At 39.1% G+C, this 288,358-nt stretch overlaps 1 protein-coding gene across 1 annotated transcript; it reads right to left on the reverse strand.

Moving 5' to 3' along the window:
* Positions 1-12,260: 12,260 nt before the first annotated feature.
* LOC110940670 (probable inactive receptor kinase At1g48480) lies at positions 12,261-16,366 on the reverse strand. Its single transcript, XM_022182226.2, has 2 exons — positions 14,885-16,366; positions 12,261-13,146 (listed from the first exon to the last, which is right to left on the reverse strand). The coding sequence occupies exons 1-2, from the start codon at positions 16,203-16,205 to the stop codon at positions 12,521-12,523; spliced, it is 1,947 nt and encodes a 648-aa protein (XP_022037918.1). The 5' UTR covers positions 16,206-16,366; the 3' UTR covers positions 12,261-12,520.
* Between the last annotated feature and the right edge of the window lie 271,992 nt (positions 16,367-288,358).

The following is a 288,358-nucleotide window of genomic DNA, read 5'->3' on the forward strand; positions in this document are numbered from 1 at the left end:
GCATATTTTGCGTCAACTATAAACATAATCAAAATCACACATATAACATAACACCACAACCCGGTTTTGCTAATCCGATTTCATGACAAGTGCAAGCCGGTTTTTATGAACATTGATTACCTAGTGGTTCAAACTTCATTTAGAGACATGTTAACCGATTTCTTATTATCATACATGTGATATCATCTTTTTGTCAACAAATAACAAGAAACATTCATGAACCGATTTTCAACACATATCATTCATGCATAACTCAACAACAACATATTGTCAAACACTTTAACATTCATCAATCCAAGCACAAACACAACATGAACACATTACACTAAGCCTTAAGAAATACTAACCGGTTGAGGGGTAGGAAAGGTGAACTCCAATGTCGATTTCCAAGCTTGAACCGAAGATCCTAGTGCCAACCGATTGGATCCGAGAATGGGGGAGTGTGCTTGTGTTCTTAGGGTTTTAGTAGGAGAGTGTGTAGAGGAGGGTGAGTGTGGTTGTCCAAAGAGTGGTAAGGTTGACAAGGAGCATGATATATATACTAGTTCCACAAGGTGCACCCTAAAGGGCTTATAAGTCGGCTAAGGGGTTTACGGCCCATTTGGCCCAACCGGCCACTATTCACTCGAGACCTCATGGTCTCGAGTCGGGTCCTTGTCGTCTCGAGTTGGGTTCTCGGCTCACATAATATACATACATATATACCATACGTACAAGCAAGCACATAGTCACGTAAAATGTTCACTTATGTCATTACATTAACAAGTTGCTAGTCACGAAATGTTTCAAGCAAGTTACATCAAGATACAAGAAAGGTTCTAAATTTCGAGGGTTGTTATATCCTCCCCACCTTGTTTCAGAGCTCGTCCTCGAGATCTATTGGAACAAGTGTGGATATTTCTTTTGCATTTCTGATTCAAGCTCCCATGTGTATTCAGGTCCTCTTTTGGAGTCCCACTTTACTTTGACCAGAACTAATCTCTTATGCTTGAGATTCTTAATTTTCCTATCTTCAATCTGTAGAGGCCTCTCTACAAATTTAAGTTGTTCATTAACCTCTATATCCTTGAGAGGTACTACGAGTGATTCATCAGCTAGGCACTTTTTGAGATTAGATACATGAAATACATCATGTATTCCTGCCATTTCCTCTGGCAGTTGTAGTTGATAGGCTATAAGTCCTATTCTTTTAAGAATCTTGAAAGGTCCAATATACCTAGGACTTAGCTTTCCTCTTTTGATGAATCTTACCACTCCTTTCCACGGAGAGACTTTTAATAATACTTTATCTCCTATTTGAAATTCTAATGGTTTGCGTCTGTTATCAGCGTAGCTCTTCTGTCGATCACGTGCTGCCTTTAATCGTTCCTTGACTTGAATGATTTTGTCAGTTGTTTCTTGTACTATCTCAGGTCCAGATAGTTGTTTTTCCCCAATTTCTGCCCAACAGACTGGGGTTCTGCACTTTCGTCCATAAAGTGCTTCGAATGGTGCAGCATTGATACTTGTGTGATAACTGTTGTTATAAGAAAATTCTATTAAAGGTAAGTGATCATCCCAGTTACCTCCGAAATCAATTACACAAGCTCTAAGCATGTCTTCCATCGTCTGGATTGTCCTTTCGCTTTGTCCGTCTGTTTGAGGATGATAAGCTGTGCTTAAGTTCAACTTAGTTCCCATTGCTTTTTGGAAACTTGACCAAAAATGAGAAGTAAAGCGGCTATCCCTATCAGAAACAATTGATAAAGGAATTCCATGCAATGAAACAATTTCATTTACATATAATTTGGCTAATTGTTCCATACTAAAGGTTTCCTTCATTGGTAGGAAATGAGCTGACTTGGTTAGCCTATCTACAATCACCCAGATTGTATCATTACCTTTTCTTGTTTTGGGTAATTTGGTAACAAAATCCATTGTTATCAATTCCCATTTCCAAACTGGTATTTCTAATTGTTGTAACAAACCTGAGGGTTTCTGATGTTCGGCTTTAACTTGTGAGCAAGTTAAACATTTAGAAACATAGGCTGCTACATCCTTTTTCATTCCTATCCACCAGAAATTTTTCCTTAAATCCTAGTACATTTTATCATTTCCTGGATGCATCGTATATTTAGACTTATGAGCTTCTTCTAATATACGGTGACGTAAATTTCCTAATTTAGGTATCCACATTCTCTTTTTATGGAACCTCCAAATTCCATCTGTTCCTTGTTCTAATTCCTTAATCATTCCTTTTAATTTTTCAGTATCCTCCTTGATTACTGATTCTTGTGTTTTTCTAATCTGATTGTTTAAATCTACTTGTAGATTTAATTTAAGAGAACGTACCCTTTTTGGCTTTTCGTGATACTTTCGACTTAAAGCATCAGCCACCACATTGGCTTTTCCTGCATGATACTGGATATCACAATCATAATCACTAAGTAACTCCATCCAACGTCTTTGTCTCATATTCAACTCTTTTTGCCCAAAAACATACCTTAAGCTCTTATGATCTGTGAATATGGTAAACTTACTACCATAAAGATAATGTCTCTAAATTTTAAGGGCAAAAATTATAGCTCCTAATTCCAAATCATGGGTTGAATAATTTTCTTCATGACTCTTAAGCTGTCTAGAGGCATAAGCTATAACCTTTTGACGTTGCATTAATACACATCCATAACCTAACTTTGAAGCGTCACAAAAGACTGCAAAGTCTTCAGTTCCTTCCGGTATGGGTGTATGGGTTAATCTTTGCATAAGGATTCTAAAGGCTTCTTCTTGTTTTGGTCCCTATTCAAACTTAACAGATTTACAGGTTAATTTGGTTAAAGGAATGGCTATTCTAGAAAAATCCCGAATAAATCTTCTATAATAACCGGCCAATCCTAAGAAACTTCTAACCTCGGTTGGTGACTCAGGGGTTTTCCATTTGGTAATTGCCTCAATCTTTGTTGGATCTACATGAATTCCTTCATGATTAACTAAATGTCCGAGAAATTGTACCTGTTCTAACCAAAACTTTAGCATAAAGTTTCTCCTTTCTCAATAAACTTAAAAGTAAGTGCAAGTGCTTTGCATGCTCCTCTTTACTTTTAGAATAAATTAGAATATCATCTATGAAGACAATTATGAATTTATCCAAATATGGTTTACATATTCGGTTCATCATGTCCATGAATGCGGCTGGGGCATTGGTTAAACCAAATGGCATGACAGTAAACTCATAATGACCATACCTTGTTCTGAATGCGGTTTTAGGAATGTCCTCTTCCTGTACCTTTAATTGATGATATCCTGATCTTAAATCGATTTTAGAGAAAAATCGAGCTCCCTGAAGTTGATCGAACAAATCATCGATCCTCGGTAATGGATACCGATTCTTAATCATGACTTTATTTAATTCACGGTAGTCAATGCACATACGCATTGATCCGTCCTTCTTTTTAACGAATAAAATTGGCGCTCCCCATGGCGATGAACTTGGCTGTATGAATCCTTTCTCCAACAATTCGTCTAGCTGTTTCTTCAGTTCTTGCATTTCCGCGGGTGCCAAACGGTAAGGTGCTTTGGCAATCGATGCTGTCCCTGGTAACAGGTGAATTCTGAATTCAACTTCCCTGTCTGGCGGTAGTCCTGGCAATTCTTCTGGAAAGACATCTGAAAACTGGGACACTACTGGAATGTCTTTTAATTCTTTTCCTTTAGTGTTAGTGATTATAGAAATCAAATACACTATAGATCCTTTCCTTATATAACTTGCAGTTTTCATCACAGAGATGAATTTAGTGGATCTAGATGGCTTATCTCCTTTAATTGTGATCTTTTCACCTCTTGGTGATTTTACCTGAATTGACTTTTGATCACATAAGATATTGGCTTGATTGGCTATTAACCAATCCATTCCTAACACGACATCAAATCCTACCAGATTCATTGGGTAAAGGTTTGCAATAAATTTTTGATTAAAAATTTCTATTCTTGCTCCTTGCAAGATTTCAGAAATCTTAACGGTTTCTCCATTTGCTGTCTCTACTAGACATTCTTATGGTAGTTTAGTTAATGATTGATTTAGGAATTTGCAAAATGAAGTATTAATAAAACTTTGGTTTGCACCAGAGTCAAATAATACTTTAGCAAAAATATCATTAACTAAAAACGTACCAGCAATGACGTCCGGAATCATCCTAGCTTCGTCTGCAGTTAGAACGAATGCTCTAGCATTTTTAGTGTTCTTGTTGTTTGCAGCTGGAGCCAATTTTGGACAGTTGGTCTTAATATGACCTTTTTCTCCACAGTTGTAACACATTCCATTACTGGTTTTTCTCCTGTAATTTTCTTCCTTGTGTCCTGGCGCCTTACAGTAATTGCAGTAAGTAGAATATTTTCCAGAATGCTTCTTTTTGCAGTTTCTGCAGTATGGTGCAGAGGTAGAACCTATATTCCTACGGTTGGGATTCCCAGAACGGAATTCTTGAGTAAGCCTTTGGGTTAGGTTTCTCCTCTGGTCTTCTTCTCTAGTTCTCACTAGTTCATCAGTCAAGGTATTGGCTAGTTCTACAGCTTCCTCTATGGTTTGGGGTCTAGCTGCCTTGACTACATGTCTAATCTCTCCAATTAATCCCCAGATGTAACGGGAGATTAATACCGGTTCAGGTGATGCAAGGGTTGGTACTATCCTAGCATATTCAAAGAATGTGGTAGTGTAACCCTTACTGTCTACCCCGGTCATTCTAAGATTCAGGAACTTATTTGCTATCTGTTCCTTTTCATTGGGAGGGCAGAATTTCCTTTCTACCATATTCTTAAATTCCTCCCATTCCATATTATAAATCCTATCACTTCCTCTTGACTGGAGGATAGTGTTCCACCATTCTAAGGCTGCATTTTTAAACAGATTTGAAGCAAACATTATCTTATCTTCTTCAGCACACTTGCTTATTTTCAGAACAGCCTCAGTTTTCTCTATCCAGCGTAAGGCTGCAATGGGTCCTTCATTGCCCGAGAATTCTATTGGTTTACAGGACCAGAATTCTTTGTAAGAACAACCATATGGCATGGTTCTTCTTCTTTTGGGGATGGGCGCTTGAAGTACGGGTCCATTGTTCACACTATTTTCTGGTTCACTTGGTCGCTTACTACTATGCTTACTTTTATTATTCGCTTCTTGAACCGTTTGAATAATAAATGGCATTGCATCTATAATTCCTTGTGCCACTATGTGTTGAACGGCACTATTATCCATTTGGTTTCCATTGTTATTGTTGTCCGGATTCTCATTAATCACATTAATGTTACTCTGGTTATCGTTATTCAGATTATCTTGATTTCCCTCGTCGGCCATCTGAATTTTAAACAATTACCAAATATTAATATCACAATAATATTTGAATATAACCAATCACATGACACGCACTTTTAGCCAAAAGCGTCGAGCATTGCGACTTTTACTCTATTTATATAGTATGCATCATTACACACTAGTACTGAAATTTAAATTACAATACCGACTGAAATGTAAAGCTACAATACTAATAGTAGGCATCCGTAGTTTTTTTTTTCTAACACATACACACATATATTATTATATTATATTATTTTATTATTATTACTACTACCGTTTCTGCCATCACATTCACTGATATGGATTTATCCAAAAATCCGTATTACGCTCGTCGTATTTCCATACGAGGCGTTCTCCCACCTGTCGCATTCTCTCACTGCTTTCTAAAATTTCCTCACCGAAGGTCCTAAGTTCTTGGACATTTTATGCACTCATTGGGGGTGCAGGTTCTAGGACTAGGTTTGGAATTTGTGGTACGGGTTCCTGATATGGAGGCATAGGGGCCTGGTACGGGTATGGATTCTCTAAGATTTCCCTAACATATACATCACTAATGTTGTAGGGATCTTGAGGATCTAACCCCGGATAAGCTCCTAAGTTGGGTATTGGCACATTTTCCTGTATTGGGTTTTGTTGCGCGTAGTCCCTAACATCGTCCCACCAGGGGTCGTAGTTGTTTGGGTCTAGAGGATCTGGTACAGGTACCCCAGGTATCTCATCCGGATTGTAATCAGGCATTTCTATCTGGTTTTCTACTTCCATGGGTTGGTCAGGATTTTGTGGTTGGGGTGCTAGCATTTGTTCCAGGTTTGGGTCAGCAGCAGTGGTTGCTAAAATATGGATATTAGCGATACCCCTATTAAGCATATCCTGATTATAAGCATCAGTCTCTCTTTTTGCTGCGGCTAACACTCGCTGTTCCTGTAACTTTTTCATTCTTTTCCTACGCTCGTGCGCTCCCCTACTGAACCATCCCCTCTTTTTCTGAGGAAATGGCTCTTCAGATTGAGCCTTAAACACAAAGATTCCTTCTTCCGTGTCAGCAGAATACCCTGAGAGGGCAGGTTGAGAAGAGGAGGTGCCTTCGCTCCTAGGCGAACCAGACAGTTGACGATAGGCGTCAGAAGGTCCTTGGTCACTCATACTGTAAACTAACAAATAGTCAGATAATACATAGCAAGTAAATACAATTATGCATGTATTTCCATAATTTATTTCCTAACACTTTGAATTTTGATGTCAGCAGGCATAGCTCTGATACCACCTTCTGTCACAGCCCCCGATCCCTAGTTCCCGGGAACGGGCGGCCGTGAGCCAGTTTCGGTGGTATCACGTTTATTTATCCAATTTGGCAGCGGAAATTTTCATCAGGACCGTAGTTAGGAAATATTTAATCAGAGTAAACCACCATGTTTTATAACATTAAACATATGGGTAAACCCAAGTTTTCAATACACATATTTCATAGGAACAAATCCTATTTATTTAATAAAAACATCCATTTTATTCTTAGGTAACTTTATTGCCACTTTTCCAAGCCTTCAGTGCTGTCCAGCTAGCTTCTACTTGGCTTTCACATTTTGTTACCTGAAACGCGTTTTAAAAACATTTTTGTCAGTGGGAAATACTGGTGAGTGAATCCCAGTTTAATCAAGTTTAAATAAAATTCACAGTGAACAGTATTGAGGGCGATCCCGCAATTATATTTGTTTCCAAGTTATATCAATTATCACCCGTTGGTACTGTCAGACCTGACTTGTGGAAATGTTACTCCTTAACCAGGTTGTAACAAATTTTGTATACAAAACCCCAACATACCCACGATAATTGTATTCTTACAAATACTCAATAACTGTTATTCGCATAGAAAGGTATTTAAGGTTTTGTAAAAACATTTAACAAAAAGGAGATTACTCACATTGCTGTCTTAGGTTATTCTTTAGGGTTTCCTGGTGAATATCTATAATTTACACAAATGCACGTGTGTTAGTATAATAACCCATTTTAACATTAGTAATACCCTCCCCGAGACGGCATTCCAACGTCTACGTCGGGCAGAACCACGACAGCCGTTACGGAACCCTAGATCAATCGGGCAGCGTATCTAATACGTCTCCAGGGGTTATAATACTTACATCGTAGCAGAACCTCGCTAATTTAGGGGGTATAATGCCCGGGTATAGTAACGCCACTACAGAATTTTAAGAAAGAAAGGGAATGAACGACAGACTGAAGGCCCGTTGCCTTCTATTTATAGTGCTGAAATCGGACTTCCTCGCGGCCCGCGTGGGATATGGGCAGGGCTTATGCGGCCCGCATTGACTCCGGTCAACTGCATAGCTTGGCCTGGTCATCGTATAGCTCTGCCGTGTGTTGGGCCACGTGGCGGCCCAGGGCTTTGCCAGATTTTAGGACGCTCGCGGCCCGCATGGACTTAAGTGATCTTGTACGCGGCCCGCATCAACTAACGGTTTAAACGGAGTCCAATTACATCCTAATGCGGCCCGCATGAGCTTGAGGTGAGGTCCTACGCGGCCCGTCTCAGCTTATCTTTTAGGGTTTTTAATTTATTTTATATGTTATTTTGTATTTTGGGTTCGGTTTTCACATACGGGGCACATACAAAAACATATTGGGGTATTTTAAGATATATATTAGGGTGTCAGAAATATTATGAGGGTGTCGGTTTTACCGAGGGTTGTTATACGAACGGACAGGCTTCCATCTGAACGGACTGATTTCACCTTGGGTCCCACACTTGACTATTGTTTTAACAATTTGGGGTTTGAACATTGAACGGACTGTTGTCCGATCGGATTGTCACCCGATCGGACTACCACCCGACCATGTGGTGTTTAGACTTCAACACTTAAACCATTTTCAATGTATTCAATACAAACGGATTGTCACCCGATCAGGCTACACTCCGATTGAATGACAAACGGCTGTGAACTTGTTCTCACTAAAGTGTCCACCAATCGGGTTATCACCCGATCGAACAACCGTTCGATCGACCGACCTGAAAGGTTGAGATACTTCTCTGTTTTCAAAATGCTGCAACGAAAGCTTCAAAAGTCAAGCCAACATACACAAACACATCCTTCCCAAAGGAAGTAACAATCCACTCGAACGGTCATCCGACAGGACGACCGTCCTAACGGACTGTCACTCGTACGACCAACTGTCCGATCGGACTACCATCCGATCGAACCGCTGACCGACCCACTTGCACTTTGCATCGTTCATCGCTTATGCTATCAATCTGTAATCAGGCAAACCACAGACGCGCTCCCTTCAATCCAACCAAGTTGTGTTTGCTTACTGAGCACCGATTGTGAGTATACTCGAACCCCTCTTTATCGCATTTTGGGTGTAACATACATTTCTATCAAATCAAACTTATCAAACGAATTATTCAATCAACTGTTTATCACTTGCGAATAACTGTTATGCATATTTACACGTGATGCCAGTTACATATGTGTTAGGACTTATACTCGCGAGGTCCCGCCTTAACTAGTATAGTACTATAGCACCCGACGGGGTCTAGTTAGGATGAATAGCAATCGCAATCGCAGCTCGAGTGACTTAGCTGGTAGTATCAGTCTTGTATGCATGTATGTTGAGGTATCTCGTTTATGTATTTAGTAATTCGCAGCACTTTTAACTAATTTATGCTACTCTATCAAAAATTGTATACTCGCCAATACTTTTGTATTGACGTTATTTTAACGTATGTTGCAGGTTAGTCGCAGTCTACATCAAATCAAGCTTGGAAGTCTAGAAACTCACCTAAAATCTATGTTGTCGGATTCGTATTCTTCGAGAGGACAAGAAATCAGAGATACCTTACGTGATTGTATTGTTTATTAGTATGGGATAATGAACGCATTAAATACTGTCGCAATATAGTTGTTATGGATTCTCTTGAGCAATCTGATTCGCCTAGTGCCGCGCCCCGATGATTCCGCCATCGGTTGGGGTGTGACATCTTGCGCACCCACAATTATTTAAACGGCCTTACGAACCGTAAGGCTATAGCTTGGAGTCCGTAAGGAACCGTCCGAGGCCAAAATTTGCAATTTTTTCATGTTTGATCCCTCAACTTTATTTCTTCCATATTTCAATAATATTTGTCCCTCTCGTCCAACATATCTAGAATATTTGAGAGTTTATCGGACACATGTTGCCATTTAATTCATCATAAATTTCCGAGGTGTCACAACTTAAAACAACAACAACCCTACCTAATAGATCTCATCAACAACAAGCTATTTGTAAAGTCCAATGAAAGTCTAGTGATATGCACAAAATGTAACATATAAATTGTATCAAATATGGTATAGAAACAACCCTTTCCAGTACTAATGTTGGAAAAAATGTGTTTCTTTGTTTACTTTTAATTTTATGGATTAAAAGAGCTTAAATGAACAAAAGGAACAAATTAACGGTAAAAACCAACATAAATACAAAGAAAGGAAGTTGACACACTATACCAACCCTCCAAGCTTCACCCCAAGAATAAAAGCAACAAACCAGAAGCCCAACACGGGGTCGTACTCCAGTCAAAATTCCTTAAAGATAAAGACAAACAGAAAACGACAAGGGACACGAGACCGTGTCATCTAAGCACGGGTCGTGGTCAACTCTCAGATTTGCAAATCTGGGTTCGTACAATAAGTACAAGGGCCACGGGGCCGTGTTGTTGACACACGGGGTCGTGTGTGCAGAAGTGCTGACAAGAGCATTAAATGAAGACCGAGAAGGTGAAAGACACGGAGGCATGCCCACCAGGCACGGGGACGTGTGAGTCTCCTATTTCCAGCTATAAATAGAGGTGCTTGGCTCACTTGCAAATTATCCCTTGGCAAATCATTTCTCTCACTTCTACCACCACAATACCATCATCTTCCACCACATTAGTTAGAGTTAGAGTAGTCTCGGGATCCAAGATTAATAGTAAGGGCTTTTGTCAAACTATGGCCATGCTTGGATAATGTCTTACATCACTTGGTGAAGACGAATGTAACACCCCGATCGCGTAATACAACAAACCGTGGCGGAAATATCGGGGAGTCACGTTACAGGATATTGTTTCACAACACATGGTATTTAAAGTTTTGTTTTATTGAATTAATAAGTTATATTGTTTTGTTACAATCAACCAAATACGATTAATCGTCTTTCAAGTTTTAAGGCAAGCTAAGGCCCGAGTCCATCCTATGTGTAGCATGCGTCGGCAATCATCACATAATAAAACCTGAAACATATGTGAAAATAAAACGTCAGCATAAAAAAGCCTGTGAGTAAGATGGGTTTTGTGATTTAGATTCATGGCTTTGGATATTATAAGAAAAGAGTATATGTTTTCAAAAATATACATGAATCCTTGTTAAAAGTTTGGTATCTAAAATACTTTGCTTTTTGATAAAAAGGATTGGTAGTATATACAAAATATACTTTGGTCATCGAAATAATAAAGTTGATAGTATATCAAAATATACTTTAGTTTTGAAATAGTTAAATTGATAGTATATCAGAATATACTTTGGTTTAAGAATGAAAGCATCGGTAGTATATCAAACTATACTTTGGTTTAAAAATAAGAGTATCGGTAGTAAATCAAACTATGCTTTGGTTTAAACAAGATCACATTGGTATCATATCAAACTATGTTTTGGTAGTATATCAAAATATACTTTGGTTTAGGAAATAACAGAATCGGTAGTATATCAAACTATACTTTGGTAAACAATATCACATTGTTAGCATATCAAACTATGCTTCGGTAGTATATCAAGATATACTTTGATTTGTGATTTGGTAGTATATCAAATTATACTTTGGTTTAGGAAATCAATAAAAGATAAGTTTTTATAGCTTAATTGGAAAACCTTTGTAATAACACATTATGGTCGTTTGGCAATACATTCAAACCTTAGTATATCAACTATACTTTGGTGACTATAGATTACCACGAAGGCAAATCTATTTGGTTTAAACTTGGTTTCTGACAAACGGGAATGGGGTGTCAAGTCCTATAGCGCTATAGTCTTACAAACTTTGAAAATCATTATTTAAGCCATAGGTAACGGTTTCAATTCGTTAAAGGATAAGTACTGTGTATGCAAAATTATATAGCTTTGAAATCATGAAAATAGTGAATAGGCACATATGAATTACCCCAAAACATTTGAAAATGTAAAAGAGGGGACTATGTACTCACTTGGGATTGCGTATAAGTCTTGTATGAATGTGTAAACAAAGCTCAAGAGATCAAGGAATCAAGTGTGTCCTAACATCGGATAACTTATGTTAATAACTCAGGGCATTAATCGGTGGGTCGTATAGATTTGGGTCCCATGAGAGGGGTTGGTTCAATAAGTTCATGAAGCTGGATTGGTTTTGATTATACTCGACAAACCCGGATCCGTAGGGGGTGGGTCGAGTGGGAACCGGAGAAACGGGTTGGTTAGGATAGGTCGTTTGGTTCGTGTCCGCACTAGAACGCGGAGGAACAAAACCGCTGTTGTAGTTATACATGGTATAAAGAAACTAGATTTTTTTTTTTATAAAAATAAAGAGAGAGTGAATGGTAGTAAAGAGTATAGGTTTTTAAAAAATAAGGTGAAAAGGTTGTATTTATATAGAATTTTTTTTTTAATAAAATGATTGTTCAACGGTGAAAATGTTTTAGTTAAGGAAAATTGTGGCATGATACTTTTTGCGATATTTCAAAATTTCAACCCCATAGCGCCGCCCGTAATGGTGTTCCCAGACGCCAAGGGGCGCGTGATATTTTTCGCGATATTTCAAAATTTCAACCTCATAGCGCCGCCCGTAATGGTGTTACCAGACGCCATGGGGCGCTATAAACCATTCCGGCGCCATATCCCTTGCCACTACGGAGGGACTAATAATAAGAAACTTCTGGTACAACACATCATTATTTCCACATAAAACACTTTTGTCTTGGTCCATACAAATTCTAGGTTTTTCTAGCTCAACAACATAACATAACATAACTGGACGAGACCATTAACACCAACATAAATCAAACCTAAGATCTCATATCCACTTACCACAAGGTCTTCTGAAAACAAAAGCTAAAACAAAGCAATCATAATTACAACACCATGATGTCTGCAAATACAAACTAACACATTAATCCAACTACAATTTCTTTCCTTCTCACTCCGACTCTAGCCCATGAACATGATCCGGGTTCGAACCGCTATCCGTCCCTCTCATTAGGGAAGCGCCACGCAGCTCCTCAATCCGCCTGGTGACCTCTGACATTGTGGGTCGGTTGTCAGGGTACTGAGCTGCACAATCTATAGCCAGCTGCAAAAGTTGCACCATTTCCTCCTCTACATTCTGGTACCTTAGTAGCTCAAGATCAAATACTTCAGAAGTCCACTCTTCTTTCACTGTTGACTGCACCCATCTCGGGAGGTCAACCCCTTCTTCGTTTAGAAGGGCATGAGTCGGGGCCTTTCCTGTCAGAAGCTCCAATATCAACACCCCAAAGCTATAAACATCAGCCTTTTGGGAGACTCTGCGTGGGTCGGTGACTTCTGGTGCACGATATCCAGCCACCCGATTCGGGGTTGAGGGCAGGCCCACAAGAGGGGCTAAACCAAAATCAGAAATACAAGCCTCTAAAGATTTGGTCAGGAGTACATTTGATGATTTGATGTTCCCATGAGAGGCATCGTCACCATGACTGTGTAAATACTCGATGCCACGGGCAACTCCAAGAGCAATGGCTGACCGGATTTCCCAGCTCAATGGTGTCCTGCCACCTCCTTTGTTCCCTGGAATAATTAAATAATAATGACGAGTTAAATAATTAAAATAAAAAACAGGTTAAAACAAAACACGTCAAGTGTCAAAAGAGTCGGGTGGGTATTTTTAACGAAACAAGTCAAGTGTCAAAAGTGCCACCTTAAGTGTATTTATAATGCATAAGACCGTCTAAATCATAGGCGTGTCGGGTTGAAATGTGGAACCCCGACACAACGCATGTTTTTCGTCATGTCAAAGAATTCAACACGGAACTTACAAAGCATATAACAAATATTTAGATTTTAGTACCAAAGAACCAATAATATACATGTCATTGACCTGAGCATAAATGATAAACCGCTTGAGAAGTGTTATCCGTAAGAATTATTTAAAAAAAAATGTTGGTGAGGTGGTAGTGGTAGTGGAGTGTTAATAGGGAGAGCTAGAGAGAGTCAGCAGAACATAAAGAGTCTTGAACTTGATTGGAAGTTGAAAATAGAAATAACTCAAAAAAGGTGGTGTAGTTGGGAGTTGAGGATGGATGTTAGAAATAAATGTTCTCCTCAAACAGAACGTTGGAAGAGGTTAAATAAATTAATTTTTTTAAAACACTCAAATATAAAGAGGTTAGCAAGTCACAACCCAAACACGACCCGTTTATAAGACGAGTCAAGTTTACCAACCCAAAGCCTTATTTTCAAGTCGTGTCAGGAATTGTTGTCAATACTAAATCATTCATTATTGAAATAATAACATTTTTATAAACAAATCTCACACATTTATTATTTATAAAATAAATTAGGCAAAACCTAACTTGTGTCAACCTGTCTATTGTAGAACAAAAATTACCTGATACCAACCTGCACTAATTTCACCATCTACATCTCTGAATTAAAAAAAATAAATTAAAAAAAACCCTTTCTTGGTCCAACAAAATCAATAAACGAGTGTGGTTGGAAGTTGAAAAGCTTTTGACTTCAAATAAGTAAGACTTTTTCAAAATACAAATATGAAAACAACAATGTCAAGCTCAAATATGAAAAGCGTAATACTTGGGGACAACTATGCTTCTCGAGTCTAAAAAACGCTAAAAGAACAACATAGGTTGCTAGAAAGAATGATTTTGCAATCGTAATTGTTAAAATAAATAAATGGCAAATAATAATCCCATCTTTCTGAAATTGGCCGATAATAATCCCAAGTCAGTTATTAGCCAATAATAATCCGACCTCGTCCAACTTTTTTGTAAAATAATCTGCCGTTAAAATAAGCTTAACGGAGTTAACTGTTTTTCCAAATTACAAACCAATGTTTTAGGGCTTTTGATCAGAACGAGGATACGAGTCGATTGATGTAAAACTTACCTCGAAATTGTGTTCGAAATGGCTTGAATTTTGTTAATTGGAAGTTAAACACCCGAATTGAAGCACCCTTTTCGTGGGTTGGGGGAAGTATTTCGAGGTAAGTTCTACATCAATCGACTCGTATCCTCGTTCTGATCAAAAACCCTAAACTCCGTTAAGCTATTTTAACGGCGGACTATTTTACAAAAAAAATTGGACGAGGTCGGATTATTATTGGCTAATAACTGACTTGGGATTATTATCGGCCAATCACATAACTTCAATTGTTGAAATCCATTGCAATGCATGTTTCCATAACCTATTTGTTAACAAAACTACCAAGAACATAGCAAAAAACACAATAATAATGAAAATAAAAATATATAGCTGAAAATAAATAACAATGCAGGAGAAGAAATCGAACCATGAAGAAGTGCAGAAAGGCTTCCCATTGGCATATAATCGTAGACAAGCAGCTTCTCTTCTTTGTTGTAATAATAAGCTCTCAGTGGAACTAGATTCTGATGATCCATTGCACCCACAAATTCAATCTTCTCCCTAAACTCAGGCTCCGACACTGTAACATCCTTCAATCTCTTCACGGCCACCATCATCCCGCCCTCCAACACTGCCTTGTACGCAGTCCCAAACGTCCCTTTTCCCAAAACCTCCGCCGAAGCTCGTAGCAAATCCTCCAAATCAAATATACTAGACGAGGTCCTGAAGAACACAAGCTTCTTGTTACCAGCGACATTCGTGGAAGGTGTTGTCATCGCCGCCGCAGCCGCTGCAGCAACAGAGAATCCATTGCTACCGGTTCCAGACCCTGTCAACGGCTTTTCCCCTAACCCCTCTTCTTCAGCAAGCTTCGTTGCACCAATGCCGATTGAGCTTGTTTTCTTAGTGGTTCTCTTCCTACAAACTAAAAACAGTAGTAGAAGCAAAACAAGCAGTCCGACTAAGGAGCCAATTACTATTCCGGCAATTGCGCCACCAGACAAACCACTTTTCTTCTTCCTATTTCTATTAAAATCTACCGAAACCGCCGGAGGAACAGGGCACAACTTCTCAAGAGGAGAACCACATAGGGCATTTCCGATAAACGATTCCTTAGGCTTCGACCGCAAAGATTTAGGAACCGAACCGTTTAAGTTATTAAACGAGACATTAAACTGGTCCAATTTAGGAATGTTAAGCTCTGGTAGAGCACCAGAAAAACTGTTGTTCTCAAGGTACAAGGTTCTCAACCGAGTAAAATTGTTGAAAGCATTTGAAATCTCACCAGAGAAATTATTCCCAGCAAGGTTTAACCTAACCAGACCTTGTAAACTGGTAAAAATAGTATGAGGCAAAGGACCAGAGAAGTGGTTACCCTGAAGATAGAGGTTCCGCAACTGAACACACGAAGAGATGTCCACCGGAAGAGCGCCAGAGAGTGTGTTAAACCGGAGACTAACGGTTCGAAGACTAGTCAAGTTTCCGAAAATGCCAAGAGGGAGTTGGCCGGAGAGTGAGACACCCGGAAGGTGAAGAGCGGTGACGCGGTTAACGGTGGGGTCGCATTGTACACCGGCCCACTTACAAGGGTTTTGTTGGGTAGTTTGCCAGAGGAGGGTACGCCCGCCGACGGCGGACCGGAGGGAGAGAAGAGCAGCTCGGTCGGAAGTCAGATCTGTGACAACTCCGGTCGGTGAGAAGAGTAAAATGTGGAAGATGAAGAGCAGCACTGTTGCGGTTACAGCCATTGTAAAAGTTTCGGAAATTGTGGTTGAGAAATGTGAAGGATTGGTTAATTTCTCAATGGCCTGGTTTCATCATGGGTCACGGGAAAGCAACGGCACAGAGGAGGAGAGGAAGAAGAAGAAAGCGATACAGGCTGTAAACCCTACTTTGTTGAATATGGATGGAAGAAGAGGGGGTAATTAATTTAAAGGTGCATTTAATTTTGTATTTTTTTAATATTTTTTGTGATATGGGTAACCTATTTTTTTCGTCGGCTGATGGAAGCAATAAATAATTTGAAGTTGCAGAACTGAAAATCCATTTTTGTTAATTTATAATAATATCATCAACATTATTTTTTCATAAAAGGAAAAACAATAATTTGGTAACAAAACATAAAACAAATTTGAAATTTAAAGTTATGGAAGATGTCATTTTCCATATGATATAATTATCTTTTGAGTCAAGTAACAAGATTTTCCTGGGACTGACCAGTGAGGTTAGCTTGATGAATTTAATTAGAGACGGAGATCAATTGTTACTGTAGTGGTATTTATGGGTTAAACACAGTATTAATTACTAATGAAGAATATAACGTATGACGATATTCTGACCGTACATCGTTCAAAAAAAATTACTTGATTTTTATTTTTTAATGATATGCTTACTCTTACTTTACACTAATAATTTTAAATTAATCTCTTTTGTCAAATGCTAGCCCTGGCACTTGATGTCCTGTAATTATTGAAATTGTTTTCTGAGCTGTATGAATTTCAATTTAATAAAAAAATTTATTAAAAATAAACAAGTAATTTGGAAAACCAAGATTATATCAGTTACTAAAAAAGAAAGAAAAATACCATTTATTAAATTTTATGTATGAAAAACAAAACAAAATAGTTATAAGAAAACTAAGAGTGTGGTGTGTTTGGATGGCGGAACTTTTTAGAAACTAAAATTTAAAACAGTGAAATTTGAAACTCAAATTGTATGAGAAGATTTGAAATTTAAAGAAATTTGAATCTATCAATATGAGTAGCAAAAAAATGATAAATTATTTGAATTATATCATTGCGACCACAGTTACCGCGTATCGCCATTATTGCCACCATCGCCTATCAATTGCATTGTTGTCGACACCCCCGCACCTCTGCCATGACCACCCCCTAGCATACCGAATACAGCCACCACTAATACCCATCAGTCGTCACCTACACCACCAAAATCGACACAATGGTGATGATGGTGTTGTCGGTGTAGGATATCAAAAGAGAGACTGATTATATCAACACTATACTATACCAATATAATATAATATAATATAATATAAGTATGAGATAAGAAATTAAATCTATCGAATACATCATGTATAATATATTAATTACAAAACTAAAAATTCAATTACTACAATCAAAGAAAAATAGTAGTGGATGTGATAGAAAAGTTATCTAACTTTAATGTCATGCCTAATGAGTTTTGTTCCCTGTCATGACCACAACAAATAATTAAAAGTTAAAATCACTTTGTAGAAATGAAATACACAAACAAAACAATAGAAGGATATATTGTCTCGTTTATTTTGTCATCTAACGATTCATTTTCTGGGTTTGGCGTGAAAAGAAATGAACACATGATTATTGGGTTAATTACTTTATGGCAGGGAATTTAGAGTTGCATTTATATAATGTTAATTTACAAGATTTGTGCATTGTTGGTTGCACTTTGTGTTTTATGGTTTTTACTTATTTAAGTTTAGTTGTTCCTTTGGCTTTTTGGTTGGTACATGTTGCTTTTTTGGTGTTACTCTTTGTACGATTTTATTATCTGGGTTTGTGTCTTACTGATGTTCATTTTCCATCGAATGCCAGTAAGTATTTTTTTCTCTTGTCGTATGTTGTTTGATCATCTTCGTTTTTGGGTTTTCGCCTTTGTAACTTTTTATTTGATGGGTTTGCTTCTTACTGATGTTACTGGAACGTTGGCGTTACGTTATACTTAGTGTTAACTTTGTGTCTACACAAGACATATTTTAGGGTTTTTTTAAGACGGCTGATATTTTTTGGTTTACTGATTGCTCTTGATGGTTCGTCTCCGATGCTGGCTTTGATGTTGTTTTGTTGGGTTTTTTTTTGTGTGTTTTATAGTGCAATCACAGAGTTACATGTTTTTCAAAGTTGGTCTGAGATTGTTTACCCTCATTGGTTGGGTCTGTGTGTCACACCCCAACCGATGGTGGAAATATCGGGGCGCGACACTAGGCGAACCAGATTGCTCAAGAGAATCCATAACAACTATTCATTACCAATATTTTTAAAGGTTCATCATCCCATACCGACGAACAAATATTCAACTAATAATTTTTACAAATAACGAGTTTCTCTCAAACAAAACATGATCCGACAACCTAGATTTCTATTAGTGGAGTTTCTAGACGGCCTATCTTGATTTCAGCAAAGCATAACATCCAAATCAACATGTCACATACGTTAAAATAAAGTCAATACATAAAGTAAAGGTGAGTACACAAGTTTGCATAGCATATAGTATGAAAAAGCATTTACGCGTAACCAACATGTATCATGTAACGGGCGAAGCGTGTAACTATCAAACAATGATTACAACCTAACCACGAGACTACGTTGTAGAGTATGCGCGACACATGTTCAGCGAACACGTGAAGTAAAGTAATGTGATCCCTAGCAACCCCTGTCCACGATAGGTGCTGAGTCTAAACTATAGTACTATCGTTGCTAGAGGCGGTCTAGTGTAACACTGTATAAGCATACTACAAGCATTCATAGATCACGTATAGCATGCGGGAGTGGTTAGCGTTTATAAAGTGTTTGCGTTGTGTGTTGTGTTTTGATATAGAACGTATGTAACACCCAAAAGTGCGTTAAACGAAAATGGGTTCGAGTATACTCACAGTGTATGTTTAACCAGTAAACACAATCTGGATTTGATTGAAGGGAGCATGTCGAGTTAGCCTGTGCATGGGAACAGAAGCATAAGTCTTCGAATGTCGTAAATAGAATATCGGATGGGATAAGTGTTCAACAGGTGATCCGAACGGATGGGTCCCATCCGAGCGGATGGTCATCCAGACGGATGGTCATCCGAGCGGATGGCCATCCGAACGGATGGCCATTCGAGTGAGTTGTGCTTGCTTTGTAAATCGTTAAAATTCGAAGTTGCGTTGAAATTTCTCATTGTTTAAACGCTTTAAATAAGAGTCTGGTCATCCGGTCGGATGGTCATCCGAACGGATGGCCATTCGAGCGAGATGATCGGTAGTTGAAGTTTTTGTAAAATTTTCTAAGTAAAAATTTTGAGTTAACGGAGGCGGCGTGACGACGTGTCAAGCAACGTAATAACGCCAAGCCCAGTACATTCGGTCGGATGGTCTCAGCCCATTCGATCAAACGCACTGTTCTTGATGAAGATTCATGTTTGACCCGTTAATCGGTCCATCTCTCCGGTGGGAATCCGTTTTCAAGCCGGCTCTCGACTAAGGAACGAGTTGAGAGTCTGTTTTAGTCCAGATTCCATTAATATTGTGTGAAAGTTTGAAGAAAAGTTGAAAATAGATGAAAAAGTGTTGAAATCTTTCATAACTTGGTTGAAAAGTGTGGAAATCCTTTAAATCTGGAACCAATCTTGATTAAATGGTGTTCCACAACAGTTTACCTGAGCAAAACGGGTGGAAACCACCTTCAAGAGGTCTGAATAAGTGATTTCAGGGAAAAAGTTAGTGTTTGTGTGTGATTTTGATGAAGATGATGATGTAGAAGTGATTAGAGATGAAGATTAGAGAAGATTTGAGAAGAAATGCTTACAAGAAGGCCTTGAATCGCAACAGAGTCTTGGGGAGCGAATGGGAGTGTCAACATCAAAGAATGAGGGTGTACGGCGGTATTTATAGAGTGAGCGCGAGAGTTAAGCCAGTTGCGCGAGGCAGCGTTCAGGCGGATGGCCATCCGGACGGATGGACATCCGAGCGGATGGTCATCCGGACGGATGTCCATTCGGACAGTCTGGTTGCGTTTGTTAGTTTTCTAACATTTGGTTCGTTTGTTAAACGTTGTGTTGCGTTTAATCGAGTTGCGAGTGAGCGTTTGAGCGTGTAAGCATTGCGTTGATAACCACAAAACATTTAAACAACTAATCACACAAATAACATACATAACTTAAGTAAATGCATCAAATAAATCCGCGTTTCGAGTCTGCGTTGAGTTTGCGTTGCGATAGCGTTTAGTCCAAACAAGCGATGTAAGAAGTGATAAAATGCGTTTAAGTAGTAAGCGTTATAATAAGCGTTAAATGCGATAACCGTGTTTTGAGTAAGTGTTGTAATAAGCGTTGTAATATGTGTTTTAAAAATGCGTTGAAAACATAGTTAACCCATTGCGTTAAATCGAATCCCAAGAGTACAAGCATTTACGAAGAAATAACATCGATAAGTAACAATCCGAAAAGTCGGGTTGTTACAGCCTCCACTACTTTAGGAAATTTCGTCCCGAAATTAAGGAGCAGGCGTAACAAAGAGTTGTGGGTATTTAGCTTTCATATCACTTTCGAGTTCCCAAGTGAACTCGTCGCCGCGTTTGCCTTTCCAGCGAACCTTCACTATAGGAATGCGAGAGCGTCGAAGTTTCTTGGTCTCTCGATCCATGATTTCTACTGGCTTTTTCCACAAAGTGTAGAGTTTCGTTAACTTGCAAATCTTCAAGAGGCACGTGAAGATTTTCTTCAGATAAGCACTTCCTGAGGTTCGAGACGTGGAAAGTCGGATGTACATTGCTGAGTTCCTCCGATAATTCGAGTCGGTAGGCCACTTTGCCAATTCTTTCCAGAATCTTAAAGGGACCCACGTATCGTGGCGCTAGCTTTCCTTTCTTGCCGAATCGAATCACCCCCTTCCAAGGTGAAACCATTAGGAGTACATGATCACCAATTTCAAACTCAAAAGGCTTGCGGCGTTTATCGGCGTCACTCTTCTGACTACTCCGAGCTTTCAAGAGATTGTCTCGTATCTGGAGGATATTGTCAGTCGTTTTTTGTATTAACTCGGGACCGGTAATTTGAGCGTCTCCGATCTCGTGCCATACAATAGGCGATCGACATTTCCTACCATATAATGCCTCAAAGGGTGACATTTGAATACTAGCGTGATAACTGTACCAATCGGTTTAGTGAATGTATAAAATAAGTACAACCCAACAATTTGTTTTACAAGTTTTGAAAATCAGTGTTTAAACCATAGATAATCGTTTAATTTGTCAAAAGAATATGTACTAAGCAAGTGTAATCATATAGTTTAAAATCATGAAAATAACAAATAGGCACATATGTTTCACCCCAAAACAATTGAAAACAGTAAAAGAGGGGACTATGTACTCACTTGAGATTGCATGTATCCTTGATTTAGTGTCCTAACGAAGCTCGGGAAATCAAGGAATCAAGTGGCACCTAGTATGGAATCACTATGTCATACAATCGGATCCTAAATCGGGAGATAGGATAGAATGGTGTTCTATAAATCAAATGAGTATTTGAACTCATATGGTATGATTTAATAGAGCTAACATTCTGATTTGGAAGTCTACCTAAGTGCTTTTGACCCGTTCCGACCCATTATGGTAGTATAAGCTACTATAATGCGTCGGTTGCGTAAAACTATGGTCGGATGGTTAACTATGTGCTATGTCAAGTCTTACATGCCCAATTATGGCTAAACATGTTACTAAATCATATTATATGTCAAAAAGTTGATCACATATGCAAAATACGGATTTATGCTTCAAAAGGGCATTTTGGTCATTTCCTATGGGCATATAAGCTAACTAACAAATGACTAACCAATCCTAAGTGATCATAAGGTATAACCTCAGAGGTTAGTCCCTATGCAACTATGATCACTAAGCAAGCTTGGTCGGATCCTAATGATCGACCAAACGGGTCGGGTTCGAAAGTCTAAGCGGTTGTTTAGACCGCTTAACTTACGACCCTAAACAAGCACCAAACCTATAGTGACGAGTTAAACATGTCAAAACATGTTTAACCTACTTAGAAAACTGATTTGGTATCAAAACAAAGTGTTTTGATACCTAAAAGTAGTTCCGTTGCAAAATGCGTGCTAAAACGCATTTTGACCGAAATTTTGACTCGTCACTACGCCTAGTTAACGTGGTAATCAGTAGGTATAATCGCTAAGGATTATAACCATCGTGATTACAATCACGTTACAAAGTTCAAACGAACTTTGCGTTGTCCATTGACTGGTCAAACTGAAAGTCAAACACTGTTTGACTTTTTAAGCTAGAAAGCAATAAAAGAATGAAGGAATGCTTACAAAAGGTCCTTGCTTGAACTTGATCTTATAATTCTCAGGTATGAAGTTATAAAAACCCCAACTTAGAGAATTTAGATCAAGTGTGTGGAAAAACAAATGAGATGGCTTGCTATTTATAGTAGTGCATGAAGAACAAGACCAAGACAAGTGTTTATGTAACCTCCAAGCAAGAAATCCTAGCCATACAAGTGTTTGATGCAGGTTAGAAGCCTTGGAGAGGTGTTAACTTGGTTAACACACAAGAAAAAATGACATAAACAACCCCTGATCTATCAACAGTTGCTGAAAATTGAATTTCTGTCGCTGGGCCTTTTTAGGCGGCCCGCGTAAGATGAGGGGCAGGCCTACGCGGCCCGCATAGTCCATGCAGTTCAGCAACAGTTTCAGCATTAACAGCTTTAGTCCCTGCACATGCATAAGCCCATTTCTAGCACTTTTAACCCCCGTTAAGCCATTTTCAAGGCTCTACAAGGTCAATAAGGTTTAGAGGACTCAAAATATACCCGGAAAACTCTCGGATGTTGGCTCGTTTGGTCGTACGGTCACGTTATTCGTCGAATTACAACTAAACTCGAACGGACGCGAAAACGAACCAAATTAAGCGACGAGTGGTATTTTTGCATGCCGATCACTAAAACAAAAATATTTTAGTGTGTACAAAAATTTTGGATGTCCAGATGTGGTCAGAACGTAAGATATGCGCGTAAATGCAAACTTACGCCGTTTTTGACACTTTTAGTCCCTGTAAGATCATATAAGCATATTTTCGCACACAGAACCACTCAAAGCTTATTTCTAAGCTATGTTTAGGTTATTGATGGTATGTTTAGCTTATGATCAAGTTCCGGACTGTATGTTGCCTTTCGAAATGGCAGACTTTTGCAGTTTGACGCAATTAGTCCCTGTGAGCGAATAAACTTGTTTTTGCCATACCAAAGCCTTCAAAACTTAATTATAAGTTATGTGAAGGTTATTTAAGGTATGTTAAGCCTATGTCACTGTTCTGGAGTGTTTGTTGCGTTAAACTGATTGCGTTTATGCATCAGTTCGCGTATAACTTTCCAGAAAGCGATTTAAAGCTCGAAATCGAACAAGAATTGATACGTGCAAATGATACACATATTTATACAAATCCTCAAGTATGAAACACCATATTTCATTGGATTTGACGTTGTGTGATGTAGTGAGACAGATGTCACATGAAAAGCGGGAGGCGTTCCAAAACCTTGCACTAGACGTGCTTAAATCGAAACATGAGGTAAACTGCTCATGAAGTTGAGGTGCTAGATATGGTAAGGCGACATATGAAGGAGAGTTTGAAGGTTAAGTCAATGTATGGGCAAAATGTTTTTGAAAACTATGCATGGGGTTCTTTTTAGAAGTGTGTTTAATGTTTTTGAAACTTTACATAATACTTTTGAAATATAAAATAGGTGTATTAGATAAGTATATTTATAAAATGTTTTAAAATCATGCGAGATGAATTTTGAAATTATGTATAAGGTTTTTGAAAACATGAATGATGCTTTTGAAATCATGCACTTGATATGTTAAGTAAATATACTATGTTAAAAATGTTTTCAAACTATATGAAATGTTTTTGAAAACATGAAGGTTGTTTTTGAAAAGCATATATTATGTATGTTGTTATGAAAACCAGAGTGTAATGATATGGGTATGAAATCGAAAAACACCCTTAGTTATCTAACCAAGGATTTAAAGTGATTACTCAAAATGTCACTTATTTTCTGTACTTCGTTTCTTAGAATGAAACGAGTACTTAGAATTTTCAAGGAAATCATGAGCAAACACAAGAATGGGAGAATCACAAGAGTAGTTTGTTTAGAACATAGTTCCTTGATGTAGATATCATAGGGAAATGCCATACACACATGTAACTACACTTGTATATCAGAATTGTGAACAACAATTTATTTATAAACAAAACAGATTGTTTCAGGGTTCAACAAAAGACACAAAAGCATAAGATTCAAATTATTCGAAGCAGCAGCATCTTATAATCAGCCCAATGCTCATCCGTGGGTCAGATTTGCATTAGCAAGTTTTGGGCAATTTCTTCGGAAATGGCCATCTCGCCACAGTTGTAGCAAGACCCTGGAGAAAAACGAGCTTGAGCAGGATTGTCGCCAGCTTGATTTGGTGCAGCTGCAGCTGGGCAAACTCTTGCTGTATGACCTCTAAGCCCACAAATTTGGCATTTGCGGCACTTCACACTAGCATGATGATGAAGGCTACATTGGTTGCACAAGGGTTCAGTTCCGTTGTAAGGCTTCTTGGCTGGTGGTGCCACCTGACTAGGTCCTGCTTGTTTTGGCGCAACCGCTGCGGGATTCTTTGAAGCTTTACGTTTCTTCGGTTTTGGTGAAGGCTTGGCTTTTGTTTCCTTCGGTGGCTCTTGAGTGGCTTCCTCCTGGAGATGATACATGGCAGTAGCTAATTCAACAGTCTTCAGGACTACTTCGCCTATTCGCTGGGCAAATTTGGCAGTCTGTTCGGATATCTAGGCGTCGTTGCGATGAAGAGACATTCTAGAAGAAATAGAAGACATAGGAGGAAACAAGTGAAATGTTATCGGATAATCAAAACAAAATGGCAACGCATGAAAATTGCGATCATTTGTTTGTTACCTAAGGCAAACAAATGAGATGGTGACTAATCAAAGTAATCGGGTCATGTTAATGTATCGCGAAGACATGCTTTAGCCTATAAGTGGATACTCACCCCAAGAGTTCCCAGGTAAGAGTGTCTGGTCCGATTATGTGGATTTGTACGAACACTCTAGCCTTAGACAGAAAACTCAGAGTACAGGCATCCACCCTTCCAGATTGCACGTGTTCACATTATAAGACCCAACTTTGACGAGATCTTGAAAACTTAGAAGGTTCAAAACCTTATAATAAATCATCCTAGAACTGATCATTGGTTTTCAAAGCGGATTCGAAATTTGTGTTCTGGTTGTAGTTGTCACCTAAGGATAAGTGACGGTATTGTTTTAACATCTAAACACAAGAATCTTGTGTTAGGGTCCTAGGAAGGTTATAGACTAGGTTAATAACCTAATTCCCTATAACCATGAGCTCTGATACCAACTTTTCTGTCACACCCCGACCACGTAAAACAACAAATCGTGGCGGAATCGTCGGGGAGTGTTGTAACAGAATCATTGTTTCATAACACATGGAAATTTAAATGTTGTTTTATTGATTAAAAGAAGTTACAATGTCTTAACAACAAGGAAGCATAACATAATTAACTAGTCTTGCATCTTTTATTGTCACTAAGGCCCGAGTCTGCCTATGTGTATCTTGATCAATCCTATGCATCATTTCCGAAAACACATGTGAAAATAGGTACGTCAGCATAAAAATGCCTGTGAGATACATAGGTTTTATTGATTTAGGATTCATGACTTATAAGTTTAAAGAAAATGTTTAACAAAAGTTAGTCATGATCCTTGTAAAATGTTTTCTCTTATAAATTATATAAACAGTGACAAGAAATCAGATGATATAAAAGAAAGATGCACAGATAAACAATTGAATAAGCAAAATGAGTTTGTATAAAATGTGTTGATTGTAAAACAATGTTTCATGAAGATATGATATAAGAGTAAAATGTGTTATGTCTAACTTGAAATGGTTTAAATAACGCTATGATATGTAATATCATAAAAGCACTTATATATAGGAAGTACCAGCGGCGTATCCACCATGCTTTTACCATATTACACACGCCTCGTTATTTAAATCACTTACCAAACAAACCACCAATGTTAAAATGTTCATGTATTAAACAAATGTAATTTATAGTGAATAAAAGCATTTATTGATTTAAAAGCATTTACTCAACCCTATAAGAAAGAAATGTACAAAATAATGCATTTGATAAATTATAATAAAAAGTTATGCTTTGTAAAATAATGCATGCTTTACTGATACAAACATCTATGCGGTATTGTGAAAATGCATACATTCAAGCCTTGAGACTGTGGCGACAAACCCATAAACAAATTAAAGGTTTATCTGAATTATGTGTATCGAATTCGGTCATTCCATCCATCCAAACAAACCTAGGATTTCAGGAACGGGAGTTGTCAATTCCTATGGTACCACTACCTACTAACGAACGGCGTGATCAATGTTAATGAATGTATTTTTGTCCCATTTAAACAAACCAAATGTCATACCAAAATGTAAGCATGTTTTATGAAAATAATGTACTAAGTATGCAACAAATGAACATACATAGCATGAAATGTAATGTAAAACAATGTACTAAGTATGCATTAAATGGACATACATAGCATGAAATGTAATGTAAAACAATGTACTAAGTATGCACTAAATGGACATACATAGCATGAAATGTAATGTAAAACAATGGACTAAGTATGCACTAAGTGGACATACATAGCATGAAATGTAATGTAAAACAATGTACTAAGTATGCAACAAATGAACATACATAGCATGTGATGTAAAATAATGTACTAAGTATGCACTAATGGACATACATAGCATAAAATGTAATGTAAAACGATGTACTAAGTATGCACTACATGGACATACATAGAATAAAATGTAATGTAAAACAATGTACCAAGTATGCACTAAATGGACATACATAGCAAAAACATAATGAAATCATGTACTATAAGTGTACTAATAAACGTAACAAGCATATGATGTAAAACATGTAAAGCACGAAAGTAACAAGTAGGCACATGTGTTTCACCCCAAAATGTTTGAAAAACAGTAAAAGAGGGGACTATGTACTCACTTGAGGGTGCTTAGAAGTCTTGAAGAACAACAACGCAAAGCTTAGAGGGATCACGGAATCAAACGGCACCTAATATAGGTAACTATTTAAATAAACGGACCTAAATCGGAAGATCGGATAGAATGAGGTTTCGTAAACCAAATGGGTATAGGAACTCATGTAATATGGTTTAACAAAGCCTACATTCTAAAACGAAACCTATCCTAAGTGCTTATGACCCATTACGACCCGTTTAGGTAGCTTACGCTACTTTAATGCGTCGTTCGCGTAAAACGCGTTCGGACCACCTAACTAGTCCTATGACAAGTAATATATGCCTTAACATGTCTAATAATGTTGCCTAATCAATTTAGATGTTAAAATTTAGGTTACATATGCTTAAAATGAATTTATGCGTAAACGGGCATTTTGGTCATTTTCCTAAGGCATATAAACTACCTATCATACCACTACTTAAACGAGGTGACCATAAGGTATAACCTCGGAAGGTTATTCCCTATACAACTATGGTCACAAAATGTGTTTGGTCGGATCCTAATGATTGACCAAACGGGTCGGGTTCGAAAGTCTAAGCGGTTGTTTAGACCGCTTATCTTACGACCCTATATAAGCACTAAACCTGAAGTGACGAGTTAAACATGTTAAAACATGCTTAACGAAGTTAGAAAACAAGTTTGATATCAAAACAAACGGTTTTGATACCCAATAATAGTTTGGTTGCAAAATACGCCTAAACGCGTATTTTGACCGAAACTATGACTCGTCACTACACCTAATCAATGTGCTAATCAGTAGGTATAATCACAAGGGACTATGACCATCGTGATTACGCTCACGTTGCGAAGTTCAAACGAACTTCGTGTTGACCAAAATGAGGTCAAAGCAGAAAGTCAAACACTGTTTGACTTTCATGCTTGAAATACAAGAACAAGCATGAAGGAAAACTTACAAAAGGTCCAGGACTTGAAGATTTGATCAAGAATAACTCAGGTATGAAGCCTTCATAGATGAGAGCTTCAACTTAGAGTTGAATTTGAATCAAATGTGTGGAGAAAGCAAATGGGGAAGGTGGGTATTTATAGAAAGTGAAGAACCCTTAGGATCGTTCCTCGATAAACAAGCTTCAATCTGGATCGTCCATGTGGGCACAAGGTTTTGGAATACTAGGGGTGCCCAAAAACCATCACACGGTATTGTAAATGTTACAAAATAGCCCCTAAACATAAAGTTATGTGTTGAAAATAACCTGTTGTTGCTGAAACTTAAGTTTCTGCCCAGATGAGGTGGTGGCGTGCCGCCACCACAGAGCCATATGGTGGTGGCGCAGCGCCACCATGTGCCAACTCCCAGAAAGTTTGCCAAAATGGCAGAAATGGTCCCTACAACACTTTTAAGCCGTTTTCGATGCGTTTAAGCCCCGTTAACCCCATTTCAAGGCTCTAAAATGAAGTTAAAGTATAGGGAACATGAAACATGCTCAAAAACATCTTGGATGTCGGTTCGTTTGGTCGTACAGTTGCGTTGTTTGGTTAATTACGATGAAACATGAACGGACACGAAAAACGATCCAAATTACGCGACGAATGGAATTTTATCATGCCAATCACTAAAATAAAATATTTTAATGATTACATAAAGTTTTGGATGTCCGGATATATTCAGAACGTAAGATATGCGTGAATATGCAAACTTATGCACTTTTTGACGCTTTTAGTCCCTATTGATCAAGAAAGTTTATTTTTGCGCACCAAACACCTCAAGGCCTATTTCTAAGCTATGTAAAGGATATTTAGGGCATATTTAACTTATGATCAAGTTCCTGAATGTTTGTTACAGTACGAATCGACATACTTTCGCAGTTTGTCGAAATTAGTCCTTGTAAGCGAATAAACTTGATTTCGACACACCAAACCATCCAAAACTTATTTCTAAGTTATGTATAGGTTATTTAAGGTATGTTAAGCCTATGTCACTGTTCTGGAGTGTTTGTTGCATTAAACTGCTTATATTTACGCATCAGTTCGCGTATAACCTACCAGAAAGCGGTTTAAAGCTCGAAATTGAACAAGAATTGATATGTGCAAAAGATACACATATTTATAAAAATCCCAAGTATGAAATAAAATATTTCATTGATTTGGTATTTTTTTTTGATGGCCGTGGAGGCACAGGTGTCACATTCAACTTGTTCAGAATTTCTAATTCTCTCTCAAACATTCTGTAGGCTAAAGTTATAGCCTAATACCCCCTAATAAGCGAAGCTCTTCCTCGTTGTAAGTATTATAACCCTCGATCACATATTTGTTACCCTACACGACCGATCTAGGGCTCCGTAACGCATGTCAAGGCTCTGCCTGACTCAGCCGTTGGAGTTCTGTCTCGTGTTACACCCGATTGATCTAGGACTCCGTAATGCTTGTCAAGGCTCTGCCTGACTCAGTCATTGGAGTTCTGTCTCGAGTTGTAAGGTTAATGTGATTTGGTTTATTTCACTAACACGTGTGCATTGTTTAAATTTAATAAATAATAACCAGGAGAAACAACAGGAAGCTATAATATTACCAGGAAGCCTGTAGAAATACCTAAGTCTACAAAAGTGAGTCCATTCTCTTTTCTCACAGTTTGTGAGCCCTTATTTCAAATATTTTCCCAAACTATAAATATTTATCAGTTATAACTACAGTGATTAAGTCTTTGTAATTCTTCAATTGCTACCACTATTATGGGGTATGTATACAGTACTTGATAACCTTCACAATTGGGCACGAGTATCCAATGTGTGATATGACCATAGTCACAGATTCGTCGAGTGACACGTACTGAACGAGTAATTGTGTAGATATAAACATTGTAATCGCCCTTAATACTGTAATGTTATAACAACTGATGTTTTATAAATTGGAATGTACTCTCCAATATTTCTTGCTGATAAAATGTTTCTAAAACGCGTTTCAGGTAACACAATGTGAAAGCTAATAAAAGCCAGCTGGAGAGCACTGAAGGCTTAGAAAAGTGGCTATAAAAGTTACTTAAATAAAAAGGAGAATTGTTTTCAATAATTAGGGTTTATCCCTATAAATATATTACAAATGAAAATCAGGTTTTGTCCCACTTGTTTGTTATAAATGTTAGCAAAACTTGGGTTTTATCCCATTTATCTGTTTTAAACATTTTGGTGTTCAGCTCTGATAAAAATATTTCCTAACTACGGTCCTAGTGAAAGTTTTCCGCTGCCAAATTAATAAACATCGATACCATCTGACTGGTTCGCGGCTCCCGCTCCCAGGGTGGGGTCGGGGGTTGTGACACCATTCGAGCAAGATGATCGGTAGTTGAAGTTTTTGTAAAATTTTCTAAGTAAAAATTTTGAGTTAATGGAGACGACGTGATGACATGTCAAGCAACGGAATAACGCCAAGTCCAGTACATTCGGTTGGATGGTCTCAGCCCATTCGATCAAACGCACTATTCTTGATGAATATTCATGTTTTACCCGTTAATCGGTCCATCTCTCTGGTGGAAATTCGTTTTCAAGCTGGCTCTCGACTAAGGAACAAGTCGAGAGTCTGTTTTAGTCCATATTCCATCAATATTGTGTGACAGTTTGAAGAAAAGTTGAAAACATATGAAAAAGTGTTGAAAACTTTCATAACTTGGTTGAAAAGCGTGGAAATCCTTTAGATCTAGAACCAATCTTGATTAAATGGTGCTCCACAACAGTTTGCCTGAACAAAACGGGTGGAAACCACCTTCAAGAGGTCTGAATCAGTGATTTTAGGGAAAAAGTTGGTGTTTGTGTGTGATTTTGATGAAGAAGATGATGTAGTAGTGATTAGAGATGAAGATTAGAGAAGATTTGAGAAGAAATGCTTACGATAAGGCCTTGAATTACAACAGAGTCTTGGGGAGCGAATGGGAGTGTCAACATCAAAGAATGAGGGTGTACGACGGTATTTATAGAGTGAGGGCAAGAGTTAAGTCGGTTGCGCGAGTCAGCGTTTAGGCGGATGGACATCCGAACGGATGGTCATCCGAGCACTAGGTAAACCAGATTGCTCAAGAGAATCCATAACAATTATCCGTTACCAGTATTTTTAACATTCATTGTCCCATACCAACGAACAAATATTCAACACATAATTATTACAGACAGCGAGTTCTCAAAAGCAAAACAAGTCCGACAACCTAGATTTCTATTAGATGAGTTTCTAGACTGCCTATCTTGATTTCCAGCATAACATCCAAATCAACCTGTCACATACGTTAAAATAAAAGTCAATACATAAAGTAAAGGTGAGTACACAAGTTTGCATAGCATATAGTATGAAAAGCCTTTACGCATAACCAACATGTATCATGTAATGGGCGAAGCATGTAACTACCAAACAATGATACAACCTAACCATGAGTCTGCGTTGTAGAGTATGCACGACACATGTTCAGCGAACACGTGAAGTAAAGTAATGTGATCCCTAGCAACCCCTGTCCACGGCAGGTGCTGAGTCCAAACTATTGTACTATCGTTGCTAGAGGCGGTCTAGTGTAACACTGTATAAGCATACTACAAGCATTCATAGATCACGTATAGCATGCGGGAGTGGTTAGCGTTTATAAAGTGTTTGCGTTGTGTGTTGTGTTTTGATATAGAACGTATGTAACACCCAAAAGTGCGTTAAACGAAAATGGGTTCGAGTATACTCACAGTGTATGTTTAACCAGTAAACACAATCTGGATTGGATTGAAGGGAGCATGTCGAGTTAGCCTGTGCATGGGAACAGAAGCATAAGTCTTCGAATGTCGTAAATAGAATGTCGGATGGGATAAGTGTTCAACAGGTGATCCGAACGGATGGGTCCCATCCGAGCGGATGGTCATCCGGACGGATGGTCATCCGAGCGGATGGCCATTCGAACGTATGGCCATTCAAATGAGATGTGTTTGTTTGTAAAATTGTTAAAGTTCGAAGTTTAGTCAAATCATTAAAATTTGAAGTTTGACTTAAAAGTGTATGAACAATGAAAATTATAAACGCCAGGTCATCCGGACGGATGTCCATTCGAACGAGATGAGCTGTAGTCGAAGTTTTCGGTAAAATTTTCTAAGTAAAAGTTTTGAGTTAACGGAGACGGCGTGACGACGTGTCAAACAACGGAAACATACCATATTCAGTTCATTCGGTCGGATGGGTACCACCCCTTCGGACAGGCGAGTTGTTCTTGGTGAAATTTCATGTTTGACCCGTTAATCGGTCATCTCTCCGGTGGAAATCCGGTTTCAAGCTGGCTCTCGACTAAGGAACGAGTCGAGAGTCTGATTGAGTCCAGATTCCATCGTTATTGTGTAGAAAATTGAAGAAAAGACGAAAACAGATGAAAAGTGTTGAAATCTTGTTGTGATTGAGTTTAAAAGTGTGAAATCCTTTAGATCTAGAACCATTCTCGATTAAATGGTGCTCTACAACAGTTTGCATAAGCAAACGATTGAGAACCACCTTCAAGAGGTCTAAATCAGATGATTTCGGGAAGAAAACTAGTGTTTGTGTGTGATTTTGATGAAGAAGATGATGTTGAAGTGATTAGAGATGAAGATTAGAGAAGATTTGAGGAGAAATGCTTACAAAATGGCCTTAAATCGCAACAGAGTCTTGGGGAGCGAATGGTAGTGTCAACATCATAGAATGAAAGCGTACGGGTAGTATTTATATGGTAAGAGCGGGAGTTAAGTCGGTGGAGAGTGCAGTGTTCAGGCGGATGGCCATTCGGACGGATGGTCAACCGGACGGATGGTCATCCGGACGGATGTCCATTCGAGCGGATGTCCATTCGGACAGCCTGGTTGCGTTTGTTAGTTTTCCAACTTTTGTTTCGTTTGTTAAGCGTTGCATTACGTTTAATCGAGTTGCGAGTGAGCGTTGAGCGTGTAAGCGTTGTGTTGATAACCACATAACATTTAACAACTAATCACAGAAATAACACACATAACATAATTAAATCCGCGTTTCAAGTCTGCGTTGAGGTTGCATTGCGATAGCGTTTAGTCTAAACAAGCGATGTGAAATGTGATAAAATGCGTGTAAATAGTAAGCGTTATAAACAACGTTTAAATGCGATGACTGCGTTTTGAATAAGCGTTGTAATATGCGTTTAAAAATGCGTTTGAAAGTATAGTTTAACCCTTATCGTTAATTGAAATCTCGGGAGTACAAGCGATTACGAATGAAAAGACAACGACAAGTAACGATCCGGAAATTCAGGTTGTTACAGCCTCCCCTACTTTAGGAAATTTCGTCCCGAAATTAAGGAGCAGGCGTCACAAAGAGTTGTGGGTATTTAGCTTTCATCTCACTTTCGAGTTCCCAAGTGAACTCGGCGCCGCGTTTGCCTTCTCAGCGAACCTTCACTATAGGGATGCGAGAGCGTTGAAGTTTCTTGGTCTCTCGATCCATGATTTCTACTGGCTTTTCCACAAAGTGTAGAGTTTCGTTAACTTGCAAATCTTCAAGAGGTACGTGAAGATTTTCCTCAGCTAGGCACTTTTTGAGGTTTGAGACGTGGAAAGTCGGATGTACGTTGTTGAGTTCCTCCGGTAATTCGAGTCGGTAGGCTACTTTGCCAATTCTTTCTAGAATCTTAAAGGGTCCCACGTATCGTGGCGCTAGCTTTCCTTTCTTGCCGAATCGGATCACCCCCTTCCAAGGTGAAACCTTAAGGAGTACGTGATCACCAACTTCAAACTCAAGGGGCTTGCGGCGTTTATCGACGTAACTCTTTTGACGACTCTAAGCTTTCAAAAGATTATCTCGTATCTGGAGGATCTTGTCAGTCGTTTCTTGTAATAACTCAGGACCGGTGATTTGAGCGTTTCTGATCTTGTGCCATACAATAGGCGATCGGCATTTTCTACCATATAATGTCTCAAAGGTGCCATTTGAATACTAGCGTGATAACTGTTATTGTACGAGAATTCTACTAAAGGTAAATGCGAATCCCAATTACCACAAAAATCTATAACGCACAAACGAAGCATGTCTTCAAGGGTGCGAATCGTGCGCTCAGTCTGACCGTCGGTCTAGGGATGGAATGCCTGAGATTAAGAGTAGTACCGAGAGCGGACTGGAATGTCTCCCAGAGACGCGAGGTAAATCGACCATTGCGGTCAGAGATGATGTCACGAGGTGTCCCATGTCGACAAATGACTTCGTTGGTATAGATTCGTGCTAATCGTTCTACCTTGAAGTCTTCTCGTATCGGTATAAAGTAAGCGGATTTCGTAAGACGATCAACGATAACCCATATGCTATCGTGACCTGATGGCGTGCGAGGGAGTTTCGTAATGAAGTCCATAGCTATACTCTCCTATTTCCACATCGGGATCTCGGGGTTGTTCGAGCAAGCCAGAGGGTCGTTGATGTTCAGCCTTAACTTTCGAGCAAGTTAGGCATTTCGAAACGTATAGATCGATATCCTTCTTCATTCCCGGCCACCAATACCTGGAGCGGAGGTCCTGGTACATCTTGTTGGCACCAGGGTGAATGGAATATCGAGACTTATGAGCTTCAGTCCGCAAAATCTCTCGGAGATTATTGCGACTAGGAATCTAAGTGCAGTCGAGATAGTGAAAAATACCATTCGGTTTATTCACTAATTGATTTTCGGTTCCAAGGATTCTTTCTTCCTTCAAAGTGTTCTCGAGAAAACAAGCGTGTTGAGCATCGCGAATGAGGGCTTCGAGGTCGTGTTGGGCTTGAACATTACGGACACTATGTAAATAGCTTCGTCGACTAAGAGTGTCAGCAACGACGTTTGCTTTGCCAGGGTGGTAGCGAATCTCACAGTCGTAGTCGTTGAGAAGTTCAACCCATCTGCATTGGCGCATATTCAGTTCTTTCTGGTTCAAGATGTGTTGTAGGCTCTTATGGTCGGTGAAGACTGTACACTTGGTACCATAAAGGTAGTGTCGCCATATCTTTAATGAAAAAACAACTGCACTGAGTTCGAGATCGAGATCGTGGGTTGTGTAGTTCTTCTCGTGGAACTTGAGTTGGCGAGATGCGTACGCGATAACCTTGTCTCGTTGGATAAGAACACAACCAAGACCTAGGTTAGAGGCATCGCAATAAACAACAAAGTCATCATTTCCATCGGGTAGCGCGAGTACGGGAGCGTTGCAAAGCATACGCTTGAAAGTTTGAAAGGCATCCTCTTGTTTGGTTCCCCAAACAAAAGTCTTGTCTTTATGCGTTAGAGAGGTGAGAGGAACAACGATTTTAGAGAAATCAGCGATAATCGACGGTAATAACCCGCCAACCGAGAAAAGAACGAACTTTGAACGGAGTTTTCGGTGTAATCAAACTCTTAACTGCTTCAATTTTTGCGGGTCGACGTGAATTCCTAGACTGTTAACGATGTGACCGAGAAATTGAAACTCCTCGAGCCAAAATTCGCACTTAGAGAACTTGGCGTAGAGGCGATTCCCTTGGAGAAGCTCGAGAACTAAACGAAGATGTTGCGCGTGTTCAGCTCTCGACTTCGAGTAGATAAGGATATCATCGATGAACACGATAACGAAGCGATCAAGAAAGGGTTTACACACACGGTTCATCAAATCCATGACGACCGCGGGTGCGCTTATGAGACCAAAAGGCATGACCAAGAATTCGTAATGGCCATATCGGGTACGAAAAGCCGTTTTAGGGTTGTCTTGCCTCTGAATTCGTAGTTGATGATAACCGGAACGTAGATCGATCTTAGAGAAACACATAGCGCCTTGTAGTTGATCAAATAAGTCGTCGATTCGGGGTAGAGGGGAACGATTCTTTATAGTAAGCTTGTTGAGTTCCCTATAATCGATGCACATTCAGAACGATCCATCCTTCTTTTTCACGAAAAGGACAGGTGCGCCCCATGGCGATGTGCTAGGGCTTATGAAGCCTTTATCAAGTAACTCCTGGAGTTGACTAGAAAGTTCACGCATTTCGAATGGTGCGAGGCGATAAGGGGCTTTAGCAACAGGGTTAGCTCCAGGGATAAGGTCGATACGAAAGTCGATATCGCGGGTAGGGGGTAGACCAGGTAAATCGTCGGGAAAAACATTAGGAAAATCACGAACAACAGGAACGTCCTTCACAGTTTTCTTTTCCTCCTTCGCTACTACAATATGAGCTAAGAAAGCCAAGTATTCCTTGCGGAGGTACTTGCTTGCCTGAGTACACGACATAAGCTTCAGTTCTTTCGAGGATACTTCGCCATAAACATAGAGTTGGTCGCCATTAGAGAGAGAGAAACGAATCATCTTTTTGAAACAAACAACTTCGGCACGATTTTCACCAAGAAAATCCATGCCTACTATGATATCGAAGATACCAAGTTGCATAGGAATGAGATCGATCGGAAAGAAGTGATTATTGAGTTCGAGAGTACAATCACGGAGAATGGAGTTGACAGTGACGGTTCTTCCGATGGCAATTTCTACGTCGAAAGTCGTTGGGAGGTTAGTGCGTTTACGTTTTAGGAGTTTTTCGAATTCAAACAACACAAAACAGTTATCGGCTCCAGTATCAAATAAACACGAAACATAAACACTGTTAACAAGGAACGTACCATTGGCAACATTGTTGTCAGTCTGAGCCTGGCGGACGTTGATGTTGAAGGTTCATCCGCGGGCTGCTTGCTGTGGCTGCTGCTGCTGCTGAGGCTGCTACTGTTGTTGCGGTTGTTGCTGCTGTTCTTGTTTCACCACACGCAGTGGGCAGACATTAGCAAAATGATTTGGGTCACCACAAGAGTAGCAAGCTTGTGCATGAACAGCGGGCGCAGGAGCTGCTTGGTTGACCTGAGGAGCGGGGAGTGGAGCTGGTGGTGCGGGAGGAGCTTGAGCAGCTTGCTGACGTGAGCAGTAAAATCCCCATAGATGTTGCAGTTTGCACAGAAACGATAGTTCACCCCAGCTGGGTGATGATAGGTGCAAGTAGGGCACAGAAGGTGGATACCAGTGTACACACGCTTAGCAGGCGGTGCGTTGGTAACAGTAGCTTGGCGGTTCTAGTTGTTGGGTCGTACAAGGACATCGTTGAGTGGAGCGGCGGTCATAGCATAGTTCTTGTTGTTGTTGCTCTTTCGCTTGCGGCTCTGTGTGAAGACTTTGAACCTTGTGATGCTGCATTGTCGGTAGCGGGAGTTGCAGTTGCTTGATTGAGGCTCTTGGTTGAGGTTTTGAAGTACCCAGCTAAGACTCGCTTGTCGTTGATCTTAGCTGCGAGTTGGTAGGTTTCCTCAATAGTAGCAGGTTTAGCTGCTTGAACAAAGTCAACTACACAGTCGGGGAGAGCACCTGCACATTTAACCAACTCAATTACTTGAATAATGCAACCCAGGCATGTTTGACCTTGGGTATTGTGACACAATACGAATCATTAAGCTTTGGAAAATCTTTTTCATTTTTAACAAAAACTTTTTCATTATTATTTTCAACCTTTTTAGTTGAATCGATTTTCTTTTTGTCACTCACAGAAGTCTTTTGTTTCTTGACCACCCAAATTTATCTGTTTAAAACATTTCTTTGATAAAATCTTGAATCACTTTGAACACTTCGTTTTGACAAATCATTCTTAGGTTTCCCGATTTGTTTTGATTCAAACTTAAAAGTTTTTGATTTCCAAGTTTGTTTTGATTTTGGTAAATCAATCTTTGGTTTCCAAATCTATTTAGGCTCATCTTTGGGTGTCTTTGGTTTCCAAGTTTGTTTTGATTCAAACTTGGTTGACTTTTGATTCACAACCTCAACTTTCTTTTTCTCAACATCAACAGGCTTCAGATTTGGACATTTGCGACCAACATGTCCAATTTGGTCACATTTAAAACATGTTTTCTTGGAAACATCTTTAGCCTATTGTTGTTGTTTCTTTTGAGCATAGAATTCCTCAATAGTCTGTCGACTAAATCATATTTCTTTCTCTTCTTCAGAACTTTTTCCATGAACAAAGTTCATCTTTTTCACTTTTCAGGACATTTCTTTTGGTTTTGTTTCTTCTTATAACCCAACCCAGCCTTTGTATTTTTCTTTTTGTAACCAGGTTTGTTATAAAAAGTTTTCCTACTCGCTTTACCGGCAAATTTTGCAATATCAGATTTTCAATTTCTACCAGTTTAAAAACCTTATTAATCTTTTCCGAAATCACATTCTGAATCGGAACTTCAATATCTGAGAATAACTTGTCTGATCCAATTATGTAATAGACCAATCCTATTGAATCATCATTCACATTTTTATCAGATTTTGAATTCTTGAGATAACTTTCATGAAAACTTTCCTCATTTTCATCATGTGACTTTTCTGTTTTGGTAGAATCCTCTTTCAAAACACTTTCAACGACCTTACCTACCACCTCTGAATCATTAACATCATCAAATTTGGAGTAAGTGACATCAATGTTATCTGGCAATTGATCAACCATGTTGAAAGCTTTTGCCACCTTCTCGTCATCATAGAATGTAAACTTTTTCTTAAACGGCGGTGCAACCTTATGATATTCTGAGCCGATTCCCTTCTTGTTTTTCTCAGAATCATTATCATCCGGTTTAATATTGAAAATTCATTCAAGAAGGTATGAAGATGCATAACAACTATGAAGTTTTTTATTTTCTTGTTCTAAATCAGCCATTTTACGTTTAAGCTCAACAACTTCATCAATATATTGATTTACAACCTGTTGCTTTATTTCATATTTGTTTTTAAGTTTTTGTGATGTTTCTGAATATTGTGAAAGTCTAGCTTGAATACGTTTCATTTGACGTTTCACATCTTCATATGCTTCTTTTGTAATATGTTATGACAATTTCATTCCATCGTATTCTCTTTTCATTTCTTGAATTGCATTTTCTTTTTGTAAACATTCTTCATTCATTGCTGAACACTTTTGTTTCAAAATTTCCTTTGCTTTTTCAAAAACCTTACATTTTTATGTCAGCTGTTCATCTTTTTGTTTCAAAATATTTTTATTTTCAATCATTTCTTTACATTTTTCTTTGAAAATTCTTTCGTTTTAGTAAATTCAGCATTTCGAGATCTTAAATTTTCATCTTTTTCAGTAAAGGCACTGCATGTTTCCATGCATTTCCTGCACTGTTCTTCAGTTTTATTATCAGATTGTTCATTATTTTCATCAATATTTAACGACTCAGAAGATTCAGTTTGAGTTTTTACCTCAGTTTCATCTGGAACCTTAATCTTCTGCTGGCTTTCCTCATCGGCTTCTCCTCTCGTCTTCTTCTAAACTTCATTACTCTTCTGTTCACTCTCATCACCGACCGTTTCTACCATATTCAACTTTTCATCAACCTTTACCTGATTTTCATCATCGTCCTTATCTACCATCTTCTTCAACTTCTCATCATTCTTCTCTTGACTCTCATCAATGGTCATCTTCTTCAACTCCTCTTCCATCTTCTCAACATTTTTCTCAAGTTTTTCTTCTTCTTTCTTCTTCAAACTAGCAAGCATCACTTCTCTGATTCGCTTTTCCATATTTGGGATATAAGTTTTATCCATAAATTTATTCGAGTAAAGTTCTGCAGAAGTAGGAATCGCCTCAAGTAGATCTTTAAAATTTACACTACTTGAATCTACTACTGGATTTCCTTTACGATCTGTGTAACACTCTTTCTTCTTATTCCATCTACCCATTCTTCTAGCTTCATCATAAGCTGCTTGCATTTCATCCAACCTGATACACGCAATGGTTCTTTCTCGCATAGTTTTCTCTGTGACAGGTTCTTTTTTCACTTCAGCAACCAACGCATGCTTTTCGTTTGGAATGTATTTATTCCAATTGAATCCTTCGTCCTCTTGATTAACCAACAAGGCTTTCTTTCTTTCTTTCTTTCAAAAACCCTTCATCAGTCTGTTTTTTATTTGAACTTTGGCGGTTGTTCATTTATTTGATGATAAATTGGATTTCGGTAGTAGTCTTCATGGAATGGATTCACTCATTCATCTGCTTGCCGGTTTAAGCACTCTCTTTTAAAATGCCCTTTTTTTGCACTTGAAACAAGTGACCTTTGGCTTGTTAGATCGCAGCTTTGTATCTGCACCTCCAAGACAAGACCTCCCGGTAATCTCTATAAACCTCTATGCCCTCCTGATGACACTAGCCATACACCATCTGATATCTATCAGTTCCATCTCTTCTGGACCGATCTGGTCGTAATCTTCCTTTGTTATTTCCGGGTTTCCTATTCTATTGGCCACCAGACTTTCATACGACTCCATAATTGATGCTAAGAAAATCATCTGTTGTTTGGCTGCATCGGCATTCATACTTGGAGACTTTTTCAATTTCATGGTGATGTTGCATTCAATCTCATCAGAATTTTCTTTGTTTGATGTTGAAGAGGTATGATAACCAGGATTATAACTTGAAGAAATGCCTTTTGATGCTTCATCAGAATTCTTTGCGCTAAAGGCGGTGCCAATCTTTGGTGCTCGATAATAGAGATTGACATTTTGCTGATAGTTTGAGCTGCTCATTTTATTCTGCTTTTGAAGCTCCAGCTCATGTCCTTCAGCTTTTCTATCAACATGTCCAGGGTGATTTCATCAAACTTAGAATCATTTTTCAGAATCATCACAAACGTCTGCCAATCATATACACGAGGTAAAGCCTTGATCAGTTTGTCGATGATTTCTTCTCTGCTCTTTGTAATGCCGAATCTTTCAAGTTCAATTTTTAAATGAGAGAATCTTTCGATCATTTGTCAGACATTCTCACCCTTCAGACAGTCGACTAGGTCGAATTCTTTTTTTAGCAATGATATTTTGTTTTTTCTTGATTTGCTTACTACCTTCAGCTTTCACTTTTAGTGCTTCCCACACAGATTTTGATGATCCATCATGTTGGAGTAAACAAAAGATATCATCCCTGATTGACTGTTGTATCAAGGAGATCATTCTTTGTTCATCAGAAAATGTCTGTTTATCTTCTTTTTCTAAATTTGCAAGTGGAATTTCTTCATTTTTATCATTTAAAGGTCATGTATATCCAAATTCCAACAAAAATCAACAATCATGAGCATATGCTTTTACCCAATTAATGAATCTGTCTTTCCACCAGTTATAATCTTCTATATTTGTAAGTTTCGGTGGTTTGTATTAGTTCCGTACATGTTATCATGTTTCATACTTTCTGAAATAGCCTTTGAAACACTCTTTCACAGTGTTGTTTCGAATGTTGTCTCGAATGTGAAGGCATTATAAAACTCATTGTAAAATTCCTCTTCCATTATCTAGAACCCTTGATTAACACATGCAAACAGATTAACAAACACTTGAAACAAACTTTGAAACAAAAAAAAAACACAACTTGAACCCCTTGATTCGTACGAATGGAGAGAGGGTTGGTTCGTGCAAATCAACAAGCCCTTGATTCGTACGGATGTAGCTAGTGGATTCGCGCGGATGGACTTATCTAGGTCCGTACGAATGCGCAAGACACAAATACCACTGAATTTTCAAATACCCTAATATCCAGTAGATTCGTATGAATAGAGGAAGTGTAGGTCCGTACGAATCAATACAACCAACAACCAGATCCGTTCGTGACTATCTGAACACAATCAGCCATGTTTTCAATGGTTTGATGACGTTTTCATTTGAATTTTGTTCTGAAATTTTGTAGGAATGATTAAAACTGATTTTCACACAATATGTATGAAAATCAAACGTTTTTAACCATGAAAACGTCGTGAATCTGAGATTTAAAGTTCAAAAAGAAGTGTAGAATATGAGTAGAAGAAGAAATGATGAAATCTGATGAAATCAGCTCTGATAATGCTTGAAATTGCTTGAATCTTGTGTCTTGAATCCTTGCAATCAATCTCCTGCTCTGATACCACTTGTGGATTCATGTTGGATCGATTCTGTTACACCGTTGACTGCGTGGTTCACGTATCTTGTGTGGAATCCAAGTATGTGATTAGATTGAACACAAGCAAGCTAATTAACAATGATTTCTATTACTGATATAACAGTTTACAACCGTGAAATCAAACGATAAGAGTTTTCCCTCTATGTCAACAAACATACAAATGAAATGAACAAGACTAGTATTTATAGGGATCCCAGGTCCAGGTCCGTATGAAGTTAACACGAATGGACCTTGGTCCGTACGGACCCACACCTATGGATGGACATCTAGGAGCGAACCAACTCACTTGTGCGAACCAACAATTAACTACGGATCAGTATGCGCAGGTACGGTGGGACTCATCAGGTGCGCATCAGCTAATCCTAGAAACCCTATATCTCGCACTTGTGTTGATTCGTGCGGATGGACTCCCGTGCGAACCTGCATGATCATATAAACCTCATCTTTTCACACTTTGTAATCCTGTCTTGCCTTATTTCTAAGCTACGATACGTGATTGACAAAAGCGATAGACATATGCACTCACAATCCTTCACTTAAACCACCTTGATTAACACCTTTTTAACACCTTCATAGTGTAAATCATGATGTTTAATTTTTTTTTATAAAAGTTACTTTGTCCATAATTCATTTTTAAGTTTAATATAAAGTTCATGTATTATATGGATGATGATCTTTTTAAGATCTAAACATAAAAATGTTTCAATCATCAGTACTAGATTAAATTATACAAGATCATCCTTTTAAACAACCTACTTTAACATAATCAACATAAACATAAGTATCATCTAACACAAAACAACATAATCTACACATATTATATCACATTAGTGCCCTTGTTATGTAAAGATTAGTGTCTTAATTTTTGATTAATTTTTTGTTCAAGATGATTAACATGTACTTTAGTAAACTATATGTTATAACAAGCTTAAAATAAGTTAAATGAAGTCTTACAACTTTGCAAAGCTTAAGATGAAGATTAAGAAAGAATAAGAGCTCCAAAGTGATCCTTAATGTTCCTCCATGTTGCAAAGTCCTTAAGTGATCTTGAAATGGGTTAATAGAGGTTTAAATGTAGTGTTTAGTGGATGACAAAGAAGGAATTTGAGGGTGTTGGGACTGCCAAATGTAAAGAAGGAAAGGAAAATGTGTTTTTGGTTTTCGAAAGAGTGCAAAAGTGATGATTGATAAAAAAAATTAAGTGTTATATTATTGCAATATATCTTCTTAGTCAAAGACTGTGATATTGTCCACCATACATATTCATCATCACCTCTAGTGTTTTAGGGTGGGAAGTATGGCCGAAATTATGGTCATGCACATGACTTTTATATTTTTTTTATAAATTTATAAAACATGTGATATATATATATATATATATATATATTATTAGAAGATATTTAGGTAATTAGTTTAAGTAGGGTAATTAGAGGTTAATGATTGTTTAGGGTTAGAAATAAAGTCTAATTAGATTACTAGTTTAGTAGGTATAGGTTTTGGATGGTAAAAATGCCACTAGTTTACTCGTCGGTTCGATATCGGGTGTTATATAAAAAGTGTTATATCTTACTGGGAGCGATGGTTTTATTTTACCATCGATGCTATGGCATTTACGACGCCAAAATATTGCTAACTAGTTTGCTAGATGATTCGTTTAGGCGTTAGGGTGTTAAAATATCATTTACTAGTACGTCGGATAAAAAAAAGACAAGTTATGTAAGTTGCGACGTAACATCGGAAGCTTATGTTTCGGATATCCCATTGATATCCCTAAGCTTATTTAGGGTGTAAAATATTATTTACATGTTCTATGGACATTAAAATGATCTATTTTAGTATTGCGGACAATTTATTTTTGTTACAGTTTGACGCGGATCAGACGCTTTATGTTTATGTACATTTTCTGGAAAGTTTGTGTTTCAACATTTGGTGCCCCTAATTAGGGGTTTTTATTTGTATTCCAACTATAATATGCTTTCATGCCATTCGTTGCTCGTTCAGAACTAGCTGGCATGAATAGTGTGTTCCGGTGAATAGCGTTTCAGCATTTCACCAACATATTCAGAACTAGCTGGCATGAATAGTGTGTTCCGGTGAATAGCGTTTCAGCATTTCGCCAACATATTTGGACATAGTTTGTACTCGTGATGCGATGAATATATCAATATTTTTTAGCATATTTAACCATGTCCTATGATTGCTAGGCTTTACGTGACCTAATCTTGCATTAATTAAGTCGTACGAACGCAATTAAATGTATAATTAAGTTGTTAAGTTGTACGCAATCACCATTATTTTTGCCGGTTGTCATAGTTTCTTGGTTCATCATATGTAGTTTATACACAAATTGGATTTGAAAAAAAAAACATGTTGACTATCATTGGTGAATGTGTGTAAGTACTCTTTTGGTTATCTGGTCAATGATGGTGAGGGCGACCTCATGTGTGACTTTTTTCTTATTTGTTATGTTGGCTTTTGGGTTTCGATAATGTTAATTGGTAATATCTACGTTTATTGTTGGTTGTATCATTGCCTTTTCAGGTTTTCCTTGCTTTAGTGTGTTGTTTCTTTTGCTTTTGGGTTTGTACCACCTAGGTTTGAGGGTGCTTATGGTGGATTAATGCTTTTAACTTTCGCTTGGTTGCTTTAACATTTGATTATCATTTTTGTAACAGAAGCGTTGGCAAATTGCTCATACGAATAGGTATGATATATTTCATAGCGATCATCTATATGTTATATGTGTTTAATTTTGTTGACATACCTAATATTTCGAATTCTTGATTAGGACCTTTACTTTAGTCGTTTGAGATGACTTTTAATAAACAACCACGCCTAATTTAATCTGAGCGTATGATCGATTACAACCAACAATAGTTGATAAACCTTTTACTTTGTTTGGAGTTATATTGGTGTGTAACTTATACATTTTTGTTCTTTTGTGCAATAGGTTATTAGACCTTATGCAGAATTGTGTTTGCTTAGTTGATTCCTTATTTCCTTATTGCTTGCCCAGTTGGGTGCGTATTTCATATTCACACACCGAGCTAGGAGGCACGTGCCGGAGTTGATTACATCAAGGTAAACTTACTACTTATCATTTTATTTATCACCTATCTTTTGTTTTGTTAATAGTAATTAATTATTAATCTTATAGGTTAACCAACACACGTAATTCCAAGACAGCCTGTGTTTTTTTGTTGTATCAATCTATGGGTGTAACCGCTAATTAGGCCTCTTTTGTCATGTGCCTGCAACCGAATGGAACCAGTGGTGGAAAAAAGACGCTGCCACAAAACCATGATGTTTGTGCTTTTGTAGTTCCCAAAAGTTTTGTTGGGTTTCTTATTTTTGTAAAAGCATTATGCTTACTTTATATTGTATGAAAGTGTTATGTAGTCGAAATTAACAATATGTAACAACAATTAAGGGTACGTCTATGTTATAAATGCTTTGCGATTATGGTGTCTGCGGCGCAATGAGCGCGGGCATAATTCTTGTTGGGTTTTTCACATGTTTATCAAAGTGATTTTATCCATATAAGATCAAAACGCAGCGGAAAAGTTATTTAAAACATGTTACTTTTAAAATATAAAACTCATTTTATATGTAAAACCCAATACCCGGATCCATATACGAACATGCATTCTATCAAACATAACCATAGGGTGTTTTAGAATACTACCTTCTTGGAGTAAAGGATATGAAGAGGATGATGCTTCGTGAATGGAAATCTTCAAGAGTAGAAGGCCTCAAGCTTGTATACCCCAAGATTTCCAACAAAAACCTTGATTTTAGCTAGGATATTTCACACTTATGATCAAACTTGAAAACCCTTGAACCACCCTATGTTGGCCGAAAATTTGAGAGCAAAATTTCAAGTCTTACACAAGATTTTTGTCATGCAAAATCTTATTAAAAACATGAGAGAAGTTGCCACCACACTTACCCAATCATGTGTCTTCTAAATATGACAATTGCATGCAATAAGATTGGACCAAAATGGTCTTGGGAAGACCCCATGGGGGCGGCCCATATTTGGGTTTTATAAAAAGAAATCAAAATTTCTTTTAACAATTTAAGTCTTGTTTATTTTATAACCTTTTATAAAATATAACATCATATGTTTATAAGACTTATGCAACATTTTAAAATGTTATTTAACCCATTAAATAACAAAATAAAATATTCTCTCAAAAATAAATTATCCATATAATTTATTAGTTTCTCAAGTGCAATTATTTAGAAAACCAATTTCTAAATATTATAAGTGTTAATATTTATTTGTTTAATCATATCATAACAATATGTGTCTTGGGCATACAGAGTCCAACAATCTTCCACTTGCACAAGATACATAGAAGATTGATGCAAGCAGTAAATACCACCTAACTATAGTTTACTACCCCTAATACGTATGACTAACTGCCATTCAATGACAACATCCCCTCCAAGTCCCTTACTTTAACATGATTTAGGTGAATCTATCATTTATCCTTTCGTTACAGATGTCTTGTTAAATCCAGAGACATAGAGTGATCACTCTCTATTGATTTAACTTTAGCAGGCCTTAGACATCTTACTCTCAACAAATAAAAGGAACAAATCCCTTCTTGACTACATACGTCTCTCACAATCACCTTGTATCACACCTGAGCTTAGCCTTATGTACTGCCATATTACTAACAGCAAAGAACTAGGTCAAGGTATAATATTTGGTGAATATCAAGACCCAATATGTATCTCAGGTCAGAGGATACTATGATATTCGCCTTTACTCAAATTTACTTATAATCAATCACAAATGATTCCATGCAGTAATATTTGATACTTATAATCAATCACAAATGATTCCATGCAGTAATATTTGAGAGCGGGTCAGTCCAATATTTGTATCCCACAAATATCTATGAACTTTGGCAGTAACACTTTGCTCTATATTCATACCAAATGAATATCCACCAATCCAAGTTCATAATAGTCTTACATTTATATTTGTTCCCACATGTATGATCGACTACGGACATTTAGAATAATTTACTTATTCATGGATTTAAACATGCTAAAATGGAACATAACCCAAAATACCATAAAAGAGTTAAAATAGCAATTGTTCCAATATCCAAATACAAAATAGATCAAATCCAATCACTAGAATATCAATGTCCTAAGGCACATGTATAACCCTCATGTTTTGGCCATTCAAAGAGCTTTGTGAGTGGATCCGCAATGTTTTGATCGGTGTGAATTTGGCGAATACATATCTTTCCCTTTTCAACTTCATCCCTTATGTAGTTGAATCTCCGCTCGATATGTCTAGTCTTTTGGTGCGCACGAGGTTCCTTGATTTAAGCAATCGCACCCTCGTTATCACAAAAGATCTCTAGGGGGTCTTGAATGGCAGGGACCACCCCTAGGTCGGTAATGAATTTCTTCAACAATGCAGCTTCTAGCGGCGATGTATTCTGATTCTGTAGTGGACAATGCTACCACATCTTGTTTTGAGCTCTTCCAAGAGACCGCTCCTCCATTTAAAATGAAGACATACCCCGATTGCGATCGAGAATCACTTCGATCAGTTTGGAAACTCGCGTCCGTGTGGGACTTTACAACGAGTTCCTCCTCACCAGATCCATATATTAAAAACATACCCTTAGTCCTCCTAAGGTATTTTAAAATGCTCTTAACAGCCTTCCAATGACTATTACCTGGATTTTGCTGGTATTTGCTCGTCATGCTCAAGGCACATGACACGTCCGGTCTAGTGCATATCATTGCATACATAATAGATCCTATAGCAGACGCATATGGGATTCCTTTCATTTTCTCTTGCTCATCCTTTGAGCTTGGACATTGAGACGTATTCAATATTGTCTCCTTTTGAATAGGTACAAAACCTCTCTTAGAGTTTTCCATTTGGAACCTATTCAAGACTTTGTCAATGTATGCACTTTGGTTTAAACCTATAAAGCACCTTGATCTATCCCTATAGGTCTTTATTCCCAAAATGTAGGCGACTTCACCAAGATCCTTAATGGAAAAACAACTTCCAAGCCAGGTTTTTACACCTTCCATGGTTGGAATGTCATTTCCAAATAGTAAAATATCATCGACATACAGTACTAGGAAAGTAATGATGCTCCCACTAGCCTTCTTGTACACACAAGCTTCATCGCCGTTCTTGATGAATCCAAAATTCTTAATTTCTTCATCAAAACGGCGATTCCAGCTTCTAGATGCTTGTTTCAATCCATAGATTGATTTCTTTAACTTGTATACTTTATTAGGCTGTTTTGGATCGACAAAACCTTCAGGCTGAACCATATAGACATCTTCATCAAGATATCCATTAAGGAAAACCGTTTTGACATCCATTTGCCAGATCTCATAATCATAATATGCATCTATGGCAAATAATATCCTAATTGACTTTAGCATCGCCATATGCGAGAAGGTCTCATCATAATCAATCCCTTAAGTTTGAGTGAAACCTTTTGCTACAAGTCTCGCTTTATAAGTATCCAAGTTACCATGCATATCAGTTTTCTTCTTGAAAACCCACTTACTTCCAACTACTTTGGAGTTAAGAGGTGGCACAACCAATTCCCAAACTTGGTTGTCATACATGGATTGCATCTCTACGTTCATGGCTTCAAGCCATTTGTCACAATCAGATTTTGACATTGCATCATGGTATGTGGTTGGTTCATCTGAATCTACCACGTAGCATCCATCAATGAAAAATCCATATCTTTAAGGTGGACTACTAATTCTACCAGATCTGCGAACATTTTGTATGTACTGATCAACCTCTTGATCGTTTTCAACAACTTCTTGTTGAGCGCTAGTATCAACCAAACGTGTATCATCTTGTGGTTCTTGATCCTTCTTAAGTTCCACCGTTCTACTACTAGCTCCTTCCATAAGGAACTTAGCTTCTAAGAACTTACCCTTTCGAGCAACAAATACCTTTTGCTCGGTTGGATCGTAGAAATAATATCCTATATCATCTTTAGGATATCCTACAAAGATACACTTAGTGGATCGGACTTCCAATTTATTTGGGGTGTATTGCTTAACATAAGCTTCACAACCCCACACCCTCAAGAATGATAACGATGGAGGCTTTCCATACCATATTTTAAAATGTGTCTTTTACACTTTCTTGGTTGGGGCCATATTTAGTATACGAACCGCGGAGAGCAAAGCGTAACCCCAAAACGATAGGGGTAACGTGCTTCTAGCCATCATAGATCCAACCATATCCAATAGAGTTTGATTTCTCCTTTTGGACACACCATTGTGTTGTGGTGTTCATGGTGGAGTAAGTTGTGAGATGATCCCACAACTCCTAAGATGATCTTGAAAAGCACCACTAAGGTATTCACCTCCTCTATCGGTGCGAAGGACTTTGATTGTTTTCTTGAGTTGATTTTCTACTTCACTTTTGAAGTCTTTGAGCATTTCAAATGCTCATCTTTTTGTCTTAGTAAATACACATAACCATAATGACTATAGTCGTCGGTAATGGTAATGAAGTATCTTTCACCATTCCTAGTCATTGGCTTAAAAGGACCACATACATTCGAATGTATGATACCTAATAAGTCTTTTGCCCTTTCAAATGTTCCACTAAAGGGTGTCTTGGTCATTTTACCTTGTAAACAAGATTCACATACATCAAATGAATCATCTTCATTCGTTTTCAAAAGACCATTTTTCTGAAGTGGTTGCATGCGATTCTTGTTTATATGTCTAAGGCGACAATGCCAAAGATAGGAATCACACAAATCCATTTTGAGTTTCTTGGCGGTTACTTGGTATATTGAGCTATCATATGATGTGTCTTCTTGATCTAATTCATAAATACCATTTAAAGACATGGCTTTAAAGTAAAACACATCATGCATAGAAACATAAATGTCATGGTTAAAAAATTCGAAATTAAAACCACATTATCTCAAAAGGGAAACAAAAATTATGTTCCTAGTTAAACTAGGAGCATATAAAACATTCTTCAAAATCACTTCCAAACCACTTGGAAGCTTTAAAATGTACTCTCCTTGAGCTTCGACTTCAAACTTTGCTCCGTTGCCCATGAAGAGACTAGCGTCTCCCTTCTTGTAATGTTTATTTCTTTTGAACCCCTGCAACAAATTGCAAATATGAGTTCCACATCCGGTATCTAGTACCCATGTGTTAGAAGAAATAACATTAAGCCCAACATGTATCATAAAGATTGAACCTGAGGTTTGCCCTGCATCCCTCTTGTTTTTCAATTCTTTGAGATAGCTTGGACAATTTCTCTTCCAATGTCCTATCTCACCACATCCAAAACATAGGTCGTTCGCGGCAACCTTTTGTTTCTTTTCTTTTGGTTTCGTGGATTCTGCTTTAGCTTGCCCTTTTCCCTTGATGTGCCCCTTTCTTTTAGCAAAATTTGCTTTAGAGTCGGGGTGGGGCCTTTTCTTGTTGCCTCCCTCATTGATCGCTAGAACAGGTAAAGCCTTTTTGCTCATTCCCGCTTCGGCCGTTTTGAGCATTGCATGAAGTTCACCAATGCTCTTGTCCCATCCATTCATGTTGTAGTTCATCACAAAGCTCTCAAATTTCTTTGTTAAAGAGTTGAGTATTAAATCCGTAGCCAACTCTTTAGAGACGGGACAATTTAGCCTTTCGAGGCGATCAATGTGGCTTTTCATCTTAAGGACATAAGATGATACCGATTGGGTTTCCTCCATTCGACATGCATGAAGCGCCCGAACAGTTTTGAAGCGTTCTACCCTTGCTTGTTGTAGGAATATTTCCTTCAATTGGGTAATCATGTCGTATGCCCCGTGATGTTCAAAATCCTTTTGAATTTCGAGAATCATAGTTCCCAACATGCGGCAAGAGGTTTGCATGGAGTCCTCGGTATACTTAACCCAATCGTTATAGGCTTCCTCATCTTCCATGTTAGGTTCATCGGGAATTAGATCGTCCAACACATAGGATATCTTCTCTTTCTTGAGAACGATTCTCAAGTTTCGAAACCAATCCATGAAGTTGTTACGGTTGAGATGATCCTTTTCAAGGATGGTTCTTAGTGATAGGTTTTGGACGGTTGAGGTAATTGTGTTGGTGGTGTTATTGTTTGCGGCCATCAACAAAACTTTAACAAAGTTCAATTTTAGTATTTTCGATATTATTATATTTTAATCATTAATACCCTTTTGTGTCTTATGGACAATTAATAATTAAAATCTAGAATCCAATGCTACATTTAAATATTGGTTAGGTGACCTTTATCCCATTATTTAAATTAATAAGGTAGTCAACGTTTGACGATTGCAACTCTTTGCAATTTCTATCCATATAGGATCGGTTAAACATCTTTATGTTTAGTTAGCATGTTTAATCCCATCAACACCTTTGTTCGCCATGCTTCGGTGACCCTAAGCACATGGTTCCCAAATCAAGTCGTCCAACTTATACATATGTGAGTTTACATATAAGTGGTTAGGTGGCCTTTATCCCACAAACATGGTAAACCCACCTCGAACATACAAGTTCCCTCAAATGTGGTTAGGTGACCTTTATCCCACAAACAAGTTCCCAAGTGATACGGGTGTTGTATAAAAGGATAGTGTTTGACTTGTTTTATAAAAGGGGTTTTAATATTTCAAAACTTTAGTTTAGAAAATATTATGTATCATACATTTGCATGCATTCAAATCAATGGTACTTTAGTGAAATCAAATTTTCAAGGTTCTTTTTAATAAAACCCATTTTATTACAAAATCATTAACTTTTAATAAAACCTTTTATTAACCACTTTAATGATGTTGTTAAGAACCAATTTTAAGCTTGTTGTTGATTACTAGTTTGTTAAGCATGCATATCGACATATCATCCAAACAACATAAATAAGCAATCATACAAGCATGACACACATATCAATAGGTGCATAACCATAGCCAACTATTATTGACAACACTTGTTAGCCGAAATAAATGTGCCAAAAGGTCCTTCCTAAGGGGTGAAAATTGTCACAAGTAATGTGTCGTTGAACTCCCACTTGATCCCGCATCCAAATGCTTAAAGTCTTCTTCTTGTGTTGCGATTTCTCCTCTTTCTTTGGGCTTCCAAATGATCTTTAAATTCAGCTCTAAACTCTTTTGGGCTTCAAAAATGTGTTTTGGTTATTGGGCTAAAATCCCGTTAAGAACTATGAAGTCCTTTAGGCCTGAAATTGGCCCATACCAAAAACGTATTTTTGTGTGCATCTTCTTTTACATAAAATTATCCTAATAGATTTTTCTAGTAAAAATAAAATGCAACTAATCTATTTATTTTACATACCAAATGAAAACAAATAAATTACATATTTTACAAATGGAAGAACAAAGATAATTAATTATTACAACCCATTGAAATGATTAAATACAAATCACAAACACAAACATTCAACATATTCAAACATAAGGTCATGGCTAGGTTATGAACACCAAAATATAAATCCACATATATATAAAATTCAAGAAGCAAAAATGGTTCCCTTTTATAACCCATTTTCGGCCAAGATGAAAAAACCGAAAAGGTGGGTTTTGTCCAAACAAACAAATCATCCATATGATATAATTTTTGAAGATACTTTTATGCATGTATGAAAATAATCTTGAAAAACAAAGAGATAACCATGTTTAAAATTTCGGCCATAGGGTTTTAACCAAACCTGAAACCCGAAAATTTTAAATCTATTGAAGCATGCACTCATATAAGCGGATCTTGTTGCCATTGTTGGGTTTTTCACATGTTTATCAAAGTGATTTTTATCCATATAAGATCAAAACGTAGCGGAAAAGTTATTTAAAACATGTTACTTTTAAGATATAAAACTCATTTATATGTAAAACTCAATACCCGGATCCATATACGAACATGCATGCTATCAAACATAACCATAGGGTGTTTTAGAATACCACCTTCTTGGAGTAAAGGATATGAAGAGGATGATGCTTCTTGAATGGAAATCTTCTAGAAGACCTCAAGCTTGTATACCCCAAGCTTTCCAACAAACACCTTGATTTTAGCTAGGATTTTTCACACTTATGATCAAACTTGAAAACCCTTGAACCACCCTATGTTGGCCGAAAATTTGAGAGAAAAATTTCAAGTCTTACACAAGATTTTTGTCGTGCAAAATCTTATTAAAAACATGAGAGAAATTGCCACCACACTTACCCAATCATGTGTCTTCTAAACATGACAAATGTATGCAATACGATTGGACCAAAATGGTCTTGGGAAGACCCCATGGGGGCGGCCCATATGTGGGTTTTATAAAAAAAAATCAAAATTTCGTTTAACAATTTAAGTCTTGTTTATTTTATAACCTTTTTATAAAATATAACATCATATGCTTATATGACTTATGCAACATTTTAAAATGTTATTTAACCCATTAAATAACAAAATAAAATATTCTCTCAAAAATAAATTATCCATATAGTTTATTAGTTTCTCAAGTGCAATTATTTAGAAAACCAATTTCTAAATATTATAAGTGTTAATATTTATTTGTTTGATCATATCATAAATAAATATTATAAGTGTTTGTCTAGCTTGTTATTGGGTATGACCCGACTTGGATCATAATGTACTAGCCACCTCAATTTAATATGTGTCTTGGGCATACAGAGTCCAACAAATTCTACTTTTAACTAATTTACAAGTGAATTTGTTTTGCGTTTTTATCTCCAATGGCTTAAATAAATAAAAAAATAATAATATTAATAAAAGGCTTGAAAGGAAATGGAGCCAATGTTTCGAAAATCACTTCCTTCCATATCATGTAGAAAACTATATTATCACTGGTATAAAAAAAGTTTTGTATTGTTTATCTTTATTTCGAATGCTACCAAATATTACAAATATATTGGAAAAAAATTGGTCTAATTTTTTGGGGAGGGGCGAGGATAGTATGAAATTGTCGTGGGTAAGATGGGATATCATTGTAACAGAAAAACCGAGGGGAGGGCTAGGATCAGGAGCCTTCAGTCGCTTAACCAGACTCTTTTAGCTAAAGTACAACCGGAGATATTATCATTACCTAATCCTATTTGGGTTAAGATTATCAATTCCATTCATCGGGGGAAATCGGGCGTCTTTAATAGAAGGAGGGTGGCAAAAGGTAATTGGGTTTCGAATCAGATTGTGAATCTATTAATGAGCTTCATGATGAAGGCATTATACCATTAACGCCTATGGAATATAGTGGGTATAGGATTCGACAATCTTTTTGTTAGGCCCTTAAAGGTTTATGGATAAGTAGTTAGTGGATTAGTAGGAGATTGGGGGTTAATGATTGTAAATGGGCTTATTGGTCAGATTGGGCCTAGGGTTTAGGGAGCATCCTCCCTAATCCCTCTCTATAAATAGTAGCTTATGTCATAGGTTATGGTTGGTGGTTTTGGTAGATCTTGTATTAGACAATCATTGTATGCAAGATTTGAAGCTTTTGAATACATAATCATCCTTCTTTCATCTCTTTGTTTCTTTGCAACTTGTAAGTGTGATTCTGCCACCTTACGAGTTGTGCGATATCATTATGATCTCGGTTTCGGGACTTACAATTGGTATCTGAGCCTTGTGAGCCTGATTTCCAGGCTCGGATCTGATATCGCGTTGCTGGATTACTGCTACTGTTCCGTTTCTGTGCCATTGTTCTGACTTCTGGAGGTTTCTGGACCGTTTCAGTGCATTTCGGACTGTCTTCATCTGATCTCGGACTGTCTTCATCGAATTCCGGATCATTTCGGATCATCATTAGACATCTCGGACTTGAAGATTGCCTGATCTCGGATCATCTTCAAGTCATTTCGGACCATCATTAAGGCATCTCAGATCATCATCAAGGCATCTCAGATCATCATCAAGCATTTCGGACCATCATCATCAGATCACGGACTGACATCATTAGATCTCGGACCATCATCATCAGATTACGGATAGAATCATCAGATTCCGGATTGTGTTTAGTCATTTCAGATCATTTGTGTTTGAAGATTGTCTTGTGTTTCATTTCGGACCCATCATCTCGGATAGAACCCATCTCGGATAGAATCCATCTCGGATAAAACCCATCTCGGACCACTGTTCATTTCGGACTTAATCATTTCGGATCAGTAACCATTTCGGACTCTTCATTTCAGACTACTTTTTTAGACTTCTCAAACATCATGTTGAATCAAACCAGTATTATGAACGGCGTTGTGACTGCAGCTGATCTCGCTAATGCTACCCTTGCTGCCATTCAGACTCAGTCTTTGGCTTTCCATCAAGAACTCGATCAAGTTATCGGCACGCCTACCAAAGTTCCAAGGTTTTTGTATGGAGATGACTACTATGAGTGGAAGTTTAGGTTTGAGCAATACTTCAAAGCGAAAGAACCTCATGTTTGGAGAAGTATCAAGAACGGACCACGCAATATCATGTATGCTACTGAAGATGACCCTCAAACCCAAGTTCCCAAACCAGAAAACATTTACACTGAGGAAGACAGAAAGGTCGTTGCTGAAGATAAAGCTGCTTATGGAACACTCTCAATGGCTCTTGGTCCAGACATTTCAATTGGAGTTCGAAACTGCAAAAGTGCAAAGGAAATTTGGGATCAACTGACACACTTGTTTGAAGGAAATGCTGACATGAAAGCTAGAAGAATCAACATGATGAACCAACAGTTCAGTTCGTTTAACCACATCTATGGAGAAACTGTTGAGAATCAGATTAGGAGGTTTATCAAACTTGTGTCACAAATGGTGAGTGCTGGAATCAACATCTCAAACAGTGGAATGAATCGTTATCTGCTTAACTCTCTGCCTAAAGGATGGGATGCCGAGGTTTCTATGATCAAGCGTACCAAGGATCTAAATGAAATGACACTTATGGAACTGATTGCTACTATCAAGTCTTGTGAGATTGACAATCAGCATAGAGAAATGAATCACAAGAACTCACTGATTGTGACAACCCTCACTAAACCAGGTTTCCGTACTACTTAATTAATAATAATTTACTGCTTAATTACTGTGCTTACTTGAATTTATGGATAGACTGCTACTTGACCGTTGATACCTGTACATATCTGCATCATACCTTACATACTGTCACTACATTATTATCAGGCTGAACCCTAGTAACAAACATGATGCACAAAAGCACAGTAGCACTATGAACGGATAACCTACTGAACATGCTGATAAAAGTCAGCATCAGGCAGATACTGCCTCTAAGGCCTGTATGAGCCAGAAATATTTTACTACACCCATAGTGTGTGTAGGGATACAAGGGTTGTATAACTGCGTCTCTAGGAATAAGATATAATGATTGGATGTGCCTAAAACGTACTCTAAGCACAAAACACAGCACTTTACTTAACATACCAGCTTCTAGCTAACTAATAAAGTGCCAAAACATGAGGAAATATTCCTGACACTTTTGGAAATAAATTGTGTCACTAAAAATATCATTTGCGACGCTTAAAAGAATATTTAAGCACTTTAACGGATTACTATCCAACCAAACAACCGGACTATACCCGGAACATAAAAATATTTCCAAAAATATTGTTAGTCTTTTTCTGAGCCAGTTAGGGTCCCTGATTACCCTAACACCTGCGATATAACGCATCACACCACTAACGGAGTTAACCCCTAAAGTTAACCTACTTAATGTAACTAGTCACTAACTAAACGATTGAAATCGAACTGGATACCCCCCCCTAAAGAGATCGGCCAACTAAAGGGAACACAAGGGTACAACTTTTGATTATTAAATTGATTTATGTCTAATATCAAGGAGACACGAAATCCGTTGGACGATGATCATAACCTTGTCTATAAATACATAAGCTTAACACATGAGTTCTTACACACCACAAATCACTCAACACACTCTCTCCCTTGCCCTCCCAAGCTCTCGGCCGAACTCCCCACCCTCTACACATCCATTGTTCGATCTTGATCTCTCCATTCCAAGTATATACAAGCTTCAAGGGTTACCTATTAGGAGCTTTGGAGCAAACGGAAGCGGAAGGACCTCGTTACTTTGCTTTTATCCACCACCTTTTCGCCTAGAATCTTCCCTAGCCCCGAGCTAGAGGTATAATGTTTAAAACTCACTCTCGAACATATCTAAGGTGGTTAATATGATTTATAACGGTTAAAATGCGGAAACCCATCTTTTGAATCTTTAAAGTTTACTAAAAACTTGAATTTTGTTGGATAAAAGATCATAACTTGTGTAAAAGTTGTAGTGTTTGAATATGTTGATTATTGAGGCCCGATCTACGTTGTGGTGGCTCTGATCATCGTTTAACCCGACTTTGTTAAGATCATAGATCTTGACATAAGCTTGTTTCTATCGGTACAAGGGTTAAAAGGTGAAACTCTACCACACGAAAGACATGAACTTGTGTAAAAGTATTTTGACTTGTAAAATAGTATTTAAAACTAACGGATCTACGCATGTACAAGTGGTATATTCGTAGAACCAAGTGTCGAGAAAATCATGTTTTATAAAAGTCGGACGACACACTAACAAATATGATTTTTACAACCTACAAGTGTATAAACACTTGTGAAACGAAAGATCCGACAAAGTAACAATTTTTATAAAAGTTGTCGGGAAGTTGTAAAGGATGATTTATTCTAAAAACGAGGTTTTTACAAAATTTAGTTACTTTACACATAGATCCACAAAATATAACGGGATCTACACTATAGTTTTCAGAAAAACCACAAGTTCATGTGATTATGCGATTTTACATACTTGTCGAACAGTTTGATGTGTCGGAAATTGTTTGATTGAATCAAGAAATTGTTGAAGTGATTTTGTAAAAGAAAACGATACGCTTGAAAGCGTGGCCACCTCCAGTTACAGGGGAAACTCTGGCGAAATTTTTCTAAAATCTAACACTTAGAATTATTTACAAGTGTTAGACTATTTTTGAGATGTTTTCAAAATATATTTCGCCATGACTTTATTTATTAAATAATCGGAGGTGGGATTTTCACAAAAACTAAACGTGATAAATATTTATTCGATAAATATATTTTTCACCACACTGTTTATGATTATTTTGTGAAAATATATAAATATTATTTTTAGAGTAAAAATAATATTTACAAACGTTGACGAACCCAAAATAATACAAACGCTTACACGACAAACGTATAAGTTACAACGGTAATTACTATTACCACTTAATCGTTAAAACGTAACTTACGCTTTATACGGAAATATTCATAAACGCGTATTATGTCAACGTATTATTTTGGAAAATATTATGTGAAATGAAAATATAATATTTTTGAGAAAAATATTTATATTTGGAATGAAAATATATTAAGTGAGACTTAATGTTATAAATTGAACGCATATGTATTAAATCCCCCATCCTTGGGAAGGAGATTAACTACCAAGTACATGCAAGATATAAGCCCGAAATAGTTGTCTAACTATTTCTCAAAAACTTAAACTATAAAGCTAAGGCACGGCCATCCGTCTAATAGAATTAGCACATGTAGGTCGTTGCACAGCTGCCTGACATTCGGAGTACTTGGTAGAGACGCACTGACTGTGAGTTCATGTCCCCCTTTTCTCTTAACTGTTTTCAGTTTTCTAAACTGCGGGGGTGAAATACATGTTACTATGTTTGCGAATACTTCTTATATGGTATGGTTAGCGTAAGGAGGGTTGTTATTTAGATCATGTGAACTGGGTAGGCGGAAACTTGAGGTCATTAATCCTCAGGGTAGGACCGAGGGGCAGGAGCGATAGATCTATTTGGGTGTAGCGAGCCCAGTCCCAGGCCCAGCGTAACGGACCTCGGGATGACTTTGTACCCGGCGCATAAGTCTGCTAGGTTTGAGCCTTCCTACTTGCATTTCACACATATCAATGGCCTTGCAAACCATTGGTGATCTCTTTTTCCTTATTTGCTACATACCAGGATTTTATACTTACAAAGGTTTTTACTTACTCACTACACATGAACTTGCTCAACAATTTTTGTTGATTTTTCCAACTTACATGTATTTCAGGTAATTAAGGATCTGGCATGGTATGATACGTTTTCACGCTGCGTATGAGAAATAAGGTCATCCAAAGTTTAGTGGTCGTGTCTCTTGCCTGGACGAGCCACCGCTCTTAAACTACGTCTGCTTTATGTTTGTGATTCTGAACAATGTTTTTATGAATTAGGTTGTAACTTCCGTTGCATGTGTCAGTACTTTAAAACAATGTTGTGGTACTTTTATTTTGAAACTTAATCAATGGATGATCTTGCATGGTTTTACTTTCATATAGCTTTGTTATGATTAAGCTATGGTATTAAGAAGTCACACCAAATTAACCACGCTTCCGCAAAGCCAGGGTGTGACAGCTTGGTATCAGAGCTCTGATCATAGCGAACTAGGATTCCTTCTCGAGTCTAGACTATGATCACTAGGGCTCTCACGAAAACATTTTTACTGCATACCACTTAAGTCCAGATCCAAAACGTTTTTACAAACACATGTGGAGCACATTTTATTTATTTATTAGGCTCAGTCTTGGAGGCTGAGGCTCGGTCTTGGAGGCCGAGGCTCGGTCTTGGAGATCGAGGTAGATGTTTATTATTTTTAGGCTCAGTCTTGAAGGCTGAGGCTCGGTCTTGGAGGCCGAGGCTCGATCTGAGAGATCGAGGTAGATGGCTAGTTGGACTAGGGAGAATAGGCTCAGTCTTGGAGGCTGAGGCTCGGTCATGGGGACCAAGGCTCGACCTAAGAGGTCGAGGTAGATGATAGAGCAGTCTTAGAGACGGGGAGAATTTGGAATGTCAGTCTAGGAGACTAGGAGGCTAGTGGGACTAGGAGAATTATGTGATTTCTTACTTGGTGACTTATGTGATTATTTGATTGTATGATTGACTGTTGGTGCATATTTGTGCTTATAGCCTCGCCCCGCACCGGCGATTCAGACACCACTGGACCTAGACCTGTAGTATCAGATGACCTAACATCTTCAGAGCACGAGGTGCACATGTCAGACGTTTCTAGCACGAACGAGGACGACTTCCAACCCTTCGCACTACCTGATGGTGCTGGTGAGCCTGCAGATGGCCCTCTCGTTGAGTACCTCCCTCTGGTAGTGATTCCAGCTCCTATACCTCTTGCTTCGTATCCAGCATATGACTTACTTCTCGACGCCGAGGCTGACGGCGATGTTGATCTGTTTGAGGACGAGCCTTTTAAGGATGAGATTCCGGATGCAGCCCCTCTCCCCGCTGGCGATCTTCTGATGACCGCTGGTGCTCCTGCTGAGGACTCGCCCGCACATTCACCGGTCCCAGACTCCTTTGAGTCTGTGGCATCCGCACCTTCGATGACCATCGATGACCATCCTATTGTTGCTCCACTATTGGAGGATGAGCATGCTGTTGATGCCCATGTTGATGCCCCTCACATTGCTGATATTCCTGCTGATCCTATTATTGCCCCTTTTCCTGACCTTGTGCCTGTACAGTTCAATCATGCGCTTCTTGCGGCCCAAGTTAATTCTCGATACGCGCACACCCGAAGTGGGTGGATAAACGATGACAATAGTTACCCACCTTTGAAGTTTCCTGTGACACTTCCTTGTAACTCCTGTTTCAGCCCCTGTTCCAGTGAATGCACCTTTGCTTCCCACACTCACCACTGATACTCACCACACCGCTACCTGACCGGATCCTGTACTTGAGACAGCTACTACACCATCGAGACAGCTCGATATTGCGTCTGCTGAACCTACACCTTTACGTGGTCACGATCCTGTTCCTTTTTGGTCTGCCAGACGTTGCACCCCTTATATCTACCTACATCGGACAGCCCCCCCTCATTTGTGAAGAGGATCGTTTTCCCCTTGTGAAGACCGATGCCCGTTGCGCCATCATGCCTAACACCTTCTATCAGGATATACCCGCACCTAGAAGAGATTCCCCAGGCCGCACCGCTTGCTACATTCACCACTACAACGTTCGATAAGCCAATTGGATGGTGCCTACAAATGCACTGTGCTGACTATAAACCCTTACCATTTCTCGCATTATGAAAAACGCACACAGGATAAGTTGCTCCAGTAACATCAACTGCAAGTTAAGGATAAGAGTCGCGGAACGTTGAAGCTGAGCTGACACCTCGAAGGGCAACTTCAAATGCAAAACATTACATAACTAAAAACATGAGTTAAGTGTCTACATCACAAGACAGCATATTGTCTGAAAACTTTAAGTAAAACACCACGTCCTTCACCAACATGCCTTGATCCGCCACATACATCAGGACCCCTTTTATGCTCTTAGTCTCTGATATTCCATCGTCCCTCGGGATTTTTGATAATCGTTCCTTTTACCATTAAGCGGCGAATCAGTTAATTACTTCGAGGAACATACAAGCTCGCGGAGGAATTCAAGCATGTCGACAATTTACTACTCTCTCCTCCCCCACCTTAGTTACTAGAAAGGTTGATACCGGGATAACGCAGATTGCGTTACGATTGGGTAGAGACCCCAAGATTGTGGAGATTTGTGAGGACCACGTCTGACTACGCAATTTAGATATGCTAATATACTTGTTGGGCAAGGGTAGGGAGACCCGATGGCCCTGATAATGTGATACATTTTGTAAGGCAATGAAATTGTAGCCGGAAAACGATGGGAACCAATTGTCATAAAGCATGTGCTAAAACATTATGGCCAATAATCAACGAAAGCTCAGTCACCATGTCATTGCTAAATACGATCGGAAACGCTTATGCGCGTACTAAAATTTTGATACTACGTGTTTACTTGCTATACTTTTATCCAACGAAACCCTCAAATTACGTACGAACGTTATAATTTTGATGCAAGGTGCTTACCCATATAATGAAAACCTAATCATAAGAGGTAATACCAATATAATGGGAATGTGCTATGACTGAGAAACACGTGTTTGTTTGATATACGTTCGGTAAGCATGATCCCAATTACTTGCTTGATGAATTGCGTGATGTGTAATTTAATGACTTAAACATGTGAGATACATGTGTTCCAAATAACTATTCATGTTCCCTGAATAGAAGAGACCTAACTAACATGAACTTCTTCCTAGAAGATGTCGCATCAAGAGATCACCCGACTGACTGAGGCAGAATGGTTAGCGCACGCCTCTCGAGTCAGAGCTCGGCACGAGGTTCTTCGTTACCAACATGGCGAAGGTGCCTCAGGGAGAGACCTACCTAACGGTAATGTTTAAGTCACTTGAGACACATTACAATACGTTGGAAAGTCCCTTAAGTGCCCTGCTAATACCTATTTTGATGATGAATTCTTGGATACAGGGTGTACCTACCAGTTTTTCCTAGAATGCAACCCTCCGAATTTCGGTGGCACGGGAGGTGCCATAACATTTGTAAAATGGGCTGAGAATGTGGATGCCGTTGTGCGAATGAGTGGTTGCACGCCAGAGCAGCAAGTCCCATACATTTCCGGATTGCTACAAGATGGAGCTCTGTTATGGTGGGACCGTAAGGTTCGAGAGTTGGACGAGGCTGTAGCTTATGCGATGTCATGGAGCGAGCTGAAAGAGATAATGCGAAAAGAGTATTGTTCTCAGAAGGATATCCAAGGGTTAGAATTAGAGTTCAGAGAGCTACAGAAGGAAGGTCCAGATGTGGTAAAGCACGTGAAAAGGCTATACGATTTGTCGCGAGTCATTCCGTACCTAGTGGAACCCGAGTTGAAGAGAATGGAGCAATCTATTTGGGAATTGACACCTCAGGCCTTGAGCTTGATGATGGCATCGACGCCGCCATCACCCGTGATTGCCCATGTGACAGGACTGGAGCTCACTAAGGAAGCATTTAGGTTGGTGAAACTATCGATCCCGGATGAGAAAAAGGAAACAACAATGGAGACATCTGGGAAGAACAAAAGAAAGCTTGGTAAATCTCAGGGAGGTGGTCAGGCAAAGGAAAGGAGAAGGGCCAAAAAGGGAAAGATGTACCTGGGTAATCTACCTAAGTGCGAAGTATGCCAGCGCCATCATAAAGGGAAGTGCAGTATTAGGAAGTGTGACAACTGTGGAAAAAGGGGACACGACAGGGAAACGTGTTGGCAGGAGACGAAAAGAGGAAAGGAAGGTTGTAACTACGGTGGTATGGGGCACCTTGGAAAGGATTGCCCAAGGGAGACTAACCAAGACCACGAAGAAGCATCCAACACCGGAGCTAGTAAGGCCTGCCAGGATCCAGATATGGTCACTGGTACGTTCTTTGTCAACCCTAAGTCTTGCATTCACGTTATTTGATAACGGTGCCGACCTTTGTCTCGCATCTCATGAATTTAGGAATCTACTTAGGTTAGTAGAGAGTAAGTTAGCCGACCCACTCTTAATGAGACTAATTAATAAACGACCTCGACATAGTAACTAGATGAACCTGCGATCGAGCAACCAAGCGGAAAATCGTTACCCGCGTCCCGGAGATGAACGACGAAACAATCATGACTCATGAGGAAAGACACGCCTCTACAAACTACAAAGTGCCTGAAGGCATGGAGGATGTTGCGTGAAGAATAGGTTGCTTCTTGACCCATGTCGGGGACAGGAGGAGCCAAAGAACTAAGATCTTCTTAATACAAGAAAATGCCCTAAGGTCTCCACGAGGACTTGCCAGAATGTTCTCTCCTACGGCTAATCTCGTTCGCGTCAGATAAATTCCCAACGTCACACCTGCGGTCAATACCCTTTAACGACTTATACCCTCGGAAGCGCAAGAATTGACGGTGAAGCTACAGAAGTTGATGAAGAAGGAAGATAACAGACCAAAAATCCCCTGTTGGGGGAAAACCCCATATCTGCTCGTCAAAAAGAAGGATGATGATTTTCAAGTAAACATCAGCTACCAGGAACCGAACAAGCTAACCCACCAAAATCAGCGACTCTTGCTAAAAATTTGCGGACCCCTGGTACAACTAACGATGAGAACCCAACTACTACACGACTGATCGACAATCGAACATCGTCAGAGAATATACTAGGATGAAATTATGGGACAATGATCGTGCTTAAACATAAACAAAATACTGCTTCCTACACAATGAATAAACCAGATTCACACGAGGTGTGGAATCCAGAAAGACTAGAAGCCTTACATCTAGGAACCATATCTGTCAACTCAATCAAACATCATTAACTTGACCAACCTGTCATTATAGTTAACGAACCCGAAAGTACTTAAATTTTCTTCCGTTGAAGTCTTCACTTTCACTTCTAACGAAGTAGAAATTTGCATTTCTGCCCCCCCCCAAGTAGTTGCATCGCGTTGTCTTCCTTCGCTGAGAGCGAGTGAATGTTTGCTTCATATATTTGGTCACTTCTTCGTTTTAGTAAGAACGCATCTCTTCATAACCCATGCACCATTTGCTACGCATGTGGTTTCATTTCGAATAAACGCTTCATGAATGTTCAAATATTACGTTGTCAAATCTAGTTACTAGTTGTGATTCGAATGACCTACATTTTTGTCATGCTTGACTCTTCCGATATCAAGTCAACACACTTGTTGAAACTAACTTCTTTCAAGTTACATGTTTGCTATCATGCCAAGATTTCCTTGTTGACATGTACGTATATTGTTGGTTACGTTGAAACTAGGTTCAACTGCTTGAACTTATCCAGTTCACATGTTTAATTTGAGACGCAATATGATGCATTGAGAGCATCATATTCTAATACTTTGGCACAGTTTCTTTTGTTTCGGATCGTAGTAGACTTATTTGGTCTATGACTCCACTAAATCGTTGATAGATTACAGTGATACCTTCACAGAACTGAAGCTTGCGCTTATTTGACTACTCACTTCGTACACGTATTTAATTAATTACATATTCTTGATGCAACTACAAATCAAAGCAAGGATACACCAGATTCATCTGTATTCATTCGGTGTATCCTCACAGTTCAAAAGGGTCAAACGCACTGAACCTTGCCACTTGGCTACTCGGGAGTTGACAGATTCCTTTACCATTTCATTTGAGTAGAAAATTACTGAATTTATATAGAGGGTGTGGATTGTTAAAAATTCTTGGAACCACCAAGGGTGAGTAAGCTTTGATGCAGTTTGATGACTATCTACCTCGATGTAAATGTGATTCTGCCACCTTACGAGTTGTGCGATATCATTATGATCTCGGTTTCAGGACTTACAATTGGTATCTGAGCCTTGTGAGCCTGATTTCCAGGCTCGGATCTGATATCGCGTTGCTGGATTACTGCTACTGTTCCGTTTCTGTGCCATTGTTCTGACTTCTGGAGGTTTCTGGACCGTTTCAGTGCATTTCGGACTGTCTTCATCTGATCTCGGACTGTCTTCATCGAATTCCGGATCATTTCGGATCATCATTAGACATCTCGGACTTGAAGATTGCCTGATCTCGGATCATCTTCAAGTCATTTCGGACCATCATTAAGGCATCTCAGATCATTATCAAGGCATCTCAGATCATCATCAAGCATTTCGGACCATCATCATCAGATCACGGACTGACATCATCAGATCTCGGACCATCATCATCAGATTACGGATAGAATCATCAGATTCCGGATTGTGTTTAGTCATTTCAGATCATTTGTGTTTGAAGATTGTCTTGTGTTTCATTTCGGACCCATCATCTCGGATAGAACCCATCTCGGATAGAATCCATCTCGGATAAAACCCATCTCGGACCACTGTTCATTTCGGACTTAATCATTTCGGATCAGTAACCATTTCGGACTCTTCATTTCAGACTACTTTTTTAGACTTCTCAAACATCATGTTGAATCAAACCAGTATTATGAACGGCGTTGTGACTGCAGCTGATCTCGCTAATGCTACCCTTGCTGCCATTCAGACTCAGTCTTTGGCTTTCCATCAAGAACTCGATCAAGTTATCGGCACGCCTACCAAAGTTCCAAGGTTTTTGTATGGAGATGACTACTATGAGTGGAAGTTTAGGTTTGAGCAATACTTCAAAGCGAAAGAACCTCATGTTTGGAGAAGTATCAAGAACGGACCACGCAATATCATGTATGCTACTGAAGATGACCCTCAAACCCAAGTTCCCAAACCAGAAAACATTTACACTGAGGAAGACAGAAAGGTCGTTGCTGAAGATAAAGCTGCTTATGGAACACTCTCAATGGCTCTTGGTCCAGACATTTCAATTGGAGTTCGAAACTGCAAAAGTGCAAAGGAAATTTGGGATCAACTGACACACTTGTTTGAAGGAAATGCTGACATGAAAGCTAGAAGAATCAACATGATGAACCAACAGTTCAGTTCGTTTAACCACATCTATGGAGAAACTGTTGAGAATCAGATTAGGAGGTTTATCAAACTTGTGTCACAAATGGTGAGTGCTGGAATCAACATCTCAAACAGTGGAATGAATAGTTATCTGCTTAACTCTCTGCCTAAAGGATGGGATGCCGAGGTTTCTATGATCAAGCGTACCAAGGATCTAAATGAAATGACACTTATGGAACTGATTGCTACTATCAAGTCTTGTGAGATTGACAATCAGCATAGAGAAATGAATCACAAGAACTCACTGATTGTGACAACCCTCACTAAACCAGGTTTCCGTACTACTTAATTAATAATAATTTACTGCTTAATTACTGTGCTTACTTGAATTTATGGATAGACTGCTACTTGACCGTTGATACCTGTACATATCTGCATCATACCTTACATACTGTCACTACATTATTATCAGGCTGAACCCTAGTAACAAACATGATGCACAAAAGCACAGTAGCACTATGAACGGATAACCTACTGAACATGCTGATAAAAGTCAGCATCAGGCAGGTACTGCCACTAAGGCCTGTATGAGCCAGAAATATTTTACTACACCCATAGTGTGTGTAGGGATACAAGGGTTGTATAACTGCGTCTCTAGGAATAAGATATAATGATTGGATGTGCCTAAAACGTACTCTAAGCACAAAACACAGCACTTTACTTAACATACCAGCTTCTAGCTAACTAATAAAGTGCCAAAACATGAGGAAATATTCCTGACACTTTTGGAAATAAATTGTGTCACTAAAAATATCATTTGCGACGCTTAAAAGAATATTTAAGCACTTTAATGGATTACTATCCAACCAAACAACCGGACTATACCCGGAACATAAAAATGTGACAACTCGAATTTCCAAGATTCGTTTTCGTATTTATTGCACGATCATGTATTGATTGCCATGAAATTATATATGTTTTGATTGTTTGATTGTGCATAGTTGTTTATTAATTGTGAAACTTGTCAAATGTGTAAACTTGGTGGTGGAACTATGAAATAGTTATGAGATGGTGTACTATTGTAAATTATATTAGTTAGGGGTGTAGAGAGCCATTAGTGAATTTGATTATACTTAACCCTAATCCCCTCCCTAATCATTCACTAATCACTTTCACCAAAACCAAAGCACGTACTCTCATTTCTTTGGCTCTCTAGCAATCATCACCAAATCATTTGGCACAAGATAATCATCACTTGATTCCTCTCTCTTTAGAATCATCACAAGGTAATTGTTTAATCGTTGTTGTGATTAATTGTTGATTGTTTATTGATTTCTTGATTCTTGTGTTCATGGAAAACCCTAGCTCTCATGTAATATTCTGTGATTTAATCATGGATAGTTGAAATTACAATGATGATTAGATGCATGCTTGATAGGTATCATGGTGATAATTGTTGTGGTTTAACAATCGATCGAATAAACTTGTTTGCCGTCATATGATTTGATTTAGGGTTTGCTTGAAGGATTTACGTAACTGATGAAATCGTATGGAACGTGAATGTCTCGTATAATTACTGGTAGTTTGTTCTGAGTTTATGTTAATATGTTGCCTGAGTTTAATGTAATGCCTGAGTTTATGAAATGTTCCGAATATATTGAGTTGTTGAGCTGAGTGTATATGATGTTCATTGGTCCGAGTATAATTGGACTACCAAGGGTCCGAGTTTAAATGTTTGATTGAAAGTCTGAGTTTAATCTCAACCCTTGTCCGAATATAATGAGTTTACTTGGGCCGAGTATAATGAAATGATTGTTGCCCGAGTTTAAATGTTAATCACTTGTCCGAGTTTAAATGTTTTATATATGTCCGAATATAATGCCCACATGTAGACCGAGTTTAATGACTTGATGAGGTCCGAGTTTAATCATACTTAAAGTGGTCCGAGCTTAGTGATATTTGAATGGGCCGAGTATAATGGTTATTAAAAGGTCCGAGTTTAATGTATTTTACATGGACCGAATTTAAATGAATATCAATGGTCCGAGTTTCTTTATATGCATGTGTTAACCGAGTTTATTAGGGAGTATGAAGGTGGTCCGAGTTTGACTATTGACATGGGGTCCGAGTTTCTTGAGGAAACCCCATGTCCGACCTCTGTGAACAGGGAACCCCCCCCCCACTCTCTTGTCCGACCTTTAGTGGTCCGAACTTCATGCTCACCTTATCTAGACCGAGTTTACTTGTTACTTGGTTCTACATGTTAAGATACTGCTTGTACTGTGTGATACAATAACAGCATGTTCTGTTCTACATGATGTGATATCTATGTTGCTGTAATGGTGGTATATTACTATGTTTATGTGCAAACCATGTTAGTTGAATATGTAATCGATTATCAAACTCAGTTGATTGAACGCCAAGACTTGTGAACCCTAATTGATAACGGATTCCAAACACTTACATTATATCCTGTGCAATATATCCTAGGTCGTGTATAACGGACTTAGGCCATTGTTAAACCCTAGAGCATAGCATACCGAGCAAACCAAGGTGAGTTCACACTCCTACTAAGGCATGGGATTCCCGGGTCGTGGGAATGGGTTAAAGGTTTCAATTGACTAATAACGTACAAACGCTTTTCCTAGACTATCACCTATCATAGTCCTCGGATGTCAGGACGGTTCCGTAGGTTGGGATAACACCTACGTGGTTCCGTAGGTTGGGATAACACCTACGTGGTCACATGCCAATTACTATCCTCGATACAAAGGATACGCACGTAAAACCTACGTGTACGCATTACTTACTTCTTCCGTAGGTTGGGATAACACCTACGTGGTCATATGCCATTACTATCCTCGATACAAAGGATACGCACGTAAAACCTACGTGTACGCATTACTTACTTCTTCCGTAGGTTGGGATAACACCTACGTGGTCATATTCTCAATTACGCTATACGCGCTTCTGTTCTCGGACGAAGAACAGGGATAATTCGAATAGTCTAGTGGTCACATAACATGGGAAGCCCCCACCTGTATAACTTACTATTGGCCCAGTAGAGCCACCCGTTACTTACTGTTACGCATTTACTTACTGTGAACTCGCTCAACTAGTTTGTTGATCATTCTGTTACATGCCTTGCAGATCGTTAGGTACTTGGAGCTTGCACTGGAGAAGCGGGTCGTTGTGGACAAGGATCGTGGTTTCTACGTTGGACTATTATGACATTTAAAACTATTAGCTATTGTTGGATTATTTACTATGCTTCCGCTACACTTTGAAACTATGGTTATGTTTTGAACACCTATCGTATTGGATGGATGGTTTACATTTATTTTACTTAATATTAATTACATGTTCAATATGATTGGTGGCTTGATCCTGGTCAGTCACGCTCCCAAGCGGTGATACTCCGCATGTGGATTTTGGGGGTGTGACAGATTGGTATCAGAGCCATTGGTTATAGAGAACTTGGTTTTAATATGGGAAAACGTTTTTATTAAAACCAGACTATAACCAGAACAGTGCTCTCAAACGATCCACAACGACGCTTCGCTCCACGTGCAAGACTCGACATCCTAGGTAATAAGGTTTATGTTTGTTACCTGCTTGCTAGAACTGCATAGAACTTTGCTCGTAGTATGCTTACATTACATTGCTCACAACTTGTTATTGCTTGAGAACACATACGTGCTTACACTCTTCTGTCATCGCACTATTCGTGAACCATTCTTACTTATGCTACCTTTACTGTTCGATCATGTCTGGACGTGTTGACATGACTCAAGCCCAGTTGACGGCTCTCATTAACGAACAAGTTGCTGCGGCACTTGCAGCCGCACAAGCAGGAGGTATAACCTGCTATTCCAGACCTATTCTAGGATGTTAGATCCTACTCTCGTGACCCAACTCTCGCGCTTAACCTTGACCTATCTTTCTCGCGCAACGGGTCAGAACGCATAGCAACATGCCTGCACATTCAAGAACTTCATGGACTGTCGTCCAAACACATTCAGTGGCCCAGAAGGAGCAGTTGGACTACTCCATTGGTTTGGGAAGCTCGAGTCGGTATTCGAGATGTGTGAATGCCCTGAGGCTCGCAGGGTCAAGTACGCCACTGGTACTTTGGAAGAAATCGCGCTAATCTGGTGGAACGCGCAAGTACGGATACTAGGGTTGGCAACTGCTAACGCCACCCCATGAAACGAATTCAAAGAACGCATTAAAAGGGGAATACTACACGCGTGATGACATCCACAAGTTGGAAGTGGAGCCTTACCATTTGAAAATGACGGGGTCAGAAATTGATGCCTATACGAAACGGACGAACGAATTGGCCATCTTGTGTCCAACCATGGTGGACCCTCCAAGCAAGCATATCGAATTGTATCACAAGGGTCTAGCCTCAGAAATTCAGAGCTATGCTACATCGGCTAACCTCGACAACATTCAAGACATTCAGTGTCTTGCTTATCGCCTCACGGATCAGGCAGTGGAACAGAACAGGCTGCCTAGTTGTATCAGCGCTATTACTACCGCTACCACTCCTGCTACTCCTGCTACTCCTAGTGACAGCAAGCGGAAATGGGATGGGTATTCCAGCAAGGGTTCAGCTACCGTTCAGTCTCAAGCACAGCAGCAGCGCAAGAATAGTGATCACCAGAGCCGAGTCAGCCAACTTCTGGTGGTCAGGGGCAGGGTGGATATCGGGGAATTCACCCAATGTGTAACTAATGCAACAGACACCACGGTGGTTAGTGCAACGAGGGACGTTTCCAGAGGTGTCTCAAGATGGGCCATGAAGCTAAGGATTCAGGAGTCCACGGCCTGCAAATCGGAATCGCCAGCAGCAACAGCAAGCAGAAATCCCATGCAAAGAAAAGAAGTTGGAAGACCATCCAGCTGTACGCGACTTTCCTCAGGTGTTTCCTAAAGATTTACCTGGTCTACCGCCTCATCGTCAGGTCGAATTTCAAATCGAGCTCGCTCCAGAAGCAGCACCCATAGCTCGAGCACCGTATCGCTTAGCTCCATCAGAATCGGAAGAACTATTGACGCAACTACAAGAACTCTGGGATACCAATTATCTGTGAAAAAGGAAGGATGGCACCTTCAGGATGTGAAATTGATTACCGTGAACTGAACAAGATCACAGTGAAGAACCGTTATCCTCTTCCACGCATTGACGACTTATTCGCCCAGTTGTAAGGGTCGAGTTACTACTCCAAGGTTGACCTACAGGCTGATTATCATCGGCTGAGAGTCCGGGATGAGGACGTCTCCAAGACAGCTTTCAGAGCTCGCCTGCAGTTTTTTCATGGATCTTATGAACAGGGTGTGCAAACCCTACCTTGACAAGTTCGCCATTGCCTTCATCGACGCCATTCTGATCTACTCCAAGAGTCAGGAGGAACACGAGCAGCACTTACGTCTTATCTTGGAACTTCTCCGAAAGGAACAATTGTACGCCAAGTTTTCAAAATGCGACTTCTGGCTTCATGAAGTCCACTTCTTAGGCCATGTGGTGAACAGGGATGGGATCCATGTTGATCCATCCAAGGTAGATTCGACCAGGAACTGGCCAGCACCACGTACACCGACAGAAATACGCCAATTCTTGGGTTTGGCGGGCTACTACAGGCGATTTATTAAAGACTTCTCCAAGATCGCGCAACCACTTACTATGCTAACACAGAAAGGTGTCGTTTACAGATGGGGTAATACGCAAGAGACCGCTTTTCAGTACCTAAAGGATAGACTCTGCAGCGCACCTATTCTTTCATTGCCAGAGGGCACAGATGACTTCGTGGTATACTGTGATGCATCCATCCAGGGTCTTGGATGTGTGTTGATGCAACGTGATAAAGTGATAGCCTACGCTTCTCGGCAACTCAAGGTTCATGAACGGAACTACACGACGCACGATTTAGAGCTCGGAGCTGTTGTTTTCGCGCTTAAGATATGGCGACACTACCTGTACGGTACCAGGTGCACGATTTACACCGATCACAGGAGTCTCGAGCATATTCTTAAGCAAAAGGATTTGAATATGCGTCAACGGAGATGGATTGAACTTCTCAACGACTATGAATGCGCCATCAAGTATCATCCAGGCAAGGCCAATGTTGTGGCTGATGCCCTCAGTCGGAAAGACACTCTACCTAAGCGCGTGCGAGCGCTACAGCTTACTATTCAGTCCAGTCTTCCTGCACAGATACGAGCTGCTCAGCTAGAAGCACTGAAACCCGAAAACGTCAAAGCTGAAGCCTTACGCGGCTCAAGGCAACGAATGGAACAAAAGGAAGACGGCGCCTACTATGTAACGGGGCGTATTTGGGTCCCACTCTATGGCGGTCTACGCGAACTTGTAATGGATGAAGCTCACAAGTCTCGCTATTCGGTACATCCAGGGTCGGATAAAATGTACCACGACATCAGTACTACTTATTGGTGGCCTAGTATGAAGGCCCACATCGCTACGTACGTTGGAAAATGCTTAACCTGTGCGAGAGTCAAGGTTGAATATCAGAAACCAGCTGGTCTACTTCAGCAGCCTAAGATACCGCAATGGAAATGGGAAGAAATTTCCATGGATTTTGTTACAGGTTTACCTAGATCTCAGCGTGGGAATGATACAATATGGGTCATAGTTGATCGACTCACCAAGTCTGCACACTTCCTGCCGATTAAGGAAACGGACAAGTTCTCCACTCTCGCAGACGTCTATCTTAAAGAAGTTGTTTCGAGGCACGGAGTGCCCACCTCTATTATTTCGGATCGCGATGCACGATTCACGTCGGAGCTATGGCAAGCAATGCATAAATCCTTTGGCTCACGATTAGACATGAGCACAGCATATCATCCTCAGACGGATGGGCAGTCTGAGCGAACGATTCAAACACTTGAAGACATGCTTAGGGCATGCGTTTTCGATTTCGGCAACGGCTGGGAAAAACACCTCCCATTGGTGGAGTTTTCGTACAATAACAGTTACCATACCAGCATTCAAGCCGCTCCATTCGAGGCATTGTACGGACGTAAATGCCGGTCACCTCTCTGTTGGGCAGAGGTGGGGGATAGTCAAATTACGGGTCCAGAGATTGTAGTGGACGCCACAGAAAAGATAGCACAGATATGACAACGCATGGCGGCAGCACGCGACCGCCAGAAAGCCTACGCGGACAAGCGTAGAAAGCCTTTGGAATTTCAGGTCGGGGACCGGGTATTATTGAAAGTCTCACCCTGGAAGGGTGTGGTACGTTTTGGCAAAAGGGGCAAACTGAATCCGCGGTACGTCGGACCATTCGAAATCTTAGAAAAGATTGGCAAAGTGGCCTACAAACTGAACCTACCAGCTGAACTCGGTGCAGTTCACAATGTATTTCACGTGTCGAATCTGAAGAAGTGCCTGTCAGATGAGACCCTCATAGTTCCTTTTAAGGAACTCACTATCGACGAGCGGTTGCAGTTCGTCGAGGAACCAGTTGAAATCACGGACCGGGATGTTAAGGTCCTCAAACACAAGAGAATCCCTCTTGTTCGAGTTCGTTGGAACTCCCAACGTGGCCCAGAGTACACCTGGGAACGCGAAGACCAAATGAAAGAAAAGTACCCCCAGTTATTCGGAACCAATGCAACCACTACTGAGGCTGAAGCTACTACTACTGAATTTCGGGACGAAATTCCAAATCAACGGGGGGATGATGTGACACCCCAGGAAAACCAGTGAACGATGTAACTTACCTAGCTTCCTCAGTGAGTGCGTACCAAATTTCGGGACGAAATTTCTTTTAAGTTGGGGATAATGTGACAACTCGAATTTCCAAGATTCGTTTTCGTATTTATTGCACGATCATGTATTGATTGCCATGAAATTATATATGTTTTGATTGTTTGATTGTGCATAGTTGTTTATTAATTGTGAAACTTGTCAAATGTGTAAACTTGGTGGTGGAACTATGAAATAGTTATGAGATGGTGTACTATTGTAAATTATATTAGTTAGGGGTGTAGAGAGCCATTAGTGAATTTGATTATACTTAACCCTAATCCCCTCCCTAATCATTCACTAATCACTTTCACCAAAACCAAAGCACGTACTCTCATTTCTTTGGCTCTCTAGCAATCATCACCAAATCATTTGGCACAAGATAATCATCACTTGATTCCTCTCTCTTTAGAATCATCACAAGGTAATTGTTTAATCGTTGTTGTGATTAATTGTTGATTGTTTATTGATTTCTTGATTCTTGTGTTCATGGAAAACCCTAGCTCTCATGTAATATTCTGTGATTTAATCATGGATAGTTGAAATTACAATGATGATTAGATGCATGCTTGATAGGTATCATGGTGATAATTGTTGTGGTTTAACAATCGATCGAATAAACTTGTTTGCCGTCATATGATTTGATTTAGGGTTTGCTTGAAGGATTTACGTAACTGATGAAATCGTATGGAACGTGAATGTCTCGTATAATTACTGGTAGTTTGTTCTGAGTTTATGTTAATATGTTGCCTGAGTTTAATGTAATGCCTGAGTTTATGAAATGTTCCGAATATATTGAGTTGTTGAGCTGAGTGTATATGATGTTCATTGGTCCGAGTATAATTGGACTACCAAGGGTCCGAGTTTAAATGTTTGATTGAAAGTCTGAGTTTAATCTCAACCCTTGTCCGAATATAATGAGTTTACTTGGGCCGAGTATAATGAAATGATTGTTGCCCGAGTTTAAATGTTAATCACTTGTCCGAGTTTAAATGTTTTATATATGTCCGAATATAATGCCCACATGTAGACCGAGTTTAATGACTTGATGAGGTCCGAGTTTAATCATACTTAAAGTGGTCCGAGCTTAGTGATATTTGAATGGGCCGAGTATAATGGTTATTAAAAGGTCCGAGTTTAATGTATTTTACATGGACCGAATTTAAATGAATATCAATGGTCCGAGTTTCTTTATATGCATGTGTTAACCGAGTTTATTAGGGAGTATGAAGGTGGTCCGAGTTTGACTATTGACATGGGGTCCGAGTTTCTTGAGGAAACCCCATGTCCGACCTCTGTGAACAGGGAAACCCCCCCCCCCACTCTCTTGTCCGACCTTTAGTGGTCCGAACTTCATGCTCACCTTATCTAGACCGAGTTTACTTGTTACTTGGTTCTACATGTTAAGATACTGCTTGTACTGTGTGATACAATAACAGCATGTTCTGTTCTACATGATGTGATATCTATGTTGCTGTAATGGTGGTATATTACTATGTTTATGTGCAAACCATGTTAGTTGAATATGTAATCGATTATCAAACTCAGTTGATTGAACGCCAAGACTTGTGAACCCTAATTGATAACGGATTCCAAACACTTACATTATATCCTGTGCAATATATCCTAGGTCGTGTATAACGGACTTAGGCCATTGTTAAACCCTAGAGCATAGCATACCGAGCAAACCAAGGTGAGTTCACACTCCTACTAAGGCATGGGATTCCCGGGTCGTGGGAATGGGTTAAAGGTTTCAATTGACTAATAACGTACAAACGCTTTTCCTAGACTATCACCTATCATAGTCCTCGGATGTCAGGACGGTTCCGTAGGTTGGGATAACACCTACGTGGTTCCGTAGGTTGGGATAACACCTACGTGGTCACATGCCAATTACTATCCTCGATACAAAGGATACGCACGTAAAACCTACGTGTACGCATTACTTACTTCTTCCGTAGGTTGGGATAACACCTACGTGGTCATATGCCATTACTATCCTCGATACAAAGGATACGCACGTAAAACCTACGTGTACGCATTACTTACTTCTTCCGTAGGTTGGGATAACACCTACGTGGTTATATTCTCAATTACGCTATACGCGCTTCTGTTCTCGGACGAAGAACAGGGATAATTCGAATAGTCTAGTGGTCACATAACATGGGAAGCCCCCACCTGTATAACTTACTATTGGCCCAGTAGAGCCACCCGTTACTTACTGTTACGCATTTACTTACTGTGAACTCGCTCAACTAGTTTGTTGATCATTCTGTTACATGCCTTGCAGATCGTTAGGTACTTGGAGCTTGCACTGGAGAAGCGGGTCGTTGTGGACAAGGATCGTGGTTTCTACGTTGGACTATTATGACATTTAAAACTATTAGCTATTGTTGGATTATTTACTATGCTTCCGCTACACTTTGAAACTATGGTTATGTTTTGAACACCTATCGTATTGGATGGATGGTTTACATTTATTTTACTTAATATTAATTACATGTTCAATATGATTGGTGGCTTGATCCTGGTCAGTCACGCTCCCAAGCGGTGATACTCCGCAGGTGGATTTTGGGGGTGTGACAGAAAATATTGCCAAAAATATTGTTAGTCTTTTTCTGAGCCAGTTAGGGTCCCTGATTACCCTAACACCTGCGATATAACGCATCACACCACTAACGGAGTTAACCCCTAAAGTTAACCTACTTAATGTAACTAGTCACTAACTAAACGATTGAAATCGAACTGGATACCCCCCCCTAAAGAGATCGGCCAACTAAAGGGAACATAAGGGTACAACTTTTGATTATTAAATTGATTTATGTCTAATATCAAGGAGACACGAAATCCGTTGGACGATGATCATAACCTTGTCTATAAATACATAAGCTTAACACATGAGTTCTTACACACCACAAATCACTCAACACACTCTCTCCCTTGCCCTCCCAAGCACTCGGCCGAACTCCCCACCCTCTACACATCCATTGTTCGATGTTGATCTCTCCATTCCAAGTATATACAAGCTTCAAGGGTTACGTATTAGGAGCTTTGGAGCAAACGGAAGCGGAAGGACCTCGTTACTTTGCTTTTATCCACCACCTTTTCGCCTAGAATCTTCCCTAGCCCCGAGCTAGAGGTATAATGTTTAAAACTCACTCTCGAACATATCTAAGGTGGTTAATATGATTTATAACGGTTAAAATGCGGAAACCCATCTTTTGAATCTTTAAAGTTTACTAAAAACTTGAATTTTGTTGGATAAAAGATCATAACTTGTGTAAAAGTTGTAGTGTTTGAATATGTTGATTATTGAGGCCCGATCTACGTTGTGGTGGCTCTGATCATCGTTTAACCCGACTTTGTTAAGATCATAGATCTTGACATAAGCTTGTTTCTATCGGTACAAGGGTTAAAAGGTGAAACTCTACCACACGAAAGACATGAACTTGTGTAAAAGTATTTTGACTTGTAAAATAGTATTTAAAACTAACGGATCTACGCATGTACAAGTGGTATATTCGTAGAACCAAGTGTCGAGAAAATCATGTTTTATAAAAGTCGGACGACACACTAACAAATATGATTTTTACAACCTACAAGTGTATAAACACTTGTGAAACGAAAGATCCGACAAAGTAACAATTTTTATAAAAGTTGTCGGGAAGTTGTAAAGGATGATTTATTCTAAAAACGAGGTTTTTACAAAATTTAGTTACTTTACACATAGATCCACAAAATATAACGGGATCTACACTATAGTTTTCAGAAAAACCACAAGTTCATGTGATTATGCGATTTTACATACTTGTCGAATAGTTTGATGTGTCGGAAATTGTTTGATTGAATCAAGAAATTGTTGAAGTGATTTTGTAAAAGAAAACGATACGCTTGAAAGCGTGGCCACCTCCAGTTACAGGGGAAACTCTGGCGAAATTTTTCTAAAATCTAACACTTAGAATTATTTACAAGTGTTAGACTATTTTTGAGATGTTTTCAAAATATATTTCGCCATGACTTTATTTATTAAATAATCGGAGGTGGGATTTTCACAAAAACTAAACGTGATAAATATTTATTCGATAAATATATTTTTCACCACACTGTTTATGATTATTTTGTGAAAATATATAAATATTATTTTTAGAGTAAAAATAATATTTACAAACGTTGACGAACCCAAAATAATACAAACGCTTACACGACAAACGTATAAGTTACAACGGTAATTACTATTACCACTTAATCGTTAAAACGTAACTTACGCTTTATACGGAAATATTCATAAACGCGTATTATGTCAACGTATTATTTTGGAAAATATTATGTGAAATGAAAATATAATATTTTTGAGAAAAATATTTATATTTGGAATGAAAATATATTAAGTGAGACTTAATGTTATAAATTGAACGCATATGTATTAAATCCCCCATCCTTGGGAAGGAGATTAACTACCAAGTACATGCAAGATATAAGCCCGAAATAGTTGTCTAACTATTTCTCAAAAACTTAAACTATAAAGCTAAGGCACGACCATCCGTCTAATAGAATTAGCACATGTAGGTCGTTGCACAGCTGCCTGACATTCGGAGTACTTGGTAGAGACGCACTGACTGTGAGTTCATGTCCCCCTTTTCTCTTAACTGTTTTCAGTTTTCTAAACTGCGGGGGTGAAATACATGTTACTATGTTTGCGAATACTTCTTATATGGTATGGTTAGCGTAAGGAGGGTTGTTATTTAGATCATGTGAACTGGGTAGGCGGAAACTTGAGGTCATTAATCCTCAGGGTAGGACCGAGGGGCAGTAGCGATAGATCTATTTGGGTGTAGCGAGCCCAGTCCCAGGCCCAGCGTAACGGACCTCGGGATGACTTTGTACCCGGCGCATAAGTCTGCTAGGTTTGAGCCTTCCTACTTGCATTTCACACATATCAATGGCCTTGCAAACCATTGGTGATCTCTTTTTCCTTATTTGCTACATACCAGGATTTTATACTTACAAAGGTTTTTACTTACTCACTACACATGAACTTGCTCAACAATTTTTGTTGATTTTTCCAACTTACATGTATTTCAGGTAATTAAGGATCTGGCATGGTATGATACGTTTTCACGTTGCGTATGAGAAATAAGGTCATCCAAAGTTTAGGGGTCGTGTCTCTTGCCTGGACGAGCCACCGCTCTTAAACTACGTCTGCTTTATGTTTGTGATTCTGAACAATGTTTTTGTGAATTAGGTTGTAACTTCCGTTGCATGTGTCGGTACTTTAAAACAATGTTGTGGTACTTTTATTTTGAAACTTAATCAATGGATGATCTTGCATGGTTTTACTTTCATATAGCTTTGTTATGATTAAGCTATGGTATTAAGAAGTCACACCAAATTAACCACGCTTCCGCAAAGCCAGGGTGTGACACTGATGGCCGCTGGAATTGTCACACCCCGACCACGTAAAACAACAAAACGTGGCAGAAACGTCGGGGAGTGTTGTAACAGAATTATCGTTTCATAACCATGGATACAAAAAGAGTTCCGTTTTATTGATGATATTAAACATTAACATTGTCTTAACACATAATAAACAAGTTACATATTGTCTATCATAGTTATTATGTCACTAAGGCCTTGTCCAGATCCTATGTGACGCATGCATCCTAGAATCAATCAAGCAACAACACCTGAAACATATGTAAAAACAAAGTCAGCAAAGAAATGCTGGCGAGTACATAGGTTTTATAAGAGTATCGGAATCATGGCTTCGTTTACTTGTTGCAGTACTTTATCAGACTACAAGAGTCAAAATACAAACCTCGTTTTGAAAAGTGTATTGCAACATAGCTAACCAAGTCAAATCAAGTTGGTTATAGTTTATAAAATCTTGTAGCCATGATTCTCAACCCAAAAACATTTGTTTTATAAAAACCAATTTGTAAAACATCTCGTAAAAACTCGTTAAGAAAACTCATATGGTTTATATCTTTTAGAAAAACATCGTTGTGTGACATCGTTTCAAAATCGTTTTACCCAAGTGAACTAAATAACGCCACGGTATGTAATACGTTGAAAACACTTATATATAGGAAGTACCAGCGGCGTATCCACCATGCTTTCATCATATTACACCCATCCCGTTATCTAAACACTAACCAAAAACCAATCGTTTATCCAATTCGTTTATCTTGTTCAAATCGTTTCCAAATCGTTAACTCGTTAAAATCGTTTAAATCTTCCTCGTTTTAAATTGTGAAAACTATTTATGGTCGTCTCGCTAATAACATTCAAACATTCGTGACTCGACTACCTCGTTTCTCGCTTCTCGCATTAACAAACCACCAAAGGGTAAGTTAACAATCACAGATTCAGTCGTTACCCACAACCCCCACACATAACCATGGGTGCAGTAAGATAATGGGATTTGTCAGATCCTATGGTACCATAACCTAATACTGGTCAGTTCGGCCAAAATTAATGAATGTCATTCGTTATGTAACTACAACCAACAAGTTTGTTCACATTATTGAAATCGTTATTAGTTTAGTATAAACCATTTTAATCGTTTTTGAAATCATCGTTTAAACTTTAAAAATTGTTTCGTACATATGAATCACCCCAAAACATTTAAAAACAGTAAAATAGGGGAACTATGTACTCATATGAAGTGCAAAGTATCCTCAGTCAATAGAACTTCAACAAACTCAAGTAAACCAGGGAAATCAAGTAGTACCTAGTAATCGAACCACTAGTCAAACAATAGACGCTTAAATCGGACGATCGGATAGAATGAGGTCTTGTAAACCAAATGAGTATTGGAACTCATGTGATATGGTTTAACAAAGCCTACATCCTAAAATGAAACTTAACCTAAGTGCTTTCGACCCATTGTGACCCATTAAGGTAGCTCACGCTACTTTAACGCGTCGTTCGCGTAAAACGCGTTTGAGACATCCAACTAGTTCTATGACAAGTATTATATGCCAATACATGTTTAATTATGTTACATAATCAGTTACGTGACAAAAGTTTAGGTTACATATGCTTAATTACCAATTATGCATGAAAAAGGTATTTTGGTAATTTACCTAAGGCATATAAACTACTTATCATACAACCACTTAAATTAGGTGACCATAAGGTATAACCTCGGAAGGTTATCCCTTATGCTACTATGGTCACTAAACATGTTTGGTCGGATCCTAATGATCGACCAAACGGGTCGTGTTCGAAAGTCTAAGCGGGTGTTTAGTCTGCTTGACTTACGACTCTACACAAGCACTAATCTAAAAAGTGACGAGCTAAACATGTTAAAACATGTTTAGTTAAGTTAGAAAACAGGTTTTGATATCAAAACAAACGGTTTTGATACCCAAGAGTAGTTTGGTTACAAAATACGCGGGAATACGCATTTTGGCCGAAACTACGACTCGTCACTGAGCCTAGATAACGTGGTAATCAATAGGTATAGTTACTAGGGGCTAATACCATCATGATTACGCCACGTTATGAAGTTCAAACGAACTTCGCATTGACCATAAACTGGTTAATGCAGAAAGTCAAACGCAGTTGGACTTTTAAGCGAAAAACGAATAAAAAGAACGAAAGAATACTTACAAAAGGTCCCCACAACCTTTGATTTTCCAAGTAATCTCAGGTATGAAGTGATTAGCACTTCAACTTAGAGATATCTCAGAAAATCAAGTGTGGGTTTTGCAAGTGAAGGGTGGGGGGTATTTATAGATTTCCTTGAACTGTTAAGATCGTTTATCGAAAACCGAGCTTCAATCTCAACCAGCCATGTGGGTAGATGGTTTCTAAATACAAGGGGCATCTAAATACCAGCCCATAGAATGAAATTCAGGGGTTAAAAACCATGGGAACAAGTTGAAAGGTCCAGGTTCATTGTTTCTGTTGGTGCACTACGTCTGTCGACTACGTCTTACATCGAGTCTTAGTGTTGTATAGATTAGACTTGGCACAAAATCTTAGAAATATGAGATTGTATAGGTTTCGCTTATATGTCAAAGTCTTAGGTCCGCTTATGTGTCATGATCATCTAGGTCCGCTTATAAGTCAGGTCATAGATCCGCTTATATGAACATGGTAGGTTGGCTTATACGTACTTGTCCGTATAAGCGAAACCTCCTCTCCTATACAAGGTGGTCATTTCAAGCGGAACTAGTGAGTTAGTTGTGTGTGTATTCTTCCGGTGAGCCACGAAATGCTGCCGAAGTGCTGTTAGAGTCTGTAATCGTTAACAAGATCAATACAACGGCAAATTTAAATGTATCCGGCTGAAATTGCACCAAATCATTAGTTTCCGCCTCTTGATTTGGATAGGAATTCTTCTGATTGACTCGAACAGGGCCGAAAACGATCCTACAAGTGGTATCAGAGCTCAGGAGGAGGAGTTCTTGCCATTTTAGCTGCATTTCATCTATTTTTCTACACTTTCTTCAAAATTTTAAAAATTTTTCACGGTAAAATCAGCTCATTTTCACACACTGCACTCGGAATCATGTATTAGTAAACCCTTGAAAGTTTCAGATCTAAAATCAACCTAGAACTTAGGATTTTAGGGGGTTCGCTTATACGTGCATGTTCAAAAATGACATCAGCAATCAGGTTCGCTTCAGTGACAAGTTAGTTTCGCTTCAAGGGACAATCAGGTTCGCTTCAGTGTCATCTTATTTGTAGTTCCGCTCGAAAGGTTCGCTTATAGGGACTTTATTGTTGAGGGTTCGCTCAAGAGATCCGCTTGAATAGACAGTTTCGCTTATCTGTACAAGATAGTTCCGCTTCTGTGAACTAAGAGGTTCCGCTCATCTGGTCCGCTTATTCAAACAACTTAAGTTCCGCTTTACTGGTCTGCTTATTGTGACAAGTGGTTCCGCTTTTTGTGACATTGGAGATCCGCTCTTTTGAACATTAGAGATCCGCTTATTTGGACTTAGTAGTTTCGCTTATTTGATTGTTGTGTAATTTTTGTAAAATTTGAAAAATGGACAACGAAATCTATAACGCTTTTGCTAGCCCGATCTCAATTACTCAGAATGCTTTGATTGATAATGAAACTGGAACGTCTCAGAAACCACCTAAACTAATGGATATTGATGATTATAATGTGTGGTCTGAAAGGTTTGGAAACTGGGTCGAGGCTTATCATTTGGACGCATGGGAACACACTGAAGAACCATATGTTAGACCTGTTACAAATGGTGTGCAGCAAACAACTCGAGTGTCACACCCCCAAAATCCACCTGCGGATATCACCGCTTGGGAGCGTGACTGACCAGGATCAAGCCACCAATCATATTGAACATGTAATTAATATCAAGTAAAATAAATGCAAACCAGTCATTCAATACGATAGGTGTTCAAAACATAATTATAGTATCAAGTGTAGCGGAAGCATAAGTATGAAAACCCAAAATATATCATAGTTCAAATGTTTAAATGTTTTAACATGGCATCCACGATCCATGCTCCACAACGACCTGTTCCTCCCTGTGCAAGCTCCATATATCTAACGACCTGCAAGGCATGTTACAGAGGATCAACAACTAGTTGAGTGAGTTCACAGAAAGTAAGTTCGTAGCAGTAATACGTATGTTCATTTGGTGGGGGCTTCCCACGTATGCATGTACTAATAGTGGGGGTTTCCCGTAATTATATATTTATTACTAATGGGGGCTTCCGATGTTTATCCTTACTAGACTATTGTAACCATGTGTTATTCTTAATCTGAGAACAGGAATACGTACAAGGTCACGTAGGTTTTACGTGAGTGCCCTTCCCCGAGGACAGTGGTACGTGTGGGGTTTACGTAGGTTTTACGTAAGTGTCCTTCCGACCCGGAAGACAGTAGTAGGCATGAGTTTACGTAGGTTTTACGTAAGTGTCCTCCCGACCCGGGAGACAGTGGTAGATACTAGTTTACGTAGGTTTTACGTAAGTGTCCTGACTAACCTGAGGACGATGGTATATAGTCTAGCAATAGTGTAAGTACGAGTAATTATCCAATTCAAATCTTTCCAACCCAATTCCCAACCCGAGAATCCCATGCATTGGCTGTGTGAACTCACCATGGTTTGCTCGGTATGTTATTGCTTCTAGGGTTAATGTGTGTTTAAGTCCGTTGCACACGATCTAAGGTACATTGCACATAAATCCGATGTGAGTATTTTACTTTCAATTATGTTTACAACTCTTTGGTGTTCAAACAGCAACATACGGTAACGTATCGCACAATAACATGCAGTATCATTCAGTAATACGTAGCATCATATCAGACAGTATCACATAATCGTATACAGTAGCAATCAGTAGCATGCAGTAGTATATTGTTCTTCACATGGAGTTCTGAACTTGGCATCAACATAAACTCAGTCTTTTCAAACATTAACAACAGTGAATCATGTGTGCATATATTTAAAGCTCGGACAACACATCATACATAGGAAATTTGGACACATGTACATCATTCAAACCTTAACAGATTCAACATCAATAATCATACAACTCAAGGCTTCATATTAATCATTCACAAAGTCAGACAGGGCCTTGCCCTTCCTAAAAACTCGGACAAGTGTGTGGGGGGGGGGAGGGTTTCCCCTGTTCAAAAGTCGGACAAGAGTCCCTAAGCACAAGCTCGGACAGAATCAAGGGGGGAGAAGGGTTTAAAACTCGGACATGGGGTGTGGGAGGGTTAAAAGTCGGACAAGAGGAAACCCTATCAAAATTCGGACCAAGTGAGGGGGGGGGGGTTAAAACTCGGACCACCTCCTTGAGCCCAAACAAAATCGGACCACCCTCCCTTTAAACAAAACTCGGACCACATGGTGTTTAAGAAACTCAGACCAAACAACCCTTAAGAATTTGGACCCCTTACTAGAGTTTAAAGGTCGGACAGGGTCATGGGGGTTAAAATTCGGACCATAACACCCCTATGAAACTCGAACATCATTGTGTTATTATAAAACTCAGACAAACCTATTCATTAAAACTCTGACCTAATCCACGGACTATCAACATACGTGATTTCCAATACAATTCACAGAATCACAACAGTTACACCTCAACATTCATATGATCAAAAACCCTAATTACATTGTATCAGTCTAGCATCAATCCAATTATCAAATCAATCATGTATTCTTAATCACCAGGCAATCGATTAAACGACTATTCAATATCATTATCACCATAATCAGAATCCGATCAATAATCACAGAGAGTATCATATGAAGAACTAGGGTTTTACCAAGAATCACAAGAATCAAGAATTGATAATAATCAAGCAATCAATAAACAATTACCTTGTACTGATTCTAGAGAAAATGTGGAATCAAGGGTGATGAATATCTTGTGCCAATGATGATGGTGATGATTGCCAGAGAGAACCAAAGAAAGTGAAAGTACGTGCTTGGATTTTTGTTTGAGGTTTAGTGAATGATTAGGGTTAAAATGATTAGAGTTTCACTAATTCCCCCATACATCCCTAAGTATCATATTTTACAATAGTACACCATCTCAAACAATTTCACAGTTTCACCACCAAGTTTATGCATTTAACAAATCTTTCATAATTATCACATAACCATGCTCAAATACAATACACTTCATTGTATTAAAACGTTACAGTTCCACAACAAATCAATTGTGCAAATAAACAACTAAACAACAATAAACATGCAATAAATGCGAAATAGGAAACTTGGAAATTCGAGTTGTCACATTATCCCCAACTTGAAAGAAATTTCGTCCCGAAATTTAGCATGCAGTTACTGAGGAAGCTAGGTAAGTTGTATCGTTTACTGGTTTTCCTGGGGTGTCACATCATCCCCCTGTTGATTTGGAATTTCGTCCCAAAATTCGGCAGTAGTAGCTTCAGCCTCAGTAGTGGTTGCATTGGTTTCGAATAACTGGGGGTACTTGAGTTTCATTTGATCTTCACGCTCCCAGGTGAACTCTGGGCCGCGACTGGAGTTCCAACGAACTTGAACAAGAGGGATTCTCGTGTTCTTGAGGACCTTAGCATCCTGGTCCGTGATTTCAATAGGTTCCTCGACGAACTGCAACCGCTCGTCGATAGTGAGTTCCTTAAAAGGAACTATAAGGGTCTCATTTGACAGACACTTCTTCAGATTCGACACGTGGAATACATTGTGAACTGCACCGAGTTCAGCTGGTAGGTTTAGTCTGTAGGCTACCCTGCCTATTCTTTCAGTGATTTCGAACGGTCCAACGTACCGTGGATTGAGCTTGCCTCGTTTACCAAATCGTACCACACCCTTCCAGGGTGAGACTTTGAGTAGCACTCGATCCCCAACTTGGAACTCGAGTGGTTTTCTGCGTTTATCAGCGTAGCTTTTCTGGCGATCACGAGCTGCCGCCATGCGTTGTCGTATTTGTGCTATTCGTTCAGTAGCATCAACTACCATTTCTGGACCTGTAATCTGACTATCCCCCACCTCTGCCCAACAGAGAGGTGACCGGCATTTACGTCCATACAATGCCTCGAATGGAGCGGCTTGTATGCTGGTGTGGTAACTGTTATTGTACGAAAACTCCACTAACGGGAGATGCTTTTCCCAGCTATTGCCGAAATCGATAACACACGCCCGAAGCATGTCCTCTAGGGTTTGAATCGTGCGCTCAGACTGCCCATCCGTCTGAGGGTGATAAGCTGTGCTCATGTCTAAACGAGAGCCAAAAGCTTTGTGCATCGCTTGCCATAGTTCTGAAGTGAATCGTGCATCCCGATCCGAAATAATAGAGGTTGGCACCCCGTGCCTAGAAACAACTTCTTTCAAGTAGATGTCTGCTAGAGTGGAAAACTTGTCTGTTTCTTTGAGAGCCAAGAAGTGGGCAGACTTGGTGAGTTGATCCACGATCACCCAAATTGTATCGTTCCCATGCTGGGATCTAGGTAAGCCTGTAACAAAATCCATGGAAATTTCTTCCCATTTCCATTGTGGTATCCTGGGTTGCTGAAGTAGGCCTGAGGGTTTCTGGTACTCTGTCTTGACTCTCGCACAAGTCAAACATTTGCCGACGTAAGTTGCAATGTGGGCCTTCATACTAGGCCACCAATAGGTTGTTCTGATGTCATGCTACATTTTATCCGACCCTGGATGTACCGAGTAGCGAGACTTGTGTGCTTCATCCATCACAAGTTCTCGTAGACCGCCGTATAAGGGTACCCAAATACGTCCTGTTACATAGTAGGCGCCGTCTTCCTTCTGTTCTAATCGTTGCCTTGAGCCGCGTAAAGCTTCAGCCCTGACGTTTTCTGGTTTCAATGCTTCCACCTGAGCATCTCATATCTGTGCAGGAAGATCAGACTGAATAGTGAGCTGCAAGGCTCGTACACGCCTAGGTAAAGTATCCTTTCGACTGAGAGCGTCTGCCACAACATTGGCCTTGCCTGGATGGTACTTGATGGTGCATTCGTAATCATTAAGTAGCTCGACCCATCGTCATTGACGCATATTCAATTCCTTCTGCTTGAAGATATGCTCGAGACTCCTGTGATCGGTGTAAATAGTGCACTTGGTACCGTACAGGTAGTGTCGCCATATCTTGAGAGCGAAAACAACAGCTCCCAGCTCTAAATCGTGCGTCGTATAGTTCCGTTCATGAACCTTAAGCTATCGCGAAGCGTAGGCAATAACTTTATCGCGCTGCATCAATACACAACCAAGCCCCTGTATCGATGCATCACAATAGACCACAAAATCATCCGTGCCCTTTGGCAATGAGAGAATAGGTGCGCTGCATAGTTTATCCTTCAAGTACCGGAAAGCGGTTTCTTGTGTATTACCCCAACGATAGGTAACACCTTTCTGTGTCAACATTGTAAGCGGCTGTGCGATCTTGGAGAAGTCTTTAATGAACCGTCTGTAGTACCCCGCCAAACCCAAGAATTGGCGTATTTCCGTTGGTGTACGCGGTGCAGGCCAGTTCCTGATCGAATCTACCTTGGATGGATCGACATGAATCCCATCCCTGTTCACCACATGGCCTAAGAAGTGGACTTCACGAAGCCAGAAGTCGCATTTTGAAAACTTGGCGTACAATTGCTCCTTTCGAAGAAGTTCCAAGATAAGACGTAAGTGCTGCTCGTGTTCCTCCTGACTCTTGGAGTAGATCAGAATGTCGTCGATGAAGACAATGACGAACTTGTCAAGATAGGGTTTGCACACCCTGTTCATAAGATCCATGAAAACTGCAGGCGCGTTCGTAAGCCCAAATGGCATGACTAGAAACTCGTAGTGACCTTAGCGAGTTCTGAATGCTGTCTTGGAGACGTCCTCCTCGCGGACTCTCAGCTGATGATAACCAGACCTTAGATCAATCTTGGAGTAGTAGCTCGACCCTTGCAACTGGTCGAATAAGTCGTCAATACGAGGAAGAGGATAGCGGTTCTTCACTATGACCTTGTTCGGTTCGCGATATTCTATGCACATTCTGAAAGTACCATCCTTCTTTTTCACGAATAGCAATGGAGCTCCCCAAGGCGAAGAGCTTGGACGAATGAAGCCTTTATCCAAGAGCTCTTGTAGTTGCTTTGAAAGTTCTTCCAGTTCAGTTGGAGCTAAACGATACGGTGCGCGAGCTATAGGTGCTGCTCCTGGAGCTAGCTCGACTTGAAACTCGACTTGACGATGAGGTGGTAGACTAGGTAAATCTTCAGGAAACACTTGAGGAAAATCGCGTACAACTGGAATGTCCTCTATCCTTTTCTCTTTCGTCGATGCATCAGTAACTAATGCCAAAATAGCAGTGTGCCCCTTTCGTAAACATTTCTGTGCCTTCAAGAAAGAGATGATGCCAACCACAACACCACTCTTGTCGCCCTGAACTTCGAGAGGTTCCTACCCGAACGAGGAATACGAATGATCTTCTCCTTGCATAGGATTTCTGCTTGCTGCTTGGATAACCAATCCATGCCGACGACGATGTCTAAACTACCCAGAACTATAGGAATGAGGTCGATGGAGAAAGTCTGACCAGCGAGGATAAGATTACAACCCTGAACTATGTGTGTAGCCTCTAAACTTTTACCGTTAGCTAATTCTACGACATGTTTGGTGTTTAGGGGAGTTGGTGCACGTTTTAACATTTGGCTAACTTTCAATGACACGTAACTTGTATCCGCACCCGAATCAAACAATACAGTAACATAAAAGTCGTCAAGAAGAAACTTACCCATGACTACGTTGGGATCATTTCTTGCTTCTCCCTGCCCCAGCACAAATACTCGTCCCCTAGCATCATTGCCGTTGTTGTTCCCACCATTGTTGTTGTTGTTGCCATTTCCCTGATTGTTGTTATTGTTGCGATTCTGGTTCTGGTTTAACTGTGGGCAATCACTCTTGAAATGACCTTCAGCCCCACACTGAAAACATCCCCTGTTGCCCCGCTGTTGCTGCTGCTGATGCTGGTTCTGTGGAGCTGGTGGTGGGTGTTGCTGATTCTGATTCGCAGGCCGTGGACTCCTACAGTCTTTGGCCTCGTGACCCATCTTGAGACACCTTTGGCAACGACCCTTGTTGCACTGGCCGCTGTGGTGTCTGTTGCAGTTGTGACACTTGGGGTGAAATCCTTGATATCTTCTCTGTCCACGACTACCAGAAGATTGCTGACTAGGACTCTGGTAGTGGTCAGTCTTCTGTTGCTGAACCTGAGACTGAACTGTTGCTGAACCCTTGCTAGAATCCCCATCCCATTTTCTTTTGTTGTCACTGGGAGTAGCAGAAGTAGTAACAGCAGTAGTGGTAGCACTGATACGTTTTGGCAGCTTGTTCTGTTCCATTGCCTGATCCGTAATACGGTGAGCAAGGCGCTGAATAGCCTGAATATTATCAAGATTAGCCGATGTCACATGGCTCTGGATCTCTGGCGCTAATCCCTTGAGGTACAACTCAATACGCTTAATTGGAGGGTCCACCATGGTTGGACACAGCACGGCCAGCTCGTTCGACCGTTTAGTATAAGCTTCGATTTCTGACCCAGTCATTTTCAGGTGGTAGAACTCATCTTCTAACTTGTGAATATCTTCCCGTGTGCAGTATTCACGTTTAATCAGTTCCTTGAAGTCATTCCAAGGGGTGGCGTTAGCAGCTGCCAACCCTAAAATCTGAACTTGCGCGTTCCACCAAGTTAGCGCAATTCCTTCCAGCGTGCCAGTGGCGTACTTCACCCTATGATCCTCAGGGCATTCACACATTTCAAATACTGACTCTAGCTTCTCAAACCAATGGAGGAGTCCCACTGCCCCCTCGGTGCCACTGAATGTGCTTGGACGACAGTCCATGAAGTTCTTGAAAGTACAAACAGGCTGATGAGCGTGTTGACCTAATGTGTAAGAACAGAACGAGGTTAAACATAAGAGTTGTTTAGGAACGTAGGATCTAAGGATCCTAGAATGAGTTACGACTGCAGGGTATACCTCCTGCGTTTGCAGCTGCCAGTGCCGCAGCAACTTGTTCATTGATAAGAGCCGTCAACTGGGCTTGAGTCAAATTAATTCGTCCAGCCATTGATCTTCACATCAAAGGCAACATAAGTGAGAAAGGTTCGCGAATAGTGCGATGACAGAAGAGTGTAAGCACATAGGTGTTCTCATGCAATAACAAGTAATGAGCAGTGTAATCTAAGCATACTACGAGCAAAGTTCTATGCAATTCTAGCATGTAGGCAATAAACATAAACCTTATTACCTAGGATGTTGAGTCTTGCACGTGGAACGAAGCGTCGTTGTGGATCGTTGAGAGCACTGTACTGGTTATAGTCTGGTTTGAATAAAAACGTTTTCCCATATTAAAACCAAGTTCTCTATAACCAATGGCTCTGATACCAATCTGTCACACCCCCAAAATCCACCTGCGGAATATCACCGCTTGGGAGCGTGACTGACCAGGATCAAGCCACCAATCATATTGAACATGTAATTAATATCAAGTAAAATAAATGCAAACCAGTCATTCAATACGATAGGTGTTCAAAACATAATTATAGTATCAAGTGTAGCGGAAGCATAAGTATGAAAACCCAAAATATATCATAGTTCAAATGTTTAAATGTTTTAACATGGCATCCACGATCCATGCTCCACAACGACCTGCTCCTCCCTGTGCAAGCTCCATATATCTAACGACCTGCAAGGCATGTAACAGAGGATCAACAACTAGTTGAGCGAGTTCACAGAAAGTAAGTTCGTAGCAGTAATACGTATGTTCATTTGGTGGGGGCTTCCCACGTATGCATGTACTAATAGTGGGGGTTTCCCGTAATTATATATTTATTACTAATGGGGGCTTCCCATGTTTATCCTTACTAGACTAATGTAACCATGTGTTCTTCTTAATCTGAGAACAGGAATACGTACAAGGTCACGTAGGTTTTACGTGAGTGCCCTTCCCCGAGGACAGTGGTACGCGTGGGGTTTACGTAGGTTTTACGTAAGTGTCCTTCTGACCCGGAAGACAGTAGTAGGCATGAGTTTACGTAGGTTTTACGTAAGTGTCCTCCCGACCCGGGAGACAGTGGTAGATACTAGTTTACGTAGGTTTTACGTAAGTGTCCTGACTAACCTGAGGACGGTGGTATATAGTCTAGCAATAGTGTAAGTACGAGTAATTATCCAATTCAAATCTTTCCAACCCAATTCCCAACCCGGGAATCCCATGCCTTGGCTGTGTGAACTCACCTTGTTTTGCTCGGTATGTTATTGCTTCTAGGGTTAATGTGTGTTTAAGTCCGTTGCACACGATCTAAGGTACATTGCACATAAATCCGATGTGAGTATTTTACTTTCAATTATGTTTACAACTCTTTGGTGTTCAAACAGCAACATACGGTAACGTATCGCACAATAACATGCAGTAGCATTCAGTAATACGTAGCATCATATCAGACAGTATCACATAATCGTATACAGTAGTAATCAGTAGCATGCAGTAGTATGTTGTTCTTCACACGGAGTTCTGAACTTGGCATCAACATAAACTCAGTCTTTTCAAACATTAACAACAGTGAATCATGTGTGCATATATTTAAAGCTCGGACAACACATCATACATATGAAATTTGGACACATGTACATCATTCAAATCTTAACAGATTCAACATCAATTATCATACAACTCAAGGCTTCATATTAATCATTCACAAAGTCAGAGGGCCTTGCCCTTCTTAAAAACTCGGACAAGTGTGGGGGGGGGGGTTTCCCCTGTTCAAAAATCGGACAACAGTCCCTAAGCACAAGCTCGGACAGAATCAAGGGGGGAGAGGGGTTTAAAACTCGGACATGGGGTGTGGGAGGGTTAAAAGTCGGACAAGAGGAAACCCTATCAAAATTCGGACCAAGTGAGGGGGGTTAAAACTCGGACAGGGGTGTCCCCCCTTAAAACTCGGACCACCTCCTTGAGCCCAAACAAAATCGGACCACCCTCCCTTTAAACAAAACTCGGACCACATAGTGTTTAAGAAACTCAGACCAAACAACCCTTAAGAATTCGGACCCCTTACTAGAGTTTAAAGGTCGGACAGGGTCATGGGGGTTAAAATTCGGACCATAACACCCCTATGAAACTCGGACATCATTGTGTTATTATAAAACTCAGACAAACCTATTCATTAAAACTCTGACCTAATCCACGGACTATCAACATACGTGATTTCCAATACAATTCACAGAATCACAACAGTTACACCTCAACATTCATATGATCAAAAACCCTAATTACATTGTATCAGTCTAGCATCAATCCAATTATCAAATCAATCATGTATTCTTAATCACCAGGCAATCGATTAAACGACTATTCAATATCATTATCATCATAATCAGAATCCGATCAATAATCACAGAGAGTATCATATGAAGAACTAGGGTTTTACCAAGAATCACAAGAATCAAGAATTGATAATAATCAAGCAATCAATAAACAATTACCTTGTACTGATTCTAGAGAAAATGTGGAATCAAGGGTGATGAATATCTTGTGCCAATGATGATGGTGATGATTGCCAGAGAGGACCAAAGAAAGTGAAAGTACGTGCTTGGATTTTTGTGTGAGGTTTAGTGAATGATTAGGGTTAAAATGATTAGAGTTTCACTAATTCCCCCATACATCCCTAAGTATCATATTTTACAATAGTACAGCATCTCAAACAATTTCACAGTTTCACCACCAAGTTTATGCATTTAACAAATCTTTCATAATTATCACATAACCATGCTCAAATACAATACACTTCATTGTATTAAAACGTTACAGTTCCACAACAAATCAATTGTGCAAATAAACAACTAAACAACAATAAACGTGCAATAAATGCGAAATAGGAAACTTGGAAATTCGAGTTGTCACAGATGAGTACTGAAGATAAAAAGAAATATCGAGATGAGAAATTGATGGTGAGTCTGCTTCAGCAAGCAATAAAAGAAGATATCTTGATACTGCTTCAACATGATGGAACTGCTTATTCAATCTGTCACACCCCGATTTCCACGTGTCTCACCGGTGGGCCCGGTGGGGGATTACCGTGACGATGTTGGCAACAATATAGTCAAACCACACAATTATATAATGCACAGCGGAAGCATAAGATAAATATATAAATTTCAACCTCTGATCGTAATATCAAAATGTATTACAGGGGTTGGATATATCCACAGTGGATCGTAAATAATCATAAAGTATTGTTCCATCAGATACTGCAATCAAGCTTGCGAGGCTTATCCCGACGCTAGGGAGCTAATACCAGCCAATTTACGTTTAGGTACCTGCACTTAATCTTTTTGGGGAAAATACGTCAGTTTACACTGGTAAATACATTCAACTGACACATTTGAAAATGTTTATTAAAATTGATTTGAATGCACAAGGCACAAACTCTTTTATAACTTGGGAAAATTCATAATGATCTTGTGAACGTTTTACATGTTCTCTTATGCGTTCAGTAGCCCGGGTCGTGCCGGGTTAAAGATTTATAGACACACCACGTTTGCGTAAAACCGTAGTATAAAAACCAACGGCTACGTCTTTTAATTTTAATGTCGACACTTTATACCGGGTGTACGCCTACACCGGGATGTCGATGGTCGTGGCCATTTCGTAAAATGATGCCAAGGATATCCGGGACAACGGTCATTAAACCCCCCAAAGGCTTATAAGCAACAAAACTGTTTAAATGAGCCGATCATATTTAATCAATTAACCACCTAAGCGATGGAATTATATAATGCTCAATCAAGCGGTATTAATATACCGTAACCCAAGCCCATATAGGGGAAATAAGTTAAAGTATTTACCTTTGCAAGTATTAATCCTTAATTTAGATCAAGTCACCGATAGCTTTTACTGGGGCTCCTAATCTGGAACGAAGGTTTTAATTAACCTCTTAGAATCCTAACGGTCCTTGTATTAGCCGTAGCTTAAACCGGTTGATTCCGATATATAGATATGGTTAATTCGCACGAAAAGGCGAAAACCAAGAATGGAGTATGATTTGGACCCAACAAGTTCAGAGACTTGTTTTATATGGGTTTATAGTTCATACTCTGGATTTTGGGGTTCAAATAATATAATTTGACCCATATCGGCTATTGCACGAAAACTAGTTCCATGAGCCGTACCGTGTGCGCAATTAGGCGAAACGGTTAACCATAAGTGTCCTACGCTTATTTCCTAAGTCAGTATGCCTTAAAAGTATTTTGGTATCAGTAGGATACCTTCCGTAATGCCCGTAACGAGTTTAAGTTAATATTATGCCCCGTAGGGGCTTTTCGGTCATTTTAAAGTCTTTTAAAAGGGCTTTTCGAGTTCTACAGGAAATCTGAGTTTCCCGAACAGCTTATAAAGCTTAAAATACTTTATTTATTATTTAAAACCAGTAGCAACTGGAATCGGGTCAAAAGACCTTGTAGAACTCCCGTTTTGGCCAAAAAGGGCATATTCGGTATTTACCGAACCGTAGCCATAACCGCAGGTTATGAGCAAGGTAAAAATTATTAAAAATCTTTAAAATTCCCAAAATATTATTTTACCACAGTGGGTAAAAGTTTTGGTGACGAAAACTTGGGTTAGATGGGCGTTATGCTAATTGCGCCGTTAATTACAAAACTTTCTTAAAAGTGCGCCTTTTAGCATAACTCTCATTCTAGGCCTCGGATTGACGTGAAACTTTAAGGACATGCTTATAATTTAACAAGCAAGGTTTTGGTCCGTTCACGTGTCCGAAATACTCGTTTTAATTTTAAAAGGCCGTTACGGTCAACTTTTAGGCGAATGACGGAAATACGTAAAAGACTCGGATAACTCATGAACCGACCACAGAGGCGTATACCAACATGTGACCTGGTCCTAAGAGAGTCCTAAGGTATATTTATACCTCACTAAAACGGGTCAGAACTGAAGTCAAAACAAAAGTCAAACTTTTGCGACATTCGGCTCCGAACCGGTTCTATATAGTAAATGATCGATTCAAACGAGCGCAAACATGTTTATATACTTATTATCATGTTTTATGATTATCAAAACAGGTTCCATAACATATATATTACAGATTATGCATAAATCGCTAAAATAGCTTTCTGTTGACTTTTTAACCGCACGTTTGACTCGACATTGACACAGTTAGAGTGGTGATCAGGGGGAACCATTTTAGAGGTTTATTACCCACATAAATACCAACTCATAACCACTTTTGATTCGTCATAAGACTGAACCATTACTGATTTATTGTAAAGTCAAACCGTAGTTACGACGGTTTGGTTTTTAGCTAAAAACTAAGGAAATGTGAAACCACAAAGGGTTGGATCACTTACAGAAGTTGTGTTCTTGCTTATGGAGCAGAGAAAAGGACTTGAGAGCTCTTGAAATGATCAGAGGTGTGTGTTTTGATGTTGTGAATGTTTATGTTGCATAAGGTGGCTATTTATAGCAAATGTCATGCAACTATGATCATTGCAACACTCACAATAGTCCAGAGGTGATGGGTAGGTGTCCCAGAGGTGTATGGGTCGAGTAGGGGGCACCCATGCCTCATTTATTGGAGGTTGATCGTTCACAATGCTCAAAAGTCAAGAAAACACAATTTTTCTGCATCTGGGCGTCCAATGCGGCCCGCATGGAGATTCCATGCGTTTACAATGCGGGCCGCCTGGGATTAGAAGATCAGACGCGTAGTTGAGGAGGCTCGCGGCCCGCCTCAACTTAACCCAATATGCAATGCGGGCCGCGTAGGGTTAAGATTTCAGAAATTTTAAATCTTTTTGCAATGATTGCAGAATCCGGCCATTAATAACAAAATCTTTCGTAATGATTTACCTGACCTTTCGGGTTTGAAGGGGTAACTTTGCGGTTTGGCCCTCGGTTATTTACCGATAGGGGCCTCGTGTTATTTACCCGCATTATAAAGTCCCCGGTTTATTTATTAATTATATTGGAAGGCCTTAACTTTCACTGTTGACGCTTTTAACCCTTCTTCTACGAATTCGATCGTAACTTTCTCGTTTCATATCGAAACTTCGCGAAATTCATATATATTATCTTAGTGAGGGTATAATACCGTTACAAAGTCTTTGGAACGTTAAAGGGTCACTCAGAGGTATTATTAAACATGTTGACACAGTTAACCCCTGTAGTTTGTAATCTCTCACTTTCTTCCACGTTTTGTTTTTGTACAATCTATAATTTATTCGTTTGAAGGTTTAAGCATTATTTAGGGATACTATACAGTATATTTACCCTTGTTGACATTTATAACCCTCGAATTTATATACTTTCAAGGTTTGTCAAAATTAGTCCTTTATTTAATATAGATGCCACGTGTAATCAATGACACGTGTTAACACTTCATTGGACAAAAAATTTCGAGGTGTTACATCCTCACCCCCTTAAAATAAATCTCGACCCGAGATTTACTCAAATAAATAGGGGTATTTTTCTTTCATTGTAGCTTCGACTTCCCACGTATATTCAGGACCTCTACGAGCATCCCATTTGACTTTTACAATCGGTACGTGCTTTCTGCGAAGCTTCTTCACCTGTCGATCTTCAATCGACAAAGGTTTTTCTATGAATTTTAAGCTCTCATCTATATGCACATCTGTGTGTGGAATCACCAACGATTCGTCGGCGAAGCACTTTTTGAGATTGCAGATGTGGAACACATTGTGAATTCCATTGAGCTCTTCAGGCAAGTTTAGTTTATAGGCAACTGATCCGACTCGTTCAATGACCTCAAAAGGCCCTATGTATCTCGGACTCAGCTTGCCCTTCTTGCCGAAACGCATCACCCCATTCCAGGGTGACACCTTAAGTAATACCTTTTCACCCACTTCGAAGTGAAAATCCTTACGCTTTGGATCAGCGTAGCTCTTCTGCCTATCGCGGGCAGCCTTGAGACGTTCCCGGATCTGGACAATCTTGTCCGTCGTCTGGAAAACAATCTCTGGTCCCGATAATTGGACCTCTCCTACTTCCGCCCAACAAACAGGCGATCTGCATTTCCTACCATATAATGCCTCAAAAGGCGCAACCTTTATGCTGGTGTGGTAGCTATTATTGTAGGAGAATTCGATCAGGGGTAGGTTTTTATCCCAGTTACCACCTAAATCGATCGCACATGCACGAAGCATGTCTTCTAGCGTTTGGATAGTACGCTCACTTTGACCGTCCGTCTGTGGATGGTAAGCCGTACTAAAATTTAAACGCGTGCCCAAAGATTGCTGGAAACTTTTCCAGAAATGAGATGTGTATCTAGTATCCCTGTCGGAGATAATAGACACAGGTATGCCGTGTAAGGCTACAATCTTATCAATATATAGTTGGGCTAACATATCGGAGCTATACGTCTCCTTGATGGGTAGAAAATGAGCTGATTTAGTCAGCCTATCAACTATGACCCATATTGTATCGTTTCCTTTCCTGGTTTTGGGTAACTTGGTTATGAAGTCCATAGTTACGCATTCCCACTTCCACTCGGGAAGTTCAGGCTGTTGTAGCAAGCCAGACGGCTTTTGGTGCTCGGCTTTGACTTGAGCACAAGTCAAGCACTTTGCTACATGGGCGGCTACAGACTTTTTCAAGCCTATCCACCAATAATTTGCCTTTAAGTCTTGGTACATCTTATCAGCACCAGGATGGACTGAGTATTTGGAACTATGGGCTTCCTGGAGAACAACATCTCGTAGTCCTCCATATATCGGAACCCATATACGTCCGTTCAGTCTAAGAATTCCATCCTTGCTAAGAGTCAACTGCTCTGTAGTTACTCCCAGCTTTTCATTAGGATAATTAGCTTCCAACACAGCCTCATGCTGCGCAGCTAATATCCTTTCCATCAAATTATTCTTAACCTCAATGCTCTTGGCATTGATTCGAATGGGTTTTACCCTTTCTTTTCTGCTCAAGGCATCGGCGACTACATTCGCCTTGCCGGGATGGTAGCTGATTTCGCAGTCATAATCATTCAGGGTTTCCATCCAACGGCGTTGCCTCATGTTTAACTCTTTCTGGTTGAACAGGTGCTGGAGGCTTTTGTGATCAGAATAAATCACAAATTTAATGCCATAAAGGTAGTGCCTCCACAACTTAAGTGCAAATACAACTGCACCCAACTCCAAATCGTGGGTGGTGTAATTCTTTTCATGCACCTTTAATTGCCTTGAAGCATAGGCAATCACCTTGCCCTTCTGCATAAGCACACACCCCATGCCGGTGTGTGATGCATTGCAGTAAACTACGAATTCGTCTGCACCTTCTGGTAATGTCAGCACAGGTGCGTTGCTTAGCTTTTGCTTCAGTATTTCGAAGGACTCTTGCTGCTTCGGGCCCCAAATGTACTTTTCTTTCTTCTTGGTCAAGGAAGTCAAAGGCGCAGCAATCCTCGAAAAATTTTCAATAAATCTCCGGTAGTATCCTGCTAACCCCAGGAAGCTACGGATTTCGGTAGGCGTCTTTGGCTCTTGCCAGTTCATGACCGCCTCTACCTTTGTGGGATCCACTTGGATACCACGCTCACTCACAACGTGTCCTAAAAATTGAACTTCTCGTAGCCAGAATTCACACTTCGAGAATTTGGCGTAGAGTTTCTCACGCTGTAGTAATTCGAGAATGCAACGGAGATGCTTCTCGTGGTCATCTTGGCTTTTAGAATAGATCAGGATATCGTCTATGAAGACTATGACGAATTTATCTAAATACGGCTTGCACACGCGATTCATGAGATCCATGAACGCAGCCGGTGCATTTGTGAGCCCAAAAGGCATCACTAGGAACTCGTAATGACCATAGCGAGTCCTAAATGCAGTCTTGTGTACATCTTCATCCCTGACCCTCAGTTGATGATAACCCGACCTTAAGTCGATCTTGGAAAAGTAGCTTGCGCCTTGCAGCTGATCGAATAGATCATCGATCCTTGGTAAAGGATATCTATTCTTTATGGTAACTTTATTCAGTTCTCTATAGTCGATGCACAACCACATCGATCCGTCCTTCTTCTTTACAAATAGGACAGGAGCTCCCCAGGGAGATGAACTAGGTCTGATAAAACCCTTCGCCAGCAGTTCATCCAACTGGGTTCTCAGTTCTTTCATTTCCGTCGGAGCTAATCTGTAAGGTGCTCTTGCTATCGGAGCTGCTCCAGGAATGATGTCAATTCTGAACTCCACTTGTCTATCTGGTGGCAAACCAGGTAGTTCTTCAGGAAAAACCTCGGGGTATTCAGAAATGACAGGAAGATCCTCGATCTTCGGCTTTGGTTCTTCAATTATCACCTGAGCCATGTAAATTACACAGCCTCTGTTCAAACACCTTGAAGCTTTCAGCATAGATACGTCTTCGGGCAATCCGAACTGTGTATCCCCTCGAATGGTAAGAGATTCACCACTCGGAGTCTTTAAAACTATTTGCCTCTTGCCGCAAATGATTTGGGCCTGGTTATGGGATAACCAGTCCATGCCTAGCACGATGTCAAAACCCGCAAGTTTGAAAGGAAGTAGAGATAAAGGAAAAGAATGGTTCCTAATGGATATTTCACATCCTTCTAGAACAGTAGAGACGGTTTCTATCGTGCCGTCTGCTAACTCTACTTCGTATTTCACGTCAAGGGTTTTGATTGGCATATTTAGTAGTTGGCAAAATTTCTGGTCTACAAAGGATTTATCAGCGCCAGAATCGAACAGTACTCTTGCAAATATATTATTTACGAGAAAAGTACCTGTAAGCACATTGTCGTCCTTAACCGCTTCCTTTGCATCCAAGCGAAAAACTCTCGCATTCGACTTCTTTGTCTCTTCCGCCTTCTTGGCATACTTCGGGCAATTACTCTTTATATGCCCCTTCTCATTACAATTATAGCAGGTTGCATCATTTATCTTTCTGCACTCCACTGTCTTATGATCCTTGGACTTGCATAGCCCACAGGATGGAGTCTTTTGTTGCGACTGTGAACCAGACGCAAACCTACACTTCCCGGAGTGAGGTTTCTTGCAGACCTTGCAGTGAGGTCTTCAATCAGCTTGCCCATCCTTCTTTGCCTCCGACCCTCTCTTGCCTTCACCGTTTCCACGGTGCTTTTTCCCAGACTTTCGTGAGGTTTCATCCTCACGCTTTCGCTTTTCAGCCTCCTTGCTCCTTTGTGCCCTCAGACGGACAGCATCAAGTGTAAGAGACAAGGAGAGGTCAGTAACTGACCTGAAGGTCGTTGGCCTAGAGGCCTTCACACTGGCCTTGATTGCCGACTCTAAGCCCCCAATGAATCGGGCAATCCTTCGAGGTTCTGGTGTCACAAGATATGGCACCAGGCGTGACATAGTGTTAAAACTTGTCAGATATGCTTGACAATCCAGGTTTGTCATCACCAGTGAGACAAAATCCGCCTCAATCTTCTCAACCTCGTGCTGAGGGCAGTAGTTTTCTTTTATGAGGGTAATAAACTCCCCCCATGACATTTTGTACAAGGCAGACTTACCTGAAGCCTGCACCAGAGCTCTCCACCACGCCAGGGCCTCGCCCTTGAATGACTGGGACACAAACTTAACCACATCCCTCTCAGCGCACCCGCTGATGTCCACTATCGTGTCCATCTCGTCTAGCCAGGTGATACAGTCAACCGCACCTTTCTCCCCTGTAAATTCACGGGGCTTACATGATACAAAGTATTTGTAGGTGCAACCCTTAGCACTTGACGCATCAGTATATTCTCTATCGCGATGAACGCTGTGCTCAGTAGACGAGTGCTTGTCGTCATCTTTCTTGGGTTCAGAGGGTGGTTTGGAGTGTGTCTTTGGTTTAGAGGGTGGTTTTGACACAGTTCTGCCTTGAGACTCAGTATGTTGACGATCAATAGCTGCCTGGACAGCATTGTCAATCAGAGCCTTCAGTTGTGCGCCTGTCAAATGCACTGACGCATTGTCATAGTCATCTTCGTTTGTGTGGCTGTTCTCTCCATTGGGATCCGCCATTGTAACTTGAATCTGTTACAGAAGATAACAAAATTTTAATTTAGGAGATTATTATATGATTGTCTTTTATGACAATTTGTCAACCATGGTACAGAGACCATATTTGGTTAACTTTTTATTTCATTAAATATTAGGAATTGAATATATCCTATTTTAACTATATAAATAGTATTGGCGGCATAAAGCCTAATCATGATGATGTTTTATAATGTTAGCCGAGATTTCAGAGAATCAAAGGCATAGAGAGTTGAACCGTAGTTCTTTTATCTCTTTCTGACAGAGAGTCATAGACTACCACTGCCTTTTGTCTTTATAAGACAATTATTATGGCCCATAGGCACTACACCTCTAATGGATGTCTTAATATGGTTGGCCCGTAGGCACTACATCTCTAATGGATGTTTTAATAATATTGGCCCGTAGGCACTACATCACTAATGGATGTTTTAATAATACTGGCCCGTAGGCACTACATCACTAATGGATGTTTTAATAATTCTGGCCCGTAGGCACTGCATCACTAATGGATGTTTTAATAATTCTGGCCCGTAGGCACTACATCACTAATGGATGTTTTAATAATTCTGGCCCGTAGGCACTGCATCACAAATGGATGTTTTAATAATTCTGGCCCGTAGGCACTGCATCACTAATGGATGTTTTAATAATATTGGCCCGTAGGCATTGCATCACTAATGGATGTCTTTATAATACTGATCACCTTCATTGGTGATTTAACCCACAATTTATAAATCATTTAGTTGGGTTTTGAAATCCTTAAAGGATTATTGTATAAGAATGACGTGCGTGATTATAACGAATCACATCTGCCATGAATGTTAACATGCGTACAGAGGTTAACAGGGAATCAGAATCTTTTCAGTTAGGTCGTACCATCTTGACTAGATCTTAAAAGACCCCAAGCTAGGTTTCACCTTGTAAGATTCTCTATTTAGGCAGATCAATATAAAAGGAATGGTTTTGATTTATTATATATATATTAAAACAAAACTCATAACATACATTCCAAAATCTCAAATACAATTACATATTGCCCTAAACGGGTCTTTCAAATAGTACATACCTCCATAGAGGGTTTAAAATAAGTGACAAGTCCACGCAGGGACTAATACAAGATAGGTGTCCATGCAAGGACTAAAGATAAGTCCACGTAGGGACTGAAATATGTTAAGTTGTCCACGCAGGGACTTATTTCAAAGTAGAAATTACATTAGTACAACTATTAAGGGCTAATGGTCACGTTTCTTCTTTTTGCCCTTTAGTAGGTTCGCCAAGCCCTTGAGAAATCCTCGGTGGCTTTTCTTTTCTTCCTCGAACTCTCTCTCCACACGATCTAGTCGATGGAGTATTTCTTCCTGTTCAGGAGGAGAGAATCGTGGTTGTGGCGCTTGATGCGGAACTGGAGGTCTGGGAGGTATTGGATACCCATGAGCTGAGTAGTCCGGTGGCCCCATGTTTCCATGTGCTCCGTCAGGGTAGCGCGCATTATATCTAGCCGACACCACATATGGGTCGCGCTCATAGCCGTAGTTGTATTGTGCTTGTGACGGTTCGAACGGGTTGTAAGCCGTCGGGCCCGTATAAGCAGGTATGGGTTGGTCATACCCGAATGGTGGCGAATTTCGTGCAGCTGGTGCGGAGTTCGCCTCCTGTATAGGACTTGAAGGTCCTTCTTCTTGTAGTGGCGGATAGTGGCTACTACTAGAATGTCGAGGAGTGCTGAAGTGGATACCCCCTCCTCCTCGTGTAGACATACGAGCATTTGTCCTCCTACGCCTCGGCGGATCAGGTATTACTGGTTGTGCCGGTGGCGGAGGTGGTGGCGTAACTGCCTCAAAGCGTGAATCCTCAGATGGATCCTGTGGATGTCTTGGTTGTTGAGATGTCTGTCGAGATGGCGTGTAGTACCATTCATGTCGGTCAAACATCGCTTGGAAACTGTCAGGTCCTTGATAGGGCGTTCCATGGAAGGATGACCCATCAGAAACTTCTATCGGATGCGTGGGCGTACCACGAGCTGGTTCAGTAGGATCCTCATCTTCCTCCATGGGATCTTCAGAAAAATGGTCTTGTGGCCCTAGTGGAACAAAACCTGAAGGTTCCTGTATGTAGTCAGCCGGATTAAACTGACCTATGTAGTAGGGAGTAGGGTCGTCATAATTCCGGTGCGAAACCGAATGTTGCAGAGGTATGAAGGAAGGTTGTGGGTTATTGGGATCATTTTCTGAATCTGGCCCAAAGGAGTGCCGGTAGGATGGCGTCGAGCTGTGTGAAGTGGAATGCCTCGCGGGTTCGTAAAGATCTCTTCGTCGTTGTGGCTCTTCGCTTCGTGTCATTGAAGGATGTCTTGTACCAGATGGTCCAGCTTCGTTATCGTGATGTGTCACGACTTCTCCTCGGCCTCTTCTTCCCCTTCCTCTTCCTCGGAATATAACAGGTGGCATTTTCCTGCTTCAAAACTTATTAAAAATCAAATCGAAAATAAAGACAAAAATGAGTAATAATCCGAATTTGTCCTAAGTTCTTGTCTAGACTCAAGTATGTGCAATTGTGTCATTGAGATTAAACACAATAGGATAGTGTTTAATTCACTCAATGTTGGCTCTGATACCAACCTGTCACACCCCGATTTCCACGTGTCTCACCGGTGGGCCCGGTGGGGGATTACCGTGACGATGTTGGCAACAATATAGTCAAACCACACAATTATATAATGCACAGCGGAAGCATAAGATAAATATATAAATTTCAACCTCTGATCGTAATATCAAAATGTATTACAGGGGTTGGATATATCCACAGTGGATCGTAAATAATCATAAAGTATTGTTCCATCAGATACTGCAATCAAGCTTGCGAGGCTTATCCCGACGCTAGGGAGCTAATACCAGCCAATTTACGTTTAGGTACCTGCACTTAATCTTTTTGGGGAAAATACGTCAGTTTACACTGGTAAATACATTCAACTGACACATTTGAAAATGTTTATTAAAATTGATTTGAATGCACAAGGCACAAACTCTTTTATAACTTGGGAAAATTCATAATGATCTTGTGAACGTTTTACATGTTCTCTTATGCGTTCAGTAGCCCGGGTCGTGCCGGGTTAAAGATTTATAGACACACCACGTTTGCGTAAAACCGTAGTATAAAAACCAACGGCTACGTCTTTTAATTTTAATGTCGACACTTTATACCGGGTGTACGCCTACACCGGGATGTCGATGGTCGTGGCCATTTCGTAAAATGATGCCAAGGATATCCGGGACAACGGTCATTAAACCCCCCAAAGGCTTATAAGCAACAAAACTGTTTAAATGAGCCGATCATATTTAACCAATTAACCACCTAAGCGATGGAATTATATAATGCTCAATCAAGCGGTATTAATATACCGTAACCCAAGCCCATATAGGGGAAATAAGTTAAAGTATTTACCTTTGCAAGTATTAATCCTTAATTTAGATCAAGTCACCGATAGCTTTTACTGGGGCTCCTAATCTGGAACGAAGGTTTTAATTAACCTCTTAGAATCCTAACGGTCCTTGTATTAGCCGTAGCTTAAACCGGTTGATTCCGATATATAGATATGGTTAATTCGCACGAAAAGGCGAAAACCGAGAATGGAGTATGATTTGGACCCAACAAGTTCAGAGACTTGTTTTATATGGGTTTATAGTTCATACTCTGGATTTTGGGGTTCAAATAATATAATTTGACCCATATCGGCTATTGCACGAAAACTAGTTCCATGAGCCGTACCGTGTGCGCAATTAGGCGAAACGGTTAACCATAAGTGTCCTACGCTTATTTCCTAAGTCAGTATGCCTTAAAAGTATTTTGGTATCAGTAGGATACCTTCCGTAATGCCCGTAACGAGTTTAAGTTAATATTATGCCCCGTAGGGGCTTTTCGGTCATTTTAAAGTCTTTTAAAAGGGCTTTTCGAGTTCTACAGGAAATCTGAGTTTCCCGAACAGCTTATAAAGCTTAAAATACTTTATTTATTATTTAAAACCAGTAGCAACTGGAATCGGGTCAAAAGACCTTGTAGAACTCCCGTTTTGGCCAAAAAGGGCATATTCGGTATTTACCGAACCGTAGCCATAACCGCAGGTTATGAGCAAGGTAAAAATTATTAAAAATCTTTAAAATTCCCAAAATATTATTTTACCACAGTGGGTAAAAGTTTTGGTGACGAAAACTTGGGTTAGATGGGCGTTATGCTAATTGCGCCGTTAATTACAAAACTTTCTTAAAAGTGCGCCTTTTAGCATAACTCTCATTCTAGGCCTCGGATTGACGTGAAACTTTAAGGACATGCTTATAATTTAACAAGCAAGGTTTTGGTCCGTTCACGTGTCCGAAATACTCGTTTTAATTTTAAAAGGCCGTTACGGTCAACTTTTAGGCGAATGACGGAAATACGTAAAAGACTCGGATAACTCATGAACCGACCACAGAGGCGTATACCAACATGTGACCTGGTCCTAAGAGAGTCCTAAGGTATATTTATACCTCACTAAAACGGGTCAGAACTGAAGTCAAAACAAAAGTCAAACTTTTGCGACATTCGGCTCCGAACCGGTTCTATATAGTAAATGATCGATTCAAACGAGCGCAAACATGTTTATATACTTATTATCATGTTTTATGATTATCAAAACAGGTTCCATAACATATATATTACAGATTATGCATAAATCGCTAAAATAGCTTTCTGTTGACTTTTTAACCGCACGTTTGACTCGACATTGACACAGTTAGAGTGGTGATCAGGGGGAACCATTTTAGAGGTTTATTACCCACATAAATACCAACTCATAACCACTTTTGATTCGTCATAAGACTGAACCATTACTGATTTATTGTAAAGTCAAACCGTAGTTACGACGGTTTGGTTTTTAGCTAAAAACTAAGGAAATGTGAAACCACAAAGGGTTGGATCACTTACAGAAGTTGTGTTCTTGCTTATGGAGCAGAGAAAAGGACTTGAGAGCTCTTGAAATGATCAGAGGTGTGTGTTTTGATGTTGTGAATGTTTATGTTGCATAAGGTGGCTATTTATAGCAAATGTCATGCAACTATGATCATTGCAACACTCACAATAGTCCAGAGGTGATGGGTAGGTGTCCCAGAGGTGTATGGGTCGAGTAGGGGGCACCCATGCCTCATTTATTGGAGGTTGATCGTTCACAATGCTCAAAAGTCAAGAAAACACAATTTTTCTGCATCTGGGCGTCCAATGCGGCCCGCATGGAGATTCCATGCGTTTACAATGCGGGCCGCCTGGGATTAGAAGATCAGACGCATAGTTGAGGAGGCTCGCGGCCCGCCTCAACTTAACCCAATATGCAATGCGGGCCGCGTAGGGTTAAGATTTCAGAAATTTTAAATCTTTTTGCAATGATTGCAGAATCCGGCCATTAATAACGAAATCTTTCGTAATGATTTACCTGACCTTTCGGGTTTGAAGGGGTAACTTTGCGGTTTGGCCCTCGGTTATTTACCGATAGGGGCCTCGTGTTATTTACCCGCATTATAAAGTCCCCGGTTTATTTATTAATTATATTGGAAGGCCTTAACTTTCACTGTTGACGCTTTTAACCCTTCTTCTACGAATTCGATCGTAACTTTCTCGTTTCATATCGAAACTTCGCGAAATTCATATATATTATCTTAGTGAGGGTATAATACCGTTACAAAGTCTTTGGAACGTTAAAGGGTCACTCAGAGGTATTATTAAACATGTTGACACAGTTAACCCCTGTAGTTTGTAATCTCTCACTTTCTTCCGCGTTTTGTTTTTGTACAATCTATAATTTATTCGTTTGAAGGTTTAAGCATTATTTAGGGATACTATACAGTATATTTACCCTTGTTGACATTTATAACCCTCGAATTTATATACTTTCAAGGTTTGTCAAAATTAGTCCTTTATTTAATATAGATGCCACGTGTAATCAATGACACGTGTTAACACATCATTGGACACAAAATTTCGAGGTGTTACACAATCTGGACAGAATTGGAAGCAAAGTTTGTTGGAAGTGATGATATGCTCAAAAATAAGATGTCTCTCATGAAGAAAGAATTCGATTTATTCCGTGGTTTGAAAACTGAAAACACCAAACAAATAATTGATAGATATTGTAACTTGGTGAGAAACATGTCAAAACTTGGAATTAAGAAAGATACTGATGAATTGGTTGAAAAACTTGCAGATGCGCTACCACATGAAACATGGGGAACGTTTCTGATGATGCCGAGATCCAACAGAAAAGATTACAAGAATATGACACTGGGAGATTTCATCAAACACCTGGAAGCTCAAGAGATGGAGCAGAGGAAGATTGCCAGGATGAAGAATTATGATGGAGAACAGGATATCAGCTTGTACTACAAGAGTGGTGCTACTGGATCAACAAATCATTCTCCGAAGATCGAAACTGCTTTCAGTGTTAAAGATTCTTTTGAAAAGAAATCATCCCAGGGATCAAGCAGCACAAGATTTTCATCATTCGATCCAAACATCTCTGCAACAAAGAATGGAAAAAGACTTCAATGTAATATTGTATTAAATCTTGAAAGTGATCAAGATTATTCTGAGGAAGTTGCCAAAAACCAAATGTCTTTGTTGGGAATGGTTCTTGAATCTTATAGTAGTTTTGTGGCCGGTAAGATCGGTAATCCAATGCTCACGAAAGAGGATTACGATCAAATTGATGCCAAGGAGATGGAATTAATGGACATCAAATGGTGCATGGCTAGTGTGATGCGACGAGCTGAAAAGTTTAAACAAATTACGTTAAGAGATGATTTCCGTGATGCAAATGTTTCAACTTTAGGCTTTGATAAATCTAAAGTTACGTGTTTTCGTTTCAGGGAAAAGGGGCATTTCAAGAGGGAGTGCAAAAATCGTGAAGCTACTGGAGCCCAAAATCCTTTTGGAAACAATGATTATCACAAAAAGGCGATTTATCATCAAGTCATGTCACCAGCACAGCATCAGGCACAAACTGCTCACGGAAGAGATGTGATTGATAGTTCAAAAAGAGCATGTCTAAGCAAATATGAAAATTTTACATGGGATAAATATATTCCAAAAGACAACAAAGTGTGTTTTTGGCAGAGCAAGATGATGAAAAGTTGACCGAAGGTTTCAATTGGGACAATTTTTGCCCGGATCAAGAATTTATGGCCAAAGAGATGTCCAACAACATGTTCAATGCTTTCATTGCTAATGCTTATGATTTGAAATGTGCAGAAAGAAATAGAAAAGTCATAGAAGCTACTGAAGCAAGACGGAGAAAGCTTGAAGAAGAAGAAGAAGGGAAGAGAGATTAAAAGCTGAAGCTGAAGCTGAGAAAAAGAGAAGAGCTGAGTTCTTACGATCAAACAGGACAGTTAAAGAGGTTCCTGAATTTGAAGTTAAAGTTGATGCTGAACCAGTCAAAGTTCCAGAAAAGTGCATGAACTGTGATTCTTTAATCAAGCAGAACAATGAGTTGCTGCATAACATAAACAGATTGAAAGAATCGTATGATACAATGAACAGAGAAATCAGCAAGTATACTGATTCGAGTGGTGAACAAGCTGTGGCAATGAATACATTGAAGATAGCGTACCTGAGACAGCTTGATGATGCAAATTTTCATATAAAGAAATGTGCTGATCTGGAGTTGGAGTTAGCAACACAAAAGATAGAAACTGAGAAAGTTAAAAAGTTATTAGAAAGCTACTCATGTTCTTCTTTTGTTGTTGACAGGATTTATCCAGTTGTTGAAAATTTGAAAACGTTTGAAGAAGTGAATACGTCCGAAGAAGAGAAATCTGTGACAAAAGATGAAGTTGAAGTGAAGACTTCTGGTAAGAAATCAAGTGTGGTTTACAATCAATGTCCGCCCCCGGTCGGAAATGGATATTCACCTCGAAATCCAAATTCTGAAAGAGTCAATAAGGCAATCAATTTACAATGGGAGTCTGGGCCGTCGGATAACTTGCCAGAAAGTATTGATGTCACATACACGTCATCTGACACTGATCATGAGTCAAAGTTGATAAAAAGTGTGGTCGATCAGGTGTTGGATAAAGATGACAGTGAGGAGTCAAATCCGGAGTCCAAACCAGAGTCAAAGTCTGTGTCTGATACGTCAAAGCTGACAAATAAAAAGGACAAACGGGTTTATGATAAAGAGTTTTTACTTTCGAAATCTAATTTGAATGATGAATCGGTCAAAGTGGCATATACTTTGAAAGGTTCTGGCAAATTATATTCTGATGAGAGTTTTCCAATAAGAAGTGTCAGACTTGAAATGATTCAAAAGGTTTTCAAATAACAGAAATTAATATTTCTGAAATAAAAGATTTAAATCTTAATGGAAAACCTAAACAATACACTTCAAGAGATCAACAAAGAATCAACAAGAAAATGGGTTACAATTGTGGTTATAGTTTCCAAAAGAAACCAAACCATAATCGTAATTTCAAAAAGAAAGGATTAGGGTTTAATCAACTGAAAAACTATAAAAATGAGAAAATTTATAAATAAAAAACTGTGTTTGTTTCAGGGAAAACGACAGAAGCTGAGAAAGAACTATTATTCAGAAAGCAAACGAACCAGGAATTCCTTGCCAAGAAGCAAGATGAGCTCAAGAAGAATGTTGTTCAGGAGACGATTGAAAAGAGAACCTGTTTTCAATGCAAGATTGCTGGTCATGTTGCTAGGAATTGTCCAAAGACATTCAGACCAAAACAGGAAGTTTCTGGTAAAATGAAAGAGAAAGTTGTTGAGAACACTGAACTGAAAACCCGAAAGTTTACAGGCTTTGAAAATTCAACTTTTGAAAAAGGAGAATGTTCAAAAAATGTTTTGAAAAGAAAAGAAGATTTGAAAAATCAAAAATGGGTTGTGAAAGGTTCAGGAATTAGTTCTGGTGATGAATCTGATTCTACAAAATCAGAGGAGCCACGTGTTGAGAAAAAGGTTGAAAGAAAAGTTCCGACTATGAACGATGAAAATTTTCTACCGTTGCGTGCTGAAAATTTTATAAAGAAAGTTGGAAAAGTTGAAATTTCAAATCAATTTTATTCTGAAAAGAAGAAATTTGATGTTGAAAAGACTTTCAACATAAATGTGAAACGTATTTTTGGCAATATGGTCAATGGTAAGGCCAAAGGTGTTAAAGAATTTTACACTGCCAAAATAGGAGTTCACAAGTCCGTTAAAAGTAAAGAAGAAAAAGATGTTGTTACACCCAAGGAAGGTCAGGCTTGGGTGGATATATTTTTCAAAGAGTAAAAACCTGACGTGCCGGAGATCCCAAGTTGGTAATCGTGGATCATGAATCGGCATCCTTCTTAATCTGTGTTTGAGTAATTGCAGGACTTGCCGGAACTCCCAGGTTTGTAAGCGAGGAGTAGGAATCGGCACTTTGAGAATTCAACCAACAGATGGTAATTGGTTGAAAAACAGGTTTAAAATGCTTAATGGTTCATCTTTCAAGTGGTTATATGTTTGTGGTTGTTACAAGTGGTTCAGAATGTGAACCAGTTGCTCCTACAAGTGGTTAAATCAAGGTCATTAAATTGAACTTGAATTAACTATCATTCACAAGATTGGTAAATAAAGTGATGATCTTGCCCCAATTTTACAAGTGATAAAATCAACAAAACTTATTTTCCGGAAAAACCATTCTGATTAAAACAAACTTAAGTGTTTTGAAATCGTTATGGGAAAATAGTTTGTTGTGAGGGGGAGTTCTGATTGTTTAAGCCAAATGGATGGAGAATTGAAGCGTTTCGATATCAGTTGTTATATTTCTGTACAGTTTGTTTTGAATTTACTTCAAGTGGGTCAAGAGTTTAGTTAGTTTTCATAATTTCGTTAATGTGTTTGCATTTTAGGGGGAGTAGAAAAATTTTAGAAAATCCAAAAACATCAGAAAATTTTTACAAAAAACCAAAAACATGATAAAACTGAAAAATGAGTTTTGTTGCATAAAAGAGGAAATGATAGTACATCAGTGGACTATCACAACATGCTAAAGATATGAAATGTTTAAATGTGATAAACAATCTTACTGCGGATGTGTCAGTAGGTTTTCGCACACTTAGTAAATTGAAACGAGATATAAACCTAAATTCAAACTTGCTTAATTCGTGTGTAACTATTCTTGGATATATGGGTAACCCCCGAAATCTTGTTTGAAAGGTCCCTTATTCTGAGATACTAGGTCTTTATGCTCAGTGATATCTGGGGTATTATTCCAGGACTTCTGCTGTATGGAAATACTGACCTAGTCCCCGAATAATACTTTCTGCAAAAGCTTTGAAATATAAGCTCGCCCTTAGCAATTTGATTAAACAATAAAATTGATAATCCTTGCTGTTGTAACAAAAGATCCTCTTAAGGGGACCCACCAAAAGTCGAAGCCGTCATCTCTCTGTGTATACGGAAGTATCGACCTGAGCTCTCACGGCCCTCGCACATTACCCCTTTACAGATATCATCTGTGGTATACTCACCTGTAAGACTGAATATTGGGATCTGGATACAGGAGTATATTCAAGTGGAGTGATACACAATTAAGTTTTTAGTCTCTAAAACATTAATATCATATCTCGAATCAATTGAAATTTGTGTGAAAATTTAAGTGGACAAACATACTGACAATCTAGGTAAATTGTTTAGAGCTTAAAATGTTTAAAGCTTAACGGTGTTAGTGATTTGTTTCAAAACTGATATGATCCTCTTGCACGAACTCACAAAAATATTGTTTGTAAATATTTTATTTCTGCATTTTCTTAATGTCTTCAAGTGGTTTCAGAAAAATTCAAAAAGATTTTCGATGACTGGTGTTGAAAAGCTAATTTTCGAAATTCTAAGTGCTAAACTTGAAGAACTGGTTTGGGAAAGTGTTTGTGAAAATGATAAGTGTCAGTAAAAGATCCTGAATGCAAAATCATTACTGAAGTCTACCAACATAGTTTCTAAAATTGTTGAAAAGATTTAATCTTTAAAGAAACTTATGTTTGGGTAGAGATTGTGTAGGTAAATTGTTGCCAGGTGATGATCCTAAGAGAGAATAGAGTCAGGTACTGATCTTGAACCTGATGGAAGCCTGTGCACGATCTGAGAATGAAGTTATGAATTCCAGACTACGATCCCAACAGTTTGAGAAGGGGAGTCTGAAGACACCGTGTCAACATCCAAGAGAGAGGAGTTTGTTGATGATAAAAGAAAGAGAACGAGGATTCTTGCAGTGACAAATACTTTAAAGGAAGATTGAAGACTGATAAAGACTGTAGATTGACAATCGAAGACTCGAAGTCTCCGTCAACATCCGAGGGGGAGTCTGTTGGTGCACTACGTCTTACATCGAGTCTTAGTGTTGTATAGATTAGACTTGGCACAAAATCCTAGAAATATGAGATTGTATAGGTTTCGCTTATGTGTCAAAGTCTTAGGTCCGCTTATGTGTCATGATCATCTAGGTCCGCTTATAAGTCAGGTCATAGATCCGCTTATATGAACATGGTAGGTTCGCTTATACATATTTGTCTGTATAAGCGAAACCTCCTCTCCTATATAAGGTGGTCATTTCAAGCGGAACTAGTGAGTTAGTTGTGTGTGTATTCTTTCGGTGAGCCACGAAGTGCTGTCGAAGTGCTGTCAGAGTCTGTAATCGTTAGTTTAAATGAATCCGGCTGAAATTGCACCAAATCATTAGTTTCCGCCTCTTAATTTGGATAGGAATTTTTCTGATCGACTCGAATAGGGCCGAAAACGATCCTACAGTTTCTACATTCTGCTGATTTGGGGAAGGCTTACGGACCGTAAGCACCCCCATACGGTCCGTAAGGACCTTGTGTGCTGGCAACAACTTTCAGCAATTGGCAGAACAGGACCCTGCATCTCCAAACTTGATTTTTTTGATGCTTTTTGGCACGTTTAAGCTCTGTTAACCCCATTTCAAAGCTCTAAAATGAAGTTAAAGTATAGGGAACTTAAAATGTGCTAAAAAATATCTCGGATGTCAGTTCGTTTGGTCGTACAGTCGCGTTGTTTGGTTAATTATGCAAAAACGATCCAAATTGCGCGACGAATGGATTTTTATCAAGCTAATCACTAAAACATAATATTTTAATGATTACATAAATTTTTGGATGTCTGGATATATTCAGAACGTAAGATATGCGCGAAAATGCAAACTTGTGCACTTTTTGACGCTTTTAGTCCCTATTGATCAATAAAGTTTGTTTTAGCATACCGAACCCCTCAAATCCTATTTCTAAGCCATGTAAAGGATATTTTGTGACACCTGTGTCACTTCAACCATCAAACAAATACCAAATAAATGAAATACGGTATTTCATACTTGGGATTTGTAAAAATATGTGTATCATTTGCACATATCAATTCTTGTCCGATTTCAAGCTCTAAATCGCTTTCTGGAAGGTTATACGCGCACTGATGCGTAAATATAACCAGTTTAACACAACAAACACTCCGGAATAGTGAAATAGGCTTAACATACCTTAATAACCTCCATATAACTTAGAAATAAGTTTTGGATGGTTTGGTGTGTTGAAATCAAGTTTGTTCGATCGCAGGGACTAATTGTGTCAAACTGCGAAACTATACCGATTTGTATAGTAATGAACCTTCCGGAACTTGATCATAAGTTAAATATGCCCTAAATATCCTTTACATAGCTTAGAAATTGGCTTTGAGGTAGTTGGTGCGCAAAAATAAACTTTTGGTCATTCAGGGACTAAAAGCGTCAAAAAGTGCATAAGTTTGCACTTTCGCACATATCTTACGTTCTGAATATATCCGGACATCCAAAAATTTATGTAATCATTAAAATATTATGTTTTATTGATTGGCATGATAAAATTCCATTCGTCGCTTGATTTGGATCGTTTTTGCGTTCGTTACGACTTCCGTCGTAATTAACCAAACAACACAACCGTACGACCAAACGAACCGACATCCGGCATATTTTTGAGCGTGTTTCATGTCCACAATGTTTAAGCATCATTTTAGGGCCTTAAAGTTGGCTTGACGGGCCTTAAACATGTCGGAAATGGCTTTAGACACCAACAAGGACTGAAACTGTCATTATGCAAACTTGTTTCTGAACTGTAACTCCCAGGCGGCCCGTGTAAGGTTTTATGCATGTTTACGTGGGGCGCGAGAGCCTCCTAGACCTGCAAAACCAATTTAAACAGCTGTTAACAACTGTTACACTCACAAAACCCAATTGCAAATGGTTTCCAGCAAACTATGGGCTTGAACTAGGGGCTCTAATGGTTTCCCAAAACAAGGGGCACACATGGAGGGCTAGGATCGAAGCTCATTTCCCGATAAACGATCCTAATGATTCTAGTTTTCCTATAAATACCCCCCACCCCTTCCTTGCAAAACCCACATGATTTCCTGAGATTTCTCTAAGTTGGGGTACTAAACCACTTCATACCTGAGAATACTTGGGAAATCAAAGCTTGCGGGGACCTTTTGTAAGTATTCTTTCGTTCTTTTCATTCGTTTTTATCGTTAAAGTTAAGCTGCGTTTGACTTTCTGCTTTGACCAGTTTATGGTCAACGCGAAGTTCGTTTGAACTTCATAACGTGAGCATAATCACGATGGTCATAGTCCCTAGTGACTATACCTACTGATTACCACGTTATCTAGGCTCAGTGACGAGTCGTAGCTTCGGTCAAAATGCGTATTCTCGCGTATTTTGTAGCTACTTATAGGTATCGAAACCGTTTGTTTTGATACCAAACCTATTTTTTAACTTTGTTAAACATGCTTCGACATGTTTAGCTCGTCACTTTTAGTTTAGTGCTTGTGTAGAGTCGTAAGTCAAGCGGACTAAACACCCGCTTAGACTTTCGAACACGACCCGTTTGGTCAATCATTAGGATCCGACCGAACATGTTTAGTGACCATAGTTGCATAGGGAATAACCTTCCGAGGTTATACCTTATGGTCACCTAGTTTAAGTAGTTGTATGATAAGTAGCTTATATGCCTTAGGTAAATTACCAAAATGTCCTTTTCATACATAATTGGTAATTAAGCATATGTAACCTAAATTTTTATCACATAACTGATTATGTAACATATTTAAACTTGTTTTGGCATATAATACTTGTCATAGGGCTAGTTAGACTTCTCGAACGCGCATTGCGCGCGCGACGCGTAAAAGTAGCGTAAGCTACCTTAATGGATCATAATGGGTCGAAAGCACTTAGGATAGGTTTCATTTTAGTATGTAGGCCTTGTTAGACCATATCATATGAGTTCCCACGCTCATTTGGTTCACGAGACCTCATACTATCCGATCTCCCGATTTAGGTCCGGTTTATTTATGTAGTTATCAATATTAGCTTCGTTTGATTTCCGGGACTCCTCTAGCTTGCTTGGTAGTTGTTCAAGACTTCTAAGCACCCTCATGTGAGTACATAGTCCCCTCTTTTACTCTTTTCAAACTGTTTTGGGGTGAAGCATGTGTACCTATCTGTTATTTTCATGATTTCAAAGTATAATTGATCATACATGTTAATACTTATCTTTTGTCAAACTGAATGATTATTTGTGGTTTAAACACTGATTTTTCAAAGATTATAAAATTAATTGTTGGAATAGTACTTCTTTTGTTCACCAGACCGGTTGGTAGTATGATATAGCGCTATAGGATTTGACACCCCATTCCTGTTGTCATGGAATGTCTGAAACCAATTTGTTGCTCCATCCAAATAGGGATTGCCTTTGTGGTATTTCTATAGTCTCAAATGTGTATTTTGATGCACTAGGTCTGAATGACTTCTTAAATCACATTATTTTTGTATATTAAGTTATACTCCCAAAAGTATAGTTTGATATGCTCTCATATGGGATATTGTACAAAAACCAACATATATTTTGTTAATCATCAAAACATAGTTTGATATGTTATTTTCATAATCCAAAGCATAGATTTAATATGTTATTTTCAAACCAAAACATAGTTTAATATGTTATTTATAAATCTAAAGTATACTTTTAATATACTACTGAAAATTATTATTTTTAACAACTAAAGTATATTTAATATACTATTTGTTTAACAATTGGGATTTGGTTAGTGTTTAGATAACGAGACGGGTGTAATGTGATGAAAACATGGTAGATACGCTGCTGGTACTTCTTATATATAAGTGTTTTCATCGCATTACATACCGTGGCGTTATTTAGTACACTTGGGTTAATGGTTTTAGAACTGAAATATATTCTAATATATTATTTATTCGACTGTCTTAAATCAAAGTATATTTTTATATATACTATAAACCTTTTCATCAAAATATTGTTTTTCAAACAATATATTTTTATACAAACTTATTCTAACTTACTTATTTAATTTCCTATGTATTATTATTTTATATCATCTGATTTCTTATAAATGATTTATAAAAAAAAACCTTTTACAAGGATCATGACTACTTTTCTTAAACATTTTTCTTTAAACTCATAAGTCATGAATCCTAAATAAAATAAAACCTATGTATCTCACACGTTTTTATGCTGACGTACCTATTTTTACACATGTTTCAGGTGCTGCTTTGTGATGACTGATGATATATGCTACACTTAGGATGGACTCATGCCTTAGCGAATTTAAAACTTGAAAGATAATAGTTGTACTTATTTGATTGTATTAAAACAATGTGTTCATTTATTCAATAAAACAAAATTATTTATTCAATGGTTGTGAAACAATGATTCTGTTACAACACTCCCCGATGTTGCCGCCACGTTTTGTTGTTTTACGTGGTCGGGGTGTGACATATTTAGGGTTTGTTTAACTTATGATCAAGTTCCGGAATGTTCGTTACTATACAAATCGGTATAGTTTCGCAGTTTGACACAAATAGTCCCTGCGATCGAACAAACTTGATTTCAACACACCAAACCATCCAAAACTTATTTCTAAGTTATGTGGAGATTATTTAGGGTATGTTAAGCCTATTTCACTATTCCGGAGTGTTCGTTGCATTAAACTGGTTATATTTACGCATCAGTGCGCGTATAACCTTCCAGAAAGCGATTTAGAGCTTGAAATCGGAGTTGAATCAAATTGAAAAAAATCACCAAACACAAATACACACATAATAACACACAAACACGTATAATAACACTAAAGCACATTGTTTTATTAATAATCATCATTGTTTTACATAGAACATCGATTACAGAACACAGTTGTCACAGTCTCCCCTACTTCAGGAAAATTTCGTCCTGAAATTTTATTTAGAGGAAACTTGTGAAAAAAAATGTGGATATTTTGTCTTCATATGGTCCTCACGTTCCTAAGTAAACTCTGGGCCACGTTTGGATTCCCAACGAACTTTGACCAATCGAATCCGTTTGTTCTTCAACTGTTTGAAAGCACGATCCACTATCTCCACGGGTTTCTCGACAAAGTGCATCGTTTCATCGATTCGGATCTCGTCGAGAGGAATGTGAAGATCAGCGTCAGCTAAACACTTTCGCAAATTGGACACGTGAAAAGTCGGGTGAATATTCCCAAGCTCTGGAGGTAGCTCTAGTCGATAGGCAACCTTCCCAATTCTTTCCACAATCTTAAATGGTCCCACATATCGAGGTGCAAGTTTTCCTTTCTTTCCAAATCTCACCACCCCCTTCCAAGGTGAAACCTTGAGTAGGACACGATCTCCGACTTGAAATTCTAAGGGCATGCGTCGCATATCCGCATAACTATTTTGACGGCTTCGAGCTGTCACAAGATTATCGCGGATTTTCTTGATTTTGTCTGTTGTTTCCAGAATGAGCTCAGGTCCAGTAAGCTGAGCTTCACCGATCTCATTCCAATAGACAGGTGAGCGGCATTTTCGACCGTAGAGAGCTTCGAATGGTGCCATATTAATACTAGCATGATAGCTATTGTTGTAAGAGAACTCGATCAATGGAAGATGAGAATCCCAATTACCACCAAAGTCTATCACGCATGCTCTAAGCATATCCTCCAAAGTTTGAATCGTTCTCACGGATTGACCATCTGTTTGGGGATGATAAGCAGTGCTTAGATTCAGTTGGGTTCCCATAGCAGATTGCATGGTCTTCCAGAAATGAGATGAAATTCGAGCATCACGATCAGAGATGATATCCTAGGGAACACCATGTCATGATACAATCTCATCAACATAAATCTTTGCAAGTTTATCAGCAGATAGGTCCTCGCGAATCGGAATAAAATGAGCTGATTTCATTAATCGATCGATAACAACCCAAATAGCATCATGACCTTTAGACGTACGCGGTAACTTAGTGACGAGATCCATCGTAATGTTCTCCCACTTCCAAACCGGTATCTCTGGTTGTACAAGCAAACCAGAAGGTCGTTGATGTTCAGCCTTGACTTTGAGACAAGTTAAGCATTGATACATACAAGGCAACATCCTTCTTCATACCAGGCTACCAGCACTGAGTACGAAGATCCTTGTACATTTTATCAGCACCAAGATGGATAGAATATCAAGACTTGTGAGATTCGTCCATTACCAAGGTGCGAAGATCGTCTTGTTTCGGAATCCACAAATGATCCTTGAAGTAGAGCAAACCATCGCCTTTTGCTTCGAGCTTAAGCTCAAGTTGATGTGGTAATTTCCTTACCTATCAAATATTGTGAAACACAAAATTGTTGAGGTTGAAGGACACGAGATTCAAGATCAGACGAAGTTTGAACAGAATGAAGCTTGACTCGCTCTTTTCGACTAAGTGCATCGGCTACGACATACGCCTTACCAGGGTGGTAGCAAATCTCGCAATCGTAATCACTTAAGAGCTCAACCCAACGTCGTTGCCTCATGTTCAACTCCTTCTGATTAAGAATATGCTAGAGACTTTTGTGGTCTGTGAAAACCACACACTTCGTTCCCTAGAGGTAGTGTCTCCAGATTTTAAGCGCGAAAACCACAGCTCCTAACTCAAGATCATGAGTTGTGTAGTTTTTCTCATGAATTTTCAGTTGTCTTGACGCATAAGCTATCACTTTACCTCGTCGCATAATAATGCAACCAAGTCCTAGATTCGACGCGTCACAATAGACAACAAAATCATCATTTCCCTCGGGCAGAGATAGAATAGGAGCATCACATAACTTCTGTTTCAGCGTTTGGAACGCTTCTTCTTGCTTGGGTCCCCACTCAAAAGGCTTATTCTTCTGAGTCAAAGCAGTGAGTGGAACCGCAATCTTCGAGAAATTTGAAATGAAACGTAGATAATACCCAGCAAGACCAAGAAAAGATCGAATCTCTGTAGGCGTCGTAAGTGTATTCCAGTCTTTAATAGCAGCAATCGTGGATGGATCCACATGAATACCCTGCTCATTGACTATATGACCGAAAAACTGAACTTCTTCAAGCCAGAATTCATATTTGGAGAATTTAGCCAAAAGTTGTTCCTTCTTCAGGAGTTCCAAAGTCAAACAAAGGTGTTGCTCGTGATCAGCACGAGACTTTGAATAAATGAGAATATCGTCGATGAACACAATAAGGAACTTGTCTAAATAAGGTTTACAGACCCTATTCATTAAGTCCATGAAGATAGCTGGGGCATTTGTCAAACCAAAAGGGATGACAGTAAACTCATAATGCCCATATCTTGTGAGGAATGCAGTTTTGGGAATATCTTCTTCGAGAACACGGAGTTGATGATACCCAGAACGCATATCGATCTTTGAAAATCATGTAGCACCTTGCAGCTAATCGAAGAGATCATCAATTCGAGGTAGGGGATATCGATTCTTGATGGTAAGCTTATTAAGTTCACGATAATCGATACACATTCGAAAAGATCCATCTTTCTTTTTCACGAAGAGGACAGGAGCACCCCGGGGTGAAAAGCTCGGTCGGATGAATCCTTTATCAGATAACTCTTGAAGCTGTTTCGATAACTCTTGCATCTCAGACGGTGCAAGACGATAAGGTGCTTTCGCAATCGGGTTGGCATTGGGTAAAAGGTCAATATGAAACTCGACTTGACGAACTGGAGGCAAACCAGGCAGTTCATCAGGAAACACCTCTGGATAATCCCGAATAATCAGAATATCCTGAATACTCTTACTCTTGTCTTTCTCCTAGAAGACATGTACTAGAAAAGCATCATATCCTTTTCTCAAATACCTTTGGGCTTCCATACACGACATAAGCTTCAATCCAACTGAAGGTTTCTCGGCGCGAACTTCTAGAACATCGCCAGAAGACAAAGGAATACGAACAATCTTATTGAAACAAACCACCTCAGCATGGTGTTTGGTTAACCAATCCATTCCAACGATAATGTCGAAGCTCCCAAGTTGCATCGGTGTGAGGTAAATAGGAAAAATATAGTTATCAAGGTTTAATTGACAATCACGAATAACAGAATCAAGAACAAGAGGTTTACCAGTAGCAACTTCAATAGATAAGGGTTTCCTCAGTTTAGTTCTAGGTATCGCAAGCAAAGGCTCAAAAGATAATGAAACAAAACTCCTATCGGCTCCAGAATCAAAAAGGATAGATGCAGGTCGATTGTTAACAAGAAACGTACCGTTAACCACCTCGTTGTCGGCCCTCGCTTCGTTTGCATTCAAATTGTACGCTCTCCCATGAGCGGGATTCACATTAGCGTTGACATTCGCATTCGGGTTCGCATTAGCATTCGCGTTTGCAGTCACCAGCCTCGGACAGTTGTTGCGGAAGTGACCAAACTCTCCACAATTGAAACATGAACCCGGTGGGAATCTCGCAGCATTCCCCTGAATCGGAGCTTGAACCTGGGCAACCTGATTCTGTCCCAAACGACAAATATTGGCCAAATGCCCAAGTTTACCACACGTTGTGCATTGCTTGCAAGCTTGCTGTGCAACAGGATGACCGTTGCAGCGAGCACAATGAGGTGTGGTACCAACATACGCTTTCTTCGCAGGCGGTTGAGCCGGTGGGTTCTGCGGGTTCTGAGCAGTCTGTGTTGTAACAACAAAGTTCTGAGCTCCCTTTCGTTTCCTTGACTTCTTCGATGACTCACCTTTCTTACCCTTACCCTTACCCTTTTCCTTGTCTGAATCAGTCTTCTTTTTATCACCCTTGCGGGTTGATGTGTGTAAAATGCAACATATAAATCACATCAATTAAGGCATAAAACTAACCCTTTTTAAGTACTAATGTTGGAAAAAGAGTGTTTTTGTCTTCCTTTTGTATTTTCAGGATGAAATGAGCTCAAAATCACAAAAGAAGCAAAAAGACAACTAATTCTACCATAAAATACAAGAAAAGGAACAAAAGTGGACTGCCCGGACCCTCAACGGCACCTCCCAAGGCAAAGGAGAAGAAACAGAGTCTGAACACGCCCCGTGTCCAGCGAACACGGGGGCGTGCCCAGGAAGCAGCAGAAAAGACAAACCAGTAGAAGCTTCCATTGCCCACCACGGGGCCGTTTCCAGCGAGCACGGGGGCGTGGTGAAAGTACAGCAGGCGCATTAATTGTAATTCGCAATTACAATTAATGAGGAGAGAGAGTGTCAGGCGGGCACGGGGCCGTGTCCAGCCTTCTGTTCAGCCTATAAATAGAGGAGCTTGGCTTCATTCTCCCTCATCCCTTGGCACACCACCTCTCTCACACCTCATCCACCACCCACCACCACCATAACACCATCATCCACCACCATCATCCATTGTCCATCGTAGAGTGTGTGAGTCGTCTCGGGATCCAAGATTGATCGTAAGAGTTCTTGACAATCAAGGCCATGTTTGCCTAAGTCTCTTACATCACTTGGTGAAGACAAGTGTTTAGTATAATACTTTTTATTTTTAATCTTTTGCACTTTTTATTTGGTTTTGTATTAATGACTTTAATAACTAGTTACTTATGTTGAAGGTGATCTTTCCTTATCGTTTGTCCGTGGTGTCTTGGCATTATTTTACTGTCTATATAAAATAAAAGATTTTCACCATTCATATCTCCACGGTCTATATGGAGGTATGTTGGCTACCTGGTCGGGGGTTAAGGGAACGGTTTGGTAAGGGTCTTGCCCTTGTTCAGCGTTTAGAGGTCCTGCTTGGGACCTGGGTCAAATTTAGTAGGATCTCCTTCAATGCCCATAGGTATTGGATGGCGGGGATCCAAACTCTTTGACCCCCTCATAAGTTAACTACTATTAATACTATAACCCGGCTATTTAGGACTGTATCCCTGCTGACTCAGACTACTTAGCCGAGGGTAACGTCACCGCCAAAAGCGGGGCCTACCACAATTTGCATTAATAACTTAATTCATTATCTTTCAATAATCCGACCCTTTAGGATTGTATCCTTGCTGACTCAAACTACTGGGTTGAGGGTAACGTCGCCTTCAAAAGAGGGGCCTACTACAATAACTAAGATAATCTCTTAAACAAGTGCAAAAGTGCGAAAATAATCAAATGTTATACTAATACACGTGTCGGATCCAAGTGATTCATCTTGTCTATCTGTTTTTATTTTATTTTTATTTTCAGCATTTAGTTAGTTTTTATTTTTCTTAGTTTAAAACATTTTTCTAACCTTTTTGATTTGATTAGACGTTGAGGATAAACCGGTATTAAAAGCTCTTGTGTCCTTGGACGACCTCGGTATCTTACCAACACTATACTACGTCCACGATGGGTGCACTTGCCCATATGTGTGTTTAGTGTTAGTAAATATCGTGTTTTATAAATTTAAAACTTGGCTAAAAGTGTAAAAAGGGGCTTAAATATATATCTAAAAACATATATACACTGACACGCATCAAGTTTTTGGCGCCGCTGCCGGGGACATAAGGATTTTAAGAAAGTTAGGAATCAACGGCCTAATCATATTTTTATTTTTCTTTAATTTTTTTAGGATTTTTCTTAGATTTTTAGCTTCTGCAGAGCTCAACACGGGGCCGTGCCCGCTGAACACGCCCCGTGCTCAATCATTGGAACTGGCAATCCTGTTTTAAGTCAGACAGTAGGCTGAACACGGGGCCGTGTCCACTTAACACGCCCCCGTGCCCAAGATTCAGTTGCTGAAAACAGAACCGTTAGATCCCGGCGGTTGGTAATTTCTGACACAAACATGAGTAATAGTAATTCTTTTTACTTTCGGCACTCTTATGGTTTGTGGTGTCGAATATGTGGGGGCGAACATGAGGAATTAAAATGTGTTTTCCTCACTTATAGGCCCCACTATATAGACCCACCGATTCCTTGTAACCTTAAGAGGGGCGAAAGTAAAAATAAGCACTATTTCTACCTCGAATGCGCCCAGCCAGATATTCTAGGAGAAATGCTCCTTGACGAGTTATTTCAACTAGAAGAACTACTTCTCAATTGGTCAAAAGAACTTAGGAAGGATTTTTTATTTCCATCCCAAGACGATGACCATGAGGAAATGTTGGAACCGCATTCCGACAACCTCGTTGCTCCCGAAAATACCTTCTTACCTAGAAAAGACGCGGACGATAGTCGTCCCTGTGCCGATTGTGCCGTGAAGGACTCCCCATCGACTTCGTTCGGTGCATACATAGACCTGAGCGATTCGGCATACACCTTCTTTAACGAGAGCCCGGGAAAGGGTTGGACTTGTCCACCTAGAATGAAAATAGGAATTACCCTCACCGACAACCTCTTGCGTTCTCGCCTTAGTATAGGACAATTAAGGTATCTTAGGCACTTTGGGGTTGTTCCAACAAGTCAAGAACCACCCGATATAGATTAGCTCCTTAGTAAAGACAAAACTTCATAAGACAGCTTTCCGACACGGGGCCGTGCCCGGCCAACACGCCCCCGTGTCCGCCAAAAGATTCCCCTCTGATCAGAACGTCAGAATACGGACAAACTGTGTCAGAATTTCATCTGCACACGGGGCCGTGTTCAGCGGACACGGGGCCGTGTCCAGCAGGCTGTCGTTTTCTATAAATGCAGCCAAAAATCCTGCACATTTGGACCAACTTGGGGACAGAGATTTGAAGGAATCTTCTCTCAAACAATCCTAGGTAAGTCTAAAAGAAGTTTCCAACAACCCATCTTGTCCTTTCCTCTTCTAGACATTTCCTTCTTCTTCATCTTTCTTTAAGAACTACCATGAAAAGTTTGAATTTTCAATCTTTGTGGTAGGGAACAATGAGTTTTGATCATAGAATCTTGGTAAAAACATGTTATGTAACATTGTTTAAAGTTATTTACTGTCAAAAAGCTTGCATAAACTCAGAAAATAACTTAAAAACCCAAGATTCCTTGCTCCAAAATTCTGCAGAAAGATGAACACGGGGCCGTGCTCAATGAGCACGGGGCCGTGTCCAGAAACTGTTTCGTCATATAAACTGCTTTTGGTTTATTTTTCGTAGAATGGCGAGCGAAAACAGCGAAACATCATCCGTTCATTCCTCGAACAGCCGAAGGGGAAGGAGGCCTTCCGTTGAAGCTACACTTGTGCACTACGTGATAGCGCTAAGGGAAGCTCTCGACGAAATGACGTCAGTAGAGGAGGTCCTCATTGACCGTATTAACGATCTTACAATGGGACTTGAAAGTAGCTTCCAAGAGATTAACCTTTTGCACCAAAGGTTAAACATTTTGGTAGCACCCCCTATGGAACCAGTCCTTCCACAACAAGACTGGAACTTGGCACTCGGTGTTAACAACCCTACCGGGTGGGGAGACTTTCCCGCAGAACCTCCTATGGAAAACCCACAAGAAGTTCCAGCGGAAGTTGAAACTCCTCAAACCAATGCAAACGAGCCCTCTTTTCTCCTTCCAAGGGAGGTTAGAGGAGTGGCTTGCCGACATATGAGGAGAACCGCACCCGAAAGGAGGAGTTCTACAAAGCCTTATCTAACCAAGACTAGTATCTTCTTGGAAATTTTGCTAAATTAAAATAAAACATAGGGCTAGAACTCCATAAGTTTAATATCTATGTAATTTTTATCTTTATGTAATGTCTCTCTATTAGCAATGTTATGATGGTTTTTAAGATTGATGGTTGTTTTGAGAATAAAACACACTTATGGTGGTAATGGATGAAAAAGGGAACGAGAAAAATGGAACCATGCACGAAGAACAGAGCAACCCGACAAAAATCTCCATCACAGAAGGCTCAACACGGGCCGTGCCCAACCAACACGGCCCCGTGCTGAGCCCCTGCAGAAAATCACCCAGTTCAGGTAACTGGACACGGGCCGTGTTCAGCGGACACGCCCCCGTGTCCAGGCTTCTGTTTCAATTCTGTAATTTTTGTTACTGGCACTTGACCACGGGGCCGTGCCCGGTGAACACGGGGCCGTGTCCAGGATGCCAGTAACATAAATCTTTGCTTTTTAACACACTTTTATACATTCTAATCAACCAAAAATATTAATTTTGGACACATTGAGGACAATGTGTAATTTAAGTGTGGGGGGGATGCTAAAACCTTGAAATTTTGCAAAATCCTAAACACAAGCCTTACACAAAACTCTATTGGAACCGCTAAACACCCCAAATTTTTTCAAAAACTTTTTCATTTTTTTTATTTATTTACTTGTCTTAGTTTAAGTTGGGAATAACAAGTTCTAAAAAGGTTATATTTTTACAAGTTTACAACCGATAGCGTCGTGATAAAAAAAGGAACCAACATAAGAAAATTATGAAACGGTATAACAAGTCTAGTTTAAAATTCGATTATATATGCTTGGTCACATTAAAAACCCATTCCCACAAAAGTGAGTTTTGAGCCTTTATTGAGCATAAAAATACACATATTTAGATTAAATGCTCATTTTTCGTTTCTTGTGTGAATAGCCGCTCGGTCCTTACAAATCTAGAACTTGCCACGACGATACATTCCCGGTCCTTACCAACTTAAACCCAAGTAAGTAAATGACGGAGGCATTAGGACTAACCATTTTTTCTTTCAAAACCATTATTTTTCATTTTTTTTACCTACCCAAAATCCCCCTAGATAGCCCCTTTGAGCCTAAACCTTTCATTTCATTACCCCAAAACCCTTTTTACCCACCAAAAAACCTTTTTATTTATTTTTTTTAGTAACAAGTTCGCTTTTTCGTAAACTCACCTTTTTATGTGACGATTGAAAAAAAAAATGATGAAGTAAAAAACAAACAAAAGCTATAAAAGCTTGTTTGGAGAAATACTTCAAAATAAAAAGTCACTAAAAACAAGGTACTTCACGAAAACCGACGCTTGTTACGATTTTCGCCCTTTTTACTAACCACTAACCAACCACCCACCTTTAAACCCAAGCCTTCACCCAAAAAGTCCTCTTGATATTTACAAAGGTAAAAAGTTAAAAAGGAGGAGGATTGATTGCTTGGCAAGCCTATGGAAGACGTAAGTTCCGTGCCGCTCTCGAGTGATTCACTAAAATATACACCTTCGGCCGAGTGTTGAGTGATCTCCCGTGAGGTATGTGAACTTGTATATAAATGGAATTTTAATAAGGCATGCTATGCCCAAATAAGTAATTCATCTTATGAAAAGTTCAAAATAAATCATAACGAATAGGATTGTAAATAAATAAAAATAAAACCTATAAAAACCTTGGATTCCCGACACTCTAGGACAAGCTAAAAAAAAAAAAAAAACTTCTCTTCTACCTATTCCATTTGGGAGTGTAAGCGACATTTAAAGAGTTTTGCTTGAGGACAAGCAAACGTTCAAGTGTGGGGGTATTTGATGTGTGTAAAATGCAACATATAAATCACATCAATTAAGGCATAAAACTAACCCTTTTTAAGTACTAATGTTGGAAAAAGAGTGTTTTTGTCTTCCTTTTGTATTTTCAGGATGAAATGAGATCAAAATCACAAAAGAAGCAAAAAGACAACTAATTCTACCATAAAATACAAGAAAAGGAACAAAAGTGGACTGCCCGGACCCTCAACGGCACCTCCCAAGGCAAAGGAGAAGAAACAGAGTCTGAACACGCCCCGTGTCCAGCGAACACGGGGGCGTGCCCAGGAAGCAGCAGAAAAGACAAACCAGTAGAAGCTTCCATTGCCCACCACGGGGCCGTGTCCAGCGAGCACGGGGGCGTGGTGAAAGTACAGCAGGCGCATTAATTGTAATTCGCAATTACAATTAATGAGGAGAGAGAGTGTCAGGCGGGCACGGGGCCATGTCCAGCCTTCTGTTCAGCCTATAAATAGAGGAGCTTGGCTTCATTCTCCCTCATCCCTTGGCACACCACCTCTCTCACACCTCATCCACCACCCACCACCACCATAACACCATCATCCACCACCATCATCCATTGTCCATCGTAGAGTGTGTGAGTCGTCTCGGGATCCAAGATTGATCGTAAGAGTTCTTGACAATCAAGGCCATGTTTGCCTAAGTCTCTTACATCACTTGGTGAAGACAAGTGTTTAGTATAATACTTTTTATTTTTAATCTTTTGCACTTTTTATTTGGTTTTGTATTAATGACTTTAATAACTAGTTACTTATGTTGAAGGTGATCTTTCCTTATCGTTTGTCCGTGGTGTCTTGGCATTATTTTACTGTCTATATAAAATAAAAGATTTTCACCATTCATATCTCCACGGTCTATATGGAGGTATGTTGGCTACCTGGTCGGGGGTTAAGGGAACGGTTTGGTAAGGGTCTTGCCCTTGTTCAGCGTTTAGAGGTCCTGCTTGGGACCTGGGTCAAATTTAGTAGGATCTCCTTCAATGCCCATAGGTATTGGATGGCGGGGATCCAAACTCTTTGACCCCCTCCTAAGTTAACTACTATTAATACTATAACCCGGCTATTTAGGACTGTATCCCTGCTGACTCAGACTACTTAGCCGAGGGTAACGTCACCGCCAAAAGCGGGGCCTACCACAATTTGCATTAATAACTTAATTCATTATCTTTCAATAATCCGACCCTTTAGGATTGTATCCTTGCTGACTCAAACTACTGGGTTGAGGGTAACGTCGCCTTCAAAAGAGGGGCCTACTACAATAACTAAGATAATCTCTTAAACAAGTGCAAAAGTGCGAAAATAATCAAAGGTTACACTAATACACGTGTCGGATCCAAGTGATTCATCTTGTCTATCTGTTTTTATTTTATTTTTATTTTCAGCATTTAGTTAGTTTTTATTTTTCTTAGTTTAAAACATTTTTCTAACCTTTTTGATTTGATTAGACGTTGAGGATAAACCGGTATTAAAAGCTCTTGTGTCCTTGGACGACCTCGGTATCTTACCAACACTATACTACGTCCACGATGGGTGCACTTGCCCATATGTGTGTTTAGTGTTAGTAAATATCGTGTTTTATAAATTTAAAACTTGGCTAAAAGTGTAAAAAGGGGCTTAAATATATATCTAAAAACATATATACACTGACACGCATCACGGGTGAGTTTACCCTTCCTGACTTGAGACTCAGTCAGGGTAGCAGACAACTCGACCGCTTGACGAATGGTAGTAGGGTTAACACCGGTCACAATATCCTGAATGGAATCGGGTAAACCATCGATATATCATTCAATTGCTTTCTGCAGTGGGGTAACCATAGTGGGACACAACAGACTGAGTTCCTCAAAACGATCCGTATACGCACGGTGTTCACCCCCATCTTGCTTTAAATCGTCAAACTCTCGTTCCAAAGCTCGAATTTCATGACAGGGACAAAACTCCTTCATCATGAGAGCTCGAAGCTCTTCCCATGTTTGTGCCAACGCCACTTCGGCACCTCTATCGCGCATAATACCGTTCCACCAGGTAAGCGCTCCCTTCTGAAACACACATGAAGCAAATTCAACCTTACGCGCATTCGGACACTGCACATGTCTGAATGTGCTCTCGATACTCTCAAACCACTGCAGGAGCGCAGTTGCTCCTTGCGACCCAGAAAACTTTAGAGGCTTAGCAGAATTGAAACTCTTGAAATTACACGGTGCATTATTGTTGATATTATTGTTGTTGTATATCTTGTGGACTTGGGTCACAACACCGGGAAGCACAACAGTCACTTGCTGAGAGACCAGGGCTGCGATTTCTTCAATAGTAAAAGATTGTGCTTCACGTCGAGGAGGCATTGTCTAACAAGGAAACAGGAGAAACGAGTGAGGTTGAAAAGCAAAAGAGGTATTGAAAATACCGACAAAACACAAGGAAGGCGATCATTTGTTCGTTGCCTCGAACAAACAAACGACACGCAGTGACTAATCAAAGTAAATGGGTCAACAATAATGTATCGCGAAGACATGCTCGCCTATAGGTGGACACTCACCCCAAGAGTTCCCAGGTAAGAGTGACTGGTCCGATTATGTGGATTTGTACGAACACTCTAGCCTTAGACAGAAGACCCAAGGTACAGGAACCCACTCTTCTAGTTTGCACGTGTTCACATTATTTAGACCCAAACTTTGACGAGATTTTGAAAACTCAAAAGGCACTAAGCCAAATATGAGTCAAACTGGAAGGGTTCAAAACCTTATAACAGAGGGTTCAAAACCTAGTAATCAATCATCCTAGAATAGATGATTGGTTTTTAAGGCGGAATCGAAAATTGTGTTCTCATTATGGTATAGGTGACGGTTTTGTTTAAAAATCTAAATGCAAAGAAATTTGCATTAGGGTCCTAATGTTATAGTCTAGGTCAAAGCATTACTAACAACCTAATTCCCTATAACCATTGGCTCTGATACCAAATCTTCTTTCACACACCGACCACGTAAAACAACAAAATGTGGCGGAAACGTCGGGGAGTGTTGTAACAGAATTATCGTTTCATAACCATGGATACAAAAAGAGTTTCGTTTTATTGATGATATTAAACATTAACATTGTCTTAACACATAACAAACAAGTTACATATTGTCTATCATAGTTTTTATGTCACTAAGGCCTTGTCAAGATCCTATGTGACGCATGCAACCTAGAATCGATCAAGCAACAACACCTGAAACATATGTAAAAACAAAGTCAGCAAAGAAATGCTGGCGAGTACATAGGTTTTATAAGAGTATCGGAATCATGGCTTCGTTTACATGTTGCAGTACTTTATTAGACTACAAGAGTCAAAATACAAACCTCGTTTTGAAAAGTGTATTGCAACATAGCTAACAAACTCAAATCAAGTTGGTTATAGTTTATAAAATCTTGTAGCCATGATTCTTAACCCAAAAACATTTGTTTTAGAAAACCAATTTGTAAAACATCTCGTAAAAACTCGTTAAGAAAACTCGTATGGTTTATATCTTTTAGAAAAACATCGTTGTGTGACATCGTTTCAAAATCGTTTTACCCAAGTGAACTAAATAACGCCACGGTATGTAATACGTTGAAAACACTTATATATAGGAAGTACCAGCGGCGTATCCACCATGCTTTCATCATATTACACCCGTCCCGTTATCTAAACACTAACCAAAAACCAATCGTTTATCCAATTCGTTTATCTTGTTCAAATCGTTTCCAAATCATTAACTCGTTAAAATCGTTTAAATCATCCTTGTTTTAAATTGTGAAAACTATTTATGGTCGTCTCGCTAATAACATTCAAACCTTCGTGACTCGACTACCTCGTTTCTCGCTTATCGCATTAACAAACCACCAAAGGGTAAGTTAACAATCACAGATTCAGTCGTTACCCACAACCCCCACACATAACCATGGGTGCAGTAAGATAACGAGATTTGTCAGATCCTATGGTACCATAACCTAATACTGGTCGGTTCGGCCAAAATTAATGAATGTCATTCGTTATGTAACTACAACCAACAAGTTTGTTTACATTATTGAAATCGTTATTAGTTTAGTATAAACCATTTTAATCATTTTTAAAATCATCGTTTAAACTTTAAAAATCGTTTCGAACATATGAATCACCCTAAAACATTTAAAAACAGTAAAATAGGGGAACTATGTACTCACATGAAGTGCAAAGTATCCTCAGTCAATAGAACTTCAACAAACTCAAGTAAACCAGGGAAATCAAGTAGCACCTAGTAATCAAACCACTAGTCAAACAATAGACACCTAAATCGGACGATCGGATATAATGAGGTCTTGTAAACCAAATGAGTATTGGAACTCATGTGATATGGTTTAACAAAGCCTACATCCTAAAATGAAACTTAACCTAAGTTCTTTCGACCCATTGTGACCCATTAAGGTAGCTCACGCTACTTTAACGCGTCGTTCGCATAAAACGCGTTTGAGACATCTAACTAGTCCTATGACAAGTATTATATGCCAATACATGTTTAATTATGTTACATAATTAGTTACATGACAAAAGTTTAGGTTACGTATGCTTAATTACCAATTATGCATGAAAAGGGTATTTTGGTAATTTACCTAAGGCATATAAACTACTTATCATACAACTACTTAAATTAAGTGACCATAAGTTATAACCTCGGAAGGTTATCCCTTATGCTACTATGGTCACTAAACATGTTTGGTCGGATCCTAATGATCGACCAAACGGGTCGTGTTCGAAAGTCTAAGCGGGTGTTTAGTCTGCTTGACTTACGACTCTGCACAAGCACTAATCTAAAAAGTGACGAGCTAAACATGTTAAAACAAATGGTTTTGATACCCAAGAGTAGTTTGGTTACAAAATACGCGAGAATACGCATTTTGGCCGAAACTACGACTCGTCACTGAGCCTAGACAACGTGGTAATCAGTAGGTATAGTTACTAGGGGCTAATACCATCGTGATTACGCTCACGTTATGAAGTTCAAACGAACTTCGCATTGACCATAAACTGGTTAATGCAGAAAGTCAAACGCAATTTGACTTTTATGCGAAAAACGAATAAAAAGAATGAAAGAATACTTACAAAAGGTCCCTGCAAGCTTTGATTTTCCAAGTAATCTCAGGTATGAAGTGATTAGCACTTCAACTTAGAGATATCTCAGAAAATCAAGTGTGGGTTTTGCAAGTGAAGGGTGGGGGGTATTTATAGATTTCCTTGAACCGTTAAGATCGTTTATAAAAAACCGAGCTTCAATCTCAACCATCCATGTGGGCACATGGTTTCTAAATACAAGGGGCATCTAAATACCAGCCCATAGAATGAAATTCATGGGTTAAAAACCATGGGAACAAGTGGAAAGGTCCAGGTTCATTGTTTCTGCATTCTGCTGATCTGGGGAAGGCTTACGAACCATAAGCACCCCCATACGGTCCGTAAGGACCTTGTGTGCTGGCAACAACTTTCAGCAATTGGCAGAACAGGCCCCTGCATCTCCAAACTTGATTTTTTGATGCTTTTTGGCATGTTTAAGCTCCGTTAACCCATTTCAAAGCACTAAAATGAAGTTAAAGTATAGGGAACTTGAAATGTGCTCAAAAAAATCTCGGATGTCGGTTCGTTTGGTCGTACGGTTGGGTTGTTCGGTTAATTAAGCAAAAACGATCCAAATTGCGCGACGAATGGATTTTTATCAAGCTAATCACTAAAACATAATATTTTAATGATTATATAAATTTTTGGATGTCCAGATATATTCAGAACGTAAGATATGCGCGAAAATGCAAACTTGTGCACTTTTTGACGCTTTTAGTCCCTATTGATCAATAAAGTTTGTTTTAGCATACCGAACCGCTCAAAGCCTATTTCTAAGCCATGTAAAGGATATTTAGGGTATGTTTAACTTATGATCAAGTTCCGGAATGTTCGTTACTATACAAATCGGTATAGTTTCGCAGTTTGACACAAATAGTCCCTGCGATCGAACAAACTTGATTTCAACACACCAAACCATCCAAAACTTATTTCTAAGTTATGTGGAGGTTATTTAGGGTATGTTAAGCCTATTTCACTATTCTGGAGTGTTCGTTGCATTAAACTGGTTATATTTACGCATCAGTGCGCGTATAACCTTCCAGAAAGCGATTTAGAGCTTGAAATCGGAATTGAATCAAATTGAAAAAAATCACCAAACACAAATACACACATAATAACTCACAAACACATATAATAAAACCAAAGCACATTGTTTTATTAATAATCATCATTGTTTGACATAGAACATCGATTACAGAACACATTTGTCACAGTCTCCCCTACGTCAGGAAATTTCGTCCTGAAATTTTATTTAGAGGAAACTTGTGAAAACAAATGTGGATATTTCGTCTTAATCTGGTCCTCACGTTCCCAAGTAAACTCTGGGCCACGTTTGGATTCCCAACGAACTTTGACCAATCGAATCCGTTTGTTCTTCAACTGTTTGAAAGCACGGTCCACTATCTCCACGGGTTTTCGACAAAGTGCATCGTTTCATCGATTCGGATCTCGTCGAGAGGAATGTGAAGATCAGCATCAGCTAAACACTTTCGCAAATTGGACACGTGAAAAGTCGGGTGAATATTCCCAAGCTCTGGAGGTAGCTCTAGTCGATAGGCAACCTTCCCAATTCTTTCCACAATCTTAAATGGTCCCACATATCGAGGTGCAAGTTTTCCTTTCTTTCCAAATCTCACCACTTCCTTCCAAGGTGAAACCTTGAGTAGGACACGATCTCCGACTTGAAATTCTAAGGGCTTGCGTCGCATATCCGCATAACTCTTTTGACGACTTCGAGCTGTCACAAGATTATCGCGGATTTTCTTGATTTTGTCTGTTGTTTCCAGAATGAACTCAGGTCCAGTAAGCTGAGCTTCACCGATCTCATTCCAACAGACAGGTGAACGGCATTTTCGACCGTAGAGAGCTTCGAATGGTGCCATATTAATACTAGCATGATAGCTATTGTTGTAAGAGAACTCGATCAATGGAAGATGATAATCTCAATTACCACCAAAGTCTATCACGCATGCTCTAAGCATATCCTCCAAAGTTTGAATCGTTCTCTCGGATTGACCATCTGTTTGGGGATGATAAGCGGTGCTTAGATTCATTTGGGTTCCCATAGTAGATTGCATGGTCTTCCAGAAATGAGATGAAAATCGAGCATCACGATCAGAGATGATATCCAAGGGAACACCATGTCGTGATACAATCTCATCAACATAAATCTTTGCAAGTTTATCAGCAGAATGGTCCTTGCGAATTGGAATAAAATGAGTTGATTTCGTTAATCGGTCGATAACAACCCAAATAGCGTCATGACCTTTAGACGTACGCGGTAACTTAGTGATGAGATCCATCACAATGTTCTCCCACTTCCAAACCGGTATCTCTGGTTGTACAAGCAAACCAGAAGGTCGTTGATGTTCAGCCTTGACTTTGAGACTAGGTAGGCATTTCGATACATATAAGGCAATATCCTTCTTCATACCAGGCCACCGGCACTGAGTACGAAGATCCTTGTACATTTTATCAGCACCCGGATGGATAGAATATCAAGACTTGTGAGATTCTTCCATTACCAAGGTGCGAAGATCGTCTTGTTTCGGAATCCACAAATAATCCTTGAAGTAGAGCAAACCATCGCCTTTCGCTTCGAGCTTAAGCTCAAGCTGATGTGGTAATTCCTTACCTATCAAATTTTGTGAAACACAAAATTGTTAAGCTTGAAGGACACGAGATTGAAGATCAGATAAAGTTTGAACAAAATGAAGCTTGACTCGCTCTTTTCGACTAAGTGCATTGGTTACGACATTCGCCTTACCAGGGTGGTAGCGAATCTCGCAATCATAATCACTTAAGAGCTCAACCCAACGTTGTTGCCTCATGTTCAACTCCTTCTGATTAAGAATATGCTGGAGACTTTTGTGGTCTGTGAAAACCACACACTTCGTTCCATAGAGGTAGTGTCTCCAGATTTTAAGCGCAAAAACCACAACTCCTAACTCAAGATCATGAGTTGTGTAGTTTTTCTCATGAATTTTCAGTTGTCTTGACGCATAAGCTATCACTTTACCTCGTTGCATAAGAACGCAACCAAGTCCTAGATTAGACGCGTCACAATAGACAACAAAATCATCATTTCCCTCGGGCAGAGATAGAACAGAAGCATCATATAACTTTTGTTTCAGCGTTTGGAACGCTTCTTCTTGCTTGGGTCCCCACTCAAAAGGCTTATTCTTCTGAGTCAAAGCAGTGAGTGGAACCGCAATCTTCGAGAAATTTGAAATGAAACGTCGATAATACCCAGCAAGACCAAGAAAAGATCGAATCTTTGTAGGCGTCGTTGGTGTATTCCAGTCTTTAATAGCAGCAATCTTGGATGGATCCACATGAATACCCTGCTCATTGACTATATGACCCAAAAACTGAAGTTCTTTAAGCCAGAATTCACATTTGGAGAATTTAGCAAAAAGTTGTTCCTTCTTCAGGAGTTCCAAAGTCAAACGAAGGTGTTGCTCGTGATCAGCACGAGACTTTGAATAAATGAGAATATCGTCGATGAACACAATAATGAACTTGTCTAAATAAGGTTTACAGACCCTATTCATTAAGTCCATGAAGATAGCTGGGGCATTTGTCAAACCAAAATGCATGACAGTAAACTCGTAATGCCCATATCTTGTGTGGAATGCAGTTTTGGGAATATCTTCTTCGAGAACACGAAGTTGATGATACCCAGAACGCAGATCGATCTTTGAAAAGCATGAAGCACCTTGCAGCTGATCGAAGAGATCATCAATTCGAGGTAGGGGATATCGATTCTTGATGGTAAGCTTATTAAGCTCACGATAATCGATACACATTCGAAAGATCCATATTTCTTTTTCACGAAGAGGACAGGAGCTCCCCAGGGTGAAAAGTTCGGTCGGATAAATCCTTTATCAGATAACTCTTGAAGCTGTTTCGATAACTCTTGCATCTCAGACGGTGCAAGACGATAAGGTGCTTTCGCAATCGGGTTGGCATTGGGTACAAGGTCAATATGAAACTCGACTTGACGAACTAGAGGCAAACCAGACAGTTCATCAGGAAACACCTCTGGATAATCCCGAACAATCGGAATATGCTGAATACTCTTGCTCTTGTCTTTCTCCTCGGTGACATGTGCTAGAAAAGCAACATATCCTTTTCTCAAATACCTTTGGGCTTCCATACACGACATAAGCTTCAATCCACCTGAAGGTTTCTCACCGCGAACTTCTAGAACTTCGCCAGAAGACAAAGGAATACGAACAATCTTATCGAAACAAACCACCTCAGCATGGTGTTTGGTTAACCAATCCATTCCAACGATAATCTCAAAGCTCCCAAGTTGCATCGGTGTGAGGTCAATAGGAAAAAGATGGTTATCAAGGTTCAACTGACAATTTCGAATAACAGAATCGAGAACAAGAGGTTTACCAGAAGCAACTTCAACAGATAAGGGTTTCCTCAGTTTAGTTCTAGGTATCGCAAGCAAAGGCTCAAAAGATAATGAAACAAAACTCCTATCGGCTCCAGAATCAAAAAGGATAGATGCAGGTCGATTGTTAACAAGAAATGTACCGTTAACCACCTCGTTGTCGGCCCTCGCTTCGTTTGCATTCAAATTGTAAGCTCTCCTACGAGCGGGATTCACATTAGCGTTGACATTCGCATCCGGGTTCGCATTAGCATTCGCGTTTGCATTCACCAGCCTCGGACAGTTGTTGCGGAAGTGACTAAACTCTCCACAATTGAAACATGAACCCGGTGGGAATCTCTCAGCATTCCCCTGAATCAGAGCTTGAACCTGGGCAACCTGATAACTCATGTGATATAGTTTAACAAAGCCTACATCCTAAAATGAAACTTAACCTAAGTGCTTTCGACCCATTGTGACCCATTAAGGTAGCTCACGCTACTTTAACGCGTCATTCGCGTAAAACGCGTTTGAGACATCTAACTAGTCCTATGACAAGTATTATATGCCAATACATGTTTAATTATGTTACATAATCAGTTACGTGACAAAATTTTAGATTACATATGCTTAATTACCAATTATGCATGAAAAGGGTATTTTGGTAATTTACCTAAGGCATATAAACTACTTATCATACAACTACTTAAATTAGGTGACCATAAGGTATAACCTCGGAAGGTTACCCCTTATGCTACTATGGTCACTAAACATGTTTGGTCGGATCCTAATTATCGATCAAACGGGTCATGTTCGAAAATCTAAGCGGGTGTTTAGTCCGCTTGACTTACGACTCTACACAAGCACTAATCTAAAAAGTGACGAGCTAAACATGTTAAAACATGTTTAGTTAAGTTAGAAAACAGGTTTTGATATCAAAACAAACAGTTTTGATACCCAAGAGTAGTTTGGTTATAAAATACACGAGAATACGCATTTTTGCCGAAACTACGACTCGTCACTGAGCCTAGATAATGTGGTAATCAGTAGGTATAGTTACTAGGGGCTAATACCATCGTGATTACGCTCACGTTATGAAGTTCAAACGAACTTCGCATGGACCATAAACTGGTTAATGTTGAAAGTCAAACACAGTTTGACTTTTAAGCGAAAAACGAATAAAAAGAACGAAAGAATACTTACAAAAGGTCCCCGCAAGCTTTGATTTTCCAAGTAATCTCAGGTATGAAGTGATTAGCACTTCAACTTAGAGATATCTCAGAAAATCAAGTGTGGGTTTTGCAAGTGAAGGGTGGGGGGTATTTATAGATTTCCTTGAACCGTTAAGATCGTTTATCGAAAACCAAGCTTCAATCTCAGCCATCCATGTGGGCACATGGTTTCTAAATACAAGGGGCATCTAAATACCAGCCCATATAATGAAATTCAGGGGTTAAAACCATGGGAACAAGTGGAAAGGTCCAGGTTCATTGTTTCTGCATTCTGCTGATCTGGGGAAGGCTTACGGACCGTAAGCACCCCCATACGGTCCGTAAGGACCTTGTGTGCTGGCAACAACTTTCAGCAATTGGCAGAACAGGCCCCTGCTTCTCCAAACTTGATTTTTTTGATGCTTTTTGGCACGTTTAAGCTCCGTTAACCCCATCTCAAAGCTCTAAGATGAAGTTAAAGTATAGGGAACTTAAAATGTGCTCAAAAATTTCTCGGGTGTCGGTTCGTTTGGTCGTACGGTCGTGTTGTTCGGTTAATTACGACGGAAGTCGTAACGAACGCAAAAACGATCCAAATTGCACGACGAATGGATTTTTATCAAGATAATCAATAAAACATAATAGTTTAATGATTACATAAATTTTTGGATGTCCGGATATATTCAGAACGTAAGATATGCGCGAAAATGCAAACTTGTGCACTTTTTGACGCTTTTAGTCCCTATTGATCAATAAAGTTTGTTTTAGCATACCGAACCCCTCAAAGCCTATTTCTAAGCCATGTAAAGGATATTTAGGGTATGTTTAACTTATGATCAAGTTCCAGAATGTTCGTTACTATACAAATCGATATAGTTTCGCAGTTTGACACAAATAGTCCCTGCGATCAAACAAACTTGATTTCAACAAACCAAACCATCCAAAACTTATTTCTAAGTTATGTGGAGGTTACTTAGGGTATGTTAAGCCTATTTCACTATTCCGGAGTGTTCATTGCATTAAACTGGTTATATTTACGCATCAGTGCGCGTATAACCTTCCAGAAAGCGATTTAGAGCTTGAAATCGGAATTGAATCAAATTGAAAAAAATCACCAAACACAAATACACACATAATAACACAAAAACACATATAATAACACCAAAGAACATTGTTTTATTAATAATCATCATTGTTTTACATAGAACATCGATTACAGAACACAGTTGTCACAGGAATAACTAGCTCCAACAATGCTGCATTGATGTCTCAAGCTCATCCAAATCTGGTCTTCAGCCCTGTTCATGGAGTTATGAATCAGAACCCGAACATCGTTTTCAGTCCTATCGCTGCACCAAAATCCAAATATGTGTATGGAATGTCTCTTCCCACTACCCAAGCTCCTGCTGTCAATGTCACAAATGTGCAACCGCAATCTCAGCCCCAGCCACAACATGCTAATGCTAACTTTGGTTCGACCAATCAGTCTGCTCCTCAGAAAACCCCATCATCATCTTCAGTGGACCACATGGCTTTCCTAACCAAACAAAATGAAGAAAAACTAGCTCTCGCAGCCTCTATGATCTCCAGTTTCAACGCTTTCTTAGCAGGAGACCTCATGCCCTCAGGAGAGATAACACCAGATGTGAATCAAGTGGTGGAAGAGGACTTGGATGCACTGGATATGGCTTGGAATATGCCTATATCAACGTTTAAGGCAGATAAGTTTGCTAAGAAATATGGGCGTCGTCCTATGGATGCTCGTCCTGGAGTGCTAAGACACAGACTGAGGTGCTACAGGTGTTATGAACCTATCATTTTGCAAGGGATTGCAAGAAGGTTCTTGCAGGTTATGAAGCTACTCAGGCTGCAGCAGCAAGGAACAAGGAAAGGTATATGGTTCCCGTTACTCCTGCTGAGACTTCAACTTCAACTGGACAGAGAAACTCTGGAGCTGGAAGAGCTTTGATCACACAAGAGCAGAATGGTTTCAATTGGGCTAATGTAATTGCTCAAGTGGAATCAATGAAGCTGTCTGAAACCGCTGCTGTGGAAAGGGTTCATCAGTGCTTGATGGTAATGACCGAGGAACCAAAATCTCTCCCCGAGACGGTAAATTCCCTTTTATGTACTGAACATTGTAGGAAGAAAGTTGCTTCTGAGATCTCAAAACTCAGCATTAATCACCGATTACAACACTGTGATTGGAAAGTACATCAGTCTTCGAGAGAATAATAAATTTCTCTATGAAAAGATTGAGGCACGTAAGAAGGACATAGCTCAACTTCACAGAGATGTGAACCAACAACAATGTTGGGTTCATGACTACAAACATAGACTCACAGTCAAAACTCTTGAATGTGACTCTGTGAAAGCTGAGCTAGAGTTCCTCACTGGAAAGTACAAACAAAATGAGTTAAACATCAAAAAGTTTGATACTTCCAGTGACACAGTTCATAATCTGTGTAATGTGCAACTTGCTTATAAAGAAAACAAGGGAAATGGATTGGGATACATACAGGTTCTGCCACCATATAATCATAATTATTCCAGATTGCCTATCACTAAGCAGGAGATGGAAAATTATGACAAAATGATGTATGGCAAGCCTAGTGATTATGTTACATATGAACCATCAAAGTTTAAGAATGATCAACAAGCTGATTTCAAGAAACCAATGAATTTTGTCAAAAATGAAAATGTTCCAGATGAATCACGGATAAGTCCGATCATGGAAGTGAAATAGTAACAAGTACAGAAGCTGAAACTGAAACAAAAAGGGAACAAGTTAACACACCTGCAGAGGAGATAAAGGAAAGTTCACCAAATTCTGATTCTGTTGAAAATACTAAATGTTCTAGTTTGTGTGCAGAGTCAGTAAGAACTGAAGAGAAGTCTAAAGAGGATGATGAATCACATCAACGTGCTGCTGATAATGTTATTTCTGATAAAAATGACCTTTATGCTTGGAATTGTGTTTTTTCTTGGTTTGCTGAGACTTGGGGTGTTCCCACTAAGACTAATGAATCTGGTGCTATTATTCTTGATTATGCTTGTGATAAAAGTGACTATGTTGAGAATGTTGAAAATGTTGAAGATATTTTGACAGGAGAGCCTGATGCGTCGACTGAGGAACTTGAGACATCTGTTTCAATTAACTCAGATATCGATTCTGATGTTTCAGGAGATTGCACTTGCATGCCTGAAACATCGAATGATACATCAGATGCTCCCTGCAATGATGAAAAACTTGGTACTTTTGATTGTAATAGTGAAGAGATTGTTGTTAAACAGGGATCTTCTGACGGCCAGAAAGAGGATTCAAGAATCTCAGATAATGAGCTCAAATCTTCAAGTGGTTCCTATTGTGATGAACAATCAGAATCCAGCAGCATTGCGAAAGAAGACAGTCAAATTGTCTTAGACATAGACTGCTCAACATCTGAATTACCGGAATCATCTAATGTCGAGAGCTCAGAGGCTGATCTGACTAAAGAGGAGACATCCACAGAGTCCAATTCTGAAGAAACCCATGGAAACATGAAAACTATGGAGAAGGAATCCATGGAAATCAATTCCACAGTCGAATCAGATAATGAAACTGTAGAAGAAATTATTGTGGAAACCTTCTCTGCAGAATCTCCTGAAAACATGGTCTCTAAAGAAAAGGAATCTATGAAAGTCACTTCCACAGACAGTTCATCTACCAATCCCAAAGGTGACCTTAACAAAACAGAGTCAACTGAATTAGTTTCCCCTAAAAGAAAGCGGCCACGTAGAAATAGAAGGCCAAAGAGAAAGAATGTTAAAAGGGAAAACCTAAATCTCAAGCAAACAGAACCCAAACTCAAGGGTAAGGTAGCAGATACTTACTCTTGTGCTGACAGCTGTGAGCCGGGTTCATCCAAGATTAAGCATCCTCGAAAGCACTCAGCGTCAAATGAAAGGAAAAGACGTGATCAGTTCTCGAGAATAACACAGGCTGAAATAGATGTCTTTTTCTCAAAAAGGCAGACATGTTTTAACTGTGGAATTCCGGGACACATTGCAAGAAATTGTGTTCATCGTCCCTACTACTCTAAGAACATGTATCATCAAAAGGCCATGCATTCTCACTTTACCAAAAATGGTCCTCCCAAAGCAAGGCCTTCTGACAGAGACTGGAATCTTGCTAAACAGGAAAACCAAAAATTTTCAAACACAAACAGGTTTCAAGGAAAAACGAAAGTTTTTCCATCAAATGGAAGTGTCACGGACACCAAAAATTGGAAACCTAAAATTCCTGTTGGATCCCAGTCTCCGTGTTCGCAACCATCAACTTCTACCACGTCACCAAAAACCACAAGCAATGATAAAAATCATATGATCTTTCGTGAAGTTACCTATACAGATATCGATGGTAAATTCAGGTCCACCATGGCCTGGGTTCCTGTCTCTAACTGATTCCGTTAAATGTGCAGGAACGACTATGGAGGGCTATCTTTAGACTCTGGTTTATTGATAGTGGTTGTTCTAGACACACGATGGGAGACATATCCCAGTTGAATGACATCAAGATATTCGACGGAGGATGTGTCAACTTCGCTGGAGGAGAATCAGGAAGAATCACCATGAAAGGCATAGTAAAAAATGGCATCCTCACCTTTTCAGATATTAACTATGTCCCTGAGCTTAAGCACAACCTGCTGAGTGTATCACAGATGTGTGACAAAGGAATGGAAGTTCTCTTCACCAAGAGTGGTTGTGTTATTTTGAAACCAGGAATTATCATACCTGAAGACTGGTTTCTGATTGAAGCTGAATGAAAAGGAAATGCCTACGTGATTGATATGAACAAAGCACCTACTGATCAAGTTACTTGTTTGTTTTCAGAAATTGCTGAACATGATGCTATGCTATGGCACCATCGGTTGGGTCACATGAACACGAAGAATTTGAATCGGTTAGCAAAAGGAGGTCTCGTCAGAAACTTGCCAATCAAGGATTTTATGCAAATAGAGAAATGTGAAGCATGTACTCGAGGAAAGCAGCATCGACGGCCTCATAAGTCCAAACCTGTTCAGACCACATCAAAGGTTTTGGAACTCAGTATTGGTCCAATCAATGTACTCAGTATTGGTGGAAAGGCTTACTTTCTGGTCATCACAGATGATTTTTCTCGTTTCACTTGGGTATTCTTCTTGGAGCAGAAAAGCGAGACTACTGGTTTAATCAAGAAATTTGTTATACTCATGGAGAATCAGTCAAATGAACGTGTAAAGATTATCCGCTGTGACAATGGGAGAAAATTCAAGAATGCCGAGCTGAATGAATTTTGTGCCCTCAAAGGAATCGACCATCAATACAGTACAACAAGATCATCCCAACAGAATGGGGTTGCAGAAAGACGCAATCGTACTCTTATCGAAGTTGCACGCACAATGCTGATAGATTTGGGTCTTCCACTAATATTCTGGGCAGAAGCAGTGAACACAACTTGCTACGTTCAGAATCATGCCTTGATCAACAAACGTCACATGAAAACTCCTTTTGAAATAGTTGAAGGTCAAAAACCCTCGGTGCAACATTTTCGCACTTTCTGTTGTCCGTGTGTACTTCTTCTCATGGATTCCAGAGGAAAATTTGAAGCTCGAGGAGATCCATGCTATTTCATTGGATACGCTAAAAATACTTCTTATCGTGTGTACAACAAGGTCAAGAAGCAGATTGTGGAAGCATATCATGTGGATTGGCTGGAAGAAAATCCGAAAGATGCTCGCATTGGACCTGATTGGCTATATGATTATTCCTCCTTGTTTAAATCGTTTCCTATTTTATCTAATGAAGTTGTTGATGTAGGAGTTTCAGCAGATGTTAGGAAACTTCATTTGTAAGTATTGAAGAAAATCACAATCAACTGGATCTATGAAGAGATAATAGTCCTGAAGATCACAACAAGAAGAAGAAGATCAGATAGGACAACTGAAATGCACAGCATCTACTTCAAAGAATCACAAGTTGATCAAGAGCTGATTTGGATTATCAGAGAAGATCATTTCTGATGGATCTGATGATATTTCTGATGAAATATCATCAGTTTCTGATGATTCTGATAATCAGATTTTCTGATGATTTGTTCACCAGAATTTCTGATGAAGTGGTTTATCAGAAATTCTGATAAATACCCCACTTGTCTAAAACTCAGCTCTATCCTACCACAATGACCGAAGCAACTTGACATTATTGGATATCATGATTACAAAGGCAACTTGAACGTTGGATTCAATGAATATGTCAAATTGCTACTTTTTGCAGGACTTATTGCATGAATAAACTATTGTTTACTCATGTACCCAGCCTTCTATAAATAGAAGGCTCAACCAGCAGAAGACAATTGAGTTTGAAGCTTAGCATTCTTATATACCATACAAACTCCGTTGCCCTTCTCAGCCATAGAATTCAAGATTCATTTGTATTAGATAATAATCTTACAATCACCTTGTAAGCTATTTTGTTTCAAAGTGATATAAACTTGATAATTCTGTAGGTCTTGTTTCTGAAAGTCTGATTTCCATTTCCGCGCATCTTTTTCACATCTACTGAAATCACTTGCCATATTACGTGAAAAGAAGTTGTTAAGGCCATACTGGGTCTAACAATTGGTATCAGAGCAGATTGAATAAACTATTTCCAAACGACCAATCGCTCATCTTCTTTTCTCTAAATATGGCTAGCTTTCAATCCTGGAATAATGCTTTTAATATTGGTTCTATGTCTAAACCTCCGACTCTGGTCAGAGAGGAATACCCCCAATGGAAAATCAGGATGGTCAATTTCCTCAATGGTCATGACCGAGCTCTGTTTCAATCCATTGAAAGGGGTCCACATATACCAATAACTGAAATACTAGCAATTCCAGCAACTGACCAATCCTCAGGAATCCCTGGCTCCTGTGCTCCCAAAAGCGAAATAAACTGGAGCGCGGAAGACAAGGAACTGGTGGCTGGGGATGAAAGGGCAAAGTCACTCTTAATAATGGCCATCCCCAATGACATATTTTCACAAGTTGATGCATGTGCATCAGCTAAGGAAATATGGGATCAGTTGGAAAATCTTTGTGAAGGAGGAGAAAGGATGAGAAGAAACAAGAGAACAAACAATGTTTCCTCATATGAGAGGTTTAAAAGTTTACCCAATGAAAGATTAAATGATACATATCAAAGATTTACAATACTTTTAAACGTGCTAAAGAAATTTGGTATAACAAAGTCAAATGATGAAAGAAACATAAAATTTCTTGATGCTTTACCTAGAGAATGGAGAAGTCTAACCATGACTTTGTCTTCAAGCTTAGAACTAGAAAACATGAGTCTTTATGACTTATACAACATCTTGATCCCTAGAGAGGAAGAAATATTTGAAGAAATCATTCAAAGAGGGGGATCTTTAGCTCTTATCTCAAACTCACAAAGACTAACACCTACCAATGATCCACAACCTTCAAACAGCCAAAGTTTTGAAATTTCTGATACTTCATCAGATTTTTCAGCTTTTGCTGAAGCAATAGCACTGCTCACCAAAACATTTGAGCAGAGGTTGAGGGGAGGAGGCCAGAGATACCAGAGAAGTGACAGAGGGAGGATGGATGGAAGATCTAAGGAAGAAGTTAGATCTAAGGATAAAGGGAAGGCTGAGGTTGTGTGTTACAAGTGCAAGCAAAGAGGTCATTATGCATCAGAATGCAAGACCAAGAAGCTGAAAGATGTTGCTTATTATGAGAAGAAGCTTGAAGAAGCTAAGAAGCAGCAGCAGCAAGTCAGCTTAATTGCAAGGACAGATACATGGCTATCTGATGACTCTTCTGATGAAGAAGAAGAAATTGCCAACTTCTGCCTCATGGCACTTTTTGATGACATACCAAAAACTTCAGGACAACAGATAAATTTAGACAATCTTGATCTTGAACACAAGCTAAATGAACTCATGTCAGATTTTCTAAATCTGCAAGTTAAACATCAATCATATAGTAAATCTGATGAGTTGCAAAAGACCATGAACAAAATTATTCTTGAAAACCAATTACTAATAGAAGAAAGTTTAGATCAAAGAGCTAAAATTGAGTTCTATGAAAATGAAAGAAAAGATCTTTACAAAAAAAATCAATGATAAAGAAATTAATGTAAGAGGTTTTCAACAAGCCAAAGAATTCATAAACTTCAGTGAGTCCACACCAAAGAACAAAGAAGAGGGTTTAGGATATGTAAAAACAAGAGAAAGTAAACCCACTGTCTTTGTAAAAGCAACTCAACAGATTTCTGATAAATTTTCATCAGAATCTGATTCTGAAACTTGCAAGTCAACCTGTTCTGAATACTCTTTTAATAAACCCAACTTTGAACCAAAAAGAAGTGAATGCAAACAAGAATCTGTAGAAACTCCAGAAGCAGTTCACTCATTTTTTCAAAATTATCCACTCATTCCATCACAAGAAAGAATATCAGAAAATTCTGATAAAACTTGTATGTGTGTTGACATACTGAAGCTTGTTCAACACCATCTCCAAAAGAAAAATGCAAAATCTGTTTATGGCTCAGCATATAACAGAATTTCTGATGAAAAGCCAACAAGAAAAAATAATTTGTTTAAAATATCATTAGAAAGAGTACCCAAGCATGCCTGGGTACCAAAAACCCTCAAACTAAGAACCAACTTTGAGGGTCCTCACTAGGAAGGATGCCAAACAGTGGTGAATATGCTCATGGGAAGTAGCTTGAGATATGCCCTCACAACCAATATAATAGTCTTCCCAGAAATTCTTCAAATGTTCTGGCAAAATGCAAATTTGTCAGAATATGAGAATAGAGGAGAGATATTTATTGAAAGTGTTGTGCTCAACCAAAGAATTCGAGTAGATGAAGGAATCATCAGGACAGTTCTACAACTTAATGATGATTGTGATGTTCTGATGTTCACAAATGCCGAAATAGAAGAAACCTTGCAGCAGATGGGTTACAATCCTATAAACACACCACGAGCAGTCAACAAAAATGGCTTCATCAAGCCATGGCAATTTCTGATCACACAAATGGGTGCATGTTTCTCAAAGAAGGTCATGAATCATCATGAAGCATCCCATAGGTTGATGGAGAATGTTCGAGCACTCATATTAAACACTCCTTACAATTTCTCTTATTACTTAATGAAAGATTTTGCAAGTAATATGGGGACTGGCAAGCCATTCTTGATGTATCCTCGTTTTCTGATGAGGATAATCACAAGCCAACTAGGCTTTGGAGGAATTCCTGCAGGTTATCTCAGAGCTGAGATGAGAATCCAACAAATCATGAATCTCAGTGTGCTCAGGCCTACTGATAGGAATTCTGGTGATGTGACTGATCTGTGGGTGCTCCTTGAAATAGAGCATGGAGAAGGGTAGATATTGATTAGGTTTTTCTTTGTTTAGATCTAGTTTTTGTAGATATTTTGCATGATAATATGTTTATATAATGTGCTTCCTATATTGCTTTGTTGTCTATCTTATGGTTTGGGAAAAAGAAAAAAAATGGGTAAAGAAAAACGAGAATCATGATCATCAGAAAACAAAAATATTTGACACAAAATTCTGAATTTCTGATGACAGAAGATAAAATCTGGTAATCCAAACTGGTTTTTTGTTAAAACTTCAACATAATATAAAGTTATGGAAAACATCAAAAAAAAATGCCAAAGAGACTTGGTTGTTGTAGGATCAGTATGACATCTAGAATGAGTCAATTTGAGCAATACACACTAATTGAGTGGCGGAAACACACAATCAGATTAGAATCAGATAGAAAGAGTAGAAAATAGATGAAGATACTTTGCAGATACTAACTACTTGCTTCTCATTCACTTTCACTTGAAATTTTGGCAGAGTAACAGTACATGACAGTTCTGACCGTTTGAAATGAGAAGCACACAAGCCAATATATAGGCCATGCCTGACCATTTGAAAGTAACACCCACCTTTCAAACGGACAGCTTACATACCCTTCCGTTTGAAACACAACATTCTAGTTTCAAACGGACAGCTTATAAACAAACCAAAACTTTACATATTTGACCCCTAGACTATACAAACTTGACATATTTAGACCCTAGACTTAAGACATAGGCTTTAGACATAATGTATCAACAAACTCCCCCTTAGATAGAGCCGTAGTCTTCAGTCTTGGTCTTTGGATCTTTAAACAACTTTGTATTTCTCTTCCTTCGGTTTCGGCTTTCTACTTAGCGCAACTCTGATTTTTTCATTCTTTTTCTTCCTCGCCTTTTTATCTTCAAGCTGTTGCTTCATAAACTTTCCTCTATTTTCTTCCATCCTTTGATTCTCACGTTCACGTTCACGCTTTGCTTTCTTCTTCATCTTCTCGTCTAAAGACCACCACGAAGATTTCCACTTGCTTTCGGAGTTGATACCTTTCTGAAAGCACAGTGAAACTACACGTTGGAATTGTAGTGCTTGATCTTTATCTTCTGCTTTATAACGAATCTTGTGAATGAACAAGCATTCGATGTATTTTGCCGAGCAGTTCACCAACCACATAGGATCATAAACGTGAATATTTCTAAGTTCACCACCAGCTCTGTAAGTTATGATCGCTTCAGTTGTGATACAGCTGTAGACCCAATCAATAAAACCTTTATAAAAATCCTGCTCCATTTCAGGCATAGGAATCGTCGTCATGGTTCTTGGAGGCTTTACATTCAGAATTGTTTCAGTAACACCAGTCACTGGATCTACTCTTTGAACACGTCTAGGACGATGAGGCTTCCACTTCCGAAAACCTTTTAGAGTCTCGTACTTAATATAACCCCACATCGCCTTATCATTTTGCCTCACAGGATAATCCAAGCTTCTTACTTGAGATAATTCATCGACGTCCCACCACGGTAATGACATAATGTCATATAGACGTTTGAAATATTGGACGCCGTATTCCCTACGGATAGCATAAGCGTTCACTTGAGGCAGAAATCCCCAACTTATGATGTCGCCAAGAGAAATAGTTCTATCACGTTGGAAAAACTTCAAAGGCCTCTTGAACTTTCTCTCATGACTGTGTTTAAACCACTTTGAACGATCTTCTTTTTCAACATTTGATTGACTTTCTTTCTCAGCATCTTTCTTCAGATTTTCAAACACATTATCATTTACAGCTTCAGTCACCTTTTGTCGCAACTCTTCTCTATTCTCTGCTGTGAAGAACTCCATTAAAGTTGGAAGCTTTGACGTATCTTCAGGGACATCTTCACTATCAGAACATTCTTCTACTTCAACTCGATCATATTGATCAGCATCTTCAACATAATCATACTTGTAATCTTTCTGTTTATTTATATCAAATGATTCCAAATCTTCTTCAAAGTCGAAGGGAATCTCAGGATTTACATCTTTCAACATCTCCCTATACACATCTAGACGCAAGAACAAAGGTTCAGAGTGTTCTACTATCTGCGTCTTATCCGACTCCCCCTTTCCAGAAGCTTCACCACTTTCTTCATTCACTGTGTCGTTCATCAGATCATCAATGACTTTTTCATTAGCAGCTTCTGTAACCCTAACACCAGAACCTCCTGCAGCATCATCATCATCGTTACCTTTTGAATTATGACTGCTTGCAGAGAATACAAAGTCATCATCATCATCTTCTTCATTACCCTCTTCATCTTCTTCATCATCTTCATCGCTATCACCTATCAATTCATGCATATGCGTCTCATCTTCAAACAAACCAGAAACTGCAGAGATAGGCTCAGGATTCTCTGTAACCATTGAAGGTACTAGAGCCAATACGGGCACAGCCGAGCTTCCTTCAACTCCTTTAACCTTATCCTTCATCTGCCTTTCAATCTCTGCTTGACGTTCAGCACGAACTTCTGCAACCTGCAGCTCTTCAAACTTATCTTCTACAGAAGATCCCAACATACTTTCAACAACTTTATGTAGCATATACAACTCATGATCTTTTGCTCTTTTAGCTTCATTCAGCTCTTTATGTTTCAACTCGAAGTATTCATTCTGTGCATCACGTCTGTTCTTTTCTTCTTCAAGTTCAGACACACGAACTTTCAGGATATCAATCTCGGTTTGATCAGTTTCAACTTTCTTTTCTAACTCCTGAACATGATTCACAAGCTGTTTTTCTCTATCAGCTGCCTTCTTGTTCTCAGCTGCCAATCTCTTGTTCTCTGCTATTACATTCTCCATTTTCTTTTCCAAATTCAATACTTGCGAATTATTAGCAAAGTCGAAATCACCAACATCTAGCAGATTATCTTGTGGAGTCTGCAGACCTCTACTTGAAGAACCATGTTGTAATTGTGAAAGTGGAGGTGTACCGAAGATATCTTGTGAAGACATAAATGGTTGTTGTGGTGGTGGTGTTGTTTGTGGAGTAGGTAATGATTGATTTGGGGATGTAGGAAGTCTGGGTGGAGATTGGTGAATAGGTGATTGTGGAGGTGTTGGATCACGTGGAGGTGTCGGAGGTTTTTGACTTTCCTTTTCTGATTGCTTCTTCTGTACAATCTTCTGAGGTTTCTTAGAAATTCGTATCTTTGGAGTTGCTTTCTTACGACCACCAGCTTTTCTTTTAACTTTTGGAGTTGATTGAGATTCTGTGACATGCTCTGGTGACGGAACATAAGGAGCATCATCATCCGCTTCTTGCCTCTTTCTTTTTCTGAGTAGCCTTTCATTTTCAATCTCTTCCTCCATCCTTCTCTGACGTTCAAACTCATCTACACCTTCATCCTCTGAGGAACTAGAAGAGCTAGTCGTGTCTTTGTCAACATCATCACCTTCAATATCATCAATCACTTTCTCTTTTCTTTCTGAATGTCAGCAGTGACAGTCTGCACAACATTTTCAACAAAATCTGTATCAGTCGTGAACAAATCTGCATTGATTTCTATATTTTCAGCACCAGACACCTCTTGTTCCTTTTCAACATTCGTAGCAGGAACATCTTCATCAGGCTCATCAATCAAAGACATTGAAGTTGCTTTCTTTTGTTTCTTTTTCGGTTGTGAAGAAGATTCTTCGCCTGATTTCACAGTAGGAGTAGTTTTCCTTGACTTTTTCTTTTCTTCTTTTAAGAACCATTCACTTCTCTTAGATATGAAACTTTTAAGAATTTTAAGCTCTTCATCATAACTTTTCTCTTTTCTTTCTTCCTCGTTTCTCCAATGCTCATGATTCTCAGGATCAGGATCCTGATAGCTACTATCTTTGAGTGCTCCAAATAGTTCAGCAGATTTAGTCGGCTCTGGATGTTTTGGATGATATTTGGCCAAAGCTCTAATAGAATCATTATCCATGTGCGATAACGCCAGCAGATCATTTTCTTCATCTCTAATCAAATTCGGATATGCATGATCCAATATCATCTGCACAAATCTTGGATATAACCAAGTCTTTCTGTCCGAAACTATTTCTTCGACCATGTAATGGAAAACAATATGAGAGAAATTATATTTTTTGTTCAAAACAAGAGCTACAACCATGTTCATCAAATAGTCACGCATGGTATCATAACCGCCTTTCTGATGACTCATTGAAATCAATACTGCATGGATCAGAAACTTATAAGGCTTGGTGAACTTTGATTTCAAATAACTGGCACTGTTCAATTCACCTACATATCCCATTCTTAGTAAACAACCCTTGACCATCTTTTCTGGCAATTTTGTTGGCGAATTCTCTTCATCCGGAAACCCAATTACTTCTCGAATTACTGCTTCAGTTATGACAATTTGTTTCTTTTCCTTGTTTATCTTCACAACTGAGTTAATTGTTTTATTCTGATCATCATAAGTAGCATTCTTCCAAAAATGTTTGATATGAGATCTGAAAACTAAACGTCTCTCTGTCAAGGCCTTCAAAGTAGGTATTCTCCTCATGAATTCCAGAATATCTTTGAATTCTGACAACTTCGGATTTTGCTCCTCATCCAGATTGCAGCAGACATTGTGAATAGGATTGAATAATACCGAAGTTGGCTGCAAAAACACAAACATTCAACACAGTTAAAAACTAAAATATCAATTTCAAACGGATCAGATTCAAACGAGTGATTTCAAGCGGTCTAAGTTCAAACGATTGAATTCAAACGGCCTGAGCTCAGACGATTACTTTCAAACGGTTTAAGTTCAAACGATGATTCCCAAACATCCTAGGCTCAAACGATGGATTTCAAACGGGACCCCTCAAACATACACTTTTCAAACTGTTAGATCCTGTCGTTTGAAATTAGATTCAAACCCTAAACTATATCTACTGATCATTTTACACAAATTACTGCTAAGGGTTTGATCTTTGTAATAATCCGAGCACAATGATATGAGTTTCATCATTCAAGAACATCTGTAACATCCTAAATCTACACATAAACAATATGCAGACTTTACATAAGTTCAATCAAGATAAAACTGCACAATCACTCTATCACAGGATGAAATTGAATCAAAACCGAAGCTATCCTAATGATCATATGCAACTTTTAACATACAAGAAACCCTAGATCTAAAAAGATTCGCAACAGAGCATCGCCGACAAGTGAATATTGCAAAATAAGATGACATCAGTTTAGAAACTTACCTTCACCATGATTATGATTGAATAACCCAATGAAACTCACAAGATCTGGTTGAAAACTCAAAGAAATCACAGATGAACACACGTTCGTTTGAAATCGCCTTGACCGTTTGAGATGAAAGAGCTGATGTAATAACGTTTCAAACGGACGACTGAGGTATTTATACCTAAGACCCTTCCGTTTGAAACATTCAAACGGTCACAACATTTCAAACGATATGAACAGCTTTCAAACGGTTAACCATTTTCAAACGGTAGGTGAAGATTCAAACGGTCAAACACTTGAATTTTCAAAACAGTCCATTTTAAGCAATTTTCTGATTGAACACTGTTCCACCCAGCTGACCAAGTCCAAATGACCTTGGTCAACTGTTTGACACACCAAGTCCAAGTTAATGGCCCTGGATGATCAGATTTATGAAGTACCCTGACGTTTCATTTCAAAAATAGTTCAACTTAATGAACTTTTGAACATTTCAAGATTTATATGTCAAACATTATACCAATCTCAGTTTGCAATCACCAGCTTACCCAACCCTCATCAATTTCTAACATGATCTGCACAAAGACTTTGATCTTTCAATCCCCAATGTCTGTTGTCGAAAATAAAATGAGAAATGAAAATATTTTTGGATTATAGCTGTACAAACTGAACATATATACACGCACTATTTTGTGAGCGTGTTAGGGGATCATATCAGCTGCCGACAGAGCACCAGTACCGTTAAGCTGATATTACATTTTAAGCATTAAACAAGTTACGTAGATTGCCGATATATTGATCCACCTAAATTTTCACAAAACTTTCAATCTGTTCGGGATATGTGATTAGTATTTTAAGACTTAAACGTTTACGTGTGTCCCCACCTCAGTATATACTCCCGTATCCGGATCCCAGTATTCAGTCTTACAGGTGAATATAGCACAGCTGATATCTGTAGGGGGTAAATGCGAAACCGTGAGAGCTCTGGTTAGAACTTCCGTTCAGCAGAGAGATGACGGTTCGACTTTAAGGTGGGTCCCCTTTAGAGGATCTTTTATATTTCAACAGCAGCGACTATCAATTTTATTGTTTCATCAGTCTGCTGAGGGTGAAGCTTATGTTTCAAAGCTTTTTGCGAAAAGTATTATCCGGGGACTAGGTCAGTATTTCCATACAGCAGAAGTCCCGGGATAATACCCCAGATATCACTGAGCATAAAGACCTAGTATCTTAGAATACGGGACCTTTCAAACAGGATTTCAGGGGTTACCTATATATCCTGGAGGTGTTCCCCACGTAAACGCAAGTTAAATTTATGTTTATATCCCAAACTGATTTACTAACTCTGTAAAAACCTATCGGCACATCTCTAGCAAGACTGCTTAATTGCATTTTTACATTACAATTCTTTAGCGTACCATGCTCGTCTAGCTAATGTACTATCATTTCCCCTATATTACACAGCTCTTTTTGAAATTTTCTAATGTTTTTGGATTTTTATGATTTTATCATGTTTTTGTATTTTTCTGCGAATATCTCCCCCTAAAACTAAAACATATTTTTGTGTTTTTGTTTTTATCGAAAAGCAGGAAATACAACTGTACAAACGAAAGTGACAACATGACACGGGTCATGTCAGATCGCTGCCTAACTCGGCTTCACAATCGATAACCCTCCCAGATTGCAGATTTTTTAACCCATTTAACATTAAAAGATAGTAAAATCTCTTTTTATCAAAAGGTTTTGTATAAAAATCAGCTTTCTGATCATCGGTGCCCACATGTTCAATCCGTATTAATTTCTTTTCGTGACAATCTCTTATAAAATGATGACGGATTTCAATGTGTTTTGTTTTCGAATGGTGAACCGGGTTTTTAGTAACATTAATGGCCGCTTCATTGTCCACAAATATCGGAGTATCCAAGAATTGCAGACTGAAGTCACGCATCTGCTGTTGGATCCAGAGGATCTGCGAGCAACAGCTAGAGGCTGAGACGTACTCAGCCTCACACGTGGAGAGCGCAATTGCAGTTTGCTTCTTGCACTGCCAGGTTACAAGCCGAGTTCCGAAGAACTGGCACCCAGCAGTGGTGGACTTTGCGTTCTGCTTACAGCTACCAAAGTCTGAATTAGCGAAACCGGATAAGGTAAAATCACCCGAACGAGGGTACCACAAGCCGATGCTTGGGCCACCCTTCAAATACCGTAAAATGCGTTTGACGATCGTCAGGTGCGACTGCTTCGGATTCGACTGATATCGTGCACATAGACATGTCGGATACATGATGTCGGGACGGGAGGCTGTAAGATACATCAACGAGCCAATGATTGATCGGTATAAAGTTTCATCCATCTTCACGCCTTGTTCGTCAGGACAAATACCATGGTTCTGTGCGAGGGGGGTAGATGCAGGACTGCAATCTGTCATGTCAAACTTATCTAGCACGTCCTTTACATACTTTGTCTGATGAATGAAGATTCCATCAGGCAGTTGTTCTACTTGTAACCCGAGGAAGAACTTCATCTCCCCCATAGAACTCATTTCGAACTTCTTCTTCATTACAATCTCAAACTGTTTGCACAACTCGTCGTTGGTGGAACCAAAAATTATATCATCAACGTAGATCTGCACGATCAGCAAATGCCCAACTTCTTCTTTTGTGAACAAGGTGATATCTACTGTACCTCTTGTGAACCCGTTGTCCAGCAACTAGGTCGAAAGCGTCTCGTACCAGGCTCTCGGGGCCTGGTGTAGACCGTATAATGCTTTATCCAGTAGGTACACCTTGTCTCTGTTTAGTGGATCTGCAAACCCCGGTGCTTGCCCCACATAAACTTCTTCTTGAATCTTGCCATACAGGAATGCTGATTTAACGTCGAGTTGACAGACTTTGAAATCTTTCCAGGATGCAAAGGCTAGAAAGATGCGAATTGCTTCAAGCCTTGCAACTGGCGCGTAAACCTCATCATAGTCTATTCCCTCCTGCTGGCTGAAGCCTTGGACCACTAGACGTGCTTTGTTCCTCACCACGACTCCTCTGTCATCACATTTACATTTAAACACCCATTTCGTCTTTATCAACTTCTGATTCTTCGGCAGATCAACAAGTCTCCAGACGCCCAATTTCTCGAACTGTTGCAGTTCCTCCTGCATAGCATTCACCCAACTGTCCTCGGTCAATGCTTCTTTGTAGGTCCTGGGCTCTATCTGCGAAATAAAACATTTGAGTGAGACTTCTTTCTGCATATCAGCAATATCTGAATAAAAACATGTAAAAGCACGGTCTATCTGATGTCTCGTCTTGACACCACTCTGTAGATCGCCGATAATTTGTTCTGAAGGGTGGTAAGACAGTGTTCGTGGCATCACAGTATCAGGCACCACAACTTCCGATTCCAGATTTGAAATGTCGAGATCAACGATTTGATCAACAGCCTCCTCTGATGTCTCATTTGGTTCCTCGTCAAAGGTAGGAGCGGGTTCCTCCTCTGAGTCGTCAGAAACGTCAAATGATGGAGCTTGTTCCTCCTCTGGCGGTTCATGAATAGTTCCACTTGGTCCTGCTTCATCATCGTGAGTACCCACGGTGGGTGTAGGAACATCTAGCGGTCTAGATACTGGCTCTTGTGACTGACTTTGCTGATACAGGTACATAAGAGCAAGTTCCTCATCACTCGGCTCGGATGGCAAATGAAACGATTCCCAGAGTTTGTCGTAGTCGAACAGGATTCTTTGTCCGGGAAGTTGTTGTGATGGCGTGTGCTTCTGACAATCCACATGATGGACCTGAATCACCTTCCCCAGACATGGTACAAACACCCTTTTTAGCGGGCTGGCGTATCCTACAAAGAACCCTTCATTCGCTTTAGCGCCGAATTTACCATCAACATCTATAAAAGTACACGGAGAGCCAAAAGGTTCTAGGAACTCAAGATTTGGCTTGTATCGATGTAGCAGCTCGAAACACGTCTTTTTGTATTTCTTCATGGTGAGAACTCGGTTCAAGGTATAGCATGCCGCTGACACTGCTTCACTCCAGAAGTAAATCGAAAGCTTGGAATCGGCCAACATTGTACGTGCAGTCTCGATCAGGGTCCTGTTCTTTCGTTCAGCCACACCGTTTTGCTGCGGTGTGTACGGCGCACTGAATTCATGTAGTATCCCCTTCTCGTTGCAGAACTCGCACATTTTGTTATTCTTGAACTCTGTTCCGTTATCACTCCGAATTCTTTTGATCAGCAGCTTGTACACCGTTTCCATCTTCTTAAACAAAATCATCAACGTCTCGAAAGTTTCATCCTTTCTTTCCAAACATGCGACCCACGAAAACCTCGAATAATCATCTGTCACCACCAAACAATAAGAATCCCCGCTGATGCTTTTGACATTAACAGGCCCGAAGAGATCCATGTGCAATCTCTCGAGAGGTAACCCGATAGTGTTGAACATCTTCTGCGGATGTGACTTTCGAACCTGTTTACCTTTTTTACAAGTAATGCAATCATCAGACAAATGAAAATTCTTAACATTTACACCCTCAACTAAAGCACAATGCACCAGAAAATTCATCTTTCGTACATGAATATGACCCATTTTCCGGTGCCACATCACAGTTTCTTTTTCAGTAGCTTTTGATTTTGTAACAAAACATTGTTTTTGAGGAGTTGTTGGCGTTGCAGCGCTCATATCTAAAATGTAAAGATCGTTAACCCTCGGAGCGCGCAACAGCACCAACTCATCAGGGATTTTAAACCCTGGCTTTAAAACCAAACACTCTGATTTTGTAAAATGAACGCTAAAATCCTTATCACAGATTTGTGATATACTCAATAAATTGTTTGTCAACTCTACAATGTAGTTCACTTGGTCAAAAGATATCATGCCGTTGGTAAGTTTTCCCTGGCCGACAATTCTGCCACCTTGGTTTCCAGCAAACCCCACATAGCTTCCATTTATCGCCTTGACATCATACAAGAGAGCTAATGACCCAGTCATGTGGCGTGATGCTCCACTGTCCATTATCCACCTAGAAAGCACAGACTTGGGCAGCCCCTGCAACCAACACACAAACACATTACTCAAACAATGATGCCCACGATTTCTTCACTTCTGACACAGACCCGAACACTACATCGCACTTCTCATTTGTTTTAGGAAAGTTAAATGTGACATTTGAAGCCTCTTTTTCTTTCATATGTTGTTTTATTTTGTTGTTAATTGTGGGAAATTCTGACAAAAACTTATCAAGTTCAGTCTCAAACTCAACAACATCATCTTTAACAAGATTTGACTCATTTTTCAAAACACTTCCCATTTTCTTGATTTCAACTGTCGGTTTCAATTTCACAATCCATGATTGATTCTCAAAAACTTTTGCTTTGGGGTAAAATTTTGGAGTCTTGTGAGATTTAGAAGATTCGCCAATCTCGAAAATCGATTTCGGCTTATCCTCCGACTACAACTTTTCACCTCTTTTAAGAATTCGGATTGGAGAAACCATTTCTTGTTTACCCTTTACAACAACCGGTGATTTTGGTCGAGATTTTTGAATGATTTGTTTTGAAACACTTTTGTTTTGAACCTTAGGTTTTTCAACCTTTGGTTTCTCAACCACTTGTTTTTTAACAGACTTTTCAACAACCGGTTTCTTAAAAACTTTCTGGCACTGTTTAGCCATGTGTCCGATTTCATTGCAGCGATAGCACACACGTTTATCATACTCTACAAAAGTGGGAGTAACAGTTTCCACTTTCAGCTTTTGCGCTGCATTGAAATCGTCAACAGCCTTTTGACTAAAGATATATTCTTTTTCATTCTTCGTGCTAGGACCAGCAATAAACACATCATCAATCCTATCTTTTGGCTTAATCACCTGCTTAGCCATTTTCTTCTCAAAACCAATACCTTTTTTCTTTAACTGATTTTTCTTGTTTTGGTTTTTACCCACCCCATCTCTCTTTTCCGGACTAGTGGGACGTGAAGAACCAACTGATTTTTTCAATTTTGAAAAGAAATCCTTTTTCTTGATATCGTTAACACTCAGTTCAACCAACTTAAAAACTTTTTCAACATTCTCAAACTTGACGTTCTGGAGCGGAAACTCAAAATCCGAATAAAGTTTGTCAGTTCCAATCATAGTGTAAACCACCATGATCGGATCATCATTCGCACTTTTATCCGTTTTCGACAAATATCCATCTAAGAAATTTCCATCCTCCTCAGAATCACTGACATACTCCACCGAATTAGCCTTCTCAGATTTTTCACTTTCATCATCCAACACCTGATCAATAACAGTTTTGATAACCTGGGATTCGTTGTCAGTGTCAGATGCAGTGAAAGTGATGTCAATATTATCAGGTAACTCTTTTTCAATTGTTTTCAGTTTGATGTTTAACGCATCTTCCACCCCATCTGGATACTTCTGAGTATAGTGATTCCACATTAGGGGTGGAACACTGTTGAAGGCTGGTGAAGCATGTGGCTGTTGAGGTACAATTTGTTCTGACACATAAGATGAAGCCACATAGCTCATCAACTTTTGATCAATTCTGTCATTCTCAATTTTAACCAACTCAAGTTCTTTTCTTAAAGATGCGATCGTGTCAAGATGAAAATTAACTTCTCTTTGTTTATCAAACAATGTGGATTGAGCCAACTTTGTTGCTTTATCATTTTCAATACTCTCTTTTTGAATCATTTTGATTGACCTAGATAACGTGTCATATGCCTCTTTTACCTGTTCTAGATCAAACTTCACCAAATCAGTATGTTGTTTCAATTCCTGATACTTAGTGTCTTTTTCAAGACACTCCATGCAAGGTTGTGAACAACTTTGACATGGTGTTTCGGGAATTGAAACATTTTCAACAACAATCTTATCCTCACACACAACTTTACCGACTTGATTTGACTCTGACTCAGACGATTTGACAACTTTGACCTCTAGGACTCCAATTTCCTCTCCTAGAACTGACATCTTATCAACTGACTCCTGGAAATCTGTGTCTACCTCTTTCAACTTGCTCATCAACGCTTTGTCTGCAATTTCCTTTAGAGCCTCTCCATTCATCTCTTTGGAAACGTCGATCACCTCCTCGACTGCTCCTCTCTCTTCTTCAAATCTCGGACACGTTCTAGTTCTCGGCTCTTCAAAGTAATCTGCAAAAGAATCAAAAATGTTAGGAGGCAGAATAGATTTCATTGTATAAACAAATTCCTCCTGCCGTGATTGAAAGTTGAGAACTTCAGTCACTGATTCATCAGCTTTTGCAGCACTTTTCGTAGAAACTTTTTCCACTACTTCATGAATCACCTCATCAACAACCTCAGTAACTTCTTCAACAACAACCTCAGGAACTTCATCAACAACTTCAGTAACTACTTCATCAACCATCTCAGAAACAGACTCAACAACACTCTCAGGAACTACTTCACCGACAACCTCAGTAACCACCTCATCGATAACCTTCGACTCTGCAATTGTCTCGGTAATCTCAACTAACTCAGCCATCATTGCCTGATCATCCTTTCCTGGAATAAACTTATCCCAACTAAACCCAGAAGCGACTTTTTCATCATCTTGGTTTACAATAAGCGCCTTTTCTGGTTTATTCTCGATCTGAGGCCTCTGAACAACTGTCTGTTGATTTGGTCTGTGATAGATCGCCTATCTGTAGTAGTCGTTTGTGAATGGGTTTTGATGATTGTTCACTTCACGGTTGGGACATTCACGTTTGAAGTGACCCCGTTCTTTACACTTAAAACAAGTAACCTTCGACTTATCAAACCCTAATTTTTGATCAGGACCTGATAGACTGTTCCGTCCAGTAATCTCCATAAACCGTTGAGCTCTGCGTACCAGACTCGCCATGCACCATTTTATATCTATCAGTTCAAGTTCTTCAGGATCAATCTGATCGTAATCCTCTTTTGTCATATCAGGATTGCCGATCCTTCCTGCTACCAAACCCTCATAAGCTTCTAGAACTGATGCTAGTAATGCGATGTGTTGCTTGGCTGCATTCTCGGTTATCTCATTGCCATTCTTGATGTTGACAGCTATGTTACATTGCACACCAGACACAAACGCCTGTTGATTTGAACCTGTAGAACTTTGAGGAGAATTCTGTTCTGAAACTTTAACATTTGGCTCAAAATTGACAAATGGAGTAGAATTGCTTGACTGATAAGCATTGGATGCAACGTTGGAGGTGTTGTCAGCACTAAACCCTGTCTGAATCTTCGGACTTTGAACATTTGTTGCTGCCGAACTGTTTTTATAATACAATGACACATCTTGCGGCATATTTGCTGAGTTCATCTTTTTTATCTTTACCAGCTCCAGCTCATGAGCTTCTATTTTCTCGATAAACATACTCAAACTGTAGTTCACAAAATCTGAACTATTCTTCAGCATCATCAGATAAGTTCCCCACTCGTCAGAGGGAAGCGCGTCACAGAGTTTGTCGATCCATTCTTCATCTGTTTTATCAATTTTCAACCTTCTCATTTCAACAACCAGATGACAATATCTTTCTATTAACTGCTTCGTCGACTCTCCTTTAATCCCAGTGAAGATATCAAAATCTTTCTTAAGTAGCGCCTTCTTACTCTTTATCATGGAAGCACTTCCTTTAAACTTTTTTTCTAAGGCTTGCCAGATAGATCGCGCACTCTCATCATGCTGCAGCAACACCAGGATGTCTTCTTTGATTGCTTGCTGCAGTATACTCATCATTTTCTTCTCTGCCATGAAATCTGCCTGTTCCGTTTCTGTAAGACTCCCAATTTTTTTAACACCCATGAGCCCATCAATTGGAGGTACATATTTTGATTCGATCTTCAACCAGCATTCAAGATGATTAGCCTGTACCCAGTTCTTGAATCTTCCGGACCAACCCGAATACTCGTCTAAACTCATCAACTTTTGCGGCTTTTGCATGGTTCCCAGTTCGTTTTCTAAGTTGACATTTTGCATGATGCTCGCCGGACTTTGAGTCGCACCAACTCCTGAAAACATGTTGTAAAAATCCTGATTATCCATTTCAAACGAGACACTCCTTCAAACGAATGGTATAAGATTCAAACGATAGGATTTGATATGGGTTCAAACGGAATGGTAATGTTCAAACGATGGGACCAAGTTCAAACGATTATAGTTCAAACGATGGGATCAGATTTTCAAACGATGGAATCAGGTTCAAACGGTATACTAATGTTTCAAACGATGGTCAGATGTTCAAACGGTGAGTTTCAAACGATGGGTTCCATTTCAAACGATGGGATGACAGTTTCAAACGATGGGATGACAGTTTCAAACGATGGGATCTAATTTCAAACGATGGAACTTGATCTTCAAACAATGGGATACACTTTTCAAACGGACACCATATCTTCGTTCAAACGGAAGGTAGTTTTCAGTCCATTTTTCTCACTTTCAGGTCGAATTAAGATCTGATATTCTCAAGGATTGATAAGTATACTGTTTCACACACTCTGTCAAAAATTCAGTCCAATTTAACCGGCCAAATGTTCTGTAATCCTTTTCTGAGCTGATATACTTAACTGATTCAAGTGTAATCACTCACAACTGGCTCTGATACCAATTGTAGGATCAGTTTGACCTCTAGAATGAGTCAATTTGAGCAATACACACTAATTGAGTGGCGGAAACACACAATCAGACTAGAATCAGATAGAAAGAGTAGAAAATAGATGAAGATACTTTGCAGATACTTTAACTACTTGCTTCTCATTCACTTTCACTTGAAATTTTGGCAGAGTAACAGTACATGACAGTTCTGACCGTTTGAAATGAGAAGCACACAAGCCTATATATAGGCCATGCCTGACCGTTTGAAAGTGACACCCACCTTTCAAACGGACAGCTTACATACCCTTCCGTTTGAAACACAACATTCTAGTTTCAAACGGACAGCTTATAAACAAACCAAAACTTTACATATTTGACCCCTAGACTATACAAACTTGACATATTTAGACCCTAGACTTAAGACATAGGCTTTAGACAAATGTATCAACAGTTGTCATCAGAGAATAACATGTAAGTCTTCTGATCTTATCTCATTCCCTCTCATCTAAAAAAAAAGGTGCCAGTAAACTTCTATATCAATCAAAAGTGTAAAATTTCAAAAATCTGCTGAAAAGGGTCACAAGTTTAGGGGGAAAACACAACCAAGAAATTCTGTTGAAAATTGTTGACTTCTGTTGACTACATCTAAAAGATCAACAGAAGTCAGAACAAAAGGAAATGCATACTTTAACAGAATTTCTGAATTTCTGATGACATCATCAGAATGTGACTTTGACTTACAAGAAAAGGAGGATGCAGATGAAGAAAGCTGATTGGACCTTTTACTAAATGGGGTCCACAAAGATGAAAAGGTGTCATATAACCGAAAGTTTCTCCAACCAAAATTCAGTTTAACACTTCGATGAAGGAATGATTGAAGAAACTACAAATTGAAAGAACAAGTTGAAAGGGCATAACCACGATTACATGATCAACCATCATTAATGTCTTGATACCCATGATCCAATGGTTACATTATGAACCAAAACTCACGTCACATGATCTAACGGTAATAAAGACAATTAATGATCTTTTAACCGCCATTACATGGCACGTTCCATATCCCCTCAACTCCATAAACCCACAATTCTCTGCTAAAACCCTCACTATATAAATCTCACTTAGCAGAAATTCAAAAATCACACACCTTCTTCACAAAAACTTCAAACCAAAACATCCTCTGTTCCTCACTAAAAATCCAAAAACCCCAAATTTCAAACCGTAATTCACAAAAGTCAACAACGGCAGAAGTGAACCTCAACATCCCAATTGTTCAACATGAAGTACCTTTTGTTGAAGATACAGAATTTCTACCAATGAAAGAAAACAATTTGCTGATAAATACAGAGCATTCGGGGTATGATGTAAGATGACAACTTCTGGTAGAATATCTCATGAAATGTCCAATCTCGGGAGCACTAACAAAAGGATGAGAAGTACCAGAAAAGCTACTACAGCAATTTGTTCACACTTTTAATGAAGTTGAAGAAAATCAGGTCTCTGCACATGTATGGGGAAATGTTTTTGTAACATTAACCCCTGCAAGGGTAAGAGAATGGCTTGAACTACCTATTCTTGATAATTACATTGTGTAGGATCGTTTGCACGACCAAAACGAGTCGTTCAGAAGAGTTCTTGTCAATACGAGAGGCGGAAACAAACGTATCGACTTTGAATCGGCTTGATTTACACTCTAATTGTCTTGTTTATTGATATAACAACATTTTACAGCCTGGAGACACTTCGGCAGCACCTCGGCACCGGAATCAGAACGTTACAAATGAAATGATAAAGGCAGATATTTATAGGCAATCTATTTCGCACGGAACAGCTCATGCGAAATGATCATTTTATACGAAATGGCTTCACCATTTCGTGCGAAATGGCAAGTTATCATTTCGTACAAAATGGATATTCCATTTCGTGCGAAATGGCTTCAACCTATATTTTCCTGGTTTTCTCATACAACGTGCCCTGATCTTTCTAATCTATTACAAGACTCGATACAAGACGAAGTCGACAGACATATGCACCAACAGACTCCCCCTTGGATGTTGACGAAGTCTTCAGTGTCGAGTCTTCAGTGTCTTCAGTCTTTGTCAGTCTTCTTGCTTTCTCCGAAGTATCTAACATTGTTAGCATCCTCAATCTTTTCTCTTCTTCTCTTTATCAGCTAATCTCCCCCTTGGATGTTGATATAACAATTTTTAATTTCTTCTTTTCTCTTTCTCAGAAACTCAATCTGACTCTTCACATTTGCTTGATCAGATCTCTTGATCCCATAAGATCTTTAGCATTAGCAGCTTGCGTGGACATGGTTCCAGGATCAGAAGCTGGCTCTATGCATCTACAGACTCCCCTTTTTCTAACAGACTCCCCCTTAAGTTGTGCTGGGATCGTAGTCTGACTTCCACAGATTCTAGAATCGAAACCTGGCTCACACTATGCTCAGGTTTAAAGACGGGGACCTGCATAAATCTCTACCTCACAATAAATTTCACAAATTTAAAATTTGATAAATTTATTCTCTGCTAATCACTTGTAGAAAAAATCTCAAAATATCATTTGTTATAATATGACATTTCACAAATTATCTCAACCGTTTAACTTTACTTTCATCATGTTTAGCACTCGAAATTTTGAAAATCAGATTTTCAACTTCAGTTGTCGAAAATAAGATAAAATAAAATATTTTTGATATTTCAAAATTTTATGCTAAAACACACTTAAAATCTTTTTGGATTTTTGTTTTTAATAAAATGCAGTAAAGAAATATTTACAAACAATATTTTTGTGAGTTTGTGTAAGAGGATCATATCAGTTTATGAGACAAATCACTAAGACCGTTAGGCTTTAACCATTTTAAGTTTTAAACGATTCACTTAGATTGTCAGTATACTGATCCACTTAAATTTTCACACAAAGTTCAACTGTTCCGAGATACAAGATTAGTGTTTTAAGCACTTAAACTTATTCGCGTGTACCACCTCAGAATATACTCCCATATCCAGACTCCTATATTCAGTCTTACAGGTGAATGTACACTAATGATATCTGTAAACGGGTAATGCGAGACCATGAGAGCTCAGGTTAGAACTTCTGTTCAGACAAAGAGATGATGGCTCGTCTTTTCGGTGTGTCCCGTTTGGGGATCTTTTCTTCAACAGCACATGATTAGCATTTTACAATGTTTCATCATTTTTTATGCTGAGGGTGGGCTTTAAGATTAAAGCTGTGCAAAGCATTATACGAGGACTAGGCTATTGCTTCCGCAAAATCAGAAGTCTTGGTATAATACCCCAGATATCATCACGCACAAAGACCTAGTATGTCAGAAATAGAAAGCCCTTCAAACAAGATTTCGGGGGTTACCCGTATATGCGAGAGATGTTCCCCATGAGATAAGTAAGTATTGATTTTTAGGTTTATATCTCGAAAACACTCTACTAAATGTGTAAAAACCTACTGGCATATCCGCAGTGAGATCGTTTATCACATTTGACTTTTCATTTCTTTAGCGTGTTGTGATAGTCCACTGATGTACTATCATTTCCTCTTTTTCACAACAAAACTCATTTTTGAATTTTTCAATGTTTTTGTCTTTTTAGATATTATCATGATTTTGGATTTTTCAAATTTTCGAAATTTCTAAAATTTTTACTCCCCCTAAAATCAAAATATGTTTCAATTTTGATTTTCTGGGAAAATTTGAAAACAAACTGTACAAATAAACTGACAACTGTTTTGAATTACTTCAATTCGCCATCCACTTGGCATAAACAATCAGAACTCCCCCTGACAACAAACTATTTTCCCATTATGATTTCAAAACACTTAAGTTTGTTTTAATCAAAATGGTTTTTTCGGAAAATAAGTTTTGTTGATTTTATAAACCACTTGTAGGTTAGAGGTTCAATTCATCACATTGTTCTTTAACCATTTGTATGAAAGTTAAATCAAGTTCAACTTAATGACCTTGATTAACCACTTGTAGGTGAAAACCTCTTTTTTTAACCACTTGTAAGTTGAAATATGACAAATTTAAGTTTGACCACATGTAGGCTTTTCAAACAAACATTTTTAAGAATGATGCCGATTCCTGCTCCACGATTACCAACTTGAGAGCTCCGGCAAGTCAGGACTTTTACATATGGAATACAGACACCCAAGCCTGACTAGCTTTGGGTGTTACCTTTTTAGTTTCACTTGGGGTTTCAACATTTCTCTTTGATTCATAAAAATCTTTTACCCCTTTGGTCTTACCCTCGACCATTTTTCCAAAAATCTGTTTCACTTTCCTATTAAAAGCCTTTTCGACATCAAATTCTTTCTTTTCAGAATAGAATTGATTCGAAATTTCCACTTTACCAACTTTTGATTTTAAATTTTCAGCCCTCAATGGTGGAAAATTGACATCATCCATTGGAGGAACTGAATTATCACTTTTTACCTCAACTTGTGGCTCCTCTGACTTTGACGAGTCAGATTCATCGCCAGATTTCACATCTGATTTCTTAACAACCCATGTCTGGTTATTAAGATTCACCCTTCTTTTGTAAAACCTTTTCGAACATTCACCAACTTCATATGTTGAGTTTTTGAAAACTTTGAACTTTTCAGTTGGTGGTTCGGTTTTATCAACAACTTTATCTTTCAGTTTATAAACAACTTCCTGTTTTGTGTTGGTTGCCTTTGGACAATTCCAGTCGATGTGACCAACTTCTTGACATCGATAACAAGTTCTTGTTTCCTTTTTGTAACTAGCTCCATTCCTTTCAAACTTATGTTTTTCTGCGAGAAATGCTTTGTTAGACTGCTTCCAGAATGAGCTTTTCTTCTCTTCTTCAGAACTTGACCCTGAAACAAATACTGTTTTTGTTTTAGAAATTTTCTCATTTTTATGATTTTTCGGGTAAAGTAAAGCCCAATCCTTTCTTTTTGAAATTACCATTATGGTTTGGTTTCTTTCGATAACCTGAACCAGAACTGTAACCCTTTTTCTTGTTTAACCTTTTTCGAACTCTTGAGGTGTAAGGTTTAGGTTTTTCAGAAAGATTTACATCTTTTATTTCAGAAATATTAATTTCTGTTAATTTGAAAACCTTTTTGATCATTTCAGTTTTAACACCTCTTATTGGAAATTCCTCATCAGAATATAATTTGTCTGAATCATTCAAAGTATATGCCACTTTGATTGGTTCGTCATTCAAATTAGATTTTGATTACAGGAATTCTTATTTGTAAACCCGTTTGACTGACGATTTTGGACTGTTAACTGATGAACTCGAACTCTTGGATTCGGACTTTGACTCTGACTCCTCATCTTTATCCAACACCTGATCGACCACCTTTTTTATTAACTCAGACTCATGATCAGTGTCAGACGATGTGAACGTGACGTCAATATTTTCTGGTAAATCATCAGTTGTTTCGGACTTTAACTTTATATTGACTGCCTTTTTGACTTGTTCCTCATTTGGTTTTCTGGGAGAATAACCTTCCCGGATTGGAGGCGGACACTTGTTATAACTGGCACTTTGTTTCTTACCAGTATCCTTCTCTTTTGGCTTCTCATCTTGAAATGCTTCAAAATCTGCAACAGTTGGATAAATTCTATCAATCAAATAATCAGAACTTGAATAACTTTGCAGTAATCGTCTGATTCTTTCATTCTCTATTTTTTCAGTCTCCAACTCTTGCTTCAACTTTGCACATTCTTCAATATAGTGATTGATAGCCTTCCGTTTAGACATCATCACTGCATTCATCATGGTTAATGCATCTTCTCTTTCTGAGTTTGTCTTTTGCAAACTATTCACCGTTCTGTTCAACACATCATATGATTCTTTCACATACTTAACATCGAACAATAACTTTTCTTTTATCTTGTCAAGCTCACTATACTTCTCATCTTTTTCTTCACAATGTTTGCATGGTTCTAAACATTTTAGACACGGTTTCGTGATCTCAACAATTTTTTCAACTTCGATAATCTTTTCAACTTCAACTACCTTCTCAACTTCAATCACTTTCTCAGCAACTTTAACTCCTTCATTCTGTTCAGACTTCTTTTCCTGAGCAATATTCTTGCATTTTACCTTTTTCTGTTCTTTCGCTGCCCGTTTCTCCTTTAGCTTCTCCAATCTATCTGCAAAATAAAATTTAAAACTTTCAGGAGATAATTGAGTTTTTCCAATGTTTATTTGTATTTCTTCTTCATTATCACTGCTATTAGTTGATGATTGATCAAACACTTGTGTCTGTTCTGAGCTTTCTTCTGAAGAAATAGACTCTTCATCTTGACTTTTCCCATCATTTGCAAACACTTTCATCCACTCTTTCATCAAATCTGGTTCTTGAACTATTTGTGCAATGAATGCTCCAAGCCCTGAATCAGCCGGAATGTATTTGTCCCACCTAAAACCTTCTGCCACTTTTTCATCATCTTGATTAACCAGATAAGCTTTCTTCTTTCCATCTTCAATAGCATTTGATGATGATGGTTGTTGAGCAACTTGTTGATATATAGCTTTCCGATAATAATCATTATTCCCAAACGGATTCTGAGCTCTACCTGCTTCTCGATTGGTACATTCCCTCTTGAAATGTCCTTTTTCCCTGCATCGAAAACAAGTAACTTTAGATTTATCAAAACCTAAAGTAGAAACATTAGCATCACGAAAGTCATCTCTTCCTGTAATCATCTTAAATTTCTCAGCTCTCCTCAATACACTTTCTAAGCACCACTTAATATCCATAAGCTCCATTTCCTCAGCATCGATCTGATCGTAATCCTCTTTTGTCAATATAGGATTTCCGATGCTTCCTGTATCGAAACCCTCATATGATTCTAACACTGTAGCTAGTAATGCCATATGACCTTTAGCAACTTCTTCAGAGAAATTTTGACCATTCTGAAGATGCAACGCGATGTTGCATTGTATCACATGACCATTACCATTGTTTGACTGATAACTTGGAGTTGAAACATTCGGATTAACACTTGAGTATGAAGAAAATCCACTGTTGCTGATTGGACATTGATTAACTGATCCAGATGAGTTTTCTGCGCTAAAAGCAGTTTGGACCTTCGGACTTGCTTCAACATTTTGAACATTCCCTTTGTAATACATCTTGATGTCTTGTTGACCACTTGGATTGTTCATTCTAGCAATCTTCTGTTGTTCAAGATCTTGTCCTTCAATTTTTTCAATGAACTGAGAAATTGTCAATTTATCATATTCTCCAGTGTTCTTTAAGATCATCAGATATGTACCCCATTTGAGGTAAAGCATCAGCTAATTTGTCAACCCATTCTTCTCGATCCTTTTTTATATCTAACAGTGACATTGAACACACTAAATGACAATATCTCTCAATCAGTTTCTTTGTAGATTCACTCTGCAAGCTAGTAAACAAATCAAATTCTTACTTTAATAATGATTTCTTACTCCTGATCATCTCTGTACTTCCCTCAAATTTAATTCGAAGTGCTTCCCAAATCGAAAGTGAAGTACCATCGTGTTGAAGTAATATGAAGATGTCTTCTTTCACAGCTTGCTGAAGTAGACTAATCATCATTTTTTCTGCTTTATACATATCTCTCTTTTTATCCGACAATTCAGAAATAGTTTTGTCAACTCCCAAATCTGTACGAGGTTTAACATTCTTCTTCTCGATACACTCCCAAGACCTCAAGTGATTTGCTTGAACCCAATTTTCGAAACGGTCTTTCCAACCATAGTATTCTTCAATGCCCATCAACTTAGACGGTTTCAGCAATGTTCCTGTTTCATTTTCCATGTTCACACTCTGAGCAATGGTAACAGGAGTACTCGGGGCAGTAGCAAACGCGTTGTAAAATTCTTCTTCCATGTTTCGGTAAAAACTTTCACAAACTCAGTTTTCAAACGGAATGAACTTCTTCAAACGAAATGAACTTGAAGCGAAATGGCTCTTTCAAGCGAAATGACCTACTGGACAACTTCGTACGAAATGACTCACACGAAATGGAATATTTCAAACGAAATGGATGATTTCATGCGAAATGAAGTCTACACTGTCCAATCCATGCGAAATGATGCTGACGTCATGCTATCGGCCATGATTTTGTCAAATTGATCAGGTTTTAAGTCGATTTCAGGTCTAATTCTTTCAAGGATTTGTTAAAACTGTGTTTCACGTATAATGTGAGAAAACCAATTTAACCGTGAAAAATTGTTTAATTTTGAAAAAGGTGTAGAAGTCAGAATTTTGATGAAATCAAGCTAAATTCGGTAAGAACTCTGTTGGATCGTCGTATGACCCGAATGAGTCGATCGGAAGAGTTTTCAATCCATATCAAAGGTGGAATCAATAATATAGACTTGATTACAGCTTGATTCTCCCTAATTATCTTCTTTTTATTGATTTCAAAGCTTTACAGATCAGTTGACAAATTGGCAGCACCTCGGCTCTGAAATCCGGATCGTTACAAATGAAAACCATGCTCTCCTATATATAGAGTGGCCATTTCGTACGAAACAGGCAGAGCCCATTTCATGCGAAATGGGTTTGTTCCATTTCGTACGAAATGGTTCCTGCCATTTCGTGCGAAATGCCTCACTTACACACAAAACCTGATTTCTATCCTACTGAGCACTGGTTTATCCTATCTAGACACATGACTCAATAAAGACGAAGTTAACAGACATTTATGCACCAACGGACTCCCCCTTGGATGTTGACAAAGTCTTTGGCATCGAGTCTTCAGTCTTGATCAGTCTTTTACTCTTTCCAATTTGTTATGACACTGTAAGCATCCTTCAATCTCCTTTTCTCCTAATTCTCTTGATCAGATCTCTTGATTATTTAACTTTAATAGCATCAGCAGCTAGCACTCGAACTTGACTTTGACAATCTACTATCTCCCCTTTGAATGTTGATCCAGATTACGTCTTCAGACTCCCCCTCTCAACAAGCTAGGATCACGTATTCTGGCTCAAACTTTGTTCAACCAAAACCATGGGAATCTTGCTTTGCTGCTTTCACAGGTTCAAACCTGTTTCCTGCTTATCAGAAATCTGACATTATAATCTATTCACTTTTTGACACCATTTGTTGTTGGTATCAGTTTTAAAAAATCCACTTAAGTATCCAGATCCAAGTTGATGACCCTGGGTACTTAATTTGTCTACCAAGTCCAATTTAATGACCTTGGTTGACCTGAGACAAAAACAAAACTGGCTTTTGTTCAACATTTTTCAAAACATTATTATGAAAATTACAATTTTCAACTTAATGAACTTGTTTTTGACTTTTCAATTTCACAAGTTTTATCATGATAAGCTCCAAACTCATCTTCCAGCTTAGAAACTTCCTTCATCTGCTTCAAACTGTGAATCTGAAGATCAGCTTTCCACTTTCGTTTGTTGGAAAAAAATAAAGCAGAAATATAAAATCTTTTTGGATTTTAAAAAAGATTCTAAACTAGAAAGCTATAAAATCTTTTTGAATTTTGAATGTTAAACAGAAATGAAATGCAGTAACTGTAAACTATTTACAAACATATTTTTGGTGAGCGTGTTAGGGAATCATATCAGCTATCGACAAGTTACTAGTACCGTTAGGCTTTGATTTCATATTCAGAATTAAACAATTCGCTTAGATTGTCGATATACTGATCCATTTTAAATTTTCACACAAATTTTAATCTGCTCAGGATACGAATTAAGTGATTTAAAACTTAGCTTATACGCGTGTATCATCTCAGAATATACTCCCGTATCCAGACTACTATATTCAGTCTTACAGGTGAGTGCACACTAATTATATCTGTAAGGGGTAAATGCAAGGCCATGAGAGCCCAGGCTAGAACTTCCGTTCGTACAGAGAGATGATAGCTCGACTTTAGGTGGGTCGCCTTTGGGGATCTTTTATTTCAACAACACATGATTAGCATTTTGCAATATTTCATCATTTATTATGCTGAGGGTGAGCTTTAAGAATAAAGCAGTGCGAAGCATTATACGAGGACTAGGCTATTGCTTCCGCAAAATCAGAAGTGCTGGTATAATACCCCAGATATCATCACGTACAAAGACCTAGTATGTCAGAAATAGAGTCTTTCAAACAGGATTTCAGGGGTTACCTATATATCCGAGAGATGTTCCCCACGAATAAGCAAGTGATGATTTTAGGTTTATATCCCGAACAAACTTACTAAGTGTGTAAAAACCTATCGGCACATCATCAGCGAGACTGCTTAATGCTTTAAAACTTTACATTTCTTTAGCGTACCGTAACTGTCTAACTGATGTACTATCATTTTCACTTTTTACACAAGCTCTTTTTCAGTTTTCAATTGTTTTTGAATTTTGACATATTTCATGTTTTTTTTTTGAATTTTTTATTGTTTTTGTATATTCTGGAAATATAACCTACCTCCCCCTAAACACCAAAACAACTAAAAAATCGACAAACCATTGCAGATTGCTTTTCAACATCATCTACAGTGGTACCTTCATCTATGCCAAGAATCCCATCCGACACCGATAAAAGCTTCATACCATTTATTTCTAAAAGATATTTAAAACGAGTTTTATCAAACGCTTTGGTATGTAGATCAGCTTTTTATTCGTCAGTGTGGATTTTCTCAATTCGTATCAACTTCTTCTCGAAACAATCTTGAATGAAGTGATGACGAATTTCAATGTGTTTCATTTTAGGGTGATGAACAGGATTTTTTGTAATGTTTATCGCTGCCTCATTATCAACAAAGATAGGGGTGTTAAGAAATTACAAACCTAGTCACGCATTTGTTGCTCGATCCACAAGATCTGAGAGCAGCAGCTACTAGCAGATACATACTCGGCTTCACATGTGGATAAAGCTACAGAGGTCTGCTTCTTACATTGCCAGGTGACCAATCATGGTCCGAAAAACTGACATCCCGCAGTTGTTGATTTAGTGTTAACTTTGCAGCATCCGAAGTCGGAATCAGAATACCCTTCGAGCGTGAAATCACCTTCTTTTGGATACCACAACCCCAATGATGGAGTTCCTTTCAGGTAGCGCAATATTCGTTTCACAATCACCATATGCGAAGCTCTGGGGCTTGACTGAAACCTAGCTGCGAGGCAGGTTGGGTACATGATATCGGGTCTTGAAGTAGTCAAATACATCAGCGATCCAATTATGGAAGGATACATCGTTTCATCTACATTCTCTTCGTCTGATGTATGAAAATTCCCTCGGGCAATTGATCAACCTGAAGTCCCAAGAAAAATTTCATCTCACCCATCGATGACATTTCAAATTTTTGCTTCATAACACTTTCAAAATCTTTGCACAGATCTTCATTTGTTGACCCAAATATGATATCATCTACATATATCTGGACTATCAGAAGATGTCCGTCAACTTCTTTGGTGAAGAGAGTGGCATCCACTTTTCCACGGATGAAGCTGTTGGCAAGCAGGTGTTGAGACAATGTCTCATACCAGGCTCCCGGGGCCTAGTGTAAGCCATACAGTGCTTTATCCAGTAAATAAACCTTGTCTTTGTGGATTGGGTCGGTGAAGCCTGGTGGCTGTCCGACATATACCTCCTCTTTTACCTTCCCATAGAGGAAAGACGATTTAACATCTAACTGAAGAACTTTAAATCCTTTCCAAGATACAAACGCTAGGAAGATTTTAATCGCTTCAAGTCTAGCAACTAGAGCATATACTTCAGTGAAATCTATACCCTCCTACTGACTAAAGCCCTGGATTACGAGTCGAGCTTTGTTACGAATAATAACCCCTCGGTCGTCTCTTTTGTACTTAAACACCCACTTGGTGTTTATCTTCCTGTGACCATCAGGCAAGTCTACCAATTTCGACACTCCCAACTTCTCAAATTGACTCAGCTCCTCCTGTGACAACCCTCACCAAATCAGGTATCCGTACGAATTAAGTAATATTTAATTAATGCTTAATTACTGTGCTTGCTTACAATTGTGGTTCAACTGCTACTTGATTTCTGATACATACATATACAAGCATCATACTTTGTTACTGTCACTCCATTTATTACACAGAACTATAATGACAAACTTGATGCACAATAGCACAGTGAACGGATAACCCAGTAAACATGCTGACATAGCCAGCACTAGACAGACACTGTCTCTGAGGCCAGTATGAGCCGGGAATAGATTACTACACTAATAGGGAGTGTAGGGAGGTGAGGATTGTAAAACTGCGTCACTAGGGGATAGTTATAGTGACCCGATGTACCTAAAACATGTGACAATTACAAAATTCAACATTTAACTTAACTAGTAAGGTGCAAAAACATGGGAAAATGATACTAGACACTTTTAATGCTTATTTAGCACTTTAACGGATCAATATCCAACCGAACAACCGGACTTTACCCGGAACATAAACATAATGTCAATGACATTGTTTTTCCTTTTCTAAGCCAGTTAGGGTCCCCGAACACCCTAACACCTGTTATTTAAATTCCTAACTAAGCAAACTAAACACTTAACTATCCATTCAAATCAAACCATAAACCCCCCCTAACCTAACGGTTCCCCAAGGGGACACACCCCACCCATTTTTGATTATTTTATTTCATGTTGTCTAATATCAAGGTTACACATTATATAATGGACAATAAGATTGGATGGTCTATAAGATTGTTCATGAGATCACACATTTCATTTACACAAAACACTTCACAAGAATTTTGCTCTCTCCCTCTCTTTGAAGCTCGGCTGAGATCACAACGATAGCCACCACCATCATTCAAGTTTGATCTTGGTATTTCACATACACACAAAGGTGAAAGGTCACACACAAGGAGGCTCGGTGCTTTCGGAATCTCAAGAACCTCTCTACGTTGCTTTTATCTACCTTGTTTTCGCTTTGATTCTTCCCTAGCCTTGAGCTAGTTGTAAGTGCTTCCAAACACTATCTTGTTCATGTTTAAAGTGGTTAATAAGAGATTTAACGGATAAAAATCAAGAACACTCAAGATCAAAACATAAAGTCTTGAAAGAATGATAAACAAGTTGGTTAAAGAGTAACTAGTAGTGTAAATCTTATGACTCTTGTTTAGAAATGATTATTTTATGTTGTCAGTGGCTAGTAGTGGAACGGATCGTCATCTAACCATGCTAGATCATGTTCATGGAACATGAACTAGCAATATGTTAAGTATGAAAGAAGCAAGATGATGAACCCTTCCACACGAACACGAACTTGTGTAAAGGTGATTTTTCTTATAAAATAGAGTTTCAAACTAGTTGATCTAAAGATCTACAAGTGATTTTTTAGAAGAACCAAGTGTAAGATGCAAATCTTGTTTAAAAGCCGGATCTTACACAACTAAAAGCATTTTTGCAAACAAACAAGTGTGTAAACAATTGTGTGACAAAAGATTTAACCAAGAAATATTTGGACTAGAAGTTGTAAAGTTACATATTCTTTAAAAATAAAGTTTTTCAAGAAACCGATTTTATTTTTAAAGATAGAAAGATCTACTAAAAATGTTGGAAGGTTACTACATAATTTTACACGACTTACAAGTTCATGTGTTTGCGATTTACACTTATTTTTGACTAGTTCGATGTTTGAATATTGTATATTGATGATTGGAAAATTGTTGATTCAATTTTGAAAAGAAAATGATACGCTAGTAAGCGTGGCCACCTCCAGTTACAGAGGAAACTCTGACGAAATTTTTCTAGAAAATAACACTTGGAAATATTTTGTGACAAGTGTTATGAATATGTTTTTAACTTGTTTTTCCAAATAAAATTCGCCATGATTTTTATTACAAAATTTCCAAGTGCCGGAGGTGGATTTTCGTAAATAAAACTTGTTAAATATATATTTAGAATATATATTTCAAAGTAAAACGCTTGTGTGATTTTATGATTATTTTTTTGAACTATATATTATTTTTAGAGCAAAAATAATATAACCTGGAAAATATCATGAAGTTACGACCTCCAAAATAATACCAACGCCTTTACAAATAAAAATCTAAGTTACACCGGTATTATTATTACCACCCGAACATTAAATGTAACTTGTGTATTTTCGGAGAAATACTCTTAAATGCGTATTTTGATAAAAGTATTATTTTGGAAATTTTATGGAATAAAATATAATATTTTTGGGAAAAATATGTATATTTTGGAGATAGAATATTTTAGACAAAATGAAATAAAATATATTTTTATTAAGTGAGACTTAATAATATATTTTTGAAGTTATAAAAACGCACATGTATTAAAACCCCCATCCTTGGGAAGGAATATAATTAATAAATAATTAAGAAGTGTAAATACGAAATAGTTGTCTAACTATTTCCCAAAAACTTAAACCTTACGCCAAGGCACGGCCGTCCGTCTAATAGAAGTTAGTACGTGTAGGTCGTCACGCAGCAGGTTGATTGGGAGTTACTATTTCGAGACGCACTTCTGTGAGTTCATGTCCCCCTTTTCTCTTAACTGTTTTCAGTTTTTATACTTCAGGGGTGAAATACATGTTTCTATGATTACGAATACTTTTTACATGGTATGGTTAGTGTAAGGAGGTTACTACTTAGATCATGTGAGTGGGTAGGCGGAAACTGGAGGCCATTAATCCTCATTGTAGGACCGAGGGTCATTAGCGGTAGATCTATCTGGGTGTAGCGAGCCCAACTCCAGGCCCAACAGAATGGACCTCGGGGTGACTTTGAGCCCGACGCAAAAATCTGCTAGGTTTGAGTCTTCCTACTGCACTTCACACATATCAATGGCCTTGCAAACCATTGGTGATCTCTTTATTTCCTTATTTGCTACATACCAGGGATTTTTATATTACAAAGGTTTTACATACTCACATTACATGAACTCGCTCAACAATTTTTGTTGATTTTTCCAACTTACATGTACTTCAGGGAATTAGGGATCTGGCGAGGTATGCTATGTCTACACGCTGCGTAGGGGATATGAGGTCATCCAAGTTTAGGGGTTGTGGCTCTTGCCTGGACGAGTCGCAAGTCTTAAGCTGTGTTTGTTTTTATGTTTGTGGTTGTGTCTTTTGAACAATGTTTTTTTTTGTTGGGTTGTAACTCGTTGCATGTGTCAACTTTAAATAATGTTGTCGTATTTTACTTCAATCAATGGATAATCTTCATGGTTTTACTTTCATATAGCTTTGTTGTGGTTAAGCTATGGTATTAAGAAGTCACACCAAATAAACCCACGCTTCCGCAAAGCCAGGGTGTGACAGCTTGGTATCAGAGCTTTGATCATAGCGAACTAGGATTCCTTCTCGAGTCTAGACTATGATCACTAGGGCTTTCACGAAAACGTTTTCACATTGCATACATTACGTCCAGATCCCGGATACAAAACATTTTTACAAACAAAAAGTATGAGCACATTTTTCAAAATTTAGGGATTCAGTCAGGGAGACTGAGGGGCCAATCTGAGAGATTGGGAAGGTTCTGGTCTGAGAGGCCAGGGAGTCAGTCTGAGAGACTGGAAGGATAGTCTAGTGGGACTAGAGAGTTCAGTCTGGGAGGCTGGGAGGTTAATCTAGTGGGACTAGGAGGTTCAGTCTGAGAGGCTGGGAGGTTAATCTAGTGGGACTAGGAGGTTCAGTCTGAGAGGCAGGGAGGTTAATCTAGTGGGACTAGGAGGTTTAGTCTGAGAGGCTGGGAGGTTAGACTAGTGGGACTAGGAAAATTTCTTGATTGCTTATTGGTGACTAACATGTTTATTTGATTATATGATTGATTATTTGTGCATGTGTGTGTGTTTGTGTTACAGACGTCATGCCTTCATCAGGTACTGGAGAGTTGGACACTACAGATCCCATGGCCATAGTATCAGACGACATAGTTTCATCAGAGCACGAGGTGTACACTTCCGATACTACAAGCACAGACGATGACGACTTCCAGCCCTTTGCGCTGCCTGATGTCGTAGCAGAGCCTGCTGATGGCCATCTTATTGGGGATTTGCCACTCGCGGTGATCCCTGCTCCTGTGCCCCTTGCTGCTTATCCTGTTGTCGATATGCCTATCGATATTGTTTCCGACGATGACGTCGACTTGTTTGAGGAGGACCTACTGGAGGATGACTTAGAGGGCGAGGCCCATGTTGCTGCCGGTGATATCCTACTTCTTGCTGATGCTCCTGCAGAGGAGGCTCTCGTTCATTCACCTGTTCCAGACTCCTTTGAGTCTGTGGCATCCGCACCTTTGCACACCCAGGGAGTGCAACACCATTCACACGACGCCGACCCGGACATGGCGTCATCGGCGGCACCTGCTCCCGCCCATAGCTTTGAGTTTGATCATGATGTTGATGATGATTCAGATCCTGTTTTTCCACCTGGTTTTGATCCAGACCTTGATATTGAGTTCATACACTTAGACCAGCCCTTGGAGGATCCTGTAGCCCATGTCGATCCCTTGTTTGCTGATCCAGCTGATTTTGAGATGGAGTTTGTTGATCCAGAGCCGGCTGTGGCCCCTGAGCCAGTTGTTGCTCCTGACCCCGCATTAGGGCATGACCCTGTCCATGCCGATGCACCTGTTGTTGCTCCTTTCATTGATGATATACTTGTTGACGATCATCCTATTGTTGCTCCACCGTTGGTGGATGATCATGTCGTTGATGCTCATGTCGATGCTCCTCATGTTTGCTGACATTCCTACTGATCCTGTTGTTGCACCTCTTCCTGATCTAGTGCCGGTGCTGTTCGATCGCGCACCTTTTGCGACCCATATTGATCCACGATACGCTCACACCCGCAATGGGTGGATAGATGATGACGACGATTACCCGTCTTTCGAGGTACCAGTTGCACCACCCGTAGCACCCCTTTCAGCCCCTGGTTCAGCTCCCATCGATGTTCCCTTGCTACCCACACATACCACAGATGTTCACCGCACCGACTTACCTGTCACATTTCTCCAGGACATACCTCCACCACGTCCTGGGGAGGGTTCATCTCGTCAGCCTTTTGGTCATACACCTTTCATGTCAGGAGGAGATCAGTTTGTACCTCAGATTTCTCATCATACTGTTGTTCCCACTGTATTTACTGTACCATCCTTCGCTCCATCTGGTGAGCCGTTCCTTTGGACTGCACCGCCCATTATGCCACCATCTGATCCATATCACCCATACCACGTGGGGTATTCTACGGAGGATATTCTCACATCGTTCATGATACAGAAGGAGGCGCTGACCCGTCCCGTACAGGAGCTGGAGAGAGCTCAGCGACTCCCGTGCCAGTGCCAGACTCCACCTGCAGTATCACACCCTCCTCGTCCGTTATCTCCCGATTCTGCCGCTCGTTTTTGGACTCTTGAGCAGCAGATAGCATACCTGATGCGCTCTCATGGCGCTGTGGAGGAGGATTGGCTTCATATGCGACGTTTGCTCTTTTCTCGTCTTCCCCCTCCTCCGCCGCCATCAGCTTAGGCCTTTTTGTACGACGTAGGTAGACTTTTGATGAGAGGACCGCGATTGTGCAGACTATCCAGCCTTTTTGGAGACTGCATTTTGGATGATTATGATTTTTGATGTTTTGTATATTGGATGTTGTTGTCACTGATTAGATAGTTTGGACTAGGGCGATGTGGCCCTAAGTCACTGATGATGTATGATACAGTTGTGAACTTGTAAACCTTATATTGTGGTCTTGATTTATGACAGCGCAATCGCAGTATTCTCATTATACGTGATGTTGGTTTGATTGTGTATATTTTATTACATGAGATGTTATGTGGTTGATTTATTTATAACATGAGATGTTATGTGTTGATACTATTGTTACATACGTATGATTCATTTACTTATTATGGCCTGACCCACGTGAACACATCTTTTAGAAGATGCCACCGAGACGCCAGACACGCATGCCTACCAATGAGGCAGAACTTCAACAGATCATTGCTACCGCCATTGCACAGTATGCAGCCTCACAAGGAGGAACCAGTGGAAGCAATTCGAACAACAACGGCAATAACAATCCACCTCATGGTAATGTTAAGTCGTTTGAGGCATACTACGATACAATTGGATATTTTTAGCATGTCCGCTAATACCATTTGTATATTCTAACGTATGTGCAGGGTGCACTTACAAGCAGTTCCTTGACTGCAAACCCGTAAACTTCGACGGCACCGGAGGTGCTGTTGCATTTGTCAGATGGGCCGAAAAGACTGAGTCTGTTCTCAGAATGAGCAAGTGCGCTCCAGACCAACAAGTGACTTACATTTCTGGGCTATTTTTGGACGGAGCCCTGTCCTGGTGGAACTTACAAGTGCAAACTCTTGGTGAAGCCGCAACTTACGCGATGACATGGAATGAACTGAAAGAGCTCATGCGAGGAAAGTACTGCTCACGAGCGGAGATTCAGAAGCTGGAAACAGAATTCTGGCACTTGAAAATGGAAGGTCCCAAAATCGCGGAATATGTTCAGAGATTCCACGATCTGTCACATGTGGTACCTTATATGGTTACACCGGAATTCAAGAAAATCGAGCGCTTTATTTGGGGTTTAGCTCCTCAGATCATGAGTATGGCCACTACTTCCAAGCCTGCAACCATCACAGAGGCCATCGATCTGAGCATGGCTCTTACGGAGGAAGCTATCCGATTAAACAAGTTTTCAAATGTTGAGCCAAAGAAGAAGGAGACTCACGTAGAGTCGTCTGGGGATAATAAAAGGAAGTTCTCGAACTTCAAGCAGGGCACAAGCAGTGTTGGCAAGAAAGGAGAATCAATCACACCGGTCCAAGCTGCAACCGGTGCTGGGAAGAAAGGAAAAGGTTATATGGGTTCACTACCCAAGTGTAACACCTGCCAACGTCATCATTCTGGCCGGTGTGGGCCAAAAGTATGTGAAGCTTGTGGAAAGGTTGGCCACTTGAAGGATAATTGCTGTGCTAGTGCTGGCCGGGGAGGCCAAGGAGGTTTTGGTAATAGGAACAATAATCGTGGTGGTAATGGAAATCATCCACAAGGGAATAATGGAGGCAATGGAAATCGAGGGAACAATGCAAATCAAGCTGGGGACGCGAATCGAAACCAAAACAACAATCAAGCTGGGAACGGAGGAGGTAATGGTAAAAAAATTAGGTTGTTTTAACTAAGGTAACATTGGGCACTTTAAGAGGGACTGCCCAGGATTGAATCAAGCCCGCGGAAGAGTGTTTAACATTGAGGCGAGGGAAGCGCACCAGGATCCCAATGTTGTTACTGGTACGTTCCTTATAAACCAACGCTTTGCATCCATTTTGTTTGATATTGGTGCCGACTATAGCTTTGTATCATTAGAATTTAAGAATATGCTTGGGTTAGCTGCTAGTAAATTAGATATCCCATACTCAATCGAACTAGCTAATGGAAAGCTAGTTGAAGCTGACGAAGTTGTCAGAGGTTGTGTAATCGAGTTGGGAGAGCGTGAGTTCACTTTGGATCTACTACCAGTCAAGTTGGGAAGCTTCGACGTGGTAGTAGGGATGGATTGGTTGTCAAGAAACAAGGCTGAGATTATTTGTTGCGAAAAGATCATTCGCATCCCAACAGAAGACGGAGAAACGATCGTAGTTCATGGAGAGAAACGCGATACGACTTTAAGAATCATCAGCTGCCTAAAAGCTCGAAAGTGTTTACAGAAGGGATGTGCTGCCTTCTTGGCAAACATCGTGGATAAGAAAGCTGCTGAGCCAAAACTCGAAGACATCCCTGTCGTGAGGAAATATCCTGAAGTCTTTCCAGAAGACTTGCCAAGATTGCCACCCCAAAGGCAAGTGGAGTTCCACATTGACTTGGTTCCAGGCGCCGCGCCTGTAGCCAAGGCACCTTATCGACTTGCACCTTCAGAGATGCAGGAGTTGTCGACACAAGTTCAAGAGTTGTTAGACAAGGGATTTATCAGACCAAGCTTCTCACCTTGGGGAGCACCGGTCCTGTTTGTCAAGAAGAAAGACGGTAGTTTTCGTATGTGTATTGACTACCGGGAGTTAAACAAGTTGACTATCAAGAATAGATATCCTCTGCTAAGGATTGATGATTTATTTGACCAGTTGCAAGGTTCAAGCTTTTATTCAAAGATCGATCTTCGATCTGGATACCATCAGCTAAGGATACAAGAGGAAAGTATCCCGAAGACAGCCTTCAGGAAACGCTATGGACATTACGAGTTCCTAGTTATGCCGTTTGGGTTGACGAACGCACCCCCAGTTTTCATCGACCTAATGAACCGAGTCTGCAAGCCATACTTGGATAAGTTTGTGATCGTGTTTATCGACGACATTTTAATTTACTCAAAGACAAAGGCTGAGCACGAACAACATTTAAGGGCTATTTTGGAATTGCTGAAAAAGGAAAAGTTGTATGCCAAATTCTCAAAGTGCGAGTTTTGGTTACGCGAAGTCCAATTCCTTGGACATGTGGTGAATGGAGATGGGATTCATGTGGACCCCACCAAGATCGAAGCAATTAAGAATTGGGAGACACCAAAGACGCCAACCGAGATTCGACAATTCTTAGGTTTGGCTGGCTACTATCGAAGATATATTGAGGATGTTTCAAAGATCGCTCAACCATTGACTTACCTCACGCAGAAGGATAAGAAGTTTGATTGGGGAATCAAACAGGAAGAAGCGTTTTAGCTGTTGAAAGACAAGCTTTGCGATGCACCGATCTTAGCGCTACCAGAGGGAACTGATGATTTCGTGGTATATTGTGACGCTTCGCGTTAAGGACTGGGTTGCGTGTTGATGCAACGCCAGAAAGTTATAGCTTACGCTTCGCGCCAATTGAAAGTACATGAAAAGAACTATACCACGCATGATTTGGAGCTAGGCGCAGTGGTATTTGCGTTGAAGATTTGGAGACATTATTTATATGGTACAAAGTGTACAATCTTCACGGACCATAAGAGCATGCAACACATCTTCGACCAGAAGGAACTGAATATGAGACAAAGACGTTTGGTCGAATTGTTGAACGACTACGACTGCGAGATCAAGTATCACCCAGGGAAGGCGAATGTGGTCGCCGATGCCCTAAGTCAAAAAGAAAGAATCAAGCCCATAAGGGTTAGGGCTTTAGAGATGATTATTCAGATAGATCTATCACTGCGCATTCGTGTCGCGCAGAAAGAGGCTCTGAAGGAAAGGAACATTGGGGAGGAATATCTCCGTGGAATGGAGAAGCAATTAGAACCAAACGAGGAAGGAACGTTATGTTACATGAAACGGATTTGGGTTCCTCTGTTTGGTGGTTTGAGAAAAGTTATCTTTGATGAAGCTCACAAATCACGGTACTCTATCCATCCAGGAGCGGATAAGATGTACCAAGATCTTAAGGATTACTATTGGTGGCCAACGATGAAAAGCGACGTTGCTGTTTATGTTAGCAAGTGTTTGACCTGCGCCAAGGTAAAAGCTGAATACCAGAAGCGTTCAGGACTTCTGTAACAACCTAAGATTCCCAAGTGGAAATGGGAACAAATTTCAATGGATTTTATAACAAAGTTGCCAAGAACGCCAAAAGGTCATGACACTATTTGGGTAATAGTGGACCGATTAACGAAATCCGTGCACTTCTTACCCATCAGAGAGAAAGATAACACGAGCAAGTTGGCTGAGATATACATGAGAGAGATCGTTGCACGTCATGGAGTGCCTCTCTCGATCATCTCTGATAGAGACGGAAGGTTTGTGTCAAGGATTTGGCAGTCTTTTCAAGAAGCATTCGGATCTCAGTTGAATCTGAGCACTGTGTTTCACCCACAGACCGATGGACAGAGCGAAAGGACCATTTAGACATTAGAAGATATGCTGAGAGCATGTGTTATGGATTTGGGTGGTATCTGGGATAAACATTTACCATTGGTCAAGTTCTCGTACAACAACAGCTACCACACCAGTATTGGAGCCGCGCCATTTGAAGCACTATATGGCCGCAAGTGTCGATCACCGCTTTGTTGGTCTGATGCAGGTGATAGATAATTGGTTGGTCCCGATGTGGTCCAGGAAACCACAGATAAGATTGCACAGATCCGAGATCGCATCAAGGCGGCTCGCGATCGACAAAAATGCTATGCGGACCGAAGAAGGAAACCTCTGGAGTTTGAGGTAGGAGATTTGGTATTGTTGAAGGTATCACCCTGGAAGGGTGTGGCACGCTTTGGGAAGCGTGGAAAGTTGAATCCGTGATATATTGGTCCATTCAAGATTCTGGAAAGAATTGGGTTAGTAGCATACAAGCTGGACTTACCTGCCGAACTAAATGGTGTTCACGATACATTTCATGTATCGAATCTGAAAAAGAGTCCAACGCAAGATACTATTGTCATTCCTGCAGACGAGATTCATATTGACGACACGCTCCATTTTGTCGAAGAACCGGTTGAGGTTACAGATTGGAAGATCAACTAAACCCGCATGAGCAGTGTCAAACTCGTCAAGGTTTGTTGGAATGCAAGACATGGTCCAGAATACACCTGGGAGCTTGAGGACCGAATGAAAGAGAAATGCCCCCACTTATTTCCTAAGACCCCTGCAACTAGAGGCAGAGCCTAAAATTTCGGGATGAAATTTTCTTAACGGGGGGAGAATGTGACAACCCTAACCAAATCAGGTATCCGTATGAATTAATTAATATTTAATTAATGCTTAATTACTGTGCTTGCTTACAATTGTGGTTAAACTGCTACTTGATTTCTGATACATACATATACATGCATCATACTTTATTACTGTCACTCCATTTATTACACAGAACTATAGTGACAAACTTGATGCACAATAGCACTGTGAACGGATAACCCAGTAAACATGCTGACATAGCCAGCACTAGACAGACACTGTCTCTAAGGCCAGTATGAGCCGGGAATAGATTACTACACTAATAGGGAGTGTAGGGAGGTGAGGATTGTAAAACTGCGTCACTAGGGGATAGTTATAGTGACCGAATGTGCCTAAAACATGTGACAATTACAAAATTCAGCACTCAATTACAAAATTCAGCATTTAACTTAACTAGTAAGGTGTAAAAACATGGGAAAATGATACTAGACACTTTCCAAAGTGTCGGGAGTTCATTGTGTCACTAAAAATAATATTGAAGACACTTTAAATGCTTATTTTGCACTTTAACAGATCAATATCCAACCGAACAACCGGACTTTATCCGGAACATAAAAATAATGTTAATGACATTGTTTTTCCTTTTCTGAGCCAGTTAGGATCCCCGAACACCCTAACACCCGTTATATTACATAACACACTAGTAATTAATTTAAATTCCTAACTAAGCAAACTAAACACTTAACTATCCATTCAAATCAAACCATAACCCCCCCCCCCTAACCGAACGGTTCCCCAAGGGGACTCCCCACCCATTTTTGATTATTTTATTCCATGTTGTCTAATATCAAGGTTACACATTATATAATGGACAATAAGATTGGATGGTCTATAAGATTGTTCATGAGATAACACGTTTCATTTACACAAAACACTTCACAAGAATTTTGCTCTCTCCCTCTCTTTGAAGCTTGGCCGAGATCACAACCACAGCCACCACCATCATTCATGTTTGATCTTGCTATTTCACATACACACAAAGGTGAAAGGTCACACACAAGGAGGCTCGGTGCTTTCGGAATCTCAAGAACCTCTCTACGTTGCTTTTATCCACCTTGTTTTCGCTTTGATTCTTCCTTAGCCTTGAGCTAGTTGTAAGTGCTTCCAAACACTCTCTTGTTCATGTTTAAAGTGGTTAATAAGAGATTTAACGGATAAAAATCAAGAACACTCAAGATCAAAACATAAAGTCTTGAAAGAATGATAAACAAGTTGGTTAAAGAGTAACTAGTAGTGTAAATCTTGTGAATCTTGTTTAGAAATGATTATTTTATGTTGTTAGTGGCTAGTAGTGGAACGGATCGTCATCTAACCATGCTAGATCATGTTCATGGAACATGAACTAGCAATATGTTAAGTATGAAAGAAGCAAGATGATGAACCCTTCCACACATGAACATGAACTTGTGTAAAGGTGATTTTTCTTATAAAATAGAGTTTCAAACTAGTAGATCTAGAGATCTACAAGTGGTATTTTCGAAGAACCAAGTGTAAGATGCAAATCTTGTTTAAAAGCCGGATCTTACACAACTAAAAGCATTTTTGCAAACAAACAAGTGTGTAAACACTTGTGTGACAAAAGATTTAACCAAGAAATATTTGGACTAGAAGTTGTAAAGTTACATATTCTTTAAAAATAAAGTTTTTCAAGAAACCGATTTTATTTTTAAAGATAGAAAGATCTACTAAAAATGTTGGATGGTTACTACATAATTTTACACGACTTACAAGTTCATGTGTTTGCGATTTACACTTATTTTTTACTAGTTCGATGTTTGAATATTGTATATTGATGATTGGAAAATTGTTGATCGAATTTTGAAAAGAAAATGATACGCTAGTAAGCGTGGCCACCTCCAGTTACAGAGGAAACTCTGGCGAAATTTTTCCAGAAAATAACACTTGGAAATATTTTGTGACAAGTGTTATGAATATGTTTTTAACTTGTTTTTCCAAATAAAATTCACCATGATTTTTATTACAAAATTTCCAAGTGCCGGAGGTGGATTTTCGTAAATAAAACTTGTTAAATATATATTTAGAATATATATTTCATAGTAAAACGCTTGTGTGATTTTATGATTATTTTTGTGAACTATATATTATTTTAGAGCAAAAATAATATAACCTGGAAAATATCATGAAGTTGCGACCTCCAAAATAATACCAACGCCTTTACAAATAAAAATCTAAGTTACACTGGTATTATTATTACACTGGTATTACACTGGTATTATTATTATTACCCGAACTTTAAATGTAACTTGTGTATTTTCGGAGAAATACTCTTAAATGCGTATTTTGTTAAAAGTATTATTTTGGAAATTGTATGGAATAAAATATAATATTTTTGGGAAAAATATGTATATTTTGGAGATAGAATATTTTAGACAAAATGAAATAAAATATATTTTTATTAAGTGAGACTTAATTATATATTTTTGAAGTTATAAAAACGCACATGTATTAAAACCCCCATCCTCGGGAAGGAATATAATTAATAAATAATTAAGAAGTGTAAATACGAAATAATTGTCTAACTATTTCCCAAAAACTTAAACCTTACGCCAAGGCACGTCCGTCCGTCTAATAGAAGTTAGTACGCGTAGGTCATCACGCAGCAGGTTGATTGGGAGTTACTATTTCGAGACGCACTTCTGTGAGTTCATGTCCCCCTTTTCTCTTAACTATTTTCAGTTTTTATACTTCGGGGGTGAAATACATGTTACTATGATTACGAATACTTTTTACATGGTATGGTTAGCGTAAGGAGGGTTACTACTTAGATCATGTGAGTGGGTAGGCGGAAACTGGGGGCCATTAATCCTCATTGTAGGACCGAGGGTCATTAGCGGTAGATCTATCTGGGTGTAGCGAGCCCAACTCTAGGCCCAACAGAACGGACCTCGGGGTGACTTTGAGCCCGACGCAAAAATCTGCTAGGTTTGAGTCTTCCTACTGCACTTCACACATATCAATGGCCTTGCAAACCATTGGTGACCTCTTTATTTCCTTATTTGCTACATACCAGGGATTTTTATATTACAAAGGTTTTACATACTCACATTACATGAACTCACTCAACAATTTTTGTTGATTTTTCCAACTTACATGTATTTCAGGGAATTAGGGATCTGACGAGGTATGCTATGTCTACACGCTGCGTAGGGGATATGAGGTCATCCAAGGTTAGGGGTTGTGGCTCTTGCCTGGACGAGTTGCAAGTCTTAAGCTGTGTTTGTTTTTATGTTTGTGGTTATGTCTTTTGAAAAATGTTTTTATTTTGTTGGGTTGTAACTCGTTGCATGTGTCAACTTTAAACAATGTTGTCGTATTTTACTTCAATCAATGGATGATGTTCATGGTTTTACTTTCATATAGCTTTGTTGTGGTTAAGCTATGGTATTAAGAAGTCACACAAAATAAACCCACGCTTCCGCAAAGCCAGGGTGTGACACCTCCTGCATCGCGTTGACCCAAGAATCTTCGGTTAGTGCTTCCTTATATGTTCTCGGCTCAATCTGCGAAATAAAACAACTAAGTGAAAACTTAGTTTGTAACGGAGCAACTGTAGAATAAAAACAAGTAAGGCCTTGGTCAATTTGTCGTCTAGTGCGGACGCCTGATTGCAACTCTCCAATAATCAACTCCTCTGGATGGTATGAAAGAGTTCTCGGCATCACCTCGCCTGTAACGTCTACCTCGCCTTCCAAATTTGTGACATTCTGATTTGCACCTTGTTCACTGACTGGAATTGTTTGACTTGAAATCTGGATTTGTTCCCCCTCAGAATCTGAATCACCACGATCGAATATTGGCCTCTTATCAGATTCTAGATTATCGTTGACTGTCGTTTGATCGTCAGGAGCATGTTCACGTTCTGAAGATTGCTGAATATCATCATGTTCTCCAGCATTGCTTGGACCAGCTTCATTGTCATTTGAAGTTTGCCATTGACGCCTAGAAGATTCTGCTGGGAACCTTTCTTGTGATGACTCATACTCTCTTAGAATATCCAACTCGTCAAAGAACTCTGGTTCTTCCTCCATGTCGAATGAATCCCACAGAGTATCGTAATTGAAACGCCATGAGTCACCGGGATTCTGCGGTGGCATTGTGTAACCTTGGCATTCAACATTATGAGCTTCAATGATCCGCTTCAAGCTTGGAACAAAGACTCGTTTTAGTGGACTTGAGTATCCGACGAATATTCCTTCGATGCTCTTTGGACCAAACTTTCCAAAAGGTTCTAGAACTGTGCAGGGAGATCCAAACGGTTCCAGATACTTCAGGCTCGGTTTGCGGTTGTTGATCACCTCAAAACACGTCTTGTTGAATTTCTTTACTGTGAGAACCCGGTTGAGTATATAGCAAGCGGCTGACACTGCTTCTGCCGAAAAGTTGACAGGTAATTTCGAATCAGCAAGAATCGTCCTGGCCGTTTCAATTAGCGTCTTGTTCTTTCGTTCAGCTACTCCGTTTTGCTGTGGAGTGTAAGTAGCACTAAATTCTTGCAATATACCTCTCTCATCACAATACTCTTCCATTTTGTTGTTCTTAAACTCTGTACCGTTGTCACTTCTGATTTTTCTGATTCGAGTTTGGTACAAGTTTTCAATTTTTCTGAACAGCGCCATCAAACTTTCGAATGTCTCATCCTTTGACTTCAGAAATGATACCCACGAAAATCTGGAGTAGTCGTTAGTTACTACAAGACAGTAGAGATCACCAGTTATGCTTTTGACGTTCACTGGACCAAAAAGATCCATATGAAGTCTCTCTAACGGTCTCGAAACTGAGTTAACTTTCTTTTGAGGGTGTGATTTCTTCTTTTGCTTGCCTTTGATGCAGCTAATGCACTCCCCTTCCAGATGGAAACTTTTCAAATGAACACCAGTTACTAAGTCGTTGTGCACCAGGTGATTCATTTTTCGCAGGTGAATGTGGCCCATCTTTCGATGCGACAATTCCGATTCTTTTTCTGTTGATCTTGACATGAAGCAATGAGCCTGACCCGTGGTAGTAGTAGCTACACTCATGTCCAACACGTACAGATCATTGACTCTTGGTGCTCTCATGATAACCCATTCTTCAGGAACAACAAACCCTTGTTTCAAAATCAAACATTCCTTATCTGTGAAGTGCGTTTTATACATTCTATCACAGATCTGAGAGATGCTCAGAAGATTGTTTTCAAGCTCGGCGATGTAGTTTACTCTTTCAAACGTGACAATACCATTAGATAGAGTTCCTTCACCAACTATTCGGCCACCTTGATTACCTGCAAATCCCACATATCCTCCATTAAACCCTCGAACATCGTACAATAGGGTTTTCTTCCCCGTCATGTGCCGAGAAGCTCCACTATCCATAATCCAACGTGAAACGGATCTTGGAAGCTCCTGTACATATCAAAAAACACTTAGTTAGATTTTGATGCCACCCAAGCCTCTTTTGACTCAGGTAGCTTGACATTGATGTGAGTTTTTGTTGTGTAAAGTGGCGGAAAATTCTTGTCATTCATCTTTAAGCTCTCTTCAGACCCAATCTCAACCTCTTTGTATAAAAAGAAATCATTTTTAGGAGGTTGACCAGATGATTGGCCTTTCTTTTGAACATCCTTCTTTTCAGAAGTGGACATTTGTTTCTCAAGTTTCTCATAGTAATCCAAAGGAACATTCATCTTTACCGGTGTGGTAGAAGATGGTTGTTTTGAAGACTCTGAAACCTTTGGTTTTGGAGAACTTGTTTTCTTTTCAACAGATTTTGGCTTCCATGCTTGTTGAGATGATGCAACCCGTTTGTAAAACTTATCAATTTTAGTTACCACATTCTTTACTGGTTCAGTTTTGAATTTGGTGTTTTCATTTTTCAAAACCTTCTTCTCAACAACCATTGGAGCTTTTCCTTTTGCATCAACTTTCTTTTTCTGACTCTCAACAACTTCAGATTTAGGCTTTAAGTTGGTGCACTTTCGTGCAATATGTCCAACTTTGTTGCACTTGAAGCATGTACGGGTATCAATTTCCCGACTTGTGCCTTCGGTCTGAGGTTGTGAGGCCTTCTTCTCAAAGAACTCTTTATTTCATTTTGAAAAAATCTCAGATTCTTGCTCGGAGAGTGAGCTTGAACTTGAACTTTTCACAAAAACCTTTTTCTCGACAAACTTTTTGTTTTGAACATTCCTTCGTTGATAATTCTTACCACCCTGATATCCACCCGACCATCTGTTTTGATTGTTGTTATAAAAACGCGGAGGTACAACAGGTTTTTTATAGTAAGATTTATGTTTTTCAAAGTTTAATTGTCTTTCAGCACGTTTCAAACCTTCAATTTCAGACACATCAATTTCGACCAATTTGAACACATTTTTTAGTTTATCAACATTCACATTCTCTAGCGGAAATTCAAGATCCGAATACAACTTATCCGATCCCGACATTTTGTACATCACAAGATCAGATTCTTCACTTAAGTTGTTTTTGGATTTTGATTTCGGAATATATTTGTCCAAAAAGCATTCATCATCCTCGGTTGTGTCACTATCAGATTTTAAAACATTTTCAACCATGTTTTTAACAACTTCAGATTGAACACTATCTTCATCAGATGATGAAGTGAATGTGACATCTATTGATTCTGGAAGTTTAACCTCATTTATTTCTTCATCATTAACCAACCCGGACTTTTTCTTTGAAAAATTATTTAACACTGGAGGTGGAACCTGATGATACCCAACCCCAGTTCCATTCGAGTATACATCTTCGCCTGCTTTGTTCTTCCCAATTGGTTTAGGAACAATATGTTGAAGAACAAAACTTGCGAAGTTGTAACTGTTGAGTTTCAGATTGATGCGTTCATTTTCAATCTTAGCTTCCTGAAACTGAAGCTTCAACTTAACAATCTCATCCAACTATTGGTTGATTTGCTCTTCTTTTGACCTAAGAACTCCTGACATTTGCAAATTTTCTTTGCTTGTTTTAGCATTTCTTTCATCAGAATCTTTTACCGTTCTTTTTAGCTTCTCATAATTTTCTGAAATTTGATGGTTTTCATGAATTAACTTTTCGTTTTCTTTCCTGATTCGTTCTACGTCAATTTTATCATTTTCAATTTTCTCAGTTAGATCTTTTACTCGATCATCTGAAGCTTTCAACATTTTGTCACGACTCAAGATATGTTTTTCAACATCTCTGACTTTTTCTGTCAGTTCTTCAGTCTTTTTACCGCTGAGGTAAGCAAGTGTACTACAAACCTTGCAATCTTTCATGCAATTTTTGCAGTCGCTCTCAATTTTGGCTTTCTTACCTGACTCGTTGGTTGAATCATCAGGACTGACCTTGCTTTTAGACTCAGTTCCAGATTTATACACTACCTCTAACTCTTTCGCTGCAAGCACTTTGTCAACCATTTTCTTCAAATTTTCTGCAGTGAATTCTTTCGACATGTCAGTTATCCCGTCATCAACTTTCTTTGGCTGTGACTCTTTCTCTTTTTCTTTTTCTTCAGCTTCTCCTCCTCCCCACCAAATTCTCTGTCTTGCTTCTTCTTCTTCTGCAATTTTCTCGGTGAGAGTTTCAACACTGACCGAATCTGGATCAACAGCTATGTTTCCTTTAGGATCTAGATAACATTCTCTATCAGCATCCCATCTATTTGCCCTTTTTGCTTCTTTCCATGTTTGATAGATTCTATTTTTCATGAATTGGGTTGACACCTTTCTGTTGATGTATTTCACTTCTTCTGTTCTGGTATCTTTGAAAGGAACAATCTTTGTCATAAATGCATAACCTACTGCATCTTCTTCCACAACAATTCACTCCAATCAAATCCCTCGTCATCATGGATAACAGCAAGTGCTCTCGACTTTTCTTTGGGAGCATCTTCTAATTGCTTCATTCTGGGAGGTTCTGATTTGTTTTGATGGTAAATTGCTCTTTTATAATAATCCTCTCTGAATGGATTTGCCGTATCATCAGCAGATGCATTTCGACATTCACGTTTAAAATGTCCCTTTGTTTACATTTAAAGCACGTGACCTTTGATTTATCAAAACCAAGCTTTGTTGAAGGTCCGCCAATGGAATGTCTTCCTGTTATCTCCATGAATCTTTGAGCCCTTCTCACCGCACTCACCATACACCACCTGATATCTATCAACTCCATCTCTTCGGGGTTGATTTGATCATAATCCTCCTTGGTGAGATTGGTGTTTCCGATTTTTCCTGCAACAAGACTTTCATAAGATTCTAAAACAGATGCTAAAAACACCATTTGCTGTTTGGCAGATTCTTCACTGAAATTTTGTGCATTTTTTAGGTCTACAGCAATATTGCACTGGAACAGATTTTTAGGAACTGATTGACTTGAAGTAGTTGAAGATGAACCTCCATGATAACCACTGCTTGAACTTTCTTGATTTGACGTGTTTGAGTTTTCTGCAGAGAATGTTGTCTTCAGTGACACAGTTTTCGGGATTATACTTCCTCGATAAAACAATTCAACATTCTGCTGATACGAAGAGTTGTTGACTTTGTTCGTTTTCCTGATCTCCAATTCATGACTCTCCAATCTTTCGATTAACAGATCAACTGTCAGATCAGTCAACTATACTGTGTTCTTCAGCATCAAAGCAAAATACTGCCAGTCTTTCTCATCAGGCAGTGAGTTAAACAGTTTATCAACCAATTCTTCCTGGGTATACACAATTCCGTGTCTTGCAAGTTCCATCTTTAAATGACCGAATCTTTCTATCATCTTTGTCACAGATTCGTTTTTCAAACACCCAAACAAATCGAATTCTTTTCTTAACAATTTCTTTTTCTTTTTAACAATTTCGGCACTACCCACACATTTTATTTTTAGTTTCTCCCATAGATCTCTGGAATCTTTGTACTCGATCAATGATATAATGTCATCTCTCACAGATTGATGAAGTAAGGCGACACATTTCTGTTCAGCAACAAATCTTTCTACTTCATTCTCCTCTATATTTTCATAATCCGTTCTTCCCGTATCAAAACCATTCTTCATGCTCTTCCAACTTAGATATGCAAAAGTTTTCAGCCATTCTTCAAACCGACTAGCCCATCTGTTGTATTCCTCAATTGCCATTAGCTTGGGCGGTTTGTTGTAGGTGCCATAAGCACTATCAATGCTCAAAGAATCAGCAATGGTTTTCTTCGCACTCGGATTTGGATCATTTTCATTTGTGTTACTTGATGTATCATCTCCTGTGCTTCCCGTGAAAGCAAAAGCGTCACTGAACGGATTCAGAAAATCATCCATCCTCAAGTACCAGAAACAATCAACAAACACTTAGAAAAATTTTTGGATTTTAAAACAATCTCAAACGAAATGGATTCAAGCGAAATGAATCTCAAGCGAAATGAACAGTCTTCAAACGGAATGACTTCAAGCGGAATGGATTTCACGCGAAATGAGCTTTCACACAAAATGTCGGTTTCAAGCGAAATGGTCTTCACACAAAATGCACTTTTGGTACGAAATGGATGTCTATTTCGTACGAAATGAAGTTCCAAGGATGATTTCGTGCGAAATGAAGTTCCAGAAAGTTGATTTCGTGCGAAATGAGGTTCTCAAGATTGATTTCATGCGGAATGAACTTCAACAGTTTGATTCCATGCGAAATGGACTTCTCAAATTTGATTCCATGCGAAATGACCTTCACCAATTCGTACGAAATGATGATGACATCATCATATCGGCCACAAATTTGTCAAATTGATCTGGTTTTAGGTCGATTTTATGTCCAATTCTTTCAAGGATTCGTTAAAACTGTGTTTTACGTGATATATGTGAAATTTAATCCATTTTGTCTGTTAATTCTTGAAAAATATGAAAAGAATGAGTAGAAGTCAGAGATTTTGGTGAAAACAAGCTGAATTGGTATGAACTCTTTTTCCTGAGCTCTGATACCACTTGTTGGATCGTCGTATGACCCGAATGAGTCGATCAGAAGAGTTTTCAATCAATATCAAAGGCGGAATCAATGATATAGACTTGATTACAGCTTGATTTGTAACACCTCGAAAATTCATGTCCAATAAAATAAAGACACGTGTCATGTAAGGCAACCGTGTCAGGAAACCAGATCAAGTAAGGATGTATGGTAGGATTTAAAAAGGGCGTCATGTTATTTAAATACCTCTGAACGACCCAAGGGCGACATATTATTAAAGTACCTCTGAGCGGCCAAAGTTATAAGTCCCAAGATCCATCAGTCATTATGATAAACATCCGATATATATTTAGCCGATTATTCCTAAATAAATAAATAAAATTCCATTTTTATATGGAAAATTGCATCCTATGAATTGTTACTACAACCTTCGGTAATTAATTTCTGGATTAAAAGAGTTACACTTGAAATTTGAAACAATATCCAACCCTTATGAGAATCCAAGATGAATTATTGAAATATCCGTCACTTTAAACTTCACTAAGTGCCAAAGTAGTGTAAGTGCATGCAAGGCATGCAATATCTGAGCAAAAGGGACCCTCAGCTGAAAAGAAATGCATAAGATTCGGATTGGAAAGAAGATCATGTTCAAAACCTATGAAATCTCAAATTTTTGTCCACTGGTCGTCGGATACGGACCGCAAAGCCAAGGGCTTACGGTCCGTAAGTCAGTAACTGGGCGATTTGAGCAAGGGTCGGTTATGGACCGCAACCGTTTAAGCATACGGTCCTTAAGAGTAGAATGCGGACCGCAAGAGCTTAGGCTTACGGTCCGTAAGCCTGTCACTGGCAGCAGAAAATGGACAGCTGCCTGTTCAGCCTGTTGCACCGCCTTAGTAATGTGGTTTTCGAAATCAGGAGCATGATAGGTAGTATATAGCCACATAGGGGCACCTGGGATCATCTCACAACATTTGTAGACTTCCTTGGCAAGATCTTGTGCATTATAGTTCACTGTATAAGGAGAAGAAGTTGTGAACTTTAGGACTTACTCATTTACAAATTTATTCAAGCATCTTTGGAGCTTCTCTGGACAGCAATCAAGTTTCTCTTAGTCCATAAGCATACTTAGGACCATTGTAAGTGACCCTAATCATTCTTAATTAAGGTTAGCTTAGTTAATTAGCTAAAAGTCAAACCTTTGTAATTAAGGTTTGACTTCGAGATTAAGCCATAATTAGTCAGTAAAATCTCTAATTAAAAATACCTATAAGTAGGTAATTATGTGGGTAACAAACCCTTAAAAGGGTATTTCCAGATTCCCACTCTAACTATGCAAATCGTCGAGTCAAAGCTTGCTTTAAAAAGTCAACAGGACGCTTTATTCAATATTAATGCACAATTAGCAATGTAGGATATATGCAACCTGTTTAATCACTAATATAACTTGGTAATTAATGTAAGAACATGTCTAAACATGTTCAACTCGACAATTTTCAGTTTAGACCCGGTTTGGAACCGGAAGTCGCATAGTTTCACTTTCGCTTTGACTTTCAGTTCTGACCCGTTTAGGCCAAGTTTAGGATTGCCTTAAAGCTTCTTTTGGACCTAGTTACATGTTAGTATAACCCTCTGTGATTATACGGCTTGGTTCACTAGTCGTCTAATTATTATGCAAGTTTCCGTTAAATGCTCATATGTTGACCATTATGCCCAAATGACCTTAAAATATGATTAACCTGTTTGATCACTAATATAACTTGGTAATTAATGTAAGAACATGTCTAAACATGTTCAACTCGACAATTTCTAGTTTAGACCTGGTTTGGAACCGGAAGTCGCATAGTTTCACTTTCGCTTTAACTTTCAGTTCTGACCCGTTTAGGCCAAGTTTAGGATTGCCTTAAAGCTTCTTTTGGACCTAGTTACATGTTAGTATAACCCTCTGTGATTATACGGCTTGGTTCACTAGTCGTCTAATTATTATGCAAGTTTCCGTTAAATGCTCATATGTTGACCATTATGCCCAAATGACCTTAAAATATGATTTTTTAAAAATGTAAAAGAGTAGATATCTTAGTTACTGAATTATAAACTTATACCCAAAATTTGACATCAGTTTGAGGTCTAGATTAAGAGTTATGCTCATTAGCGTAATCAGAAGCTTCCTTAGTAATTAATTAGCATAATTAGCATATAGCCTATCTAAACCCAAATTTTAATATCAAACTTTATACCCACTGATATATAATGATATTTGGGATTTTTGGAGATTTTTATTTATTTTTAGGCGGAGCATAACTTAGAGTTTTAAGCTTAATTCGGTTATTGTCGGTTTTACCCTTTTTTTGCTATAAAATGAGTTTTATAAATCCTTTTGACCTCAAAACTTTTTCTACTGATTTGTTATGATAAATAAATTATTTTGAGCCTTCTGGAATATAAAAAATATCCGCTTTCTATACAAAACCCGGAAATGGCTCCAAATCGCCTTTTTAGGCATTTTTACGACATAGTATGTATCAAAACTAGTTTATATGTATAAGGGTTGATACCTACTGATATATTCAGTAATTTTTATATTATAACAGTAAACTAAAGTTTTAAACTCAGGTTTCCAGTTTTGACCTTTTAGGCTTATGTGAATTTACCAAAATGCCCTTTCGGTGCATAGGATTATTATAATTAATAAAATTCACATATATATGATACCCTACTGTTATAACATAATAAATTAAGTATAATTACTAATTTATTCAGATATGTAACTCAAGTTACTAGTTTAACTCTTCTATACCCTTTAAAATGACTAAAATACCCTTTCGGGGCATAGTTTGAGTTAAAAACCACAATGGGCATAATAGGACCTATCTTACTGATATAACAACATATTTAGTGCATATTAACTCAGGAAACTTGAATATAATTATTATGGTTACTCGTTACGCACTTTCGCGTTCGAATCGGCTTATGTAACTAGTTTACACATATTAGCCGAAACGGGTCAAACCATATCTTTTTGTCTCAAAACCCAGAATGTGATTATGTTACTCATATTAAACAAGCATGCAAGCTTGTCGGGTCAAAAACCACATTCTAAACCGGTAATCGTCTTTCATGCGATTGAACCGTGTTCATCCTTGAAAACTAACCGGTCTAAGCTTAGGCTAAATTAAAGACCCGTTAGGATTCTAATAGGTTATTATAAACCTTCGTTCCAGAATAGGAGATCCAGTAAAAGAAACTTGCACTTGCTTGTTGTGGTTTGTACTTGCTCAGGTAAATACTTTTAACTTATTTCCCCTATACGGGCTTGGGGTACGGTATATAAAATACCGCTTGGTCGGGCATTTGACCTTAATCAATTAGTGGTTAAGTATTATCAAGATGACCCGTTTGAAAATTGATTTTGTTTGTTTTACGCCTTTGGGAGTTTAATGACCATGTCCCGGATATCCTTGGCATCATTCATGAAATGGCCACGACCTTGACACGCGGGTGTAGGCGTACACCCGACAATGTGTCCATATTTATTAAGGTATAACCGTTGGTTTCCCGCCGCGGTTTATACTATGTGGTGTGTCTATTAATCTTAAACCCGGCACGAACCGGGCGACTAAACGCATAACAAGCATGTAATTCTTTTACAAATTTAAATTTGATTAATTATCCCAAGTTTTAAAATGTTTTGTGCCATGTGCATTCAAATCAATTTTTAAAACATTTTCAAAATGAGTCAGTTAAATTGTATTTACCATTGCAAACTGACGTATTTTCTCCAAAAAGATTAAGTGCAGGTTCTACACGTAATAGGCTGGCCCCTCCTTAGCATCGTTAGAGTCTCGCAAGCTTGGATGCAATGAATCTGTTGAACAATTCTCCTTTTTATTTTGATCCGCCTGTGGATCTATTTCAACTACATTGTGATACTTAAATATTACAATAATTATTTGGTTGAAATAAATCTATCTTTTTGCTTCCGCTGTGCATTATAATTTGTGTTGTTTGACTATGATGATATCAATTACGTCACGATATCCCCCACCGGGCCCACCGGTGACACGTGGAAAATAGGGGTCTGACAGGTTGGTATCAGAGCCAACACTGAGTGAATTAAACACTAGCCTTTTTGTTTAATCTCAGTGCACAAATTGCACATTCCTCAAGTTCCGAGTCTAGACAAAGAACATAGGACAAACTCTGTTTTGTTTTTGTTTTATTTGGTCTTTTATTTTTTATATATGTTGGTTGTTATCTTAACCATGCTTACAGGTAAGAATGCCGCCAAGGTTTTTGAGAGGAAGAGGCAAGGGCCCAGTTACGGGCCATGACCATGAAGCCTGGCCTTCACACCGGCGTACCCCATCTATCACAATGAGCACTAGCCCCCAGGAGCCGTGGAGGGTTTATGTTGAACCCAGGAGGCGATCAGTCTCCTTAAGTTCCTCACCGTCTTATTTGCATTCTTTCGGGCCGCAATCCGAAAACGAGCCCGACCACCCTCCGCCTTCCTTCATACTATTGCAGCGGTCGAACTCGCACCATTGTTTTGGTGACCCTACCCCTGCTTTCCAGAGCCGGTTCAACCCGGCTAATTTTATTCAAGAACCCGTGGGTTTTAACCCACTAAGACCCGAGGATCACTTCTCGGGTGAAAATGACATGGATGAAGATACGGATCCCATGGAGCCTGCCACTGGGACCCCGAACCACCCCATCGAAATCTCCGATGGGTCATCTTTTCACGGATCACCTTACCGTGGTCCTGACAGCTACGAGGCGAGGTTCAGGCAGATTGACTGGTACTTCACTCCCTCTCACCACTTGTCTCCTTACCAGCAGCAACAGCAGCAGGATCCTTCCGAGGATTCTCGATTTGTGGCAGTCACTCCGTCACCACCACCACCAATGGAACAGCAACCGCCTCCGGAGCCACCGAGGCGGAGAAGGTCAAATGCACGAATGTCCGTGCGAGGAGGAGTCCGCATCAGCACTCCTCAGCCCTCGAGTGGCAGTCATTATCCGCCACTCCAAGAAGAAGAAGACCCACAGATGGGGGGTTCATCAAACCCCATCCCAGAGATCGACTCTACGCCTATGGCGCCACCATTAGGTTTTGATAACCCAATCCCTGCCTACGCCGGTTCAGCGGCGTATAACCCTTTTGAGCAGCCGGCTCATACCCATTATGACTATGCCAATGTGGACCCATACCAGGAGGCATGGGACTACAACGCTCGTCACCCAGAGGGACCCTATGGTGGTCTTTGGACCACTGGTTACCCAACTTATGGGTACCAGCATCCGCCACCTCCTCAACCTCTGTATCAGCCGCCGCAGCCGCAGCTAATCCCGCCGAAACGTCAACAAGAGGTCCTTGAAAGATTGGACCGATGTGAACGGGAGATTCAAACCGAACGCAGTAACACTCGAGGCTTCTTCAAGGGGTTGTCAGACTTGATCAAAGGGAAGTCCAAAAGAAGGGGTCATTGAAGACCTTTTGTTATTTATTTTATTTTATTTTATTTTATTTAGTTGTAATCAAGTCCCTGCGTGGACTTTTGCTTCAGTATTCAGCCCCTGCGTGGGCTTGTCTTTTTGTACTCTGCCCCTGCGTGGGCATGTCTTTTGTTGACCCCTGCGTGGGTTTGTTGCTTGTTTCACCCCTGCGTGGGCATGTCTTTTGTAGAAGTCCCGTTTAGGGCAAAATGTACTTGTTTGAAAAATTATTTATGACATGTTTAATTTAAATTTTCATTTTATTTATTATTAATTATGTGCATGAAACATAAAATGAATGAAAATAATTACAAGATCTATCATTATAATAAAATGGTAAAAATCTAAAAAGGACAAGACCTAGCCATATGTTATCATAAAGCAAGGCCAAGATGGTAGTTCCATAATTAGATTAAGATCCATAATAACATCTCAATCTAGGACTATTCTGCGTTAATTATTAAAAGAATCTTAGAGGTAAAACCTAGCCAATGTGTCGTTGCAGACCTGGCCAAGACGGTAGAAACCACACAAAAGATTCCAATTCTTATTAACATCTGTAAGTATGTTAGCATTCTTGGCAAACTGTGAATTGTCAAAGTCACACAGGCCATCCTTTAAAAATGGTTAATTTAAATTCCCTTAATTATATAACCGCCCCTTGTGGACGAAGTGCCTGTGGGCAATAATTAAATGTCCTCTGGGACTAAGGACAGTGGTAGCTTACGACTCCCTGTCAAGAAAAGGTGATGAACTATGGTTCAAACCTAAATACCTGGATACTGTAAAATCCTGGTTTATAATTAGATTAAATTGTCCTTGTGACTAGGCCTTATGTGCTATTATTAACTTAAAATTTAGGGTAATAATAAAGATCCTAAAATTGTAGCAAATTAACCAAAAATGGCAATTTAAAACCATGGTTAATAGAATATAAAATACTGTAAAAGCTTCTAAATAAAACCTTGCCCATTATTTCTATATGTAGCAATTGAAGCTACACGGCTGGGTCGGATGAAGTCAATAGTCATCCGGTGGAAAACCACGATAACGCTAGAATACAGTTAACTGGTGCGGAGCTGCAAGCGCTAGTAGATAATGATATCACAAAAGCTTTGGATAGGCAGAACAGTGAGTCCTCTGAGACCCGAAGTAGAACCCTGTCTACACCACATTCCAAGCCTAAAACCCATTCCGAGGCTCATAGCAAACCACCCTCTGTCCAGCCTAAATCTAAGAAAGATGATGATCGACATTCTTCAAATGAGAATAGTGTTCACCCCAAGAAGATAGAGTTCGATAATGCACCTCGCGCTAAAGGATGCACGTACAAGTATTTTGTTTCATGCAAGCCCCGAGATTTTACTGGGGAGAAGGGTGCTGTGGATTGCATGACTTGGCTGGATGAAATGGACACTGTTGTGGACATTAGTAGTTGTGCTGAAAGGGATATTCTAAAGTTTGTATCCCAGTCATTTAAGGGTGAAGCCCTAGCATGGTGGAGATCATTGATTCAAGCTTCGGGAAAAGTTCCATTGTACAACATGTCTTGGGAGCAATTTGTTGCTCTTATCAAAGAAAATTACTGCCCTCAGCATGAGGTTGAAAAGATAGAGTCTGATTTTCTATCTCTGGTCATGAAGAACCTGGATTGCCAGGCTTATCTCACAAGTTTCAATACTATGTCAAGATTGGTTCCTTACCTAGTGACCCAGGAACCCAAGAGAATTGAACGTTTCATTGGGGGTTTGGCCCCAGAAATAAAAGCAAGCGTGAAGGCCTCTCGGCCCGCTACATTTAGATCCGCAGCTGATATATCTCTGTCCCTCACACTAGATGCAGTAAGACAGAGATCACTGAGAAATACGGATGCGAAGAAAAGGAAACGTGAAGATGATAATTCACGTCGGTCGAGCAAGAAGCATAAGGGAAATCAGGATCGCAAAAGGGGGTCAGGATCTAAGAAAGGTGATCAACAATCGGGTGATAGACCCAAGTGCAAGATTTGCAAGAAGCAGCATTTTGGGAGGTGCAGGTATGAGCAGAAATCCCAATCCCAGCCGAAGGCATGTGGAATTTGCAAGTCCTCTGAGCACAGGACCCTTGATTGCAAAAAGCTGAAAGATGCAACTTGCTATAGTTGCAATGAAAAAGGGCATATCAAGACCAACTGCCCAAAACTGGCAAAGAAAGCTGAGGAAGGGAAAAAGACCAATGCCAGGGTCTTTCAAATGAATGCTCAGGAGGCTATCCAGAACGACAATGTTATAACCGGTACGTTTCTCATTAATGATGTTTTCGCAAGAGTATTATTTGATTCTGGAGCAGATAAATCCTTTGTAGATAATAAGTTTTGTGAGTTGCTAAGATTGCCTGTTAAAACCTTAAGTGTGAATTATGAGGTGGAATTAGCTGATGGGACCAAGGAAACAGTTTCGACTGTGTTAGATGGATGTGTCATATCCATTAGGAACCACTCTTTTCCCTTGTCCCTCCTTCCGTTTAAGTTAGTCGGTTTCGATGTAGTGATAGGTATGGATTGGTTATCGCATAACCAAGCCCAGATTGTGTGCAACAAGAGGCAAGTGGTGATCAAGACCCCGTCTGGTGAACCACTTACCATTCAAGGAGATACTCAGCATGGATTGCCTGAGCAAGTGACTATGCTAAAGGCATCTAGATGTTTAAAGAAGGGCTGTGTCATTTATATGGCACATGTGACCATTGATGAGCAGAAGCCCAAGATTGAAGATGTCCCCGTTATTTCCGAATACCCCGAAGTTTTCCCAGAAGAACTACCTGGTTTGCCACCAGATAGACAAGTAGAATTCAGAATCGACATCATTCCCGGAGCTGCACCTATTGCAAGAGCGCCTTATAGACTAGCACCAACAGAGATGAAGGAATTGAGGACGCAGCTAGATGATCTGCTAGCCAAAGGTTTTATTAGACCTAGTTCGTCTCCATGGGGAGCGCCAATCTTGTTCGTCAAGAAGAAAGATGGTTCGATGCGTTTGTGCATCGATTACCATGAGCTTAATAAGGTCACTATAAAGAATAGGTATCCTTTGCCCAGGATCGACGATCTGTTCGACCAGCTTCAAGGAGCGAGCTACTTTTCCAAGATTGATCTAAGGTCAGGCTACCATCAATTGAAGGTCAAGGATGAAGATGTACACAAAACTGTGTTTAGGACTCGTTATGGTCATTACGAGTTCCTAGTAATGCCTTTTGGGCTCACTAACGCACCTGCCGCATTCATGGATCTCATGAATCGCGTGTGCAAGCCTTATTGTTAGTGCATACATCTGTCGACTTCGTCTTGTATCGAGTCTTAGATTACATTGTATATGTCAGGGCACGTTATTCGAGAAAATAGGAAGAGTTAGTGAGTTAAGAAGCTAATTTCGCTCCTACGTACATATATATGTGATTTCGCTCGAAATCACAACAGCTGATTCCGCTCCAAATGACTTCATGTCATTTCGGGCGAAATCAGAACCCTATATATAGGTTCATCAGGAGCGAAATCAGTAGAACAGTTCTTGTATTCCATGCCGAAGTGCTGCCGGTGTGAGGTTTGAATGTAATCAACGTCAGATCAATACAATCAGTGATTTAAGTGAAGATTAAGCTGTTTCTAGCTTTGTTTTTTGTTTTCCGCACCTGAAACAGAGTAAAACTCCTCTGAACGACTCATTTAGGTCAGTCGAACGATCCTACACTTATCTGGATAAATTTGTCATCGTCTTTATTGACGACATTCTCATCTACTCGAAGAATCAAGCTGACCACGAGAAGCATCTCCATTGCATTCTGAAACTGCTTCAACAAGAAAAGCTCTATGCCAAATTTTCTAAGTGTGAGTTCTGGCTTCGAGAACTCCAATCTCTTGGACATGTTGTGAGTGAGCATGGTATCCAAGTAGATCCCGTTAAGGTTGAAGCTGTCATGAACTGGCAAGAGCCGAAGACGCCTACGAAGATTCGCAGTTTCTTAGGATTGGCAGGAAACTACAGACGCTTTATTGAAAACTTTTCAAGGATTGCAGCACCCCTGACTCTTCTCACACGCAAGAATAGCAAGTTCAATTGGGGGCCTAAGCAGCAAGAATCTTTCGATATTTTGAAGCAGAAGTTGAGCAATGCTCATGCATTGACATTGCCTGATGGGATTGAAGAGTTTGTAGTTTGCTATGATGCATCATACACCGGGATGGGTTATGTGTTAATGCAGAAAGGCAAGGTCATTGCCTATGCTCCACGACATTTAAAAGTGCATGAGAAGAATTACACCACCCATGATTTGGAACTGTGTGCCGTTGTATTTGCACTAAAACTATGGAGGCATTATGTGTATGGAACTAAGTGTGTGATCTATTCTGATCACAAAAGCCTTCAGCATCTGTTCAATCAGAAGGATTTGAACATGAGGCAGCGACGCTGGATGGAAACTCTGAACGATTATGACTGTGAAATAAGATACCATCCAGGCAAGGCTAATGTAGTCGCAGATGCCTTGAGCAGAAAAGAAAGAGTAAAGCCGATAAGGATCAATGCTAAGAGCATTGAAATCAAGAATATCTTGAATAAAAGGTTGTTAGCTGCACAAAAGGAAACTGTGCTAGAAACTAATTATCCTGGGGAAAAGTTAGGAGTAACTAAAGAACAGTTATCCTATGGCAAGGACGGAATCATGAGATTAAATGGACGAATATGGGTTCCTGTCTATGGAGGACTTCAGGATGTCATCCTTCAGGAAGCCCACAGTTCCAAATATTCCGTTCATCCTGGAGCTGATAAGATGTACCAGGATTTAAAGGCAAACTATTGGTGGATAGGCTTAAAGAAGTCCATAGCTGCCTATGTAGCTAAATGTCTGACGTGTGCTCAAGTCAAGGCTGAGCATCAAAAGCCGTCAGGTTTGCTACAACAGCCAGAAATTCCCACTTGGAAATGGGAAATGGTGACGATGGATTTCATCACCAAATTGCCAAAGACAAAGAAAGCGAATGATGCTATATGGGTCATAGTTGATAGACTGACTAAGTCAGCACATTTCCTACCCATTAAGGAAACTTATAGCTCCGACATGTTAGCCCAACTGTATGTTGATAAGATTGTGTCGCTACATGGAGTACCAGTGGCTATTATCTCTGATAGAGATACCAGATACACGTCACACTTTTGGAAAAGTTTCCAACAGTCTCTGGGCACGCAATTGAGTTTTAGTACGGCTTACCATCCTCAGACGGATGGGCAGAGTGAGCGTACCATCCAGACCTTGGAAGACATGCAGCGTGCATGTGTGATTGATTTAGGAGGTAGCTGGGATAAGCACCTACCTTTGGTCAAGTTCTCCTACAACAATAGCTACCATACCAGCATTCAGGCTGCACCTTTTGAGGCACTATACGGGAGAAAGTGCAGAACGCCCATCTGTTGGGCAGAAGTAGGAGACACTCAACTATCAGGTCCTGATATAGTCTTTAAGACAACGGACAAGATTGTCCAGATTCGCGACCGCTTGGAAAGGGGTGATGCATTTTGGCAAGAGCTATGCTGATAAAAGGCGAAAACCTCTCAAGTTTGAGGTTGGTGATACAGTTTTGCTCAAGGTGTCACCTTGGAAAGGGGTGATGCATTTTGGCAAGAAAGGTAAGTTAAGCCCAAGGTATATATGACCATTCGAGATCATCGAATGTGTAGGGTCAGTGGCTTATAAGTTAAACTTACCAGAAGAGCTCAGTGGTATTCATAATGTATTCCACGTCTGCAATCTAAAGAAATGTCTAGCTGATGAATCACTAGTCATACCACACACAGATGTGCACATAGATGAGAGCTTGAAATTTGTGGAAAAACCTGTGTCGATTGAGGACCGACAGGTAAAGAAGCTTTGAAGGAAGCATGTGCCTATTGTCAAGGTCAAATGGGATGCCCGCAGAGGTCCCGAATATACGTGGGAGTTAGAGTCCACGATGAAAGAAAAATACCCTCAATTGTTTTAGTAAATCTCGAGGTCGAGATTTCTTTTAAGGGGGTGAGGATGTAACACCTCGAAAATTCATGTCCAATAAAATAAAGACACGTGTCATGTAAGGCAACCGTGTTAGGAAACCGGATCAAGTAAGGATATATGGTAAGATTTAAAAAGGGTGTCATGTTATTTAAATACCTCTGAACGACCCAAGGGCGACATGTTATTAAAGTACCTCTGAGCGGCCAAAGTTATAAGTCCCAAGATCCTTAAATCATTATGATAAACATCCGATATATATTTAGCCGGTTATTCCTAAATAAATAAATAAAATTCCATTTTTATATGGAAAATTGGATCCTATGAATTGTTACTACAACCTTCGGTAATTAATTTCTAGATTAAAAGAGTTACACTTGAAATTTGAAACAATGTCCAACCCTTATGAGAATCCAAGATGAATTCTTGAAATATCCATCACTTTAAACTTCACTAAGTGCCAAAGTAGTGTAAGTGCATGCAAGGCATGCAATATCTGAGCAAAAGGGACCCTCAGCTGAAAAGAAATGCACAAGATTCGGATTGGAAAGAAGAGCATGGTCAAAACCTATGAAATCTCAAATTTTTGTCCTCTGGTCGTCGGATACGGACCGCAAAGCCAAGGGCTTACGGTCCGTAAGTCAGTAACTGGGCGATTTGAGCAAGGGTCGGTTACGGACCGCAACCGTTTAAGCATACGGTTCGTAAGAGTAGCATACGGACCGCAAGAGCTTAGGCTTACGATCCGTAAGCCTGTCGCTGGCAGCAGAAAATGGACAGCTGCCTGTTCAGCCTCTTGCACCGCCTTAGTAATGTGGTTTTCGAAATCAGGAGCATGATAGGCAGTATATAGCCACATAGGGGCACCTGGGATCATCTCACAACATTTGTAGACTTCCTTGGCAAGATCTTGTGCATTGTAGTTCACTATATAAGGAGAAGAAGTTGTGAACTTTAGGACTTGCTCATTTACAAATTTATTCAAGCATCTTTGGAGCTTCTCTGGACAGCAATCAAGTTTCTCTTAGTCCATAAGCATACTTAGGACCATTGTAAGTGACCCTAATCATTCTTAATTAAGTTTCGCTTAGTTAATTAGCTAAAAGTCAAACTGTCGTAATTAAGGTTTGACTTCGAGATTAAGCTATAATTAGTCAGTAAAATCTCTAATTAAAAATACCTATAAGTAGGTAATTATGTGGGTAACAAACCCTTAAAAGGGTATTTCCAGATTCCCACTCTAACTATGCAAATTGTCGAGTCAAAGCTTGCTTTAAAAAGTCAACAGGACGCTTTATTCAATATTAATGCACAATTAGCAATGTAGGATATATGCAACTTGTTTGATCACTAATATAACTTGGTAATTAATGTAAGAACATGTGTAAACATGTTCAACTCGACAATTTTCAGTTTAGACCCGGTTTGGAACCGGAAGTCGCATAGTTTCACTTTCGCTTTGACTTTCAGTTCTGACCCGTTTAGGCCAAGTTTAGGATTGCCTTAAAGCTTCTTTTGGACCTAGTTACATGTTAGTATAACCCTCTGTGATTATACGGCTTGGTTCACTAGTCGTCTAATTATTATGCAAGTTTCCGTTAAATGCTCATATGTTGACCATTATGCCCAAATGACCTTAAAATATGATTTTTTAAAAATGTAAAAGAGTAGATATCTTAGTTACTGAATTATAAACTTATACCCAAAATTTGACATCAGTTTGAGGTTTAGATTAAGAGTTATGCTCATTAGCGTAATTAGAAGCTTCCTTAGTAATTAATTAGCATAATTAGCATATAGCCTATCTAAACCCAAATTTTAATATCAAACTTTATACCCACTGATATATAATGATATTTTGGGATTTTTGGAGATTTTTATTTATTTTTAGGCGGAGCATAACTTAGAGTTTTAAGCTTAATTCGGTTATTGTCGGTTTTACCCTTTTTTTTGCTATAAAATGAGTTTTATAAAACCTTTTAACCTCAAAACTTTTTCTACTGATTTATTATGATAAATAAATTATTTTGAGCCTTCTAGAATATAAAAAATATCAGCTTTCTATACAAAACCCGGAAATGGCTCCAAATCGCCTTTTTAGGCATTTTTACGACATAGTATGTATCAAAACTAGTTTATATGTATAAGGGTTGATACCTACTGATATATTCAGTAAATTTTTATATTATAACAGTAAACTAAAGTTTTAAACTCAGGTTTCCAGTTTTGACCTTTAAGGCTTATGTGAATTTACCAAAATGCTCTTTCGGTGCATAGGATGGTTATAATTAATAAAATTCACATATATATGATACCCTACTGTTATAACATAATAAATTAAGTATAATTACTGATTTATTCAGATATGTAACTCAGGTTACTAGTTTAACTCTTCTATACCCTTTAAAGTGACTAAAATACCCTTTCGGGACAAAGTTTGAGTTAAAAACCACTATGGGCATAATAGGACCTATCTTACTGATATAACAACATATTTAGTGCATATTAACTCAGGAAACTTGAATATAATTATTATGGTTACTCGTTACGCACTTTCGTGTTCGGATCGGCTTATGTAACTAGTTTACACATATTAGCCGAAACGGGTCAAACCATATCTTTTTGTCTCAAAACCCAGAATGTGATTATGTTACCCATATTAAACAAGCATGCAAGCTTGTCGGGTCAAAAACCACATTCTAAACCGGTAATCGTCTTTCATGTGATTGAACCGTATTCATCCTTGAAAACTAACCGGTCTAAGCTTAGGCTAAATTAAAGACCCGTTAGGATTCTAATAGGTTATTATAAACCTTCGTTCCAGAATAGGAGATCCAGTAAAAGAAACTTGCACTTGCTTGTTGTGGTTTGTACTTGCTCAGGTAAATACTTTTAACTTATTTTCCCTATACGGCTTGGGGTACGGTATATAAAATACCGCTTGGTCGGGCATTTGACCTTAATCGATTAGTGGTTAAGTATTATCAAGATTGGTTTTGTTTGTTTTACGCCTTTGGGAGTTTAATGACCATGTCCCGGATATCCTTGGCATCATTCATGAAATGGCCACGACCTTGACACGCGGGTGTAGGCGTACACCCGACAATGTGTCCATATTTATTAAGGTATAACCGTTAGTTTCCCACCGCGGTTTATACTATGTGGTGTGTCTATTAATCTTAAACCCGGCACGAACCGGGCGTCTAAACGCATAACAAACATGTAATTCTTTTACAAGTTTAAATTTGATTAATTATCCCAGGTTATAAAAAGTTTTGTGCCATGTGCATTCAAATCAATTTTTAAAACGTTTTCAAAATGAGTCAGTTAAATTGTATTTACCAGTGCAAACTGACGTATTTTACCCAAAAAGATTAAGTGCAGGTTCTACACGTAATAGGCTGACCCCTCCTTAGCATCGTTAGAGTCTCGCAAGCTTGGATGCAATGAATCTGTTGAACAATTCTCCTTTTTATTTTGATCCGCCTGTGGATCTATTTCAACTACATTGTGATACTTAAATATTACAATAATTATTTGGTTGGAATAAATCTATCTTTTTTCTTCCGCTGTGCATTATAATTTGTGTTGTTTGACTATGATGATATCAATTACGTCACGATATCCCCCACCGGGCCCACCGGTGACACGTGGAAAATAGGGGTGTGACATGATTCTCCCTAATTATCTTCTTTTTATTGATTTCAAAGCTTTACAGATCAGTTGACAAATTGGCAGCACCTCGGCTCTGAAATCCTAATCGTTATAAATGACAACCATGCTCTCCTATATATAGAGTGGCCATTTCGTACGAAACAGGCAGAGCCCATTTCGTGCGAAATGGGTTTGTCCTATTTCGTACGAAATGGTTCCTGTCATTTCATGCGAAATGCCTCACTTACACACAAAACCTGATTTCTATCCTGCTGAGCACTGGTTTATCCTATCTAGACACATGACTCGATAAAGACGAAGTTAACAGACATTTGTGCACCAACAAACTCTTCCTCCTGAGCTCTGATACCACTTGTAGGATCGTTTCCATGACCAAAACGAGTCGTTCAGAAGAGTTATTTTCAATACGAGAGGCGGAAACAAACGTATCGACTTTGAATCGGCTTGATTTACACTCTAATTGTCTTGTTTAATGATATAACAATGTTTTACAGCCTAGAGACACTTCGGCAGCACCTCGGCACTGGAATCAGAACGTTACAAATGAAATGACCAAGGCAGGTATTTATAGGCAATCTATTTCGCACGGAACAGCTCATGCGAAATGATCATTTCGTACGAAATAGCTTCACCATTTCGTGCGAAATGGCAAGTTGTCATTTCGTACGAAATGGATATTCCATTTCGTGCGAAATGGCTTCAACCTATATTTTCCTGGTTTTCTCGTACAACGTGCCCTGATCTTTCTAATCTATTACAAGACTCGATACAAGATGAAGTCGACAGACATATGCACCAACACATTGAAGCACCAAGTAGAGAAGAATTAATAAGCTTAATCATTGAGCTTGGTTACAAGAAAAAGGATATCAACAAAATTGGATCAATTAGAAGAAATGAAATGACAGCCATCTGGCAAGTGATGATGGAAGTGCTAAACAAATGTCTCACCTCAAAGATAGGAGGAACTGATCAAGTCAGTCAAGCTATTTTGACAATCATGTATGGACTCATAACTGGGTTCAAAATTGATTATGGGTCAGAAATTTTCAACCTACTCAAAAGGTCAATCATCACCGGAAATGGAAGAATAACCTCACATCTGCCATATCCAAGGTTAATCTCTATCTTTATTTCTAAAACATTTGCTGCAAGAGAGATAGAAATTCCAATTTTGGAAGATATATGGAGTTCTAATACCATGAAGGCCTGGAGTTCCAATCATGGATGGGAATCTGACAAAGATATCCCTGAGTTACCAGAAAACATGCTATGCCTCATTGCACCAGACTCACAATACATAATACAACATGAAGAACTTCTGACCAAATCAGATTCTTCAACAGAAGAGGCTAGCAAAGAGGTTGTTAACTGTTCTTCATCACCAGAAGAAGAAGAAGTTGAGAAGTCCTGGTCATCAGGAACAGAGGCTGCAGGAGGAGAAAGAATTCTGGAGATAACCAACTCACCAGAAAACAAGACAGAACATGCTGATAGTCAACAAATTCATGAAGGAGGAATTCATCATGATTTTGATATTCATCAAGAGGAAGTACATGTCACACCCCCAAAATCCACCTGCGGAGTATCACCGCTTGGGAGCGTGACTGACCAGGATCAAGCCACCAATCATATAGAACAATTTATATAGTAAAAGTAATTGCCATTAAACCAAACCAAATCCATATGAAAGGTGTTCCAAAACATAAGTAAATTATCACTGTTTAGCGGAAGCGTATAAATAAAACCCATCATAATAAAGTATCAAATGTCATAAGTGTTAAACAAGACAATCACGATCCAAGCCCACAACGACCAGCTCCTCCCTGTGCAAGCTCCATGTATCTAACAACCTGCAAGGCATGTAACAGAGGATTAACAACTAGTTGAGCGAGTTCACAGAAAGTAAATGCGTAATAGTAAGTTCGTTTGTAACATGTGGCTCTACTGGGCCGATAGTACGTTCTATTGGTGGGGGCTTCCCATGTTGTATATCCACTAGACTATTCGTAACCATAAGTGTTCTACATATCCCGAGAACAGTAATACGTACAAATTTACGTAGTTTTTACGTAAGTATCCTTCACAACCGAGGATAGGGGTACGCGGGTGTTTACGTAGGTTTTACGTAAGTATCCTTCACAACCGAGGATAGGGGTACACGGGGGTTTATGTAGGTTTTACGTAAGTGCCTGACACAACCGAGGCAGTAGTGAGTATATGTTCATGTAGGTTTTACGTGAGTGTCCTTCGCAACCTGAGGACAGTGAGTAGCTTAAGTATACGTAGGTTTTACGTATGTGTCCTGCACAACCGAGGACGATGGTATGGTAGTCTAGTAACAGTGTATGTACGTATCTATTCAATCACATTCCTTCAATCCCATTCCCAAGCCCTGGGAATCCCATGCCTTAGTAGGAGTGTGAACTCACCTCGGTTTGCTCGGTAGATTTACGTTACGTAAGATTACTTGTTCCTCGTTGGTCACCCGGACCCTAGTGTGGTTACCAATAATAATTAGTTTCGTTTACAAAATATTCACTTACTTGATGTATATTTTCCACATATGATAGAAAAGTATGGCACGCATTATCATACAGGTTACAATGAGTATTCGGTGTATTTTTCACTATACAAATCCATAACTCATACTAACTCACATAAACATATGGTAGCAGTTCAATCCTTGTTCAATCAATCATGCCAATTGACAACAATAATGCATATCACTCACATTTATTTGGTTACCAAAAATCTAGCATCAATACTGTTCAAGGCTCGCCACAAACTTGGCAGCCCATACCGAAAGTCCTAGAGTAATCGGCCCAGTTACTGTAAGCCCATTACACTGACCATTAAGCCCAATCATCAAATACTCCACTCACTAATAACCCACTATCAATAATTAATATTGCAAAAACCCTCTAAGTCTGAATGGCCCAATTATTCACGATTAGCAACAGATTCCATAATCAATAACTATAGCTCATCATCTTGTTAATACCACATATTCCAAATAATCAAATAACCTCAATGTCTAACTTTTAACTCCATAATCTTTTCTAATAACCCAGCCTCAAATGTAAGTTTTAATCCAAACTAAGTTAATTAAATCATAATCATCAACAGTAACTGCATAATTAAGTCAAGGCAAGCATTGATCAACATGGCATTCTTTATATCCTTAGGCTTTTAAGTATGCATGACCAGGTTGTACATTAGGCACCTATGGTTGTACGTTTTCTAAGAACCCAGCGAATACCAAGCACCAACATGGAACATTATCATCTTGTATATCATTATTCACATTATCTTCCATAATTAACGGACATAAATATTCAACATTCAATGCAAAAGTTCTTGCCATCCAGTTAGATTACTCACGTAAACAAGAAAATCATGAACCTCATCGTCACACTATTAGCAAATATCAAGATTTACACAGAATCATCAATCATCGAGCACACAATAAAGACGACATTCTAACCAGATTTCGATGCCGTAACAGAGTGCGCGTTAAGAAAAGAAGTGAACGGAGTTCCGACTCGGAGTGTCGTGAATTACCGGAGGTAGAACGGAGGAGAGCACCGGTGTCGTCGGAGTTTTTAACTTGTCGGAGAAGGTGGCAGTGGTTGGTTCGTTGCAGAGTTTCGGGCAAGGGGGCGGATTTTGTGAAGCGGCAGGTAGGGTTTTATGAGGGTTCCCCCATGATTGCATGCTACGCAATCCTAATAAGGAGATAAGGGCGGTGTACGGTTTGCATGAGTGGGCCTAGAAAAGGTTGGGTGGTGGAGCTTGGGCTCCCTGGGCCGTGAATGAATCAAAGGATTCTGCTTGGTGAACCACAATTGTTTAGGTAATGCACAAACATTTTCATTATTAAAGATTATCATTCATTTTTATTTATTTATATTTTTTTTCAAAAGTAATCAACAACTACTAATTATTATTAAATTAACTCTATTGTTGGTTGGTCCTCCAAAGTTTCGAATTACACGAATCGTGCCGTCGTTCAAGTGGTTCGGGTGGGTTAGATCACGATATGGATTTGGCTTGTTCGCGCGAAATAAATTAGATGAGTGTACAACATTAATTTCATAGAAAAGTAAAGCGTAATATAAAATAGTTTAAAAGAGAAATGAAACTAATGATGCTAACCTCGGAACACGGGTTGTCACATCATCCCCAAGTTGAAAGAAATTTCGTCCCGAAATTTAGCATGCGGTTACTGAGGAAGCTAGGTAAGTTGTATCGTTTACTGATTTTCCTGGGGTGTCACATCACCCCCCCGTTGAGTTGGAATTTCGTCCCGAAATTCTATAGTAGCTTCGGCCTCAGTAGTGGTTGCACGGTGTCCGAATAATTGGGGGTACTTGAGTTTCATTTGATCTTCTCGTTCCCAGGTGAACTCTGGGCCACGACGGGAGTTCCAACGAACTCGTACAAGAGGTATTCTAGTGTTCTTGAGGACCTTAACATCCTGGTCCGTGATTTCAACAGGTTCCTCGACGAACTGTAACCGCTCGTCGACGGTGAGCTCCTTTAAGGGAACTATGAGGGTCTCATCTGACAGGCACATCTTCAGATTTGACACGTGAAAAACATTGTGAACTGCACCGAGTTCAGCTGGTAAGTTTAGTCTGTAGGCCACTTTGCCTATTCTTTCTGCGATTTCGAACGGTCCGACATACCGCGGATTGAGTTTACCTCGCTTGCCAAAGCGAACCACACCCTTCCAGGGTGAGACTTTAAGTAAAACCCGGTCCCCGACCTGAAATTCCAAAGGCTTCCTACGCTTGTCCGCGTAGGCTTTCTGACGGTCGCGTGCTGCCGCCATGCGTTGTCGTATCTGTGCAATCTTTTCCGTGGCGTCCACTACAATCTCTAGACCCGTGATCTGACTATCCCCCACCTCTGCCCAACAGAGAGGTGACCGGCATTTACGTCCGTACAATGCCTCGAATGGAGCGGCTTGTATGCTGGTGTGATAACTGTTATTATACGAAAACTCCACCAAAGGGAGATGCTTTTCCCAGCCGTTGCCGAAATCAATAACACATGCCCGAAGCATGTCTTCAAGAGTCTGGATCGTTCGCTCAGACTGCCCATCCGTCTGAGGATGATATGCTGTGCTCATGTCTAATCGTGAGCCAAAAGATTTGTGCATCGCTTGCCATAGCTCTGACGTGAATCGTGCATCCCGATCCGAAATGATGGAGGTGGGCACCCCGTGCCTCGAGACAACTTCTTTAAGATAAACATCTGCGAGAGTGGAGAACTTATCCGTTTCCTTAATAGCCAGGAAGTGTGCAGACTTGGTGAGTCGATCCACGATCACCCATATAGTATCATTCCCACGCTGGGATCTGGGTAGGCCTGTAACAAAATCCATGGAAATTTCTTCCCATTTCCATTGCGGTATCTTAGGCTGCTGAAGTAGGCCCGCTGGTTTCTGATACTCCACTTTGACTTTTGCACACGTCAAACATTTGCCGACGTAAGTTGCTATGTGGGCCTTCATGCTAGGCCACCAATATGTAGTTCTGATGTCGTGATACATTTTATCCGAACCTGGATGTACCGAGTAGCGAGACTTATGAGCTTCATCCATCACAAGTTCTCGTAAACCACCATATAGTGGAACCCAAATACGTCCTGTTACATAGTAGGCGCCATCTTCCTTTTGTTCTAATCGTTGCCTTGAGCCACGTAAAGCTTCAGCTTTGACGTTTTCGGGCTTTAATGCTTCCATCTGAGCAGTTCGTATTTGTGCAGGAAGACTGGACTGAATAGTGAGTTGCAAGGCTCGTACGCGTCTAGGTAGAGTGTCCTTTCGACTGAGAGCGTCAGCCACAACATTGGCTTTGCCTGGATGATACTTAATAGCGCATTCGTAATCGCTTAAAAGTTCAACCCATCTTCGCTGACGCATATTCAATTCCTTCTGCTTGAAGATATGCTCGAGACTCCTGTGATCGGTGTAAATTGTGCACTTGGTACCGTACAGGTAGTGTCGCCATATCTTAAGTGCAAAAACAACAGCTCCCAGCTCTAAATCGTGCGTCGTGTAGTTCCGTTCGTGAACCTTGAGTTGACGAGAAGCGTAAGCAATAACCTTATCCCGCTGCATCAATACACAACCAAGTCCCTGTATCGACGCGTCACAATAGACCACAAAATCATCCGTGCCCTCTGGCAATGAGAGAATAGGTGCGCTGCAAAGCCTATCCTTTAGGTACTGGAAAGCGGTTTCCTGGGAATCTCCCCAACGGTAGGTGACACCTTTCTGTGTCAGTAGCGTAAGCGGCTGTGCGATCTTCGAAAAGTCTTTAATGAATCGTCTGTAGTACCCCGCCAAACCCAAGAATTGGCGTATTTCCGTTGGTGTACGCGGTGCGGGCCAGTTCCTGATCGAATCTACCTTGGATGGATCGACATGAATCCCATCCCTGTTCACCACATGGCCTAAGAAGTGGACTTCACGAAGCCAGAAGTCGCATTTTGAAAACTTGGCGTACAATTGTTCCTTTCGAAGAAGTTCCAAGATAAGACGTAAGTGCTGCTCGTGTTCCTCCTGACTCTTGGAGTAGATCAGAATGTCGTCGATAAAGACAATTACAAACTCGTCTAGGTAGGGTTTGCACACCCTGTTCATAAGATCCATGAAAAACTGCAGGCGCGTTCGTTAGCCCGAATGGCATGACTTGAAAACTCGTAGTGGCCGCAGCGAGTTCTGAATGCTGTCTTGGAGACGTCCTCATCCCGGACTCTCAGCTGATGATACCCTGACCTTAGATCAATCTTGGAGTAGTAACTCGACCCTTGCAACTAGTCGAATAAGTCATCAATGCGTGGAAGAGGATAACGGTTCTTCACTGTGACCTTGTTTAGTTCGCGGTAGTCTATGCACATCCTGAAAGTGCCATCCTTCTTTTTCACGAATAGTACTGGTGCTCCCCAAGGCGAAGAGCTTGGACGAATAAAGCCCTTATCCAAGAGCTCTTGTAGTTGCTTCGAAAGTTCTTCAAGTTCAGTTGGAGCTAAACGATACGGTGCGCGAACTATAGGTGCTGCCCAGAACTGTATGAATGAGGTCGATAGGAAACGTCTGACCAGCAAGGATATGATTACAATCCTGAACTATGAATCGCCTCAAGACTTTTACCATTAGCTAACACTATGACATGTTTGGGTGTTCAAGGGAGTTGGTGCACGTTTTTAACATTTGACTAATTTTGAAGAACATATATCTGGTATCCACACCCAAATCAAACAAGACAGTAACATATAAGTCTTCGAGAAGGAGCTTACCCATTAATACATTAGGGTCGTTTCCTTGCGTCACCCTGACCAATCACATACATGCGGCCCCGGCGTCATTGTTTCCATTGCTTCCCCCAACGCTCTCCCCATTGTCGTCCCTGTTTCCATGGTCGTGGTTCTGAGTCTGGTCCTGGTTTATATGCGGACAATGTCTCTTGTAGTGATCTTTAGCATCACACTGAAAACATCCTTTAAAACTTTGTTGTTGCTGCTGATTCTGTGAAGATTGAGGCGGCCGTAGCTGTTCTTGAGTTACAGGACGTGAGCTTCGACAATCCTTAGCTTCATGACCAATCTTGAGACACCTCTGGCAACGACCCTTGTTGCACTGACCGCTGTGGTGTCTATTGCATCTGTTACACTTTGGATGATTCCCTCGATATCCACTCTGCCCACGACTACTAGGAAACTGCTGTCTGGGGCTCTGGTAGTCATCTATCTTTTGTTGCTGCGCCAGAGGCTGGACCAAAATTAATCCCTTGCTCAGGTTTTCATCCCACTTGCGTTTGTTATCACTAGAAGCACATGTAGTATCAGTTTTAACACGTTTCGGTAGTTTGTTTTGTTCTACTGCCTGGTCTGTGAGACGATGAGCAAGCCGAGTGACTTGCTGGATAGTGCCAAGATTAGCTGCGGTCACATGACTCTGAATTTCGGGCACCAGACCCTTGAGATACAGCTCGATACGTTTGGTGGGAGGGTCTACCATAGTGGGACAAAATGTGGCTAATTCATTTGATCTCTTTGTATAAGCCTCAATTTCAGACCCCGCCATCTGTAGGTTGAAGAACTCCACCTCTAGTTCGTGGATGTCTTCCCGACTGCAAAACTCTTCCTTAATTAGGTCCTTGAACTCGTTCCAGGGGGTGGCATTAGCAGCTGCCAGCCCTAACATCTGAACCTGTGATTCCCACCAGGTTAATGCAGCACCTTCGAGTGATCCAGTAGCAAACTTTACCCTACGAGACACAAGGCAATCACACACCTCAAAGTCAGTTTCGAGCCTTTCGAACCAGTGGAGGAGGCCTTCAACTCCCTCAGTTCCACTGAAGGTACTAGGTTGGCAATCCTTGAGATTTTTGAAGGTGCAAACAGGTGGCTGAGCGTGTTGACCTCCTGCTTGTGTGGCTGCAAGTGCCGCAGCAATTCGTTCGTTAATGAGAGCCGTCAACTGGGCTTGAGTCAAGTTGATACGTCCGGCTATGATCTTCATAGCAAATGTAACGTAAGTGAGAGAGGTTCGCGAATAGTGCGATGACAGAAGAGTGTAAGCACATAGGTGTTCTCAAGCAATAACAAATAGTGAGCAATGTAATCTAAGCATACCACGAGCAAAGTTCTATGCAATTCTAGCATGTAGGCAATAAACATAAACCTTATTACCTAGGATGTTGAGTCTTGCATGTGGAGCGAAGCGTCGTTGTGGATCGTTGAGAGCACTGTTCTGGTTATAGTCTGGTTTTAATAAAAACGTTTTCCCCTTATTAAAACCAAGTTCTCTATAACCAATGGCTCTGATACCAATCTGTCACACCCCCAAAATCCACCTACGGAGTATCACCGCTTGGGAGCGTGACTGACCAGGATCAAGCCACCAATCATATAGAACAATTTATATAGTAAAAGTAATTGCCATTAAACCAAACCAAATCCATATGAAAGGTGTTCCAAAACATAAGTAAATTATCACTGTTTAGCGGAAGCGTATAAATAAAACCCATCATAATAAAGTATCAAATGTCATAAGTGTTTAACAAGACAATCACGATCCAAGCCCACAACGACCAGCTCCTCCCTGTGCAAGCTCCATGTATCTAACGACCTGCAAGGCATGTAACAGAGGATCAACAACTAGTTGAGCGAGTTCACAGAAAGTAAATGCGTAATAGTAAGTTCGTTTGTAACATGTGGCTCTACTGGGCCGATAGTACGTTCTATTGGTGGGGGCTTCCCATGTTGTATATCCACTAGACTATTCGTAACCATAAGTGTTCTACATATCCTGAGAACAGTAATACGTACAAATTTATGTAGGTTTTACGTAAGTATCCTTCACAACCGAGGATAGGGGTACGCGGGGGTTTACGTAGGTTTTACGTAAGTATCCTTCACAACCGAGGATAGGGGTACGCGGGGGTTTACGTAGGTTTTACGTAAGTGCCTGACACAACCGAGGCAGTAGTGAGTATATGTTCAGGTAGGTTTTACGTGAGTGTCCTTCGCAACCTGAGGACAGTGAGTAGCTTAAGTATACGTAGGTTTTACGTATGTGTCCTGCACAACCGAGGACGATGGTATGGTAGTCTAGTAACAGTGTATGTACGTATCTATTCAATCGCATTCCTTCAATCCCATTCCCAAGCCCTGGGAATCCCATGCCTTAGAAAGAGTGTGAACTCACCTCGGTTTGCTTGGTAGATTTACGTTACGTAAGATTACTTGTTCCTCGTTGGTCACCCGGACCCTAGTGTGGTTACCAATAATAATTAGTTTCGTTTACAAAATATTCACTTACTTGATGTATATCTTCCACATATGCTAGAAAAGTATGGCACGCATTATCATACAGGTTACAATGAGTATTCGGTGTATTTTTCACTATACAAATCCATAACTCATACTAACTCACATAAACATATGGTAGCAGTTCAATCCTTGTTCAATCAATCATGCCAATTGACAACAATAATGCATATCACTCACATTTATTTGGTTACCAAAAATCTAGCATCAATACTGTTCAAGGCTCGCCACAAACTTGGCAGCCCATACCAAAAGTCCTATAGTAATCGGCCCAGTTACTGTAAGCCCATTACACTGACCATTAAGCCCAATCATCAAATACTCCACTCACTAATAACCCACTATCAATAATTAATATTGCAAAAACCCTCTAAGTCTGAATGGCCCAATTATTCACGATTAGCAATAGATTCCACAATCAATAACTATAGCTCATCATCTTGTTAATACCACATATTCCAAATAATCAAATAACCTCAATGTCTAACTTTTAACTCCATAATCTTTTCTAATAACCCAGCCTCAAATGTAAGTTTTAATCCAAACTAAGTTAATTAAATCATAATCATCAACAGTAACTGCATAATTAAGTCAAGGCAAGCATTGATCAACATGGCATTCTTTATATCCTTAGGCTTTTAAGTATGCATGACCAGGTTGTACATTAGGCACCTATGGATGTACGTTTTCTAAGAACCCAGCGAATACCAAGCACCAAGATGGAACATTATCATCTTGTATATCATTATTCACATTATCTTCCATAATTAACGGACATAAATATTTAACATTCAATGCAAAAGTTCTTGCCATCCAGTTAGATTACTCACGTAAACAAGAAAATCATGAACCTCATCGTCACACTATTAGCAAATATCAAGATTTACACAGAATCATCAATCATCGAGCACACAATAAAGACGACATTCTAACCTGATTTCGATGCCGTAACAGAGTGCGCGTTAAGAAAAGAAGTGAACGGAGTTCTGACTCGGAGTGTCGTGAATTACCGGAGGTAGAACGGAGGAGAGCACCGGTGTCGTCGGAGTTTTTATCTTGTCGGAGAAGGTGGCAGTGGTTGGTTCGTTGCAGAGTTTCGGGCAAGGGGGAGCGGATTTTGTGAAGCGGCAGGTAGGGTTTTATGAGGGTTCCCCCATGATTGCATGCTACGCAATCCTAATAAGGAGATAAGGGCGGTGTACGGTTTGCATGAGTGGGCCGAGAAAAGGTTGGGTGGTGGAGCTTGGGCTCCCTGGGCCGTGAATGAATCAAAGGATTCTGCTTGGTGAACCACAATTGTTTAGGTAATGCACAAACATTTTCATTATTAAAGATTATCATTCATTTTTATTTATTTATATTTTTTCAAAAGTAATCAACAACTACTAATTATTATTAAATTAACTCTATTGTTGGTTGGTCCTCCAAAGTTTCGAATTACACGAATCGTGCCGTCGTTCAAGTGGTTCGGGTGGGTTAGATCACGATATGGATTTGGCTTGTTCGCGCGAAATAAATTAGATGAGTGTACAACATTAATTTCATAGAAAAGTAAAGCGTAATATAAAATAGTTTAAAAGAGAAATGAAACTAATGATGCTAACCTCGGAACACGGGTTGTCACAGTACATGAACACTATGCAGAGTCACATATTGCTGGAGGAATTCATGAAGATGCTGAAGACCAACATTATGAAGAAACACACTTTGATGGTGCTGAAACTGAAGCCACTGAAATTATACATCATGATGAATCTCAAACTGCTGGTACATCTCTTTCAAAAACTGTGTTAGTTGATATTCACTCAAAAGGAACAAAATCAGAAAGTTCAATTCATGTTTCTTACAATTTAGAACATAAAAAGATTGATGTTGATGAAGAAGTTACTAGTTCCTTTTATTTCAACTCTGAATCAGAAAATGAGGAAGAGGATGAGATCCCAACAGATAGAGATCAGGAAACTGATCAAGGAAATCTGGAAGAAGGTAATCTGTTTACCTCAAAAACTTATGGAGAATCATATAATGTGATTCAAGGACATAAGGAGATCCAGGATGAGAATATGTTACTCACCACTGGTGGAGATGATACTGGTAAACTTAAGGTTGCACCAAAATCTGGTAAAGCCAAAAGTGACCCTATCATTTTCAAAACAGCAGCAAATGTGTTTGCAGCTGGAATGTTAGCAGGAACATCTGTTGTTCCAAATATCCCTGAAACACCCATGAACCAAAAAAATCTGGAAACTGTGCTGGAAAATGTTTACAAAGCCTGCAAAAGAAATCCAGTAGAAGAAAAACTTGACATGTTGCTGTCAGAAATACAAGGTCAAAGGGCTGATTTGAAGACTTTGTCAGAATCAGTGGAGGTGATAAAGAAACAAACTGAAGAAAACACTGAAGCACTAAAGTCTCTCCAAAAGATGAAAGAAAAAGCACCAGAATCCAACATCTCTGCATCGGAAATTCAGATGATTCTCACAGAAATAGAAAAGATCAAGACCCAAGTTGCAAATGCTATGGAATCAAGGCAGTCAAGCAGTACAAACAGAGTTTTGGAGGAAGTTACCATACTAAGGGCAAGCAATAACAGTATCACAGATGCCCTTGAGAAGCTGTCAAAAGAATGGGCTGCAATTCAGATGAAAGCACAGACTGAATTCACCAAAGTTCAGAAAAACATAACCAACAACTCAAAACAGGTAAGAAGGTGCAACAGATGATGGAGAAGATGCAATTCAACATTGCAAGATTGGCCAAAGTGGATCCCAAAGAACTCAAGAAAGAATTTCCTGATGAAAGCTCACAACAAGAAGCTCCAAAGTCAATCCAACAGCAATCATCAGCTACACCAAGCATCAAAGCTGGAACCATACTGATGGGTCCACCTCCAAATGTCCCAAGAGATGAAATGCTGAAAAGGTTAGCAACTTCAAAACCTCAAGTTGTTAAAAAATTGAAACTTTTAACTTCTGAAACTGTCCCCAAACCAACAATGTCTGATGACTCTACAATGAGTAAGCTCATGAATCTGCAATCAATGAATGAATGGGAACAAGAAGGAGATTCAAGAAAACCAAACATTGTTAAAAGAAAAATCTCTGAAACTCAGTCTGTCTTGGTTAGAGAGATTGCCAGAGATGTAATGATATTCCCTGAGTATAATCTGGTGAAGTATTATTTGACAAAAGAAGATGTACCACCAAGACCACTGACTCCTTTTAGAGTGGCTTTAAGAGATAAAAGGATAAAAAGAGGTTCAGGTAGCATTCACTCCAAAAATGAGAATCCAGTAAGAAGAGTTTTAAAAGTGGATGAAGTGAAAGTTGTAACCGATGATGTTGGAGGAACTCGTGTGCAAAATAGGTACACACTTTTGAGAGAAAATGGGGAAGAACAAAAGGTGACTGATGAAGAAATAGCTGACCAATTGCATCCTATAGACATTCTGTTTATGAAGGATCACTATGAAAAGGAAAAGAAAAATAACCAAGAAGTTAGAAGGGCATTAAATGGCATATCAAAGGCTGGAATACTGTTGTTTGAAAGAATGGCTTTTTCAGACTTTGATCTGTGCATCAACTATGAGCATGTACACAACAAAAAGGTGTATGTCATACCACCCAAAACAAGAGTCCCCGCAGAGATATTGGAAAATGCAAGATCTAAAGACATCATTGAATTAACAAGCAAAACTAACAGTCACAACTATGGTGTCATCTTCAGAGATATTGATAATAACAAAGCTCTGTTCAGAAGTGTTGATATCTGCAAGTACTCAAATCAAACTCTGAGGTTTATCATGAAAGGTATGAACAAAAGACAAGAATACCTTCAGAAGTCAGGAAAGAACTTGGAGGGTCACAGGAAAGAAATTGAGCAAATGATTGAGGAATGGATCCAAGCAAGAGAATGGTACAAAGACATGTATGTCAGCTGCAACAAGTATATCTCCTACAAGAAGCAGTTAAAGAAAGGAGATGTGCACAAGAGAGTGAAGCTGAATTGAAGAACATGTTTGTTTGAATTTTCATCTTTGATGTAATTTGTTTTTCAAAAACATCAGTAACTGGTTTAAATTTGCAAATGTTATGTTTCCACTGTTTGGAAATTTTCTGTTCATAAGGTAGTTCATTTTCTTACAATACTTAGGGGGAAACTGTTAGGAAACTTTATTTGTAAGTATTGAAGAAAATCACAATCAACTGGATCTATGAAGAGATAATAGTCCTGAAGATCACAACAACAAGAAGAAGATAAGATAGGACAACTGAAATGCACATCATCTACTTCAAAGAATCACAAGTTGATCAAGAGCTGATTTGGATTATCAGAGAAGGTCATTTCTGATGGATCTGATGATATTTCTGATGAAATATCACCAGTTTCTGACGATTCTGATCATCAGATTTTCTGATGATTTGTTCACCAGAATTTCTGATGAAGTGGTTTATCAAAAATTCTGATGAATACCCCACTTGTCTAAAACTCAGCTCTATCCTGCCACAATGACCGAAGCAACTTGACATTATTGGATATCATGATTATAAAGGCAACTTGAACGTTGGATTCAATGAATATGTCAAATTGCTACTTTTTGCAGGACTTATTGCATGAATAAACTATTGTTTATTCATGTACCCAGCTTTCTATAAATAGAAGGCTCAACCAGCAGAAGACAATTAAGTTTGAAGCTTAGCATTCATATATACCATACAAACTCCATTGCCCTTCTCACCCACAGAATTCAAGATTCATTTGTATTAGATAATAATCTTACAATCACCTTGTAAACTATTTTGTTTCAAAGTGATATAAACTTAATAATTCTGTAGGTCTTGTTTCTGAAAGTCTGATTTCCATTTCCGCACATCTTTTTCACATCTACTGAAATCACTTGCCATATTACGTGAAAAGAAGTTGTTAAGGACATACTGGGTCCAACAGCAGAAGAGATGCCCATTCCCCTTAAAGATGAAGATGAGGATGTGCCCTTACAAAATTTAATCAAGAAACTCACTGTGAATCCATCAGGATTTGACAAGGAAACAGCAGCGCAAAGTCACTCCTCCACTCCTTAAGAGCCGATTCCTGAACCTTCAGCAGCTACCCCTGATGGTGAAGTTAGCAACACTTAAGTCTCTGCAGGACCGTCAAACGTTCAAGGAACTTCTTTGTTTCAAGAAGCAATTCCATCGGATTGTACTGTAGACCCTCGGGTGATCAATACTGATGCACCAAATGAGGGGGAGCCATCTGCAATAGCATCAAGAAGCTTTTCAAATTTGTAACCTAACCTGCAAGTCCCTGCAACAACAATTCCACAACGTGTTCAGAAAAGTCACCCAATCAAGAATGTCATTGGTCTAGTATCTGCTGGTGTTCAGACCCGCAGCAAATCTGGAGACATCAACTCATGCTTATATTCTTGCTTCATATCACAGATTGAGCCTAAAAACATTAATGTTGCTTTGCAGGAACCTGGATGGGTTGATGCAATGCATGAAGAGCTCAATCAGTTTGAACGGCTTGGAGTATGGAAGCTTGAAAAGCCGCCTCAAGGAAAAAGAGCTCTTGGCACACGATGGGTATTTCGTAACAAGCAAGATGATTCTAGAGTGATCGTATGAAATAAGGCTAGAGTGGTAGTCCAAGGTTTCAGTCAGGTCGAAGATTTAGATTATGATGAAGTATATGCCCCAGTTGCACGTCTGGAAGCCATCCGTATTTTCCTAGCATATGCATCCTTTATGGGCTTTACAGTCTATCAAATGGAAGTAAAGACGGCATTTCTTTATGGAAAGGTCAAGGAGGAGATCTATGTTGCTCAACCACCAGGCTTCATTGATCAAGAGAAAGAAGGTTATGCCTACAAGCTGGACAAGGCTCTGTACAGTTTGCACCAAGCACCCTGTGCATGGTATGCTACCCTAATAGAACATTTGCTCGCTCATGGGTACACTCGAGGGACGATCGATCAGACGATGTTCATCAAACGTGTTGACAAGGACATCATCCTAGTTCAAATATACGTTGACGACATCATCTTCGGATCGACAAATGATGCACTTTGCAAGGAATTTTAAGAGGTCATGAAGAGGAAGTTCGAGATGAGTTCCTTAGGAGAGATGACAATATTTTTGGCAGAACGGCCGTTGTTGACTGAGGATCTAGAGGGAAGTCCTGTTAATCAGACATTGTATCGATCCATGATCGGTTCACTGATGTATCTGACTGCAAGTCGGCCAGACATTCTGTACGCCGTTTGTCAGTGTGCTCATTATCAGGCTAACCCTAAACTCTCTCATCTAACTGCCGTTAAAAGAATTTTTAGATATTTGAAGGGAGCTCCTAAACTTGGACTGTGGTATCCCAGAGATTCGAACTTTGATCTGTTTGCCTTTTCAGATAGCAACTTTGGAGGAACAGACAGGGATAGGAAGTCTACATCAGCTGGATGCCAGTTCTTGGGAGATAGACTCATCTCTTGGCAGTGTAAGAAGTAGCAAACAGTATCTCTCTCCACAGCGGAAGCTGAGTATGTTGCAGCATCTCCTGCTGCTCCCAGGTTCTCTGGATGCAACATCAGCTGGAGGATTACGGTTTGACTTATCTTGACACAACCATTTATTGTGATAATGATGCCGCTATCCAGATCACTAAAAACCCTGTTTTTCACTCCAAAACCAAGCACATTGACATCAAAATTCATTTTATACGAGATTGCTTTAACAGAGGTCTTAGTAACTTGAACAGATCCATACTGATGCTAACACAGCGGATCTTTTTACAAAACCTGTCAGCATCTCTAAGTTCAATGTGCTTGTAGACCTCTTGAAAATGATATGCTTCACCGACTGAGCATTTAAAAAAATCTTTAATGTATATAATAAATAAAGGGGTTTTATGAATAACGGTATCTCATCTGGTAAATTTGGGCATAAAGTATTCTACTTTTGCACAAATTTAGGGGGAGAAAAGTTACTGGGAAATGAAATGAATTTTCGTGCTAAAGAACTTGATTAACACACGTAAGGTTTCAATGCTGAACAGGCCTGGATCCACTGCGTTGTGTTGATAGGTCTGTAGGACCGGTTTTGACGCCGTTCGATTGCGTAACGAACGTTTCACGTGCGGAATCCGTGAACGTGCGGGACCGAACACACACTAACGTACTAGTAACGTAAATCTATTGAAAGATGTGACAATTCCGGTACAAGATTCACGTTTACCACACTTTCTCTCTCTAGACTTTCTCTCTCTAGAAGTCTTCCAAGTCTTCTCTTCTCCTAACTCTCCCAAAAATCTAACTAACTCATGACATAAACTCCTATTTATAGGTCAAGGCATTTTAATGAGATTTCTCATTAATTACAAGTTTGCCACCTTGCCTTTTAACTAGATATGACATTTATAAAGACTTGATTTCTTCGTAATCTCGCTATGGCTCGGATTGACGAAGGCGATAGACATTCGTGCACTAACAATCTCCCCCTTGGATATTGCCGTAGTCAATCCGTGGTGAAACTCATAGCGACTTGTCTTTCTCTCTCTCTAAAACTCTTTACACAAATCGTCATTGGTGAACCGAAAATGATGTCATCAACATAGATCTGCACGATCAGCAAGTGGCCTCCTTTTTCTTTTGTGAACAAGGTGCTGTCTATTGTTCCTCTTGTGAACTCGTTGTCCAGCAAGTAGGTCGAGAGAGTCTCGTACCAGGCTCTCGGGGCCTGGTGTAAACCGTATAATGCTTTATCCAGTAGGTACACTTTGTCTCTGTTTAGTGGATCAGCAAACCCCGGTGGTTGCCCCACGTAAACTTCTTCTCGAATCTTGCCATACAGGAATGCTGATTTAACATCGAGTTGATAGACTTTGAAATCTTTCCAAGATGCAAAGTAAAGAAAGATGCGAATTGCCTCAAGCCTTGCAACTGGCGCATAAACCTCATCATAGTCTATTCCCTCCTGCTGGCTGAAGCCTTGGACCACTAGACGTGCTTTGTTCCTCACCACGACTCCTCTATCGTCTCTTTTACATTTGAACACCCATTTCGTCTTTATCAACTTCTGGTTCTTTGGCAGATCAACAAGTCTCCAGACGCCCAATTTCTCAAACTGTTGCAGTTCCTCCTGCATAGCATTTACCCAACTATCCTCGGTCAATGCTTCTTTGTAAGTCCTGGGCTCTATCTGCGAAATAAAACATTTAAGTGAGACTTCTTTCTGCATATCAGCAATAGATGAATAAAAACATGTAAAAGCTTGGTCTATCTGATGTCTCGTCTTGACACCACTCTGTAGATCGCCGATAATTTGTTCTGAAGGGTGGTAAGACAGTGTCCGTGGCATCACAGTATCAAGTACCACAACTTCCGATTCCAGATTTGAAATGTCGAGATCAACGATTTGATCAACAGCCTCCTCTGATGTCTCATTTGGTTCCTCGTCAAAGGTAGGAGTGGGTTCCTCCTCTGAGTCGTCAGAAACGTCAAATGATGGAGCTGGTTCCTCTGGCGGTATATGAACGGTTCCACTTGGTCCAGCTTCATCATCGTGAGTACCCACGATAGGCGTAGAAACATCTAGCAGTCTAGATATTGGCTCTTGCGACTGACTTTGCTGAAACAGGTACATAAGAGCAAGTTCCTCCTCACTCGGCTCGGACGGCAGATGAAACGATTCCCAGAGTTTGTCGTAGTCGAACAGGAATCTTTGTCCAGGAAGTTGTTGTGATGGCGTGTGCTTCTGACAATCCACATGATAGACCTGAATCACCTTCCCCAGACATGGTACAAACACCCTTTTTAGCGGGCTGGCGTAACCTACAAAGAACCCTTCATTAGCTTTTGCGCCGAATTTACCATCAACATCTATAAAAGTACATGGAGAGCCAGAAGGTTCTAGGAACTCAAGATTTGGCTTGTATCGATGTAGTAGCTCAAAACACGTCTTTTTGTATTTCTTCACGGTGAGAACTCGGTTCAAGGTATAGCATGCCGCTGACACTGCTTCACTCCAAAAGTAAATCGGAAGCTTGGAATCGGCTAACATTGTACGTGCAGTCTCGATCAGGGTCCTGTTCTTTCGTTCAGCCACACCGTTTTGCTGCGGTGTGTACGGCGCACTGAATTCATGTAGTATCCCCTTCTCGTTGCAGAACTCGTACATTTTGTTATTCTTGAACTCCGTTCCGTTATCACTCCGAATTCTTCTGATCGGCAGCTTGTACACCGTTTCCATCTTCTTAAACAAAATCATCAACGTCTTGAAAGTTTCATCCTTTCTTTCCAAACATGCGACCCACGAAAACCTCGAATAATCATCTTTCACCACCAAACAATAAGAATCCCCGCTGATGCTTTTGACATTAACAGGCCCGAAGAGATCCATGTGCAATCTCTCGAGAGGTAACCCGATAGTGTTGAGCATCTTCTGCGGATGTGACTTTCGAACCTGTTTACCTTTTTTACAAGCAATGCAATCATCAGACAAATGAAAATTCTTAACATTTACACCCTCAACTAAATCATCGTGCACCAGAAAATTCATCTTTCGTACATGAATATGACCCATTTTCCGGTGCCACATCACAGTTTCTTTTTCAGTAGCTTTTGATTTTGTAACAAAACATTGTTTTTGAGGAGTTGTTGGCGTTGCAGTGCTCATATCTAGAATGTAAAGATCGTTAACCCTCGGAGCGCGCAACAGCACCAACTCATCAGGGACTTTAAACCCTGGCTTTAAAACCAAACACTCTGATTTTGTAAAATGAACGCTAAAATCCTTATCACAGATTTGTGATATACTCAACAAGTTGTTTGTCAACTCTACAATGTAGTTCACTTTGTCAAAAGATATTACGCCGTTGGTAAGCTTTCCCTGGCCGACAATTCTGCCACCTTGGTTTCCAGCAAACCCCATGTAGCTTCCATTTATAGCCTTGACATCATACAAGAGAGCTAATGACCCAGTCATGTGGCGTGATGCTCCACTGTATTATCCACCTCGAAAGAACAGACTTGGGCAGCCCCTGCAACCAACACACAAACACATTACTCAAACAATGATGCCCACGATTTCTTGACTTCTGACACTGATCCAAAAACTACATTGCATTTGTCATTTGTTTTAGGAAAGTTAAATGTGACATTTGAAACCTCTTTTTCTTTCACATCTTGTTTTACTTTGTTGTTAATTGTGGGAAATTCTGACAAAAACTTATCAAGCTCAGTCTCAAACTCAACAACATCATCTTTAACAAGATTTGACTCATTTTTTAAAACACTTTCCATTTTCTTGATTTCAACTGGCGGTTTCGATTTCACGATCCACGATTGAGTTTCAAAAACTTTAGCTTTGGGGTAAAACTTTGAAGTCTTGTGAGACTTAGAAGATTTGCCAATTTCGAAAATCGACTTCGGCTTATCCTCCGACTTCAAGGTTTCACCTCGTTTAAGAATACGGATCGGGGAAATCATTTCTTGTTTACCCTTTTCAACAACCGGTGACTTTGGTTGAGATTTTTGAACCATTTGATTTGAAATACTCTTGTTTTGAACCTTAGGTTTTTCAACTTTTGGTTTCTCAATCACTTGTTTGTGAACAGATTTTTCAACAACCGGTTTCTTAAAAACTTTCTGACATTGTTTAGCCATATGTCCGATTTCATTGCAGCGATAACACACACGTTTATCATACTCTACAAAAGTGGTAGTAACAGTTTCCACTTTCAGCTTTTGTGCTGCATTGAAATCGTCAACAGCTTTTTGACTAAAGATATATTCTTTTTCATTTTCAGTGCTAGGACCAGCGACAAACACATCATCAATCCTATCTTTCGGCTTGACTACCTGCTTAGCCATTTTCTTCTCAAAACCAATACCTTTTTTCTTTAACTGATTTTTCTTGTTTTGGCTTTTACCCACCCCATCTATCTTTTCCGAACTAGTGGGACGTGAAGAACCAACTGATTTTTTCAGTTTCGAAAAGAAATCATTTTTCTTGATTTCGTTAACACTCAGTTCAACCAACTTAAAAACTTTCTCAACATTCTCGAATTTGACGTTCTGAAGCGGAAACTCAATGTTAGAATAAAGTTTGTCAGTTCCAATCATAGTGTAAACCACCATGATTGAATCATCATTCGCACTTTTATCCGTTTTCGACAAGTAACCATCTAAGAAATTCCCATCCTCCTCAAAATCACAGACAGACTTCACCGAGTTAGCCTTCTCAGAATTTTCACTTTCATCATCCAACACCTGATCAATGATAGTTTTGATAACCTGGGATTCGTTATCAGTGTCAGATGCAGTGAAAGTGATGTCAATATTATCAGGCAAATCACTTTCAATAGTTTTCAATTTAAGCTTTAATGCAGCTTCCACCCCATCTGGATACTTCTGTGTGTAGTGATTCCACATTGGGGGTGGAACGCTGTTGAAGGCTGGTGAAGCGTGTGGCTGTTGAGGTACAATTTGTTCTAACACATAAGATGAGGCCACGTAACTCATCAATTTTTGACCAATTCGGTCATTTTCAATTTTAACAAACTCAAGTTCTTTTCTTAAAGATGCGATCGTGTCAAGATGAAAATTAACTTCTCTTTGTTTATCAAACAATGTGGATTGAGCCAACTTTGTTGCTTTATCATTTTCAAGACACTCTTTTTGAATCATTTTGATTGACCTAGATAACGTGTCATATGTCTCTTTTACCTGTTCTAGATCAAACTTCACCAAATCAGTATGTTGTTTCAATTCCTGATACTTAGTGTCTTTTTCAAGACACTCCATGCAAGGTTGTGAACAACTTTGACATGGTGTTTCAGGGATTGAAACATTTTCATCTACATTCTTATCCTCATAGACAACTTTTCCGACTTGAATTGACTCTGACTCAGACGATTTGACAACTTTGACCTCTAGGACTCCAATTTCCTCTCCTAGAACTGACATCTTATCAACTGACTCCTGGAAATCTGTGTCTACCTCTTTTAACTTGCTCATCAACGCTTTGTCTACAATTTCCTTTAGAGCCTCTCCATTCATTTCTTTGGAAACGTCGATTACCTCCTCGACTTCTTCTTTCTCTGCTTCAAATCTCGGACACGTACCAGTTCTTGGCTCTTCAAAATAATCTGCAAAAGAATCAAAAACGTTAGAAGGTAGAATTGATTTCATAGTATAGACAAATTCCTCCTGTCGTGATTGAAAACTGAGAACTTCTGTCACAGATTCCTCAGCTTTTGCAGAACTATCTGTAGAAACCTTTTCAACAACCTCCGGAATCACTTGATCAACAACCTCAACAACTTCTTCAACCATCACTTCAGAAACTTCATCTACCATCTCAGTAACTACTTCCTCAACCACCTCAGAACCAGACTCAACAACACTTTCAGAGACTACTTCACCGACATTCTTAGTAACCACCTCATTGATAACCTTCGACTCTGAAACTGTCTCAGTAATCTCAACTACCTCAGCCATCATTGCTTGATCATCCTTTCCTGGAATATACTTGTCCCAACTAAACCCAGACGCAACCTTCTCATCATCTTGGTTTACGATAAGAGCCTTCTCTGGTTTGTTCTCAATCTAAGGCCTCTGAACAGCAGATTGTTGATTTGGTCGATGATATATAGCTTGTCTGTAATAATCGTTTGTAAACGGGTTCTGATGATTCTGCACTTCACGATTCGGACACTCGCGCTTGAAATGACCTCGTTCTTTGCACATAAAACAGGTAACCTTTGTCTTATCGAACCCTAATTTCTGATCAGGGCCTGACAAACTGCTTCTACCAGTGATCTCCATAAAACGTTGAGCTCTTTGTACCAGACTCGCCATGCACCACTTTATATCTATCAGTTCAAGTTCTTCCGGATCGATCTGATCGTAATCCTCTTTAGTCATATCGGGATTACCGATCCTTCCAGCTACCAAACCTTCATAAGCTTCCAAAACTGATGCCAGTAAAGCAATGTGCTGCTTGGCTGCATTCTCGGCGATCTCATTCCCATTCTTGATGTTGACCGCTATGTTGCATTGAACACCGGACACAAACGTCTGTTGATTTGAACCTGTAGAACTTTGAGGAGAATTCTGCTCTGAAACTTTGACATTTGGCTCGAAGCTGGCAAATGGAGTCGACTGATTTGACTGATAGGCATTTGAAGCAGCAGTAGATGTGTTGTCTGCACTAAACCCGGTTTGAATCTTCGGACTCTGAACATTCGATGTTGCCGGACTATTCTTATAATACAAAGACACATCTTGTGGCATATTTGCTGAGTTCATCTTTTTGATCTTTACCAATTCCAACTCATGAGCCTCGATCTTCTCTATAAACACGCTCAAACTATAGTTCACGAAATCTGAACTATTTTTCAACATCATCAAATAAGTTCCCCATTCCTCATAGGGAAGCGCATCACATAACTTGTCTATCCACTCCTCATTCGTCTTTTCAATTTTCAACCTTCTCATCTCTACCACCAGATGACAATACCTTTCGATAAGCTGCTTTGTCGATTCACCTTTAATTCTCGTGAATATATCAAATTCTTTCTTTATCAGTGCTTTCTTACTCTTGATCATCGACGCACTGCCTTTGAATTTCTGTTCTAAAGCTTGCCATATCGACTGTGCACTATCATCGTGCTGTAGCAGAACTAGAATATCCTCTTTTATCGCTTGCTGCAGAATGCTAACCATCTTCTTTTCTGCTTTGAATTCAATCTGCTCTGCTCTGCATCTGTAAGACTTGCGATGGTCTTCAACATATTCAACCCGTCTACCGGAGGAACATACTTTCGTTCGATTTTGATCCAGCACTCTAGATGGTTGGCCTGCACCCAATTTTTGAACCTCCCAGACCATCCTGAATATTCATCCAAACTCATCAATTTTGGAGGCTTTTGCATCGTTCCAAGCTCGTTTTCCAGATTTACATTCTGCATGATGCTAGCAGGACTCTGAGTAACTCCACCACTACCCGCAAACATGTTGTAAAAATCTTGGCTTTCCATTTTCAGTTGTAACGAAGGAATTTTTCAAACAGTTTGAATAAGCGAACCACACTGGCTGAATAAGCGAACCACAGTGACCTTGGAGCGAACCACAAATGTAACAATGGGCGAACCCACCACTGAACTCTGGAGCGGACCAGAATGTTGCACTTGGAGCGGACCAGGCAACTGACTTTCGAGCGAACCACAAATGAATTCTGGAGCGGACCAGAATTTGTACTTCGAGCGGACCAGAAAAATTGTCGTTCAAGCGGACCAGACGAGCGAACCAGCAACCAAAACAGACATTTCGAGCGGACCAGAACAAGAATTAGAAGCGAACCAGCAAAACGTGTACTTTGGAGCGGACCTCAAAAGCGAACCAGGAACATGACGTATACGCGAACCTACTTCACGAGGGTTTTTATGTCACTTTTAGGCCGTATTTTGATCTGAATCTTTCAAGGGTTTGTTATTAGTGTATTTTACACCTGTTGTCTAATTTTCAGTCCATTTCCACCGTGCAAACAGTCCAAATCTACAAAAGTCCGTGTAAAAAGCTTCGTATCTAGCAAACTAACTCGCAACTGGCTCTGATACCAATTGTAAGACCGGTTTTGACGCCGTTCGATTGCGTAACGAATGTTTCACGTGCGGAATCCGTGAACGTGCGGGACCGAACACACACTAACGTACTAGTAACGTAAATCTATTGAAAGATGTGACAATTCCGGTACAAGATTCACGTTTACCACACTTTCTCTCTCTAGACTTTCTCTCTCTAGAAGTCTTCCAAGTCTTCTCTTCTCCTAACTCTCCCAAAAATCTAAATAACTCATGACATAAACTCCTATTTATAGGTCAAGGCATTTTAATGAGATTTCTCATTAATTACAAGTTTGCCACCTTGCCTTTTAACTAGATATGACATTTATAAAGACTTGATTTCTTCGTAATCTCGCTATGGCTCGGATTGACGAAGGCGATAGACATTCGTGCACTAACAAGGTCTGCCACTCAAAAAACAAAAAGAAGCAAAGTGATATAAACATAACGGACTGGACATCTCGTGGGTAACAGATCAACGGTGTATGATTTCATGGTCTTAAATCTTGCGTTGATAGATAGCCAACGTTTGAGGTTTCAGGTCTTTATGCTAATGACTCATCTGGGATATTAGGGTTGTCCCTCTGTTGCATCCAGACTATATGTAGACCTGGGCACAGTCAGGATATCTTGCAAAAGAGCCACAAAAAGGGCCAAAACCTAAAAACGGAAGAAATCTCACTAAAAAGAGAATTCCGTGTGCTATTAAAGCCAAATTCGTACCGTTAAGGGTATCTGTCTCGCCCTCATCAGAACTTCCCTGGTCTCTCTACTGTACGGAAGTACTGACCTGTTCACCAGGAGGTCTGGCGTTGAAAATTTAAGGATGATCTCAGTATACTCACCTGCTACGATGAACTGTTGTGCTTACCTTGATCGTGGGGGTATGCCTTGAAATGGGACATACGGATGTTTCAGTATAATTCTACCTAAAGCGTATCACAAAGCTAAAAGTTCAAGTTTGAGCGGTGGATTTAAGAGGACAAACATATTAACAATCGCATGGACCGGTCCAAGTAAACGAAGAGCTGAAAAGTGTTCCCTAATCAGTTCGAAAACAATTCGATCCCGTGGCAGTCTTCCCAAAATCACCCATGTGTTGGTATTTCATACATATTATTATTTTATTATTTTATTGTGGCTTAGTGGGTAGATTCGTTGATTTTAAAGGGGGCATTTTGCTAGTCTTGAAAAGTTTTGCTGAAAATAATAAAATATTGAGCTGGATGGCCCACTATCTCGGACCAATTATCTGAGATGGGCCTGGCCCAATAGCATCCGAGAGCATTAAATACAAAACAGACAAAGGTCCGAGACACAATCTCGAATCATCGCGGACCAATTTTAAAGAATTTTCTCTCAACCTCCCTCATCTCGGACCATCTCAGACTCATTACAGACTGAAGGTGTGTGATTCCGGACTACTTAGCAGCATCACGGATGATCTCGGACCTGAGATCATCATCACAGATGATCTTAGACTGGGAGATTCCCATCTCGGATGAAATAACTATGTCATTTCGGATGAAGGGGTCCATCCTCGATGAACCCTAATCATTACGGACCTTGACCAGGGTTGACTTGAACCTTTTCTGACCTGGACCATTGAACTATTTATCTGGACTGTTTTTGAACCTCCTTTCTTGACCTGTTTGCTTGTGTTTGAATTTTTGACGTGTTGATTTTATTAACTCGTCATTAACTTAAAATACGAGTTAACATTTGTTTTAAGAAATGATCTAACATCGACAATTTTAGTGCAAAAAAATGGTTGGTGCTATGTTGCAGGAAAAGAATCAACGGCAGTTAGAAGTCAATGAATTTCATAATCAAGCAGGCTACTTGTCGGATCCTCCAGCAGATCAAATAGAGTTATTTGGATCTCTCATCAGGGGTCTGAACAACTGTCCTCTCACTCACGCTTTAAGAGCAGAACCAGTTATATGCATCAACACATCAACAGACAAGGTGCAGGTTCAATTGAAGCAACAGTTCAGAAGACAAAGATCATTGTGACCGAAGCGATAGTGCGGGAAGTATTAATATTGGGAGATCAACCACATCATCCAACTTCGTACGATCAGACCAGAGTTCAAGCTGCACTTAGAAGGATGAGCTATGAAGGTGGATATCCAACAGTCTTGAAGAAACTATTTCCACCATACTTGAGGCTATTAGTACACGTCTTTCTCTAATGCATCGCTGAGAACAATGGTGGACTTGATCAGCTCAACAAAACGCAAACATCTGCAATAGTGGCGTTGGTGAATGGTTGGGACTTCAATTTCTCTGCCTTTATCTTTGATAATATGAAGAAGATGCTCGAAGATCCGAAAAAGAAGATATTCATGCTATATCCAAGGTTCATTCAGATGATTCTTGACGATCGATACCCAGCATTAGTCAAGGGCCCAAACTTTGTCAACTTAAAGCCAATGGGGCCAAGCTGTTTTGAGAACGCATGTAGAAATAGAAGAGCTAAACATCATAATTTTGAGGGAAGGTTTGCTCTCGAGAAGCATGGGAGATTTGCAGATGTTGTGCAAGGAGCTCCTGTTGCCCCAGCTCCTCCAGTTGCCCCTGTCGCTCTAGTTCCACCTCCGATTAATGCACAGATTGCAGAGGAGCATGATGTACAACTTAGGCAGCAAGTACAACAGGAGGCTGGCAATGAAGAAGAAGTTGAAGTCATTGATTAAGAATCAGAAACAGGCTCCAGTGAAGAAGAAACAGATTCTGAGAGCGAAATTGAGATAGTAATGTCTGATAAGGAAGAGGATGACGTTCGCAAGCCTGTGCCTATGAATTCTGAGAATCTAGCAGCATTACTTATAAGTTTACAGGGTGGTGATGGAAACCCTCCATCTGTCTCCACTGCTGATGTCCAAGAAACTGTTGTCGCATCACAAGCTGAAATGGAATGGAAGCAACTGCTGATGTTACTAATGAAACTGCTGATGTTACTAAAGAATCAGCTTTAAAGAAACAAAGAACCGACTCCGCACCTGATGACATTCATTCTGGGCCTTCAACTGCCCCTAAGTCCACTCAAATCACTGATCCTCAGCCTGATCCACAAACAAAAGATGCATCGAAGAAAACAAACACAAAGGACCCAGATCTTTATGATTTCAACTTTGATTTAGAAGCCACCCCCTCACAGCCAGGCAGCTCTAGTGGTGGCGTTCGATTTGAAGCTGGAAGCTCAAGTGGGGGAGGTAATACTGAGCATGATGAAGCGGCTTTTTGTTATGCGACTGAGAAATGTCAGATCTTTGAAAGCGAAAGTGACAGTGATGAAGATGAATACGTTAAAAGATTGAAAAGGCGTATGGTCGTATTGGACAGGATGCAGAGCTGAAGAATGCTCAGATCGTTTCTCTCTAACAAGATGCTGACTTGAAAGAAGCCAAGATCTCTTCACTTTAATCGCAACTCACTAACAGAGATCTCACGATAGATCAGCTGCAGGGTGATGTAGGGATGTTGATGTCCACTGTTTATGATCTGAAGGCGAAGCTGGAAAAGAAATTTGGGAATGAGTTTGTGGATAAAGAAGATGAACAAATTTTATGTTGGAAGAACAGAACAAACTCCAGAACAAAGAGCAGCAGCACATGCAGCAGCTGAAGCAGAACTTGCAGCAGCTTTAGAAGCCTAGCTTGCTGCCAAACCAAAGAAACAAAGCAGCAAGTCGAAGAAAAGAAAAAAGCAGAAAGAGAAAGAAAAGCAAAGCAAAAAGCAATTGCTGGTGATGAAGAATCAGGATTTAAATCCTCTTGATGAGAACTTTCAATTAAAGGATCCCACACAAAGGCCAGACAGATTGGTGATGGAATTAGGATCTTCTCATTACAATGAAGTTGGAAACAAATCAGAAGTGGCGTGTTGGAGGTATGAACCAGATAAACAGATGTGGTTGATTACACGAAAGAGTGGGCATAGGGAACCTTGGACCAAGATTGACTTGAAAAGTCTGTTACGTGCTCCCTACTTTGATCCAGATCTGAGCAAGAGAGGCAGGGGTTGGGCATTTCACTCAAGATTAGAGCGAGAGGTGAAAAGCAACTTTGCAACAATGAAAACCGCTGAGCCCACAATCCGAAGAAACCCTAGAGTTCGTGATCCTCACACCAAACGCACTGTCAAATCAGTTATCTGGCCAGCCACTGATAAAGAGAAGATCAGTCCAATCTCCAAAAAGTTTGAAAAGGGAATCCTGAGAAACTTCAAATTCTGGGCTTATGATCCGAAGATGGCAGAAGCAGTTATAGTCACTGAAGAACAAGCCATCAGGATTCCAAATTCCTATGATTTAATGAGATTTCATGAGGAAGATATTCTGATTCTCTCCAATCATCAAATTCGTACAAATGAGAAGTATGAAGAATGTGCAAAGGCTTGGACGAGTGTTGCTGCCAATATAATAAATCATCGCTTGTTTGCTCCAGATGAAGTTGAAGGTGGTCCTCAGGTGTGATGCAGCTACTGATCCAATAAACCTAGGGGAGATTGTTAGGCCCTTAAAGGTTTATGGATAAGTAGTTAGTGGATTAGTAGGAGATTGGGGGTTAATGATTGTAAATGGGCTTATTGGGTAGATTGGGCCTATGGTTCAGGGAGCGTCCTCCCTAATCCCTCTCTTTAAATAGTAGCTTATGTCATAGGTGCATGGTTGGTGGTTTTGGTAGATCTTGTATTAGACAATCATTGTATGTAAGATTTGAAGCTTTTGAATACATAATCATCCTTCTTTCGTCTCTTTGTTTCTTTGCAACTTGTTAGTGTGATTCCACCACCTTACGAGTTGTGCGATATCATTGTGATCTCGTTTTCGGGACTTACACTTTTGTCATGATACTTGGATGGGAAATGATAGTCTTGCAACTAGATATCCTAGAACTTACAACCTTTATCTTAACAAATATAGGTTTCTTTTAAGATCGGAAAAGAGTGGATTCTTGGGAATAGTGTTAAAGGAGACCTTTGATAAGAAGTGTGGAAATTTAAAGTTCTTAAAGTGGAGCTGGAGAAGTTTACTTGGTCAGAAAATACAGACGAGTGAATTTGGGATTTTGAGTTACAAGATTAATCTTGTTAGGAAACATATTGATTGGTGCATTCTTCGGGGTGCTAACTCGTCTACCAGATGGAACAAATTGGTCCCTAAGAAAGTCAACATGATGGTTTGGAGATTATAAATGAATCGATTGCTGACTAAGGTTAATCTTTGCAACAAAGACATCGCTTTGAATAGTAATTTGTGTGTATTCCGTTCTTACTATGTGGAATTGAATGATCATATTTTCGGAGATTGTTGTCGCATCTTTGGTATGGAAGAGTGTGTTGAGAATGGCTGGAAATTGACATTCGGTTAGTATTTTGGCTTGGATTGAAGCTTTGAAGTTGACAAAAAGAAAAGAAAAAAGATATTCCGGAAGCATTGTTGTGGACGACATGGTGCATCAAGCGGCACTTTTATGTCTTTGTCGGAGGTCATGCACCAAACTGTATCTCCATCGAAGTATATAGAATTGTGTGATTTTCTTTGAACAAAAACAAAAAAAAATGCATGATCAAAAGAATAGCACGGCCCCTTTCTAGTGTGGGCATGAACCGTGCTATCTGAAGAAAGTTTCTGTTTTCAAGTTCCCAGATACTAGAAGTTTGACATGGCCCCATGTCTCTGTTCCAGTAATAAGAAAACTGATTTTCCCAGATACTGTAGGTCTGACACGACCCGTGTTGATCAAACACGGCCTCTTGTTTTTCCTGCAGAAAGTAGAAAATTGGAGAAAAAAGAGGAAAAACATAAAAAGAAAAGATAAAAAGGATTAGGCCATTAATTTTAAGCTTTCTCAAAATCCTTGTGTCCACGGAAACGACGCCAAGAACTTGACGTCTGTGCGGGTGTGTATAATTTTTAGATATAATTTAAGCACTTTTACTTGCGAATCAAGTTTTAAATTTATAAAACACGATATAATACTATCACTCTACACACGTTAGGGCAAGGGCACCCATCGCGGACGTAGTATAGTGATGGCAAGATACCGAGGTCGTCCAAGGACACAAGAGCTTTTAGTACCGGCTTATCGTTAACGTCTAATCTAACCAAATTTTGATAAAAGGTTTTGAAAGTTTTAAAAAGATAAACTAAAAAATAAAAATAGAATATAAGGAAAAAAATAGACAAGAAGGAATCACTTGGTTTCAACTCCTCTTTTATGTATCCTTTAATGATTTCCGCACTTTGGGCATTTTAAGAGATTATCTTTAAGTTATAGTAGTAGGCCCCCTTCCAGGTAGCATTTTCCTCAACCTATTGGTCTGAGTCAGCAAGGATACAGTCCCGTAAGGTCGGATTATTGAAAGACAATTAAGTAAGTTATTAATGCGAAAAGCGGTAGGTCCCCTTGTAGGCAGCGTTACCCTCAACCTATTGGTCTGAGTCAGCAAGGATACAGTCCCACAAGGTCGGTTTAATGTTTTCATAGTAGTTTATAGATAAGGGATTCAAGTGGCTCTTACTTCTCCCGAGGCGGTTAAGACCTACCTCTCGTGAAGTCCTACTAAGCTTGAACCAGGTTCTTGCAAGATCTATACACTGAACGACAAGAATTTACCCAACCACCCTTCTAACCCCCTTCCAGGTAGTTAATGTGCTTTATATAGACCGTAAAGACACGATTGAGTGAATCAACAAAATATGAAGAATGATTAAGTAAAATTCACCTTCAATATAGAAAACTAGTTATTGAAGTCATTAATACATACCCAAATAAAAAGGAGCCAGAGGTTGGAAATCAAAAAGTAATACATAAAAGATTTGTCTTCACCAAGTGATGTAAGAGCTTAGCCAAGCATGGCCTTTGTTTGACAAGAACTCTTACGATCGATCTTGGATCCCGAGACTACTACACACTCTAAAAGATGGAAGATGGATGATGGTGGTGGATGTTGGTGTTGTAGTGGTGGTGGAGTGGTGGCAAGTGTCAGAGAAGTGATTTGCCAAGGGATGGATTGGAATGAAACCAAGCACCCCTATTTATAGCTGAAAGCAGACTGTCAACACGGCCCCGTGCCCACCTGGTACGGCCTCGTGGCCTTCCTTCTCTCTCTTCCCCATTAACTGTAGTGTCAGATCTTGTACTAACACGACCCTATGTGTCAACGGCACGACCCGTGGCAATTGTACTTGTTGTACGATCTCAGATTCTGCGAATCTTAGAGATGACCACGCCCCATGTTGAGTTAGTACGACCCCGTGTTGGTTTGTCTGGTTTATCTTTTGCTGTTTTCTTTTCTTTTGCAAGGAATCTTTACTGGGCACGGCCCATGCCTGGTGGGCACAGCCCCATGGCAGAGCTTCTGTTCTTGTTATTTTTGTTGGTTTGGATGTGGACGGAGGCTCGGTGAGTCGTGTCAATCCTCCTTCTTTGTATTTTTGTTGGTTTCTGCTGTTATGCCACACCCCGACCGCGTAAAACAACAACCGCGGCGGAAACGTCGGGGAGTGGAGTAACATAATCATTGTTTCACTACACATGGTAATTGAAGTTTTGTTTTATTGAATTAAAATGTTTACATTGTCTAGGAATTTACAGAAGCATAACATGAATTAGACTGTCTTTCATAGTTTTAAGTCACTAAGGCCCTCGTCTGATCCTATGTTTGCATCATGATCATCTAACAATAGCACCTGAAACCATGTGAAAATAGGTACGTCAGCATAAAAATGCATGTGAGATACATAGGTTTTGTTGTTGCAGGATTCATGACTTGTAAGTTTAAAGAAATGTTTCACAAAAAGTAGTCATGAACTTTATAAATATGTTTTCTTTTATAAATCAGATGAAAACCGGTAAGAAATCAGATAATATAAAAGAATAATGGATGATTAAATAAATAACCAAGTAAAAATGAATTTGTATGAAATATGTCGTTTGTAAAACAATGTCTTGTGAAAATATGTTATTTGTATAAAATGTAATGTGTCTTATCGAAATGATTTAGATAACGCTATGGTATGTAATATCATAAAAGCACTTATATATAGGAAGTACCAGCGGCGTATCCACCATGCATTTATCATATTACATACGTTTCGTTATTTAAATCACCTATAAATAAACTACCAAAATGTCTTGTAAAGTAAATGTCAAGTAACAACGATATCATGTACGGTGAATAAAAAGTGTTTACTCAATCCCATAGGTAAAATGTACAAAACAATGTATTTGAATAAATCATAGTTTAAGTCAAAAGTTATGTTTTGTAAAATCAATGCTTTACTGATAAGAACATTTATGTGGTAATGTTTATCGTATACATCCAAGCCTTGAGACTGAAGGACAAACCCTTAACAATTTAAAGGTTTATCAAAATGTTTTCGGATTTTGTCATTCCTTACGTCCAAACAAACCTAGGATTCCATGAATGGGAGTTGTCAATTCCTATGGTACCACTACATACTACCGAGCGGCATGATCAGTGTTAATGAACGTATTTTAGTTTCGTTAAACAAACCAAATGTCATACCAAATGTATGCATATTATGTGAAAATAATGTACCAAGTATGCTAAGTAAACATACGAAGCAGAAATGTTATGTAAATCAATGTGCTAGCATGCTCAGTAAACATACATAGCAAAAAAGCACGAAAGTAACAAGTAGGCACATGTGTTTCACCCCAAAATATTTGAAAGTGGTAAAAGAGGGGTCTATGTACTCACTTGATATTGCTTAGTAGTCTTGAAATAACAACCAAGTAACGCTAGAAGGATCACGGAATCAATCGGCACCTGATATAGGTAACTACGTTAATAAACCGGACCTAAATCGGAAGATCGGATAAAATGAGGTCTCGTAAACCAAATGAGTATTGGAACTCATATAACATGGTTTAACAAAGCCTACATTCTAAGTCGGAACCTATCCTAAGTGCTTATGACCCGTTACGACTCGTTAAGGTAGTTTACGCTACTTTAACACATCATTCGCGCAAAACGCGTTCGGACCGCCAAACTAGTCCTATGACAAGTATTATATGCCTTAACATGTCTAGTAACATTGCCTAATCAGTTTAGATGTCAAAATTTAGGTTACATGTGCTTAAAATGAACTTATGCGTAAAAAGGCATTTTGGTCATTTTCCTAAGGCATATAAACTAACTATCATACAACTAACTAAACGAGGAGACCATAAGGTATAACCTCGGAAGGTTATTCTCTATACAACTATGGTCACAAAATGTGTTTGGTCGGATCCTAATGATCGACCAAACGAGTTGGGTTCGAAAGTCTAAGCGGTGGGTAAGACCGCTTAACTTACGACCCTAAATAAGCACTAGACTTAAAGTGACGAGTTAAACATGTTAAAACATGTTTAACTAAGTTAGAAAACAAGTTTGATATCAAAACAAAGTGTTTTGACACCTGAAAATAGCTTCGTTGCAAAATACGCATAAATACGTATTTTGATCGAAATTTGACTCGTCACTACGCCTAATCAATGTGGTAATCAGTAGGTATAGTCACAAGGGACTATAACCATCGTGATTACACTCACGTTGCAAAGTTCAAACAAACTTTGTGTTGACCATAACCTGGTCAAAGCAGAAAAGTCAAACACTGTTTGACTTTTATGCTTGAAATGTATAACCAAGCATGAAGAAGACTTACAAAGGGTCCAAGCTTGGATCAAGAACAAGAAAACTTGAAGATTGGAGCCTTCAACCAGAAGGGATAGCTCCAAATGATCAGATGAAGAAGAAAATTCTGAATGAGCAACTTGGAAATGAAAATTCATGGGTTTATGTAGGAAATCAAGAACCGTTAAGATCGTTCCATGTGTTTTGAGAATTGATCTTGGACCTACATGTGTGGCACATGGTTTAGAATACCATGGGAGTCCAAAAACAAGCCAATGGCATTGAAAACCATGTCCAAAAACCCAAGGAACAGCAGCTGAATGCTGAAAACCAGTTTTCTGCACAGATGGGGTCTGTCGCGCCCTGCGTAAGACTCAGGGCAGTCTTACGTGCCCCGCGAGTGAGCCACTGTTCAGCTAAAGTTTCAGAATTTAAACATTTGGTCCCTTCATGCATATAAGCTAGTTTTTGACACGTTTAAGCCCCTTTAACCCAATTTCAAGGCTCAATAATGATGTCAAAGTATAGGGAACATGAAATATGCTCGGATGTCGGTTCGTTTGGTACGTACGGTCCCGTTATTCGGTTAATTACGACGAAACACGAACGGACGCGAAAAACAATCCAAATTACGCAACGAATGAAATTTTAGCATTCCTATTACTAAAATAAAATATTTTAATGATCACAAAAATTTTGGATGTCCGGATATGTTCAGAACGTAAGATATGGGCGTAAATGCAAACTTGTGCACTTTTTGACGCTTTTAGTCCCTATTGATCAAATAAGTTTATTTTTGCTCACTGAACCCCTCAAAGCCTATTTCTAAGCCATGTAAAGGATATTTATGGTATGTTTAACTTATTATCATGTTCCGGAATGTTCGTTACTATACGAATCGGCAGACTTTCACAGTTTGTCGCAAATAGTCCCTGCGATCGAATAAACTTGTTTTAGCCATACCAAACCCTTAAAAACTTATTTCTAAGTTATGTAAAGGTTATTTAAGGTATCTTAAGCTTATGTTGATGTTCTGGAGTGTTTGTCACGTTAAACTGATTATGTTTACGCATCAGCTTGCGTATAACTTTCCAGAAAGCTATTTAGAGTTTGAAATCGAACAAGGATTGAAATGAGAAATTTTCAAACATAAATAAACAAATATAGGAATCAAAATACTTTGTTTCATTGATAATTAAACTGTTCAGAGTTTGAATAATGATTACGCAAGCACAGGTATCACAGTCTCCCCTACTTTAGGAAATTTCGTCCCGAAATTTATTTAGAGGAAACTTGTTAGAGTAGATGTGGGTGTTTTGCTTTCAAATAAATCCTCCGTTCCCTAAGTAGAATCTTTGGGTCACATTTGGATTTCCAGCAAGCTTTTGTTATTTGTACCAGTCTGTTGTTTATAGGGAAGGGTTTAGATTCGAAGATTTAAACTCCATTTTGATGAGTTTGTGTATGGTTGTACCAGACCTCAAGAGTGTCATGAAATTGTCAAAATGATGTCCTTGTTGTAGTAAAACGTAAAGTGCGTGTGATTTCGACAAGAAGCTGTAGTCTCGAACAACGGATAGAGAGAATGTTTCTTGTTAAGGCTATTATAGGAAACTTGTGTGAGCTCAAAACTTGAAGTCGAAGAGATAAAGCAACATTGTTCAAGGTCCTGAGCTTCTATTAATTTAAATAACGTCACGCTTGCAATGTAATAGGACACTTTTATGTATATGGAAGGCACCATTGGTGTATTTACCGTGTCCTCATTATATTGTTCACGTTTCATTATTCTTCACCGTGGGTTCTTACACATGACAAAACTTGTTGTGGTTTCTGTGCACTGAATCCCATAATTATGTATGCATCCATAATTACGTGATTCCTTGCACAGTCCGCACAGTGCATTTTATAATGTGTAGGGGAAGAAAGTCAAATGAATAGACTTGTGATGATTGTGACTAGACCACCATAGGGTCCTTTTAATTAGATTAACAAATGATCTCTTTAAATAGACCACCAAAGAGTCTTTTCAGCTATATCATCACATGACATCTTTAACCAGATTAATGAATCAATCTTTTTAACTAGACCAACCAAGGGGTCTCTTTTAACTTTGGAATAGTACTTTATAATCCAAGGGTCTTAACTATTACATAGAAGCCCATTAAAGATTTAAGGTAATACCTTTGGATATCCTTCTATGAATCCCTCATATGAAGATATGGGAGATTCTACGAGGATTTGGATAACGAATATTCAGATTACACAAAAACACATAAACACATAATTGCTTAACTTGGTTTTCAATTTGTTATCAACTTGTTATTAATTTTGTTCATCAACTTGTTATCGATTTGTACACGTGTATTTAAAGTAAACCAGGAATCCAATCCATGGACTTCAATTGATACTTTAAACATCCTCAAGAATCTAACTATGAAGATAGGAAGATTCTATAAGGATTTTGAAATTCATGTAGCGGGAGGTGTATCGAAACCTTGTACTAGACGTGCTTAAGTCAATACATGAGGTAAAGTGTTCATGAAGTTAAGTTGCTAGATATGCCAAAGCGACGTATGAAGCAGAATTTGGAGGTCGTGCACTACGTATGTTAAGTCAACATACGAACAGAGTGTTCTTGAAAACTTATGCATGTCGTTCTTTTAAAATGTGTTTTAATGTTTTTGAAACCTTACGTAATACTTTTGAAATCATATGGTAGGTGTATTAGGTAAATATGTTTATAAAATGTTTTAAGATCATGTGAGATGGTTTTGAAATCATGTATAAGGTTTTTGAAAACATGGATAATGTTTTTGAAATTATGCACTTGGTATATTTAGTAAATATACTATGTTAAAATGTTTTTAAATCATATGAAATGTCTTTGAAATCGTGAAGGATGTTTTGAAAACATATACTATGCATGTCGTTATGAAAACCAGATTGTAATGATATGTACATAGATATATCGCATGAGATTATTGAAGGATTTACGAAAAGTATCCTTAGATATCCATGCAAGGATTTAAAGTGGTACTTTGAGTAATCGTCCAAAATTGTAACTTGTATCTTGTACTTCGTTTCTTAGAATGAAACGAGTACTTAGGATTTTCGTGGAATTCGTGAGCGATCACATGAATGGGGGAACTACAAAAGTAGTTGGTTTTGCAAAGAACACAGTTCCTTGGTGTCGGTATCGTAGGAGTATGCCATACACATATGTAACTACATTTGTTTTTGTACATAAGAATTGTGAAGAACGATTTATTTATAAACTAACCAAATTGTTTCAGAGTTTAAGGAAAACAAAAGAAACAAAAACATAAGATTTTAGTTATTTCAAAGCAGCATCATCTTCCAGTCAGCCAGATGCTCATTTGTGGGTCGGATTTGCATTGACGAGCTCTGTGCATTTGTTCCTGAAATGACCCATCTCGCCACAGTTGTAGCAAGTACCATGTGGAAAACGAGCTTGTGTTGGATCTGCTTGTAGTTGAACAGGGTTCTGAATAGCTTGGTTTGGCGCTATGGCTGAACGACAGATTTTTGCCGTATGACCAAAAAGTCCACAGTTCGAACATTTTCGGCATTTGAGACTGGCATGGTGATGAAGGTTACATTGATTGCACATAGGGGCTTTTCCTTCGTATGGTGCTTGAGCAGCAGTAGGATTTGCAACAATTTTGTTTTGGATAGCAAAAAGACATGCGTTAATCAAATGTCCCCATCTTCCACAGTGGGTACATTTGAAACATGGTGTTTGATTTGGATGATGAAGATTGCATTGATTGCACAAAGGAGCAGTTCCCTTGTATGCTTCTTAGCTGGTGGTGTTGCCACCTGGCTAGGTCCCGCTTGATTTGGAGCAATCAGTGTAAGATTCTTTGAAGCTTTACGCTTCCTTGATCTTCGTAGAGGCTTGGCTTTTGTTTCCTTTGGTGTCTCTTAGGTGGTTTCATCCTTGAGACGAGTCATGGTAACAGCTAATTCAACGGTCCTCTGGAGTACTACGCCTATTTGTTGGGCAATTGTATCAGCCAGTTCAGACTTTTGAATGTCGCTGTGATGAAGAGGCATCCTAAAGATAGTGGAAGACATGGGAGGAAACAAGTGAGATGTTATCGGATAATCAAAACAGAATGTTTAAATATATCGACAACGCAAAAAGATTGTGATCATTTGTTTGTTACCTAAGGCAAACAAATAACACGGTGACTAATCAAAGTAAGCTGGTCATATGAATGTATCACGAAGACATGCTTTAGCCTATAAGTGGACACTCACCCTAAGAGTTCCCAGGTAAGAGTGACTGGTCCGATTATGTGGATTTGTACGAACACTCTAGCCTTAGACAGAAAACTCGGGATACAGGCATCCACCCTTCCAGATTGCACGTGTTCACATTATAAGCCCCAAACTTTGACGAGATTTTGAAAACTTTGAAGGTTCAAAACCTTATAATAAATCATCTAAGAATAGATGATTGGTTTTCAAAACGGATTTAAAATTTGTGTTCTTGTTGTGGTTGTCACCCTAAGATAGATGACGGTATTATTTTATGATCTAAACACAAGAATCTTGTGTTAGGGTCCTAGGAAGGTTATAGTCTAGGTCAAAGCATTACTAATAACCTAATTCCCTATAACCATGATCTCTGATACCAACTTTTCTATCACACCCCGACCGTGTAAAACACCAACCACGGCAGAAACGTCGGGGAGTGGAGTAACAGAATCATTGTTTCACTACACAGGGTAATTGAAGTTTTGTTTTATTGAATTAAAATGTTTACATTGTCTAGGAATTTACAGAAGCATAACATGAATTAAACTGTCTTTCATAGTTTTAAGTCACTAAGGCCCTCGTCCGATCCTATGTTTGCATCATGATCATCTAACAATAACACCTGAAACACATGTGAAAATAGGTACGTCAGCATAAAAATGCCTGTGAGATACATAGGTTTTGTTGTTGCAGGATTCATAACTTGTAAGTTTAAAGAAATGTTTCACAAAAAGTAGTCATGAACTTTATAAATATGTTTTCTTTTATAAATCAGACGAAAACCGATAAGAAATCAGATAATATAAAAGAATAATGCATGATTAAATAAATAACCAAGTAAAAATGAATTTGTATGAAATATGTCGTTTGTAAAACAATGTCTTGTGAAAATATGTTATTTGTATAAAATGTAACGTGTCTTGTCGAAATGATTTAGATAACACTACGATATGTAATATCATAAAAGCACTTATATATAGGAAGTACCAGCGGCGTATCCACCATGCGTTTATCATATTACACACGTTTCGTTATTTAAATCACCTATAAATAAACTACCAAAATGTCTTGTAAAGTAAATGTCAAGTAACAACGATATCATGTACGGTGAATAAAAAGTTTTTACTCAATCCCATAGGTAAAATGTACAAAACAATGTATTTGAATAAATCATAGTTTAAGTCAAAAGTTATATTTTGTAAAATCAATGCTTTACTGATAAGAACATTTATGTGGTAATGTTTATCATATACATCCAAGCCTTGAGATTGAAGGACAAACCCTTAACAAGTTAAAGGTTTATAAAAATGTTTTCGGATTCTGTCATTCCTTACGTCCAAACAAACCTAGGATTCCAGGAATGGGAGTTGTTAACTCCTATGGTACCACTACATACTACCGAGCGGCATGATCAGTGTTAATGAACGTATTATAGTTTCATTAAACAAACCAAATTTCATACCAAATGTAAGCATGTTATGTGAAAATAATGTACTAAGTATGCTAAGTAAACATACGAAGTAGAAATGTTATGTAAATCAATGTGCTAGCATGCTCAGTAAACATATATAGAAGAAATGTAATGAAAATCAATGTGTTCATATGCTAAGTAAACATATGTAACAAAACTATTTATGAACTCAATTTGCTAGCATGCTAAGTAAACATACATAGCAAAGCATAAATGAAATCATGTACTATATGCATTCTAATAAACATAGCAAGTATATGTCATGAAAGCATGAAAAGCACGAAAGTAACAAGTAGGCACATGTGTTTCACCCCAAAATATTTGAAAGCGGTAAAAGAGGGGTCTATGTGCTCACTTGATATTGCTTAGTAGTCTTGAAATAACAACCAAGTAACGCTAGAAGGATCACGAAATCAATCGGCACCTAATATAGGTAACTATGTTAATAAACCGGACCTAAATCGGAAGATCGGATAAAATGAGGTCTCGTAAACCAAATGAGTATTGGAACTCATATAATATGGTTTAACAAAGCCTACATTCTAAGTCGGAACCTATCCTAAGTGCTTATGACCCGTTACGACTCGTTAAGGTAGTTTACGCTACTTTAACGTGTCGTTCGCGCAAAACGCGTTCGGACCGCCTAACTAGTCCTATGACAAGTATTATATGCCTTAACATGTCTAATAACATTGCATAATTAGTTTAGATGTCAAAATTTAGGTTACATATGCTTAAAATGAAATTATGCGTAAAAAGGGCATTTTGGTCATTTTCCTAAGGCATATAAACTACCTATCATACAACTAACTAAACGAGGTGACCATAAGGTATAACCTCGGAAGGTTATTCCCTATACAACTATGGTCACAAAATGTGTATGGTCGGATCCTAATGATCGACCAAACGGGTCGGGTTCGAAAGTCTAAGCGGTGGGTAAAACCGCTTAACTTACGACCCTAAATAAGCACTAAACTAAAAGTGACGAGTTAAACATGTTAAAACATGTTTAACTAAGTTAGAAAACAAGTTTGATATCAAAACAAAGTGTTTTGATACCTGAAAATAGCTTCGTTGCAAAATACGCATAAATACGTATTTTGACCGAAACTTTGACTCGTCACTACGCCAAATCAATGTGGTAATCAGTAGGTATAGTCACAAGGGACTATAACCATCGTGATTACGCTCACGTTGCAAAGTTCAAACGAACTTTGTGTTGACCATAACCTGGTAAAAGCAGAAAGTCAAACACTGTTTGACTTTTATGCTTGAAATGCATAACTAAGCATGAAGGAGACTTACAAAGGGTCCAAGCTTGGATCAAGAACAAGAAAACTTGAAGATTGGAGCCTTCAACCAGAAGGGATAGCTCCAAATGATCAGATGAAGAAGAAAATTCTGAATGAGCAACTTGGAAATGAAAATTCATGGGTTTATATAGGAAATCAAGAACCGTTAAGATCATTCCATGTGTTTTGAGAATTGATCTTGGCCCTACATGTGTGGCACATGGTTTAGAATACCATGGGAGTCCAAAAACAAGCCCATGGCATTGAAAACCATGTCCAAAAACCCAAGGATCAGTAGCTGAATGCTGAAAACCAGTTTTCTACATAGATGGGGTGTGTCGCGCCCTACGTAAGACTCAGGGCAGTCTTACGCGCCCCGCAAGCGAGCCATTGTTCAGCTAAAGTTTCAGAATTTACATAATTGGTCCCTGCATGCATATAAGCTAGTTTTTGACACGTTTAAGCCTCGTTAACCCAATTTCAAGGCTCCATAATGATACCAAAGTATAGGGAACATGAAATATGCTTGAAAACATCTCGGATGTCGGTTCATTTGGTCGTGCGGTCCCGTTATTCGGTTAATTACGACGAAACATGAACAGACGCGAAAAACGATCCAAATTACGCGACGAATGAAATTTTAGCATTCCTATTACTAAAATAAAATATTTTAATGATTACAAAAATTTTGGACGTTCGGATATGTTCAGAACGTAAGATATGCGCGTAAATGCAAACTCGATGCACTTTTTGACGCTTTTAGTCCCTACTGATCAAATAGGTTTATTTTTGCACACCGAACCCCTTAAAGCCTATTTCTAAGCTATGTAAAGGATATTTATGGTATGTTTAAATTATTATCATGTTCCGGAATGTTCGTTACTATACGAATCGGCAGAATTTCACAGTTTGTGGCAAATAGTCCCTGCGATCGAATAAGCTTGTTTTAGCCATACCAAACACTTCAAAACTTATTTCTAAGTTATGTAAAGGTTATTTAAGGTATGTTAAGCTTATGTTGATGTTCCGGAGTGTTTGTCACATTAAACTGATTACGTTTACGCATCAGCTTGCGTATAACTTTCCAGAAAGCGATTTAGAGTTTGAAATCGAACAAGGATTGAAATGAGAAATTGTCAAACATAAATAAACAAATATAGGAATTGAAATACTTTGTTTCATTGATAATTAAAATGTTCAGAGTTTGAATGATGATTATGCAAGCACAGGTGTCACATGTTAATTTGCTTCTTTTGTGCGTTTAAGCTATTTTGATACTTTAAATTAAAAAGAAACAAAGAAACATGCTTTTTCCAACATTAGTACCGAAAAGGGTTGATTTTACGCCTTGTTTGATGTAATTTATATGTTGTATTTTACGCACATCAGTTCGATATAAGAATAAGTTAGAATTTGTATTTATTTATTTATATTATCATAGTTCCATAGCAAGAACTTAGATACGTATGGTAGGAGAGGGGATAGATAGTTTGTAGGTGTGACTTATTTCTTATTTAGTTGTATGCATTTTTGTTAAACATGGCTTCAATTTATGGGCTTCATCGATATTCAGCTTTCATGGTTAGAAGGAGATTAAGGGGACATAATTACTTAGGCCATTTGGTTCATTGAATCACTAAATTTCCGGCGACGAAAGTTTCAAAAACTTCTTAATCAATTATAAATGCGTATCGTGATAATCTCTTTTATTACTTATATGAAGAGTCTAGGTTTTGAAAGTGTTTGTATATTTATTAGGAATAAATAGACAAAACTTGGCTTTGATTATTTTAGCAAATCCATTACTAAATATTTAATGAATTTTTATCAACTATACTTGTATAATCTATGTAAACTATGTTTCGATTCAAAACGTATTTTTCGTCATGACAATTGAGACATCAAAGCCCTTGATAATCTAGGTTTTGTATTATCATTGACATTAGCATAACTAGCACTCCAAGTTATAATAGTTACAAGACTATGTTCCCTTGAAATGTTTAAAAAAAATACTAAACTAAAATAATTGTTTCATAAGATGGAGATTCATATGAACTTTGCTAAACGATATATATATAGGGTAGGGTTCGGCTAGAAAGTCCAAATTTCCTAAAAAGTGTAAAAAGTCATAAAACACTCTAATTTCGGCCATAAAACACACTTAAAACCCACAAATAACAAAGTGAAAATTACAAAAACACCATATTCAAACCATAATTGTTCATAAAAAACTTAAAACACACAATCGAATAACTATGAATATAAAACACAGCATGCTAATCAAGATAAAACACATAAATATTTGTTATTCGATAATCAGAGCGTTATCATCCAAAACACAATACACAACCCACATATATGATGTTTTATTAATCTTCATTTTGTTATTTGAGGGTTTTTTGGTGTGTTTTATGGTTGACAATTTGGTGTTTTATGACTTTCTACACTTCTTAGGAAATTTGGACTTTCTAGCCAACTCCTAGCCTATATATATATATATATATATATAGGGAGAAGATCATGCGAGAACCACCTCTTATTGTGAGAACCGCGAGAACCAATGTGAACACACCAAAAATGCCTAAAAATAGCTAAAAATCACACAAAAAAAATTTTTTTGAATTTTTTAATATTTTTTATAAAAAAAATCGCTACTTTTCGAAGCCAAAAAAAATTTTTTTTTTTAAATTCTTTTTTTTTAATTTTTTTTTGGCTTCTAAAAGTAGCAATTTTAACATAAAAAATTCAAAAAAAAAATTTAGATTTTTTTTTGATTTTTTAGATTTTTTTTAGATTTTTTTAGGTTTTTAGGGGTTTAGTTTTAGCATTTTAGCTTGGGGAGGGGAGGGTGGGGGGTTTAGGTTTTTGGAGGGTGGGGGAGGGGGGTTTAGGTTTTTTTTTTTTTTTTTTTTTTTTGGGGGGGGGGGTGGGGTTAGTTTTTTTTTAGCATTTAGCTTGGGGGGAAGTTTAGGTTTTGGGGGTGGGGGTTAGGTTTTTTTTTTTTTTTTTTGGGGGGGGGGGTGGGGGGTTTAGGTTTTTTTTTTGGGGGGGGGGGGGTTAGGTTTTTTTAGGTTTTTTTAGCTATTTTAGGTTGTGTTCACATTGGTTCTCAAGGTTCTCACAATAAGGGTGGTTCTCGCATGAGCCCCTCCCTATATATATATATACATATATATATACGAGAAGGATCCGTTAGGAACCACCTTTTATTGCGAGAACCGCGAGAACCAATGTGAACACAACCAAAAATACCTAAAAATAGCTAAAAAACTCACAAATTTTTTTTTAACATTTTTTATAAAAAAAATCGCTACTTTTAGTATCCAAAAAAAATTTTAATTTTTTTAAATGTTTTTTTGGCTACTAAAAGTAGCGATTTTATACGTTGTATTTTACGCACATCAGTTCGATATAAGAATAAGTTAGAATTTGTATTTATTTATTTATATTATCATAGTTCCATAGCAAGAACTTAGATACGTATGGTAGGAGAAGGGATAGATAGTTTGTAGGTGGGACTTATTTCTTATTTAGTTGTATGCATTTTTGTTAAACATGGCTTCAATTTATGGGCTTCATCGATATTCAGCTTTCATGGTTAGAAGGAGATTAAGGGGACATAATTACTTAGGCCATTTGGTTCATTGAATCACTAAATTTCCGGCGACGAAAGTTTCAAAAACTTCTTAATCAATTATAAATGCGTATCGTGATAATCCCTTTTATTTCTTATATGAAGAGTCTAGGTTTTGCAAATGTTTGTATATTTATTAGGAATAAATAGACAAAACTTGGCTTTGATTATTTTAGCAAATCCATTACTAAATATTTAATGAATTTTTATCAACTATACTTGTATAATCTATGTAAACTATGTTTCGATTCAAAACGTATTTTTCGTCATGACAATTCAGACATCAAAGCCCTTGATACTCTAGGTTTTGTATTATCATTGACATTAGCATAACTAGCACTCCAAGTTATAATAGTTACAAGACTACGTTCCCTTGAAATGTTTAAAAACAATACTAAACTGAAATAATTGTTTCATAAGATGGAGATTCATATGAACTTTGCTAAACGATATATATATATATATATATATATATATATATATATATATATATATATATATATATATATATATATATATATACGGTAGGGTTCGACTAGAAAGTCAAAATTTCCTAAAAAGTGTAAAAAGTCATAAAACACTCTAATTTCAGCCATAAAACACACCTAAAACCCCCAAATAACAAAGTGAAAATTACTAAAACACCAAATTCAAACCATAATAGTTCATAAAAAACTTAAAACACACAATCGTATAACTATGAATATAAAACACATCATGCTAATCAACATAAAACACAATAATATTTGTTATTCGATAATTAGAGCCTTATCATCCAAAACACAATACACAACCCACATATATGATGTTTTATTAATCTTCATTTTGTTATTTGTGGGTTTTTTGTGTGTTTTATTGTCACACCCCCAAAATCCACCTGCGGGGTATCACCGCCTGGGAGCGTGACTGACCAGGATCAAGCCACCAATCATATAGAACAATGTATAAAGTAAAGGTAATTGCAATTAAACCAAACCAATCCATATGAAAGGTGTTCCAAAACATAAAGCATGTTATCACTGTTTAGCGGAAGCGTATAAATAAAACCCAACATAAATAAGTACGAAATGTTATAAAGTGTTTAACGAAACAATCACGGTCCAAGTCCACAACGACCAGCTCCTCCCTGTGCAAGCTCCTTATACCTAACGACCTGCAAGGCATGTAACAGAGGATCAACAACTAGTTGAGCGAGTTCACAGAAAGTAAATGCGTAACAGTAAGTTCGTTTGTAACATGTGGCTCTACTGGGCCGATAGTACGTTCTATTGGTGGGGGCTTCCCATGTTGTATATCCACTAGACTAGTCGTAACCATAAGTGTTCTTCACAACTGAGAACAGTGATACGTACAAGCTTTACGTAGGTTTTACGTAAGTGTCCTTCTGTACCCGAGGACAGTGGTACGCGTGGGGTTTACGTAGGTTTTACGTAAGTGTCCTTCCTGACTCCGGAAGACAGTAGCATGTTATTGTTTACGTAGGTTTTACGTAAGTGTCCTTCCTGACTCCGGAAGACAGTAGCATATTCCTGTTTACGTAGGTTTTACGTAAGTGTCCTGCTTAACCCGAGGACCATGGTAGATAGTCTAGTAACCGTGTAAGTACGCGTAATTGTTCAATTCCATCATTCAACCCATTCCCTATCCCCGGGAATCCCATGCCTTAGTAAGAGTGTGAACTCACCTTGGTTTGCTCGGTATGTTATTGCTTCTAGGGTTAATTAAATGTCTAAGTCCGTTACACACGACCTAGGATACATTGCACATGATTCGTTGTAAGTGTTACATATTCAATTAGGGTTTGTAAGTCTTCGATATTCAAGCAGTTGTGTTCTGTGTGTTTATTGTGTACAGAAAGACATGATAAGGATTGTTCTCACATATAGGATCATGCAGTAACCTTCAGTAGCATGCAATCATATACAGACATACAGTAAGCTTTGACACACACATCACTTGTAAAGTTCGGACTATTAGCATGCAATCCATGTAACATCATGTTTAATTCACAAAGGTTGGACACAACACACAAGCAAAAAGGTCAGACAACATTCCAGGGCAACAAATTCGGACCAAGGGGGTTCCTTACCTAAAAACTCGGACCCTCAAGGCTTTCATATACAAAAATTCGGACATAGGGGGCTCCCCCCTTTAAAATTCGGACAGGGTAACCCCTATCTTGTACAAAATTGGACTATGGGAGTTCCTCCCTCACAAACTCGGACCAAAGGGGGGTTTCCTGGCTTAAAAACTCGGACTCCTTGTCCCTGGGTTAAAATTCGGACAAGGGTTTTAAAACCCTGACTCCCCTTCTTCCCTAGGATAAAACTTGGACTTTCTTCCCTAAGATAAAACTTGGACTTTCTTCCCTAGGATAAAACTTGGACTTTCTTCCCTAGGATAAAACTTGGACTTTCTTCCCTAGGATAAAACTTGGACTTTCTTCCCTAGGATAAAACTTGGACTTTCTTCCCTAGGATAAAACTTGGACTTTCTTCCCTTCCCTAGGATAAAACTTGGACCTCATGCAACAACAAGAAAAACTCTGACAATCTTATTAATCCAAAACTCAGACAATCATGCGAATCAAAACTCTGACTTCATTAAATAACAAAAGCTCTGACAAACACACAAATCAAAACTCTGACCTTTGTGACTTCACAAAGCCCTGACCTAATCCACGGACTATCAACATACGTAATTTCCAAGGCAAATTCACAGAATCAAAACAACAGTTACATTCTAACATTCATACGATCAAAACCCTAATTCATACTTTCACAATGCAGAATCAAATCAATCATCAATAGTTTTGATAAATCAATCATCTAAATCATCAGGCAATGATTACACAACAATCAACATCAATTCACAATAATCAGAATTCAATAACACAGAATCATTACATGTGGAACTAGGGTTTACATGAATCACATAATCAAGAATCAGTGACAACAAACAATCATTAACAATTACCTTGAATTGATTCTAAATAGATTGAAAGATCAAGATTGATGCAGAAGACTTGTGCTAGTGATGGAGATGATGATTGCCAGAGAAGATCAGAGGAGTGGAAGTACGTGTTTTGTTTTTGTGTGGTGATTAGTGAATGATTAGGGTTAAGAATCACTAGGATTTCACTAATTACTCTATACATCCTCAAGTATTAACTTTTACATAAGTACACCATCTCAAAATAATTCACAGTTTCACCACCAAGTTCATACATTTGACAAATCTTTCATAATTAACACATAACCATGCTCAATATACAATATACTTAACTGAATCAAAACGTTACAGTTTCACAGCAAATTAATTGTGCAAGTAAACGATTAAACAAACAGTGAACGTGTAATAAATGTGAAAATAGAATCTTGGAAACTCGAGTTGTCACATTATCCCCAACTTGAAAGAAATTTCGTCCCGAAATTTAGCATGCGGTTACTGAGGAAGCTAGGTAAGTTGTATCGTTTACTGATTTTCCTGGGGTGTCACATCATCCCCCCGTTGATTTGGAATTTCGCCCCGAAATTCTGCAGTAGTAGCTTCAGCCTCAGTAGTGGTTGCACGGTTTTCGAATAACTGGGGATACTTGAGTTCCATTTGATCTTCACGTTCCCAGGTATACCCTGGGCCACGACGGGAGTTCCAACGAACTCGTACAAGAGCTATTCTAGTGTTCTTGAGGACCTTGACATCCCGGTCCGTGATTTCAACTGGTTCCTCGACGAACTGCAACCGCTCGTCGATAGTGAGTTCCTTAAAAGGAACTATGAGGGTCTCATCTGACAGGCACTTCTTCAGATTCGACACGTGGAATACGTTGTGAACTGCACCGAGTTCAGCTGGTAGGTTTAGTCTGTAGGCTACTTTGCCTATTCTTTCAGTGATTTCGAACGGTCCAACATACCGTGGATTGAGCTTGCCCGTTTACCAAAACGAACCACACCCTTCCAGGGTGAGACTTTGAGTAGCACTCGATCCCCAACTTGGAATTCGAGCGGTTTTCTGCGTTTATCAGCGTAGCTTTTCTGGCGATCACGAGCTGCCGCCATGCGTTGTCATATTTGTGCTATTCGTTCAGTAGCGTCAACTACCATTTCTGGACCGGTAATCTGACTATCCCCCACCTCTGCCCAACAGAGAGGTGACCGGCATTTACGTCCGTACAATGCCTCGAATGGAGCGGCTTGTATGCTGGTGTGGTAACTGTTATTGTACGAAAACTCCACTAAAGGGAGGTGTTTTTCCCAGCTGTTGCCGAAATCGATAACACATGCCCGAAGCATGTCTTCTAAGGTTTGAATCGTGCGCTCAGACTGCCCATCCGTCTGAGGGTGGTAAGCTGTGCTCATGTCTAATCGAGAGCCAAAAGCTTTGTGCATTGCTTGCCATAGTTCTGAAGTGAATCGTGCATCCCGATCCGAAATAAAAGAGGTTGGCACTCCGTGCCTCGAAACAACTTCTTTCAAGTAGATGTCTGCTAACGTAGAGAACTTATCCGTTTCTTTGATAGCCAAGAAATGAGCAGACTTTGTGAGTCGATCTACGATCACCCAGATAGTATCATTCCCACGCTGGGATCTAGGCAGGCCATTAACAAAATCCATGGAAATTTCCTCCCATTTCCATTGTGGTATCCTGGGTTGCTGGAGTAGGCCTGAGGGTTTCTGGTACTCTGTCTTGACTCTCGCATAAGTCAAACATTTGCCGACGTAAGTTGCAATGTGGGCCTTCATGCTAGGCCACCAGTATGTAGTTATGATGTCATGATACCTTTTATCCGAACCTGGATGTATCGAGTAGCGAGACTTATGAGCTTCATCCATCACAAGTTCTCGTAAACCACCATATAGTGGGACCCAAATACGCCCTGTTACATAGTAGGCGCCGTCTTCCTTTTGTTCTAATCGTTGCCTTGAGCCGCGTAAGGCTTCAGCCCTGACGTTTTCTGGTTTCAATGCTTCCACCTGAGCATCTCGTATCTGTGCAGGAAGATCAGACTGAATAGTGAGCTGCAAAGCTCGTACACGCCTAGGTAGAGTGTCTTTTCGACTGAGAGCGTCAGCCACAACATTGGCCTTGCCTGGATGGTACTTGATGGCGCATTCGTAATCATTAAGCAGCTCGACCCATCGTCGTTGACGCATGTTCAATTCCTTCTGCTTGAAGATATGCTCAAGACTCCTGTGATCGGTGTAAATAGTGCACTTGGTACCGTACAGGTAGTGTCGCCATATCTTAAGCGCGAAAACAACAGCTCCCAGCTCTAAATCATGCGTCGTGTAATTCCGTTCATGAACTTTGAGTTGCCGCGAAGCGTAGGCAATAACTTTATCACGCTGCATCAATACACAACCAAGCCCCTGTATCGATGCGTCAAAATAGACTACGAAATCATCCGTGCCCTCTTGCAATGAGAGAATAGGTGCGCTGTAAAGCCTATCCTTTAAGTACTGAAAAGCAGTTTCCTGGGAATCTCCCCAACGGTAGGTGACACCTTTCTGTGTCAGTAAAGTAAGCGGCTGTGCGATCTTGGAGAAATCTTTGATGAATCGTCTGTAGTACCCCACCAAACCCAAGAATTGACGTATTTCCGTTGGTGTACGCGGTGCAGGACAGTTCCTGATCGAATCTACCTTGGATGGATCGACATGAATCCCATCCCTGTTCACCACATGGCCTAAGAAGTGGACTTCACGGAGCCAGAAGTCGCCTTTTGAAAACTTGGCGTACAGTTGTTCCTTTCGAAGAAGTTCCAAGATAAGACGTAAGTGCTGCTCATGTTCCTCCTGACTCTTGGAGTAGATCAGAATGTTGTCGATAAAAACGATGACGAACTTGTCTAGATAGGGTTTGCACACCCTGTTCATAAGATCCATGAAAACTGCAGGCGCGTTCGTAAGCCCAAATGGCATGACTAGGAACTCATAATGACCGTAGCGAGTTCTGAATGCTGTCTTAGAGACGTCCTCATCCCGGACTCTCAGCTGATGATACCCTGACCTCAGATCAATCTTGGAGTAGTAGCTCGACCCTTGCAACTGGTCGAATAAGTCGTCAATACGTGGAAGAGGATAACGGTTCTTCACTGTGACTTTGTTCAGTTCGCGGTAATCAATGCACATCCTGAAAGTGCCGTCTTTCTTCTTCACAAATAATACTGGAGCTCCCCAAGGCGAAGAGCTTGAACGAATGAAGCCCTTATCCAAGAGCTCTTGTAGTTGCGTCGATAGTTCTTCCAATTCTGATGGAGCTAAGCGATACGGTGCGCTAGCTATAAGTGTTGTCCAAAAATATAGGAATGAGGTCGATAGGGGACACTTGACCAGCGAGGATAAGATTACAACCCTGAACTATGTGTGGCCTCTAGACTTTTGCCATTAGCTAACACTATGACATGTTTGGTGTTCAAGGGAGTCGGTGCATGTTTTAATATTCGACTAACTTTCAAGGACATATAACTGGTATCCACACCCGAATCAAACAAGACAGTATCATAAAAGTCGTCGATAAGAAACTTACTCATTATTACGTTAGGATCGTTCCTTGCGTCACCCTGACCAATCACGTACACGCGGCCTCAGCGTCATTGTTTACATTGTTTCCCCCGACGCTATCACCATTGTCGTCCCTGCTTCCATGGTCGTAGTTCTGAGTCTGGTCCTGGGTTATTTGTGGGCAATGCCTCTTGTAGTGATCTTTAGCATCACACTGAAAACATCCTTTAAAACTCTGCTGTTGCTGCTGATTCTGGGGAGATTGAGGCGGCCATTGCTGTTCTTGAGTTACAGGACGTGAGCTTCGACAATCCTTAGCTTCATGACCAATCTTGAGACACCTCTGACAACGACCCTTGTTGCACTGACCGCTGTGGTGTCTATTGCATCTCTTACACTTTGGATGATTTCCTCGATATCCACTCTGCCCACGACTACTAGAAAACTGCTGTCTGGGGCTCTGGTAGTCATCTATCTTCTGCTGCTGCGCCAGAGGCTGGACCAAAATTAATCCCTTGCTCAGGTTTTCATCCCACTTGCGTTTGTTATCACCAGAAGCACATGTAGTATCAGCTTTAACACGTTTCGATAGTTTGTTTTGTTCTACTGCCTGGTCTGTAAGACGATGAGCAAGCCGAGTGACTTGCTGGATAGTGCCAAGATTAGCTGCGGTCACATGACTCTGAATTTCGGGCACCAGACCCTTGAGATACAGCTCGATGCGTTTGGTGGGAGGGTCTACCATAGTGGGACAGAATGTGGCTAATTCATTCGATCTCTTCGTATAAGCTTCAGTTTCAGACCCCACCATCTGTAGGTTGAGGAACTCTACCTCTAGTTTGTGGATGTCTTCCCGACTGCAAAACTCTTCCTTAATTAGGTCCTTGAACTCGTTCCAGGGGGTGGCATTAGCAGCTGCCAGCCCTAACATTTGAACCTGTGCTTCTCACCAGGTTAATGCAGCACCTTCGAGTGTTCCAGTAGCAAACTTTACTCTACGAGACTCAGGACAATCATGCACCTCAAAGTCAGTTTCGAGCCCTTCGAACCAATGGAGGAGGTCTTCAACTTCCTCAGTTCCCCTGAAGGTACTAGGTTGGCAATCCTTGAGATTCTTGGAGGTGCAAACAGGTGGCTGAGTGTGTTGACCTATTGTGTATAAGAATGGGACAAGGTTAAACACAAGTGTTGGTTTAGGAGTGTAGGATCTAAAGATCCTAGTTATGGCTGCAGGGTATACCTCCTGCTTGTATGGCTGCAAGCGCCGCAGCAATTCGTTCATTAATGAGGGCCGTCAACTGGGCTTGAGTCAAGTTAATACGTCCGGCCATGATCTTCATAGCAAATGTAACATAAGTGAGAAAGGTTCGCGAATTGTGCGATGACAGAAGAGTGTAAGCACATAAGTGTTCTCAAGCAATAACAAATAGTGAGCAATGTAATCTAAGCATACCACGAGCAAAGTTCTATGTAATTCTAGCAAGTAGGCAATAAACATAAACCTTATTACCTAGGATGTTGAGTCTTGCACGTGGAGCGAGGCGTCGTTGTGGATCGTTGAGCACTGTACTGGTTATAGTCTGATTTTAATAAAAAAGTTTTTCCCCTTATTAAAACCAAGTTCTCTATAACCAATGGCTCTGATACCAATCTGTCACACCCCCAAAATCCACCTGCGGGGTATCACCGCTTGGGAGCGTGACTGACCAGGATCAAGCCACCAATCATATAGAACAATGTATAAAGTAAAGGTAATTGCAATTAAACCAAACCAATCCATATGAAAGGTGTTCCAAAACATAAGCATGTTATCATTGTTTAGCGGAAGCGTATAAATAAAACCCAACATAAATAAGTACGAAATGTCATAAAGTGTTTAACGAAACAATCACAATCCAAGTCCACAACGACCAGCTCCTCCCTATGCAAGCTCCTTATACCTAACGACCTGCAAGGCATGTAACAGAGGATCAACAACTAGTTGAGTGAGTTCACAGAAAGTAAATGCGTAACAGTAAGTTTGTTTGTAACATGTGGCTCTACTGGGCCGATAGTACGTTCTATTGGTGGGGGCTTCCCATGTTGTATATCCACTAGACTAGTCATAACCATAAGTGTTCTTCACAACCGAGAACAGTGATACATACAAGCTTTACGTAGTTTTTACGTAAGTGTCCTTCTGTACCCGAGGATAGTGGTACGCGTGGGGTTTACGTAGGTTTTACGTAAGTGTCCTTCCTGACTCCGGAAGACAGTAGCATGTTATTGTTTACGTAGGTTTTACGTAAGTGTCCTTCCTGACTCCGGAAGACAGTAGCATATTCCTGTTTACGTAGGTTTTACGTAAGTGTCCTGCTTAACCCGAGGACCATGGTAGATAGTCTAGTAACCGTGTAAGTACGCATAATTGTTCAATTCCATCATTCAACCCATTCCCTATCCCCGGGAATCCCATGCCTTAGTAAGAGTGTGAACTCACCTTGGTTTGCTTAGTATGTTATTGCTTCTAGGGTTAATTAAATGTCTAAGTCCGTTACACACGACCTAGGATACATTGCACATGATTCGATGTAAGTGTTACATATTCAATTAGGGTTTGTAAGTCTTCGATATTCAAGCAATTGTGTTCCGTGTGTTTATTGTGTACAGAAAGACATGATAAGGATTGTTCTCACATATAGGATCATGCAGTAACCTTCAGTAGCATGCAATCATATACAGACATACAGTAAGCTTTGACACACACATCACTTGTAAAGTTCGGACTATTAGCATGCAATCCAGGTAACATCATGTTTAATTCACAAAGGTTGGACACAACACACAAGCAAAAAGGTCAGACAACATTCCAGGGCAACAAATTCGGACCAAGGGGGTTCCTTACCTAAAAACTCGGACCCTCAAGGCTTTCATATACAAAAATTCGGACACATGGGGCTCCCCCCTTTAAAATTCGGACAGGGTAACCCCTATCTTGTACAAAATTTGGACTATGGGAGTTCCTCCCTCACAAACTCGGACCAAAGGGGGGTTTCCTGGCTTAAAAACTCGGACTCCTTGTCCCTGGGTTAAAATTCGGACAAGGGTTTTAAAACCCTGACTCCCCTTCTTCCCTAGGATAAAACTTGGACTTTCTTCCCTAAGATAAAACTTGGACTTTCTTCCCTAGGATAAAACTTGGACTTTCTTCCCTAGGATAGAACTTGGACTTTCTTCCCTAGGATAAAACTTACACTTTCTTCCCTAGGATAAAACTTGGACTTTCTTCCCCAGGATAAAACTTGGACTTTCTTCCCTAGGATAAAACTTGGACTTTCTTCCATTCCCTAGGATAAAACTTGGACCTCATGCAACAACAAGAAAAACTCTGACAAACTTATTAATCCAAAACTCAGGTAGGTTTTTTTTTTTTGGGGGGGGGGGAGGTTAGGTGTTTTTAGCTATTTTAGGTTGTGTTCACATTGGTTCTCGCGGTTCTTGCAATAAAGTTGGTTCTCGCATGAACCTTAGCCTATATATATATATATATATACATGTATATATATGTTGGTGCACTACATTTGTCGACTTCATCTTGGATCGAGTCTTAGATTGCATTGTATAGATTAGGGTACGTTTTACGAGAAAATAGGAAGATGTTAGAGTTTAGAGAGCTGATTTCGCTCATAGGGTCTTTAGCAGGTAATTTCGCTTTTATGGTCATGTTGGGGTTTCGCTTTTGTGGACATGTTCCTTGGAGTGAAATCATCGACCCTATAAATATTGTCACTTGGGCGAAATCAGGGATTAGACTCTTGTATTCCATACCGAAGTGTTGCTGGTGTGAAGATTGAGCTGTAATCGTTGTCATATCAATACAATCAGCAGATTAAGTGAAGAACCAGTTTTTCCTAGCTTTGTTTCTTGTTTTCCGCACCTGAAACAGAGTGGAACACCTCTGAACGACTCATTCGGGTCAGATCGCGATCCTACAATTGGTATCAGAGCTCAGGAGGAGGAGTTCTGCAGAGATTAGCTGAAATTCATCGAGATTTCTTTCTTCTACACCTTCTTTTATTATTTCAGAGAGATTTACCGATCAAAATTCAATCAAAATTTCACAGACTGTAGGAAATTGGACATTGATAAACCCTGAAAAGTTTGACACTAAAATTCGGACTAAAAATGAACCAAATTGCCCTTCGAATTGATTTCGCTCATATGGACATCCTGTAATTTCGCTCTTGTGACACTGTGTTTTGAGGTTTCGCTCCTGGGTAACCACTTGATTTCGCTCATAAGCCATATCTGATTTCGCTCTTGTGACATAATTCAAGTATAATTTCGCTCCAAAGGTTATTAGGGTTTCACTCTTGTGTGCAACATCTTATTTCGCTCTTAAGGACTATCAGATTTCGCTCATAAGGACTCCCAGAATCCTAATTTCGCTCAAAAGGACACCCAGAATTTCTTAATTTCGCTTATAAGTCACTGATTTTGAAAAACGTGCTAAGTCATCATGGATACCGAGTTCTATAACGTGTTTGCAACACCGTCTGGTCCAGCTGCTATTGTTCAAGCCATGAGTTTGGAAAATGAGACGGGAACCACCCAAAAGCCACCGAAAATGATGAGTATTGAAGAATACTACGGGTGGAAAGACAGATTCGAGAACTGGGTGCAAGCAAATCATCTTAGGTCATGGGAATGTATAATGAAGAAATATGTGTTGCCTTGAACAGATTTACAGGTTCTCAAAGAGTTATCAGAATTCACAGATCAAGAACGGGTTATGTACAAAGCCGAAAAGATGATGATCAGTCTGCTTCAGCAAGCAATAAAAGAAGACATATTCATATTGCTTCAGCACGACAAAACTGCAAAATCAATCTGGGATGCACTTAAAGTCAAATTTGAGGGTAGTGAGAATATGATAAAGAGCAAAAAGGCGCTGCTAAAGAAAGAGTTTGATTTGTTCAGCGGTTTACCGGGAGAGGACACAAAGAAGCTGATAGAACGATATTGCCACCTAGTGCGATCAATGTCAATGCTGAGTATAACAAAAGATCGTGAAGAGTGGGTAGACAAATTGGCTGATGCATTACCGCAAAAAGAATGGGGAACTTATTTGATGATTCTGAAAAATATGGGTGTTTATGATGGGTTGACTATATCTCAGTTTATTGAAAAGATCGAGAGTCAGGATTTAGAACAGCAGAAGATCGCTAGGATGAACAGTCCGAGTGGTCAACAGGACGTAAAAATGTACTACAAAGGTAGTATTCCAGTTCTAGAAGCTGAGAGAAGTCCTAAAATTCAGACTGCATTTAGTGCGGGGGATTCATCAGAAAAAGCTGATAAGGGATCAAACAAAAGCAGCAGTGGATTCTCATCATTTCCAAGTGTTAATCCTAAAGAGTCAAATACAAGCTTTCAGTCTTAGAGCACAAAGACAGGAAATGGCTATGTGATTCAGTGCAACATCGCTCTAAATCTTCCAGAAGGTCAAAGTTTTTCAGAAGACACTGCTAAAGACCACGTGGCTCTACTTGGTTCTGTGTTGTTATCTTATGAGGGTCTAGTGGCTGGTAGGATCGGGAATCCTATGCTCACAAAGGAGGATTACGATCAGATAGACGCCGAAGAGATGGAATTAATGGATATCAAATGGTGTCTTGCTAGTGTTCTTAGACGTGCTGAAAAGTTCAAGACAATTACCGGGAGAAATGACTTTCTTGATGCTCATGTATCTACTTTAGGTTTTGATAAATCTAAAGTTACTTGTTTTCGATGCAGGGAGAAAGGCCATTTCAAACGGGAATGCAAGAACAGGGAAGCTAATGGAGCTCAGAATCCGTTTGGAAAAGATGACTACTACCGGAAAGCCATTTATCAGCAAGTTGGTCAATCACAAGATTCACAGACGGCTCATGGTAGAAAGATTGAGGATTCGAAGAGAGCGTGTTTGGTAGACTTCAACTGGAGCAACTACATATCACCTGAAAGCAAAGCGTGTTTAGTTGATCAAGATGATGAAAGACTACCTGAAGGCTTCAGCTGGGATATGTTTGTTGACGAAAAAGGAGAATATAAAGCTTTCATCGCTAAGATTGTCAGAGAACCAGACATGTTTGCCACATGGATGAAGTCTATTGGTGAGACTGTGAAGAATGTGGATGAAGAGTCTGTGGTTTCTGATGAAAGTTCATTAAGTGCTGATGAAAAGACACAGAGTTCAGATGAGTGTGTACAAAATGATGTTAGTTCATAAAAGGAAGTTGTTTTTGATCAAACACCATCTGATTCTGGTTTATCAGATGCTAGTTCTGAAAAGTCTGCACAGTTTGATCAGTCACCTTCAGATGATAGCAGCAGTGATGATGAGGAGGAAAAACACATTAATGTTGCTAAATCTCATCTTTCTCCTGAAAGCTTTCATTTCTATTTTGCAGATCGCATGGAGAAATTAAAGGCGAAACGAGCTGCTAAAGAACAACAACAAAGGAATATTGAAGATGTTGTTCAGAATGAGAAAGTTGAAAGTGTTGTTGAGGAGATGATTGAAACTAAGCAAGTGAAGGTAGAAGAAAAGATGAAAGAAGAAGAGAAAGTGGTTGAAATAGTGAAAACAATTGAAGTTGAAAAGATTGTTGAAGTTGTCAAGTCTTGCACGAAGTGTTTGGAAGCATGCAAGGAATGTGCAGCAAAGAATGAGATAATTGCTTAGTATGAAAAGAAGAAGGAGCAGTTGCTGTTTAATCTTAACTATGTGAAAGAATCTTATGATGTCTTGAACAAAACAGTAACTGGTCTTCAAAACACAAACTCAGAAAGAGAACAAGCACTAACGATGATGAATGCAGTCATGATGACAAAGCAGAAAGCCATAAATTTCTACATCGAGGAAAGTGCTAAGTGGAAGCAAGAGTTGGAGACAGAGAAGATTGAGAATGAGAGAATTAGACGTTTATTACAAAGTTATTCTAGTTCTGGTTATCTCATTGATCGTATTTACCCAACTGTTGCAGGTATGGAAGCTTTTCAAGATGAGAAGCCAAAGAAGAAAAATTGTGGTAAGAAACCGACTGTTAGCTATAACAAGTGTCCGCCTCCAATTTGGGAAGGGTATTCTCCTAGAAAACCAAACGAGGAGCAACTTGAAAAAGCAGTCAATATAAAGCTAAAAACCGACATAACTGATGAGTTACCAGAAAACATTGACATCACGTTTACCTCGTCTGACACTGATCATGAGTCTGAGTTAATAAAAAAGGTGGTCGATCTGGTGTTGGATACTGATGAGGAGTCCGAGTCAAAATCTGAGTCTGGAGGGTCACATTCGTCAGTCAACAGTCAAAAGTCGTCGGTTAAACGGTCTTATAGTAAAGAATTTTTATTATCAAAAGCAAATTTGGATGATGAAACATTTAAAGTCGTATACACTTTAAATGATTCGGACAAATTATACTCTGACAAAGAATTTCCAATAAGAAGTGTTTGTTTTGACATGATTAAAAAGGTTTTCAAAATGACAGAAATTAATATTTCTGAAATAAAAGATTTAAATCTTACTGAAAAACCTAAAAAGTACACTTCAAGAGTTCAACAACGTCTGAACAAGAAAAAGGGTTACAATTCTGGTTCTGGTGTTCAAAAGAAACCTAACCAAAATCGTAGCTACAAAAAGAAAGGTTTAGGATTTATTCCACCAGAAAATCATAAAAACATGAAAAATTCTAAAACAAAAACAGAATTTGTGTCAGGTGGAAGTGCAGAAGAGGAACAGAAGAAACCATTCTGGAGACAGTCAAATCAGGAGTTTCTTGCTGAAAAGAGAAGGAATGGAACTTTAGTGTTTCGTTCAAAAGAGACTCACACCTGTTACAAATGCAATGAAGCCGGTCACATTGCATGGAACTGTCAGAAAAATGCCAAAACAAAACAGGGAGTTTCTAAGAAATTGAAAGAAAAAGTTGTTGATGTTGAACCACCAACCGAAAAATTTAAAATTTTTGAAAATTCAACTTATGAGGTTGGTGAGTGTTCTAAAAAGAATTTTTATAAAAAGAAAGAGAAAGACAACCAAGTGTGGGTTGTTAAGAAAGTTGATGAGAAAGTCGGCGATGAATCTGGTTCCACAAAGCCAGAAGAGCCACAAGTTGAGGAGAAAATTTCAGTGAATGATGATGATTTTCCATCACTGAAGTTTGAAGAGGTTAAACAAAAGGTTGGAAAGGTTGAAATCTCGAATCAGTTTTATACAGAGAAAACTAAGTTTGATGTCGAGAAAACATTCAATGGGAGTGTTAAGAAAATTTTTGGGAAAATGTTGAATGGGAAAGCAAAGGGGGTTAAAGATTTCTATGCAACTAAAAAGGCAACTTACAACCCCACTGCGCAAGAATTGAAAGCCATCAAGTCTGAAAAGACTTGGATGGAAGTTTGTTTCCCTTAAAGTCTTAGGACTACGCCGGAGATCCCAAGTTTATATCGTGGATCAGGAATCGGCATCTTTCATGTTTAATAAGTTTGTATGAAAGTTTGTTGAAATTGTTAAAATTTTACAGGTGAAAGGACTACGCCGGAGCTTCCAGGTTGGTAAGTGTGAAGCAGGAATCGGCATCCTGATTGATAAAGTGTTGCATATAGATGACTCATTCCTAAAAGTGGTATTTGTTTGTGTTTTTTACAAGTGGTACAGAGGTTACTTCTTTGCAAAATGGTAAATCAGGGACATTAAGTTGTACTTGATTTACTACACATGGTTAAAATAGACAAGATGATGAACCATATCCCCATACTTAACAAGTGGTAAACTTACAAGTGGTAAAAACAAACTCATTTTCCGGAAACATCATTTTTTATTAAAACAAACTTAAGTGTTTTGAGATCTAAATGAGAGAATGGTTTGTTGAAAGGGGGAGTTCTGATTGTTTATGCATAGTGAATGGCGATTTGATGCGATTTAATATCGGTTGTCACTTTATTTGTACAGTTTGTGTTGAATTTTCTTTAATTGGGTCAAGAGCTTAGATAGTTTTCAAATTTCCTTTGAAATGTGTTTGCATTTTAGGGGGAGTAGGAAATTTCAGAAAATCCAAAAACATTAGAAAATTTAAAAATCCAAAAACAAGATAAAATCAAAAATGAGTTTTGTTGTGAAAAGAGGAAATGATAGTACATCAGTAGGCTGTCACAACATGCTAAAGAATTGGAAAGTTAAAATGTGATAAACAATCTCACTGCGGATGTGTCAGTAGGTTTTTACACACTTAATAAATTATGACGAGATATAAACATAAAAATTCAAACTTGCTTGTTCTGTGGGTTAACAACTTCTTGGATATATAGGTAACCCCTGAAATCTTGTTTGAAAGGTCTCTTATTCTGAGATACTAGGTCTTTATGCTCAGTGATATCTGGGGTATTATCCCGGGACTTCTGCTGTATGGAAGTACTTACCTAGTCCCCGGATAATGCTTTCTGCAAATGCTTTGAAATATAAGCGTCGCCCTCAGCAAGCTGGTGAAACAATAAAATTGATAGTCGCTGCTGTTGTAATAAAAAGATCCTCTAAAGGGGACACACCAAAAGTCGAAGCCGTCATCTCTCTGCGTATACGGAAGTATCGACCTGAGCTCTCACGGCCCTCGCATCTAACCCCTGACAGATATCATCTGTGGTATACTCACCTGTAAGACTGAATATTGGGATCTGGATACGGGAGTATATTCAAGTAGTGGGACACACGAATAAGTTCAAGTGTTTAAGACATTAACATCGTATCTCGGATCAATTGAAATTTGTGTGAAAATTTAAGTGGACAAATATACTGAAAATCTAGGTGAATTGTTTAGAACTTAAAATGTAATGCAGCTTAACGGTGTTGGTGACATGTCTCATTTACTGATATGATCCTCTTACGCAAACTCACAAAAATATTGTTTGTAAATATTTCATTTCTGTATTGTCTTGATTCTTCAAGTGGTATTAGTTACTTTCTTTCAGAAAATCCAAAAAGATTTTGTGTATGTTTTATCATAAACTTTTGAAAAAGTCAAAAAGATTTTCGACAACTGATGTTGGAAAGCAGATTTTCAAAATTCCGAGTGCTAAACATGATGACATTGTTGTAAGGGGGAATGTGTCTTGATTGTCAAAATATGTTTTCAAATCAACAAGTGGTTCATCATGTGTGTGTAATATGAGGGAGAGTGATTGTTGGTGCCTATGCTTATGAGAGAGAGAGTTGTCAGATTATATCAGCGTGTTGGTGCTACGTTTATGTTGTTAAATTTAGAAAACTTACTTTGAGGTAGAGCCTATGCAGGTCAAGTTGAGCCAGGTCGATCCTGAGATCCAAGCTAGATGAGAGCCAGGTTACAATACCTGAGGACTCTGATTGAGGAAAGCCAGGCTGATCGATCCTGAAGAGTTCATGGACAGAACCAGAGCCAAGTTTCAATTCTGGAAATTAAACGCTGTGAACAGAGCTAGTGCCAGGTTTCAGATTCTGTGATGAAAGTTAAAGCCAGACAACAAACTTGAACCTTTGAAAGCCAGACAATGATCCTGAAGCAGATGTTGCTGAGAACAAAGAAATGCCAGCAAATCGAGAGGGGGAGTCTGAAGATATTCAAGCAGATATTGTTAAAAGGAGAGTTTGTTGATGAATATAGAGAGAGAGAAAAGCCCAGAGACTGATCAAGACTGAAGAAGTGAAGACATGAAGTTGTCAAAGACTCGATGGACGACTTGTCAACATCTGAGGGGGAGTCTGTTGGTGCACTACATCTGTCGACTTCGTCTTGGATCGAGTCTTAGATTGCATTGTATAGATTAGGGTACGTTTTACGAGAAAATAGGAAGATGTTAGAGTTTAGAGAGCTGATTTCGCTCATAGGGTCTTTAGCAGGTAATTTCGCTTTTATGGTCATGTTAGGGTTTCGCTTTTGTGGACATGTACCTTGGAGCGAAATCATCGACCCTATAAATAGTGTCACTTGGGCGAAATCAGGGATTAGACTCTTGTATTCAATACCGAAGTGCTGCCGATGTGAAGATTGAGCTGTAATCGTTGTCATATCAATACAATCAGTAGACTAAGTGAAGAACCAGTTTTTCCTAGCTTTGTTTCTTGTTTTCCTCACCTGAAACAGAGTGGAACACCTCTGAACGACTCATTCGGGTCAGATCGCGATCCTACAATATACACATATATATACATGTATATGTGTATATATATGTATATACATATACATATAAATATATACATATATATATATACACTCAAATATCATTTCATGGCTAATATGACAAAATTATTACAACCATTATCTTCAGTACTTCATCATTTATATTATATTTGAACTTAAACGTCGTCGGTAGAACTCAATTCTAATGACAACCATATTCGAGTAGCATAACAAATACGATTAATTAATGTAGGCTCAGAATTCATGCCTCTAACAGTCCAACGGAGGCAACTCAGAAAGTGAGATGGATGCGTGACGGAGGCTTTGTAGGTCGCCATGTTGTGTTTTATCACTTAGCGGGCCAAATTTTTCACACACACATATATGTATATATATATACACACACACATATATATACACACACACAAACATGCACAACTTAAATATGAACTTTTTATCGTTTTAAGGTTTGAGTTATATTCTTGATATGTACTGTCGACTCCACTGCAATGCGCGGGTTCCCCACTTATATCTATATACATATACATATGAATACAAAGTCCCATGAATAGTGATATTATTTTTTATAGTATTTGGTTATTTTTTATTCTATTTTTTAAGCATTTATTTTTTTTAATTCTACTTTTGAGCATTTGTTTTTAATGAATTTTTATTCATTAATTAATTTGATTTTTTTTCTAATAAGTTGTGTTCGTTCACTTTTTTTTTTAAAAAAAAAAATCTTACTTCGTAACTATGTTTATTTATTTTTTCAACATTGCTATATAAGTTTTATTAAGAATGGATACGTGTTGCTGTTGTACCAAACCGAACAGAAACGGATGATGGATGGTAATTTATTGAAAACGGATATTGTGCCGCTATCGTACCAAACTAAGCTGAAACGACCAAACAACATTTGTATCGATGCAAGTATTAGTTTTATTGTTTTTATATCAATAATCTGATACCATACCGTACCGAACCGAACCGAACAATATCGGTAACGGTACTAGTATCCATTTTTGTGGCTTCATGTTTAATAATGATACTTTGTCGCTACCGTATTGAATTGTACCAAAACCGAAGAAACAATATCAGTTTTGGTACCAGTATATATTTTATTGTTTTTGCTTTCAATAAACTTACACCGTATCGTACCGAACAACATTAGTACCAAGACTTGTATTCATTTTTATTGTTTTCGGTTTTGATAAATTTTCATTTATACAACTTTGTCCACTTCTATCGTTTTCGGTCGAGATAAAACATGTGTTGATTTCTATACTTAGTGTATGTATTGTACTAGTATTATAACGAATCAAAGCGACACTGATCCAGTGTTTGCGGTACCGTACTACCATAACACGCAGTCAAATATCCTAGTTTGAATTGTTTAGTTATCACGTTTTAAGGGTGGGTTTGATTTTTTCTGGTGGGTTCAATTGTCTCCATAATTGTCTTTTAAACGTATTTTACACAGTAACATAAACTATCAAAGGGCATGTAGCCTAGTGGTACCAAAAAGTATACTAAGGTGTTGTCGTTCATGTGGTAGTGTTGTTATTCATATGATGGTAGTTATATTCGTGTGGTAGACATTGATGTGAAATTTAGAGGTATGTTTAGTTGGTGTGTAAGTTTGTCATTCTAACAAAACATAAATGTCTTGAGATGTTGGTCTAGTGGTCAATAGGCCTACCCTCCCTAGTGGAGACGCAAGTTCGATTCTCGCTTGGGCCATTTTTCGAGGGACATCTAGGTGAAGGGACGAATCAGGGCTTTAATCACAGGTTCGAACCTGATGGGGGGCGAGTGTTTACGGATTTCATCCGGTTCCTGCGTATCAGGGGGCAGGCAGGGCCGGCCCAAGCTCAAGTCAAATGAGGCTCGGGCCTTGGGCCACCAAAACTATAGGGCCTCGATGTTAAAAAAATTATATTATATGTATTTGACTCAAAACTCTGGTCGTATAGGTTAGGGTGGCCTTATGGCAGCGGCATTATGACAACGACAATCTCCAGACGAGCAGACTCCATTCCGGGAAGAGAAAAAGTCGGGCCTCATCATCTTCTTCAAGTCTTCAAGACTTCAACGGTAATTTTATTCATCTTCTTTATATGTCGCTGCATCATTGTTGGTCGCTGCATCCTTGTCGCTCGGCTTAGTCACTGATTCATCTTCTTAAATTGCTGCCTAATTTACAAAATCAAGTCACTGATTCATCTTCTTACAAAATCAAGTCGAACAAAATCAAGTCGCTCTGTCGCTCAGTCGTTGCGTCTTCGCTGAATCGCTGCATCATTGTCGCTCAGTCTGTTGAAGGTATATCCCTAATTTCCTAGTTGCTTAATTTTCTAGTTAAAATATGTTTCCTAATTGAAGTTTGTGATATTAGCCCTAATTTCCTATTTGCCTAATTGAAGTTTTTGATATTAGCCCTAATTTCCTAGTTGCCTAATTTTCTGTTTGTTAGCGAGTTCTGTGAATTTGTGATAGATTTATAATGTCTAATAGATATCGTAAACATGAATCCGGCCATTCTAAAAGACAAAAGAAACAAAAAACGAGAAGCTGAAATAGAATCACTAAAGGGTTCTTTACTCAAATTCGTAAAACCTATAAATGTTGAAGAGTCTATACATGTTGATGTTGATGAAACTGTAAATGTTGATGAACCTTTAAATGTTGATGTTGATGAAACTGTAAATGTTGATGAACCTTTAAATGTTGATGATTTTGTACATGTATATGGACCTTCAAATATATTTGATCCTAGTCAGTGGACTACTCTTAACACCAATTTAAGAGATTTCCTTGTAGAAAAAGGTCTAGTTAGGATTGATAGTTATGATTTTCCTAAAGATGAGCATACTAGGAGCTTTCTAGGAGCTTTAGTCCTTCAATGGCAAATGGAGAGAAACATGAAAGAAAATGGTTGATTTACTCTATAGAGTTAGATAAAGTATTATATTTTTGTTGCAAATTGTTTGATGTGAATTTATCTAGAAGTAATTTAGCTAGTGCTAAATTAAAACAACATGAAGCAAGTAAGGAACATATAGTCAATATGAGAACATGGATTGAGTTAGAAACGAGATTAGCAAAAAATATTACAATTGATTAAGAAACTCAAATTCTTATAAATAAAGATAAGGAACATTGGAAAGATGTACTTAAATGAATTATTGGCGTCGTAAAAACTTTTAGCATGAAAAATATACCATTTCGTGGAGATAACGAAAAACTTTATGAAAAAAACAATGGTTATTTTTTAGCTATTGTTCAAATGATTGCAGAATTTGATCTCGTAATGAAAGAACATGTTAGACGAATAAAGAACAAAGAAATCTACAATCATTATCTTGGTCATAATATGCAAAACGAACTAATTAGTTTATTAGCATGTGAAATTAAAAATAAATTGTTAACAAAGTTAAGGAAGCAAAATACTTTTCAGTTATACTTGATTGCACACCTGATACTAGTCATAAAGAACAAATGTCAATTATTTTACAATGCTTAGATATCTCATCAACACCGATTGAAGTTAAAGAATATTTTTTAGAATTTATAATAGTAGATGATACAACCGGTAAAGGTCTATTTGATGCTATGGTTGAAGAAATTAGTAATATAGGACTTGACATAAATAATATTCGAGGACAAGGCTATGACAATGGTTCAAATATGAAAGGAAAGCAACAATGTGTTCAAAAAAGATTGTTAGATATTAATCCTAGAGCCTTTTATACACCATGTGGTTGTCACAGTTTAAATTTAGTTCTTTGTGATATGGCTAATTCGTGTACAAAGGCTCGTGAGTTTTTTGGAATTATATCAACCAAAAGGTGGAAAATACTACAAGATTGTTTACCAAAATTAACTCTAAAACCTTTATCACAAACACGTTGGGAAAGTAGGGTAGAAAGTGTTAAGACAATTAGATATCAAGCACCACAAATAAAAAGGCACTTATGAAACTATATAATTATGAAACTATATAATGATGATGATGCAAAAGTTCTAAGTGAAGCTAAATCCTTGGCAGATTTTGAATTCAATAAGTTTGAATTTTTATTAGGAATAGTTATTTGGTATGAAACTTTGTGTGCTATTAATCGTGTTAGCAAGAGCTTACAGGAAAAAGATATGTGTATTGATAATGCCATAAAAAATTAGATGGCAAATGGATTCGAAAATGCTAGTATTGATGCAAAAGAAATCGCTTTAGAGATGGATGAAGAACCTATGTTTCGTGAAAAACGTATCATCCATAGAAATAGACGATTTGATGAAAATGTTGCTAATGAAACTACTAAAACTCCTATTGAATTATTTAAAAGTGATTACTTTTTTTATATAGTAGATCAAGCTATTTCTTCAATCAAGACTAGATTTGATCAATTTAAAATGTTTGAAAGTATTTTTGGTTTTCTATTTAGTATAAAAAAGCTAAAATTATTAGATGATAATACTTTTGTATTAATCTTGAAAGTTCTTTAAAACATGATACTAGTATAGATATTGATGGCTTAGATTTATTTGAAGAACTAAAAGTTCTAAGACATATAATAGATTAAGAATGTGACACCCCTATAAACATACTAAACTATATTAAAGATTTTAAATCTTTTCGAAATGCTTATAGAATTATGTTAACTATCCCGGTAACTGTTGCGTCGGCCGAAAGATGCTTTTCTAAATTAAAATTGTTAAAAAATTATGACAAAATTGCAGAAAACAACCTTTATGTTTGCCCCAAACTGCACTTTATACCTTTCACTATGAAATCGGCAAAAACCAACCTTTATGTTTATGTTTTGCTACAGGTTCAACCTTTAACACAAACGACGTTTATTTTTCTGGCATGTGAGGGCTTTTTGGTCATTTTAGTTATCTTTTCAATAGTGTTTTTGTTTTTTTTAAATATTCCATTGATTACACCTGTTACTACTTACTAATACCTAGAACCTCCATCCCTACACCTCCGGCCACTCCATAAATCTAATATGTACACAGACTCACTCTTCCCCCTCCCCTTCTCTCTCTCAACACCACAACTCTCCAGCCACCGCACCACAATCCTTCAGCCACCACCATGATGACCACAAACACCACACCAGCAACTTTCTGCATCGCAAACCACCATTGTGTTGTGGCCGGAATCTCGTCTAAACACCAATCACCATCATTCAATGCCGATGATTTGGGTTTAGATACTGATTTGATCTCATCTTGGGTTGTTCGTAAGAATCGATATCTTTGGTGGTGAAGTCTCCTGAAAAAAAAAACGAATTGAGATGGTGAACTGGGTTTCCGATCAGTGGTTGTGGCGCTGCCTAAACTATATGAAGAGTTGCAGTGGTTGTGAACTGGTTTTGGTCAAACGATGTTTCTTCCTCTTCCACTCTGAACCTCTATACGAAATGCTGTAAAAAATCATTATTCTCAACTTAGTTTTGTTTGAATGCAACACCAAAACCTCCAGAAAATTAATTTAGATTTGTTTTTTAACTCATTTTTGGTAGCAACTGTTGAGCAAAAAAAAGACATATTTATTGGTGGTGGGTGTGTAGGGTGGAACCATGTGGGTGGGTTGAGGTCAACACTCGTAAGGTAGTTGAGTGAGGGTTGGAGTTTTATAGATCTGATTTTTGGGTAGCAGATTTGGTGAGAGTATCGTTGATCGCCGGTGGTGTGATGGTGGCCATCGTCTAATCGGGGAGATGTGGTGGTGTAAGGTGAGTGGTGGTGTAAGGTGGAGAGTGGTGGTGGTGGTGGTGAACAGTTTTGGCGGTGGTAGTTATGGAGTAGCCGGAGGTGTGGGGATGGGGGTTCTAGGCGGTTGGGTTTGTATGAAGGGGGATGTAGGTTCTAGGTATTAGTTACAGGTGTAATCAATGGGATATTTAAAAAAAACAAAACACTATTGAAAAGATAACTAAAATTACCAAAAAGCCCTCACATGCAAAGCATGTGAGGTAAGTTAACCAGAAAAATAAACGTCATTTGTGTTAAAGGTTGAATTTGTAGCAAAACATGAACATAAAGGTTAGTTTTTGTCGATTTCATAGTGAAAGGTATAAAGCGCAGTTTGGGGCAAACATAAAGGTTGTTTTCTGCAATTTTGTCAAAAATTATTTAAGATCTACAATGTCACAAGAAAGATTGAATGGATTAGCTACTGTGTCAATTGAAAACGATTTGTTAGAAGAAACTGATTATGAAAATTTTATTAAAAAGTTTGCATCTGTTAAAGCTAGAAAAATAAACTTAATCTAAACATATCTTTAAACATACAACAAATATATAAGAATGCAAAAAAAAAAAATATTAACTCCGCCAACAATAAACCTTATAGTTTATTTTGCCGGGTCCTAAGCCCGGGTAAAGGAGGAGGGTTTTTCTCAAATTGTTTTCTTTTTTTTTTTTTTTTTTTTGGGGGGGGGGGGGGAGGCCACAAGCTTTTACTTCACCTTAGGCCATCAAAATGTTTGAGCCGGCCCTGGGGGCAGGATCTCATGACGGTCGAGTAGTCGACCTTGGACATAACTCCGACCAGGGTGAGTTTACATGTGAGATTCTTTGCTGTTAAAAAATCAAAACTTAAATTGCTGCTTATTAATAATTTATTATATTAGGATTTAATTTTTAATATTTAAAAAAGAAACGCATGTCAGTTTAACCATGATATAATTATAGACTTTTACTTTGCAAGTTCATCAGTTTAGACTAGTAATATGCAAAATAGATAAAATTTAAGGAATTAGATTAAACGAGTTATGTTCTACCGAAGGGGGCTTAGCATGCGTTTGACACCTTTTCCTTTACCTTGGGCACTCTTGGGGTAAACGTAACCGTCTCATCTCGCTCGTGATGCATGTGCTTGCCTTGGCCTTGTCTTGGCCTTGGCATGCCTTCCTAGCACATGCTTGTCCTTGGCATGCCATCCCAGCACACGCCAAGGCATGCCATCCCAGCACATGCCTTGGCATGCCATCCCAGCACATGCCTGTCTACCCCAAGAGTACTACCACCCCCCTATATATACATTCTGCACAAAAAGTAAAGTGACAGGAACAGACATTAATTTTTTGAGGAATCATAATTTTTGAAGGCAAGCACGTCGTCAGGCCACGCTTTCAGGTCGCCGTGCGGGAAACAAGGGCAGCGTGCTAGGCAACATGCCATGATGTGGGACGCTTCCAAGGCAGCATGGCTTGTTTACTAGGCAAGATGTTGCAAGGTGTGGGGCGTCGATCGATTAACTAGCAAACATCGTTGTCGTTTATAGGCATCGTGTGGGGCATTTACAACACATCGGGCTTGTTTTATAGGCAATGGGGCTTGGGGAGACAGACGCCTTGCTTGTATAGGCTTTAAACCTCGCGTCTCGTGTGCTTCCATCTTGCCCTTGCTTGGGCAAAGGGGTTGCTCAAGCCCCTGGTCTCCCCTATATATACATTTTGCACAAAAAGTAAAGTGATAGGAACAGACATTAATTTTACGAGGAATCATATTTTTTTTCGAGGTTTGCTGGTCGTCGAGGCACATTCACTAGTCGCTGGGCATGAAATCACGAGTAGTTGTGCGAGTGGGCAGGCAACATGGGGGGGGGAGTGGGGGGGAAGGAGGGGAGATGGGCGCTTGTTCTCGGTCATCGTTGGGGCATTTGAGCTGTTATACGCACGCCACCAGCCTCCTTTGGCTTGGGCGCTGGCATGCCTTGCCCGGGCATGGGCTGCTCAACACCCACCCCTCCCCTATATATACATTTTGCACAAAAAGCTAAGTGACAGGAACAGACATTAAATTTTTGAGGAATCATAATTTTTCAAAACCCCATCAAACGACGTCGGATTGGCATGAAATTTTGCGTGAGACCTCGGTAACGTGTTTTAATGGGTTTGGATGAAAAAAATTCAGTTTTCGGGTCCCGAGGGCCCGTTGGCCCGGCTCGGTCGGCCCGTGACGCTTGTTTGGCGTGGATTGTCCGTAACCCCATGAAAGAACGTCGGATCATCCCGAAACTTTACGTGGCTGTTGTAGGGCCCAAGTAGGGTCGTTTCGGGTCACGGGCCGATTTGATCGGGTCAAAACGTTGACTGGGCTCGGGTCGGGCCCAAGGGACCGTGTGGTTAACCATAACCGTATCAAACGAGGTCGGAACGGCACGAAACTTCATGTGAGCCATCAGGACAACTTGACGGTGGTCTTGGGAAAGAATAATCTGGATTCGGGCCCACGGGCCTGCGGGCCCGGTACGTCCGTTTTCTCGGGATTCTTCGTAACACCACCAAACGACGTCGGATCGTTTGAGCTTTTACTTCACCTTAGGCCATCAAAATGTTTGAGCTGGCCCTGGGGGCAGGATCTCATGGCGGCCGAGGAGTCGACCTTGGACATAACTCCGACCAGGGTGGGTTTACATGTGAGATTCTTTGCTGTTAAAAAATCAAAACTTAAATTGCTGCTTATTAATAATTTATTATATTAGGATTTAATTTTTAATATTTAAAAAAGAAACGCATGTCAGTTTAACCATGATATAATTATAGACTTTTACTTTGCAAGTTCATCAGTTTAGACTAGTAATATGCAAAATAGATAAAATTTAAGGAATTAGATTAAACGAGTTATGTTCTACCATCTTGTGACTATATAAGTGGGGTTCTGGTCCACATAATTTTCAGGATGATGACGTGTTTGGTATCATAAATTTTTAGTTTTAGTTGTCGCTCGACTCAGCAATCAACTAACCTGACGGTATTTAAAACAATAGAATACAATATGCACTTTATGAGAGTCACATGGTTGAAAACTCTACAGAAGCCTTTATGAGGGAGATAATGTATTTGTGATTGTGAAGGTTATCTTATATCATAATTTTTTAAAGATTGATATGAACCAATCGGTTCGGTTGATAGATAATTCGTTGAATGGATCAAACTTAAAAGAAATTAGCAAGAAGTAAGATTTGAGATAATTCTCTAAATTTTCATTGATATCTAACTTAAACAATAATAGCCTTTTAAATAGGCATACAATTACATCATGGGAACGTAAATCATGGACTAATGGATTAACTAAAAATATAACAATGCATGCTAAATTAATGGAAGTAGTGGGTAGACTTGAAAAATGCATAAAGTAAACTAGAGAAGTAGAACGTGGCTTGTAATCTTGTGCCGGTACTTCATAGGTCGGGTCAGCACACAACAATGGATCTTAAGACACATAACAAAGATATTATAAATTATAAACTATAAATAAGTAATAATTGGTTCTCGATGTTTTTCAAAAAGATAGATTTTTCATTTGTAACTTTAAAGTTTCAATATTTGACAATTTAAGTTTAAAGTTTCATCCTTTGCTAATTTAAACCATTTGATTAGTTTGATTTTTCAACTATAATGTAAAAGTTTCTAGCTTTTGCAATTCAACCCCTTTGCTCTTTTTTTTTTACTTTTAACCTAAAGTTTTGCATCATTCTCAATTTAACCCCAACACTTTTTAACTTTCAACTTTGGTCGCTTGTACTTTTCATCTTTCGTAAGTATTCCGTTTAACGTTTCTTTCTAATTTTTTCGAGTTAACACGCCGCAACGTGCGTGTGGGGTTCAACGTTTTTTCATCTATTTTTTTCCATTTGACAGGCCTGTCGCAACGCGTCTTCCCCCCCCCCCCCCCCCGTTTGATAAGTCTGTCACAACGTGCGGGTCAAAGATCAACTTAGTTATTCTTTTCTATGTTTTATACACAGGTTCGTGGTCATGTAAGAAACATTTGACTTTCATCTAATATGATATATAACTAATGAATCACTGCCGCATTACGACGGCTGGTAATTCTAGTTTATGATTAAATTGGAAGTATAGTTTGGGTAGGAAGAGTTTGAAGGAATGAGGTTTTGACATATGACAAAATTGAAAAATAAAGGGGAGGATAATTTAGTCAATCTCATTTCATCTCATCTTCTCCCTTTCTCTTCCCTCGCATCTTCAAAACCTACAATCTTCAACTTTTTTCTTCACTTTCTATCTCTATAATAACTACCTCATAATGCGCTTTTCGTCATCAATCAATGATTCAAACACTTAATCAACGTGTTCCTCAACTTTTTTTTTATTTTTGAAGAAATCCAGTTTAATTCCATACAATTTCTCCTGATTTTGAAGCGAATAACTCGATTCGTTCGATTCGATCGTTGATAACTGTTTTTAGCATTCAAATTACGTCAATCGTTGAAGAAATCCTATGAAATTGGCTTCAATCTGTGTAAGATTTTTTAATTGCGTATTATGATCTAGGTTTTTGTGACACTCGGCAAAATATTGGTAATTCCGTACAACCTGAACAACTATTTCATTATTTATTTTCGCATATTTCGACTTAATTTTTATTTTAAGTCTTAAAAGTCTAGGATTATACAAAAATTATATCGTGAAAGGATATTGTGTTCGCTGCATTACGAAACAATATAAACTATTTCTTAGATAAACTAGTAAAAATGCGAACACACTATTCATGCCAGGACTAGTCGCGGTACAGCCCGACACGACCAAAAAAAGCAAGACAAGAAAATATGTCCGTAATAAATATTACGAAAAACATTAGTTATGAATAACTTATATATAATACTTTCGAAAAAAATTATGTAAACAATTTCGGGTAAGTAGTATAAATTGCAGGTAATTGACCCGATACGAAACATGAGCCGAATCCATTGTCCGAACAACAAAACGACTAGTCTAGCGAACTAGTTAAACAAATTTTAACATCACTATAATGTGTTGGATTGTTAGTTTTTATAAAAACTAACAATTTAGATCATCTAAATTCATAAAAGTTATATAAATATAACAAAATTTATAAATTTAATCCTAACTAAATATTAACTTACCATTGAAAACCAACCAAACTAAACACCCCCCCCCCCCCCAAATTGGTCATGAGTAGACCCTCCACTAATCCATTCTTTGATGTGTTGTCAAGATTACAAACTTGCTAAGTGTCTTGTTAGGTGTATGCATGATATAACACAAGATCCTTTAGCATTTTCATTCCATTTTTACTACAACAAACTGTAACGCCCTGCTTTTCCACACTTTCCCTAATTAGAAAACTTGTCGTATATTCTACTTTCGGAAATCCGTCTCCTTTGTAATCATAATTCATTTCAAGCCATTGTAAATCCGAGACTTCGGTTGTAGTAAAAAAATTGATCTTTTATATGAAATTCATGTTGTTTATACTTAATGCATACTTACGAAGATTAACTCGCAAACAACTATCATGTGTTCTTGATTCTTAAACAAACATTTGGTCACATTTTGCAATACGCAAATTCATGTTCTTTACGCTTATTTGATACCTCAAGTCACATGTCGTACATACTTGTTATATTGGTTTGTTACACATACTTATGCATAACATATTCTTTTTACTCTTACTTTAATTCATGTTTAATATACCTTTAGGCCTTGATACATGTTCAATACATACTAGAAATTGTAGGACATGTTAACCATATATGAAATACATCTTATTTATACATTTTACATCATTTAAACAACAACCAAAAAATATATAAAAGCTGCCAAACAGCCCTTGCAATTCAGCCATATATTGCTGAATTATCTCTTTTTTTTTATTGCTTAAACTCTCACCTACTTGTATTAAATGCCAACCCAACTTAACCCTAATCCTTCCCCCTATAAATACCACTTATAACCAGCCTCCCTACCACTTTTGCAACACTAAAACACTCTCAAACTCTCTCCAAATCGCAGCTGATTCCATAAGTTCAAGCAGATTGATACCTTCACAAAAAAGTGAGCATAACTCACTCATTTATTTTCCATTTCACTTGATTCTTTTTCCTACTTCTTTGTATTGACCTTAGCTACGTTTCCATGGGTTTTCCCCAGAAAATTAGAGCCTGGAACGTCGCCAAAAGCGCTCCAAAGTTGACTGATTTTTCTGTTCATGTTTCAATCTTTGATAAACTTGAGGAAACTCATCTCAAACCTATGTCCTTATGCTTATAACCATATCTATGGTTAGTTAGGCTTAAAAACGAGGTTGAAACATTCAAAATCAGAGGTGTAAACCTCACAAACTTTCTGTTTTGTTCAAGGGTTTAACCCACAAGTGATGTTCAAGCCTTAAGCTTGATGAATTTGTGATTTAGGATTAGCTTGGGCTATCCTACTTGAAAATCCACACATTGCTTGATGTTTTCTCTTAGATTAGTTGTTCTTGTTCCATTATTACTTGTAAGTTCATGACCCTCCTTGAATGTTCATAACATCAAGTGTAGTGGTGAACATCTAGAAGTACCTAAATGGAAGACTTGTTCTTCCTACCTCCTACATGACTTCCATGATACAAAGAGGTTCCTAAATGGTGGATTTATCCTCCTACCTCCTACTTGACCTATATGATATAATATACACTACATACTACTTATATGTATATTCCAAATAATCGAACCTTTGATGATGAATTTGTGTTCATTTGTCAAGGTGTTTGATTACATCATCTAAAACATAATGTGTTAAAGATGATTACTTTTGCATATGTACTTTCCATATTCCTTTTAAATTCCGAATCTCGACTCTAAACATACCTTGAACTTTAACCCTTAAACATTTGTCCTCCCAATCTCACACACTCGTCAACACTTGGATAATCGGAAGAATTAGCAATATTGTGAGTATACTTGACCCATTTTACCGTTTTCACACTTTTGGGTGTAACATGTTTTTATATACAAAACACACTTAGTATACATATTCTTATGCAAATACATAAACAAACAATCCAATACATGCTTACTATTTGTTATGCTTGATTCGTGTTTTCTGGGTGATTCTTATGTGATGAACTTGTCATTTGCTTCGTACAAGCCTCCACTTAACATGTATAGTGCTATAGGAGTAACGCACCACCCGTGAACGAGAGGTCATGTTAGGTTTATTCATTCATACTTGCGTAAACAGAGGGTTGACTTGTAAATCGCATGCCAGTTTATACGGTAATCTTGATAACTAGGTTTGCCATGTGGATTGTTCCTTATTATTTTATTACTTATATACTACGCACCAAACTTATATGCTCGCCAATACTTTTGTATTGAACTACACTTTTAAAACATGTTGCAAGTTTAGCGATGATGTTGGTGATGCATGGAATCTGGTAGGATGCTTAGATACACACTTTAAACTTGTATTCTTATTGTATTGTTTTTCGTTATTTATGTTGTATTTGTTTCAAATCCTTGTAATTTACACTTTAGAAATGGAATGAAACTTATTATTTAAATACTTGTCACAAATATTAGCGTTATGATGTCTCGAGCTATCTATTTCGTCTTACTCCGATGTTTCCGCCATCGGTTGGGATGTGACACAAACTCACTCCCTTTCCCCTTGAATTCGGCCAAACCACCTCCCAAACACCATCTTTTGATCTTCATAAACATCTCATTTTATTACTCGCAGGCCTCTTTCAAGATGATCAAAGACTTTTGAGAATTGATGGAAGTTATTTGAAGCATTTTCTCAAATCTTGAAGCTCTAGGATCTTCATCATCTTCATCTTTTTCATCTTCTTATTCAAGAACTAATAGTATGGTTCATATCTTGTACTTACATTTCTTATTTATTGTTTAAACACAAATGTACAAGTAATCATCTTGAAACTTATTTAGAAAAAATCACATGAATCACTAACAAAAACTAAACAAAACTAATGTGATTATATGTTATTTATGATGGTCCTTGATAATCTTTGAAGTTATGACTATGATTATATGTTATTTAAATACTTATCACAAATATTAGCGTTATGATGTCTCGAGCTATCTATTTCGTCTCACTCTGATGTTTCTGCCATCGGTTGGGGTGTGACAGATTGGTATTAGAGCCATAACTATAGGGAATTAGGAAAATTGCCATGCTTTTGTCCTAGTCTATAGTTAAGCACCAAATTCAACCATACTTGCTTCACATGCTATTTTTATGAAACATCTTTATGTGCTATTCTTGAAATGTCTCTTACGTCTTATTTTCTTGAAATGTTTAATGTGCTTATACTTGTTATTATTTATTTCGAACCAACGTCTTTTTACACGTTTATACTAAAATCGAAACCACTCATAATACACAAACGAGACGACTTCACCTAAATAGGCGTGAAACCCACAATTTGGTGAACAACTCTCAATCCATCTACTTTTTCTTTTTACATGAAATTCACCATCAAGTTAGGAGTGAAATCCTCACCTTGATGGAGAAATTCAAATTTCAAATTCTAGTGGACCCTCGTCAAAGTGTTGAAATTAAATTTCGACCCGACGAGTACCAACCACATTTAGGATACGAAATCGTCTAGTTAGGGGTGAAACCCGCACCTTGTCGACTAGTTCCACTCGTTGATTTTTATAAATCCCGACAAGTCTCGAAATTTCGATTGATATGGGACATGTAGTAACCGGAAGGGTAAATACCGTTAACCGACTTGTCGGCGAGAGTATTCCACCTATTAGGCCAAAGCATGCTCCTCAAATTCGAAAGACTTTTCGACCACTTTGGTTAGTCAAAGTTCCATTTCGGAACCATCCAAGTTTTAATCAAACCTATGTTTTACTATTATCAATCTTATACGATGCAATTCTCTCTTTTCAAATTCGAATTTATTCTGAGATTATTTCCTTACACATATATCATACTAAATCTTTTCATACACTTATACGTATTTCATGGGTGATTTTGAAAACGTCACCGATTAGATTTACATTTCTTATAACCATAAAATGGAGAGGTATCATCGAGATAGGAGTGATTTCCTTACCTTGACGATTAAATCCACTCCCTATTTTCTTAAAACGACCTCGCCAACGAGTTAGGGGTGATTCCCTTCCCTAGGTGATCGTTACCAAAACTTTCCTTCAAAAATATTTTATTATGCAAACCTGATCACGTTTTATACCTAAATCATTTATCATTATTCAAAATACCTCCTTATACCAATTTCAAAATACATTGTTTTATCAAACGTATTACTTATCCCATAATCTATTTCACGTAAATCACATACGCGAAATACTTAGTTATACCACCAACGTTTTGCTTCCCGATTTTCAAAATACAATGAAATGCTACCCATCAACTTAATCGGTCTAATGAATCTCTTGCCCACAAATTTCATACTTGACGTAATCACTAAAACGCACTCACATTGTATCATTATACTAAGGACTTTCATCCTCAATCGAAAATCAAACCAACTTATCTCACATTCCTATGAGATCTTATAGTTATTATAGGATCGTTTTACTAAAACTACTTTCAATGTTCATAACTCATTTTACTAAAACACTTTTCAACGATCACTAAGTTCATGATGCTAAATTTCTTTTAAGAATCAACGTTTTCATGAGAACTTCCAAATTTTAAATTTCTTATTTTAATGCAAGATCCTTTGAAATGATGCAAACTTATTATTTACAAAGAACTTTCTATACACCGCTCAATATGTCCTTTAAATTCAAAATACGTGGGCAAGAAAACTTCGTAGGAACCGACAATTTTCAACGTAC

Source organism: Helianthus annuus, chromosome 5, assembly GCF_002127325.2.
Source record: "Helianthus annuus cultivar XRQ/B chromosome 5, HanXRQr2.0-SUNRISE, whole genome shotgun sequence".
NCBI classification, from domain to species: Eukaryota; Viridiplantae; Streptophyta; class Magnoliopsida; order Asterales; family Asteraceae; genus Helianthus; species Helianthus annuus.

Bases quoted from the DNA above. Each gene is read 5' to 3' on its own strand.
- LOC110940670 (XM_022182226.2), bottom strand. From the start codon at position 16,205: ATGGCTGTAACCGCAACAGTGCTGCTCTTCATCTTCCACATTTTACTC. The intron at 13,147-14,884 runs GTTCGATTTCTT...TAATTATTCCAG, and splicing joins CCTTTCTGCACTTCTTCATG to GGAACAAAGGAGGTGGCAGG.